Source organism: Scyliorhinus canicula, chromosome 16, assembly GCF_902713615.1.
Source record: "Scyliorhinus canicula chromosome 16, sScyCan1.1, whole genome shotgun sequence".
NCBI lineage: Eukaryota > Metazoa > Chordata > Chondrichthyes > Carcharhiniformes > Scyliorhinidae > Scyliorhinus > Scyliorhinus canicula.
Genome location: NC_052161.1, coordinates 85,690,556 through 85,898,860, shown reverse-complemented (window position 1 = coordinate 85,898,860; position 208,305 = coordinate 85,690,556). Strand labels below are relative to the sequence as shown.

General features: G+C 52.4%; 4 protein-coding genes across 7 annotated transcripts in view; all 4 read left to right on the top strand.

Moving 5' to 3' along the window:
* LOC119951007 (zinc finger protein 384-like) overlaps positions 1-1,326 on the top strand; it is a 25,052-nt gene extending 23,726 nt beyond the window's left edge. Inside the window, exons 4-5 of the mRNA XM_038774039.1 lie at positions 308-369; positions 995-1,326. Of these exons, the coding sequence (XP_038629967.1) occupies positions 308-369; positions 995-1,204 (272 nt within the window). The 3' untranslated portion in view covers positions 1,205-1,326. The remainder of the gene's footprint in view (positions 1-307; positions 370-994) is intronic.
* A 6,848-nt stretch (positions 1,327-8,174) lies between these two features.
* LOC119950953 (collagen alpha-1(IV) chain-like) lies at positions 8,175-11,587 on the top strand. 4 transcript variants are annotated; one of them, XM_038773973.1, is made up of 3 exons: positions 8,175-9,134; positions 9,171-9,921; positions 9,966-11,587. In XM_038773973.1, the coding sequence occupies exons 1-3, from the start codon at positions 9,047-9,049 to the stop codon at positions 10,906-10,908; spliced, it is 1,782 nt and encodes a 593-aa protein (XP_038629901.1). In that variant the 5' UTR covers positions 8,175-9,046; the 3' UTR covers positions 10,909-11,587. The 4 variants fall into 4 exon arrangements, with proteins under 4 accessions (XP_038629901.1, XP_038629902.1, XP_038629900.1 ...); XM_038773974.1 differs by having other exon boundaries at positions 8,175-9,242; positions 9,797-11,587; XM_038773972.1 differs by having other exon boundaries at positions 8,175-9,921.
* Positions 11,588-44,798: 33,211 nt separating this feature from the next.
* Positions 44,799-75,987, top strand: LOC119950697 (acrosin-binding protein-like). The gene is made up of 4 exons (XM_038773348.1): positions 44,799-44,895; positions 61,171-61,380; positions 73,068-73,162; positions 75,580-75,987. Exons 1-4 carry the CDS (start codon positions 44,814-44,816, stop codon positions 75,901-75,903), a joined length of 711 nt encoding a protein of 236 aa, XP_038629276.1. The 5' UTR covers positions 44,799-44,813; the 3' UTR covers positions 75,904-75,987.
* A 1,221-nt stretch (positions 75,988-77,208) lies between these two features.
* On the top strand, positions 77,209-169,029 carry LOC119951006. The gene is made up of 11 exons (XM_038774038.1): positions 77,209-77,681; positions 87,920-88,135; positions 107,219-107,313; positions 109,326-109,336; positions 110,281-116,837; positions 120,083-120,398; positions 162,751-162,886; positions 165,229-165,411; positions 166,267-166,434; positions 166,906-166,992; positions 168,723-169,029. The coding sequence occupies exons 1-11, from the start codon at positions 77,639-77,641 to the stop codon at positions 168,948-168,950; spliced, it is 8,040 nt and encodes a 2,679-aa protein (XP_038629966.1). The 5' UTR covers positions 77,209-77,638; the 3' UTR covers positions 168,951-169,029.
* The last annotated feature ends 39,276 nt before the right edge of the window (positions 169,030-208,305 follow it).

The following is a 208,305-nucleotide window of genomic DNA, read 5'->3' as shown; positions in this document are numbered from 1 at the left end:
GTCGGTAATGTTGAGGGAGTACTCCCTGAGAGTACTCGATGTAGGTGTTACACTGTCGGTAATGTTGAGGGAGTACTCCCTGAGAGTACTCAATGTAGGTGTTACACTGTCGGTAATGTTGAGGGAGTACTCCCTGAGAGTACTCGATGCTGCCACTGGGTAAAAATGGCTTGAATTTAATGTTCTTTATTGTCACAAGTAGGCTTACAAGTAGGCAGTGGTTACTGTGAAAATCCCCTCATCCCCACTTTCCGGCGCCTGTCCGGGTACACGAAGAATTCAGAATGCCAAATGACCTTATTTACAGGAAGGTTAGCATGTTCCCCCTTTGTCAGTTTCCCGTTTTCAGAGGGAGCTCTGCATAAGTGGGTGAGACTTTAGTGGGTGAGACGTAGAATAATACCTGAAGGAGGCCGTTCAGCCCATTGAGTCTACACTTTGAAAGAGCACCCTACCTCAGCTTACCCCAGGGGTTATTCCTGTAACCCATAACCCCACCTAACCTTTAAACACCAAGGGACACTTTAGCATGGCCAGTCCAGCTAACCTGTACCTCTTTGGACTGTGGGAGGAAACCGGAGCACCTGGGAAAAACTCATGCAGACACTGGTAGAATGTGCAAACTCCACACAGTCACCCTAGGTTTGAATTGAACTTGGGTCCCTGATGCTGTGAGGCAACAGTGCTGACCACTGTGGCACCGTGCCACCCTTCTGGGGCTAGTCGTGCTCTGCCTTTGTTCGATTCTCGTTTTATAAAGGGAACCCAACGTTTTGTCCTTGGGAGGGCTCGATGCTGACACAAGGTATAATGTGGGGTGGTTACACTGTCAGGGTATTGTAGAGGGAGTTCCATATTGCACCTTTCCATGGAAGTGCTCAATACTGACACTGGGTATGAAGTAGGGTGGGAGGCATGGGAAGGGTTGGGGTTTCGCTATCGCTGGGGGAGATTCTCCAATGTGAAGCCTTGTCTTGTCTCTCTTCCCCTACAGGAGACCTACCTGATGAAACACATGAGGAAACACAAGGCACCTGAGCAGGGACCCGACCCTTTCGGTGCCTCCTCGGCTGCGCAGGTTCCGCCCGCGGACGCAGCCCAGTGCTCTTTTGATCTCTTGGCGTTCAAGCCTGACTCGCACAAGGACCCATGCCTGACCGTCAGCGCGAACGCACTCCAAGTTGACCAGATGGGAGGCTCCTAGGCCATCCGGCCTTGCCCTTGACCCTTTGGCACCCGGTTTTGGCCCACCGTTTCCTCCCCATCCTAACACGCTCCCACAAGGACTTAGGGTGGGAGTGGGGCAGAGGGAGGGCAATGGGGGGGCGGGGTGGGGATGCAAGATCTGAGGGTGAAATGGTCAGGCTGACTGGAGGTGGGGAGGGGGATCTCAAAATGGGGGCTGATGGGAAGGGAGGGTATGGGACCTGGTTTCCACTCTCTCTCAGCTCTCAACTGTGCTTGAGGGCTCCTGCCTCCACCATGCTGTGCGTCATGGACTCGTCCTTTGGCCCTTGTGATCCAATGCCTAGGCCTCGGGCCTTGAGATTGAGGCTGAATCTTCCCACCTCTCTTCCCGCTCCCTTGCCATCAATGGTCTTCAGTGGATTTCCATTTTTATTTTGTCCGTCTCTCTCTCTCTCTCTCTATACATATATATATATATTATTTGTCTGTTTTTTAATCCTTGCATTTTTAATGTCGCCCAATATTTTTACTCTTTGTGTACCTTGAATGTTGGCATCTTTCTCTCAGTCTCTCGCGCACGCTCTTGCTTTCTCTCTCTCTCTCTCTCGCTCTCTCTCTCTCTCGATCGCTGTGTCTCCCATTTTTTTGAGGGAGGCCAATTAGAGATTGGGCTTTTATGTGGTCGGTTGAGTGTGCTGGCTGGGGTAGTTGGATATTGAAATCATCCCCTCCCATGCGCTCCCTGTCCACCCCCGAAACAAAGCTTGAGAAACAGAGAGATTGTGTGTGTGTGGAGAGGTGGCTGGTTGGTTCTCCTGTGCCCTCGCTTGCGTCAGGTATCCGCCTCGCCCCGGTGCCCGCTTAGCCCTGTCGCTCGCCCCTTCCGTTGGTGCACCTTCCGTTCCATTCCGCGACACCTTGGTAAACTCGCGCTATAGATTGTTCCTCGGGACGGTGTAGAGAGAGCTTATTCTGTATCTAACCTCGTGCTGTACCTGTCCTGGAAGTGTTTGATGTGGGCAGTGTAGAGGGAGCTTTACTCTGTATCGAACCCTGTGCTGTACCTGTCCTGGGAGTGTTTGATGGGGACAGTGTAGAGGGAGCTTTACTCTGTATCTAACCCCGTACTGTACCTGTCCTGGGAGTGTTTGATGGGGACAGTGTAGAGGGAGCTTTACTCTGTATCTAACCCCATGCTGTACACGGCCTGGGAGTGTTTGATATGGACAGTGCAGAGTGAGCATTATTCATACCCCTGTCCGGTGACCCATGCGCGGTGAGTGGGGTGGGGGGGTTGGCTGGGTTGAAGAGTGTCGGTTCATCAGGCATTGTTGGTAACATGCGTGGGTCCCTGGAGATTGACTTGGGAAAGCTCCACTGAGCTCTGCCCCATTCTCCCGCTCGGGGGCACGGGGTTGGGGGGAGGTTGGGGGCGCGAAGGGAGCAAGCGAGCAGTTGGGCGCATATGGGACTGGCAGAATCAACTCTGGGCACATTGCCGCTGAAATGTGTAAATAGGCAAGAAAGAATGAAAAATAAAAATGGTTTTTCCTTTCATTTCTGTAAACCCTGGTTCGCTGTGTTCTGTCGCGTGTGCGCACATGTTTTCTGTGAAGCCCATCTTCCGCATGCGCTCCTGCCTGAAATCTAACCCACAGAGTTACTGATCTTTGAGAGTGAAATTCATCCTCATTTCTGTCTTAAATGGGTGACTCCCTTACTATGAGATTATGCCCTCTGGTCCTAGACTCTCCCACAAGGAGAAACATCTTCTCACCATCTACCCTGTAAAGCCCCCTGACAATTCTATATGTCTTAGTAAGATCTAAGCTCCAATGAGTACAGGCCTATCGTACTCGAGCTCTCCTCATAAGAACATCCCTCCATGCTGGGGATGGACCGAGTGAACCTTCTCTGAGCTGCCTCCAATGCCAGGATGTCTTTCCTTTGGTAAGGGGACCCAAACTGTTCACAGAATTCCAGATGTGTTTTAACTGGTGCCTTGTATAGTTTTAGCAAGACTTCACCATTTTTATACCCCATTCCCTTTGAAATGAAGGCCAACTTTCTGTTTGCCTTCCCTATTTCCTACTGACCTAACATGCTAGCTTTCTGTGATTGATGCACAAGAACATGCAAATCCCTCTGTGTGGCAACTTTCTGCAATCTCCCTTTTTTAAAAAAGTATTTGTTATTTTCTTTTTTCACAATTTCTCCCAAATTTACACCCAACAACAAACAATAATCAGTAACGAATGTAATGTTTGGCACAGGGCTAAATCACTGGCTTTTAAAGCAGACAAAGGCAGGCTAGCAGCACGGTTCAATTCCCGTACCAGCCTTCCCGGACAGGCGCCGGAATGTGGCGACTAGGGGCTTTTCACAGTAACTTGATTTTAAGCCCACTTGTGACGATAAGCGATTTTCATTTCATTTAATGTCAATCCCCATATCAATAATAACGATCCCATCCTCCCACCAAACCCCAAACATTAGCCCGCATGTTAACATAAACAAATGACAAAAAAGAATCCGGAATCACCCATGGTCACCATTAACATGTACAGTCTCTCTCTCTCTCTCTCTCTCTCTCTCTCTTCCCACCCCCCCCCCCCCCACCCCGCCCTTAGTGTTCGATGTGATCCAATTCTCGAAAGAGCATAATGAATAATTCCCATGAATTGTAGAATCCCTCCATCCTTCCCCTCAGTTTAAATTTGACCTTTTCAAACTTGAAGAATTCCAGCAGGCCCCCCCGCCACGCCAGGGCACAGGATCCGCCTTCGGGCGATCAACGAGGCGATGGCTACAACATCTGCCTCCGCGCCCGTTTCCAACCCCAGCTGGTCCGACACCCCGAATATGGCCTCCCGAGGGCCTGGGTCCAGTTTCACGTGCACCACTTTAGAGATTACCTTAAACACCTCCTTCCAGTAATCCTCCAGCTTTGGACAGGACCAAAATGTGGTTTGCGCCCCCCCCGGCAACATTCACACACATCTTCTATCCCCTTAAAGAGCCTGCTCATCCTCGCCAAGGTGTGCTCTATACACCACCTTCAGCTGTATCAGCCCCAACCTCGCACACGAGGTGGAGGCGTTCACCCTCCTGGGCACCTCACACCAGAACCCCTCCTCCATACCCTCTCCCAACTATTCCTCCCACTTTGCCTTGTCCCTTCTAGCAGCGCCTTCTCCTCCTCCAAAATAGCTCCTGTCCCCCTGTTGTCAGCACCTCCTCCAGCAATGTGGAAGCCGGCTCTACTAGGAAACTCTGTATCTCCTTTCTGGCAGTCTCGAACCTGCATGTATCTAAACATTTCCCCCTGCTCCAGCCCCATACTTCGCTCCCAGCTCCTTCAATCCCGCAAAACGGCCCCCAAGAAACAAATCTCTTTGTGTCCTAATTCCTTTCTCGTTCCATCTCAGAAAATTTCCATCCCGCTTCCCTGGCTCAAATCTATGGTTCCCCCGAATCGGCATTTCCCTTGACCCTGTCCCCAAACTGAAGTGCTGTTGAAACTGCCTCCAAATTCTCAACTAAGCTATTACTACCGGGCTCCCTGAGTATCTTCCCGGAGCCTTTGGGAGTGGCGCTGTCGCTAGCGCCTTCAATCCTGACCCCCTACCCAAACTCTCCTCCATTCTGACCCATTGGGAATCAACCCCTCTGACCCAGCTCCACACCTTCTCCACCTTCGCCGCCCAGTAATAATACATCAGGTTCGGGAGACCCAAACCCCCTGCCTGCCTTCCTCTCTGTAGTAGCACCTTTTTAATTCTGGCCACCTTCCCTCCCCATATGAACAAAGTAATCCTTCCCTCAATCTCTCTGGAAAAAGCCTTTGGCAGGAAAATTGGCAGGCATTGAAAAATAAACCGGAATCGCGGCAGCACATTCATTTTAACCACCTGTACCCGACCCGCCAGTGACAGAGGGAGACCATCCCACCTTGCCAGATCAGCTTGCACCCACCCCACCAAACTAGAAATGTTGTACCTACGGAGCACCCCACCCCCAGTCACGAGCAACCTGCACCCCAAGGTATTTAAAGGGAGTCCCTGCCTTACGGAATGGCAGCCCCCCCCCCCCCCCCAACCCCCCTGGCTGACACAACAAAATATTCGCTTGTCTAGATTTGTACCCCGAGAAATACCCAAAGCAGCTCCAGTATTCCCCCTATTGACACACTTGGTTCTGACACGTAAAACAGCAAGCCATCGGCAGATAAGGACACCCTATGCTTTATCCTCCTGCACTATCCCTTTCCAAACCCCCGAACTTCTTAATATGATGGCCAATGGCTCAATCGCGAGTGCAAACAGCAGGGGGAACATAGGACATCCCTGCCTAGTCCCACACTTATTTGTGCGGACACTGGCCCTCGGCTCCTTATATAATTACTTTACCCAGTCCACAAATCTGGGTCCAATTCCAAATCGCTCCAGAACAGCCATCAAGTACCCCCATCAGCGCCCAATGCCACAACCATCTCTGTTTCCTTCCCCTCCGCCGGTACTATAACCACATTCTGTGCCCTAATGTTTGAAAAGAGCTGCCTCCTTCTCACAAACCCCGTCTGATCTTCACCTATCACCTTCAGGAGACACTCCTAGGGGCTTTTCACAGTAACTTTATTGAAGCCCACTTGTGACAATAATCTATAAAAGGGGCTGGTTTAACACCGGGCTAAAGAGCTGGCTTTGAAAGCAGACCAAGGCAGGCCAGCAGCGCGGGTTCAATTCCCTTACCAGCCTCCCCAAACAGGTGCCGGAATGTAGCGACTAGGGGCTTTTCACAGTAACTTCATTTGAAGCCTACTTGTGACAATAAGCAAATTTCATTTCATTTTATAGCCTACCTGCCAGTACCTTCGCCAATATCTTTGCGTCCATGTTTAAAAGTGATATGGGCCTAGACGACCCACATTCCGTCGGATCCTTGTCTTTCTTAAGTAACAGGGAAATCGATGCCTGCCCCAAAGTTTGTGGTAACACCCCCTTCCCTATCGCCGCCTCAAACATCCCCACCAGCGGTACCAGCTTATTTTTGAATTTTTTATAATATTCCACAGGAAACCCATCCGTCCCCGACTGCATCCTCCCAATCGTATCCTTTATCTCCTGCTCCACTATCGCTCCTTCTCTCCTCGCCCTGTTCCCCTTCCCTAACCTCGGGTACTCCAGCCCATCCAGAAATTCCTGCATCTCCCGGCATCCCCCAGGTAGCTCTGACCTGTACAACCTCTCATAGAATTCCTTAAATACCTTGTTAATCCAATCTGGAGATACCACCAACTTCCCTGTCCTGTTCCGCACGGGGACACTGTCCCTTGCCGCAGCCTCCCTACGCAGCTGACCCGCCAACATACTGCCTGCCTTCTCTTCATGCTCGTAAACTGCCCCCCTTGCTCGCCTCAACTGGTGTACCACCTTCCTGGTAGATAGTCGGGCAAAGCTCGCCTGGAGTTCCTCTTTTCCAACAGCGCTGGGTCCCTATCTCCTGCATTCCTCCTGTCTACCTCCAGCATGTCATCTATTACCCTCTGATGTTCCAACCTCTCCTCTTTAGCCTAGCCTTGAACGAGATCACCCAACCCCTCACCATCACCTTTAAAGCCTCCCAGACAACCGCCTTCGACACTTCACCCATGCAGTTATAACCTACATATTCCTCGATTACTTTTTCAATTTTGGCACAGAAGCCTCGCACTTGAGTCTCTGTACCATCCCCTTCTCCAGCACCATATCCACCCAATGCAGGGCATGATCTGATATTGAAATTACCGAGTACTCCGACCCTTTAACCCCAGCCAGCAAAGCCTTCCCCACAACAAAAAAGTCTCTCCGCGAGTAGACCTTATGGACCGCTGAGAAAAACGAGTATTCCCGCTCCCTTGTGCAGACACCTCTAAGGGTCCACCCCTCCCATTTCCACCATTAGTCCCCCCCCCCCCCCCCCCCCCCCCCCCCCCCCAGGATGGGACCAGAAAGCGTGGTTGTGACCTGTCCAATTTTGGCTCCTGCACCAAGTTCCAAACCCCCCCCCCCCCCACTATCAGTTCATGTGTGTCCAAGTCGGAGATGATCCTACACACCTTTGCAAATCCCACATCGTCCCAGTTGGGACCATATATACTTATCAGCGCTACTAGCCGCCCCTTCAGCGCCTCTGTCACAATCACATACCTACCCCCCTCATCTGCAACCACCTTCTCCATCTGGAACTGTACCTTTTTGCTGACCATCACCGCCACTACCCCTTGAGCTCTTCCGTCAAATCCAGAATGAAGCACCTGACTAACCCAGCCCTTTTTAAGTCTCGCTTGGTCCTTCACCCTCAGGTGAGTGCTACATCGGCCTTCAAACTTTTAAGATGCGCAACCACGCTTGACCTCTTGATTGGGCCTCCCACCACCTCATGTTCCACTTGACTATCCTAACTGAGGGTCTCTTACCCCTCCCCCTTCTTATCCACCATCATCATACCACCGGGCCCTGCTCCATGAGCCTGACCCATCCCTTTCGATTATTAACATTGAACACCCTCCCAGAATCCCCTCCTGCACTTCCCCTCAAAAAATCTCACCTAGTAACGATCCCCTCCACTTGCTCGCCTCGTAGGCCCATCGAAACCTGCTAACCAGGCTCCAATGTCCGCAGCCCTCCTCTCACTGCACCGTTCACTAGCTGACTTTAGATAGATGGCTGGGTGGTGTCGTCCTCCCGTGTCCCCCCCCCCTCCCCAAAAAGGCATTCTGTCTCCTCCCACCCAGTCCCAGAAGAAAAAGAAAAACAATCCAACCCATGCAAGTCAATTAAATAACATAGAACGGTTGCAGCAAAAAAAATGAGCAAAAATGCCAATCAAACCAAACAAAAACTTAAATTCTATGACAATGTGAAGTCAAGTAAGTTACAATACAGGTCAGTGAAAAGAAAGTTATAACATTTATACATTTTCCAGCTCCCCAATCACAGTCCACGATCTGTCTCCCAGCTCCACTCCTCACTTCTGTCCCAAGCCTCTGCCTTCATGAACACCTCAGCCGCCTCCACCGTTTCAAAATAAAAATCTTTGATGTTGTACGTCACCCTAAGCTTTGCCGGGTACACCAGACCAAATCGCAGCCCCTTGTTGTACAGTGCCGCCTTCACTCGGCTGAACATCGCTCGTCTCTTTGCCAACTCCACCGTCAAGTCCTGGTAAATCCGAACTCTGGCACCATCCCACTGCCCCTCCCGCTTCTGCTTCGCCCAGTTTAACACCTCCTCCTTCATGTGGTATTTATGGAAGCAGATAATTACTGCTCTCGGCGGCTCATTTAGTTTGGGTTTCGGCCTTAACAACCGATGAGCTCATCCATCCATTCTCTCCCCTTTTGTGTTCTTTTGACACCGTGGTCTCGTGTGCGGTCAACAGCAGTCCTACAGGTCCCCGAGTCACCAGGCAAGTGAATTAACCAATAATTCTTCTAAAAAATACCCCAAGTCTATGTCCCTCGGCTGACCAATAATTACAATCACCAGGTTTGTAAATTCAAACACAATTACTGTTTATTTTTATGAAGAACTATAATAAGATATGCAATAAATGCAACTGGTTAATTATTAACTAATTTCACATTCGACTTTAACTTGCCGCCCCACTATATTATATCGATATATGTGAGCCTGTATGCGCACACACGCACACAACACAGACAAACAGATGAGTGGAAAGGGGTTAAAACAATAAGCAAAAGAGAAAGTGTTTCTTAGCACATCTTTTGTTCACCGCAGCAGGCTTTCTGGGGAGAGATGGCACTCTCAGCAGGCTTTCTGGGGAGAGTTGGCACACTCAGGCTTTCTGGGGAGAGATGGTACTCAGACTTTCTGGGGAGAGTTGGCACACTCAGGCTTTCTGGGGAGAGATGGCACTCTCAGCAGGCTTTCTGGGGAGAGATGGTACTCAGGCTTTCTGGGGAGAGTTGGCACACACAGGCTTTCTGGGGAGAGATGGCACTCTCAGCAGGCTTTCTGGAGAGAAATGGCACTCAGGCTTTCTGGGGAGAGGTGGCACTCTCAAGCTTTCTGGAGAGAGATGGTACTCAGGCTTTCTGGGGAGAGATGGCACTCTGAGCAGGCTTTCTGGGGAGAGAGATGGCACTCTCAGCAGGCTTTCTGGGGAGAGTGATGGCACTCTCAGGCTTTCTGGGGAGAGATGGCACTCTCAGCAGGCTTTCTGGGGAGAGAGATGGCACTCTCAGCAGGCTTTCTGGGGAGAGAGATGGCACTCTCAGCAGGCTTTCTGGGGAGAGAGATGGCACTCTCAGGCTTTCTGGGGAGAGAGATGGCACTCTCAGCAGGCTTTCTGGGGAGAGATGGCACTCTCAGCAGGCTTTCTGGGGAGAGAGATGGCACTTGCAGCAGGCTTTCTGGGGAGAGATGGCACTCTCAGGCTTTCTGGGGAGAGAGATGGCTCTCTCAGCAGGCTTTCTGGGGAGAGATGGCTTTCTGGGGAGAGATGGCACTCAGGCTTTCTGGAGAGAGATGGTACTCGCAGGCTTTCTGGGGAGAGATGGCACTCTCAGCAGGCTTTCTGGGGAGAGATGGCTTTCTGGGGAGAGATGGCACTCAGCAGGCTTTCTGGGGAGAGATGGCACTCTCAGCAGGCTTTCTGGGGAGAGATGGCTTTCTGGGGAGAGATGGCTTTCTGGGGAGAGATGGCACTCAGCAGGCTTTCTGGGGAGAGGTGGCACTCAAGCTTTCTGGGGAGAGATGGCTTTCTGGGGAGAGATGGCACTCTCAGCAGGCTTTCTGGGGAGAGATGGCTTTCTGGGGAGAGATGGCACTCTCAGCAGGCTTTCTGGGGAGAGATGGCTTTCTGGGGAGAGATGGCACTCAGCAGGCTTTCTGGGGAGAGGTGGCACTCTCAGCAGGCTTTCTGGGGAGAGATGGCTTTCTGGAGAGAGATGGCACTCAGCAGGCTTTCTGGGGAGAGGTGGCACTCTCAAGCTTTCTGGAGAGAGATGGTACTCAGGCTTTCTGGGGAGAGATAGCACACTCAGGCTTTCTGGGGAGAGATGGCACTCAGCAGGCTTTCTGGGGAGAGAGATGGCACTCTCAGCAGGCTTTCTGGGGAGAGATGGCACTCTCAGGCTTTCTGGGGAGAGATGGTACTCAGGCTTTCTGGGGAGAGATGGCACTCAGGCTTTCTGGGGAGAGATGGCACTCAGGCTTTCTGGGGAGAGATGGCACTCTCAGGCTTTCTGGGGAGAGATGGCACTCAGGCTTTCTGGGGAGAGATGGCACTCAGCTTTCTGGGGAGAGATGGCATTCTCAGGCTTTCTGGGGAGAGATGGCGCACTCAGCAGGCTTTCTGGAGAGAGATGGCACTCGCAGCAGGCTTTCTGGGGAGAGAGATGGCACTCAGCAGGCTTTCTGGGGAGAGATGGCACTCAGGCTTTCTGGGGAGAGAGATGGCGCACTCAGCAGGCTTTCTGGAGAGAGATGGCACTCGCAGCAGGCTTTCTGGGGAGAGAGATGGCACTCAGGCTTTCTGGGGAGAGAGATGGCACTCACAGGCTTTCTGGGGAGAGAGATGGCACTCACAGCTTTCTGGGGAGAGATGGCATTCTCAGGCTTTCTGGAGAGAGATGGCACTCGCAGCAGGCTTTCTGGGGAGAGAGGTAGTCGGTTCTCCCTGTGTGCTGCCAGAATTGAAACCGAAACGCCTTAGGATTCTGAAAGGCGTCCCACTAGAGCAGGGTCCAATCACCAACTGTACCAGGCAGAACACGGCATTTTCTGGCCACCATCCAATCAATTAAACCGCATCCCCAACCCATCTCTTCCACTGGATCCTAAAAGCCTGCCATTCCAGTTTAAACCAGCAAATGACCTCTCCTTATACTTTGGGATTCTTCCTGCTTGAGCTAAAGATGCATTAAATAGACATGTCCGTTAATCATCCATGGATCAACATTAAGAACAGCAAAAATAAAGGGCAAGTGAACAGGAAGGACTCTTAATGCTTTGCCCAATAAAGGACTACGTTCTTGACCACCCTGCCCACCACCCTGGATGAGCGTGTGGTCAATTTCAGCCCCACAGACCCTGAAGTCATAACACAAGTAAATTAACCAATAATTCTTATAAAAATACCCAAAGTCTTTGGCCCTTGGCTGGCCAATAATTACAGTCACTGGGTTTGTAATTGTAAGTACAATCGCTTAATTTATAACTAGAACTATCATTAAATATGCAGTAAATACAACTGGTTAACAACAAGTTAATATCACCCACTTTACCTTTCTCACCTACCCTCACACACGACCGACAAACACGGGTTGAAAGGGGTAAAATAACAAGGTTGAAAGTTAAAAATTAGAGTAGATTAAGGAGGCAGCATGGTCGCACAGTGGTTAGCACTGCTTCCTACAGTGCCAAGGATCCAGGTTTGATCTCGGCCGTGGGTCACTGTCCGTGTGGAGTTTGCACATTCTCCCCATGTCTGCGAGGGTCTCACCCCCACAACCAAAAACGCTGAGCCGAGTAGGTGGATTGGCCACACTAAATTACCCCTTAATTGGAAACATGTTTTTAAAAGTCTTTGCTCAAGGTGGTGGTTCTTTAGCACACTTTCTCCACAGCAAGTTGGGACTTCTGGTAACAGGGATGTGGTGAGCAAGCGCACATCAGGTGGCTCTCCTCCAGAATGCAGTAAAATAGGCGTTTTTGGCCGAATAGAGCCCAAAAATTCGGACGGATTCAACTCCTGAAGAGAAAAGGCAGGGAAGAAAAGCAATGTGCCAGCAAGCAGTAGCTCAAGAGGCTGCAAGAAAGCCAGAAGCAGTGGAAAAAGGCAGAAGCAGCGAACAAGCGAGTTGGCGGACCCACAAAGCAAGGGGTCCCTATCCACCCCCAAGAGATGGAGACCAACAACCCTGGAGATGGGATGGAAGACATTCTGAACCAAGGAATTAACTGCCATTAAAGAAGAGACCAACGTGGCGATCCAGGTGGCAGTCAAAGTGGCAGAGGCCTTGCAGATAGGGTTCGATGGGATGGGGAGGAAGCTGGAGGCTCAGAGAAAGACAATTGAGGAGCTTGAATGGTATCAACTGACCAGAGCGACAGGATCATTGCCCTGGAGGTAGAGATGAACAGGTTGGTGGTGACCCAAGGGAGCCTGAAGGGGAAAGTTGAGGACCAAGAGAACCGGTCTTGGCGACAGAATAGTGGTCCTACCAGGGAGGATTGAGGTCAGAGACTTGACTGACTACGTTACTCAGATGCTGGGTAACTTGGTTGGAAGGTACAGCTCCCCCAAGCCACCGGAGAGTGACAGGACCCACAGGTCACTCCGACTGAAGCCCAAGGCCGGAGAGCAGCCGAGGATGATAATTGGCAAGTTACACTGGTACCAGGATTGGGAGAGGATCCGGCGTTGGGCATGGCAGACCAAAGCGAGCTGTTGGGAAGGGCACAGAATACGGGTGTACAAGGACATTGGGGCAAACCTGGCAAAGTGCAGGGCCGAGTTTTACCACCTAACGGCACTGTACAAGAACGGTATAAAATTCGGGATGTTATTCCCTGCCAGGCTCGGGTGACATTCCAGAATAAAGAACATTATTTCACCACCCTGGCAGACGGGGACACGTTGGTGCAGGTGAATGGCCTGGACAAAAAGCAGAGGTGGGGAGGTCGCAGAGAAATATAGAAAAAAAGTTACGGGCATCGACAATTTGCGCATGGGACAGTACTGCTTCACTTTGAGCAAGGACACTAGCTCAAAGGAAGGAAGGGGCGAGAACAGCGGAGCGCAGGAATGGGTGAGGAGGAGTCAGAGGATGGCAATGGATCAGGTATAGGAGGGGTTCAGAGCAACTCCGGGAGGGGGACCACCACAATAGCGGGACAAGCTAGCGCTAGGTAGGAAGTATGAGAGAGAGGGAGGCTGCAGTGTATCTCCCAGCGGGGAGAGAGCACCAGGCTTTGGGAGGGTGGAAGGTGGGAGGTGAATGGGGGGGGGGGACACACACTTGCCGACCATGTTGGGTGCCTCCTGGCCAAAGGGCAACTCCGGAGCGCAAGGGCCCAACCACATGGTGGGTACGGTGACGGCAATCATTTTGGACAGCCCCCTAACAAAGGGAAACTCCAGAGTGAAGGGGCGCATTTGCAAGGTAAGAATGGTTGATCCCGCAGGACGGAGGGGACAGAAACTCTTTCTTCCTCCCCCTCTCCCCCCCCCCCCCCCCCCCCCCCAAGACAAGTAAGGGGACTTAACGGCCCAGTGAGAAGATCCAGAGTCTTCGCCCACCTGAAAAGTATGAAAGCCGACATAATCTTCCTCCAAGAGATCCACCTGAGGGGAAAGGAATGACTGCGGGTAAGGAAGGGCCGGTGGGGCCATTCCTGCTACAGGGGATAGCTATTCTGATAAGCAAGAGAACAGTGTTCATGGCAACAAAGACTGTTACAGATCAAGGAGGACAGTACATTATTGTCAGCGGTGTCCTACAGGGGGTGCTGATTAGTCCTGATTAACATGTACACACCCAACTGGACAACATGGAGTTTGTAAAAAAGACCATTGTGGAAATCCCTGAAATAAATACGCACCGACTGATTGTGGAGTGGGGGGAACTTTAACTGTGTACAAAGTCCATTGACAGACAGATCAAACTCTAGAACTAGGAAAACGACAGGCATGGCTCGGGAACTGAGAGCGTTCATGGAGCAGATGGGGGCGGTGGACCCATGGCGGTTCCTGCACCCAGGTGAGACGGAGTTTTTGTTATTCTCACCAGCACACCTGCATCAACTTCTTTGTAGTGGGGAAATCAGTGCTTCCAGAAATAGGGAGGAATACTCCGTGATCATCATCTCCGACCATGCTCCACATTACATGGATGTGAGGTTGGAGACGGGCCGTGCCCAGCGCCCCACATGGAGGCTGGACACGGACCTCCTGGCTGACAAGGCCTTCTGCCTAAAAACATCACAGGCCTTAGGTGAGTACGTTATTAACAACCGGAACGGGGAGGTCTCACCTTCCACATTCTGGGCGGCACTGAAGGCTGTGATTAGGGGAGAAATTATACCCTGCAAGGCTCGTAGAGTTAGGCTAGAAAGGGCAGCCAGGCAACAACTGATCGACTTCATACTGGAAATTGACAGAAGATACTCCGAGGCCCTGATCGTAGAGCTTCTGGCAGAGAGGATAAAGCTACATATGGACTTTAACCTGCTGTACACCAGGAAGGCAATGCATCAACTCCGCCAGACATGAGGGATCTTTTATGAGCACGGAGAGAAGGCTGGCCCCCTACTAGCTCACCAGCTGAGAAAGCAGGCAGCCACGAGGGAGATAGCGCAGGTGAAGGACAGCAGAGGCAGACTGATACCCGAACCAAAAAAGGTCAACCAAGAGTTTGAGGCCTTCTACCGAGGAATGTATACCTCTGAGCCCCACAACGGGAATGCGGAGATTAAACGGTTCCTCGAAGAACTGGACGTGGCAGTCATGGGGGATGATAGGTGGGGGGAGCTGGAAGCACCAATAGGACTGGGACAGATCATGAAGAGCAACAACTGCATGCAGACGGGGAAGGCGCCGGGACACGTTGGGATCCCGGCAGACTTTGCTGAAAATTTGCACTGGCTCTCACCCTGCATCAGCAGGAGATGTTCACAGACTCATTAGTGAGGGGCACTTTGTCGCCTACGCTAACACAGGCCACAATGTCACCAGTGATGTCCAAAAAAAGACAAAGACCCGATGGAATGAGGATCATGCAGACCCATTTCGCTGCTTAATGTGGCCGCGAAAATACTCGCAAAAGTCCTGGCTCAGCAGTTGGAGAACTGTGTACCAGAGAGGGTCGCAGAGGACAAGACAGGCTTTGTTAAGGGTAGACAGCTGACTACGAACATCAGATGGCTGCTGAAAAGTATACTGAACCCATCTGGGGGGAGAACACCTGGATGCAGAAACAGTTTGGTAGAGTCGGATGGAAGTATTTCATTGAGGTACTGGAACTGGAGTGATTTGGATAAGGATGGGGTTCACCTCATGATGAAACTGTACAATGCCCCCAATACGAGGTTTCAGACCAACAACCGGGATGCTCGCTGTTCCCACTCCTGTTTGCCTTGACAATTGAGCCGCTGTGGATCGCCTTGTGAGACGTGAGAGGCTGGAGGGGATTCCGAAGAGGAGGCAGAGAGCACAGAGTCTCACTCTATCTGGATGACCTGCTCCTGTACGTCTCGGACCCGCAGAGCAGCGTGAAGGAAATCATAAAGCTTCTGGAAGAGTTCTGGGCCTTCTCAGGCTGCAAACTCAACCTGGGCAAGAGTGAGGTTTTCCCGGTGAACCTGAGTGGGGGAGGGGCAGAGCTGGAGGCTCTCCCATTTAAAATATCCCAAAACTAATTCCGCAAGCTGGGGATCCAGATAGCCCACAACTGGATGCGGATACACAAGTGGAATCTGATGGCAGGACTGGCCCTCCGGAACTTGCAGTACTACCACTGTGCAGTCACAGCTGAGCAAGTGAGGGGGTGGGTGAAGGAACCAAACATGGAAAGGGTGAGGATGGGGGAGTCTTCCTACACAGGAATGATCCTTGCCCACGACAGCACTCCTATCCCTGCCGGCAAAACACACAACCAGCCCAGTGGTAGTAGCAACACTGAGAACCTGGAACCAGGTCAGGCAGCACTTCGGTCTCACCGAGATGTCCACCATGGGGGATCTGCGGCAACCACAGATTTCCACCGGTCTTGCTAGATGCCACCTTTAAGAGATGGAGACAGGACAGGGGGACATTGACAGTTCGGGATTTCTACACGGGGACAGACTAGTGACCCAAGAAGACCTGACAGAGAGACTGAAACTACTGAACGGGCAGGAACTCCGACTTTTATAAATCAAAAACTTTCTCTGCAAGGAGACGATGAGGGCCCCGAGAGTCACAATGGAGGGGTTACTGGACACAGACTGGGAAAGGGGATCTGCAGGGACATATACGGATGACTCTTAGAAAGGACATGCTCCCTACTGGATGGAACAAGGGAGAAATGGGAGGAAGAGCAAGGACGGAAGTAGGTTGGGGTCTCTGGAACAAAGCACTGAACAGGGCCATCTCCACCTCCTGCGCAAGCTTTATGCAGCTTAAAGTGGTGCACAGAGTACACTTGATAAGCATCCGAATGAGCAGGCTCTTCCCGGAGGTGGAGGACAAATGTGAACGGTGCCAGGGAGGCCCGGCCAACCACGCCCACATGTTCTGGGCCTGCCCCAAACTTGCTGGGTTCTGGACAGCCTTCTCCGAGGCAATGTCCAAGGTTGTGGGAGTGAGGGTGGAGCTGTGCCAAAGAGTGGCAGTCTTCGGGATATCGGACCAGCCAGAACTTGCCTTTGCTTCCCTAATCACTCGCCGGAGAGTCCTGCTCGGCTGGCGATCAGCAGCTCCACCCACAGCGGCGGACTGGCTGGTACGCCTATTGGAATTTCTCCATTTGCAGAAGATCAAGTACACTATCCGAGGGTCAGAAGATGGCTTCCACAAAACGTGGGAGCCATTCATCAGCCTGTTCCAAGATGTGTTGAAAGTCAATAATGGATAGAACGGTTGGGAAGAGGGGGGGGGGGGGGGGGGGGGGATGCACGGGAACCACCAGAGCCACAGGAATGCAGGAGGGGGGCAACAGGGGGGTGAGACCCAAGGAAGCGCCAAAGGGGAGCCCAGGGAGAAACTGACAAAGGGACCTGAGAACCCCACACAAAGCAATTATAAATGAAAAGAAAATACTGAACAAACCATCTTCGGTGAAAGGAAGAGCTCAGGATAGGATCTGGAGACAGCAGAAAAGGGGCAGGTGGAACAGGGGGACGCCGAAGAGGAACAAAATATAAATTCTAACCGCTTCATCCATTTCTTGTACAGTGTAAAAAAGCAAACTATTAATCAAAATATTTTTTTAAAAGATTTAAAGTCTCTGGTTTACAGCCACTAATGGTCTTCCTTATCGAGTCAAAACTCACAGGCAGCAGGCTTTCTGGACCAAACTGGGCCTTCAGCTCAAGGGTTGCCTTCAGACCTCATCTTTCTGTAGAGACATTTTATTTCAGGTTAAACCTTGCTCTCAGTTTATGGTTTGACTTCAGGCCTCTGCAGGCTCAAGGTACCGACACGCAGACTTGCTGGAGAGAGTGTCAGCCCCCTGTCATGGGATTGTCCCTTTATGTTTTTCTCTTATCACATGGCTTCAGTGATGTCATTGCGTGGGTGGAGCTGGGCTGTGGCTCTGAGGTTTACTTTCGTTTTGGTTTGGGCTTGATGTGTGGCTCTGAGTTTTTGCTTTCGTTTTCATATTTGGCTGCTGGATTCAGACAGAGAAGTCTTGTCCTGTCTCTCTCTCTCTGCGTTTTAAAAGCTGTTTCCAGATTAATTGATAACTTGAAAATAAATAATTGCTTTCTGGAAGAAATTCAAACCTGCTGTTTTGGAAAGGACACAGAGCATCCATACCAGGGGCGGGATTCTCCATTGCCCGTCGTAACGCGGGTTTCCGGCGAGAAAAATCGGTGTTAATCACTCCGGCGTCGGGGCCTTCTTTTAAGTTGGCAATCTCCGTTCCCGGAGGGGCCAGCAGCTGTCTGACGCGATACGCGTCAGTTTCACCAGCTGCGGAAGTGGTGAGACCCGGCGTTTTTTGGAGGAGGAGGAGGAGGAGAGAGACAGACCCGGCATTTTGGGGGGGCAGACCTGGCATTTTGGGGGGGGGGGGCAGACCCGGCATTTTGGGGGGGGGGGGGGCAGACCCGGCATTTTGGGGGGGGGGGAGGGGCAGACCCGGCATTTTGGGGGGGGGCGCAGACCCGGCATTTTGGGGGGGGGGCAGACCCGGCATTTGGGGGGGGCAGACCCGGCATTTGGGGGGGGGGGGCAGACCCGGCATTTGGGGGGGGGGTTGCGGGCAGCGGCGTGCAGAGGAGGGGGGCGACTGATGCCCAGGGCCAACGCACCGTCGCCCCCCCTCTGCACGCAGCTGCCCCTACCCCAATCCCCTCCCCTCACCACCCCTACCCCCTTCACCACCCCTACCCCCTTCACCACCCCTACCCCCCTCCAACGCCGCACCCCCCCACCCCCCACTAACGCCGCACCCCCCCCCCCACTAACGGAGGAAGGAAGGGGGGGAGGAGGAAGGAGGGGGGACGGAGGAAGGAAGGGGGGAGGAGGAAGGAGGGGGGAGGAGGAAGGAGGGGGGACGGAGGAAGGAGGGGGGAGGAGGAAGGAAGGGGGGAGGAGGAAGGAGGGGGGAGGAGGAAGGAAGGGGGGAGGAGGAAGGAGGGGGGGAGGAGGAAGGAAGGGGGGAGGAGGGGAGAAGGGGGGGTGTGTGGGTACCGGCCTTCAGAGGGAGGGGGACGGGGTGTGGGTACCGGCGTTGAGGGGGGGGCCCGGCGTTGAGGGGGGGGACCCGGCGTTGAGGGGGGGGGGGGGACCCGGCGTTGAGAGGGGGGGACCCGGCGTTGAGAGGGGGGGACCCGGTGTTGAGAGGGGGGGTTGCGGCGATGAGGGGGGGTTGCGGCGTTGCGAGAGATGGGGGGCGGCATTGGAGGGGGTAGGGGTGGTGAGGGGGGGGTGGTTGGGGTAGGGGGCAGCGGCGTACAGAGGGGGGGCGACGGTGCGTTGGCCCAGGGCATCCGTAGCCCCCCCTCTCTGCACGCCGCTGCCCCCAAACCCCCCCCCCCCCGATGTCGCAAACTCCCCGGATGCCGCAACCCACCCCCCCCGATGCCGCAACCCACCCCCCGATGCCGCAACCCACCCCCGATGCCGCAAACCCACCCCCGATGCCGCAACCCCACCCCCCCCCCCCCCCCGATGCCGCAACCCCCCCCCCGATGCCGCAACCCACCCCCCCCCATGCCGCAACCCACCCCCCCCATGCCGCACCCACCCCCCCCGATGCCGCAACCCACCCCCCCCCGATGCCGCAACCCACCCCCCCCCATGCCGCAACCCCCCGGATGCCGCAACCCACCCCCCCATGCCGCAACCCACCCCCCCCCATGCCGCAACCCCCCGGATGCCGCAACCCACCCCCGATGCCGCAACCCACCCCCCCATGCCGCAACCCAACCCCCCCCGATGCCGCAACCCCCACCCCCCCCCCCCCATGCCGCAACCCCCCCCCCCCCGATGCCGCAACCCACCCCCCCCCATGCCGCAACCCCCCGGATGCCGCAACCCACCCCCCCATGCCGCAACCCACCCCCCCCCATGCCGCAACCCCCCGGATGCCGCAACCCACCCCCCGATGCCGCAACCCACCCCCCCCATGCCGCAACCCAACCCCCCCCGATGCCGCAACCCCACCCCCCCCGATGCCGCAACCCACCCCCCCCCCCCGATGCTCCGACCCTGCGTGTGGTCGGAGAATCCCGCCCCAGGTTTTGAGTGCTGTGTTCTGGGCCATACCTTTGAAAAGGGGGTACTGGTTTATGGGATCTTGTTGCTAAATTGGAACAGTTGAAGGGGGAAATTCATTAAGGGTTATATGTAGAGTACTGTGGTGTGTGGGGTATTTATACTTGTATTTGATAAAAATGCTTACTGTGTGTGTTTATACAAATGTTAACTAAATTCGTAGAATAACTTTGTTTTTGATGAAAAGGCCTTTGTTGAATAACACCTGAAAGACAGGACCTTGTGCTCCTCGTAGCCAAAATCAATGAACAATTGTAGGTTAGGGGAACTCCATGATATAGTTTGGTGCGTTCTAAACCCTGGCCCATAACACCCCACTGAGTCCTTCTGGAGAGAATTAGTTGGATCTTTTGGGGAGAGAGTCAGTTAGGTCTCTTCATCAGGTGGCCAGAATCAAAACTGAAACCAAACTGGGACTGCGGGGGCTCTGGTGGAATAATATCCAATCATCACCTACTACCGGCACGGTGCAGAGCCTCCTCTGGGCCCATTGATTGGCCACTAGCCAAGTCAATCAAACCACGTCCTCACTGATACTGGGCCAGTTGCCAATTACCAGTTTAAACCAGCACAGCCTCCCGGATTCTTCTGTTTGTATTAAAGGTATGTAATTCTTACATGCTGCTTGTCTTAAAGTGGCATGCGCATTAATTATCTTTGGATTGTTACGACACCCTGGGCAAGTGCGTGGTCAGATCCAGCCCCGCAGACCCCGGAGTCCCGGCATAAGTGAATTAACCAATAATTTGTGGGGTTTTTTTCCTGAGATCTTTAACCCTTGTCTGCTCCAATGAGTTACAGGCACCAGATTTATAAGTAAAACATTAACAAACTGTTTATTTATAGCATGAGTAAACGATGAACATATAATGGCAATTATGGAACAATGATCTACCAGTCTACCTATTCCCAAAACCCCATCCCACCCTTCACCCAAACACACATGTTATGGGCCAGAGTTTAGAAAACTCCAAAGTATATCATCGAGTTCACCTGACCAACAACTGTTTATTGATTTTGGGTACGAGGAGCACAAGGGCCTGTCTTTCAGGTGTTATTCAACAGAGGCCTTAAGCACTTTTCATCAAAAACAAGCTTTATTCTGCAAATTTAGTTAACATTTTTATAAACACACACAGTAAGCATTTTTATCAACTACAATCATAAATACCCCACACAGCTACAGTACTCTATGTATATCCCTTAATAAATTCCCCCCTTTAGCTGTTCCAATTTAATAACAAGATCCCATAAACCAGTACCTTCTTTTCAAAGGTGTGGCCCAGCACACAGCACTCAAGACCTGGTATGGATGCTCTTGTGTCCTTTCCAAAACAGCAGGTTTGAATTCCTTCCAGGAAGCAATTATTTATTTTCAAGTTATCAAGCAGTCCGGAAACAGCTTTTAAAATGAAGATAGCGAGATCGGCCATACCTCCTTCTGAGTACATCAGCCAAATGTGAAAATGAAAGCAAAACAATTCGGAGCTACCAAAACAGCCCCAAACTAAAACAAAAGAAAACCCAACTCCTAGAGCCACAGCCCAGTTCCATCCACACAATGACATCACTGAAGCCATTTCTTAAACGGGCATTCCCATGACACACACAAGACAGACACACAGTGAAGGGGTAGGAAAGGTTCGAAAATAACCGGGGTTAAGATGTATAAGAGATTTGAAGATTTTCGCTACTGGGGTTGATGACCTGGCAAGCAGTGATCCCTTCAGAATGCAAGGTATTGAACCATCGGTTAGTTTTGATTAAGCTGGACCACTCCGGCCAGACTCTCAGGCTGCAAGATCCCCTCTGTGGACTCACTCGAACTTGTGTTGGGCCGAGTCTTATCCACGGAAGATGCACTTCAGTTCTGCTCAGTTTCTGATATGTGGTCAGCTTCAGTTACTGCCTAATCGTCCTCTCCGTCAGCCTGTACGCAGTTGACGTCGCACCACCGTCGTCTCAGATCGTGTTTTCGGGATACTTAAGGGGGAGGGGGAGCAGCCCCAAGTCGTGGTCCACATAGGTACCAACAACATAGGTAGGAAAAGGGATAGGGATGTAAGGCAGGAATTCAGGGAGCTAGGGTGGAAACTTAGAGCTAGAACAAACAGAGTTATTATCTCTGGGTTGTTACCCGTGCCACATGCTAGCGAGTCGAGGAATAGGGAGAGAGAGCAGTTGAACACGTGGCTGCAGGGTTGGTGCAGGAGGAAGGGTTTCAGATTCCTGGACAATTGGGGCTCATTCTGGGGTAGGTGGGACCTCTACAAATGGGATGGTCTACACCTGGACCAGAGGGCTACTAATATCCTCGGGGGGAGGTTTGCTAATGCTCTTTGGGAGGGTTTAAACTAGTTCAGCAGGGGATTGGGAACTTGAATTGTAGCTCCAGTACACAAGAAGTAGTGAGGTCATGAGTAAGGTTTCAAAGTTGCAGGAGTGTACCGGCAGGAAGGAAGGTGGTCTAAAGTGTGTCTACTTCAATGCCAGGAGCATCCGGAATAAGGTGGGTGAGCTTGCGGCATGGGTTAGTACCTGGGACTTCGATGTTGTGGCCATTTCGGAGACATGGATAGAGCTGGGTGAAGAATGGTTGTTGCAGGTGCCGGGGTTTAGATATTTCAGTAAGTTCAGGGATGGTGGTAAGAGAGGGGGAGGGGTGGCATTGTTAGTCAAGGAAAGTATTACGGTGGCTGAGAGGACATTTGATGAGGACTCGAATACTGAGGTAGTATGGGCTCAGTTAAGAAACAGGAAAGGAGAGGTCACCCTGTTAGGGCTTTTCTATAGGCCTCCGAAAAGTTCCAGAGATGTAGAGGAAAGGATTGCAAAGATGATTCTGGATAGGAGCGAAAATAACAGGGTAGTTGTTATGGGGGACTTTAACTTTCCAAATATTGACTGGAAACACTATAGTTCGAGTACTTTAGATGGATCCGTTTTTGTCCAATGTGTGCAGGAGGGTTTCCTGATGCAGTATGTAGATAGGCCAACAAGAGGCGAGGCCATATTGGATTTGGTACTGGGTAATGAACCAGGACAGGTGTTAGATTTGGAGGTAGGTGAGCATTTTGGTGATAGTGACCACAATTCGATTACGTTTACTTTAGCGATGGAAAGGGATAGGTATAAAGCGCAGGGCAAGAGTTATTGCTGGGGGAAAGGCAATTATGATGCGATGAGACAAGACTTAGGATGCATCGCCTGGAGAGGAAAACTGCAGGGGATGGACACAATGGAAATGTGGAGCATGTTCGAGGAACAGCTACTGCGTGTCCTTGATAAGTATGTACCTGTTAGGCAGGGAGGAAGTGGTCGAGTGAGGGAACCATGGGTTACTAAAGCAGTTGAATCACTTGTCAAGAGGAAGAAGGATTCTTATGTGAAGATGAGACGTGATGGTTCAGTTGGGTCGCTTGAGAGTTACAAGTTAGCTAGGAAGACTCTAAAGAGAGAGCTAAGAAGAGCCAAGCGAGGACATGAGAAGTCTTTGGCAGGTAGGATCAAGGATAACCCTAAAGCTTTCTATAGGTGTGTCAGGAATAAAAGAATGACTAAGGTAAGAGTAGGGCCAGTCAAGGACAGTAGTGGGAAGTTGTGCGGAGAGTCCGAGGAGATAGGAGAGGTGCTAAATGAGTATTTTTCGTCAGTATTCACACAGGAAAAAGACAAAGTTGTCGAGGAGAATACTGAGATACAGGCTACTAGACTAGAAGGGCTTGAGGTTCATAAGGAGGAGGTGTTAGCGATTCTGGAAAGTGTGAAAATAGATAAGTCCCCTGGGCCGGATGGGATTTATCCTAGGATTCTCTGGGAAGCTAGGGAGGAGATTGCTGGGCCTTTGGCTTTAGGAATAGTGCCAGAGGACTGGAGGATAGCAAATGTTGTCCCCTTGTACAAGAAGGGGAGTAGAGATAACCCCGGTAACTATAGGCCAGTGAGCCTTACTTCTGTTGTGGGAAAAGTCTTGGAAAGGTTTATAAGAGATAGGATGTATAATCATCTGGAAAGGAATAATTTGATTAGAGATAGTCAACATGGTTTTGTGAAGGGTAGGTCGTGCCTCACAAACCTCATTTAGTTCTTCGAGAAGGTGACCAAACAGGTGGATGAGGGTAAAGCAGTTGATGTGGTGTATATGGATTTCAGTAAAGCGTTTGATAAGGTTCCCCACGGTAGGCTATTGCAGAAAATACAGAGGCATGGGATTCAGGGTGATTTAGCAGTTTGGATCAGAAATTGGCTAGCTGATAGAAGACAAAGGGTGGTGGTTGATGGGAAATGCTCTGACTGGTGTCCAGTTACTAGTGGTGTGCCACAAGGATCTGTTTTGGGGCCGTTGCTGTTTGTCATTTTTATAAATGACCTGGAGGAGGGCGTAGAAGGATGGGTGAGTAAATTTGCAGATGACACTAAAGTCGGTGGAGTTGTGGACAGTGCAGAAGGATGTTACAAGTTACAGAGGGACATAGATAAGCTGCAGAGCTGGGCTGACAGGTGGCAAATGGAGTTTAATGCAGAAAAGTGTGAGGTGATTCATTTTGGAAGGAATAACAGAAAGGCAGAGTACTGGGCTAATGGTAAGATTCTTGGTAGTGTGGACGAGCAGAGAGATCTCGGTGTCCATGTCCATAGATCCCTGAAAGTTGCCACCCAGGTTGAGAGGGTTGTTAAGAAGGCGTACGGTGTGTTAGCTTTTATTGGTAGAGGAATTGAGTTTCGGAGCCATGAGGTCATGTTGCAGTTGTACAAAACTCTGGTGCGGCCGCATTTGGAGTATTGTGTGCAGTTCTGGTCGCCACATTATAGGAAGGATGTGGAAGCATTGGAAAGGGTACAGAGGAGATTTACAAGAATGTTGCCTGGTATGGAGGGAAGATCATATGAGGAAAGGCTGAAGGACTTGAGGCTGTTTTCGTTAGAGAGAAGAAGGCTAAGAGGTGACTTAATTGAGGCATACAAGATGATCAGAGGATTAGATAGGGTGGACAGTGAGAGCCTTTTTCCTCGGATGGTGATGTCTAGCACGAGGGGACATAGCTTTAAATTGAGGGGAGATAGATATAGGACAGATGTCAGAGGTAGGTTCTTTACTCAGAGAGTAGTAAGGGCGTGGAATGCCCTGCCTGCAAAAGTAGTGGACTCGCCAACACTAAACGCATTCAAATGGCCATTGGATAGGCATATGGATGATAAGGGAATAGTGTAGATGGGCTTTAGAAGGGTTTCACAGGATGGCGCAACATCGTGGGCCGAAGGGCCTGTACTGCGCTGTAATGTTCTATGTTCACCCCATGATCATTTGGTGTGTCAATGTCGGGGATTACCGCCATGGTCTTCTTTATGAAATCTGTGTCATCCCAGTTGGGCCCATACATATTTACCAGAACTACCTGTGTCCATCTAGGACACCGCTGAGCATGACGTACAGTCCTCCTGGGTCCGTGATTGTCCTTGGCGCCGTAAACACCGTCCTCTTGCTGATCAGTACGGCTACTCCCCTAGCTATCGTCGCGTAACATGACTAATACGCATGTCCCACCCAGCCCTTCCTTACCCTCAGTCAGACCTTCTCCCTCAGGTGTGTTTCTTGCAGGAGGACTATGTCAGCTTTCAAACTTATTTAGTGGCGAAGACTCTGGACCCCTGACATTCCATGTGATAATCCTGGTTGGGGGTTTTTTGCTCCCGCTTCCTGAGGGATCACCCATATTTACCTGCTGCACACGGCCCTGCACTCTGGGGTTTCCCTTTGTAAGGGGGCCGTCCAAAATGGCCACGGTCACCGGTCTCATCATGAGGTTGGGCCCCTGCGCTCCGGAGTTTCCCTTTGTCCAGGGGTCACCCAACATGTCCGCCAACTGTGTGTACGCCATGTGGGTGCGTCCCTCCACGGTTTCCCTTTGTTTAGCAACCCTCCAAAGTGGCTGCTTGCGGTGCCATCTTGTTCCCTCAACCTGCACCTTACCCGCTGCAGCCAATATGAGAACCACCCCTTTCATCCCTTTGTGTTCCCTTTGTGATCCTTACCCCCCCCCCGTCTCCCTTACTGTCCCCCCCTCCTGTGCCGTCCCCTCCCTGTGTCCCCTTTGCCGTTCTCCCTCCCCGTCCCTATGTCCCTCCCCCTCCCCACCCTAATCCAGACGCTCCCTCCCTGTCTGGAGGTGTGTTGCAGCCCCCCTTGCTATTTTACTTCCTGCACGAGCTATCCCTGCTCGTGTGGTGGCCTCCCTCTCGGGTCTGGTCTTACGCCCGCTGTCTGTCCACTCCCTCTGCCTTACCCTCGCCTGCGTTCCGCTGCCCTCGCCCTTCCCCGTGACCCGGTCTGCTAAAAGCGAGGCAGCACAGTCCCACGCAAACATAACATGTGTCCATTAGATTTCTTTCTCTGTCTCTTTCCTCCTCTGCTTCACCTTTATCGCTGCCTCGCCTGTCCCTTGTTCGTTTGACCGAACAAACTCATTCACTTCCGCCAGGGTATTGGAGTAATGTTCCTTAGAACATAGAACATAGAAAAATACAGCACAGAACAGGCCCTTCGGCCAACGATGTTGTGCTGAACTTTTGTCCTAGATTAAGAACAAATTAATCTACACCCCATCATTCTACCGTAATCAATGTACCTATCCAATAGCCGCTTGAAGGTCCCTAATGTTTCCGATCAACTACTTCCACAGGCAGTGCATTCCATGCCCCCACTACTCTGGGTAAAGAACCTACCTCTGACATCCCCCCTATATCTTCCACCATTCACCTTAAATCTATGTCCCCTTGTAATGGTTTGTTCCACCTGGGGAAAAAGTCTCTGTCTGTCTACGCTATCTATTCCCCTGTTCATCTTATAAACCTATATCAAGTCGCCCCTCATCCTTCTCCGTTCTAATGAGAAAAGGCCGAGCAGCCTCAACCTTTCCTTGTGAGACCTACTCTCCATTCCAGGCAACATCCTGGTAAATCTCCTTTGCACCTTTTCCAAAGCTTCCACATCCTTCCTAAAATGAGGTGACCAGAACTGCACACAGTACTCCAAATGTGGCCTGACCAAGGTTTTGTACAGCTGCATCATCACCTCACGGCTCTTAAATTCAATCCCTCAGCTAATGAACGCTTGCACATCAGAGGCCTTCTTCATAGCTCTATCCACTTGAGTGGCAACTTTCAAAGATCTGTGAACATAGACCCCAAGATCTCTCTGCTCCTCCACATTGCCTTATTGTGGAACGTGACCCAGAACCCAATGCTGCGAACAGCATTCTGAATCTTACCCCATTCTTGTATAAGGCCGATTCGCCTGATTAAATTCGGTCCTGTGTTTTGGCAAGTCCGCCCCAATGTCTTGCTGGACCCGGATTCTGTGTCCTTCCCAGATACTCGCCTTGGTCTGTCTCGCCCACCCCAGAATCCTCTCACGATCCTGGTATCGATATAATTTCGCAATAATCACCTTCGGTTGCTCCCCCGCCTTGGGTTTCAGTCAGATCGACATGGGCGCTCTGTCGATCTCTGGTGGCTTGGGGAAACTGACTCTCCCGACTAAGTTGCCCAACATTTGGGCGGCATAGCCCGTCGGGTCCCTGCTCACAATACCCTCCTGCAGACCACAATTCAAATGTTCTGGCATCGGGACCTATTCCCCTGCTCCTCGACTTTCCCCTTCAAGCTCCCCTGGGCTGCCATCAACCTTTTGACTTCTGCCCCACAGGGCGTCAATTCTGTTGCTCTGGTCCGTCGACACCTTCTCCACCTCCTGGATTGTTTTTTTTTCCTGCGCCTCCATCTTCTTCCCCAATCCATTGGTTGGTGTTTGCATGAAGGCCATTGCCTCTGTAACCGCCTCTCTCATCGCGGCCAATTCCTTCATAAGAACTGCCTTCCATCCATTCCTGACCGTGGGGGGGAGGCTTGATGCTCGGGTTTATTGGATCATTCTTTTTGGGGAGGCCGGGGCGCCGTCGCCTCGTGGCTCCGCCGGCTCGTCCACCTGCTGCTTGTGTCCTTTTTCTCCGTTCCTGCCAATCCTTCGGCCTCTCGAGCTGCCGTTTGCTGGCATGCTGGCTCTATTCCTTCCCTTTCTCGATTAAGGACACGTTGCTGTCCAATCTTCGGGCAAAATCTGCCTAAACGTTTCCTCCCACAAGTACCGAAAAACATGCTGTTAGGTAATTTGGACATTCTGAAGTTTCCCTCTGTGTACCCGAACAGGCACCGGAATGTGGCGACTCGGGGCTTTTCACAGTAACTTCATTGCAGTGTTAATGTAATCTTACTTGTGACAATAAAGATTATTATTACGTTCTGGAGGAGAGCCACCTGATGTGCATCTGCTCAGCATATCATCGTCACAGGAAGTCCACCAAAGGGCAATCCACCTAACCTGCACATCTTTGGACTAGAACATAGAACATACAGTGCAGAACCGACCCACTTAAACCCTCACCTCCACCCCATCCCCGTAACCCAGTAACCCCTCCTAACCGTTCCAGTCACCAAGAGCAATTTATCATGGCCAATCCACCTAACCTGCACGTCTTTGGACTGTGGGAGGAAACCGGAGCACCCGGAGGAAACCCACGCAGACACGGGAGAACGTGCAGACTCCGCACAAACAGTGACCAAGCAGGGAATCGAACCTGGGACCCTGGAGCTGTAAAGCCACAGTGCTATCCACTTGCGCTGCCGTGCTGCCCATGTGGGACTGTGGGAGGAAACCGGAGCATCGGGAGGAAACCCATGCAGACACAGTGAGAATGTGCAGACTCCACACAGACAGTCACCCGAGGCCGGAATTGATCAGGTGGATGTGATCAATGGTTTTCACTGTAGTGGTTTTCACTGTAGACTCATGAATAGCAGGTCGCCAGCAAGAGAGAGAGAGACACCTTCTTCTTTCAGGGTCTAGAAGCCTTTGCCTTCAGACAGGAGGCAGCAGAGCAGAGCTGCTTCGACCTTGAGGGTCCAGTTTGCTCCTCCTGTGTTCTCTGAAACCCCCACTAGAGCAGGTGAATAGAAACATACACAGACAATAGAAGCAGGAGGAGGCCATTCAGCCCTTCGAGCCTGCTCAGCCATTCATTATGATCATGGCTGATCATCAAGTTCAATACCCTGATCCCGCCCACCCAATATCCCTTGATCCCTTTAGCCCCAAGACCTATGTCTAATTCCTTCTTGAAATCAAGTAACAGTTTGGCCTCAACTACTTTCTGTGGTAGTGAATTCCACCGATTCGCCACTCTCGGGTGAAGAAATCTATCCGCACCTCAGTCCTAAAAGGTTTACCCCTTGTCCTCAAACTATGACCTCTTGTTCTGGGTTCCCCCACCATTAAGGGCAGCACGGTAGCATTGTGGATAGCACAATTGCTTCACAGCTCCAGGGTCCAAGGTTCGATTCCGGCTTGGCTCACTGTCTGTGCGGAGTCTGCACATCCTCCCCGTGTGTGCGTGGGTTTCCTCCGGGTGCTCCAGTTTCCTCCTCGGCGGACCGAGGGGGGGCCGCCCTGGGGGAGGGCGGCCACCACGCATGCGCTGGTTGGCACTGGCCCAACTGCGCATGCGCGGGACCCGAGTCTCTGGCGCCCCCTAGCACATGGCGCCCCGGGCGACTGCCCGAGTTGCCGGTGCCTTGAGCCGGCCCTGTTGGGTAGGGTGCTCTTTCTAAGAGCCGGTGCAGACTCGATGGGCCGAATGGCCTCCTTCTGCACTGTAAATTCTATCTATGATAATCAGGAATCTGGATACTCTGGATTCACCGTGGCCCGAATCCGAAATCGTGATTGGCGACTGGGTGGAGGATGGATACCGACGCCGGAATTGGGGCTGGCGCTGGTTTGATGCCAGTCTGCCATACCCCACCCTCTCCAAACCAGCATCATTGTGATGCGTACCATGCGCTGTTTCAATGCTGTTGACCTGTCATCGCCTGGCTCACCTGCGATGCTCCACCCCCGATGGGCCACGTTGCCGACAGCAATGGCCACGTGTGGTCCCAGCGATCAGGAAGCCGGCGTACCAGCTGCAGACAGTGGCCAGCACCGCCACACTCACACTCAGCCGGGATCCGTGGGGGGGGGGGGGGGGGGGGGGGCTTCTGCTCGGGCTGGTGGGAAGTGGGCTGGGATTCGCAGTTGGCGGGTTAGGGTTTACGCCATGTTTATGGCATAATCGGTGCAGGTCGCCAGCCCTGCCCATGCGCAGTCCGGAACCAGACCATTCTCCAGCCGTTTTTGGCGCAATCTGTAAGAGTTTCACGTGCCCCTCACCGGTACCGGAATCGCTGAGGGGTTCACGCTGACTTTCCTGTCATGAACCTCCCGCGGATTTTCCATTCGCGCCAGCACTTAGCCTCAGAAACAGAGAATCCAGCTCATTCTTTCTAAATCTACCCTGTCTAATCCTGTTAGAATTTTATGTTTCTATGAGATCCCCTCTCACTCTTCCAAACTCCAAAGAATATAACCCAAACCGACTTAGTCTCTCCTCAAATGTCAGTCCCACCATCCCAGGAATCAGCCTGGTAAACCTTTGCTGCGCTCCCTCCGTAGCAAGAACATCTTTCCTCAGATAAGGACACCAAAACTGCACACAATACTCCAGGTGTGGCCTCACCAATGCCCTATACAATTGCAGTAAAATCGGGTAGTTAAGAAAGCACATGGGACACTTGCTGTTATCAGCCATGGCATGGAACATAAGAGCAAGGAGGTTATGGTGGAGCAGTGCAAGACGCTGGTAAGGCCATAGCTGGAGCACTGTGCGCAGTTCTAGTCCCCTCACTATAGGAAGGACATGAGTGCACTAGATTGGAGAGGAGATTGGATGGATCCTCCTATTTAACCTTTGTCCGCTCTTAACTTTCGTTGATCTTATCGCTCCTTCAATTTCGTCCGTGGACGATTAATGACTTTAAGGATAAGCAGCTTACCCTTAATTTAAAACCAGAAAACTCCAGCAGGATGTGCTGTTTGATCTGACATCAGTGATGAGCTGGACTGAGTGGCTTGGCTGGTGACCAGTGAGCTGTCCCCAAGGGCCAGGTTGTTTCTGGGGGCAGGCTGTGATTGGTGCTGCTGTCTCTGGAATGTTCCTCAGGGAGACCGTTTCGTTTTACTTCAGAAGCCCAGAAGGAGGCACCTGGACCCTCTTTCTCTCCCATCTAATGGATTCTTTCTAAAGGTCTGAGGTCAAAACCTCTCTCTCTCTGCACAGCCAGACTGAACTGCAAGGAAACCAAAGTCAGCCCAGTAGCTGCAGGCAGAGTTAGGATGTTTAAAAGCCCTTTTAAACTCTCGTGTGGGGAACGGGGCTGGCTTGAAAGGGCCGCTCCCACGTCTAATTCTGGCCCCTACAGGAGGCCAGCACGGCGCTGAAGCGGTTCACTGCAGATCCTGGCGCGAACTGTGCCCCGCGGGATCCGCACATGCGCAGTGGCGCCGGCGCCAACGAGGACATGTGCAGTGGCCTCCTTCAACCCTCCGGCCCCGACGCAACATGGCGCAGGGCTACAGGGGCCAGCGCGTAGGAAAGGAGGCCCCCAGCCACAGAGGCCGGCCCGCCGATACGTGGGTCCCGATTGTGGGCCAGGCCACATCGGAGGCACCCCCCGGGGTCGGACCCCCCCCCCCCCCCCCCCCCCCCCCCTCAGGCCGCCATCCAACCCTTGCACGCCGAGGTCCCGCCGGCCCAGAGCGGGTTAGAACGGCCGCCGGCGGGACACGGCTCTTTTCCTACGGCCGCTCGGCCCATCAGGGCTGGAGAATTGGCGGGCCGGCCACGTAGAGCGGCCCCCGACCGGCATCGTGCCAACCACGCCGGCGCCAATCCTCCACATTGCAGAGAATCGCGTGCCGGCGTTGGGGCGGCGTGGCCCATTCGCGGGGATTCTCCGGCCCGGCGCAGGGCTGGGAGAACTCCACCCCCTGTTCTTATCTTAAGTCAGGCTGTTAATCGTTCTGATGGAGTTGGAAACAAGTAAGAATTAAACAGGCCTGAGTCTGTTACTTTGAGTGAAGGCTCAGGTTCATAAAAGTTAAAGTGCCTCTCCAGAGGAAATCATGTTGTCTGGGAGTACTGACTGATTGCATTAGCAGAAGATCATCACCAACAATACACCGGTGGCTTCAATCACTAAGCACCCTGAGAGGTCAGCCTTCTGCAATACTTAAACATCAGAAGCAAGGATCTTTCTTTCCATCTTAATCTCTATTATTTTACCCCCCCCCCCCCACCTTGTGTATGTCTTGTGTGTGTTTGGGTAGAGGGTGGGATGGTAAAAGGGGGGTGGGGTAGTAGATTAGCTGACCATGATTCCGTTATAATTACTGCATATTTCAACTTTGTACCTGTTATAAATAAACAGTTAATGTGTTCAACTTACAAACCTGGTGGTGATAACATATTGAGCAGTCAAGTGACCAAAACTTTGCAAATGTTATATGAATTATTGGTTAATTCACTTGTATTGGGACTCGAGGGTCTGTGGGGCTGGAATCGACTGCACACTAGCCTAGGGTGGATTCACCAGGGTGTTGCCTGGGAAGGAGCATAGAAGGAGAGACTGGATAGGCTGTTATCATCAGTGCAAACCCTATGACGCAAAGTGCTTTTTCTGCGCTCTACGACAGACTTTTTTTTACCAACCTGCCAACCTTCGGGACCCAACCCGGCCGACCTTCGCGACTCACGCTGGCCGAACTGCGCGACCCACCATTTTCTATTACCTTGTTTGCTGCTGACAAAAATGGAGGAAATGGTTTTGGGTCCCTTTGGCCCTCGTACACGCTCCTCCAATGGAACCTGTTGGATGAAGGTGAAGCCTTCCGGTGTCCGAAAGTACGGAGTCTCCAACTGTCCAAAGTTCTGCATTTTTTTCCTGTAAAATTTTATCAAATAACCCCCCCCCCGCCGAACTTGTAAAAAAATAAAATAAAAGGAATAAAATAAATGAAAAAAATGAATGAAACCCCCCCAAACTTGTAAAAAAAATGAATAAAATAAGTGAAAAAAATAAAATAAATGAATAAAAACCACTACAGAACTTGTAAAACAAAAAGCTGCAACCGTTTTAAAAAATAGTGGCCGCACTGCGCATGCGCGCCCGATTACCGGGGCGCATGTGCAATGCGGCCGAATTTTTTTTTAACATGTTCGCGGCCGCTTGCAGCCGGTGTTTTGAAATGCCGGCTGCTGCCCGGGGATTTGCGCGATAGGGAGCGCCACGGACTACGGCTCCGCAACCCTCCCGACACCACCCGTGGGTTACGTCCCCGACTTTGAAGAACACTGCTCTACGACACTATGACAAAAATTGTTGGTTGCCAGGTAGATTACTGTCCCTGGCCAATGCATTGGCCATCAACCAATCAGTCGAAACAAACCCGTCCAAATCTCTTGGGTGCCATAAAGTGCCCAGAAATACAAAACTTTATAACAGCATACTTACTTTGTTCCCTCTATTCAACTTGAATTCTATCACTCCGTGAACAGTCCATGGATCAGAAATGATAAAGACAAAATAAAATGAAATAAAACTGAGGGAATCAGGAAGAGGCCCTTACAATTCCTACACAGGAACCCCTGTGAAAAGATTGAGCAGCAAACCCCGAATGCATCAACAACTAATGTGAACTGCCGTTTTGCAATCAGCTGGTTGTGTTCTTGATATTCCTCATTTCTGCTGGTTAAGCGGTGGCCCCGTCCTCTGCAACTCACAAAAAGCATGTTCGAGCCCCATGGCCCGGGAGCCCATAGTTCCCCATTCCTCGTGCCCTGGCAATTCCTCAGCCAATCACTGTTGACTTGCCCACCAATCAACACTCTCTTCCCCTGCCGTGGAAATGGTGGCGCCCCTCTGCAATCCCAGACCAGACCCCATCAGTGGTTAGGATATTGGCCCAAAAGGGCAGCACGGTGGCGCAGTGGTTAGCATTGCTGCTTCATGGCACCAAGGTCCCAGGTTTGACCCCGGCTCTGGGTCACTGTCCGTGTGGAGTTTGCACATTCTCCCCGTGTGTGCGTATGTCTCACCCCCACAACCCAAAGATGCAGGCTCGGTGGATTGGCCAGGCTAAATTACCCCTTAATTGGAAAAAATGAATTGGGTACTCTAAATTTTTTTTAAAAAGGATATTGGACCGAAACTCCAATATTTTAGTTTATTTATAAAACAGTGCATAAAGAATTATTCATTCCAGGCGTGATTGCATGAAGAAATTGGGCTTTGGTATTTCTAAAACAAAACTTTATTAGGAATACAATATTGCAATGGCCCTTAGGTCATCGAATGTCTGGCAGGGGATAGTGAGGGTTGTGGGTGGGGGCTGGGGGGGGGGGGGGGGGGGTGGGAGCATAGGGTCTCGCTCTACGTGGACAATTTGCTCCTGTACATAACAGACCCACTGAGGAGGATGCCTGGAATTATGGAGATACTGGAGGAATTTGGTCAGTTCTCAGGCTACAAGTTAATTAAATATGGGTAAGAGCAAGGTGTTGCAATCCAGGCACGGGGGCAGGAGAGGAGACTGAGGGAGTTACCGTTTAAAGTGGTGGGAAGGAGTTTTAGGTACCTGGGGATCCAGGTGGCAAGGGACTGGGGCCAGCTCCATAACTTTCATTTGCTCGATCGCCCTGCCCAAACGTAAGGGGACTTCCGCAGGTGGGACATGCTCCCGCTGTCATTGGCGAGGAGGGAACAGACTGTGAAGATGACAGTCCTCCCGAGATTGCTATTTGTGTTTCAATGTCTTCCAATTTTTATCCCCAAGGCATTTTTCAGGAAGATGAACGCGCTGATTTTGGGTTTTGTATGGGCTGGTAAGACCCCGAGGGTGAAGAAGGTCCTTCTGGAACAGGGTCGCGGGATGGGGGGCTTGGCGCTTCTGAACTTTATTAACTATTACTAGGCTGCCAACATTGGCAGCACGGTAGCATTGTGGATAGCATAATTGCTTCACAGCTCCAGGGTCCCAGGTTCGATTCCGCCTTGGGTCACTGTCTGTGTGTTGTGTGGAGTCTGCACATCCTCCCCGTGTGTGCGTGGGTTTCCTCCGGGTGCTCCGGTTTCCTCCCACAGTCCAAAGATGTGCAAGTTAGGTGAATTGGCCATGATAAATTACCCTTAGTGTCCAAAATTGCCGTCAGTGTTGGGTGGGGTTACTGGGTTATGGGGATAGGGTAGAGGTGTTGACCTCGGGTAGGGTACTCTTTCCAAGAGCCGGTGCAGACTCAATGGGTTGAGTGGGCTCCTTCTGCACTGTAAATTCTATGATATCGATGGTCAGGAAGTGGGTAGTGGGGGAGGGATCAGTGTGGGTGCGAGTGGAGGCGGCATCTTGTAAGGGTACGAGTTTGGAGGCTTTACTAATGGCGGTCCTGCCGTTTTCGCCGGATCAGTACTCAGTGGTGGTGGCAGACCTGAGGGTGTGGGGACAATGGAGACAGGACATGGGATTGGAAGGGGCATCAGTGTGGTCACTGATCTATGGTAATAACTGGTTTGTTCCGGGAGGGCTGGACGGGGGCTTTAGGAGGTGACAGCGGGCAGGGATTGAGGGATTTGGTGATCTCTTCATTGAGGAGGGCTTCCCGAGCCTGGAGGAACTAGAGAAGGAGTTTGAGTTGCCAGATGGGAACGGATTTCGGTACCTACAGGTACGGGACTTTGTCCGGAGGCAGGTTCCAAGCTTCCCTCTCCTCCCTCTAAGGGGCTACAGGATACGGTGATGTCAAAAACGGGGTTGGGGAGGGGAGGACTTCAGAGATATACAAGGAGTTGATGGAGTGGAAAGGGGTCCCTATCGGGGAGGTGAAGAGGAAGTTGGGAAGATGGGTTGAAAGTCGGCTGTGGGAAAAGGCCCTGAGGAGAGTCAATTCATCCTTGCCGTGTGCCAGGCTCAGCCTGATCCAGTTCAAGGTGGTCCACAGGGCTCATGTGACTGTGGCCTGGATGAGTAGGTTTTCTCAGGAAGTGGTGGATAGGTGCCGGTGATGTGGGGTAACCTGGCGAACCACGTACACATGTTCTGGGCATGCCCAAAGTTGAGGGGATTCTGGCAGGAATTTGTGGACATCATATCAGAGGTCCTGGGAGGAAGGGTGACTCCAAGTCCAGAAATGGCAGTATTTGGGGTGTCGGAGAATCCCGGGGGGGGAGAGAAGCTGACGTTTTGGCCTTTGCCTCCCTCGTGGCCCGGAGTTGGATTTTGCTGGGATGGAGGAACTCGGAGCCTCCAAAGTCGGGGGTGTGGGTCAGTGACATGGCAAGGTTTCTCAGGCTGGAGAAGATTAAGTTCGCCTTTAGGGATTCATTACAGGGGTTCTCTCGGAGATGGCAGCCGTTCATCGACTTCTTTAAGGAAAACTGACCCTCGGGGATGGGGGGGGGGGGGGGGGGGGAGAGAAAAATGAGAGGCATGGCATTGTAGAATAAGAGACAGGGAATTTAATATACGGGTAGTTAGGAGCTAGGGCGGGGGAGTAGTTGGTTATGTTATTGTGATGTGGTTGCGTGTGTCGGGCCGCTGGGCTGTTTAGAATGTTAATTTGTTAAACTGTGAAAATTACAAATGCTTCAATAAAATGTTTTCTCAAAAAAAAGGAATACATATTAAACTTTTTTACTTCACACCTGAAGAGAACATCTTACAATTACCTCATAACACTGCTACTCAATCTCCCATTGAACAACAAGAAAAGAAGCATACAGCTCTCAATCTTCTTAAAATCCAGTCCAGTAGTTCCCTGGAGCAGAGAAACTACGACATCTTTTTTGCAGTCTTAAACACGTCATCGATGAAGACGAACATCTTGCCAAGGTCATCCCCACACCCCCACTACTTGCCTTCAAACAACCGCGCAACCTCAAACCATTGTTCGCAGCAAACTACCCAGCCTTCAGAACAGCGACCACGACACCACACAACCCTGCCATGGCAATCTCTGCAAGACATGCCAGATCATTGACATGGGTACCACCATTACACGTGGTAACACCACCTACCAGGTACTGTAGCCATCTGGGATGGCCACTTACAACTAGGTACAGAGAAACTCGCAAAGCCGAGTGGGTAAAATGGACAAAGCCAGATTCAGGCAGACTCAGGGCCTGAAATGTATATTTACAAGCAAGAAGTCCAGACGGTATTGAAACTCCGACCAATTAGCATTTCGATGGGCCGATTAGCATTTGATGGCCCATCTCCACCAGACAAAGGACTGGTACTCGAGCGACCGGTACAGCCCCAGACATTTCGGCGCCACTCCCTGTTCAAGGGAAGCGTAAACAACGGGGTCAGTGACCGCTTGGGACACGCCCATCCATCCAGGCACCCGCCCATTTATTGGTTAGAAATCAAACACAGTGATCAGGGATCACCCAATTAGTGGCATCCAAACTGAAGGACCGCCCAAAAGAGCGCGAAAACCCCCAAGTATAAGAAGAGAGTCCGCCATGCGTTCGTCCTCTCTTGGACCTGGCGCCCCGGCCACCACCATTTCCAATCGCAGCAACACCAGAAGCAAGTCCAAGTTCAACGCCCGCTCCCAGATGGATGAGCCTAGCTGAGCAGCAGTTACTTCTCCAGACTCGATAGATCCAGAATCGAACAACGGCCACTGTTCCTCTGACCTAAGCCGGGTGCCTGAAGTTAAGTACAGGTTGTCTTAGTCGATAGGTGTAGTTAACTAGTAGTGTTTTTATTGCATGACTAATTGTGTGTGTAAATAAAGTACCCGTGACCTTGAACTAACTAACAAGTGTTTGGCTCTTTGATTGATAGCCGGTTGAACCTTGTGGTGGTATCATTTGATACCTGGCGACTCTGAGCATTAGAATATAGATATCAAAAGAAAAGAGGGCAAACTCACTGATTGCCATAATTGGAACAGAGCCATAGAAAAAGACAAGAGAAAGAAAGTCACAACAGTACGTGGTACATACTCGTGCGACTCGGTCAACGTTGTCTACCTCACACGCTGCAGGAAAGGATGTCCCGAAGCGTGGTACGTTGGCGAGACCATGCAGACGCTGCGACAATGGATGAACGGACATCGCGCGACAATCACCAGCCAGGAATGTTCCCTTCCAGTCGGGGAACACTTCAGCAGTCAAGGGCATTCAGCCTCTGATCCCCGGGTAAGCGTTCTCCAAGGCGGCCTTCAGGACGCGCGACAATGCAGAATCGCCGAGCAGAAACTCATAGCCAAGTTCCACACACATGCGTATGCCCTCAACTGGAACCTTGGATTCATGTCGCGTCACATTCACCCCCCCCCCCCCCCCCCCCCCCCCCCATCTAGCCTGGGCTTGCAAAATCCTACCAACTGTCCTGGCTTGAGAAAATTCACACCTCTTTAAGCTGTGATTATCCCTCTCTCCAGTTGTTCCGTCTGGACCTGTAAAAACTTAATTACTTGCAAAGTATCATCTTGCATCATTGACTTTGTATACATATATATTTCTGGAACCCACCTCTTCGTTCACCTGAGGCAGAAGCTGCGCTCCGAAAGCTAGTGATTCGCAACAAACCTGTTGGACTTTAACCTGGTTGTGTAAGACTTCTTACTTTGCTCACTCCAGTCCAACGCCTGCATCTCCACATTACATCTTAAAATCAGTAGGGCATAGAACATAGAACATCCTTGTACATGAGTCACAAACAGTTAGTATGCCAATGCAGCAAGTGATCGCAAATGCAGTGGAGTGCTGGCGTTTCATGCATGGGGAAAGGAGCATAAAAGTTGGGAAGTCCTGCTCCAACTGTACAGGGCTCTTGGCCAGTCTGCAGCCAGAGTACTTCTCAGTTTTGTCTCTTTGCTGTAAGGAGGGGGAAATACTTGCAGTGGAGTCAGTTCAGAGTAAGTTCACTTGACTGATTCCTGGTAAGTCTTGCTCCAAGCGTACAGGGCTTTTGGTGAGTCTACAGCCAGAGTACTTATGAGTTTTGGTCTTCTAGGAGGGGGATATACTTGCAGTGGAGTCAGTTCAGAGAAGGTTCACAATTTAAATAAATCCCATCCATAAAGTTACAAAGCCAATGCGCAGAATTCACAGGGCAAGCCTTTAATCCATCTCATTGCTTGCTCCGAAAAACAATTCAAATTCAAACTGAAGCCAATTCAAGGTCTCCACAAGAGAGACAGACAGGATCTCAGCTAACGAGAAAAGGCATTGCGCCTCACCATGGGCTTGATCTGACACTTGATATTAGCCAAAAGGCCGAGAAGCAATAGTGAAGGTTCAGTTGGCTGATTCCTGCGATATCCCCCTCCAATTGTACCGGGGTTCCTAGCGCGTCCGCAGCTGGAGTACGTCTCAGTTCTGGCCTCCTTTCGATAAGGAGGGACAGATGTGCGGTGGAGACAGTTCAGTGAAGCTTAACTCAGCTGATTCCTGGCAGGAAGGGGGTTTGCCTTCGGAGGAAAGGTTTGAGCAGGTTGGGCCATACCCATGGAGTTTAGAAGAATGAGAGGCGACCTTATTGAGACATGAGAATATCCTGAGAAGGTGCTTGGCAGGATGGGTGCCAAGAGGATGATCCCATCCATGTGGGGGGGGGGGGGGGGGGGGGGGGGGGGCAGTTTCAGCATAAGGGCTGAAGGTGACACGAGGAGTAATGCCATCTCTTGGAGGGTGTTTAATCTGCGGGATTTCCTCCCCAGAACAGTGGGGTAGGTGGCGGGAGGGAGGGGGGGTCACTGAATATATTCAAGGCTGAGTTAGAGAGATTTCCTTTTTTAAAAAAAATCTTTATTCAAGGATTTTCAATAATATAAATATATATACATATATATACATTATCCAAAGTACAAACAAACAGCATCTAAAGACCATCACAACAATCCACCCAACAACCCCAACCCTGCAGCACCAGTGAGTCCGACCCCCAACCACTTCCCCCCTTACACCACCCTCTTGCTGACCCCTCGGAGCTCCTTGAAGAAATTGATGAGCGGTTTCCACCTCCGGGTGAACCCTTCTACCCCCCACAGAGTGACTCTGATCTTCTCTAACCTCAGGAATTCTGCCAGGTCACTTACCCACACCCCTGCCTTTGGCGGCTCCGAGTCCCTCCAACACAACAACACAACCTATCAGGGGGGTAAGGGCCAATATTGGCCTCTCACCACTCCCGGGCCTTCCAACACCTCAGATATCGCCACCTCCAGACTTGGGGCCACCCTCACCCCCAGAACCTTGGAGATAAGCACGGTAGCATAGTGGTTAGCACAATTGCTTCACAGCTCCAGGGTCCCAGGTTTGATTCCGGCTTGGGTCACTGTCTGTGCGGAGTCTGCACGTCCTCCCCGTGTGTGCGTGGGTTTCCTCCGGGTGCTCCGGTTTCGTCCCACAGTCCAAAGATGTGCAGGTTAGGTGGATTGGCCATGATAAATTGCCCTTAGTGTCCAAAATTGCCCTTAGTGTTGGGTGGGGTTACTGGGTTATGGGGATAGGGTGGGGGTGTTGACCTTGGGTAGGGTGCTCTTTCCAAGAGCCGGTGCAGACTCGATGGGCCGAATGGCCTCCTTCTGCACTGTAAATTCTATGAAAATAACATCCGAGAACCCCTGCCAGGACCCCCTCAGTCTTGGAAATGGCCAAAACATGTGGATGATTCGCAGATTCCCCTCCCCACCGTGCACCACCCACACCTATCCTCCACCCCCTCAAAAAACCTGCTCACCTCGCCACCGTCATGTGCACCACTTTAAACTGAATGAGGCTTTTCCTCAAACAGGACGAAGACGCATTCACCCTCCGCAAGGCCGCAACCCATGTCCCTCTACCAACTCCTCCTTCCATTTGCGCTTAATGTCCTCCACCCGGGTGACCTCTCTCTCCATCAGCTCCTTGTAAATACCTTCTCCCCGCCCCTATTTCATCCTCCGACAGCTTATCTTGCAGCACTGGGGCAGGCCAGCACCGCTCTCCTCACAAAATCCCAAACCTGCAGGTACCTAAACCCATTCCCCCTAGGCAGCTCAAACGATTCCCCCAGCCCCGCAAATTTACCCTCTCTAAACATGTCCCTGAGGTACTCAATCCCCGCTTGCTGCCTCCACCCTGGAACCTCGCATCCAGTTTCAAACCTGTGGCTATCACAAATAGGCCCCCACAGCGACATGCCCTCCAACCCCAAGTGCTGCCTACACTGGCCCCACACCCTCCGAGCCGACGCCACCACTGGACTAACGGAATACCTGGCCGGCGAGAACGGCAGAGGCGCCAACAACAACACCACCAGGAACGTTCCCCAACACGATGCCACCTCCACCCATCCCTAAACCGACCTCTCCTCCACGGCCCATTTCCTCACCATCGCAATGTTTGCAGACCAATAATAATTGATCAAATTCGGCAACGCCAGGTGCTCCGCGTCCTGATCCTTTTTAAGAATCAGGGAGATGGAAGCCTGCCACAAAGTATTATCCCCTTTCCCTTGCCTCATTATACACCCTCACCAGCAGTGGCCCCATTTCCACCCCAAACTTCTTATAAAACTCCACTGGGGAACCGGCCCGACCTGGGCCTTCCCCACCTGCATCACCCACTGCCATCCATCATCTCCCACAACCTATCAGGGCCTCCCCACCTGCATCACCCACTGCCATCCATCATCTCCCACAGCCTATCAGGGCCTCCTCCACCGTGGGAAACTCCAACCCATCCAGAAAACACCTCATCCCCTCTTCCCCACTAGGGGCTCCGACTCAAAGACTCCTACATAAGGTATTGAATACCCCATTCACCCCCTCCGAATCCATTACCACCTTACCCCCTTCACCCCTCACTCTACCAAGCTGCCTTGCCGCTGCCTGCTTCCTCAACTGATGGGCCTCATCCTACTTGACTTTTCCTCACACTCATACACTGGCCCACTGATCCTCCGCAACTGTCCCACCACCATCCGCATCGACACTCACCCAAACTCCATCTGGAGCCTCTGACTCTCCCTTAAAGGCCCTCCTCCGGCACCACCTCCTCTCCACCCTCAATATGTTCTCGACCAGCCTTGCTCTCTCCTCCCGCTCCACCCTCTCTCTGTGTATCTGAATCAAAATAAGCTCCCCCCTAACTATAGCCTTGAGTGCCTCCGACAACGTGACATCCACCACGTAGAATCACATCATCCCAGTTTGGGGTATAAATGTTTTCCAGGATCACCGACATCCCTCCAGCTTCCCGCTGACCACCACATACCTACCCCCTGGATCGGCCACAATGCTCCTCGCCTCAAACGCCACCCTCTTATTGACCAACACCGCCAACCCCCTCGTCTTCATATCCAGCCCTGAATGGAACACCTGCCCCACCCATCCCCTCCCTCAGCCTCGTCTCATCCCCCAACTTCAGCTGCATCTACTGCAGAAACACCACGTCCTCTTTCAGACTCCACAGGCGCGTGATCACACGCGACCCTTTAACCGGCCCATTCAACCCTCACAAGTTCCACGTGACCAGCCTGGTCGGGGGGAGAGGGGGGGGGCTCCTTGACCCCCTCCCATGCCAATCAGCCATACCCCTTTTTGGGCCAGACCCTGGCCCGCATCACGCGCCCCCTCCTGGCCTCGAATGTCCACTGAAATCTCTCCTTTCCCAACTGCGCCACACCAACCACACCCATATCAGCAGCCTCCCCTCCACCCCAAACAAAGAACCAACCCCACTCCTCCTTCCTGACAACCTCCCACTTCACTTCTGTTAACTCGTCCGCCCAGCTAGCACGGTGGCCCGCACCCAGCGCCTGCAATCGCCCCACCCCCTCCAATCCAGCCCCCTACACTCCCAACCAACAACAAACAAACAAAAACAAAAAGCACACTCACCATCACCACTCCCTGTCGAAACCCTCCCCCACCCTAGACATTTTAACAGAAACGCAAAGCTCCTCTCCAAAGTTCACTGTCCTCACATTCCCTCAGTGCATGGTCCCTCATAAAGTCCATTGCCTCCTTCAGCGAGTCAAAATAAAACTCCTGTTTCTGATCAGTCACCCACAAGCGGGAAGGGCACAGAACCCCAAACTTCACCCCCTTCTTGAAGAGGGCAGCCTTAAGACCATAGACCATAAGACATAGGAGCAGAATTAAGCCACTCGGCCCATCGAGTCTGCTCCGCCATTCAATCATGGCTGATATTTTCTCATTCCCATTCTTCTGCCTTCTCCCCATAACTCCTGATCCCCTTATTGATCAAGAACCTATCTATCTCTGTCTTAAAGACACTCAGTGATTTGGCCTCCACAGCCTTCTGTGGCAAAGAGATCCACAGATTCACCACCCTCTGGCTGAAGAAATTCCTCCTCATCTCTGTTTTAAAGAATCATCCCTTTAGTCTGAGATTGTGTCCTCTGGTTGTAGTTTTTCCTACAAGTGGAAACATCCTCTCCACATCCACTCTATCCAGGCCTCGCAGTATCCTGTAAGTTTCAATAAGATCCCCCCTCATCCTTCTAAACTCCAACGAGTACAGACCCAGAGTCCTCAGCCGTTCCTCATATGACAAGCTCTTCATTCCAGGGATCATTCTTGTGAACCTCCTCTGGACCCTTTCCAAGGCCAGCACATCCTTCCTTAGATATGGAGCCTTTACCTGGTTGAACCCAGCTCTCCTCGTCGCCAGCTCCTGACCCAGGCCCTGGTGAGATCCCCTCATTCCCTTCCCAGGTACCCCCCCCCCCCCGGTCTGCCTCGCCCACTGCAAAATCTTCTCCTTGTCTAAGAAGCGGTGCAGCCACAACACCATCATCCTCGGTGACGCCCCACCTGCGGCCTCCTCCTCAGCCTCCTGTACGCCGATCCACATCGAGGGGTTGATCAAAGGCCCCCTCCCCCATCAACTACTCCAACATCCTCACCATCGGCCTCTGCTCCCTCGATACCCTCGACCATCCCGACATCTACTCCAACCTCCTCGCCATCGGCCTCTGCTCCCTCGATACCCTCGACCATCCCGACATCTACTCCAACATCCTCGCCATCGGCCTCTGCTCCCTCGATACCCTCGACCATCCCGACATCTACTCCAACATCCTCGCCATCGGCCTCTTCTCCCTCGATACCCTCGACCATCCCAACATCTACTCCAACATCCTCGCCATCGGCCTCTGCTCCCTCGATACCCTCGACCATCCCGACATCTACTCCAACATCCTCGCCACCGGCCTCTGCTCCCTCGATACCCTTGGGCATCCCAACTGTCCTCAAATTCTGTCGCCTGGATCGATTCTCCAGATCTCCCAATTTCTCTCTCAGCCTCTTCTGTTCCCAACTCAAACTCTGCCGCCAGTGAGGCCATTCGCTCTTCATGTTCCTCCACCTCCTGAATTGCCAGGCCCCGAACTGCCAGCCTCCGTCCCACTTTCTCAATCGCCGCCCTAAGTGGTTCCACCACCTAAGCCAGTTGCTCCTTCCTCTGGTGCTTGAACCTATTATTTAAAAACTCCACCAGCTGCTCCATCGACCACTGGGTGGGCAGCGCTGCCCTCTTGCCCTCCGCCATCTTGGCCTGTGGCACACCGCAAGAACTGCCCTGCTTCAGCTGTCCTCTCTTCCTCGTAGCACTTAACGTCCTCTGATCCATGCTCCAGACTCACCAGAGGAGTATTACCTTCCCTGCGCACTCACACACCTTTCGCCCTCAAAGACCCCCATATGGGTGGGGACAAACCAACAAAATCCCCCAGGAGCGAGGGCCACCAAATGTGCGACCGCTCACTCCATGGCCGCCACTGGAAATCAGTTAGAGAGATTTCTGATGGGCCGGGGGAGTCGAGTGGTATGGGGTATAAGACTGGAAAATAGAATTGGGACCACAATCACCTTGGCCACGATTGAATCGAACGGTTCAAGAGGCAAAAGTGGGGGTCAAATGGATGCCGCCTTGTCCCTAATGTGTGTGTTCAAGGCTATGGATGGTGGGCTAAGATGAGGGAGGATCTGAGGGGGAGGGGGCTGGGGGAAGAAACCTCATGCAAAAGAGCAGGAACTAGCTGGGCAGAATGGAGTGTCCTGGTGACAGGGATGCTCTGTAACACTCAGGTTGGAGTACCCCATGATGTCACAAGCAAGGCAGCCATCATTTTGGCAGGGGAGAGGTTTAACCTCCGCCCTCTGACATCACTTCCTCGTGAGGTCATGGGCACATTTAGCGGTTTCCGTTCAAAGGAGGGAAGTCCAGTGCAGATGAGATTGAGCTGGCGCATCGTCACCGTTTGTGGTACCTAATCCCCTGCCGTACTGTGTCCTGGGAGTGTTTGATGGGGACAGTGTGGAGGGAGCATTACTCTGTATCTAGCCCCGTGCTGTACCTGTCCTGGGAGTGTTTGATGGAGACAGTGTAGAAGGAGCTTTACTCTGTATCTAACCCCGTGCTATACCTGTCCTGGGAGTGTTTGATGGGGACAGTGTAGAGGGAGCTTTACTCTGTATCTAACCCTGTGCTGTACCTGTCCTGGGAGTGTTTGATGGGGACAGTGTAGAGGGAGCTTTACTCTGTATCTAACCCCGTGCTGTACCTGTCCTGGGAGTGTTTGATGGGGACAGTGTAGAGGGAGCTTTACTCTGTATCTAACCCCGTGCTGTACCTGTCCTGGGACTTTTTGGTGGGGACAGTGTAGAGGGAGCTTTACTCTGTATCTAACCCCGTGCTGTGCCTGTCCTGGGAGTGTTTGGTGGGGACAGTGTAGAGGGAGCTTTACTCTGTATCTAACCCCGTGCTGTACCTGTCCTCGGAGTATTTGGTGGGGACAGTGTAGAGCACTAAAGGGACTGATGTGTAAATTCTGGATGGATGGGTTATTGCGTCACTTTACCAATAATTTCAAAAAGTGGTGTTAAAAAAATAAACACTTGCTGAATGAAAGTGAAGGAATGTCACAGCAAGAAGTAATCGATCAAACTAATCCGAGTGTGAGGGTCAGTGTGTGAACATCTGACCTAATGGTGGTACGGTAGCACAGTGTTTAGTATTGCTGCTTCACAGCTCTAACGTCCCAGGGTCGATTCCCCGCTGGGTCACTGTCTGTGCGGAATCTGCACCTTCTCCCTGTGTCTGCGTGGGTTTCCTCCGGGTGCTCCGGGTTCCTCCCACAAGTCCTGAAAGACGTGCTGTTAGGTAATTTGGACATTCTGAATTCTCCCTCTGTGTACCCGAACAGGAACCGGAATGGGGCGACTCGGGGATTTTCACAGTAACTTCATTGCAGTGTTAATGTAAGCCTACTTACATTAAATAAAGATTATTGTATTATTATTATAATCCCAGCCTCAGTACTCACTCACTCACTCACTGACTCTCACATGCTCACTCTCTCTCTCTCTATCTATCTCACTTTCTATCTCTCATTCACCCACTCCATCACACCCTGACTCCCTCACTCTTTGTCACTTTCTCAGTCTCTCTCTCCTCAACTCTCTCACACTCTCATCCACTCTCTCTTGCAGTCACTCACTCTCACTCTCTGTCTCACTCCCTCAATCTCACTCCCTCACTCTCTCACTCCCTCACTCTCTCACTCCCTCACTCTCTCACTCCCTCACTCTCTCTCATCATCTGATCATCTGATTCCCATTAACATGTCCCATCACCTGCTTAGGCAGGACGAAATTCAATCCCTCATAAATTATCTACTCTCTGGGAATCTCCAGCAATACCTCTAAACAATATCCTATTCGCCATCCCTCTGAAAACAAATAAATGATTAAAATGAATTGTCCCACACCTTTTATGCCTCTTTATTAATAGCTTGCATAGCTATTACACAGCCCGTATGAATTTTGAACCAGGGTTTTTAATGACATTATTACCGCAAATAGGAACTGTAACATCGAGCAATTTATACATTCATTACGCCTCCCTCCTTGAAAAAGTGAACCAACAATAAAAAATGGCTTCATTTTCCGAAACCTTTTCAACTTTAAATACTACTCATCGCTAAAACTATCATTACTCATATCTCGTCATATAAGAGTTTCTATATTTATCATTCTCTCACTCCTTCATTCTATTATTCTCATTCTCTCTAAATCTCACTCTCTCTAACTCTCTCTCACTTGCTCTCTAACTCAGTCTTTTACTTTATCAATATCTCTGTCTCTCTCACACTCTCACTGTCTCTCTTTGTTCCTCATTCTCTCTGTCCCTCACTAGCTCTCCCTCACTCTTCATCCAGTCTATCTATCACTCACACCCTCTCTCAAACTCTCTCTCACTTGCTCTCTAACTCAATCTTTCACTTTTTCACTCTGTCTATCACACTCTCACTCTCTCTCACTCTCTCTCACTCTGTCCCTCATTCTCTCTGTCTCTCACTCTTTCTCACTCTCTTCCTCACTCATACACTCACTCGTTCACTCACACATTTACTCAGCCCATCTCTCTATCACTCACTCTCTCTCACTTTCTCACTCACTCCTATTTACTCGTGCTCTCACTCTCTCAATCTCTCACTCTCTCTGTCTCATTCTCTCTCTCTAATTCTCTCTCACTCGCTCTCTAACTTTATCTTTCACTTTCTCTCTCTCCCTCTGTCTCTGTTTCCATCTTTCTCTGTCTCACTCTCTCTCTCACACACCCTCTTTCACTCTGTGGTGATCCACTGTGTGCACCTGTATTAGGTGATGTACGGTAGTACCTATACTACAGGTTTGCCGGTAGCCCCTGCCGGCTAGCTCCGCCCACAAGGAGCCGTATAAATATGCATGACTCCTCCTGATCAGCCATTCTGCCAGCTGCAGCAGGAGGCCACGCATCTGACTGTAATAAAGCCACATTTGTACCAATCTGAGTCTTTCGTGCAATTGATCGTGCATCAATTTATTACAGTCAGATTTTCTACATTATGGATGTCAGGATCAAACCAGATCGCCTGCAGCTGGATCCGCACTCGCCAGATGCCAGAAAGGACTTTAATCACTGGCTGGCTTGTTTTGAGACTTACATCAACGCTGCGACCCCCACGCCGACGGAAGCTCAGAAGATCCAAGTTCTATACTCCAGGTTGAGCTCCAGCATGTTCCCGCTGATCCAGGATGCCCTGAGTTACGTGGAAGCGATGGCACTCCTTAAAGAGAACTACGCTCAGAAGACGAACGCTCTATTCGCAAGCCATGTACTCGCCACTCGCGTACAACTACCTGGTGAGTCGATCGAAGACTTCTGGTGGGCCCTTATCCCACTCGTACGGGACTGTGACTGTCAGGCCGTCACGGCCACGGAACATTCCAATCTCCTCATGTGTGATGCATTCGTGACGGGGATTGCGTCGGACCCCATCCGACAATGACTGCTGGAAGGGGCCACGCTCGACCTAGCGGAGTCGAAAGCTTTAGCGCTTTCCATGATGGTCGCATCGCGCAACGTCCAATCCCACCCGCGGCTCACCCCTCCTACTCCTCTTGGACCCCGCAAACGACCCCCCCCCCCGACTGGGGCCACTCCTGCTCAATATGCCTGCGCTGCCCGCCACACCACACACTCTGGGGGTCCCCGCTGCTACTTCTGCGGCCAACAGAAGCACCCCCGCCAGCGCGGCCCAGCCCGCGCCGCCACCTGCAAATCCTGCGGTAAGAAGGGCCACTTTGCGGCGGTGTGCCAGGCCCGCGCAGTCGCTGCTATCGCGCCCGGATTCGCTCCTTACCCCAGCCAATCGCTCAATGGGCGCCGCCATATTCTGCTCCCGGGGCCACGTGCGACCAGTGGCTGCCGCCATCTTGCCCCGCCCCCACAACATGCGCACCATGGGCGCCGCCATCTTGCCCCACCCCTACAATGTGCGCTGCATGGGCGCCACCATCTTCTCCCCCACAGGTCCTCAGGACATCGCCATCGCCGCCATTTTGTCTCCCCCACGGGACTTGAACGCTGGATCCAGGTCGCCGACGCTCCCCATCTGAATCCTCGGACGACCACCCGCAGCTTGCCTCTATGACGCTGGACCAGTCCCGTCCTCATAACCTGGCCACCGCTTCGACGACAGTGCTAATCAACGGCCACGCAACCTCCTGCCTATTGGACACCGGGAGCACCGAAAGCTTCATCCACCCGGACACGGTAAGGCGGTGCTCTCTCGCGGTCCACCCCGCCAACCAACGGATCTCCCTGGCCTCTGGATCCCACTCTGTCTCGATCCGAGATTTCTGTGTCTCACTGTCCAAGGCGTAGAATTCAGTGGTTTCAGCCTCTACGTTCTCCCCAACCTCTGTGCTGTACTATTGCTGGGTCTGGATTTTCAATGTAACCTCCAGAGTCTCACCCTCAAATTCGGCGGGCCCCTACCCCCACTCACCGTTTGCGGCCTCACGACCCTCAAGGTTGACCCTCCCTCCCTCTTTGCCAATCTAACTGTAGATTGCAAGCCCGTCGCCACCAGGAGCAGACGGTACAGCGCCCAGGACAAGGCCTTCATAAGAACATAAGAACATAAGAACATAAGAACTAGGAGCAGGAGTAGGCCATCTGGCCCCTCGAGCCTGCTCCGCCATTAAATTAGATCATGACTGATCTTTTGTGGACTCAGCTCCACTTTCCGGCCCGAACACCATAACCCTTAATCCCTTTATTCCTCAAAAAACTATCTATCTTTACCTTAAAAACATGTAATGAAGGAGCCTCAACTGCTTCACTGGGCAAGGAATTCCATAGATTCACAACCCTTTGGGTGAAGACGTTCCTCCTAAACTCAGTCCTAAATCTACTTCCCCTTATTTTGAGGCTATGCCCCCTAGTTCTGCTGTCACCCGCCAGTGGAAACAACCTGCCCGCATCTATCCTATCTATTCCCTTCATAATTTTAAATGTTTCTATAAGATCCCCCCTCATCCTTCTAAATTCCAACGAGTACAGTCCCAGTCTACTCAACCTCTCCTCATAATCCAACCCCTTCAGCTCTGGGATTAACCTAGTGAATCTCCTCTGCACACCCTCCAGCGCCAGTACGTCCTTTCTCAAGTAAGGAGACCAAAACTGAACACAATACTCCAGGTGTGGCCGCACTAACACCTTATACAATTGCAACATAACCTCCCTAGTCTTAAACTCCATCCCTCTAGCAATGAAGGACAAAATTCCATTCGCCTTCTTAATCATCTGTTGCACTTGTAAACCAACCTTCTGTGACTCATGCACTAGCACACCCAAGTCTCTCTGAACAGCGGCATGCTTTAATATTTTATCGTTTAAATAATAATCCCGTTTGCTGTTATTCCTACCAAAATGGATAACCTCACATTTGTCAACATTGTATTCCATCTGCCAGACCCGAGCCCATTCACTTAACCTATCCAAATCCCTCTGCAGACTTCCAGTATCCTCTGCACTTTTCGCTTTACCACTCATCTTAGTGTCATCTGCAAACTTGGACACATTGCCCTTGGTCCCCAACTCCAAATCATCTATGTAAATTGTGAACAATTGTGGGCCCAACACGGATCCCTGAGGGACACCACTAGCTACTGATTGCCAACCAGAGAAACACCCATTTATCCCAACTCTTTGCTTTCTATTAATTAACCAATCCTCTATCCATGCTACTACTTTACCCTTAATGCCATGCATCTTTATCTTATGCAGCAACCTTTTGTGTGGCACCTTGTCAAAGGCTTTCTGGAAATCCAGATATACCACATCCATCGGCTCCCCGTTATCTACTGCACTGGTAATGTCCTCAAAAAATTCCACTAAATTAGTTAGGCATGACCTGCCTTTAACGAACCCATGCTGCGTTTGCCCAATGGGACAATTTCTATCTAGATGCCTCGCAATTTCTTCCTTGATGATAGATTCCAGCATCTTCCCTATTACCGAAGTTAAACTCACTGGCCTATAATTTCCTGCTTTCTGCCTACCTCCTTTTTTAAACAGTGGTGTCACGCTTGCTAATTTCCAATCCACCGGGACCACCCCAGAGTCTAGTGAATTTTGGTAAATTATCACTAGTGCATCTGCAATTTCCCTAGCCATCTCTTTTAGCACTCTGGGATGCATTCCATCAGGGCCAGGAGACTTGTCTACCTTTAGCCCCATTAGCTTGCCCATCACTCCCTCCTTAGTGATAACAATCCTCTCAAGGTCCTCACCTGTCATAGCCTCATTTCTATCAGTCGCTGGCATGTTATTTGTGTCTTCCACTGTGAAGACCGACCCAAAAAACCATCAGGTCCGAAGTCCAGCGGCTGCTTCGGGAGGGTGTTATCGAGGCCAGCAACAGCCCTTGGAGAGCCCAAGTGGTAGTGGTTAAAACTGGGGAGAAACACAGGATGGTCGTGGACTACAGCCAGACCATCAACCGGTACACGCAGCTCGACGCATAGCCCCGTACCGTCTCCACACCGCCTCTCTCCTCAACCTCACCTATAACAAGGAGATGTGCGTGTTCAGCACCAACCGCCTAGCCATCCTCAGCTACGTAGTTCAAAACGGACTCCTGGGGCCCGACCCCGACCGCATGCGCCCCCTCATGGAGCTCCCCCTCCCCCACTGCCCCAAGGCCCTCAAACGCTGCCTTGGGTTCTTCTCCTACTACGCCCAGTGGGTCCCAAACTACGCAGACAAGGCCCGCCCACTTATACAGTCCACTCAATTTCCCCTCACGGCCGAGGCACAACATGCCTTCGCCCGTATTAGAGCAGACATAGCCAAGGCCGGGATGCACGCAGTAAATGAGACACTGCCCTTTCAAGTAGAGAGCGACGCTTCAGATGTCGCCCTTGCCGCCACTCTAAACCAGGCAGGCAGACCCGTGGCATTCTTTTCCCGCACCCTTCATGCCTCAGAAATTCAACATTCGTCTGTTGAAAAGGAGCCCCAGGCTATCGTTGAAGCTGTGCGGCATTGGCGGCATTACCTGGCCGGCAGGGGATTCACTCTCCTCACTGACCAACGGTCGGTAGCCTTCATGTTCAACAACACGCAGCGGGGCAAGAGCAAAAATGGTAAAATCTTGCGGTGGAGAATCGAGCTCTCCACCTACAATTACGAGATTTTGTATCGCCCCGGTAAGCTCAACGAGCCCCCAGATGCCCTATCCCGAGGTACATGTGCCAGTGCACAGGTGGACCGACTCTGTGCCCAGCACGACAGCCTTTGTCACCCGGGAGTCACTCGGTTGTACCACCTAATCAAAGCCCGCAATCTGCCCTACTCCGTCGAGGAAGTACGGACAGTCACCAGAGACTGCCAGGTCTGTGCTGAGTGCAAGCCGCACTTCTACCGGCTGGACCGCGCGCGCCTGGTGAAAGCCTCCCGCCCCTTTGAACGCCTCAGCGTGGACTTCAAAGGGCCCCTTCCCTCTACCGACCGCAACACCTACATCCTTAGTGTGGTCGATGAATTCTCCAGGTTCCCCTTCGCCATCCCATGCCCGGATATGACGTCTGCCACCATCATCAAGGCCCTCAACTCCATCTTCGCTCTGTTCAGTTTCCCCGACTACATCCACAGTGACAGGGGATCCTCATTCATGAGCGATGAGCTGCGTCAGTTCCTGCCCAGCAGGGGTATCGCCTCCAGCAGGACAACCAGCTACAACCCCCAGGGAAATGGGCAGGTAGAGAGGGAGAACGGGACGGTATGGAGGGCTGTCCAGCTGGCCCTACGGTCCAGGAACCTCCCTGCCGCTCGCTGGCAGCAGGTCCTCCCTGATACACTACACTCCACACGGTCTCTACTGTGCACCGCCACAAATAACACACCCCTTGAACGTGTTTTTACCTTCCCTAGGAAGTCCACATCCGGGGTGTCGCTCCCGACTTGTCTCGCTGCTCCAGGACCGGTCCTGCTCCGTAGGCGTGTACGACTCAACAAGGCGGACCCCTTGGTGGACAGGGTACACTTGCTCCACGCCAACCCCCAGTATGCCTATTTGGAGTTCCCTGACGGCCGCCAGGATACGGTCTCACTCAGGGACCTGGCTCCCTCAGGTTCCACTCCCACAGACTTCTCCACCCACGCGCCACCCTCCCCTCCCCCGGCGCTCCCAACATCAGCCCCACCAGGTCCATCCCTCCTTCCCCTGCCCACGCTAGAGGACAAGGAAGATTTCGACACGCTCCCGGAGTCATCCAACTACTGGCCAGCACCAACACTGCTGGCACCGACGCTGTCGACGCCGACACCGCCAGTACCGACATCGCCACCACTGCTCCGTCGCTCCCAGCGAACCGTCAAACCACCGGACAGGCTTAACCTCTGACGGGCACCAGACTACAAGATGGACATATACATTTTTCCCCCTCCCCTCTGTAAATAATTCACAATTCTGTATATAGTTCCACGCCACCCCTTTCGGACTCATTTTTAACAGGGGGTGAATGTGGTGATCCACTGTGTTAACTGTGTGCACATGTATTAGGGGATATACGGTAGTACCTATACTACAGGTTTGCCGGTAGCCCCTGCCGGCTAGCTCCGCCCACAAGGAGCCGTATAAATATGCATGACTCCTCCTGATCAGCCATTCTGCCAGCTGCAGTAGGAGGCCACGCATCTGACTATAATAAAGCCTCTGTTGTACCAAGAACAAAGAACAAAGAACAAAGAAAATTACAGCACAGGAACAGGCCCTTCGGCCCTCCCAGCCTGCGCCAATCCAGATCCTTTATCTAAACCTGTTGCCTATTTTCCAAGGTCTACTTCTCTCTGTTCCCCACCTGTTCATATATCTGTCCAGATGCATCTAAAATGATGCTATCGTGCCCGCCTCTACCACCTCCGCTGGCAAAGCATTCCAGGCACCCACCACCCTCTGTGTAAAACACTTTCCACGCACATCTCCCTTAAACTTTCCCCCTCTCACCTTGAAATCTTGACCCCTTGTAATTGACACCCCCACTCTTGGAAAAAGCTTGTTGCTATCTACCCTGTCCATACCTCTCATAATTTTGTAGACCTCAATCAGGTCTCCCCTCAACCTCCGTCTTTCCAATGAAAACAATCCTAATCTACTCAACCTTCATAGCTAGCACCCTCCATACCAGGCAACATTCTGGTGAACCTCCTCTGCACCTTATCCAAAGCATCCACATCCTTCTGGTAATGTGGCGATCAGAACTGCACGCAGTATTCCAAATGTGGCCGAACCAAAGTCCTATACAACTGTAACATGACCTACCAATCCCAGTCTTTCGTTCAATTGATAGTGCATTACACTCTGTCCCTCAATCTCACAATCCCTCATCCTCTCACTCACTCTCTTGCTCCCTCTCAATCTCACTCCCTCTTTCTTTCTCTCAATCTCTCTCACTCTCACTGTCTTACTCTGTCCCTGTCTCTGAGTCGCACTCTTTCACTCACTCACTCATTCTCATGCTCTCTCCCAATCTCTCACTTTCTCACTCTGTCTCATTCCGAGTCTCAATGGCACTATCTCTCTCTCTCTCTCTCACCCTCACACTCTCTCACCCTCTCCCTCATTCTCACTCTCTTAAAGTGTATAATTGTTTCACACTCTCTCCCACTCTCAACTTGACCTTTTACTCTCACTTTCTCTCCTTCACTGTCTCTCACTTTCTCTCTCTTGCTCTCCCTATCTCTCAATATCACTAACTCACTCACTCACTCTCTCATGCTCTGCGCTCACTCCTGTTCTCTCTATCACTCTCTCATGCTCTCACTTTGTCACTCTCTATCCTCACTCCCGCACTGTCTCTTGCGCACTCTCCCCCTTCCGCACACTCTCTCTACTGCACTCTCTCTCCCACACTCTCTCTCTCCCACACTCTCTCTCTCTCGCACTCTCTCTCCTGCACTCTCTCTCCCTTGCATCTCCCTCTCCCACACTCTCTCTCTCTCTCTCGCACTCGCTCTCCTGCACTCTCTCTCCTGTGCACACTCTCTCCCCCGCACTCTCTCTCTCTCTCGCACTCTCTCTCCTGCACTCTCTCTCCCGTGCATCTCTCTCTCCCACACTCTCTCTCTCTCTCTCGCACGCTCTCTCCTGCACTCTCTCGCCCGTGCATCTCTCTCTCCCACAGTCTCTCTCTCTCGCACTCTCTCTCCTGCACTCTCTCGCCCGTGCATCTCTCTCTCCCACACTCTCTCTCTCTCGCACTCTCTCTCCTGCACTCTCTCTCCTGTGCACACTCTCTCTCCCCCACACTCTCTCTCGCACTCTCTCTCCTGCACTCTCTCTCCCGTGCATCTCTCTCTCCCACACTCTCTCTCTCTCTCGCACTCTCTCTCCTGCACTCTCTCTCCTGTGCACACTCTCTCTCCCCCACACTCTCTCTCACACTCTCTCTCCTGCACTCTCTCTCCCGTGCATCTCTCTCTCCCACACTCTCTCTCTCGCACTCTCTCTCTCGCACTCTCTCCTGTGCACACTCTCTCTCCCACACTGCCTGGCTCTCTTCCATACACTCTCTCCTGCACTCTCTCTCTCAGAATCATAGAATCATAGCATCCCTAAAGTGCAGAAGGAGGCCATTCGGCCCATCCAGCACGCACTGACCCTCTGAAGGAGCACCCTACCTAGGCCCATGGCCCCACCCTATCCCCGTAATTAGGTATTTCCATTCAACTATGACGAAGGCCTTTTCTGTGTCCAGGTAGATGATCACCTCAGGTGTTCTCTCCCCGGATGGGGTCAGAATCATATTCAGCAGCTGTCTGATGTTCACAGTTAGCTGTCTACCTTTAAGAAAGCCTGTCTTGTCCTCTGTGACCACATCTGGTACGCAGTTCTCCAGTCTCTTGGCCAGGACTTTTACGAGTATTTTCGCGTCCACATAGAGGTACAAATATGTAAACAGATTATGGAAAGATGTAGGAACAACAGGGTGGTGGTGATAGGAGATTTTAATTTTCCCAACATTGACTGGGATAGACTTAGTGTCAGAGGTCTAGATGGAGTAGAATTTGTAAGGAGCATCCAGGAGAGTTTTTTAGAGCAGTATGTAAATAGTCCAACTCGGGAAGGGGCCATACTGGACCTGGTGTTGGGGAATGAGCCCGGCCAGGTGGTTGAAGTTTCAGTCAGGGATTACTTTGGGAATAGTGATCACAATTCCGTAAGTTTTAGAATACTCATGGACAAAGACGAGAGTGATCCTCAAGGAAGAGTGCTAAATTAGAGAAAGGCAGAGTATAACAAAATTCGGCAGGAGTTGGGGAATGTGGATTGGGAACAGCTGTTTGAAGGTAAATCCACATTTGATATGTGGGGGGCCTTTAAAGAGAGGTTGATTAGAGTGCAGGACAGACATGTCCCTGTGAAAATGAGGGACAGAAATGGTAAGATTAGGGAACCATGGATGACAGGTGAAATTGTGAGACTAACTAAGGGGAAAAAGGAAGCATACATAAGGTCTAGGCGACTGAAGACAGACAAAGCTTTGGAAGAATATCGGGAATGTAGGACCAATCTGAAACGAGGAATCAAGAGGGCTAAAAGGGGTCATGAAATATCTTTAGCAAACAGGATTAAGGAAAATCCCAAAGCCTTTTATTCATATATAAGGAGCAAGAGGGTAATAGAGAAAGGGTTGGCCCACTTAAGGACAAAGGAGGAAAGTTATGCATGGAGTCAGAGAAAATGGGTGAGATTATCAACGAGTACTTTGCATCGGTATTCACCGAGGAGAGGGACATGACGGATGTTGAGGTTAGGGATAGATGTTTGATTACGCTAGGTCAAGTCGGCATAAGGAGGGGGAATGTGATTCTCAAAGGCATTAAGGTGGACAAGTCCCCAGGTCCGGATGGGATCTATCCCAGGTTACTGAGGGAAGTGAGAGAGGAAATAGCTGGGGCCTTAACAGATATCTTTGCAGCATCCTTGAACACGGGTAAGGTACCAGAGGATTGGAGAATTGCTAATGTTGTCCCCTTGTTTAAGAAGGGTAGCAGTGATAATCCAGGTAATTATAGACCGGTGAGCCTGACGTCAGTGGTAGGGAAGCTGCTGGAGAAGATACTGAGGGATGGGATCTATTCCCATTTGGATGAAAATGGGCTTATCAGTGATAGGCAACATGGTTTTGTGCAGGGAAGGTCATGTCTTACCAACTTAATGGAATTCTTTGAGGAAGTGACAAAGTTGATTGTTGAGGGAAGGGCTGTAGATGTCATATACATGGACTTCAGTAAGGCATTTGATAAGGTTCCACATGGTAGGCTGATGGAGAAAGTGAAGTCTCATGGGGTCCAGGGTGTACTAGCTAGATGGATAAAGAACTGGCTGGGCAACAGGAGACAGAGAGTAGTGGTGGAAGGGAGTTTCTCAAAATGGAGAACTGTGGCCAGTGGTGTTCCACAGGGATCCGTGCTGGGACCATTGTTGTTTGTGATATACGTAAATGATCTGGAGGAAGGTATAGGTGGTCTGATTAGCAAGTTTGCAGATAACACTAAGATTGGTGGAGTAGGGCAGCACGGTGGCCTAGTGGTTAGCACAGCTGCCTCACGGCGCTGAGGTCCCAGGTTCGATCCCGGCTCTGGGTCACTGTCCGTGTGGAGTTTGCACATTCTCCCCGTGTCTGCGTGGGTTTCACCCCCACAACCCAAAAATGTGTAGAGTAGGTGGATTGGTCACACTAAATTGCCCCTTAATTGGAAAAAATAATTGGGTAATCTAAATTTATAAAAAAAAAAAGATTGGTGGAGTAGCAGATAGTGAAGGGGATTGTCAGAGAATACAGCAGAATATAGATAGATTGGAGAGTTGGGCAGAGAAATGGCAGGTGGAGTTCAATCCGGGCATATGCGAGGTGATGCATTTTGGAAGATCCAATTCAAGAGCAAACTATAAGGTAAATGGAAAAGCCCTGGGGAAAATTGATATACAGAGAGATCTGGGAGTTCAGGTCCATTGTACCCTGAAGGTGGCTGCACAGGTCGATAGAGTGGTCAAGAAGGCATACAGCATGCTTGCCTTCATCGGAAGAAAAGTACAAGAGTAGGCAGGTCATGTTACAGTTGTATAGGACTTTGGTTAGGCCACATTTGGAATACTGCGTGCAGTTCTGGTCGCCACATTACCAAAAGGATGTGGATGCTTTGGAGAAGGTGCAGAGGAGGTTCACCAGGATGTTGCCTGGTATGGAGGGTGCTAGCTATGAAGCGAGGTTGATTAGATTAGGATTATTTTCATTAGAAAGATGGAGGTTGAGGGGAGACCTGATTGAGGTCTACAAAATCATGAGAGGTATAGACAGGGTGGATAGCAAGAAGCTTTTTCCCAGAGTGGGGGACTCAATTACTAGGGGTCACGAGTTCAAGGTGAGAGGGGAAACGTTTAAGGGAGATATGCGTGGAAAGTTCTTTATGCAGAGGGTGGAGGGTGTCTGGAACGCATTGCCGGCAGAGGTGGTAGAGGCGGGCACGATATAGCGTCATTTAAGATGTATCTAGACAGATACATGAATGGGCAGGGAGCAGAGGGATACAGGTCCTTAGAAAATAGGCGACAGTTTTAGATAGGGGATCTGGATCGGCGCAGGCTTGGAGGGCCGAAGGGCCTGTTCCTGTGCTGTAATTTTTCTTTGTTCTTTGTTCACATTGAGTGGTGAAATAGGTCTGTATGATCTGCATTCCGTCGGGTCTTTGACTTTGGTAATCAGCAATATGGCGGCTTATGTTAGCATTGGAGGCAGGGTGCCCCTTGATAGTGAATCTGCCAACATCTCCTGCAGGCTGTAAGAGCTGTTGTGAATTTTCTGCAAAATTCCGCCCGGAACCCGTTGGGTCCCGGCACCTTCCCTGCCTGCATGGAATTGGTGCTCTCCATTACCTCGCCAAGTTCTATTGGTGCTTTCAGTTGCCTCCGCCTGTCCTTCCCCACAACTGGCATGTCCAGTTCATCAACAAACTGTTTCATTCCTGAGTCCCCGTTGGGGAACTCGGAGGTGTACAGTCCCTGGTAGAAGGCCTCAAATGTTTTGTTGACCTTTTTTTGATTCGGATACCAGTCCATCTCTGTCCTTTACCTGCGCCATTTCCCTCGTGGCTGCCTGCTTTCTCATTTGGTGAGCCAGTAGGCCTTCTCTCCGTGCTCATAAAATGTCCTCGGTGTCTGGTGGTGTTGGTACAATGCCTTCCTGGTGGAGAGCAAGTTAAAGCCCATCTGTAGCTTTTTCCTCTCTGCCAGAAGCTCTACGGTCGGGGCCTCTTCTGTCGGTAACCAGGATGGAGTCGATCCCCATAACCCAGTAACTCCACCCAACTTAGAACACTACCAGGCAATTTATCATGGCCAAGCCACCTAACCTGCACATCTTTTGGACTGTGGGATGAAACCGAAGCATCCAGGGGAACCCCAAGCAGAAACAGGAGAACGTACACATTCCACACAGTCACCCAAGGGCCCGAATCAAACCCAGGTTATTGGCACTGTGGTAACCCACTCTGCCACCATGCCAGCCTCTCCCGCACTCTCTCTCCCACACTCTCGCTCTCTCCTGCACTCTCACCCTCTCCTGCACTTTCTCTCCCGCACTCTGTCTCCCTCCCTCTCCCTCGCTCTCTCTCTCTCCCGGTCTCTCACTCACACTCACCACGTTAGTATTCATGGCTCCTCCAATCACAAATTGTTCCTTTGACACATTTGCTGGTAATGGGTACAGACGTAGGACAATCAGAATCCAACATGGTGGCGGTTGGTGTGAGGATTGAAACCGCTTGCAATTGGAGCAGCAGATGGACACTGGCTGAACCTCTCACTCCAATCTACCCACCCCACTGGCACACTGCACACTCAGCACCTCCACATTGTAGCCATGCTGGCCACGCAAAATGGACACTGAGCCAAACTAAAATGGAAGGCAGCAGGGAAAGCCTGTTTAGTAAGAACAGACAGCCTGCTCTCAACTAATTAGCATTTTGCAAGCAGCAAACCAGGGGCGAAATTCTCCGCCCCCCACGACGGGTGGGAGAATAGCGGGAGGGCCTTCCCGACTTTTTTGACGCCCTCCCGCTATTCTCCCACCCCCCCGCCGAAATCCCGACACGAATCGCTGCCGCCGTTTTTTTACGGCCGGCAGCGATTCACAGCTGTTAGAAGGGCCGAAGTCCCAGCCCTTTACGACCTTTTTACGAACGGCAAACACACCTGGTCCTGCCGTTCGTAAAAACGTCGTGACCACCTGGAAAAAAATAACCATGGCACCGATTGGCACGGCAGTACCACGGCCGTGCCAAGGGTGCCATGGGCCCGCGATCGGTGCCCACCGATCGCGGGCAGCGGGCCCGATGCCCGTGCACTATTTGTCCTTCCGCCGCCCCGCAGTATCAATACGCGGGGCGGCTGAGGGGCAACCCGGACCGCGCATGCGCGGGTTTCGCGCAAAAACGCAATGACGTCACCCGCGCATGCGCGGGTGGCGTCTTCCCACCTGCGCATGCGCGGCTGACGTCATATGACGCGTCAGCCGGCGCTAAGTCCGACAAGCGGGTTTAACGATTTTCGTTAAGCCCGACTTGTCGGAGCCTCCGACGTCGGGCTGCTAGCCCCGACGGGGGACCAGAATCGGTCCCCCGTCGGGAAGGGGCGCGATGCCGTAAAACCCGCCCGGGTTTTACGGCGGTTTGACGATTTTTCCCGTTTTGGGAGAATTTCGCCCCAGTTTTCTGGCCAGGTGCAGATCTCCAAGCCAAAGGTGTTAATGGCAAAGCGCTTAACATTCTGATGAGGCGGCCCAGATCCAGGCACACACAATGGCAACATTTCCATCTCAATGTAGCACTTAATTAGTGGAGTAGACAGGATGGCACCAGAGTAACAAATATCGAAACCACCCCCCAACATCGAGGAAAGCCCCGCATTGGAGGATTTCGAAGGTAGCCGTTTGGAAACGTTCCAATCGGTACCGAAAGGTAGAGCCCGCCTAGAAGGGGGCAAGGACATTAGAGAGGGGTATAAAAGCAAATTCCCCACAGAGCCCGGTCTGTTAAAACCCGTGCTCCGGCTCTGACTGACATCTTGCATCCTGACTCCAGCCGTTGAGCACCAGCCGCCGAAACCGTAAGTTCAACGCTCGCTACGCGATCCAAGCCCACTAGACTCCCAAGTACCAGAACGCTTGCTGAAGGCTGCAGTGCCAGACCAGGACGAAGGCCTCGTTCTCTGACCTTGCCTGTTCCTGTTAGATAAGTATTCTGTTCGCTTAAGTTTAGTTATAGCTTAGTCTCTTAGTGTGTGCATGAGTATTTATTATAACTGTATAATAAATATTGATCGTTTGAACTTTACTAATCGGTGTATCGTCTTTATTACTTTGAACTTGACCTTGGAATACTTGTGACGTTGCCTATACGGCAACTGGCGACTCCAGAGCTAAATAATTACATAGAACAGAGCCTAGTAGTGTTAAGCACACGTCGAACTCGGAGGCGTGTTAATACACTCCAATAAACGCGTTTTACGCCCATAGTAAAACGTGCAACAACATGCAACACTTGGTGGGGGGGGGGGGGGGGGGGTCATCCAGTCCCTAACCTTTCCTGGTCCACCACACCCATCATGGTGTCCCTAACCACCCTGATTTGTCTCTATCTTTCTAGTTGTCCTCACTCAGTGCTGTCCCGTGGAGGGCTCTCCTCTCGCTGCGCATGGCTCCCCTCTCTCCAGCAGTGAATACAGCACATTTTTCGCCCCTTTAAGGCCATCCAACCGAGCGGCCCTGGTGTGCAAGAAGCGATTGAAAGTGGGCTGCGACAACGATGAGATCAAGACCCTGGATATGCTCGAAAATCACGGCCTGGTGCCTAAAGGTGAGCGTGTTCCCCTCCATCGCTGTCTCCCGTGCCGGGGGGTTAAGGGGTGGGTGGGGATCATTCCAACATTTTATCATGATGGAATCGCTTTTGTCGTGAGCCACCATCTTTAACCCGCTGCAGCCCCCGTGTGGTGTAGGTACACCCACAGCGCTGTTAGGGAGAGAATTCCAGGATTCTGACCCAGCAACAGTGAAGGAAGTCGGATATACTTCCCAGTCGGGATGGTGTGTGGGGGGGCTCGGAGGGGAACTCGGAGGGGAACCAGCAGGCGATGGGTGTTCCCCATGTATCTGTTGTCCCCCTTGTCCTGCTAGATGGTAGAGGTGGCGGGTTTGGAAAGTGCTGTGCGTCTTGTGGATGGTACACACGGCTGCCACTGTGTGTCGGTGGTGGAGGGAGTGAATGTTTGTGGTTGGCGTGGCGATCGAGCGGGGCTGCTTTGTCCTGGATGGTGTTGAGCTTCTCGAGTGTTGTTGGGAGCCGCACTCATCCAGGTGAGTGGGAGAGTTTCCCATCACACTCCTTTCATAAAAAAATATTGTATTTAAAGTTTGCATTTTTCTTTATTAGAAAGAAAACAAAATGCATCAGACGGTAACAATTTACATGTTATTCCTTTATTCCATTTCGGTAACCCCCTGCAACTCCAGCCTTTGCCACCCCCCCCCCCCCCCCCGCTCCCCCAACCCCCTCCCCTCTCCCCCCCCCCCCCCCCCCCACCCCCACCCCTCTTCCCCTACTTCCCCTCTGCGGCTATTTCTGGGTTTGATCCTTGGCCTTTTTTATTTTACCATAGGTGTATGTTTTGGTGTTTGTCTTTTTCTTGTGGCTTTGTGTTGGGCCCTCTGATCCCTGAGCCGGTCTCTCTCTGGGCTCCCCCTTGGTGTTTCCTCTGGTTTCTCTCCCCCCCACCCCCTCCATTGTCCCCCTCCTCCTCATTCCTGTCTGCTTTCTGTGCCTCCTGTGTGTCCTCTCCCTCCCTCCCCGCCCCCCCGCCCCGCCGTTTTATCCGTTATTGGCCTCGAACCGCTCTTGGAACTGGCTGACAAATGGCCCCCAGGCTTTGTGGAAGCCTTTGTCTGACCCTCAGATGGTGTATTTGATTCCCCCCAGGTCTGCCAGCCAGTCTGCAGCTGTGGGTGGCAAAGGCACCTCTTTCTCAGATATAGTTCCGGCTGGTCCAATATCCCGAAGACCGGCACTCTCGGGCCCGGCTCCACCCTCACGTCCTTGGACATCGCCTCGGAGAAGGCTGACCAGAACCCAGCAAGTTTGGGGCAGGCCCAGAACATGTGGGCGTGGTTGGCCGGGCCTCCCTGGCACCGTTCACATTTGTCCTCCACCTCCGGGAAGAACCTGCTCATTCGGGTTCTGGCTAAGTGCGCTCTGTGCACCACCTTTAGTTGCATGAGGCTCAGCCTTGTGCAGGAGGTGGAGTTGGCCCTGTTCAGTGCTTCGCTCCAGACTCTCCAGCCTACTTCCGTCCTTGCTCTTCCTCCCATTTCTCCCTTGTTCCATCCAGTAGGGAGCATGTCCTTTCTAAGAGTCATCCGTATATGTCCCTGCAGATCCCCTTTCCCAGTCTGTGTCCAGTAACCCCTCCATTGTGTCTCTCGGGGCCCTCATCGTCTCCTTGCGGAGAAAGTTTTTGATTTATAAAAGTCGGAGTTCCTGCCCATTCAGTAGTTTCAGTCTCTCTGTCAGGTCTTCTTGGGTCACTAGTCTGTCCCCCGTGTAGAAATCCCGAACTGTCAATGTCCCCCTGTCCTGTCTCCACCTCTTAAAGGTGGCATCTAGCATGGCCGGTGGAAATCTGGTTGCCGCAGATGGGGGCCATGGTGGACATCTCTGTGAGACCGAATCGCCTGTACCCTCCCTGCCAGGGAGAATGGGAGTGTGTATCGTCTCTCTAGGTCCTTTTTAACTTCCTCCACCAGACTGGTCAGCTTCCGCTTGTGGATCCGTGTCAGTCGTGGGCTAACTGGATCCCCAGATAGTGGCATTTGTTTTGAGCTATTTTAAATGGTAGACCCTCCAGCTCTGCTCCTCCCCCTCTCAGATTTTCTGGGAAAACTTGGCTTTTGCCCAGATTGCGTTCGTAGCCCGAGAAGGCTCTGACCTTTCCCAGAAGCTTTGTGATTTCTTCCATGCCGCTTTGCGTGTCCGAGATGTAGAGGAGCAGGTCATCCGCATAGAGCATGATTTCAGATTCCCTTCCAGCCTCTTGCGTTTCACAGGGAGATCGCCAACGATTCAATTGCCAGGATGGACAGGAGCGGGGACAATGGGCATCCCTGCCCAGTGCCTCTGTGTAGCTGGAAGTATTCAGAGCTGGTGGTCCGAATGCTCGCCTTGGGGCTGTTGTACAGGAGTTTCACCCACGAGGTGAACCCCGTCCCTAACCCAAACCGCTCCAGTACCAGGGGCTGGTTTAGCACACTGGGCTAAATCGCTGGCTTTTAAAGCAGACCAAGCAGGCCAGCAGCACGGTTCGATTCCCGTACCAGGGCCAGCGCCGGAATGTGGTGACTAGGGGCTTTTCACGGTAACTTCATTGAAGCCTACTTGTGACAATAGGCGATTTTCATTTTCATTTTTCATTTTCATGAGGTATTTCCATTCAACTCTGTCGAAGGCCTTTTCTGTGTCCAGGGAGATGATCACCTCAGGTGTTCTCTCCCTGGATGGGGCCATGATTACATTCAGCAGCTGTCTGATGTTTGCAGTTAGCTGTCTACCTTTAAGAAGCCTGTCTGGTCCTCAGTGATCACATCAGATATGCAGTTCTCCAGTCTCTTGGTCAAGACTTTTGCGAGTATTTTCAATTCCACATTGAGCGGTGAAATAGGTCTGTATGATCCGCTTTCCGTCGGATCTTTGATATTTGGGTATCAGCAAGATGGCATCTTATGTTAGCATTGGAAGTAGGGTGCCCTCGATAGTGAATCTGCCAACATCTCCTGCAAGCGCGGGGTAAGAGCTGGCGTGAAGTTTCGCCCGGAACCCGTTGGGTCCCGGCACCTTCCCTGCCTGCATGGGATTGGTGCTCTCCATTACCTCACCAAGTTCTATTGGTGCTTCCAGTTGCCTCCGCCTGTCCTTCCCCACAACTGGCATGTCCAGTTCATCAACAAACTGTTTCATCCCTGAGTCCCCGTTGGGGAACTCGGAGGTGTACAGTCCCTGGTAGAAGGCCTCAAATGTTTTGTTGACCTTTTTTGATTGGGGTATCAGTCTGCCTCTGCTGTCCTTTACCTGCGCTATCTACCTTGCGGCTGCCTGCTTTCTCAGCTGGTGAGATAATAGGGGGCCAGCCTTCTCTCCGTGCTCATAAAAGGTCCTCCGTGTCTGGCGGAGTTGATGCACTGCCTTCCTGGTGTACAGCAGGTTAAAGCCCTTCTGTAACTTTTTCCTCTCTGCCAGAAGCTCTACAATCAGGGCCTCGGAGTATCTGTCAATTTCCAGTATGAAGTCGATCAGTTGTTGCCTGGCCGTCCTTTCCACCCTAACTCTACGAGCCTGGTAGGGTATAATTTCTCCCCTAATCACAGCCTTCAGTGCCGCCCAGAATGTGGAGGGTGAGACCTCCCCGTTCCGGTTGTTACTCATGTAGTCGCCTAAGGCCTGTGATGTTTTTAGGCAGAAGGCCTCGTCGGCCAGGAGGTCCGTGTCCAGCCTCCATGTGGGGCGCTGGGCACGGCCCGTCTCCAACCTCACATCCATGTAATGTGGAGCGTGGTCGGAGATGATGATCACGGAGTATTCCGCCCTATTTCTGGAAGCACTGATTTCCCCACTACAAAGAAGTTGATGCAGGTGTGCTGGTGAGAATAACAAAAACTCCGTCTCACCTGGGTGCAGGAACCGCCATGGGTCCACCGCCCCCATCTGCTCCATGAAAGCTCTCAGTTCCTGAGCCATGCCTGTCGTTTTCCTAGTTCTGGAGTTTGCTCTGTCTGTCAGTGGGTCTTGTCCACAGTTAAAGTCCCCCTTCCATGATCAGTCGGTGCGTATCCATTTAAAAAAAAAGTTAGAGTACCCAATTATTTTTTTCCAATTAACGGGCAATTTAGCATGGTCAGTCACCTACCCTGCTCATCTTTGGGTTGTGGGGGTGAGACCCACGCTGGTACAGGGAGAATGTCCACACGGACAGTGACCTGGGCCGGGATCGAACCTGGATTCTCAACGCTGTAGGCAGCAGTGCTAATTACTGCGCCACCGTGCCGCCCTGGTCGGTGTGTATCTATGTCGGGAATTTCTGCCATGGTCTTTTTTACAAACTCTGTGTCGTCTAGTTGGGCACGTACATATTTACCAGGACTACCGATGTCCCATCTAGGACACCGCTGACCATAACGTACTGTCCTCCTTGGTCCATAACTGTCTTTGTCGCCGTGAACACTGCGGTAAACCACGTGATTGTATTGTCTGGACTGTACTGTATCATACACGCCTGGGCTTGTCCAGGTTGGCTTGATCTGTGGTTCCTCCCCTCAGGGCTTCTGTATAAAGTTGGCAAGTCTCCGCCTTCGGCCCCAGTCTCGGGTCCAGTGGCTGGAGGCTGCTGGTTAGTGTGTTAACGCCTCAGTTAACTTTATCAACTCGTTGTCTATTATTGATGGTGTATCGATTTAATACACTAAACTTCTAAGATGGACGCTTTACTCAAGATGAACTCCTCACTCAAGCCCGATCGCCTGGAACTGGACCCACAAGCAGCTGACGCTACAGAGACTTTTGAACACTGGCTAAGCTGCTTCGAGGCTCACCTCGCATCCTTTAACAAAGACTTCACGGACCTCCAGAAGAAGCAGGTCCTCTACGTACGGGTGAGCCCAAGAGTCTTTAACCTCATTAGGGACCTCCCCTCGTACGCGAAGGCGATAACGCTGCTTAAAGGACACTATGTGAAATCCGTCAACCAGGTTTATGCTCGGCACATCCTCGCCACGAGACGCCAACGCCCTGGGGAATCACTCGTGGAATTCCTACGCGCCTTGCACATCCTCTGTCGAAACTGTGACTGCTGGGTGATATCGGCTACCCAGCACGTGGAGCTGCTGATCATGGACGCCTCTGTCGTGGGCAGCACTCAAACTATATCCAGCAGCGTTTATTAGAAGGGGGGACACTCGGCCTCCCAGAAACAGTCTAGCTCTCCAACTCACTGGAGGTGGCCTCCCAGAACATGGGGGCCTATACCTCCAACCGCGCGGCATCCTCGTGGGCCCCATGGGCATAGTCATTAGCCGATCCAGGTGCAACGCAATCCTGCGCGCACACCGGCCCGCCAACGCCAGAGGCCCGAGGTGCTACTTCTGAGGCCAGAATAATCACCCCCGACAACGCTGCCCGGCACAGAACGCAACTTGTAAAGCCTGCCAGGCCCGACTCCCCGCTAAATCTTCTAGGCCCAGCAGCGCTGCCTACTGCCTGTTGGAGCCACCCCCAGCTTCGTGCCACCCGCCAGGTGTGATCCGTGGGCGCCGCCATCTTTAATCTCAGCCGTCACGTGCAACCCACGGGGGTCGCCATCTTGCACCTCGCCCACCACGTGCAACCCACGGGGGCCGCCACCTTGGATGCAATCTTGCACCTCGCCCGCCACATGCGACTCATGGGGGACGCAATCTTGGGACCACTCCGCTGCCTCCCGGGAACCCAGCTCGCCCGACCATACGCTGGCCGCTGCTACTGCCGACTGGCCCGCTGACCGTCTTCCAATACTCGCCTCCGTCACACTGGACCAGTCCCGGCCGCACCGCCTCGCGAAGTCCACGATGACCGTCCGGATCAACAGGCTCGAGATGGCCTGCCTTTCCGACTCCGGGAGCACAGACAGCTTCATACACCCAGATACGGTAAGGAGCTGTTCCCTCCCCTTACTACCCGTGACCCAGAAAATCTCCCTGGCTTCCGATCCCATGCTGTGGAGATCCGGGGGTACTGCATCTCGATCCTTACTGTACAAGGCGTAGAGTACACCAACTTTAGGCTCTACGTCCTTCCCCATCTCTGCATTGCCCTATTACTGGGGCTCGACTTCCAATGCCACCTCCAGAGTCTTACCTTGAAGTTCAATGGACCCCTGCCCCCCCCCCCCCCCCCCCCCCCCCACCGTCTGTAGCCTCGCGACCCTTAAGGTCGCCCCACCCTGCCTCTTTGCAAACCTCATACCGAACTGGAAGCCCGTCGCTACCAGGAGCGGACGTTACAATGCCCAGGACAGGATCTTCATCAGGTCGGAGGTCCAGCGACTCCTGAGAGAAAGGATCATAGAGGCCAGTAACAGCCCCTGGAGAGCGCAAGTGCTGGTCGTCAAGACTGGGGAGAAGCACCGGATGGTCATCGACGACAATCAGACCATAACCCGGTACACACAGCTCGATGAGTGCCCCCTCCCCCGCATATCTGACATGGTCAATCAAATTGCGCAGTATCGAGTCTTCTCCACAGTTGACTTGAAGTCTGCATACCACCAGCTCCCTCTCCGTCCGGAGGACCGCCAATACACGGCCTTCGAGACAGATGGCCGCCTCTACCACTTCCTCAGGGTTCCCTTCGGCGTCACTAACGGGGTCTTGGTTTCCAAAGGGAAATGGACCGAATGGTTGACCAGTACGGACTGCGGGCCACGTTCCCGTACCTGGAAAACATCACCATCTGCGGCATGACCAGCAGGACCACGACGAAAACCTCCGGCACTTCCTCCACACAGCTAAACTCCTGAACCTCACTTATAATGGAGAGAAATGCGTCTTTCGTACAACCCGCCGAGCCATCCTTGGCTACGTTGTGGAACACGGAGTCCGGCAGCCCGACCCCGACCGCATGCACCCCCTCCTGGAACTCCCCCTCCCCCACTGCCCCAAGGCCCTGAAGAGATGCCTGGGGTTCTTCTCTTACAATGCCCAATGGGTTCCCAACTATGCGGACAAGGCCCGCCCATTGATCAAATCTATCAACTTTTCCCCTGATGGCTGAGGTCCGCATGGCCTTCAACCGCATCGAGGCAGATATTGCCAAAGCCGTGATGCACGCTGTGGACGAGTCCATTCCGTCCCAGATGGAGAACAATGCGTCAGACTTTGCTCTGGCCGCTACCGTCAACCAGGCGGGCAGGCCCGTGGCTTTCTTCTCCCGTACCCTCCATGCCTCCGAAATTCGACACTCCTCTGTCGAAAAGGAAGCCCAAGCCATTGTAGAAGCTGTGCGACATTGGAGGCATTACCTGGCCGGCAGGCGATTCACTCTCCTCACTGACCAACAGTCGGTTGCCTTCATGTTCAATAACACACAGCGGGGCAAGATCAACAACGACAAGATACTGAGGTGGAGGATCGAGCTCTCCACCTACAACTACAATATCCTGTATCGACCTGGGAAGCTCAATGAGCCCCCAGATGCCCTATCCCATGGTACATGTGCCAGCGCACAAGGTGACCGACTCCGGGCTCTCCACAATGACCTCTGTCACCCGTTTTTTCACTTTATCAAGGCTCGCAACCTGCCTTACTCCATCGTGGAGGTCAGGCCCGTGACCAGGTTGGCAGACTGGCAGGTCTGCACGGGGTGCAAACCACACTTCTATCGGCCAGAGTGCACCTGGTAAAGGCCTCTCGCCCCTTTGAGTGCCTCAGCATGGACTTCAAAGGGCCCCTCCCCTCCACTAACCGTAACGTGTACTTCCTCAACATTGTTGATGAGTACTGCAGATTCCCCTTCGCCATCCCATGCCCTGACATGACCTCTGCCTCCGTGATCAAGGCTCTGCACAGCCTTTTCACCCTGTTCGTGTTCCCCGCCTATATCCACAGTGATCGGGGTTTCTCCTTTATGAGCGACGAGTTGTGTCAGTTCCTGCTCAGCAACGGCGTCGCCTCCAGCGGGACGACCAGCTATAACCCCCGGGGAAAGGGACAGGGGGAGAGGGGGAACGCGACGGTCTGGAAGGCCGTCCTTCTGGCCCTACGGTCGCAGAATCTCCCAGCCTCCCGCTGGCAGGAGGTCCTCCCCCATGCGCTCCACTCCATCTGGTCGCTCCTACGTACAGCTACTAACATGACCCCTCATGAACGTCTGTTCACCTTCCCCAGGAAGTCCACCTCCGGGGTCTCACTCCCGTACTGGCTGACAGTCCCGGAGCCCGTCCTTCTCCGCAAGCATGCGAGGAGCCATAAAACTAACCCCCTCATTGAGACGGCCCAGCTGCTCCACGCAAACCCCCAATACGCCTACGTGGCACGCCAGGACAGGCGGCAGGACACAGTCTCCCTTTGGGATTTGGCTTCTGCAGGCTCCCCGGAAACCCTCACCACCACCACCACCACCCCCCACTCTACACTGTCTTCCACCACCCCTGCCCACCTCCCTCGCGAACTGACACCTGCAGGTCGCCGGCGACAAATACCACCACCTCCGCCCCTACACCGCCCCCTCCTTCGCCGACTCAATATCTGGGTGGAGAAGCTGACGACGACACGCTTCCTGATGCGCAGGCCTCAACGTTGGCGCCAACACCACAGCCGGGACTGAGGCGATCACGGCGGAAGGTCAAGGCCCCCGACAGACTTGACCTTTAAGACCACTTCACCCCCGCCGGACTTTTTTTAAACAGGGGGTGAATGTGGTAAACCACGTGATTGTATTGTCTGGTCTGTACTGTACCATACATGCCTGGGCTTGTCCAGGTTGGCTCCGCCTGTGGCTCCTTCCCTTAGGGCTTTCTGTATAAAAGTGCCAAGTCTGCGCCTCCTGCCCCAGTTCGGGTCCAGAGGCTGGAGGCTTGCTGTTTAGTGTATTAAAGCCTCAGTTAACTTTATCAACTCGTCGTGTATTATTGATGGTGTATCAAACACCATCCTCTTGCTTATCAGAATATCTACCCCCTAGCTCTTGTCCCATAGCAGGAATGGTAGGTATATCCCACCCAGCCCTTCCTTATCCACAGTCGGTCCTTTCCCCTCAGGTGCGTCTCTTGGAGGAAGACTATGTCGGCTTTCATACTTTTCAGGTGGGCGAAGACTCTGGAACTTTTCACTGGGCTGTTAAGTCCCCTTACATACCAGGTGATGATCCTGGTAGGGGGTTTCTGTCCCCCCCCCCCCTTCCTGTGGGATTAACCATACTTACCTTGTGGATGCGCCCCTGCACTCTGGGGTTTCCCTTTGCTAGGGGGCTGTTCAAAATAGTTGCGGTCACCGTTCTCACCATGAGGCCGGGCCCCTGCGATCGGAGTTTCCCTTTGTACAGGGACCACCCAAAATGACCACCAACTGTGTGTACGCCACGTGGGTGCGCACCTGCACTCCGGGGTCTCCCTTTCGTTTAGGGATCCTCCAAAGTGGCTGCTTGAGGCGCCATCTTGTTCCATCTTCCTGAACCTTACCCGCTGAAGCTAGTCTAGAGCCCTTTCCCCCCCTTATCATTTCCCCTGTAATCCTGAATCCCCCGCCCCCCCCTTCCCATTTGCTTCCCTATCTTCCCCCTATCCCCCTTTCCCCCCCCCCCCCCGCCAGGCACCCTGCTGGGACATGCACCGCGACCCCCCCCCCCCCCCCCCTCTCTCTCAAGCTTCCCAGCACTAGCTTTCCCCGCTAGTGTGGTGAGCCCCCTCCTGGGGTTGCTCTGACCCCCTCCTATGCCTGATCCGTTGCCATCTCCTCTGACTCCCCCTCGCCCTCTCCAGCACTCCGCTGCCTTTCCTTCCTGTGAGCTAGTGCTCTTGCTCATCGCGAGGCAGTGCCACCCCACACAGAAATTGTCCATGCCCAGAATTAGTTTTTCTCCCTGAGTCTTCCTCGCTGCTGCTTCGTTTGCCTTTGATCCAGGCCATTTTTCGATCCCCAGGTAGCGGAATTTATTTGTACAGGGCCAACTTTGAGTGGTTGAACCCAGTCCTGCGCTTTGCCAGGTCCACCCCAATGTCCTGATTTACCCTTATTCTGTGCCCTTTCCAATGGCTAGGTTCTAGCTAAACCCAGAGCAGGATGCTGGCCCAGTCCTGGAACCTGAGCAGCTTGGCAATTATCTCCCTTGGCTGCTCCCTGGCCTTGGGCTTCCTTCAGAGTGACCTATGGGCCCTGTCGATCTCCGATGGCTTGGGGAAGTTGTACCTTCAGGTTGCCCAGCATCTGGGCCACGTAGTCAGTCAGATCTCTGCCCTCGATCCCCTCTGGCAGGCGCGCTATTCGAATATTCTGTTGCCGAGACGGGTTCTCTTGGTCCTCAACCTTCCCCTCAAGCTCCCCTGGGTCACCACCAACCTTTTTATCTCTGCCTCCAGGTGATGATCCTGTCGCTCTGGTCGGTCGATGCTTTTTTAAACTCTTGGATCGTTCTTCCATGTGCCTCCAGCTTCTTTCCCATCCTATTGGGCGGCACCTACATGGCTGCCAGTGCCTCTGCCATCACCACACTGACCACCACCTGGATCTCCACCTTGATCGAATCCTTCATCACGGTCGGCTCCTTTCTTGGGAATGTCTTTCATCCCTCTCTCCAGGTAGGGGCGGGAGCCTGCTGTCTGGTTCGTCAGTCTCCCACTCTTGGGGTGGCCGGGACCCCTCGCCTCGTGGATCCACCGACTCGCTCGCTGCTCTTGCCCTTTTCTACCATTTGTGGTTCCCTGCGGCCTCTTGAGCTGCTGCTTCCCGGCATATTACTCTTCTTCTTTGCCTTTTTAATTGAGTCCAGATTTTCAGGCTAAATCCGGGCAAAAGTGTCCATTTTACTGTGTTCTGGTGTGGAACCACCTGATGTGCGACTACACAGCACATCCCCGTCTCCAGACATCCTCCCATCACATTCCCGTCGTGTGGCCTTGTAGATGGTGGACAGGCTTCCGGGGAGTCAGGAGGTGAGTTACTCTCCGCAGGATTCCCAGCCTCTGACCTGCTCTGGCAGCCACAGTATTTATATGGCTGGTCCTAGTTCAGTTTCTGATCAATGCTAACACACAGGATGTTGATAGTGGGGCGGGAATCAGTGATGGTAATGCCATTGAATGTCAAGATGGGTGATGGTTAGATCCTCTCTTGTTGGAGATGGTCATTGCCTGGCACCTGTCTGCTGTGAATGTTACTTGCCCTTGTCAGGCCCAAGCCTGGATATTGTCCAGGTCTTGCTGCATTTGGACATGGACTGCTTCATTGTCTGAGGAATTGCGAATGGTGCTGAACATGGTGCAGTCATCCGCAAACATCCCCACTTCTGACCTTATGGTGGAAGTGAGGTCATTGATGAAGCAGCAGGCAGCACGGCGGCCTAGTGGTTAGCACAACCGCCTCACGGCGCTGAGGTCCCAGGTTCGATCCCGGCTCTGGGTCACTGTCCGTGTGGAGTTTGCACATTCTCCCCGTGTTAGCGTGGGTTTCACCCCCACAACCCATAAATGTGCAGAGTAGGTGGATTGGCCACGCTAAATTGCCCCTTAATTGGAAAAACTAATTGGCTAATCTAAATTTAAAAAAAAAATTGATGAAGCAGCTGAACATGTTCAGGCCGAGGGCACTAATGTGAGGGACGTCCGCTTTGAGGTCCCGGGACAGAGGTTGGCGGGTGGCAGGTAGTGACTGGACGGAGGTGGTTTTGGCAAGAGGGGGTTGGGTTAGTAGTGGTAATCTCTGCGATACTGACACTCCCTGTCTCTCTCTCTCTCTCCCCCCTCCCTTCCACAGCACCCATCTGCAGTGACATTCCTGGATTCCTGCGCTTTCTGGACTTCTGTGAGTTTGCCATTCAGCGTTGCTCCACAGGCAATTTCTATGCCAAGGTATGATCCCATGGTGTTGGTGTGGTATATTAGCATGGATAGAGGATTGGCTAATTGATAGAAGACAGAGAATTGGATAAGAGGGGCATTTTCAGGATGGCAGCCTGTAAAGACTGGAACATCACAGGATTCGTGCTGGGACCACAATTACTCACAACTTATATTGGTGATTTAGACGAGGGTCGTGAATGCACGATTGCCAAGTTTGCGGACGACACAAAAATAGGTGGGAAGGCAAATGATGAGGATGACACGAGTCTACAGAGAGGGATATAGAATGGTATAGATCTGGATTTCGAGAGGAGAGTAGGCAAAAACATGGCAGATGGAAATTAATGCAGGAAAATGTGACTTTGTTGGGAAGAATAAAAGAGATGAATGTTATTTAAATGGAGAGAGATTGCAGAAAACTGCCGCGCGGAGGGATTTGGGATCCTCATCGATCACACAAAGCTAGCATGCTGGTTCAGCAGATCATTGGCAAGGCAAGGGAATGTTGGCCTCTCCGAAGGGAATGGAGTATAAAAATAGGGAAGTCTTGCTAAAAATGTACAAGGCACTAGTTAGACCACACCTGGAATACTGTGAACAGTTTTGGGCCCCTTATCCAAGGAAAGATATCCTGGCATTGGAGGCAGTCCAGCGAAGGTTAATTTGGTCCATCCCAGGCATGGAGATGTTGAGTAGGTTAGGCCTGTACTCATTGGAGATTAGAAGAATGAGAGGCGACATTATTGAGATAGATAGGGTTCCCAGGGGCCCTGACAGGGTAGATGCTGAGAGGATGTCTTCCTTTGTGAGAGAGTCTGGGACCAGAGGGCAGAATCTCAGAGTAAGGGGTCGCCCATTTAAGACCAGGATGAGGAATTTCTTCTCTCAGAGGGCAGGGAGTCTGTGGAATTCTTTACCACAGAAAGTTTTCGAGGCTGGGTCGTTAAGAATGTTCAACGCTGAGATTACATAGATTTTGCATCAGTGAAGAGAGGAGGGTTATTGGGATAAGGTGGGAAAGTGGGACTTGAGGATTATCAGATCAGATCACTCCCGTTGAGTGGCAGAGCAGACCCGATGGGCCGAATGGTCCACCTGCTCCTATGTCGCTGGGGGGAGTGGACGGTGGGGGGCTGCAACGGAGGAAGTCCATCTGCGGTCACCAAGATAGGGAACGAGGAGGTGAGGCAGAGAGTGACCAGAAATCTCCCTCACTCAGCCTTGAATATATTCAGTGAGCCTCAGTTCCACCCCCCCCCCCTCCCCCCCACCAATGGCTCTGTGGGGTGTGCGGGGGCGGGGGGGGGGGGGGGGATTCCAATGACTCACTATCCTCTGAGAAACAAAATTTCTCCTATTCTCCATTCTCAATGGGAGAGACACTATTATTCTGTGCTCCTCCCACCCCTCCCGTTCCAGATAGTCGTACTCCAGCTGGACATGGCCTGGGCGAGTCCGCAGACAGAGTACTTCTCAGTTTTGATCTCCTTACTTAACGAGGGACCTACTTGGACTGGCAGCAGTTCCGAGAAGGTTGATGGGGCAGATTCCTGGACGACCTTGCTCTTCCACGGGAGGGGGGTGGGGGGATGGATGTCTGCTCAGCACTCACCCTGTCAAGTCCCCCTCAGAATCTTATATGTCTCAATAAGATCGCCTCCCCTTCTTCTAAGCTTCAGGGGGTACGGTCCCGACCTGCTCAATCTCTCCGCACAAGACAAACCCCCTCCACGCCAGCGATCAGCCAACCTTCTCGGAACTGCCTCCAACAAAAGTATGTCACTCCTGAAGTAGGGAGGCTAAAAACTGTCAAGTACTCCAGCTGCGGACTCACCAAGAGCCCCTGTACAGTTGGAGGGTTGCATCCCAGGAACCAGCCCAGTGAACCCTCTCTGAGTGGCCTCCAATGCAAGTAGGTCCCTTCTTCAGTAAGGAGACCAACAACTGAGAAGTACTCTGGTTGTGTACTGGCCAAGGCCCTTTGCAGATGTGGGCGACCTTCACACTCCATCCCCCTCACAATAATGACCGACGTCCCATTTACCTTCCTGATCACTCGCTGCATCTGCGTACTAACAGTTTTGTGATCCATTCCCCGGGATCCCTCTGTAACGCAGACTTCTGCAAGTTCTCTCCGTTTAAATAGTTGCCAGCTATTTTTGTGCATCCTGCCAAAGCGGACAAACTTGCATTTTCCCACATTATAGTTCATCTGCCAAATTTGTGCCCACTCACTTAACCTTCGTAGACTCTTTGTATCCTTCTTGTAGATCCCTTTCTTGTCTAATCGCCTGTGAGCTAATTGAACGATAATTGCGACATTTTGAAGCGAATGAAGGGGTGTGTCTGGTCTTCTCACCTCTTCCTTCCCACTTCCCCTCATTCCCAGGCTAATCATTTTGTCCCCACCTCCCTCTCCCATCTAGAGAATTGTTTGCCCCAGTCAGAGAATGCGACAGGAAGAGGAGGCAGAGGAGGCCGACCTGTGGACGCAGAAAGGAGGCAAGGGAGCGAGGGGCCTCGATTCGGACTATGAGGTCCCGGTGCCGGTTTGGGAGCTACCGCGGATGGACAGGCCCGTGCAGGGCGAGCAGGGAGACCTCCAAGACCTCTTCGCCCGCCTGCATGATCCCAGGGCAGCGCAGTTTGCGGAGCGCCTGCAGGATGCCGTTGAACGAGGGGACATGGAGGCTGTCGACCGGGAGTCCCAGAGACTTCTGTGGGCCCTAGAGGAGGCCCCCAGCGAGTGAGACAAGAGGGACTGAGGGGAGCCCCCTCCGAAAGTGAAATGGCACAATTTATATGGTGGCTGTACATTAAAGATTCATCAGACATACATGAACACGTAGTCCTTGCTGTTATTCTTGCAAATCGCAATAAATGCAACTCAAGATATCTGTACACTGACTGGTGTCTCTCAGTCCCCTCTCTCTCAGGGAGATATCTGTACACTGACTGGTGTCTCTCAGTACCCTCTCTCTCTCAGGGAGATATCTGTACACTGACTGGTGTCTCTCAGTCCCTCTCCCTCAGGGAGATATCTGTACACTGACTGGTGTATCTCAGTCCTCTCTCTCTGAGGGAGATATCTGGGCACTGACTGGTGTCTCTCAGTCCCCTCTCTCTCAGGGAGATATCTGTACACTGACTGGTGTCTCTCAGTACCCTCTCTCTCTCAGGGAGATATCTGTACACTGACTGGTGTCTCTCAGTCCCCCCTCTCTCTCAGGGAGATATCTGTACACTGACTGGTGTCTCTCAGACCCCTCTCTCTCTCTCAGGGAGATATCTGTACACTGACTGGTGTCTCTCAGTCCCCTCTCTCTCTCTCAGGGAGATATCTGTACACTGACTGGTGTCTCTCAGTCCCCTCTCTCTCTCTCAGGGAGATATCTGTACACTGACTGGTGTCTCTCAGTCCCCTCTCTCTCAGGGAGAAATCTGTACACTGACTGGTGTCTCTCAGTCCTCCCTCTCTCTCTCGGGGAGATATCTGTACACTGACTGGTGTCTCTCAGTCCCCCCCTCTCTCTCTCGGGGAGATATCTGTACACTGACTGGTGTCTCTCAGTCCCCCCTCTCTCTCTCAGGGAGATATCTGTACACTGATTGGTGTCTCTATGTCAGTCAGTCTCTCTCTCTCTCTTTCTGTCTCTCTCTGTATCTCCCTCTCTGTCTCTTCCTCTGTTTCTCTCGCTCTGTCTCTCTGTCTCAGTCTGTCAGTCTCTCTCTCTCTCACTCACTCTCTGTCTCTATCGCTGTCTCTCGTTTCCTCCCATATTTCTCTCTCTCTCTCACTCCTTTTCTCTTTCTCTGTCTATCTCTCTGTTTCCCTCTCTCTCTCTCTCTGGTTCTCCCTCTCTCTCTGTTCCTCTCTCCCTCTCTTTGTCGACCTCATAGTGGGTGACGACTGATGATCGTCGCCTGCCCCCCTGCCCCGCCCTCTCTTGGAGTCATACGGAACCCCTGCCCCCTCTGTGAGGTCACGAGGGGGCTGCGATTGTGAGGTGACCAGCCTTCCGAGACAGGAGTCGACAGGGCGTGTGGGGGGTTTCGAAACGAGAGCCCAGAACCCCTCCCCCCCCCCACCCGCCAGGAAGCGAGCTCATTCCCATCGTGGTCACCCAGTTGTGAGAGGGAAGCGATTCACCTCCGCCACGCCTTCCTCTCCGAGCGTTACATCCATTCTCCCTCCTTCCAAAAGCCCTCCCCTTCAGGAACCTGAAACCCTCACCACCCTCTCATCCAAAGCCCAGAATCTCACCAGCCTCTCCACCAAAGAAAGCTGGACTGTCAATCTCCTCCGTAAAACCTACCTCCCCCCCTCACCCCCCTCCCTCCCGAGGGGGGGGGCGGGAATGAGCTAAAGGTGCCTTCTGGGACTGGAGAAGCGAGACGGGCAAAAGTGTCCGACACGGCAGCCATGATGTGAGAGAGCCCGAGTGTGTCGGGGAGAAAGAGAGAGGTGACCTAGCCTGGCTTAGCATGGGAAGAGGTCGCGGACTGGGCATCCTCCTCCTGGTGCAGGGTAAGTTGACAGAGTGGCATTCGCTTGCACAGTTGGGAGGATTGGTGTCAAGTTTTGCTTGCTTGGTATTGAGGGAGCGTCACACTGTCAGAGGGTCAGTACTGAGGGAGCGCCGCACTGTCAGAGGGTCAGTACTGAGGGAGCGCCGCACTGTCAGAGTCAGTACTGAGGGAGTGCCGCACTGTCAGAGGGTCAGTACTGAGGGAGTGCCGCACTGTCAGAGTCAGTACTGATGGAGTGCCGCACTGTCAGAGGGTCAATACTGAGGGAGCACCGCACTGTCAGAGGGTCAGTACTGAGGGAGCACCGCACTGTCAGAGGGTCAGTACTGAGGGAGCGCCGCACTGTCAGAGGGTCAGTACTGAGGGAGAGACGCACTGTTAGAGGGTCAATACTGAGGGAGTTCCGCACTGTCAGAGTCAGTACTGAGGGAGCACCACACTGTCAGAGGGTCAGTACTGAGGGAGCACCGCCCTGTCAGAGGGTCAGTACTGAGGGAGCACCGCACTGTCAGAGGGTCAATACTGAGGGAGTTCCGCACTGTCAGAGTCAGTGCTGAGGGAGTTCCGCACTGTCAGAGGGTCAATACTGAGGGAGTGCTGCACTGTCGGAGGGTCAGTACTGAGGGAGTGCCGCACTGTCAGAGGGTCAGTACTGAGGGAGCGCCGCACTGTCAGAGGGTCAGTACTGAGGGAGTGCTGCACTGTCACAGGGTCAGTACTGAGGGAGTGCCGCACTGTCAGCGGGTCAGTACTGAGGGAGTGCCGTACTGTCACAGGGTCAGTACTGAGGGAGTGCCGCACTGTCAGCAGGTCAGTACTGAGGGAGTGCTGCACTGTCAGAGGGTCAGTACTGAGGGAGTGCTGCACTGTCAGAGGGTCAGTACAGAGGGAGTGCCGCACTGTCAGAGAGTCAGTACTGAGGGAGCGCCGCACTGTCAGAGAGTCAGTACTGAGGGAGCGCCGCACTGTCAGAGGGTCAGTACTGAGGGAGTGCAGCACTCTCACAGGGTCAGTACTGAGGGAGTGCTGCACTGTCAGAGGGCCAGTACTGAGGGAGTGCTACACGGTCAGAGGTTCAGTACTGAGGGAGTGCTGCACTGTCTGAGGGTCAGTACTGAGGGAGTACTGCATTGTCAGAGGGTCAGTACTGAGGGAGTGCTGCACTGTCAGAGGGTCAGTACTGAGGGAGTACTGCACTGTCAGAGGATCAGTACTGAGGGAGTGCCGCACTGTCAGAGTGCTACACTGTCAGAGGTTCAGTACTGAGGTAGTGCCGCACTGTCAGAGGGTCAGTACTGAGGGAGTGCTACACGGTCAGAGGTTCAGTACTGAGGGAGTGCTGCACTGTCTGAGGGTCAGTACTGAGGGAGTGCCGCACTGTCAGAGAGTCAGTACTGAGGGAGCGCCGCACTGTCAGAGAGTCAGTACTGAGGGAGCGCCGCACTGTCAGAGGGTCAGTACTGAGGGAGTGCAGCACTGTCACAGGGTCAGTACTGCACTGTCAGAGGATCAGTACTGAGTTGGTGCTGCACTGTCTGAGGGTCAGTACTGAGGGAGCGCCGCACTGTCAGAGGGTCAGTACTGAGGGAGTGCTGCACTGTCAGAGGGCCAGTACTGAGGGAGCGCCGCACTGTGAGAGGGTCAGTACTGAGGGAGTGCCGCACTGTCAGAGGGTCAGTACTGAGGGAGTGCTGCACTGTCAGAGGGTCAGTACTGAGGGAGCGCTGCACTGTACCCCTTGGTTAGACCACACCCGGAGCAATGTGCACAGTCTGCTCTCTGTATCCCTCGGTTAGACCACACTTGGAGCACCTGAACCAGTTCCGGTCTCCATATCCCTCAGACTAACCACACTCGGAATGCCATGCACAGTCCTGGCCTCCCTATCCCTTGGTTAGGCCACACGGAGCACCATGCACATTTTGGGTCCCTGTATCACTCAATTAAGACCATAAGACATAGGAGCAGAATTAGGCCATTCGGTCCATTGAGTCTGCTCTGCCATTCAATCATGGCTGATATTTTTCTCCTGCCTTCTCCCCATAACCCCTGATCCCCTTATTAATCAACACCTATCTCTGTCTTAAAGATACTCAGTGAATTGGCCTCCACAGCCTTCTGCGGCAAAGAGTTCCACAGATTCACCACCCTCTGGCTGAAGAAATTCCTCCTCATCTCTGTTTTAAAGGATCGTCCCTTCAGTCTGAGATGGTGTCCTCTGCTTGTAGTTTTTCCGACAAGTGGAAACACCCTCTCCACGTCCACTCTCGGAGCACCGTGCATAGTTCTGCTCCGTGCATCACTCGGTTAGACAACACTCGGTGCTCGTTTCCGGTCTCGCTATCACTCGGTTAGACCACACATGGAGCACAGCGCACAGCTCTAGTCTCCTTATCCCTCGGTTACACGACACACGGAGAACTATGCACAATTCTGGTCCCGTATACCTCAGTTAGATTACGCTCAGAGCACAGTGCACAGTCGGAGCACAGTGCACAGTTCTGGTCTCCGTATCACTCGGTTAGACCACAGCCAGAGCACTGTGCACAGTTCCAGTCTCCCTATCCCTTGGTTAGGTCACACTTGGAGCACCGTGAACAGGTCTGGTCACCATATCCGGTCTCCGTATCCCTTGGTTAGACCACACTCGGAGCACTGTACACAGATCTTGTCTTCCTATACCTCATTTAGACCACACTCGGTGAGCTGCATACCGTTCCAGTCTTCCTACCCCTCGGTTTGACCAGACTCGGAGCAGTGTGCACAGTTCCGGTCTCCGTATCCCTCAGTTAGACCACACGCCGAGCACTGTACGCAGTTCTGGGTTCCATATCGGTTAAACCACATTCGGAGCACCGTGCACAGTTCCGTTCTCCGTATTCCTCGATTAGACCACACTCGGAGCAGCGTGTTCTGTTTGTGTCTCCCTATTACTCGGATAGTCAACAGCCGGAGCACCATGCCTCTCAGTTAGACCTCACTCGGAGCAGCATGCACAGTTCTGCTTTCCGTATCCCTTGGTTGGACCTCACACGGAGCGCTGTGTACTGTTCTTGCCCTGCTTTGCTCATTTAGACCACACTTCAAGCACCGGGCACAGTTCAGTTCTGATCCCTCAACCTTCGGTTAGACCATACCCAGACCACTGTGCACAGTTCTGGTCTCCTTATCCTTCAGTTCGACAAGACCAGGAGCACCCTGTACAGTTCCATTCTCTATGTCCCTTGGTTACACCACATCCGATCACTGTGTGCAGTTTTTACCCATTTTCCCTTGTTTAGACCTCACTCGGAGCACTGTGCACAGTTCGCACCCCAGTATCCCTGCTTACACCACACTCGGAGTAGTGTGCACTGTTTTAGTCTCCCTAACCCTCGTTTAGACCACACTCAGAGCGCCGTGCATAGTTCAGGTCTCCATATCCTGGTTAGACCACATTCGGTTACCGTGCATGGTCCGTGTCCCAGTATCCCAGAATTATACCATACTCTGAGTAATTAGCACTATTTTGGTCCCCCCACCCTCGGTTATACCAGAAATGGTGCGCTATACACAGTTCCAGCCTCCCTACCCCTCGGTTAGAACGCACCCGGAGCACTGTGCACAGTTCCGGTCTCCCTCTCTCTCGGTTAGACCAGACAAAGAGCAGTGTGCACAGTTCTGCTCCCTGTATCCCTCGGTTGGACCATATTCTGAGCACCGTGCACAATTCTGGTCTCCGTATCCCTCGGTTGGACTACACTCGGAGCACCGTGCACAGTTCTCTCAGGTAGACCACACTCGGAGCACCGTGCACAATTCTGGTCTCCGTATCCCTCGGTTGGACCACACTCTGAGCACCGTGCACTGTTCTGGTCTCCGTATCCCTCGGTTAGACCACACTCGGAGCACCGTGCACAGTTCTGGTCTCCGTATCCCTAGGTTAGGTCACACTTGGAGCATCGTGTACAGTTCTGGTCTCCGTATCCCTCAATTAGACCAGACCAGTAACACCTTTTATATTTCCATTCTCTGTTTCCCTCGGTTACACTCAGAGCACTGTGTACAGTTCCGGTCTCTGAATCCCTCAGTCAGGCCACACTCGGAGCAGTGTGCACAGTTTTGGTCTCTTATTCCCTCGGTTAGACCATACTCCGAGCACCGTGTTCAGTTCCAGTCTCCGTATCCCTCGTTTAGACCACACGGAGGACCGTGTACAGGTCCAGCACCCTGATTTCTCAGTTAAACCACACTCGGAGGCATCGTACACAGTTCTGGTCGAATCCCTCCATAAAACCACACACGTGCCACCATGCACAGTTCTGGTCTCCGTATCCCTCGGTTAGACCACACTCGGAGCACCGTGCACAGTTCTGGTCGAATCCCTCCATAAAACCACACACGTGCCACCATGCACAGTTCTGGTCTCCGTATCCCTCAGTTAGACTACACTCCGAGCACTGTGTACAGTTCGTGCCCCGTTTTACTTGGTTAACTCGGCGGACCATGCACCGTTCTGGCCCCCTGATTCCTCGCTAAGACCACACTCGGAGCACCGTGAACAGTTCCGGTCTCCATATCCCCCAGTTAAATCACACTCGGAGCACTGTGCACAGTTCTGGTCACAGTATCCATCAGTTAGACCACACTTGGTGCACTGTGTACAGTTCCAGTCTCTGTATCCCTCAGTTAGACCAGACCAGTAACAGCTTGTATATTCTGTTCTCCATATCCCTCGGTTAGACCACACTCCGAGCACTGTGTACAGTTCCAGTCTCCGTATCTCTCGGTTAGACCACACTCCGAGCACTGTGTACCGTTCCAGTCCCTGTATCCCTCGGTTAGACCACACTCCGAGCACTGTGTACAGTTCCAGTCTCTGTATCCCTCGGTTAGGCCACACTCGGAGCACCGTGCATAGCTCTGGTCTTCTGATCCCTTGGTTAGACCACACTCGGAGCACCGTGCACAGTTCTGATCTCCGTATCCCTCGGTTAGGCCACATTCGGAGCACCGTACACAGTTCTGGTCTCCGTATCCCTCGGTTAGGCCACATTCGGAGCACCGTGCATAGCTCTGGTCTTCTGATCCCTTGTTTAGACCACACTCGGAGCACTGTGCACAGTTCTGGTCTCCGTTTCCCTCGGTTAGACCACACTCGGAGCACTGTGCACAGTTCTGGTCTCTGTATCCGTCGGTTAAACCACACTCGGAGCACCGTGCCCAGTCCCAGTCTTCATATCCCTCGTTTTGACCACACATGGAGCACCGTGCACAGTTCTGGTCTCCTGATCCCTCGATCAGCACCTGGAGTACTGTGTGCAGGTCTGGTCTCTGTTTCCATTTGGTTAAACCACACTCGAAGCACTGTGCACAGTTCTCCCAGGTAGATCACACTCAGAGCACCATGTACTGTTTTGGTCTTCCTATCCCTCGCTTAGACCAGATACAGTGTGCTTGGCACAGTACCGGTCTCCCTACCCCTCGTTTAGACCACACTCGGAGCACGTGCACAGTTCCGGTCTCCCTATCTCTCGGTTAGACCAGACAAAGAGCACCGTGCGCTGTTCTGGTCTCCATATCCCTCGGTTGGACCACACTCTGAGCACCGTGCACCGTTCTGGTCTCCGTATCCCTCGGTTAGACCACAGGGAGCACCATGCACCGTTCTGGTCTCCGTATCCCTCGGTTGGACCACACTCTGAGCACCGTGCACTGTTCTGGTCTCCGTATCCCTCGGTTAGACCACACTCTGAGCACCGTGCACAGTTCTGATCTCCGTATCCCTCGGTTAGACCACACTCGGAGCACCGTGCACAGTTCTGGTCTCCGCATCCCTCGGTTAGACCACACTCGGAGCACCGTGTACAGATCTGGCCTCCGTATGCCTCGGTTAGGCCACACTCGGAGCACTGTGCACAGTTCTGATCTCCGTATCCCTCGGTTAGGCCACACTCGGAGCACCGTGCATAGCTCTGGTCTTCTGATCCCTTGGTTAGACCACACTCGGAGCACCGTGCACAGTTCTGATCTCCGTATCCCTCGGTTAGGCCACATTCGGAGCACCGTGCACAGTTCTGGTCTCCGTATCCCTCGGTTAGGCCACATTCGGAGCACCGTGCATAGCTCTGGTCTTCTGATCCCTTGTTTAGACCACACTCGGAAGCACTGTGCACAGTTCTGGTCTCCGTATCCCTCGGTTAGACCACACTCGGAGCACTGTGCACAGTTCTGGTCTCTGTATCCGTCGGTTAAACCACACTCGGAGCACCGTGCCCAGTCCCAGTCTTCATATCCCTCATTTTGACCACACATGGAGCACCGTGCACAGTTCTGGTCTCCTGATCCCTCGATCAGCACCTGGAGTACTGTGTGCAGGTCTGGTCTCTGTATCCCTTTGGTTAAACCACACTCGAAGCACTGTGCACAGTTCTCCCAGGTAGATCACACTCAGAGCACCATGTACTGTTTTGGTCTTCCTATCCCTCGCTTAGACCAGATACAGTGTGCTTGGCACAGTTCCGGTCTCCCTACCCCTCGTTTAGACCACACTCGGAGCACGTGCACAGTTCCGGTCTCCCTATCTCTCGGTTAGACCAGACAAAGAGCACCGTGCACCGTTCTGGTCTCCGTATCCCTCGGTTAGACCACACTCGGAGCACTGTGCACAGTTCTGATCTCCGTATCCCTCGGTTAGACCACACTCGGAGCACCGTGCACAGTTCTGATCTCCGTATCCCTCGGTTAAACCACACTCGGAGCACCGTGCACAGTTCTCTCAGGTAGATCACACTCGGAGCACCGTGTACTGTTTTGGTCTTCCTATCCCTCGCTTAGACCAGATACAGTGTGCTAGGCACAGTTCCGGTCTCCCTACCCCTCGGTTAGACCACACTCTCAGCACCGTGCACAACTCTGGTCCTCTGATCCCTTGGTTAGGCTACACTCAGAGCACCGTGCACAGTTCTGGTCTCCAGATCCCTCAGTTAGACCACACTCGGAGCACGTGCACAGTTGTGGTTTCCTGATCCCTCAGTTAGACCACACTCGGAGCACGTGCACAGTTCCGGTCTCCCTACCCCTCGTTTAGACCATACCCGGAGCATCGTGCACAGTTCTGGTTTCCAGATCCCTCAGTTAGACCACACTCGGAGCACCGTGCACAGTTCTGGTCTCCGTATCCCTCAGTTAGACCACACTCGGAGCACCGTGCACAGTTCTGGTCTCCGTATCCCTCGGTTAGACCACACTCGGAGCACCGTGCATAGCTCTGGTCTTCTGATCCCTTGGTTAGACCACACTCGGAGCACCGTGTACAGATCTGGTCTCCCTACCCCTCGTTTAGACCACACTCGGAGCACGTGCACAGTTCCGGTCTCCCTATCTCTCGGTTAGACCAGACAAAGAGCACCGTGCGCTGTTCTGGTCTCCATATCCCTCGGTTGGACCACACTCTGAGCACCGTGCACCGTTCTGGTCTCCGTATCCCTCGGTTAGACCACAGGGAGCACCATGCACCGTTCTGGTCTCCGTATCCCTCGGTTGGATCACACTCTGAGCACCGTGCACTGTTCTGATCTCCGTATCCCTCGGTTAGACCACACTCGGAGCACCGTGCACAGTTCTGATCTCCGTATCCCTCGGTTAAACCACACTCGGAGCACCGTGCACAGTTCTCTCAGGTAGATCACACTCGGAGCACCATGTACTGTTTTGGTCTTCCTATCCCTCGCTTAGACCAGATACAGTGTGCTAGGCACAGTTCCGGTCTCCCTACCCCTCGGTTAGACCACACTCTCAGCACCGTGCACAACTCTGGTCCTCTGATCCCTTGGTTAGGCTACACTCAGAGCACCGTGCACAGTTCTGGTCTCCGTATCCCTCGGTTAGACCATACCCGGAGCATCGTGCACAGTTCTGGTCTCCGTATCCCTCGGTTAGACCACACTCGGAGCACCGTGCACAGTTCTGGTCTCCGTATCCCTCAGTTAGACCACACTCGGAGCACCGTGCACAGTTGTGGTTTCCTGATCCCTCAGTTAGACCACACTCGGAGCACGTGCACAGTTCCGGTCTCCCTACCCCTCGTTTAGACCATACCCGGAGCATCGTGCACAGTTCTGGTTTCCAGATCCCTCAGTTAGACCACACTCGGAGCACGTGCACAGTTGTGGTTTCCTGATCCCTCAGTTAGACCACACTCGGAGCACGTGCACAGTTCCGGTCTCCCTACCCCTCGTTTAGACCATACCCGGAGCACCGTGCACAGTTCTGGTCTCCGTATCCCTCAGTTAGACCACACTCGGAGCACCGTGCACAGTTCTGGTCTCCGTATCCCTCGGTTAGACCACACTCGGAGCACTGTGCACAGTTCTGGTCTCCGTATCCCTCGGTTAGACCACACTCGGAGCACCGTGCACAGTACTGGTCTCCGTATCCCTCGGTTAGACCACACTCGGAGCACGTGCACAGTTCTGGTCTCCGTATCCCTCAGTAAGACTACACTCGGAGCATCGTGCACAGTTCTGGTCTCCGTATCCCTCGGTTAGACCACACTCGGAGCACCGTGCACAGTTCTGGTCTTCGTATCCCTCAGTTAGACCACACTCGGAGCACCGTGCACAGTTCTGATCTCCGTATCCCTCAGTTAGACCACACGCGGAGCACCGTGCACAGTTCTGATCTCCGTATCCCTCGGTTAGACCACACTCGGAGCACTGTGCACGGTTCTGGTCTCCATATCCCTCGGTTAGACCACACTCGGAGCATCGTGCAGAGTTCTGGTCTCCGTATCCCTCAGTTAGACCACACTCGGAGCACCGTGCACAGTTCTGGTCTCCGTATCCCTCGGTTAGACCACACTCGGAGCACGTGCATAGTTCTGGTCTCCGTATCCCTCAGTTAGACCACACTCGGAGCATCGTGCAGAGTTCTGGTCTCCGTATCCCTCAGTTAGACCACACTCGGAGCACCGTGCACAGTTCTGGTCTCCGTATCCCTCGGTTAGACCACACTCGGAGCACGTGCACAGTTCTGGTCTCCGTATCCCTCAGTTAGACCACACTCGGAGCACCGTGCACAGTTCTGGTCTCCGTATCCCTCAGTTAGACCACACGCAGAGCACGTGCACAGTTCTGGTCTCCGTATCCCTCGGTTAGACCACACGCGGAGCATCATGCACAGTTCTGGTCTGCATATCCCTCGGGTGAACCATACTTATAATAATAATGATCTTTATTGTCACAGGTAGGCGTTCATTAACACTGTAATGAAGTTACTGTGAAAATCCCCTCGTCACGCTCTGGCGCCTGTTCGGGTACACAGAATTCAGAATATCCAATTCACCTCACTTGTAATCCTCAGTTAGATCACACCCGGAGCACCGTGCACAGCTCTGGTCTCCGTATCCCTCGGTTAGACCACACTCAGAGCACCGTGCACAGCTCTGGTCTCCGTATCCCCCGGTTAGTTCACACCCGGAGCACCGTGCACAGCTCTGGTCTCCGTATCCCCCGGTTAGTTCACACCCGGAGCACCGTGCACAGCTCTGGTCTCCGTATCCCCCGGTTAGTTCACACCCGGAGCACTGTTCACAGATCTGGTCTCCATATCCCCTGGTTAGACCACACTCGGAGCATCGTGCACAGTTCTGGTCTCCGTATCCCTCAGTTAAACCACACTCGGAGCACGTGCACAGTTCTGGTCTCCGTATCCCTCAGTAAGACCACACTCGGAGCACGTGCACAGTTCTGGTCTCCGTATCCCTCAGTAAGACCACACTCGGAGCACCGTGCACAGTTCTGGTCTCCGTATCCCTCGATTAGACCACACTCGGAGCACCATGCACAGTTCTGGTCTCCGTATCCCTCGGTTAGACCACATTCGGAGCACCGTGCACAGTTCTGGTCTCCGTATCCCTCGGTTAGACCACACTTGGAGCACCGTGCACAGTTCTGGTCTCCGTATCCCCGGGTTAGACCACACTCAGAGCACCGTGCACAGTTCTGGTCTCCCTATCCCTCGGTTAGACCGCATTTGGGAGAGGCGATTTGATCGAGGGGTTGGAAAGGGGATTTTAGACAGTTACCTGGAGGAAGGTGTCGGGGTTACCAGTCGTGGAAGGCAGGCTAAGGAATGTTGCTCTTTCCGAGGGACAGATACTCTCACAATGAGAATATTGGCCTCCATCCGCAGAGTAAGATTGCTCGGAGCCTGTCGCATTGTCCACCAAGCTTGTCCCTCCTTGTCTGCCCGTAGTTCTCACCGCTGCCATGGTTAGCTGCGAGGGGTTGGAGTTTTCGGATGCTCCCCCTGGCAGTCCGCTCACCGCCAGCGACTACGAGAAGTTCTTCCTCGTCCTGAGGCCCTCGTGGAAGGCCGGCATCACCTGCCTCATCCGACGCACCAAGGGCTGCCACGACCTCAAGGTCATGAAGCTGGACGAGTTCGAGAATCATGGCTTGATCCCAGAAGGTAAGAGCGAGGGAGAGAGAGAGAGACAGAAAGTCAGAGAGAGAGAGATAGGGAGAGACTGAGAAATAGACAGAGAGACAGAGAGAGACACACAAAGAGAGAAACAAAGAGAGAGACAGAGGGCGAGAAACAGTGAGAAACAGAGAGAAAGAAACAGAGAGAGACACACAGAGAGAGCGACAGAGCGAGAGAAGAGACAGAAAGAGAGAGAGCGAGAGACAGAGAGAGGCAGAGAGAGAGAAAGACAGAGTAGAGAGACAGGGAGATTGAAAGAGGGAAATCGACAGAGATAGAGTGAGGGGGGAATGCTCGAGAGAAAGAGAGAGAGGCAGAGACAGAGAGAGACAAGAGATAGCGAGCGAGAGAGAAAGAGAGAGTGAAAGAGAGAGAGAGAGAGAGAGCGGATGCTTCATTAAGGAAATGCACAACCCCCTTGGTTATGTGGGGGGGATGTTAATGGAAGCGAGAATAAAGGGAAGACAATGTGAGCGAGAGACAGGGAGTGACGGTGGGGAAAGAGGGATACGGGGAGACTGGTAAGTGGGGAATATGGAGAGGTGGTGGGAGTGAGGGATGTGGGGAGATGGGAGTGAGGGATACGGGGAGACGGTGGGAGTGAGGGACACAGGGAGACGGTGGGAGTGAGGGATACGGGGAGACGGTGGGAGTGAGGGATATGGGGAGACGGTGGGAGTGAGGGATACGGGGAGACGGTGGGAGTGAGGGATATGGGGAGACGGGAGTGAGGGATACAGAAAGACGGTGGGAGTGAGGGATACGGGGAGATAGTGGGAGTGAGGGATATGGGGAGACGGTGGGAGTGAGGGATATGGGGAGACGGTGGGAGTGAGGGATACGGGGAGACGGTGGGAGTGAGGGATATGGAGACGGTGGGAGTGAGGGATATGGAGACGGTGGGAGTGAGGGATATGGAGAGACGGTGGGAGTGAGGGATACGGGGAGACGGTGGGAGTGAGGGATATGGGGAGACGTTGGGAGTGAGGGATATGGGGAGACGGGAGTGAGGGATACAGAAAGACGGTGGGAGTGAGGGATATGGGGAGACGGTGGGAGTGAGGGATACGAGGAGACGGTGGGAGTGAGGGATATGGGGAGACGGGAGTGAGGGATACAGAAAGACGGTGGGAGTGAGGGATACGGGGAGACGGTGGGAGTGAGGGATACGGGGAGACGGTGAGAGTGAGGGATATGGGGTGACGGTGGGAGTGAGGGATACGGGGAGACGGTGGGAGTGAGGGATACGGGGAGACGGTGAGAGTGAGGGATACGGGGTGACGGTGGGAGAGTGAGGGATACGGGGAGACGGTGAGAGTGAGGGATATGGGGAGACGGGAGTGAGAGATATGGGAAGATGGTGGGAGTGACGGATATGGGGAGACGGTGGGAGTGACGGATACGGGGAGATGGGAGTGAGGGATGTGGTGAGATGGTGGGAGTGACGGATATGGGGAGACGGTGGGTGTGAGGGATATAGGGAGACGGTGGGAGTGAGGGATACGGGGAGACGGTGGGAGTGAGGGTCACAGGGAGACGGTGGGAGTGAGGGATACGGGGAGACGTTGGGAGTGAGGGATACGGAGAGACGGTGGGAGTGAGGGATACAGGGAGACGGTGGGAGTGAGGGATACAGGGAGACGGTGGGAGTGAGGGATACAGGGAGACGGTGGGAGTGAGGGATACGGGGGGAATGGTGGGAGTGAGGGATACGGGGAGACGGTGGGAGTGAGGGATACGGGGAGTCGGTGGGAGTGAGGGATACAGGGAGACGGTGGGAGTGAGGGATACGGAGAGACGGTGGGAGTGAGGGATACAGGGAGACGGTGGGAGTGAGGGATACAGGGAGACGGTGGGAGTGAGGGATACGGGGGGAATGGTGGGAGTGAGGGATACGGGGAGACGGTGGGAGTGAGGGATACGGGGAGACGGTGGAAGTGAGGGATACGGGGAGACGGTGGGAGTGAGGGATACAGGGAGATGGGAGTGAGGGATACGAGGCGACGGTTGGAGTGAGGGATACAGGGAGACGGTGGGAGTGAGGGATACGGGGAGACGGTGGGAGTGAGGGATACAGGGAGACGGTGGGAGTGAGGGATACGGGGAGACGGTGGGAGTGAGGGATACAGGGAGACGGTGGGAGTGAGGGATACGGGGAGACGGTGGGAGTGAGGGATACAGGGAGAGGGTGGGAGTGAGGGATACGGGGGGAATGGTGGGAGTGAGGGATACGGGGAGATGGTGAGAGTGAGGGATACGAGGCGACGGTTGGAGTGAGGGATACGGAGAGACGGTGGGAGTGAGGGATACAGGGAGACGGTGGGAGTGAGGGATACAGGGAGACGGTGGGAGTGAGGGATACAGGGAGACGGTGGGAGTGAGGGATACGGGGGGAATGGTGGGAGTGAGGGATACGGGGAGACGGTGGGAGTGAGGGATACGGGGAGTCGGTGGGAGTGAGGGATACAGGGAGACGGTGGGAGTGAGGGATACGGGGAGACGCCGGGAGTGAGGGATACGGGGAGACGGTGGGAGTGAGGGATACAGGGAGACGGTGGGAGTGAGGGATACGGGGAGACGCCGGGAGTGAGGGATACAGGGAGACGGTGGGAGTGAGGGATACGGGGAGACGGTGGGAGTGAGGGATACGGGGAGATGGTGGGAGTGAGGGATACGGGGAGATGGTGGGAGTGAGGGATACGGGGAGACGCCGGGAGTGAGGGATATGGGGAGACGGTGGGAGTGAGGGATACGGGGAGTTGGTGGGAGTGAGGGTTACGGGGAGATGGTGAGAGTGAGAGATACGTGGAGACGATGGGAGTGAGGGATACGGGGAGATGGTGGGAGTGAGGGATACGGGGAGACAGTGGGAGTGAGGGATACGGGGAGACGGTGGGAGTGAGGGATACGGAGAGACGGTGGGAGTGAGGGATACGGAGAGACGGTGGGAGTGAGGGATACGGGGAGACGGTGGGAGTGAGGGATACGGGGAGACGGTGGGAGTGAGGGATACGGGGAGATGGTGGGAGTGAGGGATACGGGGAGACGGTGGGAGTGAGGGATACGGGGAGACGGTGGGAGTGAGGGATACGAGGAGACGGTGGGAGTGAGGGAAACGGGGAGACAGTGGGAGTTAGGGAAACGGGGAGAAGGTGGGAGTAAGGGATACGGGGAGACGGTGGGAGTGAGGGATACGGGGAGAAGGTGGGAGTGAGGGATACAGGGAGACGGTGGGAGTGAGGGATACAGGGAGACGGTGGGAGTGAGGGATACAGGGAGACGGTGGGAGTGAGGGATGCGGGGAGATGGTGGGAGTGAGGGATACGGGGAGACGGTGGGAGTGAGGGATACAGGGAGACGGTGGGAGTGAGGGATACGGGGAGACGGTGGGAGTGAGGGATACGGGGAGACGGTGGGAGTGAGGGATACAGGGAGATGGTGGGAGTGAGGGATACGGGGAGATGGTGGGAGTGAGGGAAACGGGGAGACAGTGGGAGTGAGGGATACAGGGAGACGGTGGGAGTGGGGGATATGGAGAGACGTTGGGAGTGAGGGATACTGGGAAACAGTGGGAGCGAGGGAGATGGGGAGGGAACGAGAGGTATGAGGAGACTGTGTGGAATGAGACAGACGGCTAGACGGTGGGGAGTGAGGGATATGTGGAGAATGTGCGGATTGTCGGACAAGGGGAGACGGTGGAAGTGAAGGATACGGGGAAACTGTGGGGTTTATAATAATCATAATAATCTTTATTATTGTCACAAGTAGGCTAACATTAGCACTGTAATGAAGGCAGCACGGTGGCACAGTGGTTAGCACTGCTGCCTCACGGCACTGAGGCCCTGGGTTTGATCCCAGCTCTGGGTTACGTCCGTGTGGAGTTTACACATTCTCCCCGTGTTTGCGTGGGTTTCACTGCCACAACCCAAAAGATGTGCAGGGTCGGTGGATTGGCCATGCTGAATTACCCTTAATTGGGAAAAATGAATTGGGTACTCTAAATTAATTTTAAATAAACACTGTAATGTGAAAAGCCCCTAGTTGCCACATTCCGGCGCCCGTTCGGGTACACAGAGGGAAAATTTAGAATGTCCAATTACCTAACAGCACGTGTTTCCGGCATTATGGGAGGAAACCGGAGCACCCGGAGGAAACCCACTTAGAGGGAGAATGTGCAGACTCTGCACAGACAGTGGCCCAAGTGGGAATCGAACCCGGGTCCCCAGCGCTGTAAAGCAACAGTGCTAACCACTGTGCCACCGTGCGGATTGAGGGATATGGGAAGATGGTAGGAGTGAGAGACATGGGGAGACAGTGGGGAGTGAGGGATACAGAGAGCCTGTGGTATTGAGGGATACGGGGAGAGGGGGTGTGTGAAGGAAGTGGGGAGACGGTGGGAGTGAGGAATATGAGGAGAGAGTGTGGAGTGAATGGGCGACATGGTTTGACAGTGGTTAGTACTGTTCCTTCATAGGGTCCCAGGTTCGATTCCAGGCTTGGGTCACTTGTCTGTGTGGAGTCTACGCGTTCTGCCCCTGCCGGCTTGAGTTCCCTCTGGGTGCTCTGGTTTCCTCCCAGAAGTCCCGAAAGACGTGCTTGTTTCTCCAAATAAATTTAGAGTAATCAATTATTTTTTTTCCAATTAAGGGGCAATTTATGCTGGCCAATCCACCTACCCAAGACCTCTGTTTGGGTTGTGGGGGTGAGACACATGCAGACTCGGGGAGACAGACAGTGACCTAGGGCCGTGATCGAACCTGGGTCCTCGGCGCCGTAAGGCAGCAGTGCTAACCACTGCGACACTGTGCTGCCCTAAGATGCGCTTGTTCGGTGATTTGGACATTCTGAATTCTCCTCAGTGTACCTGAACAGGTGCCGGAGTGTGGGGACTATGGGATTTTCACAATAACTTGTGACACTAATAAAGATTATTATTATTATACGGGGATATGGTTGAGTGAGGGACTTTGGGAGGTGATGTGAGTGAGAGATATGGGGAGATGGGGGAGTGAGGGATACGAGGAGACAGTGGGAGTGAGGTATATGGAGAAGCAGTGGGAGTGAGGGACAAGGGACGAAGGTGCGAGTGAGGGATACTGGAAAAGGATGGGTAGGCAGGGTTACAGGGGACGATTGGAGTGAGGGAGATGGGTGACGGTGGGAGTGAGGGATGTGGTGAGATTGCAGGGAGTGAAAGATGCAGGGAGACGCTGAGAGTGAGGTGGGGAGTGAGGGATGCAGGTAAACAGTGGGAGTGACGGACAGTGGGAGATGGAGGATATGGGGGCCAAGGGGAAATGGTGTGAGTGAGGGATTTTGAGAGACAGTGTGAGTGAGCGAAACAGGGTGTCGGTAGGAAGTAAGGGATATGGCGAGACAGTTGGAGTGAGGGATATGGTGTGTGTTGAGGATACAGAGAGACGGTGAGCGTGAGGGATATGGGGAGTAGTAGGAGTGAGGGATACAGGGAGATGTTGGGAATGAGTGATGCGGAGAGATGGTGGCAGTGAGGAATATGGGGCGATGGTGGAGATTGAGAGATATAATAATAATCTTTATTGTCGCAAGTAAGCTAACATTAACACTACTATGAAGTTCTGTGAAAAGCCCCTAGTCGCCACATTCCAGCGCCTGTTCGGGTACACAGAGGGAGAATTCAGAATGTCCAATTCACCTAACAAGCACGTCTTTTGGGGCTCGTGGGAAGAAACCGGAGCACCCGGAGGAAACCCACATAGATCAGGAAAGAACATGCAGATACCGCACAGACAGCGACCCAAGTTGGGAATCGAACCTGGGACCCTGGAGCTATGCAGCAACGGTGCTAACCACTGTGCTACCATGCACCCTGATTTGGCGATACAGTGGGAACGAGGTCTCTGGGGGAACGGTAACTGTGGACTGAGGGGTAAGGGGAGATGGTGGGAAAGTGGATTACGGGGAAACAGTGGGAGTGAGGGGTATGGGGAGACAGTGATTGTGAGGTATGCGGAGATGGTGGGAATGAAGGATGCTGGGGGACTGTGGGAGTGGGATGCACGGAGACGGTGGGAGTGAGGAATGCGGGGAGCCGATGGGAGTGAAGCTATGGGGAGACTGTGGGAGTGAGAGATAAGGGGAGAAAGTGGGTGTGAATGAGAGAGGGGGAAGGGGTGAGTGAGGAAAATGGGGAGACTGTGGGGTGTTTGGGTTACAGCGAGACGCTGGGTAAGTGTGAGATACGGCTGTGAAAAAATGAATATTGTGTGGTAAATGAAGGGGTAACAATTTGATGTGAATGCTTCCAACCAATAGATGGTGATCAAGAGCACTCACATGAATCACGTGATAACCTGATTTAGGGAGTAGGTGATTAAGCGGGATAGAGCATTGTCATGGTTTCAGAAGCTCTGTAGACAGTGTATCATCCACAAAGCAAAGGGCATCACATGGTACCAGGCATTGTTGCTAAGACAAATAGAAAGGTTCAGCGACAGAAGAGAAGTTTGAAAAAAATCTCAGTTGAAAAATCAAAACTCCCCCAAATTTTTTTTACCAGACTCTGACTGCATACAGAACATCGAAGAATATCCTAGTCGAAGAGAGATGGAAGATTTGCAAACTCCATGGCAATTTCGGTTAAAGTAGACGTTAATTGGCGCAATGTCAAGCAGCAGTTTGAGTTGTATATCTCTGCCCTAGACCTAGAAGTGGCCAGCGATCAGTGAACAATAGCACTCTTTCTAACAGTGGCTGGTTCACAAGCCCTCGAAAATTTCAACTTGTTCCAATTTGAGGATGAAGCAGATAAGAAAAAATACAGTCAAGTAATTGAAAAATTCGATAAGCTCTGCCAGCTGCAACAAAACGAAACGTTTGAGCAATATGTGTTCAGGCAAAAAGTTAAAAAGCAGGTGAAACGCTTGACTGCTTCATCACGGATCTGAGACTTAAAGCGCAGACATATAATTTTTCCATTCTCCTCGACTCACTTCTGCGAGTTGAAATGAAAATGAAATGAAAATCACTTATTGTCACAAGTAGGCTTCGAATGAAGTTGCTGTCGCCACATTCCGGCGCCTGTTTGGGGGGGGCTGGTACGGGAATTGAACCGTGCTGCTGGCCTGCCTTCAAAGCCAGCGATTTAGCCCTGTGCTAAACCAACCTCAGTTCAGATAGTCTATGGAATAAAAAGCGATAAGCTGCGAGAAAGATTATTGAGACAGTCTGATCTAACGTCAGAAGGCGCAATCAGTCTGTGTGGAGCGAGCAAACGTGCTAGAAATCAGGGCCGGGATTCTCCCCTACCCAGCGGGGCGGGGGGTCCCGGCGTAGCGGAGTGGCGGCAACCACTCCGGCGTTGGAACTCCCCAAAGGTGCGGAATTCTCCGCATCTTTGGGGGCTAGGCCCGCGCCAGAGTGGTTGGCTGTCTGTGTGGAGTGGTGACCGACTGTCACCAAAACCGGTGCCAACGGCCTTTGACGCCCGCCGTCCGGCGCCGGGGCTGGCCGAAAGGCCTTCGCTGGTTCGCGCATGCGCCGGTGCGTCAGCTGTCGCTGACGTCACCACCGGCGCATGCGCGGTAAGGGGGTTCTCTTCCGCCTCCGCCATGGTGGAGGCCGTGGAGGCGGTGGAAGAAAAAGAGTGCCCCCACGGCACTGGCCCGCCCGCCGGTGGGTCCCAATCGCGGGCCTGGCCACCGTGGGGGCACTCCCCGCTGTCTGATCGGCCCGCGCCCCCCCCCCCCAAGACCCCGGGGGCCCGCTCGTGCCGCCAATCCCACCGCCCCAGAGGTGGTTGAAACCACATCGGCGGGATTGGCCTCTCAGCGGCGGGACTTCGGCCCAACGCGGGCTGGAGAATCGCCGCAGGGGGCTCGCAGATCAGCGCGGAGGGCACGATCGGCGCGATTCCCGCCCCCGCCAATTCCCTGGTGGCGGAGAGTTCCGGCCACGGCGGGGGCGGGATTTTTGCCGGCCCCGGGCGATTCTCCGAACCTGCGGGGGGTCGGAGAATTTCACCCCAGTTCTCTGAAACGTTAGTCGTTGAAAAAGGCATGAAAACTAACAATGTGGCCGACGCTATTAATGCTGTGTCGCACCCAAAAAAATAAACGTGCTCCAGATGGCAGCCATTTTGCGCATGATGTCACGAGCGTCATGATATGTAAACATATGTAAACGGCGCGGGCCGATCAGACAGCGGGGAGTGCCCCCACGGTGGCCAGGCCCGCGATTGGGACCCACCGGCGGGCGGGCCAGTGCCGTGGGGGCACTCTTTTTCTTCCACCGCCTCCACGGCCTCCACCATGGCGGAGGCGGAAGAGAACCCCCTTACCGCCCATCAAATAAAAAAATGTCCTGCGTTTGGAAAAATTTATGCAAAGTGCCACAAATTGAATCACTTGCAGTGCAGATCAGGAATAAATTGCAACAGTTTTCAAAAGCTCAATGCAGTGAACAAGGGAAGAGCTGTACAAGAAATAAGCATTAACAAATATGTTAATTAGTTATCAATCCTCATTCAATGGAAGATGCATTCGATTTAGAAGATTCTTTCTTTGTAAACAGTAGAAAGTATCGAGAAAGCGCAAGAAAAGACTTCCGATTCGGACATTTTAAAACAGATATCAGTCGTACAAAATAATGATGATTGGACGATTCCATTAATAATAAATAGAGCCACAATTGAAATGAAATTGGACACCGGAACAAAAGTTAATCTCATTAATCAGACAGACCTAGCCAAATTAAAAACTACACCAGTAATTGACGACAATGACATCATCTGCAGGACTACAATGGCAATGTGATTACCACAATATGGGCACTTGCTACCTAACAGTGGAGGTCAAAGAAAAAAAGGTTCCGATTAAATTTGAAATAGTTGAGCCAAAGCGAGCTTCACTACTGGGTGTTCAAGCTAGTGTGATTCTGCAACTTGTGAAACGCATTTACAGCTCGGACAGGATTGCAACCATTTTCAATGGCCAGGTTGAGGCCATTATCCAGGAATTTCCTCACGTCTTTCACGGTACAGGAACACTACCGTTTAAATATAAAATCCAGCTAAGAGCAAATACCAGACCAGTCTTTCATCACCTAGGAGGGTTCTAGCTCCCTTGAAGGAACGTCTAGCTTTGGGCAGCACAGTAGGACAAGTGGATAGCACTGTGGCTTCACAGCGCCAGGGTCCCAGGTTTGATTCCCTGCTGGGTCACTGTCTGTGCGGAGTCTGCACGTTCTCCCCGTGTGTGCGTGGGTTTCCTCTGGGTGCTCCGGTTTCCTCCCACAGTCCAAAGATGTGCAGGTTAGGTGGATTGGCCATGATAAATTGCCCTTAGTGACTGGGTTATGGGGATGGGGTGGAAGTGACGGCTTAAGTGGGCCGGTGCAGACTCGATGGGCTGAATGGCCTCCTTCTGCACTGTATGTTCTATGTTCTATGTCTAAAAGCGGAACTTGAGCCTATGCAGCAGTTGGGGATAATCAACAAAGTGAAAGAACCAACTCACTGGGTCAGTTCTATGGTTTGTGTGAAGAAAGCCAACAGTGACCTGAGAATCACATTGGCAACTAAAGCTAGACAAAGCCAGTATGAAACTCTGCACATTCAACGCACCTTACGGGAGGTACTGCTTCAATAGAATGCCTTTCGGATTCATTTCAGCTTCCGAAATTTCTCATGGACCAAGCGGCCTGACAACCCTGACCAGTTCACGCCCGCGGAAACCACACCTGGTCGCTGCCGGCGTGAACATCGCGCAACAGGTAAATGTGGGGCCTGTGGGAGGCGGAGGATTGAGCACCACAGGCGTGCTCGTGAGGTGACTGGCCCGCGATCGGTGCCCACCGATCATCGGGCCAGCGTCTCTATGAGACAGACTCTTTCCCCTCCGCCGCCCCGCAAGATCAAGCCACCATGTCTTGCGGGGCAGTGGAGGGGAAGACCGCAACCGCGCATGCGCGGGTTGGAGCCGGCCAACCTGCGCATGCGCGGCTGACGGCACTTAGGCGCCGGGAAACACTCCGCTTTTCACTCCGCCGTCGGCACTCAGTCTCCCGTTGGGAGAATCGCGCCCCATCTCTTGATCATTTGGTGAATTCAGAATTATAAATGTTCTCAGTAGTGACTTTAACCTGATGTGCTTCTGTTGAAAAGTGTTTTTTCTGTATTCTGGATGTTGTTTGGGAAGTTATTAAGGATTACTTAGTGTTGTATTCTTTGGGGGTTGTATTTGAATTAATGGTTGCTGAGATGTTCACTGTATGTTTCAAAAAGGTTAACTTGAGTTCATAGAATAAACATTGTTTTGCTTTAAAAAATACTTTTTCATTTCTGCTGGACCTGTAGAGTGGGCCGTGTGCTCCCCATACCACAATCTAGTAAAAGTTGTGGGTCAGGTGAACTCCATGATACACTTTGGGGTTCTCAAATTGGGGGCTCGAGGGGGATAAAAGTCTATCTATTGGATTGGCTTAGTGAAATTAAAGACTTAGTGAGGGGTGAGCATATTGTGAGTGCTTTTCAGGTGTGGTGTTTCAGTTTAAGTAGTGAGTGTGTTGTGGAAAATGGCTCTTTCTGAGGCTCTGAGGTTTTTTGGGGTGGAGACGGTCACATTCAGTACCTTACCGACAGAGACGAAAAGCAGACTATTAGATTTGGCGAAAACATTGCAGTTAACAATACCTGAAAATGGACCAAACATATGAAGCTCTCAGAGAAATTATACTTTTGGAGGAGTTTAAAAATTCAATTCCTGGTGTAGTGAGAATTCATGTGGAAGAGCAGAGGGTTAAAACTGCGAGATAAGCAGCAGAAATGGCAGATGATTATGAATTAGTTCATAAATCAAAGCTTGGTTTCCGACATCAGTTTCGGCCGGTGAGGGATAGAAACTGGGGACATGAGAAATACTCAAGTGGTAAAGGTAAAGGTGATCTGATGGAAGATAATAAGGGGAGTGTACCTCAATTTAAAAAAGAAATCCAGGAGGGTGGAGGAGACATGAAAAATATCAAATGTTTTCACTGTAATAGGTGTCCAGGTGTTAGATCTGGAGGTAGGTGAGCACTTTGGAAACAGTGACCACAATTCGGTGACCTTTACGTTAGTGATGGAAAGGGATAAGTATACCCCGCAGGGCAAGAGTTATAGCTGGGGGAAGGGAAATTATGATGCCATTAGACATGACTTAGGATGTGTAGGTTGGAGAAGTAGGCTGCAAGGGTTGGGCACACTGGATATGTGGAGCTTGTTCAAGGAACAGCTATTGCATGTTCTTGATGAGTACGTACCAGTCAGGCAGGGAGGAAGGGGTCGAGCGAGGGAACCGTGGTTTACCAAAGAAGTGGAATCTCTTGTTAAGAGGAAGAAGGAGGCCTATGTGAAGATGAGGCGTGAAGTTTCAGTTGGGGCGCTTGATGGTTACAAGGAAGCGAGGAAGGATCTAAAGAGAGAGCTAAGACGAGCAAGGAGGGGACATGAGAAGTCATTGGCAGGTAGGATCAAGGAAAACCCAAAAGCTTTCTATAGGTATGTCAGGAATAAAAGAATGACTAGGGTAAGAGTAGGGCCAGTCAAGGACAGTGGTGGGAAGTTGTGTGTGGAGGCTGAGGAGATAAGCGAGATACGAAATGAATACTTTTCGTCAGTATTCACTCAGGAAAAAGATAATGTTGTGGAGGAGAATGCTGAGACCCAGGCTATTAGAATAGATGGCATTGAGGTGCGTAGGGAAGAAGTGTTGGCAATTCTGGACAAGGTGAAAATAGATAAGTCCCCGGGGCCTGATGGGATTTATCCTAGGATTCTCTGGGAAGCCAGGGAAGAGATTGCTGAGCCTTTGGCTTTGATTTTTATGTCATCATTGGCTACAGGAATAATGCCAGAGGACTGGAGGGTAGCAAACGTGGTCCCTTTGTTCAAGAAGGGGAGTAGAGATAACCCCGGTAACTATAGGCTGGTGAGCCTCACGTCTGTTGTGGGTAAAGTCTTGGAGAGGATTATAAGAGATACGATTTATAATCATCTAGATAGAATAATATGATTAGGGATAGTCAGCATGGTTTTGTGAAGGGTAGGTCATGCCTCACAAACCTTATCGAGTTCTTTGAGAAGGTGACTGAACAGGTAGACGAGGGTAGAGCAGTTGATGTGGTGTATATGGATTTCAGTAAAGCGTTTGATAAGGTTCCCCACGGTCGTCTATTGCAGAAAATACGGAGGCTGGGATTGAGGGTGATTTAGAGATGTGGATCAGAAATTGGCTAGTTGAAAGAAGACAAAGGGTGGTGGTTGATGGCAAATGTTCAGAATGGAGTTCAGTTACGAGTGGCGTACCACAAGGATCTGTTCTGGGGCCGTTGCTGTTTGTCATTTTTATAAATGACCTAGAGGAGGGCACAGAAGGATGGGTGAGTAAATTTGCAGACGACACTAAAGTCGGTGGAGTTGTAGACAGTGCGGAAGGATGTTGCAGGTTACAGAGGGACATAGATAAGCTGCAGAGCTGGGCTGAGAGGTGGCAAATGGAGTTTAATGTGGAGAAGTGTGAGGTGATTCACTTTGGAAAGAATAACAGGAATGCGGAATATTTGGCTAATGGTAAAATTCTTGGTAGTGTGGATGAGCAGAGGGATCTCGGTGTCCATGTACATAGATCCCTGAAAGTTGCCACCCAGGTTGATAGGTTTGTGAAGAAGGCCTATGGTGTGTTGGCCTTTATTGGTAGAGGGATTGAGTTCCGGAGCCATGAGGTCATGTTGCAACTGTACAAAACTCTGGTACGGCCGCATTTGGAGTATTGCGTACAGTTCTGGTCGCCTCATTATAGGAAGGACGTGGAAGCTTTGGAACGGGTGCAGAGGAGATTTACCAGGATGTTGCCTGGTATGGAGGGAAAATCTTATGAGGAAAGGCTGATGGACTTGAGGTTGTTTTCGTTAGAGAGAAGAAGGTTAAGAGGTGACTTAATAGAGGCATACAAAATGATCAGAGGGTTAGATAGGGTGGACAGTGAGAGCCTTCTCCCGCGGATGGAGGTGGCTAGCACGAGGGGACATAGCCTTAAATTGAGGGGTAATAGATATAGGACAGACGTCAGAGGTAGGTTTTTTACGCAAAGAGTGGTGAGACCGTGGAATGCCCTACCTGCAACAGTAGTGAACATGCCAACATTGAGGGCATTTAAAAGTTTATTGGATAAGCATATGGATGATAATGGCATAGTGTAGGTTAGATGGCCTTTAGTTTTTGACTTCCCATGTCGGTGCAACATCGTGGGCCGAAGGGCCTGTACTGCGCTGTATCGTTCTATGTTCTATGTTCTAAACTAGGCCATGTAAAGTCACAGTGTTGGTGGTTGAAGAAAAACACTGGGTAGGCTAATGTGGTAAAACAGGATAAGCCAGTGGGGTTTGTTAAAGTGGTAAAGGAAAGCCCAAGTGAAGCGAAGGAGGTGCAAAAGATTGTACAGCCTGATCAAAAGATGATTGATAAGAAGGTGCCAGATCTCTTTAAAGAATTTACTTGTGTGGGTAAAGTTTACTCATGTGTAGCTGGAGGAGCAGGTAAAGAAGTCACAAGAGTTATGGGAGCTAGTCAATCTTTAATGGTAAGAGATGAGGAGTTATGTAGTTTGGGAAGAATATTGCCACAAAAGGTGGTACTATGTGGAATTCAGGGTGAGAGAAGTAGTGTTCCATTATATAAGGTAAGGTTGGAAAGTCCAGTGAAGAGTGGTGAAGTGGTAGCAGGGGTAATAGATAAACTATCTTGTCCAGGAATAGAGTTTATCTTGGGTAATGATATAGCTGGATCGCAGGTGGGAGTGATGCCGACTGTGGTTGATAAGCCAGTGGAAAATCAGACAACTGAATTGTTCAAGGATGAATATCCTGGGATTTTTCCTGATTGTGTAGTAACAAGGTCGCAAAGTCACAGGTTAAGACAAGAGGAGAAATCAAAGAGTGAAGATGAAGTTGAAGTGCAATTATCAGGAACGATTTTTGATCAGATGGTTGAAAAAGAACAAGAACAGGTGGCTGATGAGGAGCATATTTTTAGTGCAGAAAAATTGGCGGAGTTACAACAAAAGGATGTAGAAATAAAACGGATGTATCAGAAAGCATGTACGGAAGAGGAATCTGAGTGTATACCGGAGTGTTATTACCGTAAAAGTAATGTCTTGATGAGAAAATGGAGGCTTTTACATGTGCAGGCGGATGAAAAGTGGGCAGAAGTTCATCAAGTAATATTGCCAGTAGGGTATAGAAAGGAGGTGTTGCGAGTTGCACATGAGATACCAGTGGGAGGTCATTTGGGAATAAGGAAAACTCAAGCTAAAATCCAGAAACAATTTTATTGGCCTCCGCTACGTAAAGATGTAGTTAAATTTTGTCAATCAGGGAAACTTCAAGCAGTGATAAAACCAGCGCCCTTAATACCCATTCCAGCATTTGAGGAACCTTTTACAAGGGTCCTAATTGATTGTGTCGGACCGCTTCCTAAAACAAAAGTGTGAGTCAATATCTTTTGACTATAATGGATGTGTCTATTAGGTTTCCAGAGGCCATTCCAGTACGTAATATTACAGCTAAAAAGATTGTGGAGGAATTATTTAAATTCTTTACTAGATATGGACTACCCACAGAAGTACTATAGGATCAAGGATCAAATTTTACCTTGAGGTTATTCAAAGAAGTTATGGGTAACTTCGGAATAAAACAATTTAAATCAACTGCGTACCATCCAGAATCGCAGCAAACATTAGAAAGGTGGCATCAGACATTAAAGACAATGTTGAGGGCTTATTGTCACGATTATCCAGAGGATTGGGATAAATGAATTCCATTTGTACTGTTTGCAATTAGGGATGCACCTTATGTAAAACCAAATTTAGTCCATTTGAACTAATTTTTGGTCATGAGGTAAGAGGACCACTTAAATTGATTAAGGAAAAATTGGTGAGTGAAAAATCGGAAATTACATTATTGGATTGCGTGTCAAATTTTAGGGAACGATTAAATAGAGCAGGTGAATTGGCTAGACAACATTTAAAAGTTGCACAAAATGTGTTGAAACGGGTAGCGGACAAGAAATCCAAAGTTCGTAGTTTTGCCAGTGGAGATAAAGTTTTAGTATTGTTACCAGTGGTAGGTGAACCTTTAAAAGCAAGGTTTTGTGGATCGTATCAGATTGAAAGGAAATTAAATGAGGTGAAATATGTGGTAAAAACACCAGACAGAACTAAACTCACCGAGTGTGTCATGTGATATGATTTAGATGTGGGAAATACTGTTCCAATCAAACAACATCCATACAGACTTAACCCTTTAAAATTGGCACAGGTTAACAAAGAGATTCAGAGTATGCTTAAAAATGGCATAATTGAAAGGCATAATCACCATCGTGAGTGAGAATGGACCGTATTTTGACAGCAGCGAATGGACGGAGTTCTCCAAATGATACGACTTTCGACACATCACCTGCAGCCCATTTCATCCACAGTCCAATGGAAAGGCTGAGAAAGGGGAACATATAGCCAAGAAACTTCTCAAAAAAGCTTGGGATTCAAAAAGCCATCCAAACTTAGCTTTGTTCAGCTGCAGAGCGACTCCACTTGAAACGGGATACTCACCAGCACAATTGCTGAATCCAAAAATACCGTGCCTAACTACAGCGAATCCTGACAATAACGATGCAATTCAAAAAATCAAACAGAACAGATGGAAACAGCAACGTTATTATGACCGATCAGCGGAAATCTAGCGGAGCTCGAGCAAGAGCATACTGAGCGGGTACAACTTCCGGGTGGATGGTCGAGTGTGGCACAGGTAACTCGCCAGGCAGCTCCACATTCATACACCATCGTAACATTTCCACAGATAATAACAGAACATAGAACAGTACAGCACAGTCCAGGCCTTTCAACCCACGATGTTGTGCCAACCATTTATCCTTATCTAAGATTAATGAATGAATTAATAGCTACTGAAACCAAAGGCACAGCAGCAAGATCTTGTTCCAGCAGCAAATTCAATGGCAGGAGCAGTGGAACAGACACGACTGAGAAGGTCTACACGTCTAAGAAAGAAACCGGACAGACTCAATCTGTGAACATTAAAAAATTGTTAACTTCTGGACAATAACATTGAAACAATGGGCCGGTTCTCTGTTTCTGAGTCGAAGTGCTGGCGCCAACGGAGAATCCGTGGATTTCACCTGCAACCGATTCTGCTACCAGCGAGGGGCACCGGCACCGCGTGGAACACCCTCGAAAACCACGGAAAACGGTGCGGGAATCGCCGGGTCCGTGATGGACACTCGCAGAGCTGACAAGCTGCAGCCGCCCTTAAACAATACATCCCCATAACACACTGATCAGATGGGGCAGGTTGTGCTGGAGCACCCATACAGCTGATGGGTTGGCTGGTGCCAGAGGGCACCCTGGGGGGGGGGGGGGGGGGGGGGGGGGGGGTGCCCCAGGGGATCACTAAATGACTCAGGGCACCAGGCTGGCTGCCTGTCCGGCTGCGGTAATGGTGTTGTGTACCCGTCCAGCCTGACCCCACAGCCCACCTCCTGGCCAGGCCCCCACTACTCCCCGGCCGGCCAGCAGCAAGGCTGTCAGCGAAGTATGGCGAAGTATGACACTGCCCATATGCCCTCTCTCTCTCTCCTGGCAGCCACCACGCCAGGTTCACGATTTGTAAAAGCACACATGGACTGTGCAGTTGGGAACTCATCCCATCGGAGGCGGAGATTCACGGGTCATAGAATTTACAGTGCAGAAGGAGGCCATTCGGCCCATCGAGTCTGCACCGGCTCTTGAAAAGAGCACCCTACCCAAGGTCAACACCTCCACCCCATCCCCATTACCCAGTAACCCCACCCAACACTAAGGGCAATTTTGGACACTAAGGGAAATTTATCATGGCCAATCCACCTAACCTGCACATCTTTGGACTGTGGGAGGAAACCGGAGCACCCGGAGGAAACCCACGCACACACGGGGAGGATGTGCAGACTCCGCACAGACAGTGACCCAAGCCGGGAATCGAACCTGGAGCTGTGAAGCAATTGTGCTATCCACAATGCTACCGTGCTGGGGTGGGCCCACTAATGATATGTAAACGGTGTTTAAACTACGCGCGTCGTGCGACGCATTGACACTGTTTTCGAGGAGAAGGAGCATCGTGATTCCGCATCAAACTGTCACCTGCCGCAATTTCGGCATTGCGTGTTTCTCTCCACCTGATTGGACACCCCAATTTCAGCGTTGGCCAATGGAGGATCCCGCCCAATGTATAGCTTACACAACAATCTAGTCATGTAAATATGCTTGCATCTGTCTCCAAACAACTTCAAAAAAAGGGGGACGTGACAATATGTATATTGTATGGTAAAAGAAGGGTTAACAATTTGATGTGAATGCTTCCAACCTCTAGATGGTGATCAAGAGCACGTACGTGAATCACATGATACCTTGATTCGGGGAGTAGATGATTAGGCAGGATAGAGAGTAGTCCTGCTTTCAGAAGCTCTGTAGATAGAATAATAATCATCGTGTATTTTGAAATATTTGTATCTTAGTAAGTTTGTTCGAATCTAGTTAGTTGTAGTGTTAATAAAATCAGCTTTGTTTGAAACATAGCTTGCTGTTCTTTGTGAGACACAGCACTTCGAAGCCATCCTTATCCACAAAGCAAAGAATATCACAACCTGGAGATGGTGGAAGTCAGGGGTCCGTGGTGACTGTGGGAGAGAGGAATATTGGGAGCTGGTGGGAATGAGGAATAATGGGAGTTGGGAGAAATGAGGGATACCGGGAGATGGTGGGGCATGAGGGATACGGGGATATGTTGGGAGTAAGTGATGAAGCCAGATTGTGGGGAGTGAGGGATATGGGGAGACGGTGGGAGTGAGGGATACGGGGAGACGGTGGGAGTGAGGGATTTGGAGATGGTGGGAGTGAGGGATACGGAGACGGTGGGAGTGAGGGATACGGGGAGACGGTGGGAGTGAGGGATATGGGGAGACGGTGGGAGTGAGGGATATGGGGAGACAGTGGGAGTGAGGGATATGGGGAGACAGTGGGAGTGAGGGATATGGAGATGGTGGGAGTGAGGGATATGGAGACAGTGGGAGTGAGGGATATGGGGAGACAGTGGGAGTGAGGGATATGGAGACGGTGGGAGTGAGGGATACGGGGAGACGGTGGGAGTGAGGGATACGGGGAGACGGTGGGAGTGAGGGATATGGGGAGACGGTGGGAGTGAGGGATACGGGGAGACGGTGGGAGTGAGGGATACGGGGAGACGGTGGGAGTGAGGGATACGGGGAGACGGTGGGAGTGAGGGATACAGGGAGACAGTGGGAGTGAGGGATATGGGGAGACAGTGGGAGTGAGGGATATGGAGACGGTGGGAGTGAGGGATATGGGGAGACAGTGAGGAGTGAGGGATTTGCTGAGACGATGGGAGTGAAGGATATGGGGAGACGGTGGGAGTGAGGGATATAGGGAGATAGTGGGAGGGATATGGGGAGACAGTGGGAGTGAGGGATACGGGGAGACAGTGGGAGTGAAGGATATGGGGAGACGGTGGGAGTGAGGGATATGGGGAGACGGTGGGAGTGAGGGATATGGAGACAGTGGGAGTGAGGGATATGGGGAGAAGGTGGGAGTGTGATTTGGGGAAATGGTGGGGAGTGAGGGATACGGGGAGACGGTGGGATTGAGTGATATGGGGAGTTGGTGGGGGAGTGGGGGATATGGGGAGATTGTGGGGAGTGAGGCATATAAGGTGCTGGGGGGAGTGAGGGATACAGGAGACGGTGGTGACTTAGGGATGTGGGAGATGGGGGGGGGTGAGGGATACAGGGAGACGGTGTGGTGTTAGGAATATGGGGAAAAGATGAGGCGTGAGGGATATGGGGAGATGATGGGTGTGAGGGAAACGTGTTGGTAATGGGGGTGCTTGTGCAAGTTGGCGTTTCAAACATGGCGCATTTTGAGAGTGGGAGCTCGACTCCCTCACCAACCCTACCCTCAATCCTCTCACCTCTGCTCTCCCCTCTCGTTGTAGGTCCCATCTGTACGGACTTCTTCCAGGCTCCGCGATTCAACAGCTTCTGCCAGTTTGCGCAATACCGATGTGCCAACCACATGTACTACATGAAGGTACAGACGGGAGGACGGGGGCGTTCAGGACTCTCACCGGCGGGGGGGGGGGGGGGGGGGGGGGGGGGGGGGCTGCTAGGGGATGGGCATTGGATTGGGTCAGGAATACTGGAAGATCACGGCCTCGAGCCATTCTCTGGGGGACCTTGGGGAGACAGGCAACCCCTCTCCCCTCACTGGTGGGTCCCAAGGGGAAACTGCGACCGGCTCTGCTGTGCTTGTCCACCAAATAACCCTTGAGGAAGCAGGGTGGGCCGGCAGCAGGATACAGGCAAGGGAGTTTCATTGGGGTAGAGGAAGCCCCCCGGGGGTGGGGAAGGATATCATAGGGCTGAGAGTCAGGGTATGTTCGTAAAATGACATTATGTCTTTCTCTCTGTCTGTCTGTCGCTCTGTCTGTCTCTGCTTCTCTCTCTTTGAGACGGGCAGAGTTTGTAAGGAGCATCCAGGAAGGCTTCTTGATGCAAGATGTAGATAGTCCAACTAGGGATGGGGCAGCACTGGATCTGGTATTGGGGAATGAGCCTGGACAGGTGGTTGGGGTTTCAGAAGGGGAACATTTTGGGAGTAGTGACCACAATTCTGTAAGTTTCAGGGTAGTTTTGGATCGGGATGAGGGTAACCCTCGCCTTAAGGTGCTAAACTGGGGAAAGGCAAATTACGATAACATTAGAGAGGGATTGAAGAATTTGGATTGGGTGCGGCTGTTGGAGGGTAAAACAACATCGGACATGTGGGAGTCTTTCAAGTGACAGTTGATTAGGATTCAGAAAAGTCACACTCCTGAGAGAACGACGGATAAGTATGGGAAGTTTAGGGAGCCTTGGATAACGAGGGACATTGTGAACCTCGTCAAAAAGAAAAAGGAGGCTTTTGTACGGTCTAGAAAGGTGGGGACAGTCGAAACCCTTGGTAGGAAGTAGGAAGATACTGAAGCGGGAAATTAGGAGGGCTGGAGGGTGGCCAGGGAAGCATTTGATGACTTAAGGACAGTGGGGGGGAGTCTATGTATTGGCTCAATGGAAATGGGCGAGGTACTAAATGAGTACTTTGCATTAGTGTTCACCAAAGAAAAGGACTTTGTGGAAGACAATTCTTGGGTAGGGTGTGTGGATAGTCTGGGTCATACTCACATCAAAAAGGAGTATTTGGGTGATTTAAAAGACATTAAGGTAGATAAGTCTCCTGGGCTGGATGGGATTTACCCCAGAATACTGAGGGAAGCAAGGGAGGAAATTGCTGGGCGTTGACTGACATCTTTGTATCCTCATTGGCTACAGGTGAGATCCCAGAGGACTGGAGAATAGCTAATGTGGTACCGCTGTTTAGGAAAGTTAGCAGGGATAATCCAGGAAACTATAGGCTGGTGAGCCTCACATCGATAGTAGGTTAATTATTGGAGAGAATTCTCAGGGACAGGATTTATACCCATTTGGAAACAAATCAACTCATAAGCGATAGACAGCATGGTTTTGTGAAGGGGAGGTTGTGCCTCACTGAACTGATCGAATTTTTTGAAGAGGTGACAAAGATGATTGATGAGGGGAGGGCGGAGGATGTTGTTTACATGGACTTCAGTAAAGCCTTTGACAAGGTCCCTCATGGCAGACTGGTACAAAAGGTGAAGTCACACGGGATCAGAGGTGAGGTGGTAAGATGGATACAGAACTGGCTCGGTCACAGAAGGCAAAGGGTAGCAGTAGAAGGGTGTTTTTCTGAATGGAAGGTTGTGGTCAGTGGTGTTCCACAGGGATCTGTGCTTGGACCTCTGTTGTTTGTAGTATACATAAACGATTTGGAGGAAAATGAAGCCGGTCTCATTAGTAAGTTTGCGGATGACACCAAGGTTGGTGAAGTGGCAGATAGTGTTGAGGATTGTCAGAGACCCAGCAGGACATAGAGACTCGGACAGAGAAATGGCAAATGGAGTTTAATCCAGACAAATGTGAGGTAATCCATTTTGGTAGGTCTAACATAGAGGAGAAATATACCGTAAATGGCAAAACTCTTAGGAATATAGAAAGTCAGAGTGATCTGGGCCTACAGGTCCACAGATCTTTGAAAGTGGCAGCACAAGTGGACAAGGTAGTCAAGAAAGCATACGGAATGCTTGCCTTCATTGGAAGGGACACTGAGTATAAAAACTGGCAAGTCATGATACAGTTGCATAGAACCTTGGTATGGCCGCACTTGGAATATTGCGCACAATTCTGGTCGCCACACTACCAGAAGGATGTGGAGGCTTTGGAGAGGGTGCAGAGGAGGTTTACTAGGATGTTTCCTGGTCTGGAGGGTGTTAGCTATGTGGGGAGGCTGAATAGACTCGGACTGTTTTCATTAGAAAGATGGTGGTTGAGGGGTAACCTGATAAGAGATCTACAAGATTATGAGGGGCATGGATAGAGTGGATGGGCAGGCACTCTTTCCCAGGGTGGAGGGGTCAGTCACCAGGGGGTATAGGTTTAATGTTCATGGGGCAAGTTTAGAGGAGATGTGCGAGGCAGAGTTTTGTTTACACAGAGGGTGGTGAGTGTCTGGAACGCGTTGCCAGGGGAGGTTGTGGAACCAGATACATTAACGGCGTTCAAAAGGCATCTCGACAAATACATTGATAAGATGGCTATAGAGGAATACGGCGTTAGGAAGTGCTGAGGGTTTTGGCAAAGGTTGGTATCATGATCGGTATAGGCTTGGAGGGCCGAAGGGCCTGTTCCTGTGCTGTATTGTTCTTTGCTGTCTCCGTCTCTGAGACTGTCTGTCCCACTATCCCTGTCTCTCTGTCTCACTCTGTCTCTCTCTTTCTAAAATCTCTCTGTCTGTCTCTCTCTCACCTCGCTGTCTATCTTTCTTTGTGTCGGTCTCATGGGCCTGTTCCCACCCACCTCTTCCCCGAACCCACCCATTTGGTTGTGCGTCCTTGGCACGGAGGTGGGTGAGAGTGTTACGGCTGGGTGGTCTGTGGGTCAGGGGCCTGGTGACGGATGGGATGGGGGCAATCGTTTTGGGATATTACTTTGGCTTGACCTCATCTCTCTTTCTCTCTTTCTCATTCCTGCAGCGTATACACTGCCTACCCGCCCTTGGCGCAGAGACAGAACGGATCCTGGTGCCCGGGTCAGATGTGGGTGACGTGATTGACAACATGGTTTCCATTATGATGGAGGAGGATGCCTCGGAGACCCAGGGGGGTACCTCGCCAAGACCAGCCGCTGCCCCCGCCCACCCCGCCCACCAAGCACTAGCCCGGGCCCTGCCTGACCTGGCGCGTCAGTTCCCCTTCCCCACCCTACGCTTCCACCACCTGCTGCCCCCTCAGATCAATGACCCCCAGGGCGCAGGGTCTGTCAACCATTCGCAGGAGGTGGGCCACAGGCAGCGCCAACACCCTGGCTATGCCAACGCCAACTTCAAAGCCAACACCACCTACAGCCCATTGGTCGAGGTGGTGCAACCCGTCCTGGAGAAGCGGGTGGTGGTGGAACCTGGGCAGAGGCCCGTCACCCAACCGGATATTGAGTACCTGATTTTGGAGCCGGGGGAGGGGCAGCCCAATGCCACAAGGAGGCAACGCCCGCGGCCCACCACGTCTCCCACCTCTCCCCCCACGAGGCGGCACAGTACAGCGGCCACGACGGTCCCAGGAGGCCGGGGAAAACACAAGGGCACAGGGAGGAAGTCGCGCACCACCACAGCCAGAACGATGCCTCCCACCCTGCGGCCGCCCGACACCTGGTCCCCCCGGGTGCTGCCCACCTGGAAGTTTGAAACCGAAGTTTCGAGCCAGGCCTCAGGAAACGGCACGACCTCTGAGCCGTCCAGTAACACAGCGCTGAGCCTCGCATTCGAGGTGCTGGAGCCCGTGGTGGTAGAGCGCGAGGTGCTCATGTCCCCCACGGGGAGTCCCGGCTCGGAGGCAGAGTCCGAGGTGATGTATGTGGTCCTGCAGCCTGGGGAGAGCCAGGGGCCCCAAGCCACGCAGAGCCCAAAGCCGACGGAGAGTCCCGGCTTGGAACCACAGGTGGAGTACGTGGTTCTGGAGCCTTTCCCGAGCAGTGGGGTAGAGGCGGGCAATGCCACCCAGGGCCCAAAGCTGGTGGTCTTGGAAGGAATGACGGACAAGGAGACGGGATCCCCCGGATCGCAATCGTCCCCCCAGCTGGTGATTGTGGAGCCGGCCACTACTCAGGGGGTGCAGGAGCCCAACACCACCCAGAGCCCAAAAGTCATGATCCTGGAAGCTGTCTTGGGGAACGCCGTGGCCCCTCATGGGTTGGAGTCTTATGTTCAGCTTTTGCCCCTGGAGCTGGTCACTCCTCAGGGGCAACAGGCACCCAATGCCACGACGAGCTTGGCATCCAATACTTCAGAGACGCCGGCGGGGAAAGGCGTGGGACGTCCAGGCGGAGCATTGGAGGTCGAGTACGTAATCCAAGAACCTGAGGGAGGGCAAGCATCCCGGAGGCCCCCTGACCTCCGACGCAAGCACTTGGTGGTCGGGGAGTCGATGGTACACGAGGAGGTGGTCGTATCCTCACTGGGACAACCCACGTTGGTGCCCCTGATACCCGGGGGAGCGCAGGGTTCCAACGCTACCGGGAGCCCCCAATTCATGTTGCTCGAAGTGCCCTCGGGGAACAACACAGGAGGTAACGGGTCAAAACCACAGGTTCAGTTGTTGGTTCTGGAGCCCCCAACGGATCGCGGAGCGCAGGGTTCCAACGCCACGGAGAAACCCCAATTCATGTTGCTCGAAGTGCCCTCGGGGAACAACACAGGAGGTAACGGGTCAAAACCACAGGTTCAGTTGTTGGTTCTGGAGCCCCCAACGGATCGAGGAGCGCAGGGTTCCAACGCCACGGAGAAACCCCAATTCATGGTGTTCGAAGTGCCCTCGGGGAACAACATCAGTCAGGGACAGGGGCCTGGGCCGGGTACCCAGGGCTCCACTCAATCCAGCCGGAAACATTTTAAGACGAGAACACCGAAAGTCCATGGGAGTGTCTCTACGCCCCAGTCGGGGCATCCCGGATCGGAACCGCAGGTGGAGTATGTGATCCTGGGGCCCCAGACTACGCAGAGCGCAGGATCCATCACCACAACCACTGACGCGGTACCGTCCATGCAGTATGTGCTGCTGACACCGGGGGGGGGGAACGGAACGGATGCTCCCGGAGCAGGATCACAAATGCAGTATGTCATCCTGGAACCAATCCTTGGCCAGCCAACGCCAGGATCCAAAACCACGGGGAGCCCCACGCCGGAGGCGACGACTCCCCTGGTGGAGTATGTGGTCTTGGAACCAATGGTCAATCTGCCAGTCCAGGCTCCCCACCCACCCCACCGGTCAGTGCCGCACAGAATTCGAGAGCCGGTGCAGCACGAAGGGCTCATGTACCCCATGGTGGGCACCCCCCTTCTGCAGCCCGAGATGGCGTACCTGGAGCCGGAAATGGAGCAGGCAGTCCAGCCTGTTCGCCTCCTTGCTCGGGAGCCGGCGGTGCGGGTCCGGGAAGAAGCGGTGCTCGCTCCTCCGCTGGTCCCTCTGCCAAGGATGAGGTTCGACCAGCTGGCGCGTGCTCCACTCCTCCGCCAACCTGAGCCACGCCTCGAGCGCCTCCCCCCGGCTCTGCCCCGTCAGGTCCTTATGGCGCCACAGGGTGCTGGCTCCCTGCGCTCCCCACCACCGGCACGCGGCGAGATGGTCATGCAGGTGCCTGTGGAGTGGAGGACTGCGTCGGAGCAGCGCGGTATGCCACGCCCTGGCCCCAAGGCGGACTACCAGATGTTGACCCCTCCCAGGACACAGGCGGTCCCAATGCGCCTGCTGCAGGAGGAACCACACATGGGGCTTCTGCTGCAGGACAAACCGGTGCGGCCACGGGTGCCATTACGGCCCCGGCTCGACAGGCCGCTGGTGGACAGCTTAGGGACGGAGGAGGCCAGACCTCCGCCAGGGTTGGGTCTGCAGGTTGGGGACGAGTTGCTGCAAGCCAGGCCCCGTAACACCAGGCCGCATGGCAAGCTCCACGGGCCCGAGCCGAGCCTGAGGAATCATCTGCCTGTCCCGCGGCTCAGTTTCCACAACCACCGCCCCCTGGTAGACCCCGAGGAGCCACGTCTCTACCGGCCCCCGGCTCCTGGTGCCAGCATCCCCGGAGAGATGCAGAGGCGCCGCAGCCCAGGGCCCCAGGCCGACCACCTGGTGCTGAAGCCGCAGGAAGTGCACCACCTCTCCAAGCCGCTAGGCCGCCGCCTGTCCCCTTCAGCAGGTGGTGGTGAGGGGAGGGCTTCCCTGACTGCGGAGCCCGAGCTCAGTCACCACCCGGCCAGGCCCCGCTTTGAGGGGTACCTGCCCACACCCTACCTGCAGTACCACCGTCAACTCAAGGCCGGGGAGCAGGAGACGGTGACGAGGATCCCACTCTGGGGCCGGGAAGCTGGGCCGCACTTTGTGCACCGCGCAGGCTCCCCGGGACCTGGGAGCCTACGATTCCGGACGGACCCTAATGCACGAGCTTCACACATCATACACCGGGCACCTGCACCCGGGGCATGGAGCTCAGTGGGGGAGGCAGGGGATCGCAGCAGAAACTCCAGAGCGCCCCGTGCCCTGGCACTAGGCCAGGCCCCACGCCTCCTGCACCACTCACCCGCAACCCACGAGAGACAAGTCCCTCGCCCTGGCCCCGCCCCGCTACCGGGGGGGCGTGTGCCCCCCCCTCGCATGGAGTTCCACCCCCGCCAGCATTTGCCAATCCTCCCCATGGAGGGCAACCTTCTTGGGCTACAGGCACCCGGCCAGGTCCTGGAGGCCTACACCGAGGAGCCCCGGGTGCAGTACAAAGTAATTGTCCCGCAGGTGGAGCGTGACGTAGTCGTGCCGTACATTGAGCACCATGTGGCTGCCCCCCATGTGGAGCACATTGTCCAAGAGCCCCACGTGGAGCACAAAGTCCTGGAGCCCCAGGTGGAACACCAGGTCCTGGAGCCTGCTGTGGAACACAGGGTCGCTGGGCCACATGTGGAGCACGTGGTCCTGGAGCCTGCTGTGGAACACAGGGTCGCTGGGCCACATGTGGAGCACGTGGTCCTGGAGCCTGCTGTGGAACACAGGGTCGCTGGGCCACATGTGGAGCACGTGGTCCTGGAGCCTGCTGTGGAACACAGGGTCGCTGGGCCACATGTGGAGCACGTGGTCCTGGAGCCTCAAGTCGAGCACCGCGTCGGTGAACCGCACGTGGAGCACATCGTGGTCGAGCCTCCGGCGGAACACCAGGTCCTGGAGCCCTACGTCGAGCACCGGGTGTCTGGACCACATGTGGAGCACGTGGTCCTGGAGCCTCGGGTTGAGCACCGCGTCGGTGAACCGCACGTGGAGCACATCGTGGTCGAGCCCCAGGTGGAACACCAGGTCCTGGAGCCCTACGTCGAGCACCACGTCGCCGGGCCCCATGTGAAGCACATCGTAATCGAGCCCCTGGCCGAACATCAGGTCCTGGAGCCCTACGTGATGCACCACGTCGCTGGGCCCCACGTGAAGCACATAGTCCTTGAGCCGCTGGCCGAACACCACGTTAGCGAGCCCCATGTGGAACACGTGGTCTTGGAACCTCAGGTCGAACATCGCGTTGCCGAGCCGCACGTGGAGCACATTGTGGCTGAGCCCCCGGCTGAGCACCAGGTCCTGGAACCCTATGTGCAACACCGTGTTGCCCAGCCCCACGTGGAGCACGTGGTCCTGGAGCCTGCTGTGGAGCACCAAGTTTTGCAGCCCCTGATAGAACACCGGGTGGAGGTGCCACATGTGCAGCATGTGGTCCTGGAGCCACGGGTGGAGCACCATGTGGCCCGCCCGCCCCACATCGAGCATGTGGTCCTGGAACCCCAGGTGGAGCATCATGTGGCTCCCATCCAGGTGGTGCACCGGGTGCTCGCACCCCACGTTGAGCACCGGGTGATGCCCATTCAAGTTGTGGCCCCCATGCAGGTTGTGGCCCCGGTGGTGGTGAGGAAGGTGAAACCCATGGTCCCGGAGCCCGTGGTGGTACGCAGACTCATTGAACCAGGCCCGGGTCGGCCCCTAATTGTGCCCTCACGGGAGGTGGAGGTGGATATGCCAGTCCGCCCCTTGACCCCACAAGAGGTGGTGCTCCGCCCTCCGTCCCCACAGAAGGAGGTCGTGCTCCATCCCCTGACCCTGCGGAAGGAGAACATGCTCCCCTCGCCACCCCAACAGAAGGTCGTCCTCAGCCATCCGTCCCCACAGAAGAAGGTCATGTTCCAGCCCCAGACCCTGCGGAAAGAAGCTGTGCTCCCCTCCTCAGTCCCGCGGGAGAGGGTCATGTTCCAGCCCCAGCCCCTGCGGAAAGAAGCTGTGCTAGCCTCCTCAGTCCCGCGGGAGAGGGTTATGCTCCAGCCCCTGCGGAAAGAAGCTGTGCTCCCCTCCTCAGTCCCGTGGGAGAGGGTCATGTTCCAGCCCCAGACCCTGCGGAAAGAAGCTGTGCTCCCCTCCTCAGTCCCGTGGGAGAGGGTCATGTACCAGCCCCTGCGGAAAGAAGCTGTGCTCCCCTCCTCAGTCCCGCGGGAGAGGGTCATGTTCCAGCCCCAGACCCTGCGGAAAGAAGCTGTGCTCCCCTCCTCAGTCCCGCGGGAGAGGGTCATGTTCCAGCCCCAGCCCCTGCGGAAAGAAGCTGTGCTCCCCTCCTCAGTCCCGCGGGAGAGGGTCATGTACCAGCCCCTGCGGAAAGAAGCTGTGCTCCCCTCCTCAGTCCCGCGGGAGAGGGTCATGTACCAGCCCCTGCGGAAAGAAGCTGTGCTCCCCTCCTCAGTCCCGCGGGAGAGGGTCATGTTCCAGCCCCTGCGGAAAGAAGCTGTGCTCCCCTCCTCAGTCCCGCGGGAGAGGGTTATGCTCCAGCCCCTGCGGAAAGAAGCTGTGCTCCCCCCCTCAGTCCCGCGGGAGAGGGTTATGCTCCAGCCCCCCCTCCCAAGGAGGAAGATCACCAACCAGGGCCCCCTGCCCCCATGGGCAGAGGTTAGGCTCTCCCCCTGGCTCCAAGCTCAGGAGGTGCAGGACGAGCGCCATGTCCTGCAGCCTCAGCCTATCCGGCCGCCGCGCCCGCGTTTCCACAAGCGCCACCCTCTCTCAGACAGTGTGAAGTTGGCCTGGGAGGCCGCAGCCGTGCCCTCTGTGGCGGCCTACGTGCAGGCACGCCCTGCAGCCCAGCCTCCTCCGCACCTTCCCAGGCACCACATCACCATCCCGCCCTTCCCCAGCGACCTGGCGCTCCCCCGGCACCACGTCACCGCGCCCTGGCTGACCCATCACGTCCCCATCCCCAATGTCGTCCATCATGTGACCACCTCATCGACCGACGATGTCATTATCACCGTGCCCGAGGAGCCAACGCCGCTGCACCCCTTAAAGACCATCGTGGAGGAGACGACGACCCAGAGTGGCGATTCGAGTGGCAATGGGAGTGGAGATGAGGAGACATCTGGGAACGGAGAGACAGCTGAAAGAAAAGGTAACAATATAGACCTCCCTCTCAGTAAGGGAAATGTGACAAAGGGAGAATATGATTAACCCCCCTATAGTCCGACCCACTTTATACCCAGTGTCAGCACCCAGCGCTCCCAGGCACAGGGACAAATCAGCGCTCCCCCTAAATGACCACAAAGCAAATGCTCAGACTTTGCATGTTTGCAAAAGTACACCATTCTCTCAGTACTAAACCTGCGACAGTGCTGCACACTCTCAGTACTGAACCTCTGGCAGTGCGGTGCTCCCTCAGTACTGACCCTCTGTGAATTTGGAACTCGCTTAGTATCCGACAATGCGACACTCCCTCAGTACTGACCCTCCGACAGTGCGGCGCTCCCTCAGTACTGACCCTCTGACAGTGCAGCTCTCCCTCAGTACTGACCCTCCGACAGTGCCGCTCTCCCTCACTACTGGCTCTCCGACAGTGCAGCTCTCCCTCTGTACTGACTCTCTGTCAGTGCGGCACTCCCTCAGTACTGACTCTGTCAGTGCGGCGCTCCCTCAGTACTTACTCTCTGACAGTGCGGTGCTCCCTCAGTACTGACCCTCTGACAGTGCGGTGCTCCCTCACTACTGGCTCTCTGACAGTGCAGCTCTCCCTCTGTACTGACTCTGTCAGTGCGGCACTCCCTCAGTACTGACCCTCCGACAGTGCCGCTCTCCCTCACTACTGACTCTCCGACAGTGCAGCTCTCCCTCTGTACTGACTCTCTGACAGTGCGGCACTCCCTCAGTACTGACCCTCTGACAGTGCTGCACACTCTCAGTACTGAACCTCTGGCAGTGCGGCACTCCCTCAGTACTTACCCTCTGACAGTGCGGCATTCCCTCAGTACTGACCCTCTGACAGTGCAGAGTTTCTTCTGTACTGACTCTCTGACAGTGCGGCACTCCCTCAGTACTTACCCTCTGACAGTGCGGCTCTCCCTCAGTACTGACCCTCTGACAGTGCGGCTCTCCCTCAGTACTGACCCTCCGACAGTGCGGCGCTCCCTCAGTACTGACTCTGTCAGTGCGGCGCTCCCTCAGTACTTACTCTCTGACAGTGCAGCACTCCCTCAGTACTTACCCTCTGACAGTGCGGCTCTCCCTCAGTACTGACCCTCTGACAGTGCGGCGCTCCCTCAGTACTGACCCTCTGACAATGTGGAACTCGCTTAGTATCCGACAATGCGACACTCCCTCAGTACTGACCCTCTGACAGTGCAACACTCCCTCAGTACTGACGCTCCCACAGTGTGGCGCTCCCTCAATACGGATCCGCGACTGAGCCGTGCCCACTCAGTACTAATCCTCCAACAGTGCTGCACTCAGTCAATACTGAATTGCCCTTAGTGTCCAAAAAGTTTAGGTGGGATTACTGGGTTACGGGGGGGGGGGGGGGGGGGGGGGGGGGGGGTTTAGCTCAGTGGGATAAACAGCCGACTTGTAATGCAGAACAAGGCCAGCAGCATGGGTTCAATTCCCATACCGGCCTCCCCGAGCAGGCGCCGGAATGTGACAACTAGGGGCTTTTCACAGTAACTTCATTGAAGCCTACTTGTGACAATAAGCGATTATTATTATTAAAGGGGATAGGGTGGATGGGTGGGGCTAAAGTAGGGTGAACTTTCCAAGGGCCGGTGCAGACTCGATGGGCTGAATTGCCTCCTTCTGCACTGTAAATTCTCCAATTCTATGAACCTATGACCCTCCGACAGTCTGGTTCTCCCTCAGTACTGAGCCTCCAACATGTAGCATTCCCTCAGTATTGACAGTGCGGCACTCCCTCATCACTACCCTTACAACAATCGGCCCTCCCTCAGTACTGAACCTCTGACAGTTGCAGCACTCCCTCATTACTGCCCCTCCGACAATGCAGCACTCCCTCAGTACTGACCCTCCGACAGTGCATTGCACCCTCAGCACTGACCCTCCAACAGCGCGGCACTCCCTCAGTACTGACTTTCCGACAGTGCAGCACTCCCTCATTACTGACCCTCTGACAGTGCAGCACTCTCTCATTACTGATCCTCTGACAGTGCAGCACTCCCTCAGTACTGACCCTCTGACAGCGCGGCACTCCCTCAGTACTGGCCCTCTGACAGTGCGGCACTCCCTCAGTACTGACCCTCTGACAGTGCAGCACTCCCTCAGTACTGACCCTCCGACAGTGCGGCGCTCCCTCAGTACTGACCCTCTGACAGTGCAGCACTCTCTCATTACTGACCCTCTGACAGTGCAGCACTACCTCAGTACTGACCCTCTGACAGTGCGGCACTCCCTCAGTATTGACCCTCTGATAGTGCGGCACTCTCTCAGTACTGACCCTCTGACAGTGCGGCACTCCCTCAGTACTGACCCTCTGACAGTGCAGCACTCTCTCAGTACTGACCCACTGACAGTGCAACACTCCCTCAGTACTGACCCTCTGACAGTGTGGCACTCCCTCAGTACTGACCCTCCGACAGTGCGGCACTCCCTCAGTATTGACCCTCTGACAGTGTGGCGCTCCCTCCACATTGGTCCACTGACAGTGCGGCACTCCCTCAGTACTGACCCTCCGTCAGTGTAGACCTGTTCCCTCCCCCAACACCCCCGATCCATAGAGAGATGTCCCTGAAATGGTGCAAGATTTGGGTGGTCGGACACCAGTTGTCGTGGGCTAGGGTGAGCCAGGAGATGGCCAGATTGCTTCCCTTGGAACAGTTTAGGTTAAGGGGGGGGAGCAAAAACGTTTTTAAATCTCATCGACCACAGTCTAATAATTAGGGAGGGCCAGACCGTTCAGGAGAGATGTTGGGAAGAACTTCTTCACTCAAACGGTGGTAGAGATTTGGAACTCTCTCCCACACACAGCAGTAGAAGCCACATCAGTTGTTAATTTTAAATCTGATACATATATATGTTTGTTGATTCAATATATTGAGGGATATGAGCCAAAATCGGGAATATGCTCTTCAGTCACAGACCAACCATGATCCCATTGAAATGCAGGACAGGATCCAAGAGAATTGGCAAGAGAACGAGAGTTGTGGCACCTTTTTGTTTTGGGAGTTGCGATTTGCCAAGGCAATGAGGAATCGGTGAAATATTTCAAGGGGAATGAGGCAGCTGGATCAAATGGACAGCTCTACTTCACGGGGGCTAGCCCACGGCTCAATGGGCTGGAGGTCCTCCGCGATTGGCCACTGGGCTGGCTGATGGTAATTGGTTAATCCTTCTGTTTTTCACATGTCTGTGATTCAGGGCATTGGAATTCCCCTCTGCTGCACTCTCCATTCCCCATGTCCGGGGTCCTCCCGCAGGACCGTCCCCCTGGACCCGAAGTCCCTTCCATCGTCGACAAGAACGTGAAAAGCCTACTGAACTACACCATCGACATCGACAAAGCGGAGGCCTCCTCCTCATCCGCCGCCACCCGTCGGTCCCAGTCCCCCAACCCCCCCACCCGCCACAACCGTTCGCTGCGATTCGTGAGGAGGGCCGTCGCCGCCTTCGCCCGTTCCAACCTGGATGCCGAAATGGAGCTGGGGCACGAGTGGCAACTGCAGACTCTGAGCGGGTGAGCGATCCGTGGAGGGGGGAAACTGGTGAGGGATGGAAGGTTGGCGGGAGGAGGGGGGGGGGGGGGAGTGGGGGTGCTGGGGTGAGGGGATTGGCGGGAGGTTGAGAGGGGATTGGCATGAAATGAAGTGAATTGGCGAGAGGATTTGTGGGAATTGGGGAGAAGTTGACAGGAAACTGGCCATAAATTGAGTGGGATTGGGGAGATAGTGAGAGGGATTGGGGAGATAGTGAGAGGGAGGGATTGGGGAGATAGTGAGAGGGATTGGGTAGATAGTGAGAGGGATTGGGGAGATAGTGAGAGGGATTGGGGAGATAGTGAGAGGGATTGGGGAGACAGTGAGAGGGATTGGGCAGATAGTGAGAGGGATTGGGGAGATAGTGAGAGGGATTGGGGAGACAGTGAGAGGGATTGGGGAGACAGTGAGAGGGATTGGGGAGACAGTGAGAGGGATTGGGGAGACAGTGAGAGGGATTGGGGAGACAGTGAGAGGGATTGGGGAGACAGTGAGAGGGATTGGGGAGACAGTGAGAGGGATTGGGGAGACAGTGAGAGGGATTGGGTAGATAGTGAGAGGGATTGGGGAGATAGTGAGAGGGATTGGGGAGATAGTGAGAGGGATTGGGGAGACAGTGAGAGGGATTGGGGAGACAGTGAGAGGGATTGGGGAGATAGTGAGAGGGTTTGGGGAGATAGTGAGAGGGATTGGGGGAGATAGTGAGAGGGATTGGGGAGACAGTGAGAGGGATTGGGGAGACAGTGAGAGGGATTGGGGAGACAGTGAGAGGGATTGGGGAGACAGTGAGAGGGATTGGGGAGAGAGTGAGAGGGATTGGGGAGAGAGTGAGAGGGATTGGGGAGAGAGTGAGAGGGATTGGGGAGACAGTGAGAGGGATTGGGGAGACAGTGAGAGGGATTGGGGAGACAGTGAGAGGGATTGGGGAGACAGTGAGAGGGATTGGGGAGACAGTGAGAGGGATTGGGGAGACAGTGAGAGGGATTGGGGAGATAGTGAGAGGGATTGGGGAGAAAGTGAGAGGGATTGGGGAGACAGTGAGAGGGATTGGGGAGACAGTGAGAGGGATTGGGGAGACAGTGAGAGGGATTGGGGAGACAGTGAGAGGGATTGGGGAGACAGTGAGAGGGATTGGGGAGACAGTGAGAGGGATTGGGGAGACAGTGAGAGGGATTGGGGAGACAGTGAGAGGGATTGGGGAGACAGTGAGAGGGATTGGGGAGACAGTGAGAGGGATTGGGGAGATAGTGAGAGGGATTGGGGAGATAGTGAGAGGGATTGGGGAGACAGTGAGAGGGACTGGGGAGACAGTGAGAGGGATTGGGGAGATAGTGAGGGATTGGCGAGGTAGTGAGAGGGATTGGGGAGATAGTGAGAGGGATTGGGGAGATAGTGAGAGGGATTGGCGAGACGATGAGAGGTTATCGGCAAGAGGATTTGAGGGAATATAGAGAGTGTGAGAGGGCATTGACGAGAGGATGAGAGAGAATTTGTGAGACATTGAGCGGTAATTGGAGAGAAAATGAGGGGGAAATGGCCAGAGATTGAGAGGGAATTGGCGAGATGTTGGGCGGGTATTCAGAGACAATTCGCGAAAAGTTAAGAAGGAATTGGCGAGAAATTGAGAGGGAATTGGTGAGAGGCGGAGAGTGAAATAGCAAGAAATTGAGAGAGAATAGCCAAGGATTTGAGAGGGAATTGACGAGAGGTTAATAGGGAATTGGCAAGAGATGTCGAGAGGAGATTGGCGAGAAATTGAAGTGGATTTGTGAAGAGGTTGAGAGGGAATTGGCGAGAGTTTGAGAGGGAATTGGCGAGAAGTTGAGAGGGATTGGTGAGAAATTGAGAGGGATTGGTGAGAAATTGAGAGGGATTGGTGAGAAATTGAGAGGGATTGGTGAGAAGTTGAGAGGGATTGGTGAGAAATTGAGAGGGATTGGTGAGAAGTTGAGAGGGATTGGTGAGAAATTGAGAGGGATTGGTGAGAAATTGAGAGGGATTAGTGAGAAGTTGAGAGGGATTGGTGAGAAGTTGAGAGGGATTGGTGAGAAATTGAGAGGGATTGGTGAGAAATTGAGAGGGATTGGTGAGAAGTTGAGAGGGATTGGTGAGAAGTTGAGAGGGATTGGTGAGAAATTGAGAGGGATTGGTGAGAAATTGAGAGGGATTGGTGAGAAGTTGAGAGGGTTTGGTGAGAAGTTGAGAGGGATTGGTGAGAAATTGAGAGGGATTGGTGAGAAGTTGAGAGGGATTGGTGAGAAGTTGAGAGGGATTGGTGAGAAATTGAGAGGGATTGGTGAGAAATTGAGAGGGATTGGTGAGAAATTGAGAGGGATTGGTGAGAAGTTGAGAGGGATTGGTGAGAAATTGAGAGGGATTGGTGAGAAGTTGAGAGGGATTGGTGAGAAGTTGAGAGGGATTGGTGAGAAATTGAGAGGGATTGGTGAGAAATTGAGAGGGATTGGTGAGAAGTTGAGAGGGATTGGTGAGAAATTGAGAGGGATTGGTGAGAAATTGAGAGGGATTGGTGAGAAGTTGAGAGGGATTGGTGAGAAGTTGAGAGGGATTGGTGAGAAATTGAGAGGGATTGGTGAGAAATTGAGAGGGAATTGGAAGACGGTTTTTTTAATGCATGTTTTTTAATTGAGTTTTTGGTACACAAAACAAATGTGAATATGAAGAAACAGTGGGAGGTAAACAAGAGACTCTATCAGAAGTAAAACTAGAACTATTTACACATAGATCGGTTTTGACTATTTACCTAAATACAATGCAGTTTTCCCTTCCTTTTCTTTTATTCCTTCCTTGCAGTGTTTATTGGCCGATTCTGGACCCCTGCGTTTCGTTCCTCACCGGTTTTCCCTTTGCCTTTCTTCCCTTTGGTTCAGGTTGTTGTTGTCCCTGCTCCACTTGTGTCTCCTGGTTCCTTTGTTGGGCTTGGTTGAGTTCCTTGTTCCTCTGACGCCGCACCCCCCCCCCCCCCCCCCTTCCGCACTATGTCGTGGCTACCCCCTCCTAATCTTTAGCTTCCTAGTTGCTGGCTACAAACAGGTCTTGGAACAACCGAGTGAATGGCTCTCACGTTTTGTGGAAACCTGCTTCCGCCTCTTGCGTTCTTTCCCCCCCCCCCCAACACACGCACACACACACAAACACCATAATCAGTTTGTCCAGTGAGTTGAAAAACGCCTTGGAAATGTACATTGGGAGGGATCTAAACAGGAATAGGAACCTGGGCCGTACATTCATTTTGATCGTCTGCGCTCTCCCTGCCAGGGTGAGTGGGAGTGTGTTCCACCCCTGCAGGTCATCTGCGTACAGCGAGACTCTGAGCTCTCTGCCTCCTCTCTGCATCCCTTCCAATTCTTTGCCGCCCTGAGCGTGATCGCAAAGGTTCGATCGCTAGGGTGAACAGCAATGGGGATAACGGGCATCCGTGTCTCGTGCCCATGTGTAGCTGGAAGTACTGGGAGCTGGAGGTGTTTGTCCATACGCTCGCCATGGGAGTGTTGTATAGGAGCTTTACCCAAGCGGTGAACCCTGCTCCGAGCCCGAACCGCTCCAGCACCTCTATGAGGTATTTCCACTCGACTCTGTCCAAGGTCTTTTTTGCGTCCAGGGAGACGATCACCTCAGGTGTTCTCTCCCGGGAAGAGGCTTGGTGTTCGCCAAAGTCCGTTTGGTCTTCTGTGACCGCTTCTGGTACACAGCTCTCCAGCCTTTTGGCTCGGATCATGGTCAGTATTTTGCGTCTACGTTTAGTCGTGAGATGGGTCTGTCGGAACTGCACTCTGTTGGACCTTTGTCTTTTTTATGTCTCCGAAAAATTGAAGCTTGTTCTAGTATAAGTGGCAGTGTGCCCCTTGCCAGCGAGTCTGTGAACATCTCCCGCAGGTGCGGGGCCTGTGCTGTCACAAATCTCTTGTAGAAGTCCGCCGGGAACCCGTCCGGTCCCGGCCCCTCCCCCGCCAGCATGGAGCTGATACTCTCCATGATCTCTCCCAGTGCTAGTGGTGCTTCCAGGTCCCGTTTCCTGTTCCCCCCAAAGACTGGCATGTCCAATCCAGCGAGGAACTGCTTCATCCCCGAGTCCCCTGCTGGGGGCTCCGAGGTGTACAGCCCCTGGTAGAAGGTCTCAATGGCCTTGTTGACCTCGTCCCGCTCTGCTACTAATTTACATCTGCTGATCCTGTCCTGGCTATTTCCCTCATGGCAGCCTGCTTTCTCAGCTGCTGCGTCAGCAGGCGGTTAACCTTGTCTCCGGGCTTCTATAGGTTCCCCGTGCCTGGTCCACGGCTTTCCCTGTGGAGAGCAGGTCAAAGTTCATGTGTAGCTTTTTCCTCTCCGCCAGGGGCTCTACGGTCGGGGCCTCGGAGTATTACCGGTCTACTTCCAGTATGGAGTCGACTAGCTGTCGTCTAACCACCTCTCTTCCCTATCTCTTTGTGCTTTGTGAGCAATAATTTCTCCTCTGGTCACACCTTCAGTGTCTCCCATAAGATAGAAGGTGACAACGCCCCATTCTAGGTTATTAATAATAGACTCGTCTATGGTCTGTGATATTTTCTCGCAAAAAGCCTTGTCAGCCGAGTCCAATCCCCATGGCCCATTGGCAGCACGGTAGCGCAGTGGTTAGCATTGTTGATTCGCAGCTCCAAGATCCCAGGTTCGGTTCCCGGCTTGGGTCACTGTCTGTGCGGAGTCTGCACGTCCTCCCCGTGTGTGCGTGGGTTTCCTCCGGGTGCTCCGGTTTCCTCCCACAGTCCAGAGATGTGCGGGTTAGGTGGATTGGCCATGTTAAATTGCCCATAGTGTCCAAACAAAAGGTTAGGTGGGGTTACTGGGTTACGGGGATAGGTTGGAGGTGTGGGCTTAGTTAGGCTGCTCTTTCCAAGGGCTGGTGCAAACTCTGCACTGTTAATTCTATGGTCTATGAACCTCAATCCATATAATGTGGAGCGTGGATGGAGATTGCAATCGCAGAGTATTCTGCCCTTACTAGCCCTGGAAGCACCGATTTGCCCACGACAAAGAAGTTGATCCCTGAACACACATTGGACGTCCAGTGACGGTGATGTGCTGAGCGGACGCACATCAGGTGGCTCTCCTCCCAACTAGAACCAAAACAGTTAAGTCCAGGGAAATTTGGCCTGAAAAGCCAACAGAAAGATCTTCCAAAGAGAAAGATTAACATTGTTGAAGAGGATGCCGGCAAACGGCAGCTCGAGGGGCAGATGAGAGGGCAGAAGTGAGCGAAAAGGACACGACCAACGGGCGGACGAGCCGATGGAACCACGAGGCGAGGTGGAAGCCCTGGCCGCCCAAGAGCGGGGAAGACCGGCAACCCAGGCACTGAGGCCGACACAAGCAACAACCTCCCCCTCCCCACCAGAGGGTGGGTGGAACTGGCTGCCATGAAGGTGACAATAAAAATGGAGATCCAGGTGGCGGTGAAGGAGGTGGTGATGGAGGCAATGGCCTCCCTCCTGTGAGCGAGCGATGGCCCGGGGAAGAAACAGGAGGCGGAGGAAATAACAATCCAGGACCACGAAAAAGCTTCAACGGACCAGAGCGACAGGATTGTAGCGCTGGAGGCAGAGGTGAAAAGGTTGGTGGCGGCCGAGGGGAATTTGAAGGGGAAGGTTGAGGACCAGGAGAAAGGGACCCGGTGACAGAACATTTGGATCGTGGGCTTGCCGGAAGGCATTGTGGGGGGGAGCACAGAACAGACAGGAGACAGAACAGGAGTTGGCAGCAAGATTGGCTTTGGCAGGCAGGGAGCAGACCGAGGAATCAAGATGGTGCCGCAAGCAGCCACTTTGCAGGGTCCCTAAGTAAAGGGAAACCCTGGAGTGCAGGTGCGCACCCATGTGGCGTACACACAGTTGGCGGCCAGGTTGGGTGCCCCCAGGACAAAAGGGAGACCCTGGAGCGCTGGGGCCCGACTTCATGGTGAGAATGGTGGCTGTGCCATTTTGGACGGCCCCCTAGCAAAGGGAAACCCCAGAGTGCAGGGGCGCGTATGGGTGATCCCGCAGGAATGGTGGGGGGACAGAAGCCCCCCCCCCATCAGGATAGTCGCCTGGAATGTAAGGGGACTTAACGGCCCAGTGAAAAGATCCAGAGTCTTGGCCCACTTGAGTAGCCAGTTGTGGGGGAGGACAGGCGGGGGGAGCTGGAAGCACCAATAGATCTGGGAGAAATCATGGAGAGCACCAGCTCCACGCAGGTGGGGAAGGCGCCGGGACCCGATGGGTTCCCGGCCGATTTCTACAAAAAAGTTGCGCCGACCCTGGCCCCACATCTAAGGGTCATGTTCGCAGCAAGGGAGCACTCTGCCTCCTACACTAGCACAGGCCACAATATCAGCCACTTGGAGGCTGACATAATCTACTTACAGGAGCCACACCTGAGGGAGAAAGGCTGACTGTGGGTAAGGAAGGGCTGGGTGGTGTGGTGATCACAAGTTAACTAGATGCAATACAACTGGGCAAACACTAGAGGGAGCACGGGAGAGCCATATAAATAGACCGGGACAGGAAGTGAGGACACTTCACAGAGGGCAGAACTTGGAGCAGGACACAGACACGCCAGCTAGTAGCACTTGAGGTAGCCGTAGGTAACGCTCTGAAGAGAGAACGAATTCACAATAAAGCATCTTCTCCACATTTGAGACTACGAGCTTTATTAAGTCACAACACATGGTACCCAGGAGTGGCTTCAGACGCTTACTATAGGACAACTCAGTGGCAGACACAGAAAGAACAAAATGGCATGGAAATCTCCTACTGGACATTCGACTTGGGAAGGCATCGCTGATGGGAGGACGTGCCTTGGATTCACACTTCAGCTGGACACGACTGGAAATGTAAAAAGTGTCTGGGAAAGGTTTAAACAATGGTTCGATATCGGTATCATAGCATATGATGCAGAAGCAGCCTCAGACGAAATTAAAATAGCAATTCTCATCGAAGGACATGAACCTACGAAAGTTTATAATGGATTTAAATACTCAAAAGGTGAAGACAGAAACAGCTTACAAACGATACTAAACAAATTTGAAGAGTACTGTAAGGAATTTGCACAGCAAGGCATGCTCAGAGGCCAAACTGCAGAGAGGCTGAGTGATGCAAAACTTAAAAAATCACGAAAAGAACAAGAGATCGCGGATGAAAAGTACAGATCAAAAAGAAGAAATAACATGAATTTTTCACAAAGCCAAAACGCTGAAATCCAGTCCAGATCGGAAAGAAAAGGTAACTTACAACTTTTAGGAAGAAAAAACGCTGAAATCCGCGATAAAATGGCGTCGGAGCACATTTTGCAGTCTCGGGCAAGCAAAAAACTACAAATTTCGTCTGCGCATGCGCCGGAACCGGAAGCCGCGCATGCGCAGTTTAAAAAAGGTCGCGGTGCCGATCGTTATGCGCATGCGCAGTCTAAAAAGGTTTTGGTCGCGGATCGTTATGCGCATTCGCAAGCCGCGCATGCGCAATGGACACAAAACCGCACAGTGAAGGAGGGCCGATTTGCGCGTGCGCAATTCATTCCTACGCGTGACGTCATGACGTCTGAGCATCCCGACCACGCCCACTTAAAAGGGAAATGCCCGAAAATTGAAAACAAGACACTTAAAGTGGTAAAAGCAAATTTTCTTGCCTCAGAACACAGAAAAACGCCTGAACTTAAACCAGCAGTTAAAAATAACTCGCACAACACCCTGAAAAAAGCAGTCTGCACCATCCAAAGTGAAGAGAACAAAAAGAATTCCGAAACAACAAAAGATGATTTGTTTTTCGAAGATTACCTCTCAGACATGGCTGAGTCAGTCGGATATGCTTATCACAGCATCAGCGACACGGTCGCAAAGTACAACACGAACCAACTCGTGGTAGATGAATCCAACCAAGATGATTTGGTTTTCAAAGAATACTACTCAGACATGGCTGAGTCAGTCGGATATGCTCATCACAGCATCAGCGACACGGTCGCAAAGTTCAACACGAATCAACTCGTGGTAGAAGAAGCCAACCAAGATGATTTGGGTTTCAAAGAATACTACTCAGAGATGGCTGAGTTATTTGGATATGCTGATCACAGCATCAGCGATACCGTTGCAAAGCTCAACACGAATCTGCTCGTGGTAGATGAATCCAACACCATGATGCCATGGCAGCTCGTCGATACATTGGATGACAGCAATACCCAAGACGAAGACGACGCCACACAGGGAGCACAGAAAGACTCCACAGAGCGAGCGATGACAAGCTCCACAGTGCGAGTAATGAAAGACTCCAACAGGGATGCAAGCAAACACTCCCTGGCGAACACCATGCATGAACAAGACCATGACGGTAAACCCGCTGTATCTGAGCAACCGCAAGCAGACTATGAAAGTCTACTAAGCTCACATGAACAAGAAGAAGACAACGTACATCTAACCACTGACACCATGCATGAACAAGACCATGAAGGTCAACCCGCCGTATCTGAGCAACCACAAGCAGACTATGAAAGTCTAACAAGCTCCCATGAACAAGAAGAAGACAATGTACCTCTACCTACTGCATGCGAAAACAGTGACAAGGTGATCACACTCGACATACAGGATCACAGCGAGACTGACAGTTCTCAGCTTGTCTGTACAGAAGCACAGAGTCGGGCCACCCAACAGTCCAGAGAGACAACGCCGAAAGAAAACATGCAGATTTTGACTCCAGAAGAGGAGCACCTGGAGTCCAGAGCGACCACGCCAACAGAAACCATGCAGATTCTGACTCCAGAAGAGGAGCACCTGGAGTCCAGAGAGATCACGCCAACAGAAACCATGCAGATTTTGACTCCAGAAGAGGAGCACCTGGAGTCCAGTGAGACAACATCAACAGAAATCATGAAGATTTTGACTCCAGAAGAGGAGCACCAAGAGTCCAGAGAGACCACGTCAATTGTAATCATGAAGTTTTTGACTCCAGAAGAGGAGCGCCAAGAATCCAGAGACACCGCGTCAAATGAAATCGAGAAGAATTTGACTCCAGAAGAGGAGCACCAAGAAAGCAAAGATGAGGAATCAAATCCTCCACAAATGATTGATGTCACCAGCACCGATGCAACATCAGATCATTCGCACCACTCTCGAGACGAAATGCTCAATGACTCAAATTATCCACACGGGACACTCATAGAGTATAACAAGAAAAACAAAAGTCAAAAGAAGCACAGCAGAAACGAGAACAACAACAGCAAGAACAAAAGCAACATGAAGCGCGACAAGACCAACAACAATAGCAAGAAGCACAGCAGAAACGAGAACAACAACAGCAAGAACAAAAGCAACATGAAGCGCGACAAGACAAACAACAAAGTCAGGCACAAAGATAGCGACAACAACAGAGACAGAAACGACAAGAACAGCAACAAGAACGGCAACGAAAACAACAAAGACAGGAACGACAGAAACAACAGCAATGCAACAACGACTTGTACACAATGGTACTACTTGGCACATGAAGGACAATGCCACAGCGCATGGCAAAACGATGACAAGACTACAAACATGTCATGGGATGACAACGAATCGCACAAACTCACATCTGCTCCAGAACAAGCAAGCACGCCAGCATCCAAGGCGGATGAGATAATAAATCAATACCACAAGCACAGAAAAAAGTCCATGCCAGTCAACATCAGTGATGTGACCATGCAAACACCTCGGGATGACGCATCGGGTACTTAAAATAACAAGGAACACCAACAACATTCACAACGGAGTTGCAATATCAATATCACCACGTCATCAACAACAAAAAGAAAAAAAAAACTGAACAAATTCATCAAGTTTGGGCTCATAAATGTTTTATTAAGTTTGGACTCATAAATACATTGGCTTTGTAAAAAAATATGCAATAGCACCATCACTTGTATAGATACGCATATCATAAGTCACTGTTTTGTATAATTTTCTTTAACGATGTACAGACAATATGTAAAGAGAAAAAGGGGGATGTGGTGATCGTAGATTGACTAGATACAATACAATTGAGCAAACGCTAGAGGGAGAGCTATAAATACACTGGGACAGGATGTACAATTTTCTTTAACGATGTACAGAAAATATGTAAAGAGAAAAAGGGGGATATGGTGATCACAAGTTAACTAGATGCAATACAACTGAGCAAACACTAGAGGGAGCACGGGATAGCCATATAAATAGACCGGGACAGGAAGTGAGGACACTTCACAGAGGGCAGAACTTGGAGCAGGACACAGACACGCCAGCTAGTAGCACTTGAGGTAGCCGTAGGTAACGCTCTGAAGAGAGAACGAATTCACAATAAAGCATCTTCTCCACATTTGAGACTATGAGCTTTATTAAGTCACGAGGAACAACACAGGTGGGACAGATATCCCATTCATGGTACGGGACAAGGGCTGGGACAAGGCCTCGTGATCAGCACGAGGACGAGGTTTACAGAGACCAAGATGGTTACGGACCCAGGGCGACGGTACGTCATGGTCAGCAGTGTCCTGAAAGGAGCACCGGTAGTTCTGGTAAATGTGTATGCTCCCAACTGGGATGACACAGAATTCATAAAGAAGACCATGGCGGAAATCCCCAACATCGACACACACCAACTGATTATGGGGCGGGGGGCGATTTTTAATGCGTGCAGGACCCACTGACCGACTGATCGAAGAAACAGGCATGCCTAAGCAACTGGGAGCATTTATGGAAAAGATGGGGGCGGTGAACTCATGGAGTTTCCTGCACCCTGGTGAGAGGGAATTCTCGTTCTTCTTGCCGGGACATAAGGTACCCATATCGACTTCTTGGCAGTGAGGAAATCGGTGCTTCCAGGAATAGTAGGAGCGGAGTACTCCCCGATAGTCATCTCCAACCATGCTCCGCACTACGTGGATGTGAGGTTGGAGACGGGTCATGCCTAGTGTCCTACATGGAGGCTGGACACGGACCTCCTGGCCGACAAGGCCTGCTGCTAAAAAAACATCACAGGCCATAGACGGCTACATGAGTAACAACCGGAACGGGGAGGTCTCACCTTCCACGTACTAGGAGGCACTAAAGGCTGTGATCAGAGGGGAAATTATAGCCTACAAGGTGAGCAGAGACAGGGAAGAGAGGGCGACAGTCGATCGACTCCACCTTGCAGGACGACAGAAAGTACTCCGGGGCCCCGACCGTAGAGCAGCTGGCAGAGAGGAAAACGCTACAAATGAACTTTAACCTGCTGTCCACCAGGAAAGCAGTGCACCAACTCCGCCAGACATGGGGGACCTTCGATGAACAGGGGATAAGGCGGGCCGCCTACTGGCTCACCAGCTGAGAAAGCAGGCAGCCACAAGGGAAATAGTGCAGGTAAAGGACAGCAGAGGCAGACTGGTAACAGAACCAAAAAAAGGCAATCGGGCATTCGAGACCTTCTACCAAGGACTGTACACCTCTGAGCCTCCCAACGGGGGTGAAACAGTTCCTTAACGGACTAGAAATGCCAGTTGTGGGGGAGGACAGTGGGAGGAACTGGAAGCACCAATAGACCTGGGAGAAATCATGGAGAGCATCAGCTCCATGCAGGCGGAAAAGGCACCCCCCCCGAAGTCAAATGGAAGTACCTCCTCAAGGTACTGGAGCGGTTTGGGCTAGGAGTGGGGTCACCACCTGGGTGAAAATCCTGTACAACGCTCCCAAAGCGAGCATTCAATATCCTAATATCCTAGTTAAACATGGAACTCCGTGAATTATCCGTCAATGAGCTGAAGTAGTTGCCCCCATTAGGGTATAACCACTGTAAGAAAAGCCGGCCTAGCTAGTATGTCATTAGAATCTCTGGAGAAAAACAAGGAGGTTTTGAACCCACATGGAGAGAGGGGCATGTGGACATGAGATGTAGACTGAGCAAGTAGAGAATCTGGTTCAGGTGGGAGTTCACGTAGAGGTGCTGCTTTTCTACTTTTTTCAACCTCCAGTGGTTAGCGAGTTTCCTTCCTGGCATCCAAGCTAGGTGGGTACAAATTTCTATTTCTCTAACTGTGTAAATAATAACTAATTATTAGGATGGGCAGCAGGGTAGCATGGTGGTTAGCATAAATGCTTCACAGCTCCAGGGTCCCAGGTTCGATTCCCGGCTGGGTCACTGTCTGTGTAGAGTCTGCATGTCCTCCCCCTGTGTGCGTGGGTTTCCTCCGGGTGCTCCGGTTTCCTCCCACAGTCCAAAGATGTGCGGGTTAGGTGGATTGGCCATGATAAATTGCCCGTAGTGTCCTAATAAAAGTAAGGTTAAGGGGGGGGTTGTTGGGTTACGGGTATAGGGTGGATACGTGGGTTTGAGTAGGGTGATCATGGCTCGGCACAACATTGAGGGCCGAAGGGCCTGTTCTGTGTTGTACTGTTCTATGTTCTATGTTCAAACCAATGCCACCAGCTCTGAATACTTCCAGCTTCACAGAGGTACAAGGCTGGGATGTCCACTGTCTCCGTTCCCGTTCGCCCTGGCAATCGAGCCCCTGGCATTCATTCTACGAGATACAAAAAGCTGGAAAGGAATCCGGAGAGGAGACAGAGAGCACAGAGTCTCACTCTATGCAGATGACCTGCTCCTCTACATCTCGAAACCACAGGAAAGACTGAGAGCAATTATGCAGATCCTGAAAGAGTTTGGAACCTTCACAGGTTACAAACTCAACCTGGGTAAGAGTGAGGCATTCCCAGAGAACCCAACGGGGGAGGGGCAGAGATGGAGGGGCTCCCGTTTAAAACAGCCCAGAACAGATTCCGATACCTGGGGATCCAAATAGTCAGCAACTGGACACAGATCCACAAGTAGAACCTGACCAGCCTGGTGGAGGAAGTCAAAAAGGACCTACAGAGGTGGGGCTCACTCCCACTCTCCCTGGCGGGGAGAGTGCAGACGATCAACATGAATGTACTGCCGAGGTTCCTCTTCCTGTTCAGATCCATACCAATCTTCATCCCCAAGGCCTTTTTCCAAAACGTAGACAGAATGATCATGGGATTTGTGTGGGGGGTAAGAATATGATAATTCCCAAACCAACACTGCAAAGGAGAAAAGATGGGGGTGGCCTGGCCTTACCAAACCTGCAATACAACCACTGGGCAGCCACGGCAGAAAAAGTGAGGGGATGGGTACGTGATCCCAATACGGAATGGGTGCGGATGGAGGAGGCCTCCTGCAAGGGAACAACCCTCCGGGGCCCTAGCCACGACAGCACTCCCATTCCCATCGATGAAGTAGACATCCTGCCCAGTGCTGGTAGCCACACTAAGGACATGGAATCAAATGAAGCAAGATTTCGGGCTGACCGAGATGTCGCCCATGGCCCCCCTCTGCGGTAACCACAAGTTCTCACCAGTCATGCTGGACACCACCTTCAAGAAATGGAGACAGGACAGGGGGACGCTGACAGTCGGGGACTTTTATATGGGAAACAGACTAGCAACACTCGGAGAACTGCGGAGGAGCTGGAACTACTGACAAGACAGGAACTTCGGCACATACAAATAAAGCACTTCCTCCGTAAAGAGACAGCAGGATACTCCAGGGCCCCAGAGACCACACTATTAGGGGACCTGATAAATATGGACAATAAGGAAGGGGGAAACTGCAGAAAAATGTACGACCCGCTACAGGGCTCAAACGCCATTTGATGAGACCAGGCGGACTGTCATGTGTTGGGCAGGTTGGTTCGATGTGGACTGCACTTGATGCAGTGAAGCTAGAAACAGACCTCTAACACTGGAGAAGATCCAACATGATTTTATTCAACGATAGAACTAATATACATATTCAGCTGTGGGTCGACACTGTACTGAACTGACTGGAGACCTAGTGCTAGCCTGACCAGACTTACTCGCTATCACATGGTGTTTGCACTGGCTAGCTCACGAACTCTGACTGTCTCAGAGGCTGGGTCCCGAGAGAGCGGGAAACCTAGTGCCCTCTGGCTTTATAGTGGTAGTGTCCTGTCTGGTGATTGGCTGCTCTGTGCTGTGTGCTTACTGGTCATCCTGTGTGTCAATCACTGCCTGTCCACACTCCATTATATACATAGATGTATATTATGACAGACTGGGGGACAGAAGTGGGGTGGGGACTCTGGAGGGAAGCACTGAGCAGGGCCAACTCCACCTCCTCCTACGCAAGGCTGAGCCTCATGCAGTTCAAAGTGGTGCACAGAGCGCACGCGACCAGAACCCTGGAGGTGAGGGACAAATGTGAGCGGTGCCAGAGGGGCCCGGCCAACCACACCCACATGTTCTGGGCTTGTCCCAAACTGGCTGGGTTCTGGACAGCCTTCTCCGAGGCAATGTCCAAGGTTGTGGGGGTGAGGGTGAAGCCATGCCCAATAGTGGCAATCTTCGGGGTATCGGAGCAGCCAGAGCTACACATGGGGAAGAGGGCCGACGCCCCAGCTTTCGCTTCCCTAATCGCACGCCGGAGAATCCTGCTCGGCTGGCGATCAGCAGCACCACCCAAAGCTGCAGACTGGCTCGCTGACCTCTCGGCCACCTGGAAAAGATCAAATACACCATTCAAGGGTCGGAGAAAGATTCCTTAAAGCATGGGGGCAGTTTGTCGGCCTGTTCCAAAACCAGTTCTAAGCCAACAGTAACTACAGGAAAATATAAGAAATGGGAGAAGACAAACAGGAATACACAAAGCTGGAAGAGAGGTGGGGGGGGGGGGGGGGGAGGGAGGGAGGGAACCTGGGGGAAATGAAGGGAACAGCACGGGGGGGTGGGGGGGTTGGAAGACCCCCATCCCCACACACACACATGGCAGACAGTAGAAAGCACAAAGGAAAGAAGGGGGGAAAGGGGAGAGCCAGGGAACAGTACACCCTGAACGAATAGGGAGCATAGTGGGCTTACATTAACACTGCAATGTAGTTACTGTGAAAAGCCCCTCGTTGCCACATTCTGGCGCCTGTTCGGGTACACGGAGGGAGAATTCAGAATGTCCAATTCACCTAACAAGCTTGTCTTTCGGGACTTGTGGGAGGAAACCGGAGCACCCGGAGGAAACCCACACAGACTCAGGGAGAACGTGCAGACTCCGCACAGACAATGACCCAAGTGGGAATCGAACCTGGGACCCTGGCACTGCGAAGCAACAGTGCTAACCACTGTGCTACAGTGGGCGGGATTCTCCATTTCTGAAACTAAGTGTGAGTGCAAACGCAGAATTTGTGGGCTTTGACAACAGGGGAGGGGGGGGGGGGGGTGGCCTGGGGAGACACCTCTACGAACCTTGGCACTAAGTTCAAAATGGGTTGTTCACAGTGTGCGCAGCTGCATGGCTGCTTTTCCGGCTGCAGCAATGATGTTCCGTGCCCGTCTACCCCTTCACTACTCCCCCCGGCCCTGGCAGGAGCCCCGCCCAGCCAGCAGCACAACTGTCAGCAAACTATGACGATGTTGGGCACTTTCCGTTCCCCTTTCTCTCCCTCAGCAGCCACCACGCCGCTTTCACAATTTTTAGAAGCACAAGTGAACCGCACTGTCGGGAACTCGGCCCATCGGAGTCGGAGCATTGTGGAGGCCCCGGAGTATATCGGTTCGGACCTGCTAATGATATGCAAATGGTGTCTTTGTTCCAAGTCGCCGTGTGGTCTGCTGTAGCCAGTCTAATGCCTTCTATCTTTCTTCACCTATTTCTCCCTTACGGTGTCATCTCCCCACCCCCCTGTCTTCTCCCCCCCCCCCCCCCCATCCTATAGCTAAAACACCCCTTGCCCCTGTTTCTTCCTCTGAGTACGCCTCCATGCCCGTTATCTGTCCCCCCACCATGCCAGACACCTTCCCCCTTGCAGGGGTCGCTATGTGGCCACTTTTCTCCTCAAGGATCCCAGTGCTAGCTACCTCGCTGGTGTTGTGGCCCCCCCCTCCCGGTAGTTGTTGCACTTCCTCCTGTTGCCCTATCTCTGGGGTCCCTGTCCACCATTTCCCCCACCTTACACTGTGCTTAGCTGTACTTGTTCATCCTTCCCTCTCTTACAGCTTGTCTCCAAAACGAGGAAGTGCTCTCCCGCGTAAAGCGGTCGCTGTAGCAATGGTCTACCTTTAGCTGTACAGACTATAAAAGGAAGATGTAGTAAGTCCATGGAGGCAGAAGTCCCTCCACCAAAATTTCTTTATTAACAAAACCAACACCGGTACAACCAGGTGCATTCAGCTGGCTGTCTACACTGGGACTGCAGAGGAGCTGACACTCTCTGTTATATACAGAGAAAGGGGTTCCCTGATTGGGCCACTAAGCAGGGTACCCGTATTCCAATTGGCCATTGGCCAATCTCAAAGGCCTTGTCATTACAGGAGTGAACCATGAAAAAGTGTTCCCTGCCTTGATATGTGACCCAGAGCTTGGCTGGGTACAGCATTCCGAATCTCACCCCGTTTCTGTGCAGCGCCCGGTGCTTGTCCAGGTCAGTCCTGGTAGATTCAGATCTTGTAACATTCCCAGCTGCAGTTTTTGGACTGCCTGGCCCAGCACAGGATTCTCTCCCGGTCCTAGGATACATAGAAAATAGGAGCAGGAGGAGGCCTTTTGGCCATTCATCATGATCATGGCTGATCATCCAACTCAATAGTCTAATCCTGCTTTCTCCCCATAGCCTTTGATCCCATTCTCCCCAAGTACCAAATCCAGCCGCCTCTTGAATATATTCAATGTTTTAGCATCAACTACTTCCTGTGGGAATGAATTCCACAGAAAGAAATGTCTCCTTATCTCTATCCAAAATGGTTTACTCTGAACTCTCAGACTGTGATCCTGGGTTCTGGACATACCCATCATTGGTAACATCTTCCCTGCATCTACCCTGTCTAGTCCTGTTAGAATTTTATAAGTCTCTATGAGATCCCCCCTCATTCTTCTGAATTCCAGCGAGAACAATCCCAACCTAGTCAATCTCTCCTCATATAACAGTCCCGCCATCCCTGGAATCAGTCTGGTAAACCTTCACTGCACTCTCTCGAGAGCAAGAACATCCTTCCTCAGAAAAGGAGACCAAAACTGCACACAATACTCCAGGTGTGGCCTCACCAAGGCCCTGTATAATTGCAGCAACACATCCCTGCTTCTGTACTCAAAACCACTCACAATGAAGGCCAACATACCATTAGCCTTCTTTACCGCCTGCTGCACCTGCATGCTTACCTTCAGCGAATGGTGCACAAGGACACCCAGGTCCTGCTACACACTCCCCTCTCCCAATTTACAACCATGCAGGTAGTAATCTGCCTTCCTGTTTTTGCTTCCAAAGTGAATAACCTCACACTTATCCAAATTATACTGAATCTGCCACTGGTTTGCCCACTCGCCCAACCTGTCCAGATCATGCTGTAGGATCTCTGCATCCTCGCCACAATTTACCCTCCCACCTAACTTGGTATCATTTGCAAACTTTGAGATGTTACATTTTGTTCCCTCATCCAAATCATTAATATATATCGTGGATAGCTGGGGTCCCAGCACCGATCCCTGTGGTACCCCACTAGTTACTGCCTGCCAATTTGAAAAGGATCCATTAATTCCGACTCTTTGTTTCCTCTCTGCCAACCAGTTTTCTATCCACCTCAATACATTTGCCCCAATCCCATGCGCTTTAATTTTGCATAATAATCTATTACGCAGGACTTTGTCAAACGCCTTTTGAAAGTCCAAATATACCATATCGACTGGCTCCCCCTTGTCGACTGTACTGGCTACATCTTCAAAGAATTCCAACAGATTTGTCAAGCATGATTTCCCCTTCACAAATCCATGCTGACTCTGACTGATCCTGCCACTGCTTTCTAAATGTTCCACTACAAAGTCCTTTATAATGGATTCAAGCATTTACCCCACTACTGATGTTAGGCTTACTGGTCTATAATTCCCGGCTTTCTCTCCGCCTCCCTTTTTGAATATTGGTGTGTTGTGAGCTCCCCTCCAATCTGCAGGGACAGTTCCAGAGTCTATAGAATCCCGGAAGATGACCACCAATGCATCCACTATTTCCAGAGCCACCTCCTTAAGCACTCTGGGATGCAGATTCTCAGGCCCTGGGGATTTATCCGCCTTCAATCCCATCAATTTTCACAGCACCATTTCTCTACTAATGTTGATCTCCCTCAGTTCTTCCCTCTCACTAAACCTTTCATTCTCCAACATTTCTGGTACCGGTGCATCTTGGTGATTATTGTCTGGGCTGTTCTCCGGTTTTGGAAGGCACTCTGTCGATTTCTGGTGGGTTGGGGAAGCTGTCCCTTCCCACCAGGTTACCCAGTATTTGGTCCACATAGTCTGTGGGGTTCCTAACTTCGATCCCCTCCGGTAGGCCCAAGATTCGTAGGTTCTGCCGCCTCGACCGGTTCTCCTGATCCTCAACCTTTCCTCTTGGGTTTCCTTGAGTCATGACCAGCCTTGCCACCTCCTTTTCCAGGGCAATGATCCGGTCGCTCTGGCCAGTTGCAGCCCTGTCTAGATCTTTAATTGTTGCCTCCTGGGCCTCCAGTCACCTTTTGGCTTTCTCCAGGGCCACCTGGATGTTCACCTGAGCTACAGCCATTGCACATTTCACCGCAGCTTGTATGTCTGATTTTGTTTCATCTCGGTGTTCCCTCACCGCTCTTGAGAAGACCGTCTTCCATCCATCCCCATCTCATGTGGCGGGTCGGTTCCTCTCATTCTAGTGAAGTCCGGGTTTCGCCCCCTCGTGCGCTGATCGGCTTGGCAGATTGCTGTTAGTCCAGGCTCTTCCCACTCCTGGTCTCCACTCGTCCTCTGGACTGGCTGTTATTTGGCATCTTTTCTCCTTTCTTCGTTTTATTAGTGGTGTGGGAATGGTTTGTATAGTTTGCAGGCGTTTTTCGAGCAAAAAGTGCCTATTTTTCAGGTTTGCGGGAGGCGACTTCTCAGCACATCCCCGTCACCGGAAGTCAGGAATTGGAAGAGGTTTGATGGGGAATTGGCAGGAGGTAGAGATGGAATTTGCGACACATTGAGAGGTAAGTGGCGAGAAATTGAGACGGAATTGCGAGAGGCTGAGAGGGAATTGGCGAGAAGTTCAGAGGGATTTGCGAAAGGTTGAAACGGATTTGGAAGGAGGGTGATAGCGGATTGGCGAGAGGTTGAGAGGGAATTAGTGGGAGGTTGGGAGGGAATTGGCGAGAGATTGAGAGGGAATAGGAAGGAAGTTGAAAGGGAATTGGCAGGAGGCTGAGAGTGAATTGGCGAAAGGTTGAGAGGGAATTGGAGAGACATTGAGAAGAAATTGGCAAGACGTTGAGAGGCAGTTGGTGAAGCATTGAGAAGGAATTAGCGATACATTGAGAGGGCGTTGGCAAAACATTGGGAGGAAATTTGGCGAGACATTAAGAGAGTGTTGGAGAGTCATTGAGAAGCAATTGGCTAGATATTTGGCGAGGCTTTCAGGGGAAATTGGAGAGACGTTGGCAGGGAATTGCCGAAATGTTGAGAGGGGATTGGGAGAGGTAGAGAGGGAATTAACGAGCAATTGAGAGGGTTTTGACGAGACAATGTGAAGGAATTAGCGAGGCAATGAGAGGGCATTGCCAAGATAATGAGGGAATTGGCGAGACATTGATAGGGAATTGGTGAGACGTTTTGAGAGAATTGGTAAGGCATTGAGAGGGAATTGGCGCGAGGTTGATAGGGAATTTATGTAAAGTTTAGAGGGACTAATGAGACACTGAAAAGCAATTGGAGAGACAATAAGAAGGAATTGGGAGATAATGAGGGAAAATTGTAGAGAGGCTGAGAGAGAATTGACGAGAAGTTGAGAGGGAATTAATAAGTCAATGTGAAGGAATTGGCGAGATAATGAGGGAGAGGTTTAGAGGGAATTGCAAGAAGGAATTAGCAAGGCAATGAGAGGGAATTGGCTGGACATTGAGAAGGAATTGGCGAGACCTTAAGAGGAAATTGGTGCAAGGTTGAGAGGGAATTGGACAGATGTTGACAGGAAGTTGGAAAGAAGTTGAAGGTAATTGGTGAGAAATTGAGAGGGAATTGGAGAACCGTTAAGAGGGAATTGACAAATAATTGAGAAGGAAGTGGCGTGAAATTGGCGAGTCATTGAGAGGGAATTGGCGTGTTGTTGAGAGAGAATTGGGGAGATGCTGAGAGGGAATTGGTGTGAAGTTGAAAGTGATTGGTGAGAAATTGAGAGGAAATAGGTGAGAGGTTGAAGGTAATTTGAGAGTGAATTGGCAGGAAATTGAGAACTAATTGGCGAGAGGCTGAAGAGGAATTGGTGAGAAATTGTGAGGAAATTGTGGGAATTGGCGAGTGGTTGAGAGGGAATTGGCGAGAAATTGAGAGGAGATTGGCGGGATATTGAGAGGGAATTGGCAAGTAATTCAGAGGGAATTGGCAAGTAATTCAGAGGGAATTGGCAAGAGGTTGAAAGGGAATTGGCGATAACCCAAGCGGGAATAGGCGTGAAGTAGAGAGAGAATTGGCAGGAGGTTGAGAGGGAATTGGCAAGAAATTGTGAGGAATTGGTGACAAGTTAAGATGGAATTAACGAGAGGTTGTGAGCGAATTGGCGAGACATTGAGTGGGAATTGGCGAGATGTTGAGTGGGAATTGGTGAGATGTTAAGTAGGAATTGGCGAGACGTTGAGTGGGAATTGGCGAGACGTTGAGTGGGAATTGGCGAGACGTTGAGTGGGAATTGGCGAGACGTTGAGTGGGAATTGGTGAAATGTTGAGTGGGAATTGGCGAGATGTTGAGTGGGAATTGGCGAGACGTTGAGTGGGAATTAGTGAGACGTTGAGTGGGAATTTGCGAGACGTTGAGTGGGAATTTGCGAGATGTTGAGTGGGAATTGGTGAGATGTTGAGTGGGAATTGGCGAGATGTTGAGTGGGAATTGGTGAGATGTTGAGTGGGTATTGGCGAGACGTTGAGTGAGAATTGGCGAGACGTTGAGTGGGAATTGGTGAGATATTGAGTGGGAATTGGTGAGAAGTTGAGTGGGAATTGGCGAGACGTTGAGTGGGAATTGGCGAGACGTTGAGTGGGAATTGGTGAGATGTTGAGTGGGAATTGGTGAGATGTTGAGTGGGTATTGGCGAGACGTTGAGTGAGAATTGGCGAGACGTTAAGTAGGAATTGGAGAGAGGCTGAGAGGGAATTGATGCAAAGTTAAGATCGGATTGATTAGAAACTGAGAAGGAATTGGCAAGAAATTGAGAGGGAATTGGAGAGAAGTTCAGATGGAATTGGCGATAACTTGAGAGCAAATTGGCAGAGTTTGAGGGAGAATTGGAGAGAAGTTGAGAGGGAACTGGAGAGATGTTTCGAGGGAATTGGATAGATGCGAGGTAATTTGGCGAGAAATTGAGTCGGTATTGACGGGAATGTGAGAGGAAATTGCGGAGACGTTGACAGGGAATTTGAAAGTGAATTGGTGAGAGGCTCAGAGGGAATTGGCGAGTAGTTGAGAGGGAGTTGGCGAGAATTTGAGAAGAAATTGGCGCAAAGTTGAGTTGGAATTGTCGAGAGGTTCATAGGGAATTAGCTAGTGGTTCATAGGGATTTGGCAAGAGGTTCAGAGGGATTGGGCAAGACCGTCAGAGGGAATTATCGAGACCTTGAGAGGGAATTGGTGAGCTGTTGTGAGGGGACGAGTGAGAAATTGAGAGGGAACTGGAGAGAAGTTGAGAGCGAATCGGCGTTGAAAGGGTATTGCTGAGACGTTGAGAGAGAATTGATGAGAGGTTGAGAGTGAATTGGAGAGAGGTTGAGAGGAAATTGGCGAGTGTTTGAGAGGAAATTGGCGAGAGTTTGAGAGGGTAAAAGCAAATTCCTGTGGATGCTGGAATCCGAAATGAAAGAGAAAATGCTAGAAAATCTCAGCAAGTCTGGCAGCATCTGTGGGGAGATAAAAGAGCTAACGTTTCGAGTCCGATGACCTTTTGTCAAAGGTTGAGAGGGAATTGGAGAGAACTTGAGAGGGAATTGGCGAGAGGTTCTGACTGGATTGGTGAAAAATTGAGAAGGAATTTGCTAGAAATTGAGAATGAATTTATGAGATGTTGACAGGGAATTTGCGGAACATTTAGAGGGAATTGGTAAGAGGTTAAGAAGGATTTTGGCAGAATTTGAGAAGAAATTGGCGCAAATTTGAGTCGGAATGTCAAGAGGTTCAGAGAGAGTTGGCGTGAGTTTAAGAGAGAATTGGCAAGAGGTTGAGAGAGAATTAGCAAGAGGTTCAGAGGGAATTGGTGAGAAATTGAGAAGGAATTAGCGAGACGTTGAGGCGGAATTATCAAGACGTTCTGAGGGATTTGGTGAAAATTTGAGAGGGAATTGACGAGTGAGTCAGAGGGAATTGGTGAGATTTTCTGAGCGGATTGTGAAAAATTGAGAAGGAAATGACTAGAAATTTAGAGGGAAGTTATGAGATGTTGATAGGCAATTTGCAGGATATTCAGATGGAATTGGCGAGAAGTTAAGAGGGAATTGGCGAGAAGTAAAGGTGGAATTGGCAAGAAGTTAAGAGGGAATTGGGGAGAAATTAAGAGGGAATTGGCGAGAAGTTAAGATGGAATTGGCGAGAAGTTAAGGTGGAATTGGCGAGAAGTTAAGAAGGAATTGGCGAGAAGTTAGAACATAGAACATAGAACATTACAGCGCAGTACAGGCTCTTCGACCCTCGATGTTGCTCCGATCTGTGAAACCATTCTAAAGCCCATCTACACTATTCCCTTATCATCCATATGTTTATCCAATGACCATTTAAATGCCCTTAATGTTGCAGGCAGTTTATTCCACGCCCCTACTACTCTCTGAGTAAGAATCTACGTCTGACATCTGTCCGATAGCTATCTCCCCTCAATTTAAAGCTATGTCCCCTTGTGCTAGCCATCACCATCCAAGGAAAAAGGCTCTCACTGTCCACCCTATCTAATCCTCTGATCATCTTGTATGCCTCAGTTAAGTTACCTCTTAACCTTCTTCTCTCTAACAAAAACAGCCTTAAGTCCCTCAGCCTTTCCTCATAAGATCTTCCCTCCATACCAGGCAAAATTCTGGTAAATCTCCTCTGCACCCTTTCCAATGCTCCATATCCTTCCTATAAAGCAGCGACCAGAACTGCACGCAATACTCCAAGAGTTTTGTACAGCTGCAACATGACCTCATGGCTCCGAAACTCAATCCCTCTGCCAATAAAAGCTAACACACCGTACGCCTTCTTAACAACCTTATCAACCTGGGTGGCAACTTTCAGGGATCTATGTACATGGACACCGAGATCTCTCTGCTCTTCCACACTACCAAGAATCTTCCCATTAGCCCAGTACTCTGTCTTCCTGTTATTCCTTCCAAAATGAATCCTCATACTTTTCTGCATTAAACTCCATTTGCCACCTCAGTCCAACTCTGCAGCTTATCTATGTCCCTCTGTAACCTGCAACATCCTTCCGCACTGTCCACAACTCCACCGACTTTAGTGTCATCTGCAAATTTTCTCACCCATCCTTCTACGCCCTCCTCCAGGTCATTTATAAAAATGACAAACTACAGTGGCCCCAAAACAGATCCTTGTGGTACACCACTAGTAACTGAACTCCAGGCTGAACATTTCCCATCAACCACCACCCTCTGTCTTCTATCAGCTAGCCAATTTCTGATCCAAACTGCTAAATCACCCTGAATCCCATTCCTCCGTATTTTCTGCAATAGCCTACCGTGGGGAACCTTATCAAACGCTTTACTGAAATCCATATACACCACATCAACTGCTTTACCCTCACCAACCTGTTTGGTCACCTTCTCAAATAACTCAATAAGGTTTGTGAGGCACGACCTAACCTTCACAAAACCGTGTTGACTATCCCTAATCAAATTATTCCTTTCCAGATGATTATAAATCCTATCTCTTATAAACCTTTCCAAGACTTTGCCCACAACAGACGTAAGGCTCACTGGTCTATAGTTACCGGGGTTGTGTCTACTCCCCTTCTTGAACAAGGGGACAACATTTGCTATCCCCCAGTCTTCTGGCACTATTCCTGTAGACAATGATGGCATAAATTTCAAAGCCAAAGGCTCAGCAATCTCCTCCCTAGCTTCCCAGAGAATCCTAGGATAAATCCCATCCGGCCCAGGGGACTTATCTATTTTCACACTTTGCAGAATTGCTGACACCTCCTCCTTATGAACCTCAAGCCCTTCTAGTCTAGTAGCCTGTATCTCAGTATTCTCCTCAACAACATTGTCTTTTTCCTGCGTGAATACTGACGAAAATATTCATTTAGCAACTCTCCTATCTCCTCGTACTCCACGCACAACCTCCCACTACTGTCCTTCACTGGCCCTACTCTTACCCTAGTCATTTTTTTATTCCTGACATATCTATAGAAAGCTTTAGGGTTATCCTTGATCCTACCTGCCAAAGACTTCTCATGTTCCCTCCTGGCTCTTCTTAGCTCGCTCTTTAGATCCTTCCTAGCTAACTTGTAACTCTCAAGCGCCCTAACTGAAACTTCACATTTCATCATTACATTGGGAATTGGTGAGATGTTGAGAGAGAATTGGCGAGAATTTGAGAAGAAGTTGGGAAGACAGTGACAGAGAATTGGAAAGAATTTGAGAGGGAATGGCAGGAATTTCTGAGGAAATTGGCGGGTAGTTGAGAGGGAATTGGCGTCACATTGAGAGGGAATTGGCGAGAAGTTGGGGGAGATTTGGCTAGAGGTTGAGAAGAAATTGGCAAGAAGTTAAGAGATAATTGGCGAGGAATTGAGAGGAATTGACAAGAAGGTAAGAGACAATTGATGAATTGTTTTGAGGGAATTGGCGAGATGCTGAAAGTAATTGGCAAGACATTGAGGAGGAAGCGGCCATAGGTTGAGAGGGGAATTGACAAGATGTTGAGGGGGAATTGGCAAGACATTGAGAGGGAATTGGGGGGACTTCATTGGTAATTGGCGAGAATTTCAGAAGGCATTCGCGCGAAGTTGACCAGGAATTGGTGAGAAATTGAAGGAATTCTCGAGATATTCAGAGGGAATTGGCGTGAGTTTGAGAGAGAATTGGCGACAGGTTCAGAGGTTATTGGTGAGAAATTGAGAAGGAATTGGCTAGAAGTTGAGAAGGAATTGGTGAGAAATTGAGAAGGAATTGGCTAGAAGTTGAGAAGGAATTGGTGAGAAATTGAGAAGGAATTGGTGAGAAATTGAGAGGGAATTGGCAAGATGCTAAGAGGGAGTTAGTGAGACTTTGAGAGGGAATATCAAGAGGTAGTGAGGGAATTGGCGAAAATGCGAGAGGGAATTGGCGAGTGGTTGAGAGGGAATTGCCGAGATTGTGTGAGCGGATTGGTGAAAAGTTGAGAAGGAATTGGCAAGAAATTGAGAGGAAATTGGCAAGAAAGTGAGAGGGAATTGGCGAGAAATTGAGACGGTATTAGCAAAACATTGAGAGATAACCGACGAAAGGGACAGAGGGAATTGGTGTATATTTCAGAGAGAATTGGTGTGAAGTTGAGAGGGAATTGGCAAAACGTTGAGAGGGAATTGGAGGAAACTTGAAGGTATTTGGCAAGAAATTGAGAGGGCATTTGCGAGAAGTTGAGAGGGAATTGGAGAGAGGTTAAGCGGGAATTGATAAGAAGTTGAGCGGGGAAATATCGAGCAGTTAAGAGGTAATTGGCGAGAAATTGAGAAGGAATTGGCGAGAGGTTGAGAGGAAATTGGCGAGAACTTGAGAGTGAATTGGCAGGATGTTGAGAGGAAATTGGCGAGAAGTTGAAGGTAGGGTGGAGGCGTGGGCGAAGTAGGGGACACTTTCCAAGGCCTGGTGCAGACCTGATGGCCCTAATTGTCCTTCTTCTGTACTGGAGGGATTCAATGTAATTCTGAGAAATTGTGAGGGAATTGGCAAAATGTTGAGCGAGACTTGAGAGGGAATTGGCAGGATGTTGAGATGAAATTGGTGTGAAATTGAGAAGGAATTGGCAAGACGTTGAGTGGGAATATCAAGAGGTTGCGCGGGAATTGGTGAATATTTAAGAGGAAAGTGCGAGAGTTTGAGCGAGAATTGGCCGAGGATTGAGTGGGAATTGGCGAGATGTTCATAGCCAATTGTCGTGAGGCTCAGAGGGAATTGCCGAGAAGTTGAGAGGGAAGTGATGAGATTTTGTGAGGGGATTGGAAAACTATTGAGGAGGAATTAGCAAAAAATAGAGAGTGTATTCCTGAGATGTCGAGAGTGAATTGGCGAGAAGTTGTGAGGTATTTGGCAGGAGGTTGAGAGGGAATTAGTGGGAAGTTGAGAAGTAATTCCCGAGTTATTGAGAGGAATTGGTGAGAAGGTAAGAGGCAATTAACAAGAGGTTGAGAGATATTTGGTGATAGGTTGAGAGGGAGTTGGCGAGAATTTGAGAGGCAATTCACATTGAGAGGGAATTCACATTACCTGAATGCTCGTCGCATTCGAAATCAAATAAATGAATTGGCGGCACAAATCATAAGTTGGAGGATGGTCACGACTGGGAGTTGAATATCTAGGGGTACCAGACTATTCAGAAGGACAAGCAGGAAGTTAAGGGAGGCCAATTCCCTCATAACTTCTCGTCAATTCTCTCTTAACTTCTCCCCAATTCCCTCTCAACCTCTCCTCATTCCCTCTTACCTCTCACCAATGACATCTCAAACTCTTGCCAATTCCGTCTGTGGGTGGCATGGTGGCGCAGTGGTTAGCACTGTTGCTCCACAGAGCCAGGGTGTCAGGTTCGATTTCCGGCTTGGGTCCCTGTCTGTGCGGAGTCTGCATGTCCTCCCGTGTCTGCGTGGGTTTCCTCCGGGTGCTCCGGTTTCCTCTCACAAGTCCCGAAAGACGTGTTTGTTAGGTGAATTGGACATTCTGAATTCTCCCTCGGTGTACCCGAACAGGCGCCGGAATGTGGTGACTGGGGGGGTTTTCTTTTTTTTTTGGAAAATATTTTATTGAGGCATTTTTATTTTTAACAATTTTAACCATCAAATTTCAACAAGAACAAAAACACAATATAACCAACAACCCCCCCCCCCCCCCACAAAGCACAGACCCCAGCCAACATGGTTTACACAAACAGTGCCACCTTCCCCAGCAGGTTGCTGGGTCCCCTGTTGGTTCTCCTGCCCTCACTTGTCCCTCACATGCTTCGACTTCCCCCCGCCCCTTCCCAACATCTTCCTACAGCTTAATTTTTCTCGAACATATGGACATGGTTTGCAGCGCCCATACCGATCCTCCACCCCCTCAAAGAACCTGTTCATCTGGGCCACCATTATATGCGCCCTGTGGACCACCTTGAATTGTACCAGGCTGAGCCTGGCACACGGCGAGACTGCATCGACTCGCCTCAGGGCCTCCTCCCATAATCCGGCCTCCAACTCCTCACCCAGCTCTTCTTCCCACTTCCTCTTCACCTCCCCTTCTGGGGCTCCCTCCCACTCCATCAGTTCCTGATAGATCTCTGAGACCTTTCCTCCTCCTACTCCTGTTCGCGACACCACCTTATCCTGTAGTCCCCGATGCGGCAGGTGCGGGAAGGTCGAAACCTGCCTCCGCGTAAAATCCCTGACTTGCAGATACCGGAACCCATTCCCACCTGGCAAATCAAACTCCTCCTTCAGCTCCTCCAAGCTCGGAAAACCCTCATCGATAAACAAATTCCCAAATCTCTCAATCCCCGCCCGTTGCCACCTCGGAACCCCCCCCCCCCCCGCCCCCCGGGAGCGAACCGGTGATTATCACATATCGGTGCCCACACCAACCCCATGTGCTGCCTCCACTGACCCCACATCCTCAGGGCTTCCATTACTATTGGGCTTGGGGAGTACCGAGCTGGTGAGAATGGCAGAGGTGCCGTTAGCAATGTCCCGACATGATGCCGCCTCCACCCGCTCCCACACTGACCACCTCTCCCACTACCCACTTCCTGACCATCGCAATATTCGCTGCCCTGTAGTAATTAATAAAATTCGGAAGAGCCAGCATCCTCCCCATCCGCCACGCCCCCGTTCCAGCAGCACCTTTTTCACCCACGGGGTTGTATCTGCCCAGACAAATCCCAAGATCACTGCAATCACTTTTTTAAAGAACGCCTTGGGGATAAACACTGTAAGGCTCTGAGAAACAAACAAAAACCTCGGGAGGACCGTCATTTTAACTGTCTGGACCCTCCCCACCAGTGACAGCGGGAACGCATCCCACCTCCGAAGTCCCTCCTCATCTGCTCCTCCAACCGACCCACATTCACCTCGTGCAGCTTCTCCCATTCCCGCGCCACTTGGATTCCCAAATATCAAAAATTCCCTTCACCACCTTGAACGGCAGCTCCCCCAATCTCTTCTCCTGCCCCCTTACCTGGATCACAAAGACCTCACTATTACCCATAATCAATTTGTATCCCGAGAACCGGCCAAATTCCTCTAATATCCCCATAATCCCGCCAATCCCCCCATACAGGGGTCCGATATGTACAAAAGTAGATTGTCCGTGCAAAGCAAGATGCTGTGCTCCACCCCCCCAACCCTGCACTACCCCCCTCGACATTCTTAATGCCATTGCCAATGGCTCTATAGCCAAGGCAAACAACAATGGGGAAAGTGGACATCCCTACCTCGTCCCCCGGTGTAACCTGAAATAGTCTGATCTCACCCGGTTGATCCGCACACTCGCCACCGGTGCCTGGTACAGCAGCCGGACCCAGCCCACAAAGCCCTGCCCAAACCCTAACCACCCCAGGACCTCCCATAGCTATTCTCACTCCACTCGATCAAAGGCCTTCTCTATGTCCATGGCCACCACCACTTCAACCTCGCGCCCCTCTGGAGGCATCATAATTATATTAAACAACCTCCTAATGTTGGTCACCAAATGCTGCCCCTTAACGAACCCCGCCTGATCCTCCCCCATTACTCCTGGGACGCAGTCTTTGATCCTCGTGGCCAGGATTTTCGGCAGTAGCTTGACATCTACATTTAACAGAGAGGTCGGCCTGTACGACCCAGTTTTCCGGGTCCTTATCCCGCTTTAAAATGAGGGAAATTGAAGCCCTGTGACAACGTTGGGGAGAGCACTCCCAACTCCTTTGCCACATTGAAGGCCCTTACCAACAGCAGTCCCAACACCCCTGAGAACGGAGTGTAAAATTCCACCGGGTACCCGTCCAGTCCCGGGGCCTTGCCCAATTGCATCACCTTCAGCCCCTCTACTACTTCTACCTGCTCAATTGGGGCCCCCAGGCCCTCCACCAGCTCCTCATCCACCTTCGGAAACTGCCTCACCCCCTCCACCCCGGCTGGGGGTTCCGACTCATACAATTTGCTATAAAATTCCCTAAACAGCCCATTCACTCCCTCCGGGTCCAGGACCATATTCCCACCTGTGTCCTTCACTTTCCCAATCTCTCTCGCCGCTCTTGCTTCCTCAACTAGTGCGCTAACATCCTGCTCGCTTTCTTCCCAGACTCATATACCGCCCCTCGCCCTACCTCCTTAACCGGCAACCTCTGCGGTTCCTGTAACAGCCCTTCCTCTGCATATCTCCTATCCACCTGCAGGATTTCTTCCACTAGCTTTTCTGTCTCCAGCCACTCTGCCTTTTCCCTGTGTGCCTAAATCGAGATAAACTCCCCCTTGACCATTACCTTCAGTGCCTCCCAAACCGTACCTGTCGACACCTCCCCCGTATCATTAATCTCCACATACCCCTGGATGGCCTTCCTCACCCGCTCACACACCTCGTCCTCCGCTAACAGTCCAACATCCAGACTCCATTGCAGGCGCTGTGTCCCCACTTTGTTCATCGTAAACCCACCCAGTGTGGGGCATGGTCCGACACCACGATCGCCGAATACGCTACATCCATCATCCCTGCCAACAACGTCTTATCCAACACAAAGAAATCTATTTGGGAGTACATCCTCTGCACATGGGAGTAAAACAAAAATTATTTCACCCTTGGCCTCCAAAACCTCCACAGGTCCCCCCCCCCCCCCCCCCCCTTCCATGTGCTCCATGAACTGGCGGAGCTCCTTAGCTGGAGCTGACATCCTCCCTGACCTCGAGCATGACCGGTCCAGTCTCGGATCCAAAACCGCATTAAAGTCCCCCCCCCCCCATTATCAACCGATGAGAGTCCAAGTCAGGGATCCTCCCCAGCACCCGCCTCATAAATTCCACATCGTCCCACCGGCATCCCCTCCAATTTCCCGCTTACCATAACGTACCAGAGTCCGCCACTATATTTCCCACCTCGAACGCCACCCGCTTATTGACCAAAATCGCCACCCCCTTCGTTTAAAGTCCAAACCCAAAAGGAATACTTGCCCAACCCATCCCTTCCTCAGCCTAAACTGGTCCCCCACCTTCAGGTGCGTCTCTTGTAGCATGGCCACATCCGCCTTCAATCGCTTCAAGTGTGCGAACTCTTGACTGACCCATTCAATCCTTGCACGTTCCACGTGACCCGCCTAGTCAGGGGGGCATCCTGCCGACTCCCCCCCCCCCCCCCCCCCCCTGATTAACCATAGTCCCTCTCGGGCCAGCCTCCAGCCTGTGTACCGCACCTCTCCATGTCTGCCCTCGGAAACCCACCTTATTGATTCTCCTCCCCTTACACTTTAAAAGCCCTAACCCTATCAGCAATACTTCTGCTCCCCACCCCCAATTCCCCCAGCTACAACCCCTGCCCCCATCCCCCACAAACCTTCCATTCACCCCGACTGCACTTCCATGAACTAGCCCGCCCACCTAGCCTGGCAGCCCCTGCCCATGGCGCCTAGCATCCTAACCCCCCCCCCACTGATCCCCCTCCCCCATCACTCGAACATCAGTGCAAACAAACAAAAACAACCCCTCCCCAACCCCAAACAAAAAGACCAACAAAGGACAAAGAATAAACTTGAAGTCGAAAAGAAATGGCCCCAAATGCAAATTAACAGCAGCATCAAACCAACTCCACCAACATTCAAAGTCCATCTTCTCCTGCCAGACCATTGTCTCTGACAAATTCTATCGCCTCCTCCGCTGACCCAAGTACAGCTCCCAGCCTTCGTAGGTCACCCACAGATGTGCTGGATACAGAAGCCGAAACTTCACCCCCTTCTTGAATAGGGCTGCCTCTGGCCTTATTGAAACTTGCTCTCCTTTTGGCCAGCTCTGTACCCAGTCCGTGTACACTCGGATTTCACTGCCCTCCCAGGTACAGCACCTCGTCTGCCTGGTCCACCTCAAGATCCACTCCTTGTCCAGGAAACGGTGCAATCGCGCCACCATTGCCCTCGGCGGCTCGTTCCCCTCAGGCTTCCTCATTAGCGCCCTGTGAGCTCGATCCGCCTCAAAGGCCGTGCAAGCACACGCTCTCCGAGCAGCTTCTCCAGCATTCTCCCCACATACACACCAGCATCGGCTCCTTCACTCCCCTCCGGCAGGCCCTCGAAACATATGTTCTGCCTGTGTGACTGGTTCCCTTGGTCTTCAGCCTTCTCCTGGAGCTGCCTCTGCTGGTCCCTCATCAGCCTTATCTCCGCTGCCATCGACGTGAACTGCTCTTCGTGTTCTCTCACCACCTCCTCCATCTTCTGGATCACCTGACCCTGGTCCTCCAGCCTCGTCTCCACGCAGTCGACCACCGCCTTGCTCGCTCTCCTTACATTGATGGGTAAACTGATCATAGGGTCATAGAATTTACAGTGCAGAAGGAGGCCATTCGCCCCATCGAGTCTGCACCAACCCACTTAAGCCCTCACTTCAACCCTATCCCCTTAACCAATTAACTTCTCCTAACCTTTTTTTTGGACACTAAGGGCAGATCCACCTAACCTGCGCATTTTTGGACTGTGGGAGGAAACCAGAGCACCCGGAGGAAACCCACGCAGACACAGGGAGAACTTGCAGACTCTGCACAGACAGTGACCCAAGCCGGGAATCGAACCTGGGACTCTGGAGCTGTGAAGCAACTGTGCTAACCACTGTGCTACTGTGCTGCCCTATTCTTGTTCAGAATGTTCACCAGCTTGTCCGTCGACCACTGAGCCGGCCGGGCCGCTCCCTGACCCTCACCCTGCCATCTCCACGTGCGTCGCAGGCGCCGCACCAGCTCTAACCGACTGATTCCCTCTTTTTCGACCGCTGCCGGCCCTCAGCTCCATACACCAGAGGGTCAATCTCTTCCCCTCACTCTCCTGCACCTTTTTTTCTCCTTGCATCCACCTGTCAACCGGGGAAAAGGTTTGAAAAAGCCACCACGAGCGGGAGCCAACAATGTGCAAAAACTCACTCCATGGCTCCCACTGGAAGTCCGACTGAGGGATTTTCACAGTGACTTCATTGCAGTGTTAATTTAAGCCCACTTGTTACACTAATAAAAATAATTATTATCAAGGTCTTGCCAATTCCCTCTGAACCTATCGCCAATTTCCTGTCAACGGTTAACCAATTCGTTCTCAGCATCTCGTTAATTCCCTCTCAGCCTCTCGCCAATTCCGTCACAACTTCTTGTCAATTGCCTCTTACCTTCTCACCGATTCCTCTCAATTTCTTGTTATTACCCTTCAACTTTCTGCCAATTCCCTCTCAACCTCCTGCCAATTCCCCCCCAACTTCTCTCCAATTCCCTCTCAACGTCTCGCCAATTCCTTTCAACCTCCAGCCAATTCCCTCTGAACATCCCGTCAATTGCCTCTCACCCTTTGCCAATTCCTTTTCAGCCTCTCATGATTTCCCTTTAAATTACTCGCCAATTCCATCTCAACCTTCTGCCAGTTCACTGAGAGGGAATTACAAGAGGTTGAGAGGGAATTGACGAGCAGGGTAGCATGGTGGTTAGCATAAATGCTTCACAGCTCCAGGGTCCCAGGTTCGATTCCCGGCTGGGTCACTGTCTGTGTGGAGTCTGCACGTCCTCCCCCTGTGTGCGTGGGTTTCCTCCGAGTGCTCCGGTTTCCTCCCACAGTCCAAAGATGTGCGGGTTAGGTGGATTGGCCATGCTAAATTGCCCTTAGTGTCCTAAAAAGTAAGGTTAAGGGAGGGAGGGAGGGAGGGGGGGGGGGGGGTTGTTGGGTTACGGGTATAGGGTGGATACGTGGGTTTGAGTAGGGTGATCATGGCTCGGCACAACATTGAGGGCCGAAGGGCCTGTTCTGTGCTGTACTGTTCTATGTTCTATGTTGTCAGGGAATTAGTGAGAAGTTGCGAGGTAATTGGCGAGAAATTGAGAAGGAGTTGGGGAGAGGTTGAGACGGTATTGGCAAAACATTGAGAGAGAATTGTCAAAAGGTCCAGAGGGAATTGGCAAAACGTTGAGAGGGAATTGGTGAGATGTTGACGTGTTTGTTGAAAAATCGAAAGGTAGCTGGCAGGAAATTGAAAGGGAATTGGTGAGCGTTGATAGGGAATTTGTGACCGTTGGGAGGGAATTGGAGGAAGGTTGCAGGTAATTTGTGAGGGCATTCGTGATAAATTTTGAGGGAATTGGTGAGAAGTTGAAGGTAACTGACATGACGTTGAGCGGGAAATGGCGAGAAGTTGAAGGTCGGGTGGAGGCGTGGGCGAAGTAGGGGGTCCTTTCTAAGGCCTGATGCAGACCCGATGGCCTCCTTCTGCACTGGAGGGATTCTATGCATTTGACGAGAAATTGTGGGGGAATTGGCAAAACGTTGAGAGGGAAATGGTGAGACGTTGAGCGGTAATTGGTGAGAAATTGAGAAGGGATTGGCTAGAGGTTCAGAGGGAGTTGGCGAGAATTTGAGAAGGAATTGGCAAGATGTTGAGACGGAATTATCACAAAGTTCTAAGGGATTTGATGAAAACTTGAGAGGGAACAGGCGAGTGGTCCACAGAGAGGGGGGAGAAGTTGAGAGGAAATTGACAAGAGTTTCAGAGGGAATTGGCAAGAAATTGAGAGGGAATTGGCGGGATGTTGAGAGGGAATTGGCGAGATGTTGAGAGGGAATTGACGGGATGTTGAGAGGGAATTGGCGGGATGTTGAGAGGGATTGGCGGGATGTTGAGAGGGAATTGGCGGGATGTTGAGAAGGAATTGATGGGATGTTGAGAGGGAATTGGCGGGATGTTGAGAGGGAATTGGCGGATGTTGAAAGGGAATTGGCGGGATGTTGAGATAGAATTGGCGAAATTTAAGAGGGAATTAGCGAGAACTTCAGAGGGAACATCAAGAGGTTGTGAAGGGATTTGATGATTAACAGGACGCTGATGGGGAATTGACGGGATGTTGAAAAGGAATTGGCGGGAGGTTTAGAGGGAATTGGAAAGGTGTTGAGAGGGAATTGGCAAGAGGTTCATAGGGAATTGACGAGTGGTTCAGAGGGAATTGCTGAGATTTTGTGAGCGGATTGGTGAAAGTTTTAGACGGAATTGGCGAGAAATTGAGAGGGAAGTTATGAGATGTTGACGGGGAATTGGCAATAGGTTGACAGGGAATTTGTGGAGGGATTGAGATGAATTGGCAAGATGCTGAGAAGGAGTTGGCAAGAGGTTCAGATGGAATTGGTGAGAAGTTCTGGGTAATTGGTGAGAAATTGAGAAGGAATTGTTGAGAGGGAATTAGCGGCGACTTGAGAGGGAATTGGCAAGAAATGAAGGAATTGGCGAGAGGTGGAGAGGGAATTGTCAACAATTTGACAGAGGCTTGGCGAAATGTTGAGACGTTATTGGTAAAACATTGAGAGAGAATTGGCAAAAGTTTCAGATGGAATTGTCGTGTGTTTCAGAGAGAATTGGTGAGACATTGGGAGGGAATTGGCGAAAGGTTCCGTGGGAATCGGCGAGAGGTTGACAGGGGATTGTTGAGAAATTGAGAGGTAACTGGCAGGTATTTCAGAGGAGGTTTGTCAGAAGTTGAGAGGTAATTTACGAGAAGTTGAGAGGGAATTGGCGGGAAGTTGAGAGTAGATTTGTGGTAAATTGAGACGTAATTGGCGAGAGGATGAGAGGGAATTTGTGAGGCTTTGAGAGAGAATTGCGAGAGGTTAAGAGGGAATTAACGAGAAGTTGAGAGGCAATTAGCGAGTAATTCAGAATGAATTTACAGTAGGCCGAGAGGGAATTGGAGAGAACTTTCAGAGGAAATTGGCGAGACGTTGAGAGAGAATTGGCAGGAGGTTGAGAGGGAATTGACGAGAGGTTCAGAAGCAATTGGCGAGAAGTTGAGGGGGAATTAGCGAGATGTTGAGATGGAATTGGCGAGAAATTGAGAGGAATTGGTGAGAAGGTAAGGCAATTAACGAGAGGTTGAGAGATATTTGGTGATGGGTTGAGAGGGAGTGGGAGAGAATTTGATTGGGAGTTGAATATCTAGGGGTATCAGACTTTTCAGAAGGACAAGCAGGAAGTTAAGGGAGGCCAATTCCCTCTCAACTTCTCGCCAATTCCATCTTTACTTCTCGCCAATTCCCTCTCAACTTCTCCCCAATTCCCTCTCAACTTCTCCCCAATTCCCTCAACTTCTCCCCAATTCCCTCTTAACTTCTCGCCAATTCCATCTTTACTTCTCCCCAATTCCCTCTCAACTTCTCGCCAATTCCCTCTCAACTTCTCGCCAATTCCCTCTCAACTTCTCCCCAATTCCCTCTCAACTTCTCCCCAATTCCCTCTCAACTTCTTGCCAATTCCCTCTCAACTTCTCGCCAATTCCCTCTCAACTTCTCGCCAATTCCATCTTTACTTCTCGCCAATTCCCTCTTAACTTCTCGCCAATTCCCTCTCAACATCTCGCCAATTCCCTCTTAACCTCTCGCCAATTCCCTCTCAACTTCTCCCCAATTCCCTCTTAACTTCTCGCCAATTCCCTCTCAACTTCTCCCCAATTCCCTCTTAACGTCTCGCCAATTCCCTCTCAACTTCTCACCAATCCCCTCTCAACTTCTCACCAATTCCCTCTTAACCTCTCGCCAATTCCCTCATAATTTTTCACCAATTCCCTCTCAACATCTTGCCAATTCCCTCTCAATTTCTCGCCAATTCTCTCTCAACCTCTCGCCAATCACCACTCAACTTCTTGCCAATCACCACTCAACCTCTCACCAATTTCCTCTCAACATCTCGCCAATTTCCTCTGCTCCCCTTGCAATTCCTTCTTAACTACCTTCCAATTCTTTCTCAATGTCTCCCCAATTCACTCTCATCTTGCCAATTGCCTCTCACTTTCTCACCAATTCCCTCTCAACCTCCTGCCAATTCTCCCTCAACATGTTGCCAATTCCTTCTTAACCTCTTGCAAATTCTCTCGCCAATTCCCTCTCGACCTCTGTCAATTCCATCTCAACCTCTCGCCCATCCCCTCTGAGGGCGGCACCGTAGCACAGTGGTTAGCACTGTTGCGTCACAGCACCAGGGTGTCAGGTTCGATTCCCGGCTTGGGCCATTGTCTGTGCGGAGTCTGCATGTTCTCCTCGTGTCTGTGTGGGTTTCCTGCGGGTGTTCCGGTTTCCTTCCTCAAATCCCGAAAAGACGTGCTGTTAGCTGAATTGGACATTCTGAATTCTCCCTCTGTGTACCCGAACAGGCGCCATAGGCGACTGGGGGATTTTCACAGTAACTTCATTGCAGTGTTAATTTAAACCTACTTGGAACACAAATAAAAATTATTATTATTATCAATGTCTTGCCAATTCCCTCTCAACGTCTCACCTATTCCTTCTCAACTTCGAGCCAATTCCGTCTGGACGTCTCATCAATTGCCCCTCATCAGATTACAAGAGGCAGATTGAGAACCTAGTGGAGTGGTGTAATGACAACAATCTCTCCCTCAATGCCAGCAAAACTAAGGAGCTTGTTATTGACTTCAGGAAACAAAGTACACACCCCTGTCTGCATCAACTGGGCTGAGGTGGAGATGGATAACAGCTTCAATTTCCTAGGGCTGCACGTCACCAAAAATCGGTCCTGGTTCACCCATGTCGACCTTACGACCACGAAAGCACAACAGCGCCTTTACTTCCTCAGGAAATAAGGAACTTCAGCCTGTCCACATTGACTCTTACTAACTTTTACAGATGCACCATAGAAAGCATCCTATTTGGCTGCATCACAGTCTGGTATGGCAACTGCTCAGCCCAGGACCTCAAGAAACTTCAGAGAGTCGTAAACACAAACCCGCCTCCCATCCATTGACTCCAACTACACCTCCCACTGCCTTGGGAAAGCGGGCAGCATAATCCAAGATCCCTCCCACCCGGCTTACTCACTCTTCCAACTTCTTCCATCGGGCAGGAGATACAAAAGTCTGATAACGCGTCCAAACAGATTCAAAAACAGCTTCCTCCCCGCTGTTCCCAGACTCCTAAACGACCCTCTTATGGACTGACCTGATTAATACTACAATCCTGTATGCGTCACCCGATGCTGGTGTCTATGTATTTACATTGTGTACCTTGTTTTGCCCTATTATGTATTTTCTTTTCATGTTCTAAATATTTGAGCTGCTCGCAGAAAAATAATTTTCACTGTACCTCGGGTACACGTGAAAATGAACAAACTCCAATCCAATTCCCTTTCAGCCTCTCCTTTAAATTACTTGCTAATTCCATCTCAACCTCCTGCCAATCTCCCTCCTGCTAATTCCCTCTCAACGTCGCGCCAATTATCTCTCGAATTCTATGCAATTGCCTTTCAACCTCTCGCCAATTCCCTCTCAACCTCCTGCCTCCTGCTCCTCTCACAATTCCTTCTTCAGTTCTTGCCAATTCCCTCTAAACGTCTCCCAAATTTCCTCTCAACTGCTTGCCAATTCCCTCTCAACTTCTCGCCAATACCCTCTCAATTTCTCACCAATTATCTCTTAACTTCTCAAAAATTCCCACACAAGCTCTCGACAATTTCCTCTCAACTTCTCGTTAGTTCCCTCTTTCATCTCCAATTCCCACTCAATTTCTTGCCAATTCCCTGGCAACTTCCAGCCAATTCCTAACTGATGCCAATTCCTTGCCAAACTCACCAAATCGGTCTCAATTTCTCACCAATTACTTCTCAACTTCTCACCAAGCCCCTCTCAACTTCATAGCAATTTCTTCTCAAGAGGTTGAGATGGAGTTGCCAAGACATTGAGAGGGAATTGGCGCAAGGTAGAGAGGGCATTGGCAGGAATTTGAGACGAAATTGGCTTGAAGTTGAAGGTGATTGGTGAGAAATTGAGCGGGAATTGGCAAAGCTTTAAAGGGGAATTGGCGAGAGGTGGAGGGAATTGGCGAGTGTTCAAGATGGATTGGCGAGACATTCAGAGAAAATTAACGAGAAGTGGCGAGTGATATGGCGGGAAGTTGAGAAGGGATTGGCGTGATATTGATAGGAATTGGCAAGTAGTAATAAGAGAGATTGAGGGGAAATTGACAAGAGGTTGACAGGAAATTAGCGAGAGGTTGAGAAGGAATTGGCGAGAGATTAAGAGGGAATTGGCAAAAGTTTGACAGGGAATTTATGAGACATTAAGGGGGCATTGATGAGAGGTTGAGAGTGAGTTGTCGAGTGGTTGGAAGGGAATTGATGGGAGATTGAGATCGATTTGGCAAGACATTGAGAAGGAATTTGGGAGAGGTTAAGAGGGAACTGGTGAGTGGTTGAGATGGATTGATTGATTTATTGTCACATGTACCGAAGTACTGTGAAATGTATTTTTCTACAGCCAAGGGAATGTACACAGTATGTACATAGTAGGCAAAAGAATAATTGACACAGTACATTGACAAATGGTACATCGACAAACAGTGATTGGTTACAGTGCGGAACAAGGGCCAAACAAAGCAAATACATGAGCAAGAGCAGCATAGGGCATTGTGAATAGTGTTCTTACAGGGAACAGATCAGTCCGAGGGGGAGTCGTTGAGGAGTCTTGAAGCTGTGGGGAAGAAGCTGTTCCTGTGTCTGGATGTGCAGGTTTTCAGACTTCTGTACCTTCTGCCTGATGGAAGGGTCTGGAAGAAGGCAAAGCCTGGGTGTGAGGGATCTCTGACAATGCTGTCTGCCTTCCTGAGGCAGCAGGAGGTGTAGACAGAATCAATGGGAGGGTGGCCAGCTTATATGGTTCGTTGGGCTGAGTTCACCACACTCTGCAGTTTCTTGCGATCTTGAACCGAGCAGTTGCCGTACGAAGCTGTGATGCAGCCGGATAGGATGCTCTCTATGGCACATCTGTAGAAGTTTGTGAGAGACGATGCAGACATGCTGAATTTCTTTAGCTTCCGTAGGAAGTAGAGACGTTGTTGGGCTTTCTTGACTGTTGCATCAACGTGAGTGGACCAGGACAGACTGTTGGTGATGGTGACACCTTGGAACTTAAAGCTAGCAATTGGCAAGAGTTTAAGATGTAATTGGCAGGATGTTGAGAGGGGACTGGTGGGAATTGGATGCAAGTTCACTCGGAATTAGCAGGAGATTGAGAGGGAATTGCCGAGAAGTTGAGGTGGGATTTGCGAGGAAGTTGGCGAGAAATTTAGTGGGCATTGGTAAGTTGAACAAGAAACGGCGAGAAGTTGAGATGGGAATGGCGAGAATTTGAGATGAATTTGGCGAGGTGTTGAGAGGGAATTGGCAAGAAGTAAAAAGGGAAATGCGTGAACTTGAGAGTTAATTGGCGAGGGGTTGAAAGGAAATTGGCGACAGCTTGAGAGGTGATTGGCGACGGGATGAGAGGGAATTGACAAGAGATTGAAAATGTCGGAAAGAGTTTGAGAGGGAATTGGCGGGACATTGAAAGGGGATCGTTGGGATATTGAGAGAGAATTTGCTAGAAGTTAGTGGGAAATAGCAAGACGTTGAGAGGGATTTGGCGAGAGGGAATTGGCATTTTGTTCAGAGAAATTCGCGAGACGTTGAGATGGGATTGGTGAGACATTTAGAGGAATTTGGCGAGAAATTTGAGAGGGAATTGGCAAGAGATAATTGGGGAATTGGCGATAAATTGAGGGAGAATTGGCAAGACGTTGGAGGGAGTTGGTGAGAGATTGAGTGGGAATTGACTAGATTATGACAAGCTTTTTCCAAGAGTGGGGGTGTCAATTACAAGGGGTCACGATTTCAAGGTGAGAGGGGAAAAGTTTAAGGGAGATGTGCGTTGGAAGTTTTTTACGCAGAGGTTGGTGGGTGCCTGGAATGCTTTGCCAGCGGGGGTGGTAGAGGTGGGTACGATAGCATAATTTAAGATGCATCTACACAGATATATGAGCGGGTGGGGAACAGAGAGAAGTAGACCTTGGAAAATAGGCAACAGGTTTAGATAAAGGATCTGGATCAGCGCAGGCTGGGAGGGCCGAAGGGCCTGTTCCTGTGCTGTAATTTTCTTTGTTGTTCTTTTTTTGTTCTCTTAAATGACAGGAGGTTTTATGAGGAATTTGAAATGAAATGAAATGAAAATCGCTTATTGTCACGAGTAGGCTTGAATGAAGTTACTGTGAAAAGCCCCTAGTCGCCACATTCTGGCGCCTGTTCGGGGAGGCTGGTACGGGAATTAAACCGTGCTGCTCGCCTGCTTTGGTCTGCTTTAAAAGCCAGCGATTTAGCCCTGTGCTAAACCGGGTGAGAAGTTGAGAGGGAATTGGCGAGATGTTGAAAGAGGATTTGTGGGTAATTGAGACAGGATTAGCGAGAGGTTTGTGGGAAATAGCAAGACGTTGGGAGGGAATTAGTGATAGGGATTTGGCGAGAGGTTGAGAGGGGATTGGCAAGAAGTTGGAAGGGATTGGCGAGAAGCTGAGGGGATTGGCGAGAAGTTGAGAGGGGATTGGCGAGAAGTTGAGAGGGGATTGGCGAGACGTTGGAGGGGATTGGTGAGAAGTTGAGAGGGGATTGGGGAGAAGTTGGAGGGGATTGGCGAGAAGTTGGAGGGGATTGGTGAGAAGTTGGAGGGGATTGGTGAGAAGTTGAGAGGGGATTGGCGAGAAGTTGAGAGGGGATTGGCGAGAAGTTGAGAGGGGATTGGTGAGACGTTGAGAGGGGATTGACGAGAAGTTGAGAGGGGAATTAGCGAGAAGTTGAGAGGGGATTGGGGAGAAGTTGAGAGGGGATTGGCGAGAAGTTGAGAGGGGAATTAGCGAGAAGTTGAGAGGGGAATTAGCGAGAAGTTGAGAGGGGATTGTGAGAAGTTGAGAGGGGATTGGTGAGAAGTTGAGAGGGGATTGGCGAGAAGTTGAGTGGGGATTGGCGAGAAGTTGGAGGGGATTGGTGAGAAGTTGAGAGGGAATTGGTGAGAAGTTGGAGGGGATTGGTGAGAAGTTGAGAGGGGATTGGTGAGAAGTTGAGAGGGGAATTAGTGAGAAGTTGGAGGGGATTGGGGAGAAGTTGGAGGGGATTGGGGAGAAGTTGAGAGGGGATTGGGGAGAAGTTGGAGGGGATTGGGGAGAAGTTGGAGGGGATTGGGGAGAAGTTGGAGGGGATTGGGGAAAAGTTGGAGGGGATTGGCGAGAAGTTGGAGGGGATTGGGGAGAAGTTGGAGTGGATTTGCAAGAAGTTGGAGGGGATTGGCGAGAAGTTGGAGGGGATTGGCGAGAAGTTGGAGGGGATTGGGGAGAAGTTGGAGGGGATTGGGGAGAAGTTGGAGGGGATTGGGGAGAAGTTGGAGGGGATTGGGGAGAAGTTGGAGGGGATTGGCGAGAAGTTGGAGGGGATTGGCGAGAAATTGGAGGGGATTGGCGAGAAGTTGGAGGGGATTGGCGAGAAGTTGGAGGGGATTGGCGAGAAGTTGGAGGGGATTGGCGAGAAGTTGGAGGGGATTGGCGAGAAGTTGAGAGGGGATTGGCGAGAAGTTGGAGGGGATTGGCGAGAAGTTGAGAGGGGATTGGCGAGAAGTTGAGAGGGGATTGGCGAGAAGTTGGAGGGGATTGGCGAGAAGTTGGAGGGGATTGGGGAGAAGTTGGAGGGGATTGGGGAGAAGTTGGAGGGAATTGGTGAGAAGTTGGGGGCGAGTTGGCGAGAAATTGAGAAGGAATTGCCGAAATTTTTTAAGGGAATTGGCGGGAAGTTGAGACGGAATTGGTGAGAAATTCAGAGAAAATTGCTGGGAGGTTGAGAGGAAATTGGTGAGAAGGAATTGGTGAGAAATTGAAAGGGAATTGTTCATGGTAGTGAAGCAAAAGTTCAGAGAGAATTGGGAGTTCAGAGTAAATACAGAAGAAGTGGTGGAGAAATAGACGGTGAGGGAAAATGGTGGACGATATCGGTGAGGTTTCAAAGTGCCTCATGGATGACGGACAGTGTTTGGGAGGGTCCTTGAAAAGATAACATATGTGAATAAATTTTTGGGGCCCCTATCTCCCCACCGTCCCCCTCCCCTGTCTTTCCAGAAAGCCCTGGGTGATGCAATCTCAGGACATGAAAACACTCCTGTGCAATGTCGTACTCTCGAATGCTTGCATCTCCTCGAGCGTCATGGCGAACTGGATGGAGATTGAAACCAATCGCTTGGGCTTTGGGTCAAAGGTGAGTGTTCGATCATGCTTGCCCAGCAGAAGCCATTGTCCACTGTTGGAGGGTCAGTACTGAGGGAGCGCTGCACCATTGGAGGGTCAGTACTGAAGGAGTGCTACACTGTTAGAGGGTCAGTACTGAGGGAGCACCGCATTGTCATAGGTCAGGACTAAGGGAGTACCGCAGTGTCGGATGTTCAGAACTGAGGGAACGGCGGACTGTCGAAGGGTCAGTACTGAGTGAGCAGCGCACTATACAAGGGTCAGCACTGAGGTTGCAGCCGCACATTCAGAGGGTCAGTACTAAGGGTCAGTACTGAGGGAACACTGCACTATAAGTGGGTCAGAATTGAGGGAGTACTGCACTGTCGGAGGGTCAGTACTGAGGGAGTGCCGCACTGTCAGAGGGTCAGCACTGAGGGAAGCCCGCACTGTCAGAGGGTCAGTATCGAGGGAGTTCCACACTGTCAGAGGGTCAGTACTGAGGGAAGCCCGCACTGTCAGAGGGTCGGTCCTGAGGGAGTGCCGCACTGTCAGAGGGTCAGCACTGAGAGAGTGCTGCACTGTCAGAGGGTCAGTACTGAGGGAGTGCCGCACTGTCGAAGGGTCAGTACTGAGGGACTGCTGCACTGTCAGACGGTCAGTACTGAGGGAGTGCTGCACTGTCAGAGGGTCAGTACTGACGGAGCTCTGCACTGTCGGAGGGTCAGTACTGAGGGAAGCCCGCACTGTCAGAGGGTCGGTCCTGAGGGAGCGCTGCACTGTCAGAGGGTCAGCACTGAGGGAGTGCCGCACTGTCGGAGGGTCAGTATTGAGGGACTGCTGCACTGTCAGAGGGTCAGTACTGAGGGACTGCTGCACTGTCAGAGGGTCAGTACTGAGGGAGTGCCGCACTGTTAGAGGGTCAGTACTGAGGGAGTGCCACACTGTCGGAGGGTCAGTACTGAGGGAGTGCTGCACTGTCAGAGGGTCAGTACTGAGGGAGTGCTGCACTGTCAGAGGGTCAGTACTGAGGGAGTGCCGCACTGTCAGAGGGTCAGTACTGAGGGAGTGCTGCAATGTTAGAGGGTCAGTACTGAGGGAGTGCCGCACTGTCAGAGGGTCAGCGCTGAGGGAAGCCCGCACTGTCGGAGAGATTATTCTTACTGATCTGAGAATCTAAAACAGTTGGAAGGCACACAGTGGCCAATTGTTCTGTTCTGGGATGAAGGGAAATTACTGAAATCGTGATGAATGAATCAAAGAACAAAGAATCATAGAATTTATAGTGCAGAAAGAGGTCATTCGGCCCATCAACTCTGCATTGGCCCTTGGAAAGAGCACCCCACGTAAGGCTATCCCCGTAACCCCACCTAACCTTCAGACACAAAGGAGCAATTGATGATGGCCAATCCACCTAATGTTGAGGTGCTGTACCCGAGTGATTTCCAGCCACATCCTGGGAGGTTAACATTGACCAGAAACTGAACTGGGACCAGCCATATAAATACTGTGGCTACCAGAGCAGGTCAGAGGCTGGGAATCCTGCGGAGAGTAACTCACCTCCTCAACCCCCCCCCCCCCGCCAAACCCCCAGCCACCCCCACCCTGTTCACCATCTACAAGGACACAAGTCAGGAGTGTGATGGGAAACTCTCCCACTTGCCTGCACGATTGCGGCTCCCAACAACACTCGAGAGGCTCGACACCATCCAGAACAAAGCAGCCCCGCTCGATCGTCACGCTAACCACAAACATTCACTGCCTCCACCACCACCCCACAGTGGCAGCCGTGTGTATCATCTACAAGTTGCACTGCAGTAACTTGCCAACGCTCTTCCGGCAGCACCTTCCAAACCCTCCACCTCTACCGTCTGGAAGGACAAGGGGGAGGGCAACAGACATGTGGGGAACACCCACCGTCTGCAAGTTCCCTCTCCGAGCCCCCCCCCCCCCACACCTTTCCGACTGGGGATATATATAGGCCGTTCCTTCACTGTTGCTGGATCAGAATTGTTGAATTCACTCCCTAGCAGCTCCGTAGGTGTACCTGCGTCACACAGGAACTGCAGTGGGTTCAAGATGGTGGCTCATCCACCATCTTCTCAAGGGGCAACTGGGGACGAACAATAAATGCAGAGGCTCCAGCCAGCGACACCCACATCCCACGAACGAATAAATATGAGAGGATTTTGGTCAGAGTAAACTCATGACTATATTCGGGAGACTGTCAGTCGCGACGAACAATAAAGAGCTGATGGGACAGGGCAGGACTTGAAGCCTTTAAATCTGTCTGGATCACATTTCAGGGGAGGGGCAGACTCCTCCGGCTGCCTCGGTCACTGATACCCTCCCTGTGTCTTTCTTCCCTCATAGGTGTGTGATGAGTTAGGGAGAAGGCATGCGGAACCATGCCCCCTCTGCGCCTTCTGCTCACTGAAGGTTGAACAATGCCGGTCGAGAAGGAAGCTCCAGAGAGTGCCCTGCACTAACTACGCCAAAACCATCCTCTACCTGAACCCCATGGTGGACGCAGAGCACCGGAAAATTGGCATCAAGGTAAATGGGTAAACCCACTCCAACCCCTCTGCGCCCCTTGGCCACCCAGTTTATCACACTCCCTCAACCCCGCGCTCTCAGAGGGAGAACTCTGTGCTCTACCTGCCCCGGAAAGAGCTGGATGCCAATGCTGGGTATAATGTGGGAGGACTATAGGGGCGGGTATTATGTCTCCCTTTGTCAGGTCCCATTTCTCAGCGGGAGCTCTGTTTTGTACCTGTCTCTGGGAGTGCTCAATGCCGACACTGGGTATAATGTGGGTCGGACTATAGGGCGGTTATCATGCTCTCCCTTGGTCAGATTCCCCTATTTTAAGATGGAGCTCTATATTTTACGTGTCCCTGGGAGTGCTCGATGCTGACACTGGGTATCAAGTGGTAGGACAGAGCAGCATGGTGGGACAGTGGTTAACACTGCTGTGTCACGGTGTCGACGTCCCAGGTTCCATCCCGGCCCAGGGTCACTGTTCGTGTGGAGTTTGCACATTCTCCCCGTGTTTGCTTGGGTTTCGCCCCCACACCCAAAGATGTGCAGGGTAGGCGAATTGACCACGTTTAATTGCCCCTTCATTAGAAAAAATGAATTGGGCACGCTAAAGTTACTTAAAAAAAATAAAGTGGTAGGACTATAGGAGGGTTGGGACTATAGGAGGGTTATCATGTTCTCTGTCAGGTTCCCCTTTCTGAGAGGGAGCTCTGTAATGTAGCTGTCTCTGGGAGTGCTCGTTGTTAACACTTGGTATAAGGTGGGAGGGACTATAGGAGTGTTATCATGCTCTCCCTTTGTCACAGTATCCTTTCTCAAGAGGGAGCCCTCTTTTGTACCAGCTTTAATGGTAATTTCTTGCTCTTTCAGATGGGCAGTTCCGAAGAGATGGAGTATGATGGGATGGAAACGTACGGTGGCTTAAGCGCTGAATATTGGTGCACCCGCTTGGCTGCCCAGGGCTGCGACGACTCAAGGGTGATGGCCTGGCTGCAGCTGGAATACTCCTCCTTCCATGAGGGTGCCTTTCCGGACCAGGTGTGATGGCGGCCCTTTCCCGAGAGTCCCCTGCTGTGTCAACCTCCAGTGCAACGTGCATTCCTCATTGAGCAGTCAGATCGGTGGGAGGGGGGGTCAATATATCAGGATGGAGCGGGATGGCAAGGGAACCTACACTCCTTACCATGTGTAGACACCACCTTTGGCTGTTCGAACTCAGCAGAACTCGTACCGGCTTCCGAATGATACAGTGGGGCGGGAGCGGTGGGGGGCGGGTCGTAAAGGAAGATGACATGAGCAGCGTGTGTATTTGTTACCCCTCAGGCCCCTCTGCCACCCCACTAATACTATTCAGATGGTCCAACAGTCAACTGGGGCAGGGTGGGGCCCTCTCTGTGGGTTTGGGGGCTGTGGGATCCTTGATGTGTGAGCATCACAACCACAATAAACACTGTCTTTTCTCTCTCCATCTCTCCTCCTCCCTCTGTCGCTCACTCCTTCCTGCCACAGATTTGTGACAATCAAGGTCAAGTACACCCACATTATTGCAGCTTTAAGAGTTTCCAATGCCGACAGCGGGTATCTTCAAATGACAAGGTAAGGTAAGAGGCCCACATGTCCAGCACCCTTCCCTCGTTATGCCAGCCTCTCCCCTCCACCCCCCCCCCCAACGCACCTATCACCATCCGATATACCCGTATGCTGTCCTCTCCCGTCACACCCACAGCCCCATCCGAACCCCAAACCCTGTACTGTTGTGTCCCATTGATGGAGTGCTACACATCAGAGGGTCAGTGCTGAGGGAGCGCCGTACTGTCAGAGGGTCAGTGCTGAGGGAGCGCCGTACTGTCAGAGGGTCAGTACTGAGGGAGAGCCACACTGTCAGAGGTTCAGTACTGAGGGAGCGCCACACTGTCAGAGGGTCAGTACTGAGGGAGTGCCGCACTGTCAGAGGGTCAGTGCTGAGGGAGCGCCGTACTGTCAGAGGGTCAGTACTGAGGGAGCGCCACACTGTCAGAGGGTCAGTACTGAGGGAGCGTTGCACTGTCGGAGGGTCAGTACTGAGGGAGTGCTGCACTGTCAGAGGGTCAGGACTGAGGGAGTGCTGCACTGTCAGAGGGTCAGTACTGAGGGAGTGCTGCACTGTCAGAGGGTCAGTACTGAGGGAGTGCCGCACTGTCAGAGGGTCAGTACTGAGGGAGCGCTGCACTGTCGGAGGGTCAGTACTGAGGGAGTGCTGCACTGTCAGAGGGTCAGGACTGAGGGAGTGCTGCACTGTCAGAGGGTCAGTACTGAGGGAGTGCTGCACTGTCAGAGGGTCAGTACTGAGGGAGCGCCACACTGTCAGAGGGTCAGTACTGAGGGAGCGCTGCACTAACAGAGTGTGAGTTCTGAGGGAGCGCTGCACCGACAGAGGGTCAGTACTGAGGGAGTGCCGTACTGTCAGAGGGTCAGTACTGGGGGAGTGCCGCACTGTCAGAGGGTCAGTACTGAGGGAGTGCTGCACTGTCAGAGGGTCAGTACTAAGGGAGCGCCACACTGTCGGAGAGTCAGTACTGAGGGAGTGCTGCAGTGTCAGAGAGTCAGTACTGAGGGAGAGCCGCACTGTCAGATGGTCAGTACTGAGGGAGCGCTGCACTGTCAGAGGGTCAGTACTGAGGGAGCGCCGCACTGTCAGATGGTCAGTACTGAGGGAGCGCCGCACTGTCAGAGGGTCAGTACTGAGGGAGTGCCGCACTGTCAGAGGGTCAGTGTTGAGGGAGTGCCGCACTGTGGGAGGGTCAGTACTGAGGGAGCGCCGTACTGTCAGAGAATCAGTACTGAGGGAGTGCCGCACTGTGGGAGGGTCAGTACTGAGGGAGCGCTGCACTGTCGGAGAGTCAGTACTGAGGGAGCGCCGTACTGTCAGAGGGTCAGTACAGAGGGAGCACAACACTGTCGGATGGTCAGTACTGAGGGAGCACCGCACTGTCAGAGGGTCAGTACTGAGGGAGCGCTGCACTGTCGGAGGATCAGTACTGAGGGAATGCCGCACTGTCAGAGAGTCGGTACTGAGAGAGTGCCGCACTGTCAGAGGGTCAGTACTGACGGAGTGCAGCACTGACGGAGAGCTAGTGCTGATGGAGAGGCGCACTGTCGGAGGGTCAGTACTGAGAGAATGCTGCACTTTCGGAGGGTCAGTACTGAGAGAACAGCAGACTGTCGGAGTTTCAGCCCCATGCATGGGACAAGATGAGGTGCTATCTTCCATATCTCTTGTCTGTCTCTCACTCTCCATCCCTCCAAACTGCACCCCCCTTCCCTAAACCACCTCTCTCCTCCTACAGGTGACGAGGGTGATTTGCAAGGATCTGGAATCCTACCACATCCTGAAGGAGCAGGAGGCGGAAAGGAACGTGCTCCTGTGGATCGAGCAATATAGCCGGGGCTCCCACATTGACATTGAGGACTTACCCGAGCCCACAACACCGAGCGGGCAGAAGCATATCCAACTGCAGCAGTGGAATATTAGGGGGAAACCCATTATCATCCTCAAGGAGTTACCCGGGGGCTGACCTGGACCATGAGAGGAAGAAGTGATAAGGAGCAGAACCAATGTTAAACAAAAATAAATATGTTCTTTTTCTAAATAAAGCCATCTTCACTCTCTGTCTTCATTGGAGAGTAAATCTCCCTCTACACCGTCCCCATCAAACACTCCCAGGACAGGTACAGCACGGGGTTAGATACAGAGTAAAGCTCCCTCTACACTGTCCACATCAAACACTCCCAGGATGGGTACAGCACGGGGTTAGATACAGAGTAAAGCTCCCTCTACACTGTCCCCATCAAACACTCCCAGAACAGGTACAGCACGGGGTTAGATACAGAGTAAAGCTCCCTCTACACTGTCCCCATCAAACACTCCCAGGATGGGTACAGCACGGGGTTAGATACAGAGTAAAGCTCCCTCTACACTGTCCCCATCAAACACTCCCAGAACAGGTACAGCACGGGGTTAGATACAGAGTAAAGCTCCCTCTACACTGTCCCCATCAAACACTCCCAGGGCAGGTACAGCACGGGGTTAGATACAGAGTAAAGCTCCCTCTACACTGTCCCCATCAAACACTCCCAGGACAGGTACAGCACGGGGTTAGATACAGAGTAAAGCTCCCTCTACACTGTCCCCATCAAACACTCCCAGGACAGGTACAGCACGGGGTTAGATACAGAGTAAAGCTCCCTCTACACTGTCCCCATCAAACACTCCCAGGACAGGTACAGCACGGGGTTAGATGCAGAGTAAAGCTCCCTCTACACTAGCACCATCAAACACTCCGAGGACAGGTACAGTACGGGGTTAGATACAGAGTAAAGCTCCCTCTATACTGTCCCCATCAAACACTCCCAGGACAGGTACAGCACAGGGTTAGATACAGAGTAAAGCTCCCTCTATACTGTCCCCATCGAACACTCCCAGGAATGGTACAGCATGGGGTTAGATGCAGAGTAAAGTTCTTTCTACACTGTCCCCATCAAACACTCCTAGGACAGGTACAGCACGGGGTTAGATACAGAGTAAAGCTCCCTCTATACTGTCCCCATCGAACACTCCCAGGAATGGTACAGCATGGGGTTAGATGCAGAGTAAAGCTCCCTCTACACTAGCACCATCAAACACTCCGAGGACAGATACAGCACGGAGTTAGATACAGAGTAAAGCTCCCTCTACACTGTACCCATCAAACTCTCCCAGGACAGGTATAGCACGGGGTTAGATAGAGAGTAAAGCTCCCTCTACACTGTCCCCATCAAACACTCCCAGGACCGGTACACCATGGGGTTAGATACAGAGTAAAGCTCCCTCTACACTGTCCCCATCAAACACTCCCAGGGCAGGTACAGCATGGGGTTAGATACAGAGTAAAGTTCTTTCTACACTGTCCCCATCAAACACTCCCAGGACAGGTAGAGCACGGGGTTAGGTACAGAGTAAAGCTCCCTCTACACTGTCCCCATCATACACTCCCAGGACATGTACAGCATGGGGTTAGATGCAGAGCAAAGCTCCCTCTACACTAGCCCCATCAAACACTCCGTGGACTGGTACAGAACAGGGTTAGATACTGAGTAAAGCTCCCTCTACACTGACCCCATCAAACACTCCCAGGACAGGTACAGCACGGGGTTAGATACAGAGTAAAGCTCCCTCTACACTGTCCCCATCAAACGCTCCCAGGACAGGTACAGCATGGGGTTAGATACAGAGTGAAGCTCCCTCTACACTGTCCCCATCAAACTCTCCCAGGACAGGTACAGCATGGGGTTAGATACAGAGTGAAGCTCCCTCTACACTGTCCCCATCAAAATCTCCCAGGACTGGTACAACACGGGGTTAGATACAGAGTAAAGCTCCCTCTTCCACTGCCACATCAAACACTCCCAGGACAGGTACAGCACGGGGTTAGATACAGAGTAAAGCTCCCTCTACACCGTCCCCATCAAACACTCCCAGGACAGGTACAGCACGGGGTTAGATACAGAGTAAAACTCCCTCTACACTGTCTCCATCAAACACTCCCAGGACAGGTACAGCACCGGGTTAGATACAGAGTAAAGCTCCCTCTACACTGTCCCCATCGAACTCTCCCAGGACAGGTACAGCATCGAACATAGAACATTACAGCGCAGTACAGGCCCTTCGGCCCTCGATGTTGCGCCGTCCTGTGAAACCCCTCTAAAGTCCCTCATCGGCCAAATGCCTATCCAATGACCATTTGAATGTGTTTAGTGTTGGCGAGTCCACTACTGTTGCAGGCAGTAGTGGACTCGCCTAGCATGGGGTTAGATACAGAGTAAAGCTCCCTCTACACTGTCCCCATCAAACTCTCCCAGGACAGGTACAGCATGGGGTTAGATACAGAGTAAAGCTCCCTCTGCACTGTCCTCATTAAACACTCCCAGGGCAGGTGCAGCACGGGGTTAGATAGAGAGTAAAGCTCCCTCTATACTGTCCCCATCAAACACTCCCAGGACAGTTCAACACGGGGTTAGATACAGAGTAAAGCTCCCTCTACAGTGTCCCCATCAAACGCTCCCAGGACAGGTACAGCATGGGGTTTGATACAGAGTGAAGCCCCCTCTACACTGTCCCCATCAAACACTCCCAGGGCAGGTACAGCACGGGGTTAGGTACAGAGTAAAGCTCCCTCTACACTGTCCCCATCAAACACTCCCAGTACAGGTACAGCACGGGGTTAGATACAGAGTAAAGCTCCCTCTACACTGTCCCCATCAAACTCTCCCAGGACAGGTACAGCACGGGGTTAGATACAGAGTAAAGCTCCCTCTACACTGTCCCTATCAAACACTCCCAGAACAGGTACAGCACGGGTTAGATACAGAGTAAAGCTCCCTCTACACTGTCCCCATCAAACACTCCCAGGACAGGTACAGCACAGGGTTAGATACAGAGTAAAGCTCCCTCTATACTGTCCCCATCGAACACTCCCAGGAATGGTACAGCATGGGGTTAGATGCAGAGTAAAGTTCTTTCTACACTGTCCCCATCAAACACTCCTAGGACAGGTACAGCACGGGGTTAGATACAGAGTAAAGCTCCCTCTATACTGTCCCCATCGAACACTCCCAGGAATGGTACAGCATGGGGTTAGATGCAGAGTAAAGCTCCCTCTACACTAGCACCATCAAACACTCCGAGGACAGATACAGCACGGAGTTAGATACAGAGTAAAGCTCCCTCTACACTGTACCCATCAAACTCTCCCAGGACAGGTATAGCACGGGGTTAGATACAGAGTAAAGCTCCCTCTACACTGTCCCCATCAAACACTCCCAGGACAGCTACAACATGGGGTTAGATACAGAGTAAAGCTCCCTCTTCACTGTCCCCATCAAACACTCCCAGGACAGGTGCAGCACAGGGTTAGATAGAGAGTAAAGCTCCCTCTATACTGTCCCCATCAAACACTCCCAGGACAGGGACAGCACGGGGTTAGATACAGAGTAAAGCTCCCTCTACACTGTCCCCATCAAACACTCCCAGGACAGGGACAGCACGGGGTTAGATACAGAGTAAAGCTCCCTCTACACTGTCCCCATCGAACTCTCCCAGGACAGGTACAGCATCGAACATAGAACATTACAGCGCAGTACAGGCCCTTCGGCCCTCGATGTTGCGCCGTCCTGTGAAACCCCTCTAAAGTCCCTCTTATCGGCCAAATGCCTATCCAATGACCATTTGAATGTGTTTAGTGTTGGCGAGTCCACTACTGTTGCAGGCAGTAGTGGACTCGCCTAGCATGGGGTTAGATACAGGGTAAAGCTCCCTCTACACTGTCCCCATCAAACTCTCCCAGGACAGGTACAGCATGGGGTTAGATACAGAGTAAAGCTCCCTCTGCACTGTCCTCATTAAACACTCCCAGGGCAGGTGCAGCACGGGGTTAGATAGAGAGTAAAGCTCCCTCTATACTGTCCCCATCAAACACTCCCAGGACAGTACAACACGGGGTTAGATACAGAGTAAAGCTCCCTCTACAGTGTCCCCATCAAACGCTCCCAGGACAGGTACAGCATGGGGTTTGATACAGAGTGAAGCCCCCTCTACACTGTCCCCATCAAACACTCCCAGGGCAGGTACAGCACGGGATTAGGTACAGAGTAAAGCTCCCTCTACACTGACCCCATCAAACACTCCCAGGGCAGGTACAGCATGGGGTTAGATACAGAGTAAAGCTCTTTCTACACTGTCCCCATCAAACACTCCCAGGACAGGTAGAGCATGGGGTTAGGTACAGAGTAAAGCTCCCTCTACACTGTCCCCATCATACACTCCCAGGACATGTACAGCACGGGGTTAGATACAGAGTAAAGCTCCCTCTACACTGTCCCCATCAAACACTCCCAGGACAGCTACAGCATGGGATTCGATATAGAGTAAAGTCCCTCTACACTGTCCCCATCAAACACTCCAGGACACGCACAGCACGGGGTTAGATACAGAGTAAAGCTCCCTCTACACTGTCCCCATCAAACTCTCCCAGGACAGGTACAGCATGGGGTTAGATGCAGAGCAAAGCTCCCTCTACACTAGCCCCATCAAACACTCCGTGGACTGGTACAGAACAGGGTTAGATACTGAGTAAAGCTCTCTCTACACTGACACCATCAAACACTCCCAGGACAGGTACAGCACGGGGTTAGATACAGAGTAGAGCTCCCACTATACTGTCCCCATCAAACACTCCCAGGACAGGTACAGCATGGGGTTAGATAAAGAGTAATCTCCCTCTACACTGACCCCATCACACACGCCCAGGACAGGTACAGCACGAGGTTCGATACAGAGTAAAGCTCCCTCTACACTGTCCCCATCAAACACTCCCAGGACAGGTACAACACGGGGTTAGATACAGAGTAAAGCTCCCTCTACACTGTCCCCATCAAACACTCCCAGGACAGCTACAGCATGGGTTTCGATATAGAGTAAAGTCCCTCTACACTGTCCCCATCAAACACTCCAGGACACGGACAGCACGGGGTTAGATACAGAGTAAAGCTCCCTCTACACTGTCCCCATCAACCACTCCCAGGACAGGTACACCATGGGGTTATAGAGAGAGTAAAGCTCCATCTGCACTGTCCCCATCAAACACTCCCAGGACCGGTACAGCATGGGGTTAGATTCAGAGTAAAGCTCCCTCGACACTGTCCCCATCAAACACTCCCAGGAAAGGTACAGCACAGGGTTAGATACAGAGTAAAGCTACCTCTAGACTGTCCCCATCAAACTCTCCCAGGACAGGTACAGCACGGGGTTAGATACAGAGTAAAGCTCCCTCGACACTGTCCCCATCAAACACTCCCAGGAAAGGTACAGCACAGGGTTAGATACAGAGTAAAGCTCCATCTACACTGTCCTCATTAAACACTCCCAGGACAGGTGCAGCAGGGGGTTAGATAGAGAGTAAAGCTCCCTCTATACTGTCCCCATCAAACTCTCCCAGGACAGGGACAGCACGTGGTTAGATACAGAGTAAAGCTCCCTCTACACTGTCCCCATCAAACACTTCAGGACACGTACAGCATGGGGTTAGATACAGAGTAAAGCTCCATCTACACTGTCCCCATCAAACACTCCCAGGGCAGGTACAGCATGGGGTTAGATACAGAGTAAAGTTCTTTCTACACTGTCCCCATCGAACACTCCCAGGACAGGTAGAGCATGGGGTTAGGTACAGAGCAAAGCTCCCTCTACACTAGCCCCATCAAACACTCCGTGGACTGGTACAGAACAGGGTTAGATACTGAGTAAAGCTCCCTCTACACTGACCCCATCAACACTCCCAGGACAGGTACAGCACGGGGTTAGATACAGAGTAAAGCTCCCTCTACACTGTCCCCATCAAACGCTCCCAGGACAGGTACAGCATGGGGTTAGATACAGAGTGAAGCTCCCTCTACACTGTCCCCATCAAACTCTCCCAGGACAGGTACAGCATGTGGTTAGATACAGAGTAAAGCTCCATCTACACTGTCCCGGTCAAACACTCCCAGGACAGTACAACACGAGGTTAGATACAGAGTAAAGCTCCCTCTACACTGTCCCCATCAAACACTCCTTGGACAGGTACAGCACAGGATTAGATACAGCGTAAAGCTCCCTCTACACTGTCCCCATCAAAATCTCCCAGGACTGGTACAACACGGGGTTAGATACAGAGTAAAGCTCCCTCTACACTGTCCCCATCAAACACTACCAGGACAGGTACAGCACGGGGTTAGATACAGATTAAAGCTCCCTCTACACTGTCCCCATCAAACACTCCCAGGACAGGTACAGCACAGGGTTCGCTACAGAGTAAAGCTCCCTCTACACTGTCCCCATCAAACACTCCCAGGACAGGTACAGCACCGGGTTAGATACAGAGTAAAGCTCCCTCTACACTGTCCCCATCAAACTCTCCCAGGACAGGTACAGCATCGAACATAGAACATTACAGCGCAGTACAGGCCCTTCGGCCCTCGATGTTGCGCCGTCCTGTGAAACCCCTCTAAAGTCCCTCTTATAAGCCAAATGCCTATCCAATGACCATTTGAATGCGTTTAGTGTTGGCGAGTCCACTACTGTTGCAGACAGTAGTGGACTCGCCTAGCATGGGGTTAGATACAGAGTAAAGCTCCCTCTACACTGTCCCCATCAAACACTCCCAGGGCAGGTACAGCATGGGGTTAGATACAGAGTAAATCTCCCTCTACACTGTTCCCATCAAACACTCTCAGGATAGGTACAGCACGGGGTTCGATACAGAGTGAAGCTCCCTCTACACTGTCCCCATCAAACTCTCCCAGGACAGATACAGCATGGGGTTAGATACAGAGTAAAGCTCCCTCGACACTGTCCTCATTAAACACTCCCAGGACAGGTATAGCACGGGGTTAGATAGAGAGTAAAGCTCCCTCTATACTGTCCCCATCAAACACTCCCAGGACAGTACAACACGGGGTTAGATACAGAGTCAAGCTCCCTCTACAGTGTCCCCATCAAACGCTCCCAGGACAGGTACAGCATGGGATTTGATACAGAGTGAAGCTCCCTCTACACTGTCCCCATCAAACACTCCCAGGGCAGGTACAGCATGGGGTTAGATACAGAGTAAAGCTCCCTCTACACTGTCCCCATCAAACACTCCCAGGGCAGCTACAGCATGGGGTTAGATACAGAGTAAAGCTCTTTCTACACTGTCCCCATCAAACACTCCCAGGACAGGTAGAGCATGGGGTTAGGTACAGAGTAAAGCTCCCTCTACACTGTCCCCATCATACACTCCCAGGACATGTACAGCATGGGGTTAGATGCAGAGCAAATATCCCTCTACACTAGCCCCATCAAACACTCCGTGGACTGGTACAGAACAGGGTTAGATACTGAGTAAAGCTCCCTCTACACTGACCCCATCAAACACTCCCAGGACAGGTACAGCACGGGGTTAGATACAGAGTATAGCTCCCACTATACTGTCCCCATCAAACACTCCCAGGACAGGTACAGCATGGGGTTAGATACAGAGTAATCTCCCTCTACACTGACCCCATCACACACGCCCAGGACAGGTACAGCACGAGGTTCGATACAGAGTAAAGCTCCCTCTACACTGTCCCCATCAAACACTCCCAGGACAGGTACAACACGGGGTTAGATACAGAGTAAAGCTCCCTCTACACTGTCCCCATCAAACACTCCCAGGACAGCTACAGCATGGGATTCGATATAGAGTAAAGTCCCTCTACACTGTCCCCATCAAACACTCCCAGGACAGGTACAGCATGGGGTAGATACAGAGTAAAGCTCCCTCTACACTGTCCCCATCAAACACTCCCAGGAAAGGTACAGCACAGGGTTAGATGCAGAGTAAAGCTCCCTACACTGTCCCCATCAAACACTCCCAGGACAGGTACAGCACGGGGTTAGATACAGAGTAAAGCTCCCTCTACACTGTCCCCATCAAACACTCCCAGGACAGGTACAGGACGGGGTTAGATACAGAGTAAAGCTCCCTCTACACTGTCCCCATCAAACACTCCCAGGACAGGTACAGCACGGGGTTAGATACAGAGTAAAGCTCCCTCTACACTGTCCCCATCAAACACTCCCAGGACAGGTACAGCACCGGGTTAGATACAGAGTAAAGCTCCCTCTACACTGTCCCCATCAAACTCTCCCAGGACAGGTACAGCATCGAACATAGAACATTACAGCGCAGTACAGGCCCTTCGGCCCTCGATGTTGCGCCGTCCTGTGAAACCCCTCTTAAGTCCCTCTTATCGGCCAAATGCCTATCCAATGACCATTTGAATGCGTTTAGTGTTGGCGAGTCCACTACTGTTGCAGGCAGTAGTGGACTCGCCTAGCATGGGGTTAGATACAGAGTAAAGCTCCCTCTACATGTCCCCATCAAACACTCCCAGGGCAGGTACAGCATGGGGTTAGATACAGAGTAAATCTCCCTCTACACTGTCCCCATCAAACACTCTCAGGATAGGTACAGCACGGGGTTCGATACAGAGTGAAGCTCCCTCTACACTGTCCCCATCAAACTCTCCCAGGACAGGTACAGCATGGGGTTAGATACAGATTAAAGCTCCCTCGACACTGTCCTCATTAAACACTCCCAGGACAGGTACAGCACGGGGTTAGATAGAGAGTAAAGCTCCCTCTATACTGTCCCCATCAAACACTCCCAGGACAGTACAACACGGGGTTAGATACAGAGTAAAGCTCCCTCTACAGTGTCCCCATCAAACGCTCCCAGGACAGGTACAGCATGGGGTTTGATACAGAGTGAAGCTCCCTCTACACTGTCCCCATCAAACACTGCCAGGTCAGTACAACACGGGGTTAGATACAGAGTAAAGCTCCCTCTACACTGTACCCTTCAAACACTCCCAGGACAGGTACAGCACGGGGTTAGATCCAGAGTAAAGCTCCCTCCACACTGTCCTCATGAAACACTCCCAGGACAGGTACAGCACGGGGTTAGATCCAGAGTAAAGATCCCTCCACACTGTCCCCATCAAACACTCCCAGGGCAGGTACAGCACCGGGTTAGATACAGAGTAAAGCTCTCTCTACACTGTCCCCATCAAACACTCCCAGGACAGGTACAGAATTGGGTTAGATACAGAGTAAAGCTCCCTCTACACTGTCCCCATCATACACTACCAGGACATGTACAGCACGGGGTTAGATGCAGAGTAATGCTCCCTCTACACTAGCCCCATCAAACACTCCGAGGACAGGTACAGAACAGGGTTAGATACTGAGTAAAGTTCCCTCTACTGACCCCATCAAACACTCCTAGGACAGGTACAGCATGGGGTTAGATACAGAGTAAAGCTCCCTCTATACTGTCCCCATCGAACACTCCCAGGAATGGTACAGCATGGGGTTAGATGCAGAGTAAAGCTCCCTCTACACTAGCACCATCAAACACTCCGAGGACAGATACAGCATGGAGTTTGATACAGAGTAAAGCTCCCTCTACACTGTACCCATCAAACTCTCCCAGGACAGGTATAGCACATGGTTAGATACAGAGTAAAGCTCCCTCTACACTGTCCCCATCAAACACTCCCAGGACAGGTACAGCATGGGGTTAGATACAGAGTAAAGCTCCCTCTACACTGTCCCCATCAAACACTCCCAGGACAGATACAGCACGGGGCTAGATACAGAGTAAAGCTCCCTCTACACTGTCCCCATCAAACACTCCCAGGACAGGTACAGCATGGGGTTAGATACAGAATAAAGCTCCCTCTACACTGTCCCCATCAAACACTCCCAGGACAGATACAGCATGGGGTTAGATACAGAGTAAAGCTCCCTCTACACTGTCCCTATCAAACCCTCCCAGGACAGGTACTCTCTTAGTTCTGAACCTCCAACAGTTCAGCGCTCTGATTCTATCAATATCCTGGGGGGTGACCATTGACCAGAAAGTGAACTGGGACCAGCCATATAAATATTATGGCTACATTAGCAAGTCAGAGGCAGAGAATCCTGTGGAGAGTAACTCACTCCCTGACTGCCCCCAAAGCCCGTCCACCATTTACAAGGACACAAGTCAGGAGTGTGATGGCAAACTCTCCCACTTGCCTGGACGAGTGCAGCTTCCAACACTCGAGAAGCTCGACAACATCCAGAACAAAGCAGCCCCGCTCAATCGACACGCAAACCACAAACATTCTCCACCACCAATGCACAGTGGAGCCATGTGTACCGTCTACAAGATGCACCGCAGCGACTCGTCAAGGCTTCTTCGACAGCACCTTCAAAACCAGCCACCTCTACCGTCTAGAAGGACAAGAGGGGCAGCAGACACCTGGGGAATACCCACTGCCTGCCAGTTCCCCTCTAACTGGGTAATTCATTGGTCACTTGTTCAATATCGTTTGGTCAGAGTCCCAGGACTCCCTGCCGAACGGGGCCAAGTGTACCGACACCACATGGGGACTGCAGTGGGTTCAAGATGGCAGTTCACGGTAGCACAAGTAGCACAAGTGGAAAGCACTGGCTGCACAGCGCGTGGGTCCCAGGTTCGATTCACCGCCGGGCCACCTATCTATGCGGAGTCTACACATTTGGTGGATTGGCCATAATAATTGCCCTTAGTGACCAAAAAGGTTGGGAGGGGTTATTGAGTTACAGGGATGGGGTGGAAGTGAGGGCTTAAGTGGGTCGGTGCAGACTCGATGGGCCGAATGGCCTCCTTCGGCACTGTATGTTCTATGTTCACCCACCACCTTCTGTGGGGCAATTAAAGATGGGTAATAAATACTGGGGCCCACATGAAGATCAGAACTATTCACAGCACTCCAACCGCAATCAACGTTTCGGTTAACTGGCTGAACAGATCTTTTCCGCCTTTTTTACTTCTACCCCAGTAAAAATGCTTTGCCCCTTTGAAACAGGCCGATTAAACTGCTCCCCTACTTTTGCAGTTTGTGCCAGAATGCCTGCCCATGTAAAGGTTTGGGGTCTCTCTGAAGGATTAACAACATTGCTGTGGATAGAGTGGGGCCTGTCCTGGAGCTGAATTTCCAGAAAGCATTAGGTAATGTTCCACATCAGGGGTTGTTGCGGAATATAAAAACTCCTGTCCTCGGTGGGGTGTGTTACAACACGCTGAGCTAGTGCGCGGCGAATTCCAGGCCCATAGACCCTGCAATCCCAGCATAGGTGAATTAGCCAATAATTTGTTTTCCTCAGATCTTTAACCTTTGACTGCTCCAATGGCTACAGGCACCAGATTTGTAAGCGAAACATTTTTTAAAAACTGTTTATTTATCATAGGAGAAGAGATAAACATGCGATAATCATAGAGCAATGGTCTACTCATCTGACTATTCCCAAAACCCCATCCCACCCTACACCCATACACACACGAGTCAGAAAGATGGCGGAGGGGTTAGGGGAGATTCAAAATAACGAGGATTAAACTGAATGGGAGATGAGACTCTTCACTGCTGTGGTAGCCGTCTTTGTAGGTGATGATCGTCTCAGAATGCGTGGTGTTGATACCATCCGTTGGTTTGGATCTTTTAGAATCTGTCTTCAATTAGACCTTGCGGGTTGCAGGAATTCCTTTGGGGAGCCACTTTCACTTGTACAGGCCTCCGCTAATTAGGCTCTCAGTCTCACTGAGATAGTACCAGAATTCTCTACCTGAGAGTTTACAGACAGTAAGTTCACCATTCTCTCTGCCCGTCAGCTGTGTGTCTGGTCTTTGTGCAGGGTTACCGGCTGTGGTAGAGAGAGAGAGAAAAATGACCTGGACTTCGGGACCCTTTTTGGATTCTCAGGAGAGATATCAGCCTGGGTTTTTCCTCACCTTTCTCACAGAGTTTTAACTTCCACAGGCCTGGGTGGAAAGAATGCTTGCAGCATTTAAACCAGCGGTTAAACCTTCACAGGTCTGATCGAGTGTCCAAACCTGCTCACTCCAGATGAGATATCAGAGAGATGTTCCAGCCTTTCTGCCAGCTCCTTCTCAGAATAAATCTCAAAGAAAAAATGGAACCTGCTTCATGTTCCAGAATCGTCTGAAATGCTCTACCAATCCCAATCGAAAACAGAAAGTGTCCCAGAATTTCAGAAGAGGGGAATTGGCTGCTAGCCATGTCCATCAAAATGACATCATGAGCTATGCCACAGAGCACAATGGATCAAGGGGTATACCTGGGCCAGTTCAAATAGAAGCTTGCAGCAGGGGTGTTTCAGTTAAAAACCATGGGCTGGATTCTTGAAATCGCGTTCAGCGACGGGGCAGAGAATCCATTTTGGCGCCAAAATCAGAGCGGCCCCGGTTTTTCAATTCTCCCCCTTGAAAACTCACGTACACCGCGCCAATTATCCACTGGCCATTGCCTGAGGCCCGCCCCATGATGCTCTATCACCGACCAGCCGAATTCCCGACGGCAAGGTCCTGCTGTCCGGGAATCTCGCGAGGCGGCTGTGGACTCAGTCACGGGTCGCCACAGTCGGTGGGGGGGGGGGGGGGGGGGGGGTGATCGCCGGGCGGGGGGGCTTCATCGGGGCTCGGGTAAATGTGGGCAGGCAGTCCGGGGCGCGCGTGCGGCCGATGCGCGGCACAACCAGGATGTTGCCTGGAATGGAGAGTAGGTCCTACGAGGAAAGGTTGAGGGTGCTGGGCCTTTTCTCATTAGAACGGAGAAGGATGAGGGGCGACTTGATAGAGGTTTATAAGACGATCAGGGGAATAGATAGAGTAGACAGTCAGAGACTTTTTCCCCGGGTGGAACAAACCATTACAAGGAGACATAAATTTAAGGTAAATGGTGGAAGATATAGGTGGGATGTCAGAGGTGGGTTCTTTACCCAGAGAGTAGTGGGGGCATGGAATGCACTGCCTGTGGAAGTAGTTGAGTCGGAAACATTAGAGACCTTCAAGCGGCTATTGGATAGGTACATGGATTAGGGTAGAGTAATGGAGTGTAGATTAATTTGTTCTTAAGGTCAGCACTGTAGCATTGTGGATAGCACAATTGCTTCACAGCTCCAGGGTCCCAGGTTCGATTCCCGGCTGGGTCACTGTCTGTGTGGAGTCTGCACGTCCTCCCCGTGTCTGCGTGGGTTTCCTCCGGGTGCTCCGGTTTCCTCCCACAGTCCAAAAATGTGGAGGTTGTGTGGATTGGCCATGATAAATTGCCCTTAGTGTCCAAAATTCTATGATAATCTATGGTTAATCTAGGACAAAAGTTCGGCACAACATCGTGGGCCGAAGGGCCTGTTCTGTGCTGTATTTCTCTATGTTCTATGTTCGATGTACTTTGGCGGTCCAGGTCCACGGGCCGAGGCCACCATGGAGCAAGGCATAGCCGCTGCAGGCCGCCGGCATGCGCATGCATGGCCTCTGACCCGGAAGTGCTGGGGGCAGTATCAGCAGCTAGAGCTGCGAGCTCTACGCCAGCTGCCTGCTAGCCCCTTGCAAAATGGTGAATCGGTGGCCTTTTGACGCCAGTTTTCCTGGTGTAAAAGACCACCATTTTCACGATGGTGTGGGAGTCCCCAAAATGGAAGATCCAGCCCCATAAGTATTAACAACAGCCTGCAGGACAGGCATTAGAAGGAACCCAGGTTCAGGCGAGGATATAGAAGAGATTCCTCGGAGAGTAACAAATTAGCCTGGATCGAAGATTGGCTGGTTGGCTGGCGACAATCAAGACTATGCATAAATAAAAACGGGGGAAGGTGGACAAAATGGCGGCCGGTGGAGCCCCTGAGGAGTGGAGGCAGTGGGCGGAGGAGCAGCAGGCGGCCCTTCTGCGCTATTTCACGGAGCTGAAAGGGGAGTTGTTGGAATCCCTGAAGGTGATGACGAGTAAGCTGCTGGAGACCCAGACAACCCAGGGTGCAGCGATACTGGAGTTGCAGCAGCAGGCCTCTGAGCGTGAGGATGAGGTTTCGGCCCTCGTGGGGAAGGTGGAGATACACGAGGCACTTCATAAAAAGTGGCAAGATCGATTTGAGGAGATGGAGTTTCGGTCACGGAGGAAGAACTTGCGGATCCTGGGCCTCGAGGAGGGGCTGGAGGGGTTGGACCTGCCGGCCTATGTGGCCGTGATGTTGAACTCACTGGTGGGAGCAGGATCCTTCCATCTGCCCCTGGAGCTGGAGGGGGCCCATAGAGTGCTGACCAGGCGGCCTAAGGCGAATGAACCCCCGCGGGCGGTGCTGGTGCGGTTCCATCGGTTCAGTGACCGGGAGTGTGTTCTCCGATGGGCCAAGAAGGTGAGGAGCAGCAAGTGGGAGAATTCGGTAGTGCGCATCTACCAGGATTGGAGCGCGGAGGTGGCCAAGCGGAGGGCCGGGTTTAACCGGACGAAGGCGGCGCTCCATGGAAAGCAGGTGATATTCGGCATGCTGCCGCCTGCGCGCTTGTGGGTCACCTACAAAGACCGGCATCACTATTTTGAGTCCCCGGAGGAGGCGTGGGCCTTTGTGCAGGCTGAAAAGTTGGACTCGAACTAGACATTGGGGGCTGTGGGGGTTTTTGTATCACTGTTTATGCTGTTGCTGGCTATTCTGTTTTTTGTTTCTCCCGCTTTCGGATGGTGTTGGTTATGGTTTTGTGTTTTAAGGGGGGGTGTTGGGGTCTGTGGTTGTTTTTTTTGTTTGTACGGGGTTGGTGGATGGGTTGGGACTGCTATTTGGGAGCTGCGTTGAGGGGGTGGGGTGGGGCAGTGTGAACGCGCGGGCTTTCCTCTGGTTTCCCACGCTGCGGGGTGAGGGGGGTGGAGCTGGAGGCGAGGGGCGTGGATATCAGTTCCGTTTTCCCGCGTTGGAGCGGTGCCAAGGAGCTGCTGCAGGGGGCGGGTGACCCCATATCGGGTGGGTCGGTGTTAGGGCGGGAGCTGCCGGGGTCAGCAGAAGTCAGCTGGCTCACGGGATTACTATGGAGGGAGTGTCGTGGCTAGGAGGGGTCCTAGCCTGGGGGGGGGGGGGGGGGGGGGGGGGGGGGGGGGGGGGGGGGGGGATACCGGGTTGCTGCTGGATTGGCCAGGGAGGAGCTGGGGCGGATCGGGGGGGTCAGGATGAGGTTCTATCGCCGTGGGAAACGGGCCGAGTGGGGGGTGCTGGCCAGAGGCGAGCAGTCGATGGGCTACGGCTAGTCGGCGGGGGAGGGGGGGCGGGGTGCCCCCTGATCCGGCTGATTACGTGGAACGTGAGGGGGTTGAATGGGCCGGTTAAGCGGGCCCGGGTGTTTTTGCATCTGAAGGAGCTGAAGGCGGACGTGGCCATGCTCCAGGAGACCCACCTGAAGGTGGCGGACCAGGTCCGTCTGAGGAAGGGGTGGGTGGGGCAGGTTTTCCACTCAGGGCTCGACTCGAAGAACCGGGGGGTGGCGATCCTGGTGGGGAAGAGGGTGGCGTTTGAGGCGTCTGAGGTGGTGGCTGATAGTGGCGGCAGATATGTGATGGTGAGCGGTAAGCTTCAGGGGGAGAGGGTGGTGTTGGTTAATGTGTACGCCCCAAATTGGGATGATGCTGGTTTCATGAGGCGTATGTTGGGCCGCATTCCTGACCTGGAGGCATGGAGGGGGTTGAGGGGGTTTATGGACCAGATGGGAGGGGTGGATCCCTGGAGGTTTGGGAGGCCGAGGGGTCGGGAGTACTCTTTTTCTCCCACGTGCACAGGGTTTATTCCCGCATTGATATTTTTGTCCTGAGTAGGGGGCTGGTCCCGAGGGTGGAGGATGCCGAATATTCGGCTATTGCGATTTTGGACCATGCTCCGCATTGGGTGGATCTGGAGATGGGGGAGGCGCGGGACCAGCGCCCGCTTTAGCGTTTGGACGTGGGGTTGTTGGCTGATGAGGAGGTGTGTAGGAGGGTTCGGAGATGTATTGAGAGGTACCTCGAGGCCAATGATACTGGGGAGGTCCAGGTGGGGATGGTGTGGGAGGCTCTGAAGGCAGTGATTAGAGGGGAGCTGATCTCCATCCGAGCCCATAGGGAGAGGGGGGAAGAGGAGGGAGAGGGAGAGACTGGTGGAGGAGCTGTTGAGTGTGGATAGGAGGTACGCGGAGGCCCCGGAGGAGGGATTGCTGGGGGAACGGCGTAGCTTGCAGGCCAAGTTTGATTTATTGACCACCAGAAAGGCGGAGACACAGTGGAGGAAGGGTGCAGGAGGAGCAGGTGGATTTCCAAGGGTGCAGGAGGAGCAGGTGGAGGGACTGGGGGCGCCGATCGAGTTGGAGGAGCTGATTAGAGAGATTGGCAGTCGGGGAAGGCGCCGGGACCGGATGGGTTGCCGGTTGAATTTTATAAAAAATATGCGGACCTGCTGGGCCCCCTGTTGGTCAGGACCTTTAACGAGGCATGGGAGGGGGGAGTTTTTCCCCCGACGATGTCACGGGCGCTGATTTCCCTGATCCTGAAGCGAGATAAGGACCCCTTGCAGTGCGGATCATATAGGCCAATTTCACTGCTGAATGTAGACGCCAAGTTGATGGCGAAGTTCTTGGCCACTGGAATAGAGGACTGGATGCCGGGGGTGGTACATGAAGATCAGACGGGTTTTGTGAAGGGGAGGCAGCTGAACACTAACGTGCGAAGGCTGCTAAATGTGATAATGATGCCGGCGGTAGAAGGAGAGGCGGAGATTGTGGTGGCATTGGATGCGGAGAAGGCCTTTGACAGGGTTGAGTGGGGGTACTTGTGGGAGATGTTGGAGAGGTTCGGGTTTGGGGTGGGGTTTATTAAATGGGTTAGGTTGCTGTACGAGGCCCCGATGGCGAGTGTAGCGACAAATGGGAGGAGGTCCGAGTACTTCAGGCTCTACCGTGGGACGAGGCAGGAGTGCCTCCTGTCCCCCTTGCTTTTTGCGTTGGTAATTGAGCCTCTGGCCATGGCTCTCAGGGAGTCGAGGAGGTGGAGGGGTGTGGTGCGGGGCGGGGAGGAGCACCAAGTGTCACTTTATGCAAATGACTCGCTGCTGTATGTAGCAGACCCGGTGGGGGGAATGCCGGAGGTGATGGAGATTCTTACTGAGTTTGGGAATTTCTCGGGCTACAAGTTGAACCTGGGCAAGAGCGAGCTGTTTGTTGTACACCTGGGAGATCAGGAGGAGGGGATTGTTAGGCTCCCGCTAAAGAGGGCAGTGAGGAGTTTTAAGTACCTGGGGGTTCAGGTGGCTAGGAGCTGGGGGAATCTGCACAAGCTCAATTTTACTAGGTTTGTGGAGCAGATGGAGGAGGAGTTTAAAAGGTGGGACATGCTGCCGCTGTCGTTGGCGGGTAGAGTACAGTCCGTTAAAATGACGGTGCTCCCGAGGTTTTTGTTTTTGTTTCAGTGCCTCCCCATTTTCGTTCCGAGGGCCTTTTTTAGGAGGGTGAACAGCAGCATTCTGGGATTTGTTTGGGCGCACGGGACTCCGAGGGTGAGGAGGGTCTTTTTGGAGCGGGGCAGGGATAGAGGGGGGCTGGCGCTGCCCAACCTCTCTGGGTACTATTGGGCGGCTAACGTCTCGATGGTACGCAAGTAGGTAATGGATGGGGAGAGGGCAGCATGGAAAAGGATGGAGAGGGCGTCCTGTGGAGGCACGAGCCTGAAGGCACTGGTAACGGCGCCGTTGCCGCTCCCTCCGAGGTACACTACGAGCCCGGTGGTGGCAGCTACCCTCAAGATTTGGGGGCAGTGGAGGCGACACAGGGGGGAAATGGGGGGCTCGGTGGAGGCCCCGCTGCAGGGGAACCACCGGTTTGTCCCAGGGAACATTGATGGCGGGTTCCTGGGGTGGCACAGGGCGGGCATTAGGAAGTTGGGAGACCTGTTCATTGACGGGAGGTTTGCGAGCCTTGGTGAACTGGAGGAGAAGTTTGAGCTCCCCCCGGGGAATATGTTCAGGTACCTTCAGGTCAAGGCGTTTGCTAGGCGACAGGTGGAGGGGTTCCCTTTGCTGCCCCCATGGTGTGTAAGGGATAGGGTGCTTTCGGGGGTGTGGGTCGGGGATGGGAAGGTGTCTGACATCTACCAGGTGATGCAGGAGGTGGGGGAGGCGTCAGTAGAGGAGCTGAAGGCTAAGTGGGAGGTGGAGCTGGGGGAGCAGATTAAGGAGGGGACATGGGCGGACGCCCTGGAGAGGGTGAACGCCTCCTCTTCATGTGCGAGGCTTAGCCTCATCCAGTTCAAGGTACTGCACAGGGCTCATATGTCCGGGACGAGAATGAGCAGGTTTTTTGGGGGTGAAGACAGGTGTGTCAGGTGCTCGGGGAGTCCAGTGAACCATGCCCATATGTTTTGGGCATGCCCGGCACTGGGGGAATTCTGGCAGGGGGTGACGAGGATGGTGTCGAGGGTGGTAGGGTCCAGGGTCAAGCCAGGTTGCGCACTCGCGATATTTGGGGTTGGGGTGGAGCCGGGAGTGCAGGAGGCAAAAGAGGCCGGTGTTTTGGCCTTTGCGTCCCTAGTAGCCCGGCGGAGGATCTTGTTGCAATGGAAAGATGCGAGACCCCCAAGCGTGGAGACCTGGATCAATGACATGGCGGGATTTATTAAGCTGGAGAGGGTCAAATTCGCCCTGAGAGGATCGGTACAAGGGTTCTTTAGGCGGTGGCAGCCCTTCCTCGACTTTCTGGCTCAGCGATAGGGAACTAGGTCAGCAGCAGCAGCAACCCAGGGGGAGGGGGGGAAAGGGGGAGGGGGGCATTGTTTATGTTGAATTTAATCTATTTTTATTTTATTTTGTTGTTCATTGGGTTTGGGGGGGGGGGGGGTGGGGGTTCGTGATATGCATTGTTACGGGTCCGGGGGGGTGCTTATTATTGTTATTATTATTGTTCTGTTGTTATACATTTTTCAAAAATTTCAATAAAAATTATTTTAAAATATAAGTCTATGCATAAATAGGCCTTTTGTCTGATTGGCTGGATGCGGCAAGTGGAGTCCTCAACTTTTCACATCAACTACATAGGCGAGGGAGCGAAGGCATTGTGACAGAATTCTCAGACAACACAGAAGTGGGTAGGCAAGTATGTTGCAAAGAGGACATACAGAGTTCTTCGACAGATGCAGGCAGGTTGAGTGAGTGGGCAAAGAAATCTGACAGATGGAGTGGGGAAAATATGAAGTCATTTACTTTGGCTGGAAAAAATATAAAAACAGTATCAATTAAAAGGAAAATGTCTGCAGGATTCCGAGGTACAGAGGGATTGGGGTGTTCTAGTGCATGATTCACAACAGGTTAAGATATAGAATGCAGATACAGCAAGTAATCAAGAAGGCTAATGGAATGCTATCCTTTCTTAACAAGAGTGTTAGGTTCTTGTCTGCCTGTCCTGTGCTCTCTTTTAATCCCCGTGATATACATTCTTCTGGTTAACTTCTGCAAAATTGCTGCACCCTTTGGGAATTTTGTTTACATTTTAGTCTTTGGACACTGGGACAAACCCTCTTTCACATGGGCTGGTCCGAAAACATCCCCTCTCGGTTCTGTGGCAGAATCTGTGATGTTGTTTGATAAACTTGGCAAGTAGCCAATCAGTGCATACAGGATTTTCAACCTTCTCCTATTGAGGCCTGTGGTTGGTGAAGCCAGTCAGTAACTTTCAGGGAAGAAGGCGAGTTTTCTGGAGAAGTGCCATTTTTGGTTCAGTTCATCCAGCGAAGCAAGGACCCAGGAATCTCCCTCTCTCCTTCTCTCTCTCTCTATGCTGAGCAATTTTAAGAAGCATTGTAGCCAAATCTCTGGAGACTTTCTTGTGTTAAAGAAGCAAACACCATTAGATCTGGGAAAGAGATCTTCAGTGCTAAAGGTCAGTAACCTTCGAACGGTGCGTGTCAGGGGCTGGGAAGAGCTGAAAAATTGAAGCTTGAGGTGGGAGCATTTGTGATAAAGCTGCCAGAGTATTGTACAGGAAATGGGAACTAAAAACTACTAACTTCCAGGACCAGAGCCATACTGTTCTCACAGGGAGGCAAAAGCTCCATCTGGTGGCACAAAGGCAGAAGTGCACCGACCTGAGCATCCTCTGTGCAGCACCATCTGCTGGCTGGCGATCAGTACTGCAGCGACCTGCAATTCTTAGGTGAAATGCTATCTGGTTGTCGAAGGATGGAATTGAGCCAACCTGAACCTCTTGAGTAACCCTGGGCGAGATTCTCTGACTCTGGGCCAGGTCGGAGAATCACCGGGGGGGGGGCATGATTCACGCGACGCTGCCCCGACGCCGATTCACCGGTCACCGGAGAATCAGCGCCATTGGTGCCGGTGAGTGGCCCCCCCCGCCCCGGCGATTCTCTGTCCAGGATAGGCCGAGACCTGCCGGCGCCGTTCTCAAGTGGTACTACCCGGTGGGACCTCGGGTCCATCCTGCGGGGGGTGCCTGGTGGGGGGGAGGGGGTGTCTGACCCTGGGTAGGCCTCCACCGTGGCCTGGCCCGCGATCGTGGCCTACCGATCGACGGGCCGGCTTCTCCTGGTGGGGACCACTTTCACCACGCCAGGCCCTTGTAGCTCTCCGCCATGTTGCGCTGGGCCGGCGCAGAGAAGGAACCTAGTGGGCATGCGCGGGTTGATGCCGGTTGTAACGCGCATGCGTGAATTTGCACCGGCTGCAACGCGCATGCGCAGACCCGCGGTGCCCCTTTGGCGCAACGGCGTTTCCGACGGCGTCAACGCTTAGCTTCAGGGTCAGAGAATCCCGCCCCCTATTTCCCAGAGACTGCAACCACAGAGTGAAGACTCATTTCAGACCTACCCCTTTAATCACTGTTATATTTCATTCCTGGCCGTTGTTTGTCTTGTGTGTGTCTGGGCAGAGGGTGGGATGGGATCTTGTGATTAGGTAGTCTGGTAGACGGTTATCCTGTTATTTCCTTATATGTTCATCATTTCTCCCTTTTATTAATAAATAGTTTGTTAATGTTTTATTTATAAATCTGGTGTCTGTAACTCATTGGGGCTGTCAAGGGTTAAAGATCTTTGGAAAGTACGAATTATTGATTAACTTGTTGGGACTCCGGGGTCTGTGGGGCTGTGATTGACCGCGCACTCGCCCAGGGTGTCGTAACAAGGGGAACTGAACACAAGGGACTTCTGGTGGCGGCCGTAGAGTCAATGTTACCCCATTTGGTGGCTCCCGCTGAAGGTGGAATTTTCTGTTCCTTCCCCACCCGATTTGAGGGGTGTGTGCTGCCAAATGGTGCAATAAGCACTGAAGGATTGCAATAGTCCTCTGGTGCAGCCAGTCTCTGGCTTATCGGATGAGGAGTGTAACAAAGAAGAAGCCGGCAGCTTGACTGCGAGAATAGTCGAGATGCCGACACAGGAAAAGATGGCGACCGCCGCTGGGACATCGCTGCCCGCCCAGTGTTCTACATGAATGGTTTCAACATCAAGTTCCAACAGCAAAGGTAGGAGGCCTCAGAGGACCTGGCGAAGATGGGAGAACCATTTGGGGCTAGTGGAGCGGAAGATGGAGGCGCAGAGTCTGGTACTCCAGAAGGTGGAGGAGTTGATGGGGAAGCATGAGGACCGGCTGGCCTCGCTGGAGGCAGAGATGGTGCTGGTGGTGGGCAGACAAAGAGGTTGAGGGAGAAGGATGAGGAACACAGGTTCGCACCAGGTGGCAGAATCTCTGGACCGTGGGGGTGCCTGAGGAGGGGGAGTGGAGGCGAAGGAAGGGAGCAAGTTGAGAATATACCAGGACCTGGGTGTTGAGTTGGTCATGCGGCAGGCTGGCTACAATCTGATCAAGGCTGCCCAGTACAAGGAAGGGCTGCAATTTTGGGTGTTGTACCTTGCTCATCGCTGGGTCATGCACCAGAATTGAGAGTTTTATTTTGATACGCTGAGGAGGCGAGTGGGTTCATGAGACACCATGGACTGGGAAGAATGTGAGGACACTGACCTGGAGAGATGTGAAATGTGGCGAATGTGGGTTCACAGGAGGGATGGGATGGGAGCGGAGAGGGTGAGCGTCTTCAGGGTGTGGACTCGTGGATGTTTGGGAGGCCAAGGGTGAAGGAGTTTTCATATTTTCCCATAAGCACCGGGTGTACACTGGAGGCGGGGCTGCTGAAGGAGAGGCAGACTCCAGATGGAGTTTGGATTAGTATCCACGGGGATGGCGTTAGGCCAGTTAGAGAGGGGCAGTATATGAGTATGGTGAGAAGGTGAGTAGGATGCTGGCCCACCAGATGAGGAAGCAGGAGGCGGCGAGGGAGATTGGTAGAGTGAAGGATGAGACGGGAAGGGTGGTGCTCAACCCGGTTAGGGTGAATGGGGCGTTTGAGCGTTTTTACAGGAGATTGTACGAGTCGGAGCCCTCGGCCGGGGACAAGGGAATGCGGCAGTTCCTGGACGGTCTGGAGTTTCCAGGATGGACGAGGAGTTGATTCAGGGATTGGGGGAGGTGAGGGAGAGTATGGGGGCAATGCAGGTCAGGAAGGCCCTGGGCCCAGATAGGTTTCTGGTGGGAGTTGTATAAAACGTTTCTGGTGGGAATTGTATAAAATGTTTGGGGGTGATCTGGGGATGCTGCTGGCGAGGGCATATAACGAAGCTAGGGAGAGGGGGAATCTCCCCCCTGTCGTGTTAGGTACACTGGTCCAACACTGGCTGCAACTGGATTCAGCTTAGATCAGAAAGATACTCCAGACCTTGAAGTTAGTTCAATCAGGTTAGTTCAAGCCAGCCTGTGAGTGCGACTCTCTGCTAACCTAAGTGTGGTTACTCTGTCTGACTGAACCGGACTAGCTCCTTGCCACGTGGTAGAGATGTGAGATTGTAACAACACCCTTGACTGACTCTCTCGATGTTCATCAGTGGAAAGAGGCGGAGTGTGAGCGCCTCGTGTCTTTTATAGTCAGATCCCACCCCTGAGTGTCCTGCCTGCTTATTGGTCATGTCCTGTTCTGTGTCCATTAACTGCTTGTCTGTATATCATTATGTGTGTGTGTGTGTGCCTGCATATTATGACACCCCCTACACTATCTCAGGCCTACATCTTTCTGATATTGGAAAAGGACAAGGATCCGGAGCAGCGTGGATCGTTGTTGAATGTGGTCACCAAGTTGCTGAGGTGTTGGCTTCGCAAATTGAGGAATGCGTCCCGAGGGCGATAGGCGAGGACCAAACGGGATTGTGAAAAGGAAACAGTTGTCGGCAAATACGGGTAGGCTGTTTAACGTGATTATGATGTGTAATGAACTCCAATTGGCTTTATTGGTTGGCCAATTGGAGTATGAGCTCCCTCAATGATAGCTCATTGAGGGGGCCCATATAATCACCTGTGTAGGCTTTGTGAGCCAGTCTTAAGTTGACTGGACTGCTAGCAGCACTGTTTGTAGCTGCTCCTGTAATATCGTTATTGCAAATAAATATTGGTGTGGTGACGGAACTCCTGCCTCCCGTGGATTACTACAGTGGCGACGAGGTAAACTACGAATTTTGCAGAGACCAGCTGCCGCACTCGGAGGGTAAGCCTTGCCATTTTAAAAATGCCCTTTTTTGGGAGGTTAGAGGCATTCGACCCGGCTATTGAGGACTGGTCCCAGTATGTGGAGAGAATGTGTTACTTGTTCCGGGCAAATGATATACTGACGGAGGAAAGGAGACGGCTTATCCTGCTGTCAGCGTGCGGACCCTCCGCTTTCGCTATTATACGTAGTCTGACTTATCCCGATGCACCGGACACGAAAACTTTCCAAGAAGTAACGGAATTGGTGAAAGAGCACTACGACCCAAAACCACCCCTCATTTTGCGTAGGTACAGTTTCTACACAGCGAAGGGGGAAGACAGGGAGTCAGTCACGAATTTCATGACCCGCCTGAGAAGGCTGGCGGAAAAATGTGAGTTCGGCCCGACGCTAAATGAAATGCTTCGGGACCGGTTAGTGTGTGGTATAAACGACTTCACAATACAGAAACGCCTGTTGGCAGAAACAGAGCTAGACTGCAAGCAGGCGTTACAGCTCGCACTGTCCCTAGAAAAGGCAGCAAATGGGGCGCAGTAACTACAGGGCACACCAAAGGAGGTAGATACTTGTGAGAGGGACTACCACAACAGGTCCTGCTACCAGATAGCCGCCCTCAGGAAAAACCTGAGGAATAGAGGGAAAAAGGAAAACCCCAGAACTGCCCGCAAGTCTGCCAGGACTAACTGGAGACAGAGGGAAGTACCGGCTGAGGCTCCCCCAACAGAGAAGGACCGTTTCTGGCACCAGACAGAGTGGGGTAACAATGACAGAAACCCTAGAAGGAGGTGGCAAAAGAGGAATAGCAGGTGGGGACGCAGGGAAGTACACAACCTAGACGCCCCATCCTCCTCCGAAGGGGAACAATTATATAATATTACAACGAAGAAAGCAGAACCCATTAGGATTACCCCACGGGTGAACGGGCGGCCGACAATAATGGAAACAGACACGGGTGCGGCCGTATCATTAATGGGAGTGGCAGCATTTAGAAAAATCAAAGATGGACTCCAGCCACTAACCCTAACAAAAACATCGACGAAACTTAAAACCTATACGAGGGAACCCCTGGAAGTTCTAGGCACGACTCATGTACCTGTGGAATATGAGAAACAATTGCTCAGATTACCGTTGACTATAGTAGAGGGCTCCGGACCGAGCTTAATTGGACGGAACTGGCTGAAAGACCTAAAATTAGATTGGATGAAAATTTTCCAGAGTGGAAGCGGGCAGTTGAGTGGAGTACTCCAAAAATACCCGGAGGTCTTCCAGGAAGGTTTGGGGGAAATCATAGGCGCCAAAGCAACTTTGCACGTGGGCCCAGAAGCCCTTCCGAAATTTTGTAAGGCCAGGCCGGTACCTTTTGCATTAAGGAAGAAAGTAGATGACGAAATAGAAAGGTTACGGCGCGACGGTATTATCAGACCAGTACAGTTCTCGGAATGGGCAGCGCCGGTGGTACCAATTTTGAAGCCAGATGGCTCGATACGCCTCTGTGGAGATTTCAAACAGACAGTAAACAAATACGCACTGCTGGACAAATACCCAATCCCGAAAATAGACGACCTATATGCCAAATTGGCAGGTGGGCTTTTGTTCACGAAACTAGACATGAGCCACGCCTACCTGCAGTTAAAACTGGACAAGGGCTCCCAGAAGTTCGCTACGATCAACACCCTGAAGGGCCTTTTTCGTTATACTAGGCTACCTTTCGGAGTGTCATCAGCCTGCGCTATATTCCAGCGTACGATGGAAAATATTCTGTAGGGACTACCGCAGGTGACGATTTATTTGGACGATGTCTTAATCACGGGTAGGACAAATAGGGAACACTTAAGGAACCTGGAGGAAGTGCTCAGGCGTTTCGCAAAGGCAGGCGTACGGCTAAAAAGGGAAAAATGTGTTTTTCTGGCCCCACAAGTGACGTACCTGGGATATAAAGTAGACGAGTCAGGCTTACATCCATTAGAAGGCAGAGTAAGGGCAATAAAAGAAGCCCCAGCTCCCACCACGGTCCAGGAATTACAATCATTTCTAGGGTTGGTAACCTATTATGGAAAATTTATTGAAAATAAATCCATCCTAGAACCCCTCCACCAGCTACTAAAAAAGGGGCAAGAATGGAAATGGTCCACCCGCCAAAACCGAGCATTTAGGGACATTAAGGAACAGCTGTCATCCGAAAATGTCCTAGAGCATTATGACCCAAGGAAGGAGTTGGCGGTCACTTGTGATGCATCCCCCTATGGGGTAGGAGCCGTCTTAGCCCATAGAGGAAGGAATGGGGAAGAACGGCCAATAGCCTATGCTTCGAGGACCTTGGCGATGGCTGAGAGGAAGTACGCCCAAATCGAGAAGGAAGGACTGGCGGTGATATTTGCAGTAAAACAAATGTCACTAGTATCTGTATGGGCGGAAATTCACCATAGTGACAGACCATAAGCCATTATTAGGGTTATTAAAAGAAGACAAGTCAATACCCCCGATTGCATCAGCTAGAATCCAACGCTGGGCGTTGCTACTGGTGGCATATAGATACATTCTGGAGCACAGACCGGGAACGCGAGTAGCACATGCAGATGCTTTGAGCAGACTTCCCCTCCCAGACACTCCGCCACAAATACCAAAAGTAGAGGAGACAGTAATGACTCTAAATTTTTTGGACACCCTACCAGTAGATGCACGACATATTCGGTTGTGGACGCAAAAAGGCCCAGTTTTAGCCAAGATGAAGCATTTACTGCTAATAGGGGAACTGGAAAGACCAGTGGAGCCCCAGATGCACCCATACTGGAGCAGAAGGGACCAAATAACCGTAGAAGACGGTATCCTATTATGGGGAGCCCGGGTAATCGTCCCAGCTCAGGGCCGTCAGGCAATCTTAACTGAGTTACATCACGGACACCCAGGGGTGTCTAAAATGAAGATGCTAGCTCGAAGCTAGCTCCAGCGACCAACGGCCTGGCAGAGAGAGCGGGACTGAAGAAGCAGCCAGCAGCGTCAATAGACACAAAGCTCTCCCGCTGGCTGTTTGATTACAGGACCACACCGCATTCCACAACGGGCATACCACCAGCTGAACTCTTAATGGGAAGGCGGCTGCGAACGAGACTGAGTCTCCTTTTCCCAAATTTAACGGGGAAAGTGGAGAAACAACAGGAGGCCCAACACAGGGGGCATGATAATAGTCGGCAGCAGAGACATTTCCAGGTGGGGGCACCGGTTTGGGTTAAGAATTATGGGAATGGACCAACGTGGGTCAAAGGCACGGTAGAGTCCCAAACAGAGCCCATATCCTATGAGGTTTCAATAGGAGGTAAGATGCTGAAGAAACACCTAGACCAAATAAGGGCAGCGGAACCACACCTGGAGGCAGGCAAAGCAGGACCACCTCAAGCTGGGATAGCCCAGACGGAAAGGATACCCACACCCCAGCCACGAGCAATTTCTCCAGACCCCGTCATTCAGTCATCAGAGTCGGAGATGGACACACTCGACGAGGCCGCCGCGACACCTCTCCCCGAGGAGGAGGAAGAACAACTTCCAAGGAGGTCGTCAAGGAAAAGACGGGCACCTATAAGGTACACCCCGCCCACTTCGGAGAACAACCCGGCGGACAACACAGAGGTGACAGACCCGGACATGAGGAGCAGGAAGAAGCTCAGAGGAATGCCAGCTGGCAGGAATTCCTCGGACCTTTGGTGGTGGGGGGGGGGGGGGGGGGGGGGGGGTAATGAACTCCAATTGGCTTTATTGGTTGGCCAATTGGAGTATGAGCTCCCTCAATGATAGCTCATTGAGGGGGCCCATATAATCACCTATGTAGGCTTTGTGAGCCAGTCTTAAGTTGACTGGACTGCTAGCAGCACTGTTTGGCGTGGTGACGGAATTCCTGCCTCCCGTGTATTACTACATGATGTCTCCGGAGGTGGAGGTGGTCGTGCCAGTGGACACAGAGAAGGCTTTCGACCGGGTGGAGTGGGAATATCTGTGGGAGGTGCTGGGGCGGTTCAGGTCTGGGCAGGGGTTTGTGGACTGGGCAGGGGTTTGTGGACTGGGCAGGGGTTTGTGGATTGGGCAGGGGTTTGTGGATTGGGCAGGGGTTTGTGGATTGGGCAGGGGTTTGTGGATTGGGCAGGGGTTTGTGGACTGGGCAGGGGTTTGTGGATTGGGCAGGGGTTTGTGGATTGGGCAGGGGTTTGTGGATTGGGCAGGGGTTTGTGGACTGGGCAGGGGTTTGTGGACTGGGCAGGGGTTTGTAAATTGGGCAGGGGTTTGTGGATTGGGCAGGGGTTTGTGGATTGGGCAGGGGTTTGTGGATTGGGCAGAGGTTTGTGGACTGGGCAGGGGTTTGTGGATTGGGCAGGGGTTTGTGGATTGGGCAGGGGTTTGTGGATTGGGCAGGGGTTTGTGGGCTGGGCAGGGGTTTGTGGATTGGGCAGGGGTTTGTGGATTGGGTAGGGGTTTGTGGATTGGGCAGGGGTTTGTGGATTGGGCAGGGGTTTGTGGATTGGGCAGGGGTTTGTGGACTGGGCAGGGGTTTGTGGATTGGGCAGGGGTTTGTGGATTGGGCAGGGGTTTGTGGATTGGGTAGGGGTTTGTGGATTGGGCAGGGGTTTGTGGATTGGGCAGGGGTTTGTGGATTGGGCAGGGGTTTGTGGATTGGGCAGGGGTTTGTGGATTGGGCAGGGGTTTGTGGACTGGGCAGGGGTTTGTGGATTGGGCAGGGGTTTGTGGATTGGGCAGGGGTTTGTGGATTGGGTAGGGGTTTGTGGATTGGGCAGGGGTTTATGGATTGGGCAGGGTTTGTGGATTGGGCAGGGGTTTGTGGATTGGGCAGGGGTTTGTGGACTGGGTCTGGTTGGTGTATAAGGCACCGGTCGCAAGTGTGCGAACGAACCAGATGATCTCGGGATATTTTGAGTTGCATTGTGGGACAAGGTGGGGATGCCCGCTCTCCCCTTTGCTTTTTGCCCTGGCAATAGAGCCATTAGAACATAGAACATAGAGCATTACAGCGCAGTACAGTCCCTTCGGCCCTCGATGTTGCGCCGACCTGTGAAACCACTCTAAAGCACATCTACACTATTCCCTTGTCATCCATATGTTTGTCCAATGACCATTTGAATGCCCCTAATGTTGGCGAGTCCACGACTGTTGCAATGGCAATGGCACTTAGAGCGTCGCGGGATTGGAAAGGGATAGTGCGCGGGGGCGTTGAGCACAGGGTTTCACTGTACGCAGATGACCTGTTATATATTTCAGACCCACTTTATGGGGATCTTGGAGGACTTTGGTCGGTTTTCCGGGTACAAGTTGAACATGGGAAAGAGCGAGGTATTCCTGATTGAGACCAGAGTGCCGGAGAGAAAGTTAAGGGAGTTTCCGTTCAAGGTAGTGGGGGCGAGTTTTGGATACTGGGCAACCAGGTGACCCGGAGTTGGGCGCAGCTGCACAAGTTAAATGTGACTTGCATCACTGTTGGAAGGTCAGTCTCCTGAGGGAGCGCCACACTGTTGGAAGGCCAGTCTCCTGAGGGAGTGCCGCACTGTCAGAGGGTCAGTGCTGAGGGAGTGCCGCACTGTTGGAAGGCCAGTCTCCTGAGGGAGCGCCGCACTGTGGGAAGGTCTGTCTCCTGAGGGAGTGCCACACTGTGGGAAGGTCTGTCTCCTGAGGGAGCGCCGCACTGTAGGAAGGTCAGATTCCTGAGGGAGTGCCACACTGTGGGAAGGTCTGTCTCCCGAGGGAGCGCCGCACTGTCGGAAGGTCAAACTCTTGAGGGAGTGCCACACTGTTGGAAGGTCAGTCTCCTGAGGGAGCGCCACACTGTTGGAAGGTCAGTCTCCTGAGGGAGCGCTGCACTGTTGGAAGGTCAGCCTCCTGAGGGAGCGCCGCACTGTTGGAAGGTCAGTCTCCTGAGGGAGCGCCGCACTGTCGGAGGGTCAGTGCTGAGGGAGTGCCACACTGTCAGAGGGTCAGTACTGAGGGAGTGCCACACTGTTGGTAGGTCAGTCTCCTGAGGGAGCGCCACACTGTTGGAAGGTCAGTCTCCTGAGGGAGCGCCACACTGTTGGTAGGTCAGTCACCTGAGGGAGCGCCACACTGTTGGAAGGTCAGTCTCCTGAGGGAGCGCCGCACTGTTGGAAGGTCAGTCTCCTGAGGGAGCGCCGCACTGTTGGAAGTTCAGTTTCCTGAGGGAGCGCCGCACTGTCGGAAGTTCAGTCTCCTGAGGGAGCGCCGCACTGTGGGAAGGTCAGTCTCCTGAGGGAGTGCCACACTGTTAGAAGGTCAGTCTCCTGAGGGAGCGCCGCACTGTTGGAAGGTCAGTACTGAGGGAGCGCCGCACTGTTGGGCGGTCAGTCTCCTGAGGGAGCACTGCACTGTTGGAAGGTCAGTCTCCTGAGGGAGTGCCGCACTGTTGGAATGTCAGTCTCCTGAGGGAGTGGCGCACTGTTGGAAGGTCAGTCTCCTGAGGGAGTGCCGCACTGTTGGAATGTCAGTCTCCTGAGGGAGTGCCGCACTGTTGGAAGGTCAGACTCCTGAGGGAGTGCCGCACTGTTGGAAGGTCAGTCTCCTGAGGGAGCGCCGCACTGTAGGAAGGTCAGTCTCCTGAGGGAGTGCCGCACTGTTGGAAGGTCAGTACTGAGGGAGTGCTACACTGTTGGAGCGTCAGTACTGAGGGAGTGCCACACTGTTGGAAGGTCGGTATTGAGGGATCGCATCACTGTTGGAAGGTCAGTCTCCTGAGGGAGCGCCACACTGTTGGAAGGCCAGTCTCCTGAGGGAGTGCCGCACTGTCAGAGGGTCAGTGCTGAGGGAGTGCCGCACTGTTGGAAGGCCAGTCTCCTGAGGGAGCGCCGCACTGTGGGAAGGTCTGTCTCCTGAGGGAGTGCCACACTGTGGGAAGGTCTGTCTCCTGAGGGAGCGCCGCACTGTAGGAAGGTCAGATTCCTGAGGGAGTGCCACACTGTGGGAAGGTCTGTCTCCCGAGGGAGCGCCGCACTGTCGGAAGGTCAAACTCTTGAGGGAGTGCCACACTGTTGGAAGGTCAGTCTCCTGAGGGAGCGCCACACTGTTGGAAGGTCAGTCTCCTGAGGGAGCGCTGCACTGTTGGAAGGTCAGCCTCCTGAGGGAGCGCCGCACTGTTGGAAGGTCAGTCTCCTGAGGGAGCGCCACACTGTTGGAAGGTCAGTCTCCTGAGGGAGCGCCGCACTGTTGGAAGGTCAGTCTCCTGAGGGAGTGCCGCACTGTTGGAAGTTCAGTCTCCTGAGGGAGCGCCGCACTGTCGGAAGTTCAGTCACCTGAGGGAGTGCCGCACTGTTGGAAGTTCAGTCACCTGAGGGAGTGCCGCACTGTTGGAAGGTCAGTCTCCTGAGGGAGCGCCGCACTGTCGGAGGGTCAGTACTGAGGGAGCGCCGTACTGTTGGAAGGTCAGTCTCCTGAGGGAGCGCCGCACTGTCAGAGGGTCAGTACTGAGGGAGTGCCGCACTGTCAGAGGGTCAGTACTGAGGGAGTGCCACACTGTCAGAGGGTCACTACTGAGGGAAGCCCGCACTGTCAGAGGGTCAGTACTGAGGGAGCGCCGCACTGTCAGAGGGTCAGTACTGAGGGAGTGTCGCACTGTTGGAAGGTCAGTCTCCTGAGGGAGCGCCGCACTGTCAGAGGGTCAGTACTGAGGGAGTGCCGCACTGTTGGAAGGTCAGTCTCCTGAGGGTGTGCCATACTGTTGGAAGGTAAGTCTCCTGAGGGAGCGCCACACTGTTGGAAGGTCAGTCTCCTGAGGGAGTGCCACACTGTTGGAAGGTAAGTCTCCTGAGGGAGCGCCACACTGTTGGAAGGTCAGTCTCCTGAGGGAGTACTGCACTGTTGGAAGGTCAGTCTCCTGAGGTAGTGCCGCACTGTCGGAGGGTCAGTACTGAGGGAGTGCCACACTGTCACAGGGTCAGTCTCCTGAGGGAGCGCCGCACTGTTGGAAGGTCAGTCTCCTGAGGGAGTGCTGCACTGTTGGAAGGTCCGTCTCCTGAGGGAGTGCCGCACTATCGGAGGGTCAGTGCTGAGGGAGTGCCACACTGTCAGAGGGTCAGTACTGAGGGAGTGCCACACTGTTGGTAGGTCAGTCTCCTGAGGGAGCGCCACACTGTTGGTAGGTCAGTCTCCTGAGGGAGCGCCACACTGTTGGAAGGTCAGTCTCCTGAGGGAGCGCCGCAATGTTGGAAGGGTCAGTCTCCTGAGGGAGCGCCACACTGTTGGTAGGTCAGTCACCTGAGGGAGCGCCACACTGTTGGAAGGTCAGTCTCCTGAGGGAGCGCCGCACTGTTGGAAGGTCAGTCTCCTGAGGGAGCGCCGCACTGTTGGAAGTTCAGTCTCCTGAGGGAGCGCCGCACTGTCGGAAGTTCAGTCTCCTGAGGGAGCGCCGCACTGTGGGAAGGTCAGTCTCCTGAGGGAGCGACACACTGTTGGAAGGACAGTACTGAGGGAGAGCCGCACTGTCGGAGGGTCAGTACTGAGGGAGTGCCGCACTGTTGGAAGGTCAGTCTCCTGAGGGAGTACTGCACTGTTGGAAGGTCAGTCTCCTGAGGTAGTGCCGCACTGTCGGAGGGTCAGTACTGAGGGAGTGCCACACTGTCAGAGGGTCAGTCTCCTGAGGGAGCGCCGCACTGTTGGAAGGTCAGTCTCCTGAGGGAGTGCTGCACTGTTGGAAGGTCCGTCTCCTGAGGGAGTGCCGCACTGTCGGAGGGTCAGTGCTGAGGGAGTGCCACACTGTCAGAGGGTCAGTACTGAGGGAGTGCCACACTGTTGGTAGGTCAGTCTCCTGAGGGAGCGCCACACTGTTGGAAGGTCAGTCTCCTGAGGGAGCGCCACACTGTTGGTAGGTCAGTCACCTGAGGGAGCGCCACACTGTTGGAAGGTCAGTCTCCTGAGGGAGCGCCGCACTGTTGGAAGGTCAGTCTCCTGAGGGAGCGCCGCACTGTTGGAAGTTCAGTTTCCTGAGGGAGCGCCGCACTGTCGGAAGTTCAGTCTCCTGAGGGAGCGCCGCACTGTGGGAAGGTCAGTCTCCTGAGGGAGTGCCACACTGTTAGAAGGTCAGTCTCCTGAGGGAGCGCCACACTGTTGGAAGGACAGTACTGAGGGAGAGCCGCACTGTCGGAGGGTCAGTACTGAGGGAGTGCCGCACTGTTGGAAGGTCAGTCTCCTGAGGGTGTGCCGCACTGTCGGAGGGTCAGTACTGAGGGAGTGCCGCACTGTCAGAGGGTCAGTCTCCTGAGTGAGCGCCGCACTGTCAGAGGGTCAGTGCTGAGGGAGCGCCGCACTGTTGGAAGGTCAGTACTGAGGGAGCGCCGCACTGTTGGAAGGTCAGTCTCGTCAGGGAGTGCCGCACTGTTGGAAGGTCAGTCTCCTGAGGGAGCGCCGCCCTGTTGGTAGGTCAGTCTCCTGAGTGAGCGCCGCACTGTTGGTAGGTCAGTCTCCTGAGGGAGTGCCGCACTGTAGGAAGGTCAGTCTCCGGAGGGAGTGCCGTATTGTTGGAAGGTCAGACTCCTGAGGGAGTGCCGCACTGTAGGAAGGTCATTCTCCTGAGGGAGTGCCGCACTGTTGGAAGGTCAGTCTCCTGAGGGAGCGCCGCACTGTTGGAAGGTCAGTCTCGTCAGGGAGTGCCACACTGTTGGTAGGTCAGTCTCCTGAGGGAGCGCCGCACTGTAGGAAGGTCAGTCTCCTGAGGGAGTGCCACACTGTTGGAAGGTCAGTCTCCTGAGGGAGCGACGCACTGTGGGAAGGTCAGTCTCCTGAGGGAGCGCCGCACTGTAGGAAGGTCAGCCTCCTGAAGGAGCGCCGCACTGTAGGAAGGTCAGCCTCCTGAGGGAGCGCCGCACTGTGGGAAGGTCAGTCTCCTGAGGGAGCGCCGCACTGTGGGAAGGTCAGTCTCCTGAGGGAGCTCCGCATTTTTGGAAGGTCAGTCTCCTAAGGGAGTGCCGCACTGTTGGAAGGTCAGTCTCCTGAGGGAGCGCCGCACTGTTGGAAGGTCAGTCTCCTGAGGGAGCTCCGCATTTTTGGAAGGTCAGTCTCCTGAGGGAGTGCCGCACTGTTGGAAGGTCAGTCTCCTGAGGGAGCGCCGCACTGTGGGAAGGTCAGTCTCCTGAGGGAGCGCCGCACTGTGGGAAGGTCAGTCTCCTGAGGGAGCACGCACTGTTGGAAGGTCAGTCTCCTGAGGGAGCGCCGCACTGTGGGAAGGTCAGTCTCGTGAGGGAGCACCGCACTGTTGGAAGGTCAGTCTCCTAAGGGAGCGCCACACTGTTGGAAGGTCTGTCTCCTGAGGGAGCGCCGCACTGTTGGAAGGTCAGTACTGAGGGAGCGCCGCACTGTGAGAGGGTCAGTACTGAGGGAGCACCGAACTGTTTGAAGGTCAGTCTCCTGAGGGAGTGCCGCACTGTCGGAGGGTCAGTACTGAGGGAGTGCCGCACTGTCAGAGGGTCAGTACTGAGGGAGTGCCGCACTGTTGGAAGGTCAGTCTCCTGAGGGTGTGCCGCACTGTCGGAGGGTCAGTACTGAGGGAGTGCCGCACTGTCAGAGGGTCAGTCTCCTGAGTGAGCGCCGCACTGTCAGAGGGTCAGTACTGAGGGAGCGCCGCACTGTTGGAAGGTCAGTACTGAGGGAGCGCCGCACTGTTGGAAGGTCAGTCTCCTGAGGGAGCGCCGCACTGTTGGAAGGTCAGTCTCCTGAGGGAGTGCCACACTGTTGGAAGGTCAGTCTCGTCAGGGAGTGCCACACTGTTGGAAGGTCAGTCTCCTGAGAGAGCGCCGCACTGTTGGTAGGTCAGTCTCCTGAGGGAGCGCCGCACTGTTGGTAGGTCAGTCTCCTGAGGGAGCGCCGCACTGTAGGAAGGTCAGTCTCCGGAGGGAGTGCCGTATTGTTGGAAGGTCAGACTCCTGAGGGAGCGCCGCACTGTAGGAAGGTCAGTCTCCTGAGGGAGTGCCACACTGTTGGAAGGTCAGTCTCCTGAGGGAGTGCCACACTGTTGGAAGGTCAGTCTCCTGAGGGAGCGACGCACTGTGGGAAGGTCAGTCTCCTGAGGGAGCGCCGCACTGTAGGAAGGTCAGCCTCCTGAAGGAGCGCCGCACTGTAGGAAGGTCAGCCTCCTGAGGGAGCGCCGCACTGTTGGAAGGTCAGTCTCCTGAGGGAGCGCCGCACTGTGGGAAGGTCAGTCTCCTGAGGGAGCTCCGCATTTTTGGAAGGTCAGTCTCCTGAGGGAGTGCCGTACTGTTGGAAGGTCAGTCTCCTGAGGGAGCGCCGCACTGTGGGAAGGTCAGTCTCCTGGGGGAGCGCCGCACTGTGGGAAGGTCAGTCTCCTGAGGGAGCATGCACTGTTGGAAGGTCAATCTCCTGAGGGAGCGCCGCACTGTGGGAAGGTCAGTCTCGTGAGGGAGCACCGCACTGTTGGAAGGTCAGTCTCCTAAGGGAGCGCCACACTGTTGGAAGGTCTGTCTCCTGAGGGAGCGCCACACTGTTGGAAGGTCAGTACTGAGGGAGCGCCGCACTGTTGGAAGGTCAGTCTGCTGAGGGAGTGCCGCACTGTCGGAGGGTCAGTACTGAGGGAGTTCTACACTGTTGGAAGGTCAGTCTCCTGAGGGAGCGCCGCACTGTTGGAAGGTCTGTCTCCTGAGTGAGTGCCACACTGTTGGAAGGTCAGTCTCCTGAGGTAGTGTCGCACTGTCGGGGGGTCAGTACTGAGGGAGTGCCACACTGTCAGAGGGTCAGTACTGAGGGAGTGCCGCACTGTTGGAAGGTCAGTCTCCTGAGGGAGTGCCATACTGTTGGAAGGTAAGTCTCCTGAGGTAGTGCCACAGTGTAGGAGGGTCAATACTGAGGGAGAGCCACACTGTTGGAATGTCAGTCTCCTGAGGGAGTGCCACACTGTTGGAAGGTCAGTCTCCTGAGGGAGCGACGCACTGTGGGAAGGTCAGTCTCCTGAGGGAGCTCCCTCAGTACTGACCCTCTGACAGTGCAGCACTCCTTCAGTACTGACCCTCTGACAGTGCAGCACCCCTTCAGTACTGACCCTCTGACAGTGCGACGCTCCCTCAGTACTGACCCTCTGACAGTGCAGCACTCCCTCAGTACTGACCCGCTGACAGTGCGACGCTCCCTCAGTACTGACCCTCTGACAGTGCGACGCTCCCTCAGTACTGACCCTCTGACAGTGCGACGCTCCCTCAGTACTGACCCTCTGACAGTGCGACGCTCCCTTACTGACCCTCTGACAGTGCGACGCTCCCTCAGTACTGACCCTCTGACAGTGCGACGCTCCCTCAGTACTGACCCTCTGACAGTGCGACGCTCCCTCAGTACTGACCCTCTGACAGTGCGACGCTCCCTCAGTACTGACCCTCCAACTGTACGGCACTCCCTCAGTACTGACCCTCTAACAGTGTGGCACTCCCTCAGTACTGGCTGTCAGACAGTGCGGCGCTCCCTCAGTGCTGACCCTCTGACAGTGCAGTGCTCCCTCAGTACTGACCCTCTGACAGTGCAGCGCTCCCTCAGTACAGACCCTTTGACAATGCAGCACTCCCTCAGTACTGACACTCTGGCAGTGCAGCACTCCCTCAATACTGACCCACTGACAGTGTGGCACTCCCTCAGTCTTGACCCTCAAACAGTGCGTCAATCCCTCAGTACTGACATCCAACAGTGCGTTACTCCCTCAGTACTGTTATGGGAGCGGCGATTTCAGAACCCCAAAATGTATCATGGAGTTCAACCAACCTCTCCCTTTCATGTATTGTTGCTTTTGAAGCACACGGCTTGGTCTCCAGGTGTGGTATTACAATTATGGACACGTGGGTTTTAAAACACAAAACAATGTTTATTCCATGAATTCAACTGAACCTTTTTAAATAAACATTGGATCCCTTAACACCCCTTACTTCAAAGATAACCCCGAAAATAAGGCAACACTAAAAAATTCATCAAAATGTTCCTACAAACCTCCAAAAGACTTAACACCTTGAAACAGAAACACATCAGGTTAAAGACATTACTATTATGAGTTTAAATCACTCAAATGATTCAGAGATATTCTTTCCTGGCAGCGATCACAGCAGATCCAGCTCACTGCAAACACAGACACACCCAAGCTTTATTTTCCCAACACTGAAATTTAAAAACTCTGCAAAATTGGCTGAGCTAAAAACCCAGCTCCACCCACACTCAGTAATATGAGCTGCTCCATTTCTTAAAGGTACATTGCTTAAACATCCATTTCTTAAAGGTACTCTCAGATGACAGTACTGACCCTCCGACAATGCTGCACTCCCGCAGTACTGACCTTCAGAGTGTGGAACTCCCTTGGTACGGACCCTCTGACAATGCAGCACTCCCTCAGTACTGACCCTCTGACAGCGTGGCACTCCCTCAGTACTGACCCTCTGAGAGTTCGGAACTCCCTCAGTACTGACCCTCCGACTGTGCGGCACTCCCTCAATACTGACCCTCTGACAGTGCGGCACTTCCACAATACTGACCCTCTGACAGTGCAGCACTCCCTCAGTACTGACCCTCTGACAGTGCGACATTCCCTCAGTACTGACCGTCAGACAGTGTGGCACTCCCTCAGTACTGACCCTCTGACAGTGTGGCACTCCCTCAGTACTGACCCTCCAACTGTACGGCACTCCCTCAGTACTGACTGTCAGACAGTGTGGTGCTCCCTCAGTACTGACCCTCTGATAGTGTGGCACTCCCTCAGTACTGATCCTCTGACAGTGCGGCGCTCCCTCAGTACCAATCCTCCGACAGTGCGCCACTGCCTCGGTACTGACCCTCCGATGTGCGGCACTCCCTCAGTACTGACCCTCTGACAGTGCTCACTCCCTCAGTACTAACCTTCCGACAGTGCGGCACTCCCTCAATATTGACCCTCCTTTAACAGTGCAGAATTCCCTCAGTACTGACCCTCAGACAGTGCTCACTCCCTCAGTACTGACCCTCCGACAGTGCGGAACTCCCTCAGTACTGACCCTCTGACAGTGCTGCTCTACCTCAGTCCTGACCCACCAGCAGCGTGTCACTCCCTCAGTACTGACCCTCCAACAGTGTGGTGCTTCCTCAATACTAACCATCTGACCATACAGCGATCTATCAGTACTGACCCTGCGACAGAATTGCATTCCCCCAAAACGCTGACAGGGCAGCTCTTCCTCAGTACTAACCGACTGACACTGCAGTCTTCGCGCTGCATTGGATCTCCAGCATTGGCTCCCTCAGTACTGAACCTCCGACAGTACGGCGCTACCTCAATACTGACCTTCCGACAGGGCAGCCCTTGTCCAGCACTGGCCCTCCGACACTGCAGCACTCCCTCGGTACTGACCATCCAATAGTGCAGTATTCCCTCAATACGTACCGTCCAACAGTGTGGCATTTCCTCAGTACTGACCCTCCGACAGTGTGACGCTTCCTCAGTAGTGATACTACGACACTGCAGCGCTCCCTCACTACTGACGCTCCAGAAGTGCAGCGCTCACTCAGCAGTGACCCGATACAGTGCGGCATTCGCCAAGCACTGACCCTCCGACAATGCAGCATTCGCTCAGTACTTAACCCCTCGACAGTGTGCTTCCTAAGTGCTAATCCTCCGACAGTACAGCACTCCCTCAGTACTGCCCCTCTGACAGTGCAGCACTCCCTCAGTACTACCTCCCCCCGACTGTGCAGCACTCCCTCAGTACTGACCCTCTGACAGTGCAGCACTCCCTCAGTACTGACCCTCTGACAGTGCGGCACTCCCTCAGTACTGACCCTCTGACAGTGCAGCACTCCCTCAGTACTGACCCTCCGACTGTGCAGCACTCCCTCAGTACTGACACCTCTGACAGTGCGGGACTCCCTCAGTACTGCCCCTCCGACTGTGCAGCACTCCCTCAGTACTGCCTCCCCCCGACTGTGCAGCACTCCCTCAGTACTGACCCTCTGACAGTGCGGCACTCCCTCAGTACTGACCCTCTGACAGTGCGGCACTCCCTCAGTACTAACTCTCTGACAGTGCAGGACTCCCTCAGTACTGATCCTCTAACACTGTCGCCCTCGCCCAGCACTGACCCACCGACAGTGTAGCGCTGTCTCCATACTAACCCTCCAGCAGTTTGGCATTCCCTCTGTCCTGGCCTTCTGACATTTTGCGGCGCTCTCTCAGTCCCGACCCTCCAATGGTCCGGTACTCCCTCCGTATTGACCCTCTGACATTGTGGTGCTCTCTCAGTACTGACCCTCCAACAGTCCAGCGCTCCCTCAGTACTGACCCTCTGACATTGCGGCGCTCCCTCAGTACTGACCCTCTGACAGTGCGCCGTTCCTTCAGTACTGACCCTCTGACAGTGCAGTGCTCCCTCAGTACTGACCCTCCAACAGTCCAGCGCTCCCTCAGTACTGACCCTCTGACATTGCGGCACTCCCTGAGGACTGATTTTCTGACAGTTTGGCGCTCCCCCGACTGTGCAGCACTCCCTCATAATACTGACCCTCCGACAGTGTGGTACTCCCTCACTACTGACCCTCTGACAGAGCAGCACCCACCCAGTACTGATTCTCCAAACAGTGCAGCACTCTCAGTTCTGGATAGATTCGTTTGTGAACCAAAGTGAATAACACTGATGCTTGAAAGTCTGTTTGATGGCATCATACGTTTCAGAATGCTTTGTTCCAGTGCAACAGGCTCGAGAGGGGCTGAATTGCCTCCTCCTGTCCCTGATACACAGGCTCGAGAGGGGCTGAATGACCTCCTCCTGCCCGTGATACACAGGTTCGAGAGGGGCTGAATGGCCTCCTCCTGCCCCTGATACACAGGTTCGAGAGGGGCTGAATGGCCTCCTCTTGCCCCTGATACACAGGTTCGAGAGGGGCTGAATGGCCTCCT

Bases quoted from the DNA above. Each gene is read 5' to 3' on its own strand.
- LOC119951006 (XM_038774038.1), top strand. From the start codon at position 77,639: ATGGGAAGAGGTCGCGGACTGGGCATCCTCCTCCTGGTGCAGG. The intron at 77,682-87,919 runs GTAAGTTGACAG...GTCTGCCCGTAG, and splicing joins CATCCTCCTCCTGGTGCAGG to TTCTCACCGCTGCCATGGTT. The intron at 166,435-166,905 runs GTGTGATGGCGG...TTCCTGCCACAG, and splicing joins AGGGTGCCTTTCCGGACCAG to ATTTGTGACAATCAAGGTCA.
- LOC119950697 (XM_038773348.1), top strand. From the start codon at position 44,814: ATGGGCACATTTAGCGGTTTCCGTTCAAAGGAGGGAAGTCCAGTGCAG. The intron at 61,381-73,067 runs GTGAGCGTGTTC...TCCCTTCCACAG, and splicing joins TCACGGCCTGGTGCCTAAAG to CACCCATCTGCAGTGACATT. The intron at 73,163-75,579 runs GTATGATCCCAT...TCTCCCATCTAG, and splicing joins CAGGCAATTTCTATGCCAAG to AGAATTGTTTGCCCCAGTCA.
- LOC119950953 (XM_038773972.1), top strand. From the start codon at position 9,047: ATGGTACTCAGACTTTCTGGGGAGAGTTGGCACACTCAGGCTTTCTGG. The intron at 9,922-9,965 runs GTGGCACTCAAG...TTCTGGGGAGAG, and splicing joins AGCAGGCTTTCTGGGGAGAG to ATGGCACTCTCAGCAGGCTT.